This window comes from Cryptomeria japonica, chromosome 4 (genome assembly GCF_030272615.1).
Source record: "Cryptomeria japonica chromosome 4, Sugi_1.0, whole genome shotgun sequence".
Classification (NCBI taxonomy): Eukaryota; Viridiplantae; Streptophyta; class Pinopsida; order Cupressales; family Cupressaceae; genus Cryptomeria; species Cryptomeria japonica.
The window spans coordinates 354,436,627-354,724,984 of record NC_081408.1 but is presented as its reverse complement, the minus strand read 5'-3'; the positions used below and the strand labels follow the sequence as shown (position 1 = coordinate 354,724,984).

At 36.9% G+C, this 288,358-nt stretch overlaps 2 protein-coding genes across 3 annotated transcripts in view; both read left to right on the top strand.

The window, feature by feature from the left end:
* The first annotated feature begins 60,470 nt into the window (after positions 1-60,470).
* Positions 60,471-251,518, top strand: LOC131063642 (peroxisomal ATPase PEX1). 2 transcript variants are annotated; one of them, XM_057997538.2, is made up of 18 exons: positions 60,471-60,830; positions 61,117-61,423; positions 132,437-132,610; positions 152,667-152,766; positions 166,636-167,133; positions 167,372-168,142; positions 168,253-168,344; positions 170,935-171,008; positions 171,276-171,498; positions 171,674-171,767; positions 172,045-172,199; positions 173,162-173,401; positions 212,321-212,521; positions 238,455-238,580; positions 238,676-238,737; positions 239,197-239,314; positions 250,468-250,758; positions 251,072-251,518. In XM_057997538.2, the coding sequence occupies exons 2-18, from the start codon at positions 61,214-61,216 to the stop codon at positions 251,108-251,110; spliced, it is 3,468 nt and encodes a 1,155-aa protein (XP_057853521.2). In that variant the 5' UTR covers positions 60,471-60,830; positions 61,117-61,213; the 3' UTR covers positions 251,111-251,518. The 2 variants fall into 2 exon arrangements, with proteins under 2 accessions (XP_057853521.2, XP_057853520.2); XM_057997537.2 differs by having other exon boundaries at positions 61,102-61,423.
* Positions 251,519-280,638: 29,120 nt separating this feature from the next.
* The window catches only part of LOC131875131 (uncharacterized), a 20,242-nt gene continuing 12,522 nt past the window's right edge, over positions 280,639-288,358 (top strand). The window contains exons 1-2 of the mRNA XM_059219159.1: positions 280,639-280,772; positions 286,798-286,907. Of these exons, the coding sequence (XP_059075142.1) occupies positions 280,639-280,772; positions 286,798-286,907 (244 nt within the window). The remainder of the gene's footprint in view (positions 280,773-286,797; positions 286,908-288,358) is intronic.

Here is a 288,358-nt window from a genome sequence, read left to right as displayed (position 1 = left end):
CTAGATGCATAATGCAAGTGTGAAAGCATGTCCTTGTCAGCCTCAATTTGTGAAAATCACCCTAAATTTTAACTCCTATCAACTTCCGATATCAAAGATAAACAAATATCATCATGCAAATCATGATATGCATATTGTCAAGTTTGCCAACAATCTTTGTCCATTGCTTTTACAATTTCAAATTGTTTCATGCTAGTGCAAACCTATGAATACTAATGTCAGTACCCTTAACACATAGTTATTACAAAGTCAAGATGAGAAGTCATGCTTGTGATAGGTAAAAAAACTTGAATCAGAATATGCCAACTAACTATACGGGCTTATCTTCTTATCAGTAAGGCATAAAAACAAGATGTGGCAAAATCGATGGCATCAATTAACTTCATTGACTGGTAACAAGACTTGTCTTTACTCAGATGACTCTAAAGTACATAGTTGTAAGTCTCATGATCTCAAACTTGAACCACACATACTTGAAGGTAGATAGAAACAATCTTCTATGTCCATAGGCTTATATCTTCGACTATGATAAAATGTAATACATTTCCCTATGCCTACAACTCTTTTCTTGACATGAGCTTCGCTTGACCAAATGATATTCATAACTTATCAAAACATGAACTTACACATGAGCATCAGAAGATAAGTTACAACTACGTAAAGCATATTGACAGATGATATATATTCATGAACTTTAGAAGATAAAGTACAATTGTGTACCAAAGACAAATCTACAACACAACTCTTCATTAAGGATAACACACAAATGCATGTAGAATACCATAGGTTGACATCAATGACAACATACTAACACTACATCTCCAACAAGAGGTACTCATTTCGAGGATAGGATGTACATAATTTTATTCACATTGGTCCTTATTTTTAAACATAAAAAGGGTCTATTTTGTCCTAATACTTTCTATTTTGGTGTCTTGGGGGTATTTGTCATAATTATTTTATTCTATTGTAGTCATCTAAAATTACGGGTGGAAATTGGGTCCATGTCAATCCCACCTCCTTTGAAATTATTAAGTGAAGAAATTTGTGGTATTTTTTTCTTAATGGTGATATATCCTTTTATTTTCAGAGTTTCAAGGCTCATGAACTTTTCTTTTCTATCAAATTCACTAAATATTGAAACAAAGGTAATGCTACCATTGGAAGTGTACATTTTTTATCACCAAGGATTACTTTGTAAGTTTCATTTGCTTATGGATAAATAGAATAAATTTGAAGAGGGATAACAAGTTTGAGGACAAGATTGGTATGATCACCTTCCTTTACAATGACAAGAAGGTGACATGTTTTTAAATGGTTATGAAAGGATTAACCTACCTAAATTATGGGAAGCTATTAATGTGCAACTAAAATAATATATTACACTAGAGTGCAGATATATTTTTATCTTTGCTTACCCCTTTACTTTACCAAGTCACTTAAGACCTAGATTATTGGTTAGATTTCTATTATTTTACAAAACTTTGTACAATAATCTATTATGCATATCTTGCTCAACAAAATTGAAATCCCCATCCACCAAAGCCCATCTTTCACCCATGCCCATTTTATTTGTGCAATTTATTAGCCCTTATGGTGAATATCCCTAACAATCCAACTAATAAGGAAAACCCTTATTCCCTTGCTAAGATAAGAAATCCTAAAGGAATTGTTACCCACATTTGGGAATCAAATTATTATTATCTTATATCCTATATTAATTTGAACCATCCCACTATCTCTATCCCTAGGTAAAATATTTGTAGAGAATGGAAGAAAGTGTTGTAGTTTGGTTCATCTCCTCCAAACCCTATTAATGTTCTTCTCTACCAAGGTTAACCTACTCTCTCCTCTCTCATGTCTCTCCATTTTTTTTAAAGGAAGATCCAATTAAACCCAATGATTTAACTTCTTAGTGCTCTCAATCTGAGCAATAATCATATGATTCCTCATCCTTTAAGGAAGATAACTGTGATGATTATTTTTATTTGTGACTTGAAAAAAACCAAGTAGGTTGACATTGCTTCTCTAAAGCCTAAATGGTTAAAAATTGTGATCTATAATTATCAAATTTTCCCAGCATGATGATCTATATAAGAGTTATCTCCTCCCTTATGAACTAATAAAAATAAATCTCAAGTTCCAACCATAGATCTAATAAATATGTCATTCTTCATCATTGATCATTTTGAAGCTAAATTTGACTCTATGGGTAGCTTTCTTAAGAAAAAATATCACATCTAGATTATGAATATCACATCTAGATTATGTAAAAGACACCCCCAAACCTCTATAAAACTAGGTGGGAGGAGATAATAAAATAGAAATGTGTGCACATTTTCACCAGTTGATTTTTGTTTTTATGATTTTCACAACTCCCCAAGTGTTTTGTGAAAAATTATAGATAAATTAGAAACTAAAATACATAATATTATTGGTGATCAAGACAACATTGTAAATTATGTATCTTCTATTAGTTCTCTTTATAGACATATGATGCAAAGTTTTATGGTGATCAATTTACATCTTGAGAAAGTTAAGAAACATAAATACTATTCTTCTCCTTCAAGAAACTAAAAAGGAAAACATACCATAATATAGCCTAAGATTGTGGATAAGGAGGATACCACTTATTTGTTAAATAATGTGAATATGATCATAGATGAATTGGAGGTAATCACTAGAATCAAAGATCAAAGATATGATTAGAACTAAGGTAGCCACCTTTATGGTTTATGTTGTTGGCTGGCTTCTTGTCTATGTCCTCTCTACTATATTTGTAACTATTTAGGTTTCATTCCAATAATAATTTAATTTGTTAGCATTTTTGCAACTTGTAGTGGGTGGGGGCCCGTACAATCCCTCTTTGCTTTATCAAATATATTATGAGAGTTGCATTTAATGTATGTGGGGGTTCACATTAATACACATCACTCAAAACACAATAATAAAATATCCATATGGGTTTTATCTTAGAGGTTGTAAAGACTATTGGATATAGAGTCAAACTTGGGCACCAGCCTTGGAAATGTTACTTGGGTGTATTACTAGAAAAATTAACTTTTTTGTTGATCGTTGTCTATATAAAGTGTGATTAGATGAGATGTTTAGTGGTAAAGTAATTGGAATATATATATACGTTGTTGGATATTCTCTACAGTTGAAAAGTGTTGATCTCTTGTTGCTCTTAGTTGTGGTATTGTAGTATAAATATGATGTTGCTAGATTGCTTTTACGTTAGAGAGAAATTGTTGGGGGTGGCATATCTAATATTATCTTACTCTTGATAGAACACTAATAATATGATATTTTCTTCTAATGTATTTTTTTCTAATTGAAGACTGGGCTTTTTCAAAAAAAATGTTTCAGTAGGGTACAACTTGAGTTATATGTTTATTTTTAATTCAAATGCTTTGATTCTATTTTTAAAAGTATCCTTTGATTGCTTATATAATAAATATCAATGTTAACCCTAGGGTTAGTTCTCATTGTCAGCAAGAAGTGTAACGATAAAATACTAGAGTTATAAGCCCCAAATATTCTCTATGTTTGTATTTAGACCCCAAACCCAACAATAGTACGAGGATCAAAGTTTAGATTAGTATCTGATATGAATAATAAAGACATTAACATGAGCCATAAGCAATAGCCAACACACAATACATTGCATAGTATGAGATATTCAAAGAACTTTTGGATATTGATATGTCCAATATTACATTACATTCTTAGCATTCCATTCAAATATTTTATTTTATCTATAGTTAATATTTAATATACATATGATATAGGTCTATCATATTATATCTCCTATCTTATACATGTATCTTTGTGTTGGGACATGTCTCCTAAAAAATATATCATTTCTTTTAGAGTTGTAGTTGGTCTTGAGCTCCACATCCCCTTTCAAGTGGTTTTTGGTGTGATTTATTGTTGTTTTGGACCCTTGTTCTATCATTTACCCTATCAACATTATCCTCCCTTTCAAACCTATGTCTTGTCCTCAAGACATACAAATTGATATTATTTTAATTAGATAATTTTTCTATATATTTATTCAAGGTAGCAAAAAGTACTATCTCGGTGAACTTTAGCTTGTTGGAGGTTATGGTAATGCTTTAATCTTACACCATTAATTATGTACCATTGTAGGTATGTACCATCAAATACCCTTAGTTTGGCCACTCTTGATTGTAATATTTTATCAATGTAGTATGGGCTTAACCATATCACCTTTAATTTATCATGTTTCTTGAATGTACTATCATAGGGTAAAACCATCTTCTCATTTTTTGTATTTTGGTGGTATAAATGCCAATTGTCGTCTCCCATCTAGTTTCTCCAAATGTTCAATTATTTATTTCAAGGACTCATCATTAGTGAGTTTGAGAGTGATTCCCATGTAAAAATTGGGTACTATATAGGTTAAGGGAAAATTGGCCTCCACGCCATATACCAACTCAAAAGTATTAAAATTTATGGAGTCCTTGTATGTAGCCTTGTATGCTAAAATATTGTAGGTATCTTATGTCTCAATCCATCCTGTTATTATTATACATCTTAGTGAATGTTGCTCCTATGATTTTATTTAGGGCTTCACTTGTCCCATTAGCCCAAGGATGATAAGGAGTACTTTTATTATGTGTTATTATAAAATTCTTTAGTAACTCCACAATTAATTTGTTGACAAAGTGTTTTCCCTAGTCACTAGTTATACTTAGTGGACAACCAAATCTAGTAATAATATTTTCATATAGGAATTATAGAATTTTTAATTGTACAATCCCTCTTAGGCTTTTCCTCAGCTTATATTGGGGAAATATATCACCATTTATAAGGAATCTTTATTTGGACAACTTGGTCAATTATTTTATTGTTCCAATAAAGTTTATAGCTATTGTTTGAATGTCACATAAGCTAATATTATGTGTAAGGGCTAGATTTTATCCTTTGTTATTGGTCAACCTACCCTCTAAAACATGTGAAATTATTAGACCGATTACGTTTCATCCTTGTACAAAGTTGGCCACTAGAGTCCTACCAAATTCATCTTCTTCATGGTAGCATCTCCTAAATTATGACCATCAGATATTTCCTCGTGATCTTTTCTCAACATGTCATCCTTTTCATTCTCATACACTATTCTTTTAATGATAGCATTGTTGGCATTTTGTTGTCATTGATGTCAACCGGTATGGGAGTATTGTTGACATGAAGTCATTGATGTCAACTAAGTGTTGCAGGTCATCGGTAAAGAAGAAGAATGTCATTCAAAGGAATGACCACTAGAGTCACAGTTGTGTCACCGATACACAAGTTAGTGTCTAACTTGTGAGGAAGATATGAACAAGTGGCCGATATGATATAACAACCGATACATGATGATATCTGTGAAAGGGAAAGATGTTGAGTTATTATTTGTGATGAAGAGGCAGAATGTTACCTAACTCACATCAACACAAGAGGAGAAGTATATACAGGCCATCGATATGTTGTGTGGATGCAGAACAATAGGACTCCCACTGGATGAAGATGCAGTCACCATGTGAATAGATGAATGATAGTGAGTATGCCCCAAACTGGATCAAATGTGCTTGTTTGAAGGTATGTTGCACAAACAGGGAAGCCACATGAGTACATTGTAGGATGCAGATGACAAGGATCCACTACCACCGGTCAGTGGAGCTTATCTCCTATTATGCATAGTGTGTATCATAGTTCTATGAGATAAGGAAGAAGAGGTAAAGGAAGATATTTGAAGGCTGACATTGAATCTACCGGTAAATCAAAGGGATACCTCAAGTGCATGAAATTGAGGATATGCACTGGACCGACATAAAAGGCATGTTATGCCACCGAGACAGAAAAGGAAGAGTAGAAAATTGATGGGTTTGTCACCTTGACAAACCGACTGAGATAATGTCTGGTCTAATGATGAAGAAGGCAAAGTGGAGAAACTGCAAATAGAGAATGCAACTGGTATGCAGATGCCTTAGATGGAATCAGTTGAAGGTTGATGACATGGTGTCATCAGGATGGCTACTGGTGAGTATGAGAACCGGTGAGAGAGAAATGAGGCTATGTAATGGGCTCCTACCTAATGTAAATAAGCATACTATGGATAGACATGTCTGGCAATTGATTAAGGTGTTCTACCGGTAGATCAACAAAGTGCATACATGAAGGGTAATCGATAAAGTGTGAGATACCAGCAGGGTTAGTGAATCGGTAGAAAATAAGGACCGATTGAATGGTTGGTCGGTGATCATGTCTAAACCGATACAGAGGACCAAGCTAAGGTGGATGTCAACAAAGGTGCCACATGAAGTCAAGGTGGTGGACATGCATGCATCGGTAGATGGAGTGTGCATAGACGAGGTTGTTATAGAGTTGGTCGACATTAATTGTAGACCCCGTAAATCATGGGATGTGTTGCAGATGCATTGCAGAGGTGTGCAGCTCGAGGAAGGTCAAATTGAGGTGATCAATGCAGAGTGTCCAGGTGTAGAATGAGGTTGGTGATGAAATCTACAAAACTATTTATGGTGATTGATCTTGTGTCTGGCTGACTGACTGTCTATATTTGCTAAGTTTAGCAAACGTCTATTGGAAGGCAAATTGGTGGCAGTGATGTGCAGATAGTTGTTTTGGTGCTCAGATCGAATGAGATCTGATTGGATTTGATGTGCCTCGTGATCAGTGGAAGAAACCCTAAGGCGCCAAGTTTGAATGTTGCTTTTGGTAGGAAAGTCTGAATAGAAATATGCGGGCCAAAGACAGATTGAATGATACCTCAGAGAGAGATGTTGTGAAGTGATGCACAAGGCCGAATAGAGAAGTAGATGAAGTGTGATATCTATAGAGGATCATAGAGATTGCGCAGCAAGGAGACAACCGGTAATAGGTTTAGGCGAAGGTTTAATCAGTGAGGTTAAAGCAATCGGTAAGCTACTGAATGAGAGAGTGTTGTTGCATGTGAGAAGAGATCAGTCAAGTACTCAATGAGTATCAGAAGAAAGACTGAGTGTGAGAGAGAATCAGGGTGAATTAATCAACCGGCAACAGTGAGGAACCGATAGTCTCAAGTGATTCTGTGAGAGAAGTATACCGGTGGTGACTAAACCGGCAGAGAAGAGCCAAAGCAGATTGCAAAGAAGGGAAGATGAGGACCGACAAGAATCAGACGATAGATATCTGACTAAGTTATCAAGATCGATGGTGGAGAGGAGCAAAGTAGTTGAGAGAAGAGGCAACCGAAAGAGAGAACTGGCAAAGAGAGAACCGACAGTGAACTGGATAGAAGATCCAGTAGAGAGATTTGAAGAATAGTTACAAAATTCATTTGTAACAAGGCTATTAACTTGAAAATGATTATATTTTGTATTCACTGAGTTGAAGCTCGGTGTAGGGGTTGTAGCTCCTTGGGTTGGTGCCCTAAATCAGGGGTTGGTGCCCTAAAATCAGGGGTTGGTGCTCCTTGGGTTGGTTCCCTAAACATTGTAATCAAAGATTGATTGTGAGGCTGGATTGGAGCAGTAGTATCCAACAATATTTCTCACTAAGGTTTTTCCCATCTTGGGTTTTCCTCGTATATGTTGGTGCTATGTGATGTCCCTTTGTGTGTGAATGCATTTGTGATTAGTCTCCCCACTAACTGGTAAGTTTGCATTGAGTTAGATTAGATAACTGGTATACACACATAGGATAGTTAAAGGGAAAAGATTGAGAACCATTGATTCATCCCCCTCTTAGTGGTGCATTGTATCTAACAGTCATATATTCCTATATTATATGGATTTCATTTATTTAGAGACATATAATTAGATATGTCTTGTCTAGAAGTGACATATCTAATGGACAATATCCTATAGAGAGTAATAAGGTCACATAATGAAGTTCTTGTGGTATCACAGTTACCCTGGATAGGTCTACATAGGGAAGATACTCTTCTTGATAATTAGTTTCTTCATCGATTTCAATTCTAGAGAGGTAATATAAACCTTGATTGTTCTTCCCTAGTTTCCTCATGATGTTAAAATTAATTTCTTGAAAGAGCAACAACCACCTACATATTCTCCCTTGAATAATTGGCCTATTTAACATATAATTCAAGTGTATAATGACTATAGAGTGTAAATATAGTTTCTCTCTACTTGTGAAATTTTACTACCTGCAAGTGCAATAGGATGCTTATTATTTCCCCTAGGTTGTGTTAAGACTACTCTAATAGCTACACTAAAGGTATCTCCATGGATATGGAAGGGGGTTGTCTAGTTCATAAATATTAGATTTGGTGCTTCAATAATATTTTGTTTAAGTTTGTCAAAGGGTTGCTAGTGTTCTTCTATCCAATTGATACTTTCACTAGATTTTTTCTTTAAAAACTCTTCTAATGGTAGTGTTATTTTTGCATAGCCTTTGATAAATTGTGATAGTATCCTATATATCCAAGGAACGTCTTTTTCTCTTGTTCTATTTTTGGGGTAGGAAAAGGCCATGATGAATGTGACCTTCATTCAATATACCATTAATCCTTCATTAGAACTATGTTCCCTAGAAGCATACTAAATGGTATTGCAAAGATGCATTTCTTGATGTTTAATACAATTTACAAACTCTGACATCTCTCCAACATGTGGTCTAGAGTGTTGGCACATGGTTTTTTCATGATTCCATATATTTTCCAATCATTTAAGTATACTTCTAGGAAGTCATATATAAAATATTTTTAAAATTATTTGTCATTATGCAACTAAAAACTATTGAGATGTTATTTATCTCAAATAAAATGGTTTTATACATATATGATACCTACTTTATAGAAAAAAATATATCAATACAAGCTTTCTCTTTCATCTTTACATTATGGTGGCTACAAAATTAGTGAATGAAAGAATATAAAATATACCACATTTTCATAATCTAGTGGAATTATTCCCCCAATTTTAGGCAGTTGATAACAAAGAGGGTCATTAGTTTTCATATTCATAAATGAGTCCTCTTTTCCTATAGATGACATTTATTCAAGTGTATTTGTATTTTCAACTATAGATTCTTTTTTCACTGATTGAGGATAATCTCTAGTGGGTGTTGTAACCATAATTTCTCTATTTTTTCTAAACCTTAACCACTAAATCATGGAAATTATTTTATGTCTAATATTAAATTACAAAGAAGTAACCTTACTTCATTTTTAATAAGCTTTCAAAAATGTAAATTTATTTAAAAAAATCCAAAAATTGCAATGTATAGAGCAAATTTATGAAAATTTTGACTAAAGTTTTACCATAAGTTTAAAGGACTTGTTTTAAGCCTAACAATAAACTAAAAAGGATTAACCATATATACTTTGTTATAAGCTTTCCAAAATTGTAAATTTTGTAAACTAATTCCAAAAATTTTGGCCTATAAAGAAAATTTATAAAAAATAATAAAATATCAATAACTTTCTAAAAACATACCTTGGAAGTTAAAAAAAAATTGTGAGATCTTATCTAATACATACCTCAAAAGCTAGAAAAAATAGACCAGAATTTGCACTGGTTTAAAAGTTATGCTGGAATTTTTATCAACTAGGTTTGCACCCTTGCTGAAATACCAACTCAACAACTTAGTGAAACATGGAAAGACTCTTGTGTTGGCAATATGTTGGATTTGGTTAAGTGTTGTCATTGATGTCAGCACTGTGTCCCAGTTGGATATGGTTATGCTATCCCGGTTAGACTTGGCGTTTGTCTTGGTTTTAGCTATGATTCCGATCCAATATGATCAGATCCTTGGATTCGGTTTTGGATGGTTATTTAGGATGGTTATATGTTTTTCATATTCTATTGATTCATGATTTGGTGCTCTGGAAGCTATCGCTTATGTTCCCAATTGATATTTCTTGGTACCAGTTAGCTTTATCGGTTGGCAAAACTTGATGATTTGGTTAAGTTATTTTGGTCTGACTTGTGGAAATGGTTTCTAACATGTTGAAGTTGTTCTTGATCATGTTTTAATTATTTGGTGGCTTCGCATTGGCTGGTGTGCTAACTTGGTGGTCCTATTTGGATCCGGTTGATTATTCTATGATATTGCACTAAGGGTTTCTACCGGTTGGTGAAACGTGTTGGAGATTGGTCTTAGCATGATTTTTGATGGATGTAATTATTTGGGAATTTAAATTAGGTCCATGCTATGTAATTTAAATCATAATATTGGTTCGGTGATATCATGTGATGTAATTTTTGTAATTATGGGTTTAGGGTTTAGCTAACCTTATCATTAAGGTTGATGATTTGTATGTATAGGTGACTTATTCATGTAATCTCGGTGTCGATATTTATATCTGCATTATCAGAGAAAGGTTTATGTGCAAACAATGATATATCATCCAATGGAAGGATATGAAGGATTTGGTGTTGCAGGGTAGACATCTGTGCTTAACCAAAACTGTATCAAGCATTAGGAGATGCTACTTCCACATTTCATTCTTTCCTAATTGTAGTCTGATGTGTTTGTAAGTCGGTGAAACTTCCTTTTGTGATGAGCAGTGTGCTCTAGGCGGTTGGCCTGATTGCAAGTGCAATCCCCATTGTAATTATTTCACATACTGTTGCAGAAGTATTATTTGATTGTGGGTAGGGTTTCCCACCATGGTTTTTCCCTTTACCGAGTTTTCCACGTCAAAATATTGGTGTTGTGCGTATTGTGCTTTCATGCTTTATCTTTCATTGTGTTGGTTTCTTTGTGCTCTAGTATAAAGTTTATAATCTACATTAACTGTTATATTTGTGAGAAAATTGATTCACCCCCCCCCCTTTAGTTTTCTCCTAGTATCAGAATTGTCTAATAATTGTTATCAGAGCCTGGTCCTCTCTGCAGAAGCTTAATTGCTTGAGAAGATCCGATGGCATTAGCATCAATTTCTATATTTAATCCCTACTAGAAGGAAAGTCCCATATTTGATGGTACAAATTACAAAATATGGAAGGAGAGAATGAAAATTCATCTGAGATGTCTTGGAGCTGAAGTTTGGGAGATAGTGGAGAAAGGGTATATACCTCTTGATCCTAATTCTAGAACACCGACACCTGTTGATGAACTGAAGAGAGTTGAAAATGATGTCAGAGAAAAAGAAGCATTGTTAAGTGCCCTATCTGATGAGAAGCTATTGAATGTCATAGAGTTGGAGAATGCAAAGTAGACCTGGTTAAAGCTTGAAACTCTTTATGAAGGTGACCAAGCAGTAAAGATTGCAAAACTTGAAGGTTTTCGGGTGAGATATGAAAATTTTAAGATGGAAGAAGATGAGAAGATAAGTTCTTTTATGGATAGAGTGAATGAGATTGACATGGGAATCAAATGATGCGGTGGATCAGTTAATGAGGATGAGGTTGTGTCAGAGATTCTAAGAGTTATGCCTCCGACTTACAAGATGAAAGCTACTGCAATTAATGAACTTCAGACAATGTCAAGTACCCCTGTTACTAGAGATACACTACTTGGTAAATTGACTACTTTTGAGCATGAGGAACTTGGAGATCAGAGTGCTACTTAGACAAAAATTGCTTTTAAAGAATCACCTCCAGTAAACAGAAGATAGATTGGAAAGAGTTATATGCCAAAGATTTGGAAGACATTGTGAGAGAAGATAGAGAACTTGAAGAGTTGGAAGCCCTAATTACTAGAAGAATCCCTAAAGGATCGATTGGAAGTAAGTATGAAGTAAAATTACCTTTTAACTATTTTTCATGCAATAAGATTGGTCATTTTGCTTCTAGATTTCCTGAAAGAGCTTCTAGGAATCATGAAAGATTTATGATGAATTATAAGCCTGATCTGGAATATCAAAGCAGACCTAGATTTAGAAGGAATAAGGATAAATCATGTTACTATGCTAGTGATGATGATTTTGGTATTACTGATGATGATGATGATGATGATGAACTTGTAAGTGGGTCTGGTAATGGAATCTCTAGTAAAGATTGGGTCTTTATTGCTATCAAGGATGATTCTCTGGAACCTATCATTGATACAACTCATACCGAGGAGAAGGATTTAGCTACTAAAATTTAAGAAAAGGATGAATGGGTTATAGATAGTGGTTGCTCACATCATATGACCGGTGACAAGAAGAAATTCTTAACTCTGCAATAATTTGATGGTGGACTAGTCATAGTTCGAGACAACAAGGCATGCATGATCAAAGGAAAAGGAACAATATCCTTGTATGGTAAGACTAATACTGATAATGTTTATTATGTTGAAGGATTGAAGCATAATCTTTTGAGTGTAGGTCAGATGGTGGATGGAGGATTTCATTTGCAATTTAGAGATGTAAAATGCAAGATTATCAATAGATTTGGATTGGAGATTGCGTCTAAAACTCGGATTAAAGGAAATATCTTTCATTTGAACTCTGGTGAGAAGGTCTGCTTGATTTCTCAAATTGATGAAAGCTGGTTATGGCATAAGAGGATGTGTCATGTAAATTTTGATTGCATAGTGAAGATAAGTTCAACACAAATTGTTAGAGATTTGCCCAAGATTGTTAAACCTCATAATCCGGTATGTGGAGAATGTCAAATGGGTAAGCAAGTTAGAACTTCTTTCAAAAGCACATATGATAGATCTAATGAAATTCTTGATCTTATTCATATTGATCTGTGTGGACCAGCAAGGACTAAAAGTTTTCAAGGTGATAGATACTTTATGTTGCTTATTGATGATTATTCTTAAATGATGTGGGTTACATTTTTGAGAGAAAAATCAAAAGCTCTTGAGAAATTCAAAATTTTCAAAGCTATGGTTGAGACAGAAACAGGATTGAAGATAAAATGTTTTAGATCAGATCAAGGTAGTGAGTTTAGATCCGGTGAGTTCCACAACTTTTGTGAAAAGAATGGAATCAGAAGACAATTTTCTGCACCTATAACCCCACAATAGAATGGAATAGTGGAAAGGAAGAACAAAACTATCTTGGATGCTACAAGGACAATGATGATGGAAGCCAAGTTACCCGATATCCACTGGAGAGAAGTTGTCAATACTACGGTATACACTTTCAACAGAATACACATAAAAGGCGATATCGGTAAGACTCCTTATAAATCATGGTTTGGTCATACTCCTACTGTCAGATATTTCAGAATTTTTAGAAGTAAATGCTATATTAGAGGAGATGATGCATTAGGGAAATTTGATCCTAGAAGTGATGAAGGAATATTTTTGGGCTATTCTACTAAGAGCAAAGCATATAGATGTTATAATAAATGATTGAATAGGATTATGGAAAGCATAAATGTCAAGGTGGATGAGAAAGGTAATAATTGGATCAGATCATATGACTATGAATTGGAAGATGAATTTGTTAGATCATAATCGACATTGCAAGAATTAGTTCAGAACTTTGATCCAATTGCTCTAGTAACATCAGAAAATTCCACAATGATTGTTGAAGAGCAGAAAGAATCAGAAAGTCAAGACAATCCTAAGCCTCCCAAGTATGTGAAGCTGAATCATTATGAAGATCAAATCATTGGAATAAAAGGAAAGGTATGATGACAAGAAGAAGGTTAGCTACTGAAGAGGTATGTTTAATTTCTCAAATTGAACCAGAATCTTTTATTGAAGCAAGTAAAGATGAGAATTGGATGAAAGCAATGGAAGAGGAACTAGACCAAATAGAAAAGAATAAGACTTGGGAATCGGTTCCTAGGCCTAAAGATAAGAATGTTATTGGAACTAAATGGGTTTTCAGGAATAAATTAAATGAGGAAGGTTAAGTTATGAGAAACAAAGCTACACTGGTTTGCAAAGGTTACTCACAGGAACAAGGAGTTGATTATGATGAGACTTATGCTCTAGTTGCAAGAATTGAAGCGGTAAGACTATTTATTGTCAAGAACTACAAGGTATATCAGATGGATTTCAAATGTGCATTTCTGAATGGATATCTTGAAGAATAAGTCTACATTGAGTAGCCTAATTAATTTTCTTTATCAGAAGACAAAGACATGATTTGCAGATTGAAGAAAGCTTTATATGGATTTAAACAAGCCCCTAGAGCATGGTATGCTAGATTAGATAAATATCTTTCAAAGCTCGATTTTAGCAAAGTTAATGCTGACAGTAACTTATATTATAAGATTGAGCATGATGACATACTGATCATTGAAATCTTTGTTGATGATATCATTTTTGGAGGAGAAGAAAGTATATGCATGAATTTTGTTGATGATATGAAGAATGAATTTGAAATGTCTATGATTGGAGAGATAAAAAAATTCTTAGGTTTGTGATTATTCAGACTGATAAAGGTATTCCATTTATCAAACTAAGTATGTGAAGAAATTGTTTAAGAAATTCAGACTTGAAAATTCTAAACTTGTCAGTACTCCTATGATAACAGGTTGCAAATTGTCAAAGGATGATGAATCTCCTAGAATAAATCCAAGTAGATACAAATAAATGATTGGTGGATTACTGTAATTAACTCAAACTAGACCTAATATAATGAATGATGTTTGTATTACTTCTAGATTTCAGTTGGATCCTTGAGGAACTCATGATATTGTTGTTAAAAGGATATTCAGATATTTGGCAAGTAGAACAAATTATGGGTTATGGTATCCAAAAGATGATGATTTCAGACTATGTGCATATACAGACTCTGATTGGGTAGGAGATGTGGATGATCAGAAGAGCACTATAGGTGGTGCATTCTTTCTTGGGAAGAAATTGGCATGGCTTAGCAAGAAACAATCATGCACTTCATTATCTGTTGTTGAAGCTAAATATGTAGTTGTTGCAACTATCTGTACTTAGATCTTATGGATGAAACAAATGTTGAAATATATAAGGGTAATTTATGATGATCCTATTGTTATTCACTATGATAATACTGTTGCTATTGATATGTCAAAGAATATGGTATTTCATTCCAAATCAAAACACATTTCTATAAGGTATAATTTCTTGAAAGAAAAGGTTGAAGCAAAGGAAGTCAGATTGGTTTATGTGCCTACTAAGGAACATATTGTAGATATTCTAACAAAAATGTTGCCTAAAGATACTTTTGAATATCTCATAGATCAGCTGGGGGTCACCACCCCTTCAGAAGAGACTTAGAGATGCAGGGATGCATCAATCCGGTAAGCCTATCCAACATATTTTCTGATCCAGGTTGGTGAGATGATGTTGCTTCTCAGGGGGAGTAATCAGTTTTTTGGTTCAGTATTTTTGTTTGGAGATACCCATCCTTTGTCATTGATGTCAAAGGGGAAGATAGTGTTCATATGAAAATCAGTTAATCAAAGGGGGAGATATATTTCAAATCAAACTTTGGGAGATTGTTGGCATTCCTTGGCACTTGGATGATTTTCACATTCAAGGTTGCCATCAATGTCAAAGGGGGATATTTTTGGCAATATGATGGATTTGATTAATTGTTGTCATTAATGAAAACACTGTATCCCGGTTGGATATGATTCTGCTATCCCGGTTAGACTTGGTGTTTGTCTTGGTTTTGGTTGTGATTCTGATCTAGTATGATCTGATCCTTGGATTCAGTTTTGGATGGTTATTTAGGATGGTTATTTAGGATGGTTATATGCTTGTCATATTCTATTGATTCATGATTTGGTGCTCTGGAAGCTATTGCTTATGTTCCTAGTTGATATTTCTTAGTACCGATTAGCTTTACCGGTTGGCGATACTTGATGATTTTGTTAAGTGATTTTGGTCCGACTTATGGAAATGTTTTCTAACGTGTTGAAGGTGTTCTTGATCATTTTTTTAATTATTTGGTGGCTTTGCATTGGATGGTGTGCTAGCTTGGTGGTCCTATTTGGATTTGGTTGATTATTCTGTGATATTACACTAAGGGTTTCTACCGGTTGGTGAAACATGTTGGAGATTGGTCTTAGCATGATTTCCAGTGGATGTAATTATTTGGGAATTTGAATTAGGTCTGTGCTATGTAATATAAATCATAATATTGGTCTAGTGATATCATGTGATGTAATTTTTATAATTATGGGTTTAGGGTTTAGCCGACCTTATCATTAAGGTTGATGAATTGTATTTATAGGTGAATTATTCATGTAATCTTGGTGTCAATGGTTATGGATGCATCATCAGAGAAAGGTTCATCTTACACAAAAAATAAACTTTGAAGGGAAAATGCCTATGATTTATTGATGAAAGAGGTGTATACAACAAGAATAGACCTTAGAATGCTTTGTTCATCTTATAATGAGTTAAAATGTTGTTGTTCTACCAAAAGAATTGCATTTTAAATTACAATGGAGAGTAGAAACAACCAAAGAACCCATTTTCTGAGTTACAATACAATGTTTTTGTTGGAAGAACTCTTACAAGTTACAATGCCTAGCAAAAAATTGCAAGAACTAAGTAATATGAGATCCTTCCTCATGTGAGAGAATTTAGAACTAAAGGAAATTAATAATATTTACTTGCTTTTACCTAGTTTCTTTATCATTTAGGCACTAGAAAATTGTCTTCCTTTGTCTTTTCCACAAGATTCTCCAAGGTAGTGTTGGTGTGAAGTGGTCTTAACTTTTCAACTTCTATTATTTTCTAAAAAGGCTTTCACTGTTTCCTCTACTCACTTAAAAACTTACAATTATTAGAAAATATTTATTACATTTGTCATTGATTGATATTTATCTCCTCTATCTACTTAGTAGATGTAACTTCACATTCTCATGCTTTAAGAACATGTGGAAAGCGGGTTTAGAAATAACCAACTACCATAGGGCATGGGATATTTCTTAGGAGCACTAGTTGCCATATGCTTACTCATTAAGAGCCCCCTTAACTCATATATTACATCACTAGAAACCTCATTTTTGCTTTTTTCCATAATTCACTATTCACTATACTCTTCCATGATGTACCTCATCCTCAAATGCTAACACAACTATCATTATGCTTGTCCTACTTGTGCACTTTTTTATTCATCCATATTATTACAAAGACACCAAGAACATATCCTTCTTGTGACTATAATCTCCCTATAATCTTATTCAAAACTTTTTCTCGCCATTTTTGGATTGTTGTATTACCATTACCCTACCCATACTCATTGTTCATTTAGAAGGTCGTGTAGTTTTGTCTCTCTTTACTTGTGAATGACTTCTTTCTCAATTATTATGTTTATTATGCTATTGGTTTTTTGAATCATTGTTATTGTACCTCATTATTGCATTCAAAGGCATTGGTTTTTTGAATCATTGTTATTATACCTCATTACCCCATTTTCATGTGATGGTCTCCCTTTCTCCATCTTTAGGACTGTATACCTACACAATCACCATCACCAAATTGAATCTCTTCACCTTATACATTCTTCGTGCATTTTCTTAAATGATTTTTGATGGCTTGAAACATGAATAGGTCTATCATTACCCTCCACTTATGTTTGAGTTGGTTCCAACATTTTGAATGCTCTCTACAAATGACATATGCCATTGTATTGACTTCCTTATTTGCTGCTATTCTTGTTTTTTTGTTGTCTTCACTTCATTGCAATTTGTACTACAATACTTTCTCACCTTCTAACAAGGAGAAATATTATTTTGCTTGTTTGTCATATACTCATGAACCATTTTAGTGCATACCCTTCACAATATAGTATATTAGTTCACACGGTTGTCTTTTGCTTATATATGTATTCGCTCTCATGACTTCCTTGCTAATTTTTTTTCTTAATCTCCTTTAAGAAGAACTTGCTTATAACCTATCATTATGTTCATTTTATACTTTACTGAGCTTGACCTGCCAATGTCATATTATTTAAGGTAAGATACCATTCTTGCCTCCCATCTATCTCAACATACCCCTATATGCCCCATGAAATAGTCACTTATGATTTTATATTGACTCGTTAGTATGACAATATCATTTTATCTAATCTTGTTAATATGATTATCTCTTTCTAACTTAGGTTATGTTGTTATTACTTTCTTAGTTCATGTTGTCCATGAACTTCATTTATAAAGGAATCTAATGCTATTAGGTCTCTATCATATGAATAGCCTTCATATTCTTCACTTTGATTTGCATTTGAAAACTAATCTTTGAACACATCATTAGAGATACCTCATCTTTCATCACTTGAAAATATCCTTTGTAACTTTTCTCATCATAGTTCTCAACTATGTATAAGAATGTTTAAGGAAAACTTCCATAGGAAAGTGACACCTATCATGTATTTTTCCATTTGAGATGAATTTCCACAAGGGATTGTACTTTACACTTGACTTGTTGCTATCCTCTCTATATCTTATTGACATTTTAGAATCTTTATGGCCTTCAAGACACCTTACTTGGTGTCCTCTCTAATATTTGCTCATGCATCTTTTGACTATACACTAAATTATCACTTAACGTTATCAACAAATGGGTGTCAACTTAATAGAGGACTCTCATGCATGGTTGGATATATCTTACCTTTTGGTAGATTATGTCCTTACCTATGATTGACATTCTCGAATAAGTTACATTACTCTCCTAAATGACTATAATTTCTTGATTTTTTCTCAATGTCTTTCATTGCATCAATAGGTCAACAAATTTGTCTTCATTAAAACCCTTAAGCCTCTACTATGCACTATTTTTTGCACTTGTTGGTCTTAATTCAAAGGTTTTCAAAGATAGTCTTCTTTTAAGGTATTTCTTCTATCCATTATCTTCAAACTATCATCTCTATAGATATTCTTCCTCTTTGCAAGATTTGTGGTCATGGACTGTATACTTTGTCTATGTTGAATTGTAACCTATTTGTAAACCCTAACTAAGTCAACCACTAACCCTAGATCTACAACTAATTCAATAAAGCATCAATAAATAACCATCATGCATGTAAACAAAGCAATATACCTTTCACATATACCATAAATTTACCTCCATTGTTCTCCTATCGTCAATGATCTTGTGTTTAATGATGTTTCCTCTCATATTTGTGTTGCTCTTGCACAAGAGATCAAGAAAGAATGGATGTGCTTGTGATTATTTTAAAATATGATTATGATGATGTATGCTCTTAAGTTATTTTAACAAAATGCAGGTATGCTCAAGCTATGTGTGTTGAGGAATGAAAGGAGGAAGCCTCTTTTATAGAGATTGTGCTAAAAAAGGAGGGTTTAAATTAAGAGGTGGATTATGAATGACCAAGATCTCATAGATGAAAGAGAATCAATAGGATTTGAGGGTAGGTAAAGATGAAGGGAGGAAATTAAGTGGTGGAAAGGTAAAAGATAAGCGTGAACATTATTAAGAGGTTAAATTTGACATGGAGGGATGAGATTAAGAGGTCGGTTGACTTTGGAGAAAGCACAAAGTAAATGAAGAGTCTATTAACTCTTGTCACATGCCTACAAATTTAGATTATGATCTATGTGAACAAGTTAGAGGGCTAGGATTAAAGAGGAAAAATGTAAGTGAATTAATTAAATAAATAAAAGTGTCTATTTAATTAATAGAGGAAAGGGGCTAGATAAATTAATTAAATATTTATTTAATTTAAGGGGAATGTAAGATTAAATAAATAATTAATCTTTATTTAATTTAGAAAGAAGAGGCTTGGTGATTTAATTAATAGAGCACATTAGGATAAAATAATTAAATAAATAATAACTATTTATTTAATTAAAGGACAATTTTAGGTGTCTACATACTCTATTTTTTTAATTAATATAGCATATTAGGATAAAATAATTAAATAAATAATAACTCTTTATTTAAGTAAAGGACAATTTTACATGTGTACAAACTCTATTTCTTTGAATAAAGCAATGGTTTCCTCTTTATTCTACTCCTTATTGCCCACTTAACATCATTTACTATCCACTTAATACCTCTAGCAACCTAATTTTCTTCATGAATTTCTACATGCTTGGAATAAGCCTCTTCACTTTTTCTAAGCCTCATACACTAGTGCATATTCATTATTCTTGTTGCATCACTTTCCTCATGAGTTGTTATTTCTCTTTGTTGCCTCTTAAACTCTTCTATACTTGTACTATTAATGCATTTGAATTGTATTATGTCTTTTCACTTTCGGTATTGTCAACTCCCATAAGCCCTTTATGGATAGACCAATCCTCTCTAACATGTCAAGCACCCTATGCATGGATTTTCACCTTGACTCAAACAAGCTTGGCATGCTATTTGAAAACGTCTCTATGTATGTTTAAGTATCTAACAACAATAAGCAAGCTCGACTTATAGACTTACACGACCCACTATCATTTCAAGATTTGACACATGTTTTGGTGAAGTTTTATGACTTGAATTTAACATATAACAAATCATCATTGTAGGTTTCCATCATCTTTTCTAAACATACTAAAACTTTGTTTGCTAAAAATAGAGCAACTCTAAACAATGTTGACCACAATGTCTCAATTTTTTGTTACGTTTAGATCTACTACCAGTTCACTTTTTATATACCATTCAAATGATAAGCATTTTAGAGGGTAATTTTCATATCTAAGCTGCATTAAATCTATCTTTGTATATGACCTGTATTAAGCCAAAACAATTACAAAATGCACATTTCTTGAAAATTATGAGGTAGCCTTGAAATTTCACATTTTGTTGAAGTTAGATAAAACATCTCACCTTTAATCCTAATGATAACCTCCACCTTGGAACTGTTACTACTTATCAGATTGCCATTAGTTTTATGTAAAAGTTATACTATAGACTCTAGTCGGTTATCTATTACCGAAATATTCAGTTGGTATGTACAGTCTAGTCGGTTACAGAAGAAAGCAGTCACAGAACACAGTATACACCGAGTTGTCTACCAAGTATCATTTCATGTCTACCGAGCAACAAAGATGACACACCGAGTTGATTTACACTGAGTGAAACGTGTTACCAGATTCATTGAACCTGGACATGCATATGAAAATGTGTTACAAGATCGAGGCACATCTAACCGTTATCACATTGGAAATTGCACTTAAAGATTGTCTATAAATTTTAAAGCCTCTAACCAGGTGCAGCATTTAGATGAAGGGTTGTAAAATCCTTTAGCAAGGTAGATCTAATAGATCTTGTTACTCCTAACAGGGTAAGCTATCTGAAATAGCTAAACATGTAGCTCTAATCGAGCACCCTTTATTATTGTAGTAGTGAAGCTGTGGGTGCCATCCCCACCGTAGTTTTTCTCTCTAACCAAGAGTTTCTGCATAACCAAAATATATGTGTTATGGAGTGAATCATGTATGATTGTTATCTATTTGTTTTAGTTTTATATTATGTTACTGCACTATTTGGTTTATGCATAATAGTAAAGATATTGTTGAAGAAATGTTTTGAAGTATTGATTCACCCCTCCCCTCTTAGTACATTAGCTTTCCATATTGGTCCTAACAATTGGTATCAGAGCTCATATCTTGGAAAAGGGTTTAACTGCCTAAAGAGAAAGATCTTATCAATGGAAGGTTATAAACAATCTCGGAGGATTGTGTATCTGCAAGAAGAGCTGGATCATGCTAATCAAGTGATTGCAGACATGCAAAGGCAAATGCAAAAATCTCTGAAAGTGAGAAGAAGATTATCTGATGATTTGTAGGACTCTCAAGAGTTAGTGGAACAAATTGAGACATCATCTGAAAACAACATATCTAAAGACACTGAAGAAATGATTGGAGTATTGAGAGAAAAGAACAAAGCACTGGCTGATCAACTAAAAGCAATGAAAAGAGAACATGAACATTTCAGCACACAGATGACTGAAAATCTAGATGCATTGAGAACAGCTGAGGATAAAGTAAGAGATCTAGAAAGAGAGAAACAACAACTTGAAGTCTTAGTATCTAATAAGAATGATGAAATCACAAGGTTGACTAGAATTCAACAAAACCTATCAGATCAACTAGGTTATGCACATCATGAAGCAATTCTGAAGAATGATGAGAATCAAGCATTGAAACTTGAAGTATCAAAGTTAACCGATGAACTTGAAACAAAGAAGAAATCCAAAGAAACATTGAAGAAGAGTTATGAAGCATCAAAGATGTTGGATGAGCAACTAAACACAAGATGACCCAACAAATATGCAGGACTCAGTTACAAAGGAAAAGACTCTACCGAGAAGGGAATTCATACTACCAAGAGAGGAGAATCATCAAAGCAAGCTGGAAATAGGAATAACATCAAAAGAAAGAAGCCTATTTGCAACTACTGTGGAAATCAAAGTCACACTACCAACATATGTCAAATCAGAAAAGGTAAGCAACTGAATGTCACTAAGTCCAATGGTTATTGTTACAATTGCAATAAATATGGTCACAAATCTAATCAATGTAGGTCAAAGTCTGTTAACAATTATCAGAAGGCAAAATTCAAAGGGTTTTGTAAAAACTGCAATAGATATGGACATAGTACCAAGAAGTGCTCGTTTAAGCAAAAGAACTTTATGTGGTATGCACACCGAGCAAATGCTAGAGGTTACCGAACTCACATAGATCCTTACCGATAGTATTCTGCAGTACCATGGGATTAAAATACAAGGATATGGTGTGAATGTTGTGGAAGATATGGACATATTAGTGCTAACTGCTTTATAAGGTTTGGAATGAACAACCGAAGATCATGGAGAAATCCTGGTATGGCATGTTTTCATTGTCACAAAGTGGGACACTTAGCTGGAGATTGTAGAGATCAACCTAAAAAGGACATTGAGGAAATAAAAAAAAAATTAAAGATGATTTGGAAAAAAAAGGAAATTGTGTCAAATGAAGAAAGCACCTTACCTACCGAGTTAGGTGCTCCTATTCCAAATTAATCGGTAAAGGTATGAAGGGACTGCATTCTCTAAAGGTTAAAATCTTAACAGTTCCTATTCTATTATGTACTAAATTCAAAATCTACATAGTTAAGATGTAATAGTAAGTTTGAAATTTTATCAAAGTCATTGAAGCACTTTACAAGAAACCTGTCAAATCGGTGAATACAGGAAGTCTGTCAAGTCGGTAAATGAAGGAAGTTTGGTTACTCAGTTAAAATGGAAAAAGGAGAGTAAATTGGTTAAAGGTGAACCGAGTGCATTTAATGTTTTTGACCTAACCCGCACGGAGCCCGATAAGGTATTTTGTGTACTTAAAAGCATTTTCACGGTCATTTACACTTACCAAGTTTTTGAGAAAGCAAAGCAAGCTATTCAAAGGTGATCAAACCTCCTACAAAGAAAATTCAAGGTATTTACATCAAATGTCAACACAATGTTAAGCTGATTTACCAAGCGTATCTAGTTGCCATTATCTGCTAAGTATAAAGTGTCTGTCGTTTGAAATCCTGAAACCCTAAGGACTCTTTGTTAGTTTTTTATCTGAAATCTTCAAATGGCGCCCAAGATCCAAGATCCCATAGTTGTCAAGAATGTAGAGAAGCCCTCACTGAAATACTCTTTGACTCCCAAAGTTGCTTCTAAACTAGATGACAAAACTGCCTTTTCACTCATCCCGGACAGAGTGTTGTTAGTCGAGGATGTGAGATTATTCACCAAATGTCGTGTTGAAGAACTCGGTCATGTTGAAATTAGAGACACCTATGAGGAGCTATGTACCGATGGTATATTGAATAGCAAGTATGAGCACATCAAAGTCAAGGGATTAACTGAAGCCCTAACCTATCCTCGTGTGTTTAAGCCCCAGTGGGTCAAGTTTTTTCTGAGTAGAGTTCACAATGATTTCATGTGGCTAGAAGAGCAACCATTCAAGATTACCAAGGAAATCATTCATCTGATTACCGGTTACCCTATCTATGATCATGCACGAGCCCAGAAGATGATATCACAGAAGGAATTGATCAGTTTAACTGGAGTGGAATCTAATTGCAGAGGATTGAAACTGAATAATGTCATTGATGAAGAATTAAAATTCGCCATTAGATTAATGGGCTACTGTTTCTTCCAATCGGCAAGGGAAAACAATGTTCCCTGTGCAGCAGTAGACTTGGCATACAAAATTGTGAAAAAGGGAATGAAAATTGACCTATGCGAGGTATTGCTGAAGAACCTATTTGAAAATCTGAACACCATCAGGAAGTCGAAGAAGAATAACTCGGTTAATACTCTAAAGTTTGGATCACTACTGGTATGCATGTTTTTCTACTTTGAAAAATTCTTTCCATTAGTCGGTAAAGTTGTTTGGGAGCTACACCGACCAATCACCCATCAGATTAATGACTTCATTAAGAAGTTAGGAGATAATTTCAATGATATCATGGATGATTACTTCAATAAATTTCAAGAGAAAATGCATAACAGATATAGGATACCACCCCGGCTAGTAGAGAAATACAAAAATGATATATGTTTTGAAGTTGACATCGATTACTGTTATGTAAATGAAGTGGAACCAAGGACTCAATCTTTGTCACCAATAGGTTACAAGATTGATTTTGACATCACAAAATAGCAAATTGATGCATTTCTTATATTGCCTAGACATGCTACCGAGCTAAGGTATGGTGCCTATGAGGAAGTAAAGGAAAAGGTAAAGATGAATATTGTAGTACCCAAAGCTACGAGAAAGGCAACAAAGATGATTAAGGCATTGTCTGAGAAATTCGGAGAAGACTCTTCCTCTACACCTGTCAAAGGTACCATTGCCATTACCGAAGAGGAATCTGAAGCCCAAGAGGCAGCTATAACACTGAGCACTAAATTGCCTAAGGGTAAAGTGTTAAAGAGAAAGAAATAGAACACATCAAAAGTCTCACCGACTCCACCTCCAGTAAAGTGACCTAACACTAGAGCATCTGCAGCCTCACCGAGTAAGAAGACAAAGAGTGTTACTATTCCCAACGTAACAAAGACATACAAGAAATCTACTCGGAGATTCATTTTGGCAAAAGAGTCTAGTGATACTGAATCAGAGGATGCAAGCAAATTCCAGATTGTCAAGAGCACGAAGGTAAATGTACATAGTGTTGAAAACTTCTGTGCTAATCTGAAAGAATATGGTGGATTTGGAGGATTTAGATATGTTAAGTATGAAACCAGGAACAATGATGAAAAGAGACAAATTGAAGAAGCTAACATCTATACACTTATAAAGTTCCAGTTAGCTCCATTGGAACTAGCTAAGTCACTTCCAAATGAACTATATCTGCATATTGATAATAGGTGGAAGTATGCAATGGCCTCAGAGAAACAAATCAGAGAAAGAAGTCTAGTCCATCTCTTTCCTGATATGTCAGTAGCTGAAATAAAGGAACATCTGACAACCTACAATTCAAAGTTTCTTGTCAAACAAAGAGCCTTAAAACTGATGAATGGGCTATATATTGACGTAGAAAATGAGACAAAAGCAATGTGGCAGGAAATCTTCAAAATCAAGGATGCTGGTGAGCAAGCTACAGTTGAAATCGTTGATGTCACCAAGCACGATCCTGATGTCATCGAGCAAGGTCCTGATGCTACCGAACAAGACCCTGCTGACACCATTCAAATAGATGAAGATGTCATGGATACAAAGGCCCCAGAATAGGAAATGATAGCACTGCATATGCAAAACTTGTATCTAGTGAATCCGTCTTGGAACAAGTTTAGCCTTATCCATCGGTCAAGCAACCTATCTCAACCGAAACTCCTCAGGATACAGATCAAGGCACTGAAGGTCACAAATCTGCAATAGGAGAAGGTACTACTCAAGAGCAGACATCTCAAGCACCTTCTGGCACTAAGAATGTTGCAACTAAGACACCAAGTAACGAGACACCGAAGGATTCTACAGAGACTAAAAGAACCGATCAAAGTGTTGCCTCTACCGAGCAACTTATTGAGGGTAATCAAGCCTCACAAGCAATTGTCTTAATTCCATCGGTGAAAGGTAAAGAAAAGAAAGTGAAGAAGCATAGTTTTAAACTTGATTTGTCAAAACCAATAGTGTTGCCCAATGTTGATATATCAAAATTGAAAGGGAAAACACTCACTGATTTTGGTGAACTGTGCAAAGCAAAGGCCAAACAAGAGAAGCAAATGGTCATTCAAAAGAAAAAGAAAGTACTTCAGAAGGTAAAAGCACTCCTAATAGATATGCTACCTGAAGCTACAATATCAACAGATGCAGCCATCCACATTCAATTGGATGAACTCCTAACAAAGATACAAACATCTGGAGTAGATGCATTGGAGTATTTGAGCAAGCTGAAAGACAAAGAGCTCACTGCCAAAATGATAGAAGAGGTACAAAAAGCTATCGCTATTGGCAAAGTTAAACTTGTCAAATTTATTGCTGAGGTGACTCCTCAACTCAAGCACATTCATTATTTATTTCAGAAACTCTGCACATTTTCTTTATTCATTAAAGACATTAAGAATAAAATAGAGGCAATTGAGAAAGAGATCACCGATCTCTCAAGCAAGTTGACCACAGAGCCAAATTCAATTCAGAATTTTTATACAAAGCTTCAACAGCTCATGGCTCAACAATTGGACTTAAGAAATGAAGAACACAAGATCAGGATGGACATAATGACACTTCAGACATTATTCCTTCCACATCTTTCATCAGTCCAAGAACAGATCAACCGAGCCACATACCTATCTACTACTCAAGAGGGAAGCACTCTAGATGGCTTAATATCGCTATTGGCTGATATTCAAGCACATAATTCTTTAATGGATAGTGTAAAGGATGCACTCTCTGTCGCTCTCACCGATGCCCGGACCAAGTGCAAATCTATTTTTGACTAGTTACCGCCACCAGATGGAAATTAAGTTTTGATGTTTGTCAAAAAGGGGGAGTAATATGATAGTCTTAGGGGAGCAATACGATATATTTGGGGAATGATATAGTTTTGATACAGTATTGAGAGAATGATATAGTATTTGAGTATAGTATACAGGGGGATTATACCGAGCAGAGTAAGCAGAGTATCCAAAGAGCAGTATACAGAACAGTAAGAAAAGCACAAGAACCGATCACCAAGCATGCAAAATCAGAGTTATGTATAGTATATCGACAAGGGGAGTATATCTAATATATTATTTTATTGACTATTGTATATATTGTCAGTATAGTCATTTTGCAAAGTATATAGATTTTTGAGTTATAACTTTGAAAGTAGTTTTTGTCAAACATCTCAACTAATGTCAAAAGGGGAGATTCTTACTACTTATCAAATTGCCATTAGTTTTATGTCAAAGTTATACTATATACTCTAGTTGGTTATCTATTACCAAAATATTCAATCGGTATGTACAGTCTAGTCGGTTACAAAAGAAAGTAGTCACAGAACGCAGTATACACCGAGTTGTCTACCGAGTATCATTTCATGTCTACTGAGCAACAAAGATGACACACCAAGTTGATTTACACTTAGTGAAACGTGTTACTAGATTCATTGAACCTAGACATGCATATGAAAACGTGTTACGAGATCGAGGCACATCTAATCGTTATCACATTGGAAATTGCACTTAAAGATTGTGTATGATTTTGAGGTTATCTAACCAATGAAATATTTTACATGATTATTCATTCAATAAATCATGTTTGTGAGATCGAAGCAATGAATTGGATCACCGTCATAAGAGATCTATTTATACAGCATGAGTTAAGAGTTAAAGGTGTGTACATGAGTGTAAGAAGACTGTTACAGAGACACAGAGGTCACCGAGAAGGTTTTTAGAGAACAATCGAAGAACAGAGTAAATAGAAGGGTTTATCGAGTTACTATATGGGTTACCGAGGTATGCTATAAGCAAGGTAATCTATTTAGAGCACATAGAATCTGCTATAACATTTCAGATGTAAAGTTGCAGATATTTGTAATGATTTTATTGTAATATTGTGAAGTTGAAAGAGAAACCTTTAACAGGGTAAAAGACTCTAATCAAGTCTATAAATTGTAAAGCCTCTAACCAGGTGTAGCATTTACATGAAGGGTTGTAAAATCCTTTAGCAAGGTAGATCTAACAGATCTTGTTACTCCTAATAGGGTAAGCTATCAGAAATAGCTAAACATGTAGCTCTAATCAAGCACCCTTTATTATTGCAGTAGTGAAGCTCTGGGTGCCACCCCCACCGCAGTTTTTCTCTCTAACCAAGAGTTTCTGCGTAACTAAAATATATGTGTTATGGAGTGAATCATGTATGATTGTTATCTATTTGTTTTAGTTTTATATTATGTTACTGCACTATTCAGTTTATGCATAACAGTAAAGATATTGTTAAAGAAATGTTTTGAAGTACTGATTCACCCCTCCCCTCTCAGTACATTAGCTTTCCATATTGGGCCTAACAGGAGCTTCAACTAGAGAACCTTTGAGCACATCGGTATGAGTTGCCACTAGCCCCTGAAATTCCTCTTGATGCTTTCTATGTGCCATAAACACTTCCTTAATGATTACAATGTGCATATCCTTTGATAAATTTGGCATGAATCCTTCCTTAATGTTTGCAACTTGGTCATTATTCTTTGTTGGGAATTATATTATTTTGGTTGATCTCTTCCACATACCCTACGTGGTAGGCTTCTTTATTGCTCCTAAAACATGGTGATATACTCCTTCATCATCTTTGGTATGTGGAAAATATTTAAAGAAACTAGGTGTTGCAACTACATAAAAAAAATAGAGACTTTTCTTTTGCTAGACATAGAGACTTATTCTATAATAGTAAATCAAAATCCTAACTCATGCAATGTTCCTTTTTTATGATGGAGATAAAAAATACAGTTTACTTCACTTTTTTTTTTTTTTTTTGATCGATAAGAGGTCGAGGCCAAGAATTTTATTAATGATTTTTGAAATTATACAATACTCCACTCATGCGGGCACTAGTAGGAAAGAGTGGAGGTGAGAAAACCTCCGGCCTTGCCCGGGACCATAGTCCAACAAATCATTTATAATAGTTTCAGATTTAATACATCATCACCCCGGGCCAGGGTGATCAGGTGGGAGGGTGTTTTTATTTTCCCCTTCCCTTACAAGCCCAAAAGTATTGTTTTCAATAATCAATTAATCATTTTCCTCAACTTCCGGTGGTTTGGCTCTGAAGTTGTTCTTTGGTTATTTATAGTCTCTCCTTAATTGCCCGAGATAACCTGTTTGGCCTACATTGTTAATTTCTCAAACACTTGGCAGATTTGTTAGTGTCATCCAAACATTTATATCATTTGAAAATTCATTTGTAAAGCTAGACACTTACCATCATGCAATTTCCTGTGAAAACCTATCCTTTCAGATCATAAAATAAAGAAATTTAAGAAACAGAATTGAGATTCCGATTATGATTAGGCTGGAACAAGATTGACCAATGACCCAACCAACCAAATAATCTTCAGTCTACCAACTCTTGTTTATTCTCCTAGATGTTGTCCTTAATAAAGGATAAGATCTAGGCTACAACAACAAGAGTGGGTAAAGGAGATTCAGTCATACTGACCTTCCCTACCCAGTAGATTTATAGCAAAGAAGATGATGGAATAAATGGATATTCAAAATTTGCATGTTAGCCACCTATAATCCACCGTCTTAAGCTATGACAGGGGGATGTCCAAATATAGAAAACTTCAGCAGGTGGCATTTGAGTGCTACAGTCATTGTTTACTATTTAAAATAAATCAAAATTACCCATTCTGATATGATCACTACTAATGTGAATAAATACCAATAGATGCATGCATCCAAATGCTTGTAAATATCTAGAGTATCTATTCAAATTGTTGGGTATTCATAACAAAATGTTGATATATGTCTATATAATAGATATTCCTTCACGCCTATAAAGTCTCAGTAATTTTTAAGATAATATCATACTAATTTAGTGTCCTATATGTTACTTTAGTTTGTTTTTTAAGATTCAATACTAATTGCTATCTATGCCCTGGTCTCTGTTAACTGCAAAATAAACCCTGTTTTACTTAGAAATAGTAATCTACTATGATCCCCCCTATAATCCAAGTCTTTAGTTACAATATTATCCCATGCAAAATAACTCTGTCTTATTTTCAAAAATGGTCCCAAGCACTTCCCAGAAAGCTGAGCCAAATCATTCTGACCCAAAAGACGAGGAAGAAGCATTCTCATCCTCCAGAACCAGACCCTCGGCTTTGAGGAAGTCCTCAAACCAAGTGGGTTTTGGAGGGTGTCTCGCATGAAATAAGAAGAGCAAAAAGTTGACATTTATGTTGATTACCTCAAGCCTTTCCTCGGAGACAGGCACGCCATCCGTGGAGATGATAGGGAGTCGAGGAACCGGCCTGTTATTTCGAATGAGAATATCATAATTCTGCAGGCGAGGGATAGTCCACTCATTGTCAATATTGACTAAAACCCACTCAAGATCACCCAACATAGAGGCAGTGAAGACCTCTTTACACAAAGCACTTGTTTCCTCACGATTTTTGGTGGAGCTTACAGTCACAGCAAGAAACATGGCAGCCACATCTATGTTGGCCCTAGTTCTGTCTGAATTTGTGAGAAAGTTCGGGCCCAGGATGTTCTCAACCGCATCAATCACTAAGGTATCGGGAAGACACATGATGTGCTTGAGGCGGTCTCTAGTGATGGCCCCTTCAAAAGCCATTTGCCTTTTTGAACTGCTAAGTTTAATCGGGGTATCCATTACCTGATTTTCCTCAATTCTGGGACTCTATATTATTACAAAGCATCTCCTATTTAATCTGAAGCTTTGGTTAGTAGCTGAATGAGTTCATGATGCAAAAGAGCTAAGTTTGCTCATTCTTTCTAAAAACATGCACGCCAAAACCCACTGTGGATGGATCTCATTGGATACAAAATAGCACATATCCTTGAATGATGCACCGTATGTGGTAAAATCATGTCGAGGAGTCCAAATTAATTTTGGTAGAAGAACAAGTGAGTACGCCTCACACCGAAGCCCTGACATATCATTATTATCAAGATTTCGTGGGGATCCTACCAGCTATGATGTTCAAGTGCTCCTTTATGTGGGCTTATTAATCCATAATATGAGTACCACCATTCGCTAAATTAATGATCGGCCTCTGATATATGAGTTAAAGGACGTATAGGCCTCTAGGCATGGTACTTATGATTAAATGCTAATCCTTAATCTTGATGAGAATTTAATTAAATCAAGTTAAAACTGAAAAGTTCTATAGTTGTTTTTGGCTGAGATAGAGTAAACTTTAAACATGAAAAAGTTTACTGATTAATGATATTGATTTCGGGTTAAAAAATGCATAAATGAGATAATATATATATATATATATATATATATATCTAAATCTAGTGCTGTATATATACATACATATATATATATATATATATATATATATATATATATATATATATATGAGTTTTTTTAAATATATATGTATATAAATATCTATTTATATTTATATAAGTATCTGAAGATTATAAGAATAAGTATATGACTGTCTAAAGTCTTATTATGAGTTTTGGATAATTGTCATGAGGGATATCTCTGAAATGGTCTGAATCTTGAAATCTATATAAATTTGGATATCCAGATTAATATTTATGTAAAATATACTTCTTTATAAATAGATTATATATATACTTGTGTGTGTGTATATATATATATATATATATATATATATATATATATATATATATATATATATATCCCTCCCCATATATATACATACAGATATATATTGTCTATATTGTATGAATAATTTAAAATATATGTTTATATATAAATTTGTATAATTAAAATATTTGATTAAATATATGTGTGTGTGTGTGTGTGTGTTTGTATGTATATATATATGCATGAGTTAGATGATGTTTATATATAAATATGAGTATATATGATTTTAAGTATATGTCTATATATATTTGTGTTTATATATATAACTGGATCTGTATATATATACATAGATTAATACATGTGTATGTTGACTAGTCTGACAATTTAACTAGAGGCTTCAGAGATTGAGAAGGTTTTGATAAAGTTGTTAAGAAAGGTAGACGGTTCCTATGGAGCCATAGATGCTTATAATCAAAGGAATTAGGACAAGGCTCCTGCTAATTTTTGAGTAAGAGCCTCTTATATGACAGCCAACATGTAGAATGGAGACTATTTATGATTAGTTGTAATAATTTTTAAGGGTTAATGTTGGGAGCTACATGAATTATTGTCTTACCATCAGCTTCCATGTTGGCGAGGGAGTCAGCTCTTTTGTTGCCTTCCCTGTAAATATGATTAAAGATGACCCTGTCAAATGTTTTTATGTTTGTCATTATTTTTGCCAGGGAGGCATTTAGTTTCCAGTCAAGCATAGCCCCTTTTCTAAGGGCATTAATGATAATGGTCGAATCTCCTTCAATGACAATCCTCTTAATATTAAGTATAATGCCTAAATTTATTCCTACAACAAGTGCTTGCATTTCTGCTACATTAATAGTACATATGCCACAGGGTAGAGCCATAAAGGCCACCTCATCCCCATTTGAACTGTGGAGGCTGCAGCCCAAACCCGCTCTCCTAGGTTTACCCCTCGAGGCTCCATCAAAGTTTAATTTAAACCATCCACTATTAGGAGGGGTCCACTTACATTCCTTACGTAACAACCAGTTTGAGGGGGGCCTTTACCAATTAAGGGGGGAATCTTTAGACCTTTCCATCTTAGTTTCATTTTTTCATCCCAGTAGGTCATGTTGACATCTCTCTGATAATTTAGGGTTTGGTTATTTATTATTTCAACTATGGTGGCTTCAATTTTATTGGTCAATTGATACCACTACATTTTGTTGTCTTTAAAAATCCTCCTATTTCTTTCCTTCCAGATTTCCCAAATCATGATGGATGGGGTAATGATCCATAAATTTTCAAACATGCATCATGTATTCCGGATTGGCTAGGCATGGAATAGATCAAAAATATTATTAGGAATAGGGGAATACCATATCAGCTGATTTCTTAACCAACCCCAGCAATTATGAGCATAATCGTAGGTTAACAGGAGGTGATTGGAATTTTCTTCTTCCTTTTCACATAATGGGCACCTGCTCGGTCCTTCATATCCAAGTTTCCTAAAGGTGTCAGTGGTGAGGATTCGGTTTTGAATAGCCAACCATGCAAACGGACCTGCTTTCAGAAGGCACCTTTTATCCCAACCCAGAGTTAAGGGTAGATTGGAGCAGGGATTATGATTTTTATTTAGCATATGTTTGTAACCCTCCTTTGTTTCATATCTTCCCTTTTTTGGATCCATCCTATATCAATTTATATGTATCAGGAGATAGGGCAACATTTCTTGAGGCTAGGATCTTAGACAGGAGGGATCGCTCATGGGTCAGAATGTTAAGATGATCCGTTGATTTCCATCTCCATTTTTTCAGACACCCAATGCTGAATTCTTCCATATAATATTTTACATGAATACCCCAGAGTCCTTCAAGGGTGGGTATGATTGTATTGAGATTATGAAGAGTGTTGAGGGGGGGATAGGCTCCCTAGGAGTCTCTCCAAAAAAGGGCATCCTGCCCATTGCCATTGCACCAAGTTAGCTTGTCTGTTATGATGCTTATACAATCTTGCATAAAGTTCCATATTCTAGAGGCCTTAGGGGGGTGACCAGTCCTGAAGATGCATATAGGATCTAGGTTATGCATATATTTGTTAAATAGGGTGTGTGCCCATTTAGCATTGGGGTTAGAATACATACGTCAAACTAACTTAGCCCCCAACACTTTGCTCTGGATGAAAAGGTCTTTGATGCCCAAGCCTCCCATCTCCTTAGGTAATCATATCCTATCCCAAGCGATCAACGAAAGTCTAAATTTGTCTTCAGAGCCTTGCCAAAAAAAAGTTCTTATGTGTTTTGTGATTTCCTTCCTCTTGGATGCAGGGAGATCCATACATGAGAGTTGGTAAATAGGCATAGCCGAGAGGACCGCCTTGATCATAGTGGTCTTCCCCGTAGAGGATAGCCATTTCCCTTTCCATGAGGATATTCTGTTTGTAATTTTGGAGACAACCTAATTCCAGAGATTGGAAGATCTAGTACCTTTGTCTATGGGGAGTCCCAAGTATTTAGATGGCAATTCTCTTGCTTTATATTGAAGGATTTTAAGAATTCTCATTTGTAGTTCTTTATTTGTGTTAAAGAAGGTTATATTAGACTTCATAGTGTTAATTTCTTGACTAGAGATGTTGGTGTAGCTATTCAAGATTTTTTTAATTATTTTTGCCTCAAAAGGGCTGTTCGACCCAAACAACATGGTGTCATCAACGAATTGTTGATGGGTAATAGGCTCCATGTTAGAGGTGATTTTAATACCAGTTAGCTGGGCCTTTTTTCTAGCCCAATTGATCATTCTCCCTAGTGATTCTACCATTATAATGAAGAGGAAGGGGGAGAGGGGATCCCCTTAAGGCCTCTAGAAATTTCAAAGAATCCTTTTGAGGGCCCATTGACTAGGATTGAAACCCTAGGTGTAGCAATACATTCAAAGACCAAATTAATCCATTGCTTATTAAACCCAAAAGATTCCAGACATTTGCAAAGAAAGTGCCAATCTACTTTATCATATGCTTTTTTAATATCCAATTTAATCAGCATACTTGGTGCCTTGTTGTTTTGTATTGTATGGATAGCCTCCTGGGCAATGATTATACCATCATAAATGGATCTGTTAGGCACAAAACCTGTCTATTCCTCACTAATTATTATGGGGAGGAGGGTAAGTAATCTATTTGCCATTGTTTTGTGAGTAATTAATAGAGAGTGTTACATAAGGCTATTGGGTGATAGTCCTCAAAACTATCCACAATCTCCTTCTTTGGGATTAAGGCTATGAATGTATTGTTAAGTTCTTTGAGAATTTTCCCTGAATTTCTCATCCCTTCTAAGGCCTCAGTAATTTCCATGCCCATGAAGCCCCAACATTTCTGAAAAAAGTGAGCAGGGAACCCGTCAAGACCAGGAGCCTTATTTGGACCCATTTGGAATAAAGTTGATTCTACTTCTTCCACAGTTAGTTTTTTGTTAAGCATTAGGTTGTGTTCTTTTGATATTAATTTCGGGATGTTTTTTAAAAAGTCACTCTCCTTAGTCCATTTGGAGCCCTCCCTATTGTTAAGGATAGTCTCAAAATACTCCACTGTTGCTCTAGCAATTAGCTCAAGATTTTCAGTAAAGTCCCCTGATACCAATTTGATCTTGTTGATTCTATTTATAGTTCTGTGATGTTTTGTGCTATTATGAAAGAAACTTGTATTCTATCACCAGCCTCAAGCCAGTGATCCCTAGATTTCTGTTTCCAATAAATTTCTTCACGAGCTAAGATTTCTTCATACCGAGCCAAATTGATTTTTTCTTTTTGATATAAGATGTTATCCATCCCATACTTGATCACCTCTTCATTGATAATCTCCATCTCCTTCTCAATCTCTATTTTTTGTGAAAAGATATTGCCAAAGTGTTCTTTATTCCAAATTGTTAATTGTTGCTTAATCTTTTTAAGTTTGGTTACTACTTTAAAAGTCTTGGAACCTATGACTTTAGTTTCATTCCACCAATTTTCAATAAGTTGTAATAGATTTTCATCTCTAAGCCACATCTTTTCAAAGCGAAAGGGAGTTTTTGTCGGTTTTAGTGCTTTTGTAATTATTAATTGGACAAGGAAATGATTTGATCTAGAGAGCAGGAGGACAGAGGTTTCAAAAGACTGTGTCAGATTTCCACACAGGAAGAATTGATCAAGCTTTTCTGCAATGTTGCAGAAGCCTTGTCTTCTATTATTCCAAGTGAAGGCTTTGTTCCTGGCTTTTAATTCCAACAAGTTACATTTATGTGTCCAGTTCCTAAAATCTAAGCATGACTGAGTTATTTTGTTATTGCCACCCCACTTTTCCTTGGGGTCCAAAATTGCATTGAAATCCCCACCAATTAGGTAAGTTTGTTCATTATCGCTTAGAAGGAAATTCTCAATTTCATTCCAGACTTGTTTTTTTGCCTATGTTTGGGTGGGGCCATAAACATTAATTATAATGAAGTTTAAGTTACTTTTGATGCTTAAAACCTTTCCACACATCCAATTCAGATTCTTCCTTATAAGTTTGAAGGAAACTTGCCTAGGGTCCCATATGATGGCCAATCCACCAGATGCTCCATAGGTAGTTTGACCCTCAAGTTCTCTGATACCTATTTTTCTCATTAAGTTTGTTAATTCACTGTTATTTAGTTTGGTCTCCTATATTAAGAATAATTTTGGGTTGTATTTGGCAATGCATCGTTTTAAGGTACACTACTTGTTAGGAGCATTCATGCCCCTAACATTCCATGTAAGGAGTTTCATAGTTCATTGGGAAGGATCTTCCCCTTCCCTGCCTCAAAAGGTTAGTAATTTTAGTCTGTCCCACCGCACTTCCAGCCCTGGTGAGCAATTCAGAAATGGATTTCCTCCCCCACTTTTTTAGGTCAGCGACAAAGTCTGGGGGGGAGCAGTAATCCATGGTGTTAGCAATCCCTAAGCATTCCATTTTTTCGTTTGCCACAACACCAAAGGGGGGATTGGCCATATCCTCAGTGTCGAGTTTGCATAACTCTCTGGCTAACAGTGTTTTCTGTAATGCAAGTTCTTCCTCATCAGCTATCTCATCAATAAATAACTCAATGAGGTCATATGTGACATAGTTGCCAATATACTCAAGTATACACTTATCTTCAAGTTCTCTTCTTGCAACCACACCCATATCCTTAATGTTGTTGTCTGTGATGTGATTTTTTCCCTTTTTGTTCTTTCATTTTTTGTTTTTTCCTTTGCCTTTTTTGTTCTTATTCTTTTTTTTCTTTTTTTTTAGACCTATAACCCTATCTTCCGTGATTGAAGCAAAGTTGCTTAGTGTTTTATCTTCCTCCAATGTGATCTTATTTTGAGCTAGTAAAGCCTCCTGGTCAATGATCAGAAATTAGGGAGCAATTAGTTGCTCCTCCATCGCTTAAATTTGTAGGATCCATGTCGGCTACTGGTATAGAATTCTGTGATAAACTATGTTTATTCGCAGTAGCTATCCTCCTATGTTCCTCTACTGGTTCAATAAGTGTGATTTCATTTCTTTTACTTTCTATTTTTCTATGTGTGCTTTTTGATTCCTTAGCCCCAAGATATTGTTTGTTAAACAAAAAACCGCCCATAGGGTTGAATTTTATGTTCAACTCCACCTCCTCCATTGCCTTTTGGCATATTATCTTTGACTCTTGAAAAGGGGGAATTATAGTCCTTGGAATGAAGTCTTCCGTGAGGATCTCTGGTTTGATTTCATATATTGAATGGTTTGTGATAATTTTGATGGGATCAAATGTTGATTTTCCTATCTCAGCATTGGCTAGAATTTTAATATCAGAGGATTCCAGATAATTATCCTCCAAACCCTCAAAACCTCCTAGAAAATCTCCTAATTTTTTAAGGACATGACTATGGATTAATTCTACTGGCATATTAGGAAATTGAAACCACTTTGGAACCCTAATTTTCTCAACGTCTTTAGGGGAGAAATTAGGTTTCCAATTAAAAAATTTGAAGCAATAGCCCTTAAAATATCTATGATTATTTTTAAGTAAAATATTTTTAAGATCCACAGTATTGCAATTGATAAATAAAAAATCATTCTCTAAGCTCGTGATACTTATCTGATTTCCAGTGAAGGATTTCAACCATTGCTAGATCTCAAAGGTCGAAGCACCATAACCGAACCATTTGTCGAAGAGCCCACGAGCATTGTAACACTCCCACAATTCATCGGTATGTTTGTCACTTATAATCATAATATTATCTGTATTGAAGCCAGATAACTTTTGAATGATTAAAGGACATTGCTTAGGGTAAAAATCCTCCCTTCTTCTGGTGGAGAAATTTGAGATAAATGAGGAGGGTTTTCTAACCCCTAGTTTGGTTTTGTTTGCTCCATAAGCCACATTATTATGGTTCTTAGCGAGAGTCTCTGTCCGCAAGAGAGGAGCTCTTTTTTTATTAGGGCACCCAGATGATAATAAAACCCTTGAGTTATTGAGGAGGGCCTCCTTCTTCTTAGATAGAGTAATTCCCTGAATTTTACAAGGAGACCCTACCGTTCTCAAAGTTTGCTTCCAGACATTCATTGCTGGAGAAGCGAAGGGGCCTTCTGATTGTTTTAGGGGTCAATCAGTTGATGCCCCCAGGGCCCTTCTGCTAATTTCATTGAGCTTTAGAGTTGTTAAATTATCCCCTGTAGCTTCTGGGATTAGGGCATTGAAACAATTCTCCAAGCGGGTAGCACTTTCTTGGGCCTCTAGAGGAAAAAAACTGTTCTGCCATTGCCCAAGATCCCTCCCCTGCCCGTAGAGATGTTGTTGGGGTTTCGCAGAAAAGTTTCTTCTTTTCGCAGTTGTTTTCACATACTTCATTTTTTTCATCCAGTTTACTTCACTTTTAGCGCCTAAAATTATTTTGCGTTTAATTCTTCTTTGCAATCAAGAATGGCTTGATTTTTTTTTTAACAAATAGAACATCTTGCAATATCTCCTTGACATCTACAACCCAAAACTTACCACTTGAGTTACAAATTACCATATTGTGCCAAGATGAAAACAAAATGCCAGGTAACATTGTGCCAAAAGACCAAAATATGTCAACAAGAAACAAAATTCTTGGCCCAAACCATAGCTTTGATACCACTAGTTATGAATTTTCTTGGAAATGAATGCAAAAATTAGATATATAGCAAACCACTTCGAGGGGATGACCTCTAATTATTAGTTTATAACATATTAATTGAATATTAGATGGTATGATACTTTGTGAGGAACATCTCCACCTTTTTTTATAAGCTTAACTAGATGTAAGGACATATCCCTTCATCCCAATTAATTGAGGTACTAACTGTTTATGGTAAAAATGGAAATAACAATATTGAAAGACTAAATGAATTCAACCACAAAACCCTAGCCTAACAACAACAAAGATCCACCATAAAATATCAAGATTACCTAAGACAATGCAAATCAAATAAAATCACAAATATTATACAATCACATGTCCAATAGGGTTTGGATCTCCATTCTTCCTATCTCCATTGATCTTGCTTGATATATTTGCTCTCAAATTTTATGTGTGCACAAGAGCTCAACAAAGAACGGAAATGTGGTTGCAAGTAGGCTTGATCGCATGTGAAAGTTTGAAAGTGTAGTTGGGGGTTGATAATGAAGGAAGCATCTCCTTATATAGAAGACAATATATAAATGGTCGGCTAAGATTAGAGGGTAGGTAGAGGAAATAAGAAAATAATAATAGGGTAGGTAGCGTAGGAATTAAGAGATGAATGACATGTGTCATGGGTAGAAAAGGTTAATGAATTAATTAAATAAATAAAGATTCATTTAATTAATAGAGGAAATGGGATCAATTAAATAAATTAAATTTAGAAAAAGGATAATTTAAATAAATAAAAGTATTTATTTAAATGAGGAAAAAGGCTAGAAGAGGATAAATGAATTAATTAAATAAATAAAGATTTATTCAATTAATAGAAGAATTAGGCTTAAAATAATTAAATAAATAGAGATATTTATTTAATTAGATAGGACAATTTTAGGTGTCTACATTTTGCCCCTCTTTGAGACAATGCAGCTTATCGCGTTGTTTCAAAGAAGATAAGATGAACTGATACAAAGTTGCCCCAAGATGGGAATGATATGCCCCCTCGAGAGATTGGATGAAAATGTCTGAAAAGATCGTAGACAATCTCTCGATAAGAAAGAAAGGCTAGAATGGACTGACAAGATAGAGTGATAGAGTCACGAGATAAAGAAGATTGACATAGGAGACTAGTGCTAGGGTAGTCTATAAGATAGACTGTGAGGGAAAACATCCTCATTGTCATCCACACACCTAAGAGATCAGAGTGCAGAGAGAGAAAAGAGCAGTTAGCAGTCAACAACGATGGCATCGGTGCACAAATTCGATCGCGTTCGTCGATTTCAGAGGCCAGTAGATGCAGGAGAGTCGGTGAGTACCACAAAACCTCCTTGTACCTTGTTGCATTAATTTTTGTCATAAATGCATGTTAGATAGTGTAATAAATGTGCTCTAGGTAGGTCTAGAAAAAATGTCAAGCAGGGTAAAAATGGTAAGGCGCATCTACGTTGGTGTCAGGCGCGTCTGGGTAGGCTAGGCGCATCTGTGTTTGTGCTAGGCGCATCTACGATTTCAATAGCGTATGTGTCAGATGCGAGCGTGTATGTGCATTTCAGGCGTGTTTATGCAGGACAGGCACATTTGTGAAGTATGTAATTGTGTTTGTGTCATGAATGCGCAATTATGTCTTCAAGGTCAAATCAATAGTTCTGTGATAAACATACGCTGTCGATTGGATAAGCGGCTGAGAGGATACACTCAAGCAGGTCCTCTAGGGAAGACTAGGATAACAGATAGGGCTAGGATTGACAATTCTATGATAGAACATACGTTGCCAATTAGGAAACTACTCAAGAGGATACACTCAAGCAGAGGCCCCAGGATAGGATAGATCAAGGCACTTTGTGATGAACATGGAGTACCATAGAAATTGACAATTCTATGATAGAACATACGTTGCCAATTGGATTAGGCTAAAATTGACAATTTTGTGATAGAGCATACGTTGTCAACTGGATAAGCTACTCAAGAGGATACACTCAAGTAGGTGCCCTAAAGATATTATCAAAACAACACTTTGTGATGAACATGGATTGCTACTAGGATAGAAAGCAACACTTTGTGATGAACACAGAGTACGACTAGGACAAAAAGCAACACTTTGTGATGACAGGGAGTACTACTAGGATAAAAAGCAACACTTTGTGATGAACAGGGAGTACCACTAGGATAGGAAGCAACACTTTGTGATGAACAGGGAGTACCACTAGGATAGAGTGCCATATGATAGATATAAGCACTAAGATAAAAAAGTAGCACTTTGTGATGAACAAGGAGTACCACTAGGATTGACACAGTTGATTTGCTTGACTGCAAGAGGACCTACCTATGCTAGAGTCACGAGAGAGATTCCTGTCGACTCAGAGTTTACGAGCAAAGCTGACATTCGAGGATAGAGTAGCAGTTTAGACTATGGGCTTGTGATATATTTTGTATGTGCCTGAGTTTCGGGCGAACATGGGGTTGTTGACTGCGCTAGCTAAGAGATGGCACTCAGAGACATGTACGTTTCATTTGTCGATGGGTGACATGACAATCACCTTGGAGGATGTATATAGGATACTGCGGATACTGATCGATGGGGAGTTAGTTCCTTATGATCAAGACAGAGACATGGATGCACTAAGATGAGTATTTCAGGATCCAAGACTAGAGATGAGGGTTGGACATATGGCGTGGGACACTATGACAACTACAAGATTGGTGCTACCAGCGGTGCTGGCAGGATTGATCAATGGGTTCCTTTGTCTAGATAGGGCGACACGAGGGTTGGTAGTAGGTTGGGGGAGGACTCTAGAGACATTGGTGACAAAGCACACTAGGTTTGCATGGGGGTCATGTCTACTGGCACACTTTTATTATGAGTTGCATCAGTTTGTGTATCACGGATCAACAGGATTAGGATGCAGAGTGACACTGTTGCAAGTGTGGGTATATGAGCATCTGTCGGTTACATGTCTGATACACTTCAGAGGCAGAGGACATGGGTGTAGTTATGTACACTTGTATGATATGATTACGTCACATCCACAGATTGGGAGGCTAGAGTACTAGCGCAGGGTTATCGATGAGATAGACAGTGTGATATGGAGGCCTTACGTAGACTGTGAGGAGTGGGAGGATGATGTAGTGGAGCTGCCGTATGTATTCCGAAGTAGGTATCTGATTGGGAGGACACCATATGTTATTGAGCAGTAGTTGATAGACAGGGTATGCAAGCATTTTGGCAGGATACAATGGATGCCACGGGGTTCAAGGATGTATGCACAAACAGTGAGGGATTAGGTGCATTTGAGGCCATTGCTTTCTTATGATCAAGCTATAACACAGATGGTAGAGATGGTTCTCGTGCCCTGGGATATATGAGCAAATATAGAGGATGCAGGGATGGATGTAGAGTACACTGTATATTGGGGAGAGCATCTATTTCCATGGCTAACGGATCCAGGGGAGTCGATAGATGGAGACAGTGGAGGTGATGGAGATGATAGTGGAGATGGTGGAGGTAGAGGCCGACAACAGAGGTGGGGCATAGTGGTAGAGAGGAGAGTGGCTCTGAGGAGAGAGGGCGAAGAGCAGAGACAAGCTCAGTAGGCTCATGTAATGAGGGGTAGAGCTGGGTTGTCGTTACAGGTGCCTGCAGCACAGGTTCCCAGACAAGTACAGGGATAGGAATAGGGACTGGAGCAGCCACAAGGATAGGATGAGGAGAGAGAGAGGAGGAGGATGATCTACTATCCTTGAGAGAGATCTGCCAGGGATAGGCAAATGAGATCCAGGATCTGGAGAGGAAGACAACTAGGCTCGGGAGACAACTGAGGGACACTGAGCGAGACAGGGATTAGGCTATTCAACACTATACAAAGGCTGAGACAACAGTAAGGGCAGGGAGACAGGCAGCAGAGGACATAGGGGCCAGATATGCTTATGTTATGCAGGCAGGGAAGGAGATAGCCTACTAGAGAGACCTGTACTATGGAGTGGTACCACCAGATCAGCGGGCTAGGAGCTTTTGGAGACCATTATGGACGACGATGGCCATTGGAGGGAGAGACAAGAGACAGGCGTCTAGCGGTGGGGTCATGGGTCCTCCACCACCACCAGATAGAGGGGGTAAGAGAGATGATCTTGGGGCGGGTCCTTCCAGGGCTCAAACTCCATTGAGGCCAGTCGGCTCCGAGGGAGGGAGTTCAACATAGCCTTAGAGGGCTCCCTATGTATCAATTTTATACCATTTTGTATGATGACACCTTCGGGTGATTGTAGCCATATGATTTTGACATCATTGTATCATGACACTTATGATTTTGATATATATATATATGTGTGTGTGTGTGTGTGTGAGATGATTCATCCTTGCGGCAGCTATATGCATATGTACCTATGTGATGTTTCTATGTGATGCATGTATCTATGTGATGCTTATGATATGGATGCAAATATGTACATGATGCAATGCAATATTTTTGTTCTTTTATATTTTATATGTTTATGAAAATGCAAATGTGAATGTATGAAATGCAGATGAATATGATAATGCAAATAACTATTTACATGATGAGAATGTAAAATGTGCTAACATGTGTTGTGTGCAGGATGTGATGCAATTGTGATATCTATATGTATGCATGAAATGTTAATATGTGGTAATGCAGGTGCAACTACATGAAATGCAAATATTTTTGATGTGTCATTATACTCAGTCATGTGATAACAGGCTACACAGACTCAAGAAGGATGATGGAGGTCAATCAAGAAAGGGGGATGAAAGATATAAGATATGGAAGTGAAAGAGCTTCTTGTGCTATTATCATAATTGAGCTTTATTATGGCAAAATAGGTTATGACAATCCAGGTATATGTTCGACCTAGAAAGTCATTGTACCTATTTACATGGAGATCAGACAGTTGCAAACAAAGAATGCCCTAGTTCATACTAGATTCACAATGTCCTCATATCTTTGGAGAAGTCAAAGCATTACTAAGAGACAATCCACAGACAACAAAGAAAAATAAATAGGTGATGATACCCCATCCTTGCTTTTCTAGTCAAAGACATCCTGGAGATAAAATCTCTAGTCAGAGACATCCCGGAAAAGCTAAAAGATATGTCACCAAAATATAAAATTAATAAGAAAACCAAGACTAGACACCGACATCCACTGTAGTCCTCAAGTTTAGTGTCTCTTGCCACTTGTATAAGTCTATTTGATTGTGGTCACAATGTTTACTTTCACAAAAAGGATAGATAGCACTAAACCATAATGTTGTTTGAGTCTATTGGAAGATTTGATTTGTTGAAGTCCATTGTTGCCGCTGTGTCTCATTTGAAACTGATTGAATCCATGAAACTGATACTTTATTGTGGAGAAGATAGAACTTTATTGTGGATTGGCAATGCAAATGCTGCTTTATTGTGGATTGTGCGTGGATAGACTGAAGAAAATTGGAAGAAACTATACTCCTCGGAATGTGTGATGCTCTTACTTCCACACCCATCACTAGATATAAGATTTGCCTTAGCCATAGATAGGAGCTGATTTATTATGGATGGAAAGGTTGTGAGTGTGTGCAAAGTGAAAGGATGAAATGGAATCGTAAAGGGGGGAGGAGAAATTTCTCTACACGTGGTGTCAGTGACCCGGTTTTCACCATGGTACTTGCCCAGGGCACCACCGAAGTGGTTTTCACCGTTGGATGAAATGCTTTATTTTCTTTACTTTTTTTTTTCCATTTTTTTTTGTGTCACAAGGCGCCTGTTTGCTAGGTTTTCACCAAGTAACGATTTTTTGTATGTTTATGATTTTTTTTTATTTTTATTTTTTTGTGTTTTTCAATTAGGATACTCTGAAGAACTATGTGTAAAACCTGTGAAGGTGCATGTTGTTGATAGGATCCTCCAAAGGTTCACCATCTAGAGTTGAAAGCTAATATGCACCAGATCCATAGGTTGTTGTAATGATGTAAGGACCAAGTCAATTTGGTTCGAACTTGCCCTTCTTCTCTCTGTCTTGCTAATTCTTAGGATTTTCTTTGAGAACTAAGTCACCTACCTCAAATGTGTGAGGCTTCACCTTATGATTGTAGATGGATTGTTCCTTGACTGAATGATGTGTAGCTCGAGTGACTGTCTTCCTTGATGAAGGAACTGAGATAGAATCACTAGTGTGTGGACTACATAGGCCCATATGCGTGTCACCTAAAGAAGTTTGGGCATCCTTGATAACAAAGTCCTTTGAGGAAGCTCCATTAAATATCCATGATGTATCGCCAGAAGGGAATGGATGTGTGGAACAAGTGGATGAGTTATGAAGGCTTATGATTGCGAAAAGAAGTGAAAGTAGGATGGCATGATGGAGACTTAGGATCAGCAAGTATGCTTTTTGACTTGAAATTGTAGAACTTTTGCCCCCAGTTATTTTGATATTAGGGGAGATTAAATCTTGCTCTTTTTCTTTCATAGGATTTTATCCTTGACCTTGATTTTTTCCGAGTCCAATAGCTTATGATTTTGATTTAGACTGAAGGACTTTTCTTTAATTTTTACTTTTAGATTTTTCTTTTCAAAGCTTAATTTTTCATCCCCAATGAGTAAGGGCTTTTCTGATTCTTGTTGATCCAAGTCTAGGAGAGGAGTGGAAATGGAATGAACAGATGAAATGGTAAAGCTATGTGAGTTCTCAAGAGGGCTGGGAATACACTGAATAGATTCTTCACTAGAACCACTCTTAGGACTATTGATATCAAGAACTGCTTACACCACTAGAGGATATTTGCATTCAGACTTAGTAGCCACAACACTAGGTGGTTCACACCCAATTCCTTGACATTGAAAGTTGTTTGTAGGTTGTTCTTGTTGACTGGATACCTTAGGAGATAGTGGGAGTTGATCAACATGAAATATATACTCACCACATCCCAGGTCTTTAACCTTGAATTTTTCTTTGAGCTCTGCTTGTGTGGATGTAGAAGCTTTTAATGATTATGAATCAACATATGCTGAAGATGGAACAACTTCTCGATTGGCTAGAATTTTTATTTCTAATTTAGGTCACAGATTGTTGCAATATATGAATGGATTTGGATCAACTTTGATAGTCACTTCAACTCCATTGTGTGGGAACTTGATACATCGATGCTATGTAGATGGGATTGCGCTCATCTCATGAATCCATGGATGTCCTAGCAATATGGTGTATGTGAGATCGAGGTCTAGGACTTAACAAACCACATCCTTTGTAATTGGCCCAACTCTGAGAGGTAAGGTGATTGTGCCCTTGGATGAGCGCTCTTCGTCATCGTATGCCTTAATGGTGATTTTGTTTGTAGCATTCACAACTTTTTCAGAATATCCCAATTGTATTATTGTGTCCAAAGTACATATATTGAGACCATCTCCTCCATCTATTAGGACTCATTTTATTTGATGTTTGTGTATGAAGGCTTCAATGTGTAAAGGTGCATTATGTGGTTGGCTCACGGAGGCGTCGTCAACTTTTGTGAATGTAAGGGAGTATGGAATGGAAAGGTATCCCACCATGGCTTGAAACTAGTCCACATTTAGATCAGTGGGGATGGAAGTGTCTGTCAAAGTTTTGTCAAGAATGGCTTTATGTGCAGGAGATATGTGTAAGAGCTCAAGGATAGAAATAAGCGCGGGTGTCTTCCCTAACTGTTCTACAAGGTCATATTCAGGTTTGGTTGATGAGGAAGCAGTGTTTTTAGCTGGCGCACCTTGCAAAGTGAATTTACCTTGACGAGTTGTAACATTACATTCAGAGGTAGGTTCAGAAGAAGAACCAATGCCTTTTAGGACAACCTTGGGTCTTTGGGTATAATTTTTAGGCGTCTTGTCATTGATGATAATGGTAGAGACATAATTGTCCATTGAAATGTGATTCATAGTTGAATCGTAGTTATAGGATGCTCTAGTATAGTTGGTTTGGTCATTTGTGGCTTTGGCTTTTCCCTTGTCATGTTTTGGGAATGGTTCTTTAAACATTTCATGTTCTTGGTTAGATGAGTGTCCCTTGATCTCAATGTCACCTCTATCAATAAGATCTTGTATGATGATCTTCAGTCGATGATAATTTCCTATTTTATGGCCCTTGCTTTTGTGATATTCGCAATATTCATCGTCATTCCACCAATTTGGTTTGACCTTTGGCTCATATGGAGGCATATTTGGAATTGTTATTATTTTGTTTGCCACTAGCTTCTTGAAAGCTGACTCAAGTGGTTCTCCCAATGGGGTGTATTTCCTTTGTGGTTTTGAAGTTGTTTGAGTATTCACTTGATTGTTTGTAGAGCTTGATCCAGAAAAAAATGATTTTGGGTCGTACTGTATTGGCATCAACAACACCATCATTGACTGTGTTCTTGTTTTTAGTCCAAAATCTTGTCTTGTCTTTTCCTTTAAAGTCCTCTTTGTTTTCTTTGAATATTTGACGATGCCTTGCTCAATTAGGACCTTCTTTGTTGCTAAGCCTTTTTCAATGACGTCCTTGAAAGTGGACAAGCAAGCTCTCCTTAGATCATAACCAATTTCTCTATAGACATTCTGGGTGAACATCTCTACCATTTGTTTTTGTGGAATTTCACAAGAGCATCTGCTGGATAAATTCCTCCATCGTTACAAGAATGATGAAAAGAACTCTCCATCCTTCTGCTTGGTGTTGCACAAAGTAGTAACTGATATGTTCGTCTCTATGTTGTATGAGAAATGTTGGATAAATGCCTATGCCAAGGCACCCCATGACTTAATTCCAGGTGGAAGTTGGGAGAACCATTCCATAGCTTGATCACCTAAGCTCTGTGAGAATAATCTCATCAAATATGTCTCTTCTGCTGCTACCTCAATGCAAGCTGTGAAAAAATGTCTTATGTGCCTTAGAATCCCCTTTTCCTCTGTACTTATCGAACTTAGGTGTCACAAAATGTGTAGGAAAAGGAGGCATTGGAATGATTTTGTCAAATGGATAGGGACATATGTCTCTCATTGTGTCAGCTGGCTTCGGTGTATTTATGTCCTCCATTTTCTTTTGTAAGTCCTTAATTTGTTGCTCCAAATTGTTCTTACGTGGAGACCGACTTCTTGGACCATACCCCATGCCTGAGCCACTAGGTGGAGGAGGAGCATGTTGCATATATGGATGGTATTGATCATACACATGTTCATATGGAGGAGGTCTATGATGATGTTGTGTATAAGAACCACTTGGTATAGAGTCACGATGAGAAATGGAATATCTGTTTTGTCCATGTATACCATACTCTACAGGCATGTCATGAGTTTTTTCTAATGTGTTGCCCCCAAATTTCACGCGGGGTTTCCTTGTGTCCAAATTTTAAACATGCCTTTGGATATCCAATTGCTTTGGTGGTTGGTCCTTAGCATTGGCATGTGACTGAGTATATTTTTCTGCATAAGACTTCCATAATGGTTTGCAAAGGTGAGTATCATATGCTTGACCATGTATATGTGGGACCTCAAGTTTTTGAAACAAAGATGATGTTGATTTAGGCACAAGATGTGGTCCTCTATTGCCTCCACTATTAGGCCTCCTTTGATCCATGTTGAGTTGAGGTTCTTGCAAAGGTTGATTTTCCATTATTTGAGACATGTCAAAATCATGAGGGATCTTGGCTCCACTGTGTGCCATCACTTGTAAGAAATATTGTCTATCTCTCCTCATTATTTCCTCAACCAATCGATTAAAATGGCGATCCATAATGGAGTCTTCCACTTCTGTTGAATGTATGGAAAAGTTTTCCATATTGTCATTGTGTATCATTGTTGTTTGTAGTGCCCATGTTCTCAATATTTTGAATGTTTCTATAAGCGTCCATATCAGGTAATGTGGTATGATCAGAATTGAAAAAGACATCATTATCATACTCATAGGCACTCATGTTTGCGAACTCTTGAGCCTCTTTAGCTTCTCTCCTAGATTTTTGGGAACGGGTTTCAACCATGAACTAGGTCTTGACCAAGATGTTTGACACTAGATGAAAATGGAAAGAGTATGGAAGACCAAGAGTTGGATGAAATGTAAATGAATCTGAAGTTTACTTGCAATGTCCAAAGTGTAAGACCAAGTATGTATGTAGTAGAGTAGGTGTGGCTTCCAAATAGATGATAGTTTCTCTTGATGAGGTAAGTTGACCTTGACTCTAGGTAAGACCAAATGAGACCCAAAGGTGATAGACCTTGATGAGGGACCACTTAGCAAGATGTTTTTGTATGTATTGTGTTGACAAAGTATGATGAGGACAAGCAAGTGACCTTTTGACTCAAGTTTAGACAAATGTGAATGTAATGCAAGGTGTAAAGCAATGATGAACTTTGTGAGACCCAAAGATAGGTTGAATTCTAGATGAAAACCAGGAGAAATAGCCTAGGAAGCTCAATAAGTATGAAATTGACTCCTCTTGTTTGCTAGACTGTAAATTTTTCCAAATCTGAACACAGACGTGCTTGTATACTTCACAGACGTGATTAAATGACATAGACATGAAACTGAGATTTTGTGAATGCAATTTTCTTTAGCATGACATAGACACGTTTCTGTACTTCACAAACGCGGTTAAATGACACCGATGTGTTTCTGTCAAACATGGACACGTTTCTGGAAACTGAGTGCAATTTTTCCAATTTGTGAAGTTGTTTGTTGTGACCAAATCTGAATTTTTGACTATTTTTTCATGACAAGAGGACACAATGTTGATGAAGACTCAATGTTTGTAAGTGTTTAGACTCAAAATGACTCAAAGAAAAGTGTGTTGTTTGATGTAAAAAATTTTTGCATACACTTGAAGACACAAAAGACACAACATTTTGATGTTTGATTTTGAATGTTTGAATGTTTAAAATAAGACAAACACAATTCTTATGGTTGGCCAGGACAATAGTTGTTGATCCCACATGGGGTTTCCCCCGAGGCTACGCTATTCATAGCAGATACTTAGATACTTGACCCCATTGGCTCCACCCTCGACACTCACTTCTTTGGGGCAACCAAACATCAGTCCCCATGAAAACTCCCTGTGGTTAACTTTGTATATCTACTAAGAACCGTATGTGTGTGGGCCACTCCAGAGGTCCGACCTCCTGCCCCAACAACTAGAAGGATTTTGGCTTTCTAAAACAAAAATGTGCTAGTAAGGGCATCCGCTCGTGTGGCCATACATGTGGCACTTTCAGCTCTGTAAATACAGAAGGATCCCAACCGGTAAGGGTTACACCCTACAACTAATCAAATAAATTTGATCAAACGAGTTTATGGGGAGACATAGTGTCGGTATGAACTAATCAACACACGTTACCCATGGATTTCACCATGGATATAGTTATTTATAGCGGTTCAAAAGAGGTGGGTTTTCCTCACTACCACTTGGGTCGTTCTCTCCTCACTAGTAGTTCTAATGACCACATGGGGAGACAGGCCCTCTATAGTTTAAACAAAAAGAGCCTATTGCTCAAGACACAAAAGACACTGGTTCAATTTTAGTGCACCAATTGAAGTGTTTGATAATCTATGAAAACAAGGCACACAATAAAGATCAAAAGAAAACCCTTGCCAAGATCCTGCAACAAATATTTGTTAGTAGTTTGGGTTGTTTCAAATGATTACCCCTTCCTGCAAGCAAATAAGTTAGGTAAATTTTAGATCCAAAAGACTTTGTGAGAAAGGGGCCTTCAACAAGACGATTCGCTTCCAAGACAAGCTGCACCAATTTTGTTATCTATATCACAAGGTGTTAGCCCAAAATAAACTAGATCTGAAATCCAAATGATGAAATAAAGCCCCAAAACAGGATCAAAAACTGAAAAATGCAAGATCTGAAACACAGACGCGGCAGAAAATCACAAACGCGCCTAAATCCTTCACAGACATGACTCTCGAACACAGACGTGTCTGAAAGGTGCACAGACGTCGTTTGAAAACAGAGACGTAACCCTGCAATCTACAAAATAAGAATAAAATAATGCCAAACACATACGCAATTATGGAGGTCATAGACATGGCAAAAAAACAAAAACGCGGTTCCAGGATGCACAGACGCAGAAATGCTGAAAGTTTGTCAAAAATGTCAGATCTGCAACTTCAAAAACACAAAATCTGCAACAAAAGATATTAAATGCAAAAGGGACAAGAGTCCCACTGGGCATGCCAAAATGTTTATGGTAAAAATGGAAACAACAATATTGAAAGACTAAATGAATTCAACCACAAAACCCTAGCCTAACAACAACAAAGATCCACCATAACATATGAAAATTACCTAAGGTAATGCAAATCAAATAAAATCACAAATATTATACCATCACATGTCCAATAGGGTTTGGATCTCCATTCTTCCTATCTCCATTGATCTTTCTTGATATATTTGCTCTCAGATTTTATGTGTGCACAAGAGCTCAACAAAGAACGAAAATGTGGTTGTAAGTAGGCTTGATCGCATGTGAAAGTTCGAAAGCATAGTTGGGGTTGATAATGAAGGAAGCATCTCCTTATATAGAATACACTGTAAGAAATGGAGGGATAAGATTGAGAGGTGTAAAAGATAAATGGTCGGCTAAGATTAGAGGGTAGGTAGAGGAAATAAGAAAATAATAATAGGGTAGGTAGTGTAGGAATTAAGAGATGAATGACATGTGTCATGGGTAGAAAAGGTTAATGAATTAATTAAATAAATAAAGATTCATTTAATTAATAGAGGAAATGGGATCAATTAAATAAATAACATATTTATTTAATTTAGGAAAAGGATAATTTAGATAATAATAGTATTTATTTAAATGAGGAAAAAGGCTAGAAGAGGATAAATGAATTAATTAAATAAATAAAGATTTATTCAGTTAATAAAAGAATTAGGCTTAAAATAATTAAATAAATAAATATATTTATTTAATTAGATATGACAATTTTAGGTGTCTACACTAACTAAAATTAATATTAAGGTTAAGCATGTCACAAGTGCTCAACATAATATATTTAAGATTATATAATATATGCTTAGGAATATATAGTATTAGGTCATCCCGGTAGCTATAATATTAGGAATATAACACTCCTAGATTTGAAAACCGCCTCCCAACTTCAAACCTTTGTAGATCTAACCTTCCAAGTCTAATTCGGGTGACGCAAAAGGTAAAACTTATTATTTCAACTCCACAAATTCAAAGGTGAGCTCAAATTTGTTTCATTATGCTCCAAAATCAACTTCCAATAGAAACTTACAAAGAGGAAACCTCCAAATCTAGTGTATCTTTCATTTTTTTCTAATTATTGGTGTCATCATATGATGCAAGAGAATAGCATGCTCAAATTCACTAGGTTCACCAAGATCTATCATCTAGCAATAACTCTACCCCAAATTTTGAGAAGGATTTTGCAATACTAGAGATTTGATACAATGTAGGAGACGAAGATTAGCTAAACACCCTAGAATCACTTACAAAAATGAAGATAACCATCCACAAGAGAGTATACAATAAATGGGATTTCTTGATATTAAGATCTATGAGATATGATCAAATGATGATCTATGATAAACAATGTAAAATAACCTTTCTTGCATAGGCAAGATGAATGATATAATTAGACAATATTTTGAAATATTTCTTAATCTTATAGCATGCAACAACTAACTTAATAAATATTATCTAACCCAAGACAAGGAGTGAATAAAAGAAAAAATAAGATATGACCAAATTAACAAGTATGACTTCTAGAAATACTTCTATGACTTGGGTCAACTCAACATGTGAATAGAACCCATGTTGGTTCAAAATAATGGCACATAGCTTGGTACTCAACTTAGAGACACGAGTTTCAAATGAGTAGCTATCCAAACTCCATTACTCTGACTCATTTAGCTATCAATCCAAGGACGTGTAACTTGAAGTGAAACTGCAAAATATATGCACTAAGAGTATCTAGGAATAAGTCTATCTTATTCTAGGCAAATGGAAGTGCTAGCTAAATATTTACAGAAAAGGAAACTGATTGAATCATAACTCAGAAGGGAAATTCTGACTTCTAATACCCAAATATAAATTCTTTCAACTTATGAAGAAACAAATACTCTGCTCCATCGTGGCTGTAGGAATAAACACAAAGTAACAGTCTATGGTTGCAGGAGTGGACAACGAGCAAATTAATAGAACATAATTAAGTAACTTGAGGGATGAAGTGCATAAAAGACAATTAAACAAAATCCTCACCAAGTGGGCCCCTTTGGGTGATTCTCCTGAAATGAGAATTACAACAGAAACTAACTGATCGAGCTCACACACCCATATCAAAACAACATAAGTTGCTTCAGAAAATAGATATTCTTCTTATTTATAAACTAGTTCAACAACACAACATTACTTAATACACAATCAAGATCTAACTACCTAAGGAATGAGAGAGGGATTTATAACATTCAACCTCACAACAATTCCCATAACATTCGCTCCACTTCCCAATATCTAGGTGGAAGCTTTTATTTAAACTTATGAAATCTAGGAAAACTAAGACAATTAGGACTCTGACCTTCCTTTCAACATTTGTAGAGCTTTCCTATATATCCTCTAAAATCTGTCATGACCATCAATAGAATTCATTAATGGATCGGGACTAATTTGTAGATTCCTTAATGAGCTTGGTCAGCATTGTTCGGGTCACAACAAATTTTGAACTCTTCTTGCCTTACTTTCCATCATTTGCCCACGTTGCCATGTTGTTATAAATGAAGCCCTATTCCATCATAAAGACAGTTTCCATGCATATGCAACACAAGGATTAGAGAAAGCATTCCATCCACGTTTCATGACCACTCATTTGTACACATTTATAAGTCACATAAAAATAGTAAATACTCATAATTGCATTCATAAAGTTTAGGGTACATGTCAAAATAAAGGTTTCCAACTATTGGCGATACGATTATCAATATAGGTATATAAGGTAGGATAAAGTATGTTTATAAAGTCCATCATCAAAGCACAAGAGTCTTAAAGATAGCAAAATATTTGTAAAAAGAAAAATAAAACTATGGTTCATCATGCCCCCTAACTGAGGGCTTTGTTGGTCCACCAACAAATGTTTCCTCTGCAAAGATTTTCTGATTTCCCTTCTAGGTCAGTAGTCTAAAATTAGTATCAGAAGTCTCCCCTCTAGTTTTGGCAATAGGGCTCCAATAGAACCCTTGATCCTTTTTGAAATTCTCCCACCGATCTCTTTCTTGCTCCACATCATAATACTACAATTCCTCCTAGTGGGGAACATGGCACCATATCATAGGTGGCTGAAAGATCAAACGAATCCATTTTTCATGTTGGGTCCATCCCAGGTGTATATTAGTGGTTGCACGCCTGAGTGTTGCTTGATAGTTCCTCAAAGAATGAGGATCCATTCTCTTTAGGTCATCTGGCAACCAATTCCATCTTCTAGCAAGGTGTCCATATACCACTCTTGTTGTCATCCCTGCCATCTGTTCATATTCATTATAAACCATTTCCCTTAGTGACAGTATCTTTGTTTTGACCTCAGGTTCAATGATAAGCTGGTTCCATCTATAATAAATCTCATCTGGATCTCCTACCTCAGTCCTCAATGGTAAGGGAACAATTTGTTCTATGTCTATATATTCCCTGGCCTGCTCATCCCTAGCATTCTCATTCTAAATATAGGACATAAATGCTTCGAGATGAACATCTCTAATAGAGAGGAGAGGATTCCACTGTGAAGTGTATGGAATAGCATAATTATGAAGATAAAATTCACAAAGTGAGTTCTTTTGCTCAAAAGAGGTATTATAAGCATCGATAAATTCCTCAGGAGTCATTAATGATGAATTCAACCCAGACAACTCTCTACTTATTTTGTAAGAAAGATGTAATTCCTTTAAATAAAGAGAATATACTCTAGGGGGAGGTCTACATTCAATTACCTAAGGCAAAAAGGTAGCTAGGTTATCTATTCTATCCTCCAACCTATTTATTTTTATATCTTTCTCTTGCAGTTTTCCTTCCAATACTTGATTTTCTCTTTTCCATTCTTCCTCCTTATTTTCTAACAATTTAAATAACTCAAGAGCAATTGAAGCCCAGGAAAAAGAGGGTGGATTGTGCTTACTTACCATAACCTTTGTTCTCTGTTCTTCTTGGTCCACCTTCTCAGCAGCCTTGACCAAGTTTTTTAGCCCAAATGCAACAACTCTCTTCTCATCATTAAGTTTGTCATGACATGCTTGCTGAGGGTTAGAAGTGTTGTCTTCAATGTTCAGGCTAATTTGGATCTCTCTATAATGGACTGACGCTTCTTCTTCTTCTTCTTCTTCTTCTTCTTCTGCTTTGTCTGTTCTTGTATTGGTTAGAACCATATCATGAGCTATATTTCCTGTTTCATAAAATGTCTCTCCTCCCAATTCCTATTTTTCTCCTGAATCTTCTCTCACCTCTCCTTTTGAGAACTCCTATGAATGAGATATTTGTTGTTCCTATTTTTCTTCCTTACTAGAGTTCGATCTTTGAATATCAATTCTTTCTCCTGCAACATTTTTTCCCTTGACTTTCTTTTTCAATCGGTGACTAGTCCTTATAGGTCATTTTCCTATAGAAGGTTTCTCATTTTTTTTTCCTTTTCCGACTAGATTGACTCTCCCTTGCAGCAAATTTCTTCATTTTCTGTGTTTTAGCAGGGGTTTCAGATTCTTTCCCTTTTTGCTTCTTTTTCTCAACCTTAGCTTCCTATGTTGGTTTTTATTTCTTCTTCTCCTTTGATGAAACCACTGGAGTTTCCTGAGCAACATTCAGAGAGGCATCCTCACCCTCTCTTTCACTATAAATTTCAGTTGGTTTGGAGGGTGAAACACTTGCAACCTTTCCAATGCTGGGAATTTGCCTTAGTGGACGAGCTCCACTTATGGCTAGAAAGTCCTCCTATTGCATCCCATGGTTGTTTTCTACCAGGGTCTACTCAATCAACAACTGAATTAAACAGTGGTGAGACATAGACTGAAGGTTACCTTTTTGTACCTGAGCTGTCGTCTGCTTCAGCATATTATAAAGAAAATTGGGAACATTCATCTATCTACAATGCCTCAAATGACTTAACAATTTAAGTGTACAAAGTGCAACTGAGATTGTCTCCCATCGCAAGTAACATACATAATAACATAGGTTACCTTATGAGCCCAGAGAGGTGGAAGAGACAACTTGCTAGTTCCTTGCTAAGTGACATGCAAAGGAGGGTCACCATGCTCCGTGAATTGAGCTCGGGTAGACCTAACATCCTTAATTTATGGAAAAGGTTCACCGTCCATGGGTATACCAAAAACTTGAGCAACACGCTCCTTAGTAACAGGAACCCTCAATCCCTTTAAGACAACTATATCAGTCTTCAAAGACTGTGCAAATTCTAGAGCTACATCATCATCATAAGAATGTGATTTCAAAAAATAGTTTAACCACCCACAACCTCTAAATAGAGGTTCACAATCTTGATCGTTTAATATTTGGCTTTGCTCTGTAGGTTCTCTTTTGATTGGAGGACCCCCCATTTACTGTATTTGTTACTGTCTTCAAGAAAACCTCTTTTGATATAACTCAAATTATGAAGCTCTCTTCTCCCAAATTCCAAGAGGAAACGATATAGATTAAGACAGGTTTCCCAATTGTAACAAGAAACTCCTTGCAGAAAAAAGTGGTTGAAAGGGCTTTCACACAGACTTAACTCAAATAAAATTTTAAATTTTGCTAAAATGGAAATGAATGAACTTTAATCATTGGTGAGTAAACATTTTTCTAAAATTAACCCAACACTCGACCTAAGTTATTATACCTATTCGAAATTAATCCTAATAATGACAATATCTTATATCATACCTATCCCCCCCAAGTGAAGGTATACACAATCGTCCACACATGCGGGAACGTAGGATAAGGGAATGCAATCATAAATATTTACAATTAATGAAATGACATAAAATGCAAAACAATAAGAATATAATCATGAAAGCAATGGAAGTACTTATGTGACTTAAAAGATGATTGCGGTGCCCTCACAAGACTGCTGGCATGTGTGATGTAAGATTTATTTTTGAGTCCCCTTTCTAAATTATATTATGTTAATTTTGAACCTTCTTTTGATTGGAATGTAAACCTTCCATGCAAGTGGCGATAAATATACCTTTAATTGCATGTGTTTCCCGATGTTGGTTTCACATGTACATGTTGTTTCATAGGCTATTTATCATTTTGAGTATGTTGGTAAAATGACTTAGAGAACATTTGTATTTAGGCTTAAAATGAATCACTCATGTTAAAAAATATCTAATTTTATATTTAGAGCTTGTGTGGTTTCTCTCCCATGTTTGGGGTTTTGTGTTAGTGAGAACTTGCCACGAGGTGTTGTTGTTTGGTTCTCCTCTTAGTTGAAGGGAAATAAATGTGTGTTGGGAATGTGAATGTTTTCCCTTTGACTCTCATATCCTTAGACTAGTATTAGAGTCCCTTTTAAGTCTCTTATCCTATGGGAAGTGTTTCCTTATTGGTCAGTGTGTTGGATATTAAATAGGGTTGTCCCTCTTAATCTCTTGGTCATATTAAACAATGTTGGAGTCTGTTGTGTTGTATTTTATGAGTATTAAGTGTTGTCCCTAGGTATTATACTTAGAAATTATCACTATTTTAGTCTCTAGCAAATACCATAACACGAAAATAAAACTACAACATAGTTTTAGGACTTTAGCAGATTTTTTGGATACCCATGTAGATCTAGGACTCCAATGCATTTTTGGAACACCTTTGAAATGGTATGCTAGTGTCCTTACTAGGTAGTAGTGTCTCCTTGGAGTGCTACTATCAAATGTAGGCACTATAGTTCTCTAACATATTGTTGTCTCTTGTTTCATCAGACAACAAGTTCTTCTAGCTATTTCAAACGGAAACGTATACAAAAGTTTCTTTTTCTTGGGTTGGTGAGCATTCTCATGTTGTCACTTTGTCAACAAGTGTCAAACCTTATGATTTATGACATCTTTTACATCAAGAAATGTTATATTGTCTCAACAATATTGTTGATCTAGTTGGTGGTGGGCTTGTACCTCCCCATAAGGAAAAATCTTGTAAAAAATTGCCCTTATGTTTGGGTGTTGCTTGAGTCTTTATCGAGTGGATTAAAGGTGGTGATCACCATCATTTTACTCATATAAGAAACCGATAATTATGTTGTCCAGTTGAGATGTGATATCTACTGGTCACTTAATCATTTGTGTAAGTATTTTTTTAGTGTCGTGTCTTTTAAGTGATCCTTGGTTTGGATTCAAGGTTAATGATTCCCTCATCCTACCCTTGTGTTGTGTTCATGAGAGAGCATAGTCATGAGTTAGTACCCAATCTTCATTGGGGTATCATTCCACTCTATAATAAATTCATTATAGTGTCTTCATATCATGATTAGTAAGTCTTCCACTGGTGCTAATTTGCTTATTACAATGGTGAGATACTTCATGTTTTTAGGGTTCTTTTGTTGTGTTACATATTACACTTGTGTGCACAATGTGACATGTTGTTGCCATACCTTGGTCGTTGGTGGTGTTGTTTTCAAAAAATTGTTCAGTTGTTTAATGTACTAGGTATAGCCTTAGATGCTACATATCTATTGTAGGATTAGGGGGTTTTATTAGTGCAACTTTAAGGATGGTGCTAAATCTTTTCAAACAACAATCAAAGTACACAAAATTCATAAAAAGGTTAATAAATAGAATCTCACTCAAGAAGTCAATAACAAAGATCTAATTATTACAATTTTTAATATGCATATTTTTTTTTCTTGATAAAGCGCATTAGAGCTACGAGAGAGATATGGGAAGAGAGCCCACTCCTATTTATTAAAATTCGAGAACCCTCATCCACTGCTTCCTTGCCTTCAATACAAGTTTCTCAACATCAAATTTACGCCATTTCATCTTTGGAGGGTTGCAATCAGGTTTGGTTTTGCTACTCATAGTTTGTGCAATTGAGCATTTCCTAGGAGTAAGGACAAAATCAAGTTCAAACATTTATGGAGGTAAATCTTCAAGATCATTCATAAAAGGAAAAGTGCCCTTGAAATCAAATTCATTAGCCTCTATGGAAGAGTCATCCACTGGTTTATCATTGACCAAATTCGTAGCCAAAATAGGAACCAAAAGAGGCACACACTCTAGGATTGGATCAACTTGTTATGCAAAGAATTTTCCATGAGTACACCAAATGAAATTCATATTTAGAGACCCAAGTTTCATGACCCATTTCTCTATACAAATTTTTCTTGAACCCAACTTTCTTTAAGAGGTGCATGCATAGACTTTGTGTCCCAATTGATTGCATTGAAAACATCAAATGGAAGGCCTTCAAAATTATGGTATTGATTCCATGTGCCAAAAGATGGATGAATACGAAGAGAGTGAGGAAAGGGGCTTTGAAATATCCACCCAAGCACAAACTTTGAGGAACTTGTGAGGTGGAAGAGCCTCTATAAGATCCAGTTTAACAAAAATACCCACCTGATTGATAAATTTTTTGTTGATATCAGGATCCTGTAAGATAGGAGGACGACTGCAAAGTCTGATCCAAATGAGAATCTCATATATTTTGGCAGAGGAAGGATCAAAGAAAGGTGTCTAAGAAGAAACAAAGATGCTAGCATTGCAAAAAAAAACCAAGGTCCATTCTGAAGAACAAAATTGTAGTAAAAAGCACAACCAAAATGAATAAAAAAGAAGCCAAAATCCATAGGCTCAATGGCAGAAAGGGACAAACTGTTCCAATAAGATTTGACCCAATCCAAAATTTGATCAAAGGAGGGGTGCTTTCACATAACTGAACGATAAGTGAATGACTCCCCATATCAACAACCGCCACTTCAACATAAGAATCAAAAATAAAAAAATCCATTGGCTCATCAGAAAATTCTACTTCCATATCACCAATTGTGATAGAGGAAGAAATAGGATTGAAGTGGGCAAACTTGTAATCAATATAGGAGGAGACGAAGAAGATCCTTCTAGATTAGGTTTTGCATTCTTGATTTGATCCAAACAAAAGGGGTTGCAAGTATGAAAAGGATTTGACCTATTTTTACATGTTAGTGCACCTTGCGCACTCATAGTGGGTGAGACTGTCTTCGGTGGAGAGACATGGGAAACTCAACTGTTGATCTAATGCATAGCACTAGCATCTATCCCAAGGGGGCCAAACTGAAGTGACACCCCTTTGTCACCATGGAGTATCAATTGGGGTTTACTGGAGGAACGAAGGGCATACTGTTCGTGCCCAACCCTATGTGTATCGTCACAATCATAGATTTTTGTTTTGTAGCACAACTCTACCCCTTCTTTACACCATCCTCCTTGGCCTTAGTCCGTGTGCCAACACCATTTTGCTCGCTCCAAACTTGACTCAGACCACCACTTGCGTAAGAAACACTTATTCGCTCCATGCCCTCGCACATCGCATTTCCAATATTCATTTAATATAATATTATATTTTATAATATGATTATAATAAATGATATTATAATTACTTCTATTATAAACGTAATTGTTAAGATGCACAATTTTTAGTCATAACTAAATTAAGAAAAAACATCTTTAAAAACTTATGTGACATTCCTTTTTTAAATTTTTAACGAGAAAGAAAAATGAATTAAATAATTTCAATGACATCCACGAAACCCATCTCAAAAGAAAAACACTATACAAACATTTTAGTCTAAGTATAATTAGTCTTTGCCCTAACTTGATGTAATAGTGGATTCCCCAAACCTCCCTCGGGGGCGTGTGCAAAGGAAGAATACCCACGCGCTTAATTGAGCTTAAATTTTAAATAAAATTTAATTCGTATGCGAATTGATCTAGTCGAGTTCCACAGGTCGCTTTGCCTTCAACTTCTCAGCCACGGAAGTACTGCCTTTTTTCCTTTTTGGGTGTGGTTAAGTACAAATTTTGGATTTGTCTTGTGTCAATATGTAAAACGGACGAGGAGTATCTGTTTTTCTTTTATTCTCGAATGGCAGCATATATTTAAATTGGCAGGGAGTTTCGCAGGCAACGTCACCTATAAATGGCAGACGAAAACAAAAGAATTTGTTGGATGTTGTCTTGGTGCACATCAGCACGAATTTTGGTAGGCATTTTCTTCTCTATTCCCAAATTACTTCCTTCAACTTTCGTCCAAACTCAGATAGGCATTACTTTCTCCCTGGGACTACAGTAATCAATACAACTTGTTTGATATGCTTGCTGTCTTGCATTCTTATTTTTAATGTTGAAATATGAAGTATACAAACCCTTGCTATTTATGCTTGAGTTATCCTATAATGTTTGTTCTCAATTTATTGAATTTCTGATTTTTTTTTCGAGTTTTATCGTGACTGAGTTTGCTGATTTTAAACCAGCTGATTTGTTGCTAGGACTATGAATGGCAAAATGGTTCGGCAGACAACATGTTTTGTTGAAAAGCATTGATCAAGGGAGAGGAGTATTGGTATCTCTACTTGATATTTGCAAATGGAAGTTGAGGTGAGAAGAGTTGCATCGATGCAAACATGTTTTGTTGCTCTTCCTCTACATCTCATTCAGGCATTACAGACCACTTACTCGGGATATTTGCCTCCTCTGCTTCCTCTGGAGCTTCGACCTCTCGGCCGCCCGGTAACCAAGGCATCCTCTTGGTACGTTGCCTGGATTGGTGCAGCTTCACAGTCAACTGCCATTGAGGTACACACATTCCACTCGTAGATTCAGAACTTCGCTACTAGAAAGGTTAAGGAAAATCTGCGCTTTTTCACAACGGTCCCAAGTTCACCTATACTGTTTTCTCCCTTTGCAGCAAAAGTAATTTATTTAATTGTTTTGTGTCAACATTTTAAAGGATGCTACCCGAAATTCCTGGAATGGGGGCGGCAGGGAACTGAGGGATGCGAGAGGCTATTTTTTAGGGTATGACAGGGGATGGCTATTGAAAAAATAGGCAAAAACTTAATAAATATTAAAAATTCAAATATTAATATGACAGCATTGTTAATGCAATCATCATATGCATCAAAGAACCTTACCACAATATTAGAGTGAAATATTATAACCACTAATTCTTGATAAAGTTTACAGTTTTGTTTTGTTTAATGCATCAAATTTGTTCCCTGGTAAAAATCGATTGTGCATGCAATAGCAGAAATACATACAGTAGGAATACAAAATGAACTTCATAGGGAACTAAGAATTCCTAAGTTCTATCTTTGAACAAAACAGAGATCTTACATACTAGGTTCGAACTCAGTGTGGGGCTGTTCTTAGACGATTGGATGCAGATTTCAGACTGCTGTCTAAGCTTTTCCAGACTTTCCAATATGCTGTGATTCACTGAGTTTATGGGACTGCAATTCTGGCTCGAGGAAAGCATCTGAGTTGTATCCTCAAATCCCCTTCTATCTGGGCGAGTTGAAACTTATTTCTGGTTCTTCCTACTTCTGAACTGAAACTGTAATTGCAGCTGATAATGGATTGGGCGGACTGAAGTAATTGTTGTGTGAGTCGCCTAGCTCAGGCCTGGGGCTACGTCCCAGCCTGTTATATAGGGGTTTCATCCTGTAGAAAGCAGAACTTGCAGAGCTCATAAAACAACAATAGATAGATGATTGAATAATTGTAATGTCTCACCCCCGATCCAAGGTTGGATAATAAAAACAAAATAAAAAATAAATAAATAAAAGAAATAGAAACATTATAAAATAAATAGATAAGTGATAATAAAATATAATATTAGCTTATTAATGGTCAACCAATAACAAAGTAAATCATAATGAAGAGACTCTAATTAAACGATGCGATGGTGAGATACAACTTCTCACATCATGCCTTATCAAGGGGTATTTAAAGACAATCTCAAAGATCTTCCAAAGGCATCAGATACTGAGTTATTTTCTGTATTTCTATAGTGCTCTCACGAGCCAAGGGATAGCCGAATAAGAGGAGAGGGATACTCATCCCATTGCAAGGGTAAAGGATACATGGTTAAAAGAAATTATATCAGGGACAACGTCATAGTTGAATGAACATAAATCTATATTAGGAGAAGCAACAAAATAATACTATTCGGATCAGGTTTATGAGGCAAATATCCAGACACAACAGAGACAGCGATATCTAGATCTGAAATTATAACTTTGTAACATCAAGACAATCAGAATTTCCCATGAACGTAGATTCTTTTGCATACTGAATATTATATCAGACAAGGTATCATTATTATATTCCAGTTTCACGTCTATAAATATATCGAATTAGTCCTCTTTAATCTTAATATTCTATAACAATAGATCCACAAAGTGTTTAAATCAAGTCATAAGTATAATAATTTGAAGAAATCTAAAAGGGGACATTACAAGTGGTATCAGAGCATGTTCCTGCCAGCCCGAGGGAAATAATTAATGCAATTAAGCCAACGGGCTTTAAGAGCTATAGAGAGGGAAAGAAAGAAAACTACAGTAACCCAAGCCAAGTAACAAATGGAACAAGAGTTCAGAGCCTTTATGGAGCAAACTGCCTAAACCCTGCAAAACATAACAGCAACTATAGGTAATCATAGAGCAGACCCAAGAAGTGAGAGGGAAAGTACCCCTAGTCAATCAGAAAGTGAAAATAGGACCACCCAAAGAACAAATGAACCAACTTTCCTACTAAGGGAGGAACCGCCAAGGGGAGTTGAAGAAACCAATACCCCTAGTATAAGAGAACTTGCTGCAGAATATGCAAGATTAGATCTTGAAATAAAAAGGAGCATCCCTTTATCTGAATTTTGTGAAACCGAGGCAAGGAGGAACCATAGGGGAAGATAAACATAACCCAACCTAGAAATACAACACAAAGCGGGGAAGATGACAATCCCCAACTTTGATGGGTCAGGAAAGTTCACAGCACATTCATGGATTCAAAAATTGGAAACATACCTCACCCTTTGTCCAATGACAGAAAAGGATGCCATCACGTTCGCCATACAACACCTAGAAGGAGTGGCACATGATTGGTGGCATCATGGCCTAATTACTCAAGACCACAAAAGTATAAGGACCTATGATATCTTCAAGAAAAGGTTCATTGAGAGATTCAATCAAACGCATCCCTAGGAACATTTCAAAGAACTCACACGGATAAGGCAAAAAGGGGCCCTTGAAGAATACATCACTGAATTCCAAAGGTTAGCTGTTATGGTCCCCAGAATATCTGAAGAACGGCTTATTTATTCATAGAAGGCCTTTCAGACTCACTCCATGGGTTGGTAAGTGCATTTAACCCAACCACCCTCCATGAAGCAATCTTAAAAGCTACTAGGCTTAATGTCAAATCAAGGGACCAGTGTCATACAAAAAATCAACCCTCTCCCTCTCTATCTTACAATGAAAGAAAGGAGCTCATGAATAAAAGTCTATGTTTCCACTGTAAGGGAAAATGGGAATATGGACACAATTGTAATCAAGGAAAATTTAAAAGATGCCGAGCAGACCCAAAAGAAAAAGGTTTGTGCTTCAAATGCAAGAAAGAATGGAGGCCCAAACACATATGTGGAAGCCAATTATGTAATATAGAGGAAATGTTCGACGGTGATACAAAAGGAAATCCAAGTAAGAAAACAAGGCACGATTAGGGAGATCTTAAATGCATCCAAGCAAGGACAATAAACAAATGGAGCTTTGTGGAGGGGCCAATCTAGTAATTATGGCACCCTTACATCCTCAAGATCTATGAGACATGTTAAGCAAATATTTGAAGCATATTGGAGAAAGTTTACGACACATCAATGAACATACAAGAGTAGAAAGATTGGGGTTGGGCCCACTTTCTGCCTCAAAATGGAAAGATTGGGGTTAGGCCCACTTTTTGGCTCAAGAAAAAGGAAGGATCTAACAACATGTGTATTTGTTTGTATACTCTGTGACTGCATATATTCATGTGTATACTTTGAATATTTGTGTATGCTCCATGTCTGCATATATTCATGTGTATACTTCGTGTTTTCATGTGTATACTCTGCGTTTTCAAGTGTATTCTCCGTGTCTCCATGCATTCATGTGTATACTTCATGTTGTTTCATATATTCATATGTATACCTTGTATTTTATTTGGGGCTGACTCAGTTTAAGAAAATTGTCAATTGCTTGAGGACAAGCAATCTTGAGCAGGGAGGGCTGTAATGTCCCACCCCGATCCAAGGTTGGATAATAAAAATAAAATTAAAAATAAATAAATAAAAGAAATGTAAACATTATAAAATAAATAGATAAGTAATAATAAAATATAAATCTTAGTGAAGAGACTCTAATTAAAAGATGCGATGGTGAGATTCGACTTCTCACATCATGCCATATCAAGGGGTATTTAAAGACAATCTCAAAGATCTTCCAAAGGCATAATGTAGATAATTGTTTTCTAGCGACTGTTACTCAGAAGGGGACATTACAATCCTCCCTTCCCAGAATTGCTGGTCCTCCAACAATTGCAAATGGGGATGCTGTAGGATTTTCTCTCCTTCCCAAGTGGCATAATCCTTCCATTTTATCAGATATTTCTGGACCATCTTGTTTCTCAACTTCCTTTCTCTCCAATCAGCAATGCCTTTAGGAACTAATATCAATTTCCCTTCCTCATCTAATGGAGGCAACTTTGGAGATGCAACCGTGTGCTGACCCAATGCCTTTTTGAGGCATGAAACGTGAAACACATAATGTATTTTGCTGCCTTCTAGCAACTCCAGATTATATGCAACCTCTCCAACTCTCCTCAGTATCCTGTAAGCTCTTCAATGTGGATTGCCTATATGGTTGTAGATGCAAGAAAACTAAATCTCCAACTTTGAAAGACCTCTCAACATGATGTTTGTCTCCATACATCTTTTGCTGGTTTTGTGCATGTTGAAGATTGTCTTTCAGCCCCTTGGGAATATCCTGGTAACTTTGCACTATCTCCTTAGCTTGTGGAACCTTGCTATCACCAAATGCTAAGTCCATGAATAATAATGCATCATACCCATAGAGTGCTTTGAAAGGAGACATGCCAATGGACATGTGATGGGTGGCATTGTAGAAATAATAACCTAGATAAAGCCATCTTACGCAAGCACGCTGCTGCCATGAGACATAGTTTCGCAGGTAGCCTTCGATCCACTTATTCACTATTTTTGTCTGCTCATTCGTTTGAGGATGGTAGCTCGTGCTTGGTGTCAATTTTGTTCCCACCAATCTGAACAACTCTTGCCAAAACACGCTCAAAAATTTGCTATCTCTGTCACTCAATTGTTTTGGGTAACCCGTGCAATCTGAAGACCTCTCTGAAGAACAACTTTGCAATTTGCTGCGTTGAGAAGTCTATAGGTACAACAAAGAAGTGTGCATATTTTGTGAGTCTATCAATGACTACAAATTCCTGAACACGGGCAAGTCCTGTGATAAAATCCATAGATAGCCCTTCCAATTTCAGCTTAGGTATCAGAAGTGGCTTTAGAAGGCTTGTAGGGAATGTGTGTTCTGACTTGTTTTGTTGGCAAGTCGGGCACTCTCTAACATGCTGTAGAACATCATCCTTCAATCCCTTCCAGGTAAACCTCTCATGAATTTGGTGATGGGTTTTAAAGAAACCTGGGTGTCCTACTAGAGGTGCATCATGTAGCACCCTCAAAATCCTGGTCTTCAACCTAGAATCTGGTACAAGATAAATCCTGTTCTTGTATTAAATAATACCATCCATCACTGAATACATGTCATCTTGTACCTTGCCATCAATCAAATCAGCAACAAATGAATTCTTTGCATATTCTGACGACAATTGAGATTTCCAGTTGTCTGAAATCTTAGTGAGAGAGTAGAGTGCGGGTCTTCTGGATAAGGCATCGACAACAAATTTTTTCTTGCCCTTTACATACTCAACATCGAAGTTGTAAGCCTCAATTTTTCTTACCCACTTCTGTTGTCCCTTGTTCAGGTCCTTCTGTCCCAAAAAGTACTTGAGACTGTTGTCATCTGTTTGGACCACAAATTTGGTTCCCACTAGGTACTGCCTGAACTTAGCTAGTCCATGCATGATCGCTAGTATCTTTATATCATATGTAGAATATAATCTCTCAATTTTCTGCTCTCATACGCAATCGGGTGTTGATTCTACATCAGTACAACGCCTATCCCTTGACTTGATGCATTGCACTCCAGGACAAACGATTGTGTGAAGTCTGGCAATGCTAACACTAGACACAAGCTCATATCCTCCTTGAGCTTATCAAAAGTTACATGCACTTCCTTAGACCACAAAAATGTACCCTTCTTAGTCAAATCTGTCAATGGGGGCATTAGTTGTGAAAATCCTCGCACAAACCTCCTGTAATAGCAGCAGAGACCCAAGAAGCGTCATAATTCTGAAATGTTCCTCGGTGGCAGCTAGTCTAGGATTGCTTTTATCTTTTCCTGATGCACTTTCACACCATCAACACCAATGACATGTCCCAGATATAATATCTCCGTTATCCCAAACTTGCACTTGGAAGCTTTCACATATAGTGATTGAGCCTTCATGATACTCAACACCTCATCCAAATGCTGCATGTGTTCTTCCTAAGTCCGACTGAAAATTAAGATATCATCAAAGAAAACCAAAACAAACTTCCTCAATTGATCATGAAACTGTTGGTTGAAAATTTTGTACACTTGGAGAAATATACAAAATTGTGGTTTCAACCACAGTGTGTGAGTAAAACTAAAACTAAAATAGGATGCAACAACAATCTTTCTTCTTTTTTCAAGAAAGCCAATATCCTTTTCTCTTCACAGAAAAGTGATAGCAATTTAACATAAAACAGTAGTAACAACTTTCTTAGATGAAATGAGAGAAAGGAAATGAAGTTTCCTGAAAGTTCAAAGACTTCTGTCACTTCCTTCGGGACGGAACAACAATATCAAGCTCAAAGTCTTGACTGTGTGAAGTCCTATCTACCCTTTTCTACTCTAATGATATCAAGAAACAAATTATGACAGCACAAAGTCTGAAATAACTTATTTCTTTTTACACATGACAACAAGAACTAGTGTGAGCTCAAAGTTTCACAGCTATTTCTTATTATAAAATCTACTTCTAATCTCTCTCAAGAACGAGTGTAAGCACAAAGTCTTAAAACTTTTCTCAATAAAACTTCTATTTTAACTAAATTAATCTCCAATACTTGCAGTACAAAGTCTGCAAATCAAATTTGATTAAACCCTTTAAGAAACACTTGCAAGAAAGGTAATGTTGAACATAAACTCAAGAATATAGCACAAAGTCTCAATACTTGAGTAATCTTCTTTTATTCCTTTCAATTCTTCAATTTATACATAAAGCTCAAAGTCTTCTTTGTTGTTGCAAATTTGGTAGAGTTTTTTGCTTGCTTTCCAAAAGATCAAGATTACAATAGACCCCCTCAAGTTTTTATAGGAGAGGAGTCTTGAGAAAAAGGTTTGAGGATCCTAACTAACTGGAGAAATTCTCTCAACCACCAAGACTTATTCAATAACTAACTATGACTTATTCAAAGTTACAAGTCCTATTCTAAATTGATTTGCTACTCGTCTACTTGTAATTACAAAAGTGCAAGTAACGGCTTGACTTGCAATTTACAAAATGTTTTTACAAGTAAATTTGTCAAAAGAAAAACTAAAACTAAGAGATTAAAATTTTGAAAAATTCAACTAAGTGTTAAAAAAAAACACTTAAGTTGCAGCATGTGAAGACATGAATCCTTCGAACTTTTGGACAATTGTTCGTAGCTCAGTAGGATTTGGCTCGTGGGTGTTCTTGGCAACAATCATGGTCTTCACAATGGTATCATGGCATTGAAGAAGCATAGAGTTGTTCTTCTCGAAAATGGATTGGATTTCATGCAAGAAGATTTGATGTTTCATCAAAACTTGAACTAAGGCAGCTGAAAATTGCTCACTCCTCCACTCATTATGAATCTTCATCTGTAGATCTGCAAGAACTTCTTCTTCTGGTATCAACTCCCCATTCTGACCCATGATATTGCAAGAGGCCTTCTCACAGTAAGAAACACTTTGGAATACTTCAACTCGCAATCTCATTGCGTCATCAATCTCTTCATTGAGGGATTTGAGAACGAGGGCTTTGTTCTCTGGAAGTTCTTCAAATTCCAGATACATGACCCTGGAAGGAATAATGGCATGCTCCTGAAGAACACTCAATTGTTGTCGAGGCATCTTGCGCCAAACCGTCAAGCTACCTTCAACCTTTTCCAAGTTCTGTTTGAAAGTCTTAGAGGTATGATTCAATTTTTCTTCAATGGTCTCCAACTTAAGCATCATTTGGAATATGTCTTTTAGCACTTGCGCACACAAATCATGAAGTTGATCCACCCAAGAGTCCAACGCTTGTACTTTCTGAGCAGCTCTTTTAACTCGCTGAATTGATTCTTGTCAACCGGAAGAACTTGAAGGATTACTCCCTTCACTAGCAGGTTTTATGATTTTATGAACAGCTGCAACAAGTTGCCTATTCTCCTCTTCTAGCTTGTCTTTCTTCGCTAGAAGTTCATCATACTGCTGTACTAGTGAAGCTACAGATTGCTAGGCATCATGTTTGACCACTTCGTGCATTTGTTTATCCAATTATATCCTTGTAACCCTGTAATCAACAACTTGCATTTCCTCACGTGGCTTATCTGCAAGAGGCTCAACAATTTCAACCACCTTCATCTTGTTGCTGTCAACTGTTACCCTTGAGATTGTCTTGGCTCTCTTAGCAACGTTGGGCCTAGATTGCTTAAGATGCTAATAATCAAAGACATCAGGAGAAATTTCTTGCTTCTTCCTCTTGGGAGTGAAAGAACTAAGCCATGGAGGTAAAATGACTAGTTCTCCTCCAGTAGCTATTGAAGGTAAAGGAGAAGCAGTTTCTGTTTGAACAACTGTGGTCACCCTGGGAGAAGTATCTGTTTGGACGGCAACCATGGTTTGCTCAGTAACCAAAGGGCATGAAGATTGTCTCATAAACTCTTCAAAGTCGGAAGTAGATGTATCAATCTCTGACAAATGAATGCATGTAGGAGTATCCTCGAAGATTTCTAGCAAACTCTCTTGTTGATGATCAAGAGGTGGCTCAACTGCTGAAATGGGAACGCCATTCTGAGGAGACTCATCCACTACTGTATCAGGAGGAGATAGAGGTAGGTCCATGGAAACTGAGGAGGGAATCTCATGAGGTGACTCCGAAGCCAGTGACTTAGGAGCATCATCTGATTCTTGTCCTTCCTCCGGATCATCAGGATCAATCACATGAATGTGAATTTGGGACTTTTCTTTCGCACGAATCGTCGTCTCCTTAGGAGGAAGCACTATTGCCCGACTAACCTGCAATTTGATCCTAGTGCCTGAAGATGATGCACCTTCCTTGTTGTTGATTTGAATCTCAGACTTACGTCCAAGAGGCTCGGTAGAATCATCTTCTTTTCCAACTTTAATCTTGATGAGTCTAATGCCATTACCTTTGAGCCAAGTGTTGGTGTTAGCTAGGATAGGCTGAAATCTTTCAAGAATGGAAGTGCATTCTTTATGTGACCATTGGATTAAAGGAAGTTGGGCTTTATCAACCCTTCGTGAGACATATCTGGATCAAAAACATTCCCATCATCAATTATCCCTTGCGGAATATCCACTAGGTTCAATTCAATAATCTGCTCAAGGGTGAGCCTGCAGTAGTCCATCTTGAGAACCTCCTTTTCTGTACGGAGATCCACCCAGATATCCTCAATGCGATGCACATATATGAAGGACTTTTTGATCTTTTCCTTCATACCTCAGTAGTGAAAATCTGCCCTTGACTTAAACCTTTTGAGTTTAATCTCCTGCATCTCGATCTCCATAGCATTGGCTTTGGTGGATGTGATAAGGGAGTATTGGCCAATCTTCAATGGGTTGGTTGTAGAAATCCCCATCCCAACCTAATATTTGACAGATTGATGTGCATGAACAGCCATGATCTGTCTTCCCAACTCCATAAGAATAATCTTATCAGTTGAGTATTTAGGAAACATGTATGGCTGCCCACTATAGCATTCGACTCTTATATAAGTGCAAGTCAAGAATTGAAGTAACAAGCAACCATACTAATTCACTCTTTCCCATGCTTCATCTGACACCCTTCTATTCTTTAGAGTCTTGTCAAACTGGCACATGAAGCAACCAAAGAATGCATTTTGAACCCTCCTGAAATGTAATCTACTGGGTCTCAAGGGCAGCTGATCATAGTATTCCCACACAGGTATAAGCGAGCGATCACCCTTGGTAGAAAGACCAGGGAAATGTCTAAGTGATGCTGCCAAATACACTAAGTATGAGTTCATGTAGAATGTCATGGTAGTAGGGACTGCTGCAAGTTGTTCACACAAAGCGTCATTGATAATCTCTCCCCATGATATATGATGGGACTGCCTTATGAACATGATAAATTGATACATCGAGGGCTCAAGACCCAACATCCTGCTGAGGAGAGTAATGATGTCTCCAATTTCCTACTTGAAGTCACAATGGTACAACTTAGCCCACCTTGTGAAAGCGGCTCGTGGCTCATGAATCCATCTGTTAATGTGGTGTTTGCAGTCCTTTTCCCTCTTGACATAGTACTCAGCTGCACTATCCTTTGAAATCTCCATATACACAGGTGCTGATGGTAATCTGAAGACTTTCTTAATAGTATCCCCATCAAGGCGGATTATTGCCTCACCATCATCATTTCTAATGGTTCTCATCTCCTTGTTGAAGTGGTGAGCGCAAGCAAGAACAAATTTAGGTTCTAGGGCAGCCACTGGAAAATAAGATGCATGATGAATGTGGTTGTCTAACAACCGCTGCATATTACTATCATGCGGATCTTCCACCCTTTTAATGAATTCTGACATGGCAACATGCCCTATCTCCGTATGCCCTATCTCCGTATCCTTGATATGATCCAAAGGAGAGGAATCTTGTGAAGGAGAAACTTCATTCTGGTACTTGTCATATTTATAATTCATCTTCTTTGAAATGGAAGATAATGGTAAATTTGACATTGAAGAACAACCTGGTATGCTGCAATGAAGACTTAAAAGTGTTAAAGCAACATCAAGATCAGTTGCAACTACATTTTTTCTTCTTCAAATGGGAAGAACTCCAACCCTTGCACTTCACAACTTTGTGAGAGAAAGATGGGAAATAAATGGGAATGTTTGAAACTTGACTTTGACCAATTTCGGATCTTGGGGAACGTTTTACAAGTATACAAGTGGGGAAGGACAAACATGCAATCGGAATTTTGAAACCTGAATGCAAGTATACTTGTAAAACAAAAAATGGAGAAATGAGTGAAAAATGAGATTTTGACATGTGGGAAATGGCGTGAATGGAATGTATGGATAAAGGCAACGAGTATGAACAAAAATGGAAGGATTTTGGGAAGGTCACTTTCAAGAAAATGGGAAGAACTTTTCAACATGTAATCCGGTTTTAAAAACCCAATTTTGAAAGAATAGGTATTTTCCAACTTAGGCATTTGGAATTTCACCAAAAAATGGTTAAGATTTTCCAGCCAAAGGGGTAGATCAATTATTTTCATCTTACTTGCAATTAGGATTTAAAATCCCGAATGCAAGTAAAGAGGGAAAATGGGGAAGATCAATGCAATTTACAAATTGCTTTGCAAAAGGGGAAAATCTCTCTCACAAAATCGTTTTAGGCAAGAACTATAAATATATACAACAAGAAGAGAAAATAAACAATGCAAGAAAATGAAAGAAAAACCAAAAGAAAAAATCCAGAAACCCTTGCCACGTTTTTTCCAAACTCGGATTTGAAGCATGAACAGCAGAAACGTGTTATAAAATGCAAGTAGAAGGGGCCAAATCTTCAAGGAAATACCACGTAAGAGGAGAACAATGCCAAACGCCCAACCATGGAGTGAAATTGTGGCACACGAAAAACGGTTTTGAAGAGGTAAAACGCATAAAATGAAGTATGAAACAGTTACCAAATCAAATGCAACGTGTTCCCAAACTCACAAAATCCGCCTTGCTACCATATCGCCTCCTTGATCCATGAATTTCTCCACAAAAATCAGGAAGAATTTGTGGCAAAATCGGTTTAGGAGAGGAAGAATACTTGGTCGGGTTCTTGGCAAGGAATGACAAGTTTGAATTTTGCCAATAACATGAACATTGGGTTTCTTTCTTCATATTACAAGTTTAAAAATGACTTTATCTCCATTCTAGAGCAAATCGGGTTTTAGAAACTCATTTACAAGTTTAAAATGTTCACTTTTCATGCACAAGGCAAAATCGGCTTTTTGAGAGAGATTTACAAGTCATAATAACTTGTAAGGGGAAAATAAACAAGTTTTAATAACTTAACTTTTTTGAAAAGAACTTGTAATGGGGAAATAAAATTTCCTTTACAAGTGACTTGAAAATAAAACATGTAATAAGTGAATAAAATCCCTATTACAAGTAAAAACACTTAAATAAGAACTTTATAAAAGAATTACAAGTGACTTTAAAATTTATAATTTAAAATTAACTTGTAACTTATCCAAAAAGTTCCTATTATGACTTTAAAAAGCCAAAAAGCATCAAGGGGGAAATAAAAAGTAAGTTACAAGTTCTCATTTCATAAAGTGCACTTGTAATTAACTTAAAATTTCCCTGAAGAGGCTAAAACAAAGGTAAACATTAAAACTTGCAACTTAAGGAAAATTTCCCACCTGCAGTCAGGGAGAAAAAACCCGAAATTGAAGGGAAAACATAGCAAATGAAACCAGAATGCGATGAAATTTGAAACGTGGTTTGCAGATGGACTGAGGATTAGTTCAGTCCAAGGGTGAGGCGAAATTATGCCTTGGGAAGCGTGCCATAGAGTAAAATTTTCATTTTTTGACAATTTTTTTATGTAGTGGTCTATCATTTTTGAAAACAAAAATGAGGACAACAGAAACACATGATTCATACAAGACTGAAATGTTGCCGGCGCATTTGTGAGTCCAAATGGCATAACTAGGAACTCAAAATGCCCATAATGGCAATAGAAAGTGGTCTTATGAATGTCCTCCTCTTGTACCCGTATCTGTTTTTTTCTAGAGCGCAAAGCGATTTTGGAAAAGTACACAGCCCTATGTAACTCATTGATCAACTCATCAATCTTGGGTATAGAATATCTGTTTTTTATAGTCCTTTTATTCAACGCTCTGTAGTCTATGCACATGCGCATAGTCCCATCCTTCTTCTTCACCAGAACCACCGATGAGGCAAATAGGCTCAAACTAGGTTGTATATGTTTGATGCGAGAAGCTCCTTGATTGTCTTTTCAATCTCCTCCTTGAAGTGTCGTGGATGACAATAGGGCGTGGTAATTACCGACTTGGTGCCCTCCTCCAACTCAATCACATGCTCGAACCCCTAATCAGATGGACGTCTCAGAGGTATATCACCAAAGACTATGCTGTGCTTATCTAGCACTGTCTGGACATCCACATGGTATTATGGTTTACTGTGGGAAGTAGGCTTAGTAGACATAGAACATTGGATATTCACATGGTATGTTTGTGCTTATCATATGCTGATCAGGTGGATGTCTCAGAGGTATATCACCAAAGACTATGCTGTGCCTATCTAGCATTGTCTAGATATCCACATGGTATTCTGGTTTACTGCTAGAAGTAGGCTTCGTAGACACAAAACACTAGGCTGCCCAATCCACATTGCCATGTCTGAATAGAGTCTCCATCCTTCTGGCTGATAAAACTTGTGGAACACCATTAGAGATTACCTTAAGCACCATCTTCTTACCATTCACCATAAATTCCAATTCTATCTGCTTAAAGTCCTAAACATAATGTTCAAGTGACTCCAACCATTCTAGTCCCAAGACAACATCTATGTTACTGAGCCCTTACACATAAAAATCACCTGTCAATGTGTAATCTCCAATTTGTATACTCAACTGAGGAACTACTCTGGTGCAAGTCTGCAATTATGACACTGAATCCTGGAAACTCCTCAGCTTGAAGTCCACGCTTCATTACTAATCCCTCATCTATAAATTTGTGTGCGGCTCCACTGTCCACTAACTTCACCATTTGTTGTCCCCTTAGAACATCCTTAAACTGAAAAGGCCGGTTGCGAGGAACTCCTGATAGAGCAGCGATGTGTGGAGTTTCTTTGGTTGAAGTGTCTTCCAACTCTATTTGTGGTTGCTGATCCTCTTGTTCACTATCACCTCCAACACAAGCCTTTGCTCTTCTAGTTCTTCGTCATGAGACATAACTTCAATTAGGTGAACTTTGCCTATCCCAAGGCAGCGGTGTTCAGGTTCCCATGGTTCTTTATAGTTAAAACATAATTTTTTTCTTCTAAGTTCATTTGTGGACTCTTGATCAACCTTTGATGGAATATTTTTCTGTTGATTAAAACTTTTTTTATCAGTTTTCCATAGGCTGAAACTTTTTTTCTGAGGCTGAAAAGGTGTAGTTTCCAAGTCCAATGCTAGCCCTATGGCATGATGAAGTGTACTAGGCTTATGAGCCTTCACCAATCCCCTCAATCTATCACTCAGACCTTCCACAAACAGCATAGTAACTCTGAAATTTTCTGAAACTCATTGATGTAAGTCTCAACATGACCAACTTGCTTCAGCTGAGCCAACTCCCTATAATAAACCTTAACATCCTTCCTGTCATATCGTGCAATCAGCTTATCGATAAACTCTTCATATGAATGAATTAAACCATGATCTTGTGATACAAGCCTGTGGTGCCACCAACCATATGCCACACCCTCCAAATGCATCGTAGCAAATTGTACGACTTTATCCTCCTCCATAGGCTTCAGTGACAAGAATGTGTCAAGTTTGTGAACCCAAGACCTAGCACTAACCGTTCTGCATCCTTGAATTCTTGAGGCTGAGTGCCTTGCTTGGCTGGGCCTCTAGGTCTCCTTTCCTGTCTCTCCAGGCGGAATCTGTCTTTATCCCTTTGCTGGTTCATGAATTGATTTAGGTTCATTAACTGCCTTACATCATTTGGGAGCCTTCTGTACTTGTCATATGCTACCATGACATTATCTGTGATTTGAGTCTCCTCTTCCTCTACCTTTGTAACCACTTCCTCTTCAACTGGCCTTGGCAAAAACACAGGTCTTAGAGGCCTATTGGATCTGGTGTTCGCTGTCCCAACAGCGTTAGAAGCTGTCCTTTCTTGATGATAATTCCCGGCCTCGCTTCTAACTCCATCTTGACCTTGTACCTACGGTTGTTGGATCCTTAAATTTCCAAGTGCAGCTAGAAGCTATTGCCAAGACTGCATAAATGTTTGCATCATCTATTGTTGCTGCTGTGCCATCTGTGCCATAATATCTTGAAGGCCCAGTTGACCATTCCCACCATCTTTTCTCTGTTTAGCCATGTTGCCAGAATCAAACAAGGGATTTGCTTCTTCCTCCAATTGCTGTTTGGACCTACTCCTGGTGAAATATCAATGTGACCCAGACCCTCTCGAGTGCATAGAAACGTTTCAAACTGACATGCAACTAATTAGAAGCAACTTACAACTATAAATTTTGACATGCAATTGCTTTGATCACCCTCAAACTGACATGCACATGGAATACCACACAGGCTGGCAGGAAAGGTGGCTTTGATACCACCGAAATATTCTAACCATCGATTCTTGATAAAGTTTACAGTTTTGTTTTGTTTAATGCATCAAATTTGTTCCATGGTAAAAATCGATTGTGCATGCAACAGCAGAAGTACATACAACAGGAATACAAAATGAACTTCATAGGAAACTAAGAATTCCCGAGTTCTATCATTGAACAAAACAGAGATCTTACATAGTAGGTTCGAACTTAGTGTGGGGCTGTTCTCAGACAATTGGATGCAGATTTCAGACTACTGTCTAAGCTTTTCCAGACCTTCCAATATGTTGTGATTCACTGAGTTTATGGGACTGCGATTCTGGCTTGAGGAAAGCGTCTTGAGTTGTATCCTCATATCCCCTTCAATCTGGGCGAGTTGAAACTTATTTCTGGTTCTTCCTACTTTTGAACTGAAACTGTAATTGCAACTGATAATGGTATGGGCAGACTGAAGTAATTGCTGTGTGAGTCGCCTAGCTCAGGCCTGGGGTTACGTCCAGCCTATGATACAGGGGTTTCATCCTATAGAAAGCAGAACTTGCAGAGCTCATAAAACAATAATAGATAGATGATTGAATAATCTCTCTTAATGCATCAACCCCCTTTATATATTCACTCCATGCTCTCCAAAAAAGCCATCGATTGCCTCTAGAAGACTCCTCAGTAGCGATTTAGGCAAATAATATAAGTTGTATTACTTATTAAATGACCTCCAAGTATGGTCGCCTAGGAGAGATAATGTTATAACTTAAAAATGGCCCCAACTTAAGTCATAATGAATAATTAAAATATTTATGCACAATACTTAAGCTTTTTGGCCTTATTTTAATTATTCACTCATTCCCTTAATAGTTAATTAATTTTCTAGCATCAGGGAATGGTAAAGGCTAGATAATTCTTTTCTTCCAACCATTACTCAGAAGGGGACATTACATAGAGTTCAATTGAGATTTTCATTTTACAGAAAGTGACAAATTTTAATTGCATTCATTGACAACGTTCATATATATTATATAAAATTTACAACAAAATGCATAAAGGCTGCAAGTTTAAACTACAAAATGACCAAAATATAGAAATATGCTGCTGTCCCTAATCAACATCTCTTAACACTGCATCAAGATCGGAGTATGAGTCATTGCCACCATGAGAGACTGTCTTATTCTGATTCAATGGAACCCCAAGCAATACATCATGTGCCTCCTTATCATCAACCTATGTAGTATTTCTGGGATCAACATCCCAACTTACTTCAAATGATGGAGAGTTGGTTTTCCTTTGCCCTTTGCTCATTTCTTTTCCCTTCTTTTGCTTGGTTTCTCACAGCTGTGCTCTTCTTTTTTTCTTCTTTTCACAATTTGCAAAATGAGACAAATGAGCTCTTTTATTGGTTTTGAATGTTATATTTCTTTTTAAGATTTGAATTTTATGTAAATGGGTGTGAGGGCACTTTTCTTTTTAATAAAAAAAAAACTTGTTGAGCCGAGACTTTCACAAATGTCCCTAGTATGTTTCTAGATTTTAAAAGAATTAGGGACAGCGGGGGGACATTTTTGACTCGTCCTTGTGTCTTTGAAATGTTTCCTGCTAGGCACATCCGTATTTTGGTTCGGGACATGTGTTGGGTTGCACTGCATTTAACTTCTCTTCATTACATTGGGCAGGTTTCTTCGTGCTTCAACATTTTATACTCAGTGACATTACTAGTTCAAGGACTATTATGCTTTCTCCATTCTAAGCTTGTCCCTGGAGTTTTCCCCTTGTTTGTGATTGCTTTATTTTATGCCCTTTTTGGAGCTTCCATATTTGGCTTCCTATCATCATAGTTGTTCAGCATTTGCCCTATAGAAAAATACAAGAATCCATGCCAGTATATCTTTCACGTGGGGATCCTTTGAGTGAAACACCAATGCCAATATAAATTTTTTCCCATTCTCCACTCAATATGAAGCCATTAATAGTGCCAATGTTTATGTCATAAAAGCAGATATTATTCTTGGGAATAGCTGGGCAAACCAAAAGATAAAGATATTTTCAATTTCTTGACATTCGTGGAAAAACTGGGCAAATATCAAGGACTCAGAAACCACAGAAAAATTCAAACAACAAGAGAAATAACTGATGTTTTTTACATGTAAAGCCATCCTAATTGCATAGAGAGTGCAAAAATGGAAGTAAACAAGAGTGTACACCACAAATATGAAATATGAATTTTCCTCATTAATTTTGAGATTGCTGATTACAATGCAACTCTATAGTGCAATGCTACATAGCTCAACTGCATCATTCAAACCCTGAAAATCAATTAGCACTACAAACCACAAACGTGAAGCTGCAAAGTAACACAAAATGTGGAGTCATTGAGGCTAGCTGCCATGAAGTAATATTCAACTACGAGACTGCAGTTCCTGATGTTTTACAATGGTTTATACATAATGAAGCGATGCTAGATCATCATGCTTTCTTATATGAACAAGCTCAATAGACTTGATTGTCTTATACTAACTGGATGTGATCATATGCAATATAAACTGGATTCTTTACCATTATTCATTGCTAAATAATATAATAAAAGGGCCTTCGATCTCCTAATTTGATGTAAAGCCAGTACAAAGGGATCTATTGATGTTTGAGCAATCCTCATACTATGGTTCAATGTTGTCAATTGATAGATAGGAGAAACTGCAAGGCGTCATGTTTTTCATGAAGACCAAACACACCAGCATCTCATATCCCAAATCATTGCTAACAAAAAGAACCTCGTTTCAGTACTGCTGAAGACATTCTATATTCCATCATTGTAGTGCCCCCAGGAGATGTGCAAGGGTACTGACATAGCTCAAAATTCTTAGCTAATAATTGGCTGACAAGATTTAATGCCCCCTTTTGAATGGGATTATATCATTATAATAAAATAAATTAAAATATAAAATATAAAATTTAAGTGTATGTTTATCAAAGGTCAAGGTGCATGTGAAGAATCATGGCTATTGAAGGAAAATATATGTAGGAGATACCAAACAAGGAGAAGTGATCATCATACAAAGAATCATCTTTTATCATCTGATTATTACTCCTTTGGCTCATGGAACTGTGGTTCATTTAACCTTGGGACAAAACCCCTCATGGAAGGAATTGAAGGATGTAAACCCACAATTTCTCAAGAGTGATTTTAAAAGTAAATCACCATTGTGGTAAGTTGACTGATCTTCTAGTAGACATTAGTAAAATTTCAAGCTAATAACATTTTCTGTTTATCAGCAAATCTGATTGCTATCTTTAAAAGAGATATTTAATTGTGCAAATTGGATCAATTATCAGAAATACTAATTGGAAAAAGTATAGTTTCCAGTGTAGATATATTTTTATAGAAATTAAAATCTAAACTTGATTGGATATTACAAATTATTCCCTTCGGGATATTAATAATTCAAACAGGACACTAAAATGGTATTGGAGCTGGATCTTGTCAGCCTGTGAGTCTTCCTTAATATGCAGTTTAGTAATAGAGCCAACATAAATTATCAAACAGATTTTATTTCATGTAATGGCCAAAGTGAATATGATTTGGGGAAAGTTCTTATAGATATATTTAAAAAAAAGATTGATACAATGATGGATACGCTGGGTCAGAAGCTCCACATGAAGCAAAATAATATGAATGCCTCAAGAAATCGGAGAAAAAAAGTTTGTATGAGGAAATCACATAGCCCAATACAAGATGATATTAACATCATGTATGCGGATTATAAAAATCTTCCCACAAAAGTCCAAAAGGCCATGTCTTTCACAAATTTCATGAGAATAAATGGTGTAAACAGGGTTAACTCGAATTCTGCCAACCCTCCTTTTACAAGATCACAAAATCCATAATCTAAGACAAATGTTCAAGCTTTAGCAGGAGGTTGGAGTATTGCTACTAGAAATAGCATGAAAGATGCTGACTACTGAATATAGCTATTTGACTTAGTTTTCTGATTCTGATGTCTTTGGCCAGCGGTAGAGAAAATTGGTTTCATATGTTTGTTTCTGTGGTTTTATGCTTTTTTGTGTTTTTGCAATTTATATGCCTTGGAATTTAGACAATGCAATTAAATAACAATGATAACACATAAACTAATGACTGAAAACAAATTTCAGATTGACTGATTTCTAACAGCAATTATTAAATGCTAATAAATAATGGAATTCATCAATGACATGCCAAAATTGGCCTACTAGGAGTCCAATGCCTTGCCTGGAGGGCTGCTTTATTAGCTTAAATGAATCCAGATGCTGCTATAGGAGCTACCAATTGCTCTAATTGCTCCAATGAGTTTTATTCCTCTAAATAATAATTACCAAAAACAATCTAACACAAATAGACCAAACTGCTGCTGATTCCCTCAGGTCTCCAAGAGACTTCACTGAAAATGGTCAATTTTCCACACTGATTTGCTCATATCTCTCCCCAAGGGCTTCATAAGCCTGAAAGAATGATTCTAATCTTTATTCCTAATACTGACAATGAGATTTGTACAAAAAATCCAAAGGTAAACCCTTCAATTTATTTTTAATGAACTCCAGGCAAGTAGAAGTGGTACGGCTGGCATCTAGGAAAGGATAGCTTGCTGTAAGAACCTCCAATTTGATCAGGGTTTGCTGTCTAAACCCTCTCCTTGCTGCCTTAGTTGATTAATCACACAAATTGGTCCTTCAATGACCTGTAAAACTGAAAATCGTGCCAAATTAGGTAGGGGCTACATCCAACTCATGAGAATATGGGAGATTTCGTTGCCAAATCCTTGCCAAAACCTGCAGAACTGTAAAATTCCTTCCTAGGACTGTTTGAAAGTAAATGTTTCCATTCCAGTTTATACAGAGAACCACTATTAAATTCTTTATTAGGACTGTTTGTATGTTCCCAAATTAGATTTTGTAGTACTTCAGAATTTCCTTAAGCAATATAGTTCAATCATTCCAAAGTTTACTTGCATGCTTATTGATTACATAGCATTGTTTCTCAGTTTATTGTAAACATTCAACACTGTATAATTAAACATTTTATTGCATTCAATTTGTACGGCTAAACATTTTATGGGTTTTATTGTGCACCTGTAGTTCTGCAACAATACAGCGCCAAAGGTAGACTGATAAACTCTTGTGTTGTAATCACCCTGCTGCTTCCTCCCGTCACGAACTTTGGCATCGTTGGTGCAACTTATGGTATTGGAGGCTTTTCCCGATATCAGAACTCTTGACTTGTGGCGGTAACCTGTGTAGATGTGTTGTCTTCCCCGTGTTGCCACACGCTTCCGCACTGCGTCTGCAGTTGTTCCATTAACTCCCGACTCCGTTTGTTTGCAGAACGCGTTATGTGTTTCCTTTGGTTCAATCCCGTTCACGCTGCGGTTGAACCCTCCCCGTCTGTCTGTCGTTAACCTGAAGACGACGCTATACTCTTAACGCACGACTCACGCCAATGGCCAATAAACTCGGCTCCACTGCTACTTGTGTGACTGCAGGGTTGCGTCTCTCGATACCTCCTGTTCGCTATTAATGTTCGGAATGTGCACTACAAGCTCCACGCACAGAACACATTTCAGTTTTAATTCCACTAGGCCAATCTCGATTGGCGAAAGGAATGCAATGACAATCTTTGTTATATTGAAGTTATTCAAACTTCCTACCAGCAAGGCTTTTTCAATCCCAATGCCTCTCTCTTTATTTTCCCCATCTTATTTAAAGGACGCAAAACTGGTAAAATTCCCGTAAAGAGGAGGAACCAACTTCTGCGGTTAATAGTTATGCAACAATTAATTAATCTTATTGAAAGGAACTGGAACTCTTATTATAATATATCATGCCTATATAAAATGATATAATATAAAGAAGTTCACTTATTAATATCAACTGAGGTTTTATTTGATTAATTTCTCAGGGACATCACAGTTTCCCCTGCCTCGTGTTGCTTGCCCTCAAGCAACTCCAAAACTCTATCATTCTCCCAGGTGGCATCAGCCTGAGGCAAATTTTTCCATTTGATGAGATATTCCCTGATAGTTCTCTTCTGCAATTGTCTGTCCCGAGTGGCCAAAATTACTTCTGGGAACATTTCAAGCTTGTCTTCTTCATTCAGTGGTGGTAGGTCCTCTGAAACTGTTACCTGCTAGCCCAGAGCCTTTTTGAGACATGATACATGGAATACATTATATATTCTGCTTCCTTCAGGTAAATTCAATTCATACGCTACTGCACCAACTTTCCGAATCACCGGGTATGGCCCATAAAATCGAGGTTTCAATTTCTTGGCCCCGCTCCGCTTGAGGGATGACTGCCTATAGGGTTGAAGTCTGAGGTACACCAATTCCCCAATTTCAAATTGGCGTTCAATACGCTTCTTGTCTGCATAAATTTTCTGTTGATTTTGAACACATTGCAAATTTTCCTTAAGTGCTTTCAATATATCTTGGCTTTCCTGAAGCATGTCATGAGATTTGGGAACATTACTCTGATAAAAAACTAGATCAATAAAAGAAAGTACATCATACCTATATAGAGCTTTGAAATGAGTCATACCGATAGATATATGATATGTAGTATTATAACAATATTCACCCAAATATAACCAATGGACCCAAGCTTTCTGATGACTAGACACATAATTACAAAGATAACTCTCAATCCATTTATTTACTATTTCAGTTTGTCCATCGGTTTGTGGGTGATAACTCGTGCTGTGGTTTAACTCAGTGCCTGTCAACCTGAAGAGTTCCCCCCAAAATATACTAAAAAATCTGCTATCGCGATCACTGATGATATTTTTTGGTAAACCATGTAGACGAAACACCTCTCGAAAGAATAGTTTTGCAACCTGGACAACTGTGAATTCTGTAGTGATAGATAAGAAATGTGCAAATTTAGTTAATCGATCAACCACGACAAAAATGCAATCTTTACCTTGAGATCATGGTAAGCCTGTTATGAAATCCATAGATATACTTTCCCATTTCTGTTCCGGTATAGGCAAAGGCTGCAATAAACCTGCAGGATAAGTATGCTTTGCTTTATTTTGTTGATAAGTGATGCATTCTTTGACATAGCGAAGGACATCATTCTTTAGTCCTTTCCGAATCTTTCTCTTATCTGCCGGTAAGTTTTAAAGTAGCCTGGATGTCTTGCTAAGGGAACATCATGCATTGATTGGAGGATTTTCTCTTTCAACTTCGATCTTGGAATCAAATAAATTCTGTCTTTGTAATAGATAACATCTTTTACCACCTTATATTTGTCATCTTGTATATTACCATCTAGCAAATCACAAGCAAAAGAATCCTTTGAGTATTCGACTAGCAATAAAGATCTCCAATCAGCTGTTACTACAGAGAATGCATTTATTTTAGGCCTTCTAGAAAGTGCATCCGCTACAGCATTGTTTTTACCTTTCACATATTCAATTTCAAAATCATAAGCTTGGATCTTACTGACCCATTTCTGTTGCCTATCGTTTAAATCTTTTGGTTCCAAAAAATATTTCAAACTGTTATGGTCAGTTTTCACTACAAATCTGCTACCAACCAAATATTGTCTAAATTTTGTCAATGCATGCATGATTGCCAACATTTCCTTATCATAGATAGAATACAATTTCTCATGGTTATTAAGTTTCCTGCTTTCATAAACTATAGGGTGTTTGTTTTGCATTAAAACTGCCCCTATTCCATCACCCGAAGCATCACATTCTAACACAAAAAACCGATTAAAATCTGGTAGAGCAAGTACTGGGCAAGAGCTCATTACCTCTTTGAGTTTCTCAAATACTTGTTGCGTTTCCTCAGTCCATCGAAAAGCACCTTTTTTGGTAAGATCCGTCAAGGGTGCCCCAAGCTGTGAAAAACCTCTGACAAACCTCCTGTAATAACTGCATAGACCAAAAAACCCTCTTAATTCTGTAAGATTCCGTGGTGGTGACCAGTCCAAGATGGCTTTTATCTTTTCTTGATGAACCTGTACCCCTGTTGCACTGATCATATGCCCTAAATACAAAATTTCAGTCATTCCAAATTCACATTTAGACGCCTTTGCATACAATGATTGTGATTCCATAATACCCAAGACTATATCAGTATGTTTCAAATGCTCTTCCCAGGTTTTGCTATAAATCAATATATCATCAAAGAATACTAGAAGATATTTCCTTAACTGTTTGTTAAAAATATGATTCATACAGGATTGAAATGGTGCCAGAGCATTTGTTAGTCCAAACGGCATAACCAGGAATTCATAATGACCATAATGACAACGGAAAGTAGTTTTATGAATGTCTTGTTCCCTTAACTTAATCTGATGATACCCTGATCTCAAATCAATTTTAGAGAAATAGATGGCACCATGCAATTCATCTAACAATTCATCAATTCGAGGAATTGGATACCTGTTTTTTATTTATTTTTTGTTAAGAGCTCTGTAATCAATACACATTCGAAGAGTTCCATACTTCTTTTTGACCAACACTACAGAGGATGCAAAAGGACTAGAACTAGGTCTGATGTGCCCCATATCCAATAATTCCTTAATTGCTTTTTCTATTTCATCCCTGAATGTTTTAGGGTGTCTATAAGGAGTAGTAATCATTGGTTTAGCACCTTCTTCTAATTCAATAGTATGTTCAAAACCTCTATTAGGTGGAACTCCTGGAGGAATATCATTAAAAACCAAATGATGTGAATCTAATACTGTTAACAAATCAGCTTGATAGGATTTAGATTCAAAATCTGATACCTTGTTGGAAATTAAACATTGTGCTGACCATGCCACATCTCCATGTCTGAAAATAGCTTCCATTCTTTTCGCACTGATGATCCTGGGCCCACTGTTAGTCATACCACGAAGGACTACTTTCTTATCATCAATTTTAAAAGAGAATTCCATTCTTTTAAAGCTTTGTGTATATTCATCCAATGTTTCCATCCACTGTATGCCCAAAATAACATTAGTGTCAGCCAGATCAATCACATAGAAATCATCAGTAACAGTGTAATTGGCAAGAGTAATATTCAATTTAGGAACTTTATGAGTGCTAGACAAATTAGTTCCACCTGCTACTCTAACATCAAACCCTTCATGTTTTTCTGTCTGCAACCCACGTTTTTATACGAGTGCTGCATCTATAAAATTATGAGTAGAACCGCTATCAAGCATAACAATTACACGTTGTCCATTCAAAACTCCTCTAACCCTGAAAATATTATAATGTGGGGTTCCTGTCATGGATGCTATGACTCCTCCTTGTTTAGAACCTGTTTTTGACTCAGTATTCTGATGTGTTCGTTCTATGTTAGGATCAATATTTTCTTCATCCTCACTGTCAGACATAACCTCAATATAGTGAATTTTCCCCTTCCCTAAACATCTGTGTCTAGGCTGCCAGGCTTCCCTACAACTGAAACATAGTTTCTTCCTTCTGAGCTCTTCTTTTTCTTCTTTATCCAACCTGTTTTTAGGGAAATTATCTTTGTTGAAAGGTTGTTTGTCCTTTTCCGGTTTAGGAGGCGGTCCTTTGTTAAAAACTTTTCCTTCTGAAGATGGTTCTAATTCTCTTGCTCTTTTGATAGCTATTTGTATAGTAAGGGGGTTTAAGGATTTAACCCACCCTTTGAGGGAATCAGACAATCCATCTATAAATATCACAATCTTGTGCTTTTCAGAAATTTCAGTGACTAAGACTGCCAATTTTTCAAATTCAGAGATATATTGTTTAACCGATCCAGTTTGCTTAAGTTGAGTCAAATCCTTAAGATGTAATTCAGGATCTTTAGAATCAAACCTATCAATAAGTTTCTCAGTGAACTCAACATAAGTGCTTATCAAATTATGACCTAAGGTTATTTGTCCGTGATGCCACCATTCAGGTGCTACACCGTCAAGATGTAACGCAACATATTTAATTGCCTCTTCTTCCAACATAGGATTTAATTGGAAATATGTATATAATTTTTGTACCCGAGCCTGGGCCGTTGTCTTACCTAAATCATCAAAATAAGGAATGGACATTTTTCCAATTTTTCTCTGTAATTCACTGTTATTTCCTCGCTGTCCTCTTGGCCTATGTTTCATTCTGACATCTAAATATTCTCTAAATGTCATAGTTGATCGGAATTCTTCACTGGAATCTAACCAATCCTGATGTATTTCTGCTGAATTTCTCTTATTGTTGGTTCATTTTCAGGTGGTTGGTTTCTAGCAGTAAATGTGGGCATAAATGGTCTAGCTGTTCCTGTTCTTTCTGGCTGATTATTAACTGACTGTTCATCTCTACCCCCATTATTTCCCCCATTATTTTGATGTTGATTATTCTGCCTTCCATTATTTTGGTGCTGATTTATATTATTGGCCATAAACTGGGTTATCAAATTGGTCATTCTGTTAACATTATCTTGCATATCTTGCTCACTTCTGATTAATGCCGCCAAAAGATCCCTATTATTATCTGGGTCTCCCATGTTGGTTTCAAAGATAATTTCTTCGTCAGTTTCTGTGTGGCTGTTCTCAATTTCAAACGGAATAGATGTACTACTCTGTGCTAAAGGAGAGTTTGTAAATCAGTTTTGACGGGCCCTAGTACTTCGGAAATTATAATTTCCTTGGTGCTACTCAGCTGTGCATTAAATTTTTCTGAAAGTTTGCATTAAATTTTCTGAAGATACCCTACAAGCTGGCAAGATTTAGAGCTCTGATACCACTGTAAAATTCCTTCCTAGGACTGTTTGAAAGTAAATGTTTCCATTCTAGTTTATACAGAGAACCACTATTAAATTCTTTATTAGGACTGTTTGTATGTTCCCAAATTGGATTTTGTAGTACTGCAGAATTTCCTTAAGCAATATAGTTCAATCATTCCGAAGTTTACTTGCATGCTTATTGATTACATAGCATTGTTTCTCAGTTTATTGTAAACATTCAACACTGTATAATTAAACATTTTATTGCATTCAATCTGTACGGCTAAACATTTTATGGGTTTTATTGTGCACCTGTAGTTCCGCAACAATACAGCGCCAAAGGCAGACTAATAAACTCTTGTGTTGTAATCACCCTGCTGCTTCCTCTCGTCACAAACTTTGGCATCGTTGGTGCAACTTATGGTAGTGGAGGCTTTTCCCGATATCGGAACTCTTGACTTGTGGCAGTAACCTGTGTAGATGTGTTGTCTTCCCCGTGTTGCCACATGCTTCCGCATTGCGTCTGCAGTTGTTCCATTAACTCCCGACTCCGTTTGTTTGCAGAACGCGTTATGTGTTTCCTTTGGTTCAATCCCGTTCATGCTGCGGTTGAACCCTCCCCGTCTGTCCGTCGTTAACCTGAATACGACGTTATACTCTTAACGCACGACTCACGCCAATGGCCAATAAACTCGGCTCCATTGCTACTTGTGTGACTGCAGGGTTGCATCTCTCGATACCTCTTGTTCGCTGTTAATGTTCGGAATGTGCACTAAAAGCTCCACGCACAAAACACATTTCAGTTTTAATTCCACTAGGCCAATCTCGATTGGCGAAAGGAATGCAGTGACAATATTTGTTATATCGAAGTTATTCAAACTTCCTACCAGCAAGACTTTTTTAATCCCAATGCCCCTCTCTTTATTTTCCCCATCTTATGTAAAGGACGCAAAACTGGTAAAATTCCCGTAAAGAGGAGGAACCAACTTCTGCGGTTAATAGTTAAGCAACAATTAATTAATCTCATTGAAAGGAACTGGAACTCTTATTATAATATATCATGCCTATATAAAATGATATAATATAAAGAAGTTCACTTATTAATATCAACTGAGGTTTTATTTGATTAATTCCTCGGGGACATCATAGTCTCCCCTGCCTCGTGTTGCTTGCCCTCAAGCAACTCCAAAACTCTATCATTCTCCCAGGTGGCATCAGCCTAAGGCAGATTTTTCCATTTGATGAGATATTCCCTGATAGTTCTCTTCTGCAATTGTCTGTCCCGAGTGGCCAAAATTACTTCTGGGAACATTTCAAGCTTGCCTTCTTCATTCAGTGGTGGTAGGTCCTCTGAAACTGTTACCTGCTGGCCCAGAGCCTTTTTGAGACATGATACATGGAATACATTATGTATTCTGCTTCCTTCTGGTAAATTCAATTCATATGCTACTGCACCAACTTTCTGAATCACCGGGTATGGCCCATAAAATCGGGGTTTCAATTTCTTGGCCCCGCTCCGCTTGAGGGATGACTGCCTATAGGGTTGAAGTCTGAGGTACACCAATTCCCCAATTTCAAATTGGCGTTCAATACGCTTCTTGTCTGCATAAATTTTTTGTTGATTTTGAACACATTGCAAATTTTCCTTAAGTGCTTTCAATATATCTTGGCTTTCCTGAAGCATGTCATGAGATTTGGGAACATTACTCTGATAAAAAACTAGATCAATAAAAGAAAGTACATCATACTTATATAGAGCTTTGAAAGGAGTCATACCGATAATTATATGATATGTAGTATTATAACAATATTCACCCAAATATAACCAATGGACCCAAGCTTTCTGATGACCAGACACATAATTACGAAGATAACCCTCAATCCATTTATTTACTATTTCAGTTTGTCCATCGGTTTGTGGGTGATAACTCGTGTTGTGGTTTCACTCAGTGCCTGTCAACCTGGAGAGTTCCCCCCAAAATATACTCAAAAATCTGCTATCCCAATCACTGATGATATTTTTGGTAAACCATGTAGACGGAACACCTCTCGAAAGAATAGTTTTGCAAGCTGGACAGCTGTGAATTTTGTAGTGATAGATAAGAAATGTGCAAATTTAGTTAATCGATCAACCACGACAAAAATGCAATCTTTACCTTGAGATCGTGGTAAGCCTGTAATGAAATCCATAGATATACTTTCCCATTTCTGTTCCGGTATAGGCAAAGGCTGCAATAAACCTGCAGGATAAGTATGCTCTGCTTTATTTTGTTGACAAGTGATGCATTCTTTGACATAGCGAAGGACATCATTCTTTAGTCCTTTCCAAGTGAATCTTTCTCTTATCTGCCGGTAAGTTTTAAAGTAGCCTGGATGTCCTGCTAAAGGAACATCATGCATTGATTGGAGGATTTTGTCTTTCAACTTCGATCCTGGAATCAAATAAATCCAGTCTTTGTAATAGTAACATCTTTTACCACCTTATATTTGTCATCTTGTATATTACCATCGAGCAAATCACAAGCAAAAGAATCCTTTGAGTATTAGAAGACTTGCTCCAACTTTGTTGATGAAGAAAATAATCCAAGAATACCAAAAATGAGAGCCAAAACAAAAATATAATAGCCTCCAACCCTAATCGAACTCTTCTATGGCATCTTTTAAGATTCCAAAAGAATCTTCTTTTCTTCCAAATGCCATGCCCAACCTTGGCTTTGCACTTTATGAAATCTTAAAACATTTTAAAATGTTATATGCCTCTTGGGGGACGTGCAAGGTGGGCCCAAGTATTCACTTAAGCAAACACTTAATATAAAGTGCTTTTATAAAGTTACTTTATAAGTTTATTTTTTCCACTTTAAGAAAAAGTAACTTTATCATTACTTTATAATAAAATATTATAAAGTACATGTATTTATTCATCCAAGTCAAATAAATGACTAAGTATAAGCCCCCAAAGATTGAAAATACACCTCCTAACCAATTAATTTGCCTGCGGAGGTGGCTAACAGGCAAAACTATGCAACTGAGTGATCACAGGAAAAATGGGGACATTACATAGCAGTACGAGTATTGAAGTCAAATAATTCACAAGTTTCTGCCACAAATGAAGGAATATCAAGAGACACTTGTTGCCTCTTTCGAAATGCCCACTTGGAGAAGCCCAACAATTACCTTTTTTCCCTCTTCACTTGTCTTTTACCATCCAATTCTAAGCATTCGCATTAGAGAAGAAATCAATTAAATATTTATCTGCACAAGTCACTTTTACCAATGCTAGTGTAATGTCCCCTTTTGTAAATGCCCTAGTTTTTGCCCCTAAAATCACAATACCAATTAAGTAAGTGATGGAAAGGAGATATCATTTACCATTTAGATTCTGATTGAGAACCCTCAATCATGTTAGATATAAAATCAATCTTTCCTACTAGGAACATTATTTTAATCATAAATTACTTAATGTGCATGTGGGACTCAATAATACTTTTCCTAACAACCTATCTCCCATTATGGAGTTCCTTGGGAGTTCATATAAGGCGCCTCGAGCTTATCCTTTCCATCAAGCCCAAGAGCATGGAATGACACCTGCCATTCGGCCTCCTGGCCCCACATGGGCTTGCTCTACTTGAATGGAACCTTGTGCTACTTGCATCCCTTATATGTATTCTATTCTACCCTCCATAATGAGATGGTTCGTTGGTTAAGGTATTCAGGATTTTTCACTATTGCATTCAGATCAGAATTCTTTCCTTTAGCACTCTATTCATTATTTCAGATCAGATGCTATTCTATTTCCATTTCATTGAGCCTCCCTGGGTTCAATTCAGGTCTCTTTCAATCTGTGGATTCTACCTTTCAAATCTGCTCAACAATATATATTCATGTCTGTGGTAACAATATGTTTATGTCTTCTGTAGTGCTATATTTATATCTGCTGTTATGATATGTCTTCGTCTGATTTCTATTACCCTTTGATGTCTTGTCCTTTGATATATCCCAGTGGTAGATTTTATGAAGCCTTCCCTTTGACTATTGATTGGCATTAAAATACCCCTCCTTATTGTGGAGGGTCATGCCTTTCACTGTGGTCACACATCTTTTAATTGGTGGTGTCTCTTTGCAGTTGATTGTTGCCTTATGCTTAACTAAATCGCTGTTTTAGTAGAAGAATTAATGACATTTAGTTGACTCTAAAGTTGTGGGGTCTCCCAGGCATGACATTGCACCCCCTGACTTTCCTCAAGATCTTCTCGATCCACATCGAGAGGAGCTTGCTCCAGATATTCTAGGCACTGTTCATCCTGCAGCAGATGTTGGTACTTCTACTCTCCGGCCTAAGTGGTGGGCCAAGACCATTGGTGATCTTCATGATGATGAGCTCATTGAGGGTAGATCCGTTAGAGGTAAGAGCCAACAACACAGAGTTAATTTTGCTCTTATGGCCAACATTCACAGTATTTATGAGCCTCAAACATATACAGAGGCTAAAGGTGTCCCTGAATGGGAAAAGGCTATGGCAGCGGAGCAACATAGTCTCCTGAAAAACAACACTTGGGTATTGTCTGATCTTCCTCCAGGAAAGAAGCCCATTGGCTGCAAATGGGTGTTTAAAGTCAAGTATAAAGCTGATGGAAGTCTTGATAAGTACAAGGCTCGGTTGGTGGCAAAAGGGTTTTCACAGAAGGAGGGCATCGACTATGAAGAGACATTTGCTCCCACAGCCAAGATGAGTACCATTAGGCTTGTCCTCGCTCTCTCAGCTCAATTTGGATGGAAAGTCCATCAAATGGACGTCAAGAGTGCCTTTCTCAATGGTGATTTGCAGGAAGAAGTCTACATGACGCAGCCTCCAGGTTTCAAGGTTGCCGGTAAGGAACACTAGGTATGTAGACTAGTCAAAGCACTCTATGGCCTCAAACAGGCTCCTCGTGCATAGTACATCAAAATTGATAAGTACTTGATTGATCAAGGCTTTCAGAGGAGTCCTTCAGATCCCAATTTGTATGTCAAACATACTAGTGATGATATTCTATTTCTAGTAGTCTATGTTGATGATCTCATCATTACTGGCAATGCAGCACATCTGATCATGCAGGTCAAACATAATTTGTGTCAGCATTTTGATATGACAGATTTGGGACTTCTTCATTATTGTCTCGGTGTAGAGGTTTGGCAGACTGATAGCCACATACTCATTTCTCAGTCAAAGTATGCCAAGAGCCTACTAGATAAGTTTCGAATGCAAGATTGTAAATTTGCATCTACACCTATGGAGATAGGGCTCAAATTATCAGCCAAATCAGATTCACCTGTAGTGGATGAGTCTTCATTCAGGCAACTAGTGGGCAGCCTCATCTATCTCACCGCCACTAGACTTGACATCAATTATGCTGTGAGCTATATTTCTCGCTTCATGTCAGTCCCAAAAGTTGAACATTGGGTTGCAGCGAAGTGTGTGCTTAGATATGTGAAGGGCACTCCTGATTTTGGCATTTTGTACAACAGAAGCAAAGATCCTAGGCTGGTTGGTTTTACAGACTCAGATTGGGCAGGTTGTGTTGATGACAGAAAGTCAACTTCTGGGTATGTTTTCAGCTTGGGTACAGGTGCAGTCACATGGACCAGCAAGAAGCAATAGGCAATAGCTCTTTCCTCGACTGAAGCAGAGTATCGGGGAACTGTTAAGGCAGCATGTGAGGCAATTTGGCTACGTAGGATGCTTGCAGACATGCAAATGTATCAACCAGGACCTACTCCCTTGTTTTGTTATAATCAAGGGGTTCTAAAATTAGCCAAAAATCTAGTCTTCCATGAGAGGACAAAGCATGTGGAGCTTCATTGTCATTTCATCCGCCAGCATGTTGAAGACAGATCAGTGATACTGCAGTACATTCCTACAGAAGATCAGACTGTAGATATCCTCACCAAGTCCTTGAGCCCAACAAAGTTTCTCAAATTTAGAGGGCAGCTTGGTGTGATAGATAGCATGACCATTAAGGGAGGGTATTAGAATATTTAATTATATTTTAGTCACCTATATTTAGTTCCTTGTTTAATGGTCATTTAGCTTTTTAGTTAATTAGCTTTTAAGCTTTATTTAGCATTTAGCTTTTTCTTTTTAATTAATTAGCTTTTAAGCTTTATTTAGCATTTAGCTTTTTCTTTTTAATTAATTAGCTTTTAAGCTTTATTTAGCATTTAGCTTTTTCTTTTTAGTTAATTAGCTTTTAAGCTTAATTTAGCTTTTAGCTCTTTAATCTTTTATTTTAACGTTATGTTCTAATTATAGAACATCGTCTTGTAACCTCTATATATACGTGTGTATATCGTTCAATGTAATCATCCGATTATTGAATCATTCATTTAATTTATTTTTCAACAAGATATTCTTCAGAAAGAAAGCTCGGCTCTTGTCGGACGTTTCATGAAGATCCTTCAAAAGATCCCAGATCTCTTTTGCTGTTTTACCTGAAGGCACTTGTGGGAGTTGATCATCTGTGACGGAGAGTTTGATAAGCATAACAGCTTCTCGATTCTTCACATCATGTTTGTCTTGATCATCACCTGTTGTTGTAGGATGAGATTCCTTGCCCAAAACAAGCTGATCAAGGCAACGATACTCAAAGATGGTAAGCATACGCTGTTTCCAGGTGTTGTAGTTGCGGCCGTTGAACTTCTGACTGTGTTCCAACATGATGTTGGTTAATGATGCCATCACAGAAATCGAGGTTGATCGAGGTCAACTAAGTGAAAGCAAGAGACAAAAGAATCTGATTTAAAAAAAAATCAGAATAGAAACAGCGGCTGAAAAAACTGAAACCCTATAGGAGAATTCTGGCATGAATTCCAAGGCACAAATTTTGAGGTTTGGAAGAAACCCAAAAATTAAAATTTTCTGCACACTTAAAACAGCATAAATGGTGCCAAAAAAACAGCAAAAAAACCCAACGTCCACAGAAATAGCAGAAATTGTGAATTGTTTTTAAATTCCAAGGCAAATTTGCTGGCACAAAAATTGAGGCATGAAAAACGAGGCACTCAAAAAAATCTGAGACCAACCCAAAAAAGCTCTCGAAAAACCCACCAAGAATCCGAAAACAAAATGCAGATCTGAAGGCTCAAAAATTGAGGCACGGAAAACGATGCACCTAGAAAAATCTGACAACGACCCAGTTGAGCTCTCGAAAAACCCACCAAGAATCTGCAACCAAAATAAAATTTCGACTTGAACAGAAGGGTCAAAACCCTAGTCGAAAATTGCAGAAACCCTAGGAAAATTTTCAACCTGCAAAAAAAAAACTGCCTAGGAAGAGAAAAAAATCTGCTTAAAAAAAAAAAACAGTTTTAAAAAAATCTCTTCAAAAAAAACTTCGAAAAATTTTAATAATAAAAATTTTCGAAATTTTTAATTTCCATGCTCTGATACCATGAAAAATAAATTGAATGAATGATTCAATAATCGGATGATTACATTGAACGATATACACACGTATATATAGAGGTTACAAGACGATGTTCTATAATTAGAACATAACGTTAAAGTAAAAGATTAAAGAGCTAAAAGCTAAATTAAGCTTAAAAGCTAATTAACTAAAAAGAAAAAGCTAAATGCTAAATAAAGCTTAAAAGCTAATTAATTAAAAAGAAAAAGTTAAATGCTAAATAAAGCTTAAAAGCTAATTAACTAAAAAGCTAAATGACCATTAAACAAGGAACTAAATATAGGTGACTAAAATATAATTAAATATTCTAATAATTGTGGAGGGTCATGCCTTTCACTGTGGTCACACATATTTTAATTGGTGGTGTCTCTTTGCAGTTGATTGTTGCCTTATGCTTAACTAAATCGCTGTTTTAGTAGAAGAATTAATGATCACTATCTTAGCCTTTTGTAATCGCAGCCTCTCCTTTCTACATTATAGTCCCCTTAATGTTTGCGATTATTATATTTTACATGCCCTTGTCTAGGAGTTGATAGTGGAATCGGCTATCGTAGGATTTTCATTTTATTTTATTGTTCATTTCATAAAGGAGTCGGTTAGTAACTAGTGATCACAATTAACTATCATATTGGCCATCACTGGACAAGGAGTAGAATGAAGTCTAGTTTAATGGTTTGTTGAGTTTAACAAGTCTGCCGATTAAATGGAGGAATCCCATTATGTGGTGGTCGATTTGGTAGAAAATGGCGAAATTTTATAAATAAGGCCATTTTCTGCATAGCTAAATTTTATCATTTTATCTTTTTAAAGACCTAGTTGTATAATGGCATGACAACTAGTGGAACCCTTCATCCCTTATGAATGTATTGCAAACAATGGTGAAAATAAAATATTACAAATAATTTTTTTAATATACCCTAAGTGCCTAGGGGCACTTTCCAAGGATGTTGGAACCATGCAATATGACGTAGGATTTACAAAGTAGATGGCACCTTAATTCTAACATTCTCCCTCTTGACATCATACCCATAGGAATCACAAACAAGGGAAAAACATCCCTTAGCCAATCATGTGCCCCTTGAATCTTCACCTTGCTCTCATGCTCCAACAAGATACCTACAAAAGCAACCATGATAACCGCCATCAAGAAAAAAAACTCCTCACATCATGTCACCCATGACTAAACAAGGAACATGCCAAGGTACAACATATTAACTGTCTTTGAAACTTGCATCAATATTTATGTGAACACAAACATCAAATTGAAATGATAACAAATGATTCTAGTAGCTGCCTTACTCATTTCATTTTAGAATAGCAACCAAAGCAAATTGCTAGCTCATTGAATCTAACCATACCTCAAACCAGGGTATTTAAACCATCATAGATAAATCTTCATGCCATCAACATATCAACCCAAAACTGCAATGAAGTTTTTGTATATCCATCCTCCTATCTCAAACGCAACATACCAATGCACATATGACCATAGGCAAGGCCAACTAGCAAGGTTTGCATTAATACTGAATCAATTTTGTGGATGGAAACAATCCACATTGGTGTCATCCTACTACAATGAAATGGGTGATCAGCTCGCACAACTGCATAACTCGTAGATCCTTAACACCGCAATTTTCAAACTCATAATCACATTAGTAACCCACAAAACAAGATATCAAAGAAGATAATTTGACATATATATCCCAAAACTCTCACTGCACGGGCAATGTCAAATCTGAAAAATGGCTCAAGGCATACCAAGTCCACTTATAGTGTTTCACATAGAGGATGCGGCGAACTCCTCTATTACATATTGTCAAGGAAACATACAATGATATGCAAAACCTGCAAACAAATATGTTGCAATACATCTCTCACCACTAGTCTCCATAGATTTCCCAAGTCCTTTACACTTAACAAAAGAAAGAGATCAAGGAACTTCCATGTTGAAACCAAAGAACAGTGAAAAACACATGACCAAAAACATGGTGATCACCATGGGTCTACATAAATCTCAAATGCAATGTAATGTGAATACAAACTCCTAAGAAGAAAAACAAGACTAAATAATTTACAAATTAAACCATATCCCTGTACCACACTAACATGTACCAAGCCGTGTAAAGTAAGATCTCCTTCACCATTCTCAAATTAAAAGGATATCAACATCCAACATTCAAGTTATGATGAAAACATGGCAGCAATAGATTTAAACCTCTCATGTATTGAAGGTAGATTAAACAAACCAAACATTCCCACAATAAAGGGAACATGCCCAAAGCCACATATTGATGAGCACACACTTATATTGAGAGGGGGTTGAATTAATATAAGACAATATTTTACTTATTAAAATTCAACAACAATAATAAAGCAATCACATAAGATCTAACAACTAGGAAACACAAGATTTATGTGGAAACCCTTTCGGGAGAAAATCACAAAGATGGACTGTTTGGATCTACTGTCCAAATCTAGTGGCAAAATAAAATACTCTTACAAATCTTTGTAGGCACGAACCCACTATACACACCAATCCCCACCACTAAGCACCAACTTTGCAAGAGACACCGACCTCCAAATGAACAAAATCTTCACTTTCTTGAATATTGCTTCTTCAATGGATGATCATTTGAATCTCTATAAATTCTGCTTGCAACATTTTCACATATAATCTATTCAAAAGTTTCCTTGTATTGGAATGATATCTTATCTATTGCTTACTTTTTTTTTCTGGAATGTCCCTTACTGATTTCTACCAGTGGTTTGCAATGTATTCCCAAAACAATTTTTACAAACAATTTTCATAAAGCTTAAGACCCATTCATCCAATATTTTGCAAGCAGAATAATAAAAATCTATGCTGGGAAATAATTATTCAGGAACATTCTGAAAACTGAAATCAAAGTAATAGCAGTCTCTGACCTTGCACAATTGTCACCTGTAATTGCTTTAATTCTCTACAAGAAGTTTACTATGATATGTCCTTGGCAGTGGAAGTCGCCAAACTAGAAAATTATTGTTTTCCACAGTGATAGCAATATCTGGTAATGTTCTTATTTGGATTCCAAGTTCGATTGACACTCTTGCAATGAAGAATCCACACACTTGAATCTCTCCTTGGAAGCCTTGGTCTGGTTCAGAAGGCCCATGCACAACACACAGAACTTCAAAATGCCACCTCCAAAGTCGCTTCAGGAACTCACGACTTGCATAGCTGCGCCTCTGATAGAATTATCGAACCTCCAATTAAATGGTTTCCTCACACCGGCTCTTCCTCACGATACCTCTGGTTGATATTATGATGCACCTCAACAGCAAGACTTTGATGATCAGATTTGCCAATATGAATACCACTCACGACAACATAAGCGACAGATACGAATTCCGGCCGATACAAATCTCTCTGGTGGCACGACTCAGCAATAGTCTTGCCTCCAACAATTATTAACAAGACGACTATAGCAAATCAATGATGATATTCAACTCCAATGAGCCACGTTTCATTTCATAGGAATAGTCTAGCCATTGAATATTAAACTCTCAACTTATAATATTTCCTTACTTTGCCCGATATAAATAATTACTGACCGCTTAATGTTATAGTTACTGCAGATGTAAACTACATACTCTGAGCCCTTTTTATTAAACCAGCGGTAACCAAAATATATATATTTTTTGATCGGTTAATAGTATTTTTATTGATAATATCAAATTTATAGTCCTGGCTTATCAAAAAGCATTGTTAATGCCATTCATACACAGTTCATCACAGAAGTAATATCTAGGACCCCCTCCTTTGACATACAGACCAAACTGATGACTACCCCCCATATACTACAAGCTACAGATATGTTTACAATATAGTACGCTGACAATACAAAATTTTATTGCAGTATGGAATAAACAAAATAGAGACGAGTTTAGTTTTACTCTGCGACTACAATTTCCTTGCCTTTCTCATTTGCATCCCGGCCTCTGTCCAGCGGTTCCTCAGGTTCATCAATATCATCATTATCTTCCAGCAGGAAACTAATCCAAAGAGTTCGTCGTTGCCTCTTCTTCTTCGAACCTCTCGAGTGGCCACTTCCGTTTGGATGAAGATGCTCCACCTGAGCTTGAAGACTTCATCTCACTTGGTCCCAATTTCTCCAATTCCTGTCTGAGCTCCTGTTGTTCCCATGCCGCCAAATACTCTTTGACCCTGTGCATTCCAATCTGTGCAGAGACATGGCGGACCTCCTTATTGCAGTGTGCGCTCCATAAAAGGAATGGGCACAGAGGAGGTCGAATTCACTGACATGGAGCCAAAACCCATTCGGACATACAAAGCCCGCACCATCGCGTGTCATCTTGAGGAAGCTGTCCAACCCTTCGCACCACTCCTCCCGGATACACCCATGGACAATCCATTCAACTTTCTCGTTCTCTCTCGAAACTGATGGAAATATTGTCATTGATGTCAAATATGAGAAGACGATGTTAGTCATAGATGTCAAAGTTCAAAATCATAGATTGACTGTTGCATGATCCTGTTACTGTAGAGTATTTTACTCATTATATTGCAGGTCTCCAACAGAAGTACACATTGAGCAGTGAAGTGAGGCCCTTTCGTTTGTTGACACACATTATAGGCTTTGATCCATATACAAGTTTTAATAATGCCACTTTAAAAGAAGTAATAATGCCACTATCGAATTGTTCAAAGACAGATTCTATGCAAGGGCAGATCACAGGCATAAGATACAAGCCAACCTTTGAAATAATCAGCTATTATGGAATAACAAGCGTTTGTAGAAGACTTGCATGAAGAAAGAAGATTGCCGGTTGACTTCTTTTGGTCTGGGATGCCAAAGAGACGACTTCATCTTTAATTAATAATGAGCAGGTTATAATTTGCAGCGTACAAACAGTGATTAATGTTAAATTGATATGAAGGCATTGATTCAAGAAGTTGGTCTAAGATTATTGCAAGTGATTCACGATGACAAAGGAATTGACTTACATGGTAGCAGTGTTATAGAGCAGCGACTTAATAATAAATGGCATTGACAACAAATATAAGCAGCAATTGAACGACTAATACAAAGGCAGAGATTTGGTAAGCAGTCCATATAATAAACAATAACTTAATCATCCGCAAATTAAAAGTCTGAATGCAAGGATTCTATTGGAGAAAATGATATGTGCAGAATGATGCCTTAATAATATTAAGCAAAGGTAGCTGTCGATTATTAAAAAGAATTATTGATACGCATATTAAAAGTATCATGTAAAGTAGCAGTCGAAACAAACATGATATTCATTATTAAAGAACATTGAAATTATCCGGATACTGTTCTTCGTGTGTTTGGCAACCATAATGATTTTCCCAGTGCAATAATTATACAAAGATATGAAATCATCCTGGAAACTGAGGGGAAATAAACTATAAAGCAATCAACTGACAAGTAATGGCAGCGAATTCATCACCTGTCTTTGGCAAGTTTGATCAAGTCAACATACTGAGCAGTGATTTATTTATAAAGGAAAATATAACATTAAGGTGGCCGACTTTCTAGGAGTACACAGCAAACGGAGTGATTATGAAACGATTGAAGCTGCGGTTTCTATTATGGCAGGTATTCTTTATTGATGGAATAATTAAAAACAGTGACTGTCATTAATTTGTTTATATTAATTATAAACAATGATCAATGCTATACTGGAACAGCGATGGGCATGTCCAACATTGCCCAATATTACGATGACTTATATAATATAGCAGTGGTAACAAAACATGAAGAATGTCGACTTCATAAAAGTGATTAAGGTAATAGACGGTGACAATTAACTTATTGAATCCAGTGACCAAAGTGAAAGAGATTATTATTGTTTGCAGTAATACCTTGAAGAAGATATATCGTGTTGAATATCATACTCTGTTGGTTGAAAATTTTGTACACCTGGGGAATGTACAAAATTGTGGTTTCAGCCACAACGTGCGAGTATGATACTCTCCTGTTTTTCAATGTCTTATCAAACAGACACATATAATGACCAAAGAAGGCATCCCGGACCCTCCTGAAGTGCAATTTGCTAGGTCTCAAAGGCAATTGGTCATAGTAATCCCACACTGGTATAAGCGAGCGATCACCCTTGGTAGAAAGACCAGGGAAGTGTGTGAATGATGCTGCTATACACACTAAATATGAGTTCATGTAGAACGTCATGGTGGAAGGAACTACTACAAGTTGTTCACAAACGGTATCAGTGATTTCACTCCAAGAGATGTGTTGAGATTGCCTTATGAGCATGATGAACTTATACATCCATGGTTCAAAAACATTAGAATGTTCTAAACCCAACATCTCGCTGAGAAGAGTGATTGTATCTCCGATTTCCCACTTGAAATCACTATGGTACAACTTTGCCCATCTTGTAAAAGCAGCTTGTGGCTCACTGATCCATCTATTAATATGGCGTTTACAATCTTTTTCTCTTGAAGCATAATACTCAGTTGCACTATCTTTGGAGATCTATATGTAAACAAGTGCTGGTGGTATTTTGAAAACCTTCTCAATAGTATCCGCATCAAGCCGGATTATCACTTCCCCATCATCATTCTTGATAGTTCTTGTCTCTTTGTCAAAATAATTGGCACAAGCAAGAACGAACTCAGGTTTTTAGGGCAGCCGCCGGAAAGGAAGAAGCATGGTGAATGTGGCTATCCAACAGGCGCTGCATATTGCTATCCTTGGAATCCTCCACCCGTTTAACGAACTCTGACATGTCAACGTGCCCTATTTTCGTATCTTTGATGTGCTCCATGGGAGTGGAAACTTGGGATGGAGAGATCTCATTTTGGTACTTATCATATTTGTATTTCATTTTCTTTTGAGAAGAGGAAGGTGGTAAATCAGTCATCCAACAAGAGCCTGGCATGCTGCGATGAAGATCTAGAAGTGTCAAAGCAACATCAAGATCAACTGAATGAAACATATTTCTTCTTTTCAATGGGAAAAACTCTATTCCTCTTGAGAGGAAAATGGTGAATAAATAGGAACACTTGGAACTTGGCTTTTGGTCAATTTCGGATCTTGGGAGACATGTTACAAGTATGCAAGTGGAGTAAGACTTGTTCGCAATTGGGTTTTTAAAACCCGAATGCAAGTATACTTGTAATAAGAAAAATGGAAGGATGTGTGAAAAATGGAATTTTGACATGAAAAAGATAATGCGAATGGAATGTGTGAACAAGGGTAATGAATGTGGATAAAATAGGAAAGAATTTTGGAAGATCATCTCTATTTTAACCTCAAGAGAATGGGAAAAACCTTCACTTGTAATCAGGTTTTTAAAATCCGAAATTGGAAAGACAAGCTTTTTAACAACTTTGAAACTTGAACTTTTGGCAAAAGATGATTAAGTCTTTTCAACCAAAGGGGAAAAACTCACTTTTTCATCTTACTTGCAATCGAATTTTAAAAACTCAAAATGCAAGCAAAGAGGGAAAAATGGAAGGGGAAAGACAATGCAATCCTAAAATTACATTCAAGACTTGGATAGAAATGGGAAGATCTCTCTCAAACCCGAACCAAAACAAAAACAAAACATACATCTAGATTGATCAAACAAGGAATGAAAACAAAAAAGAAAGGAAATGAAAGCAAAACTGAAAATAAACCTTACCTTGCTTAATCAAGATGCCTTTTCAAGAGATGAAACAATCCTTGAATGGAAGAACCAATTCCTTAAATAGAGAATAAAACCACAAAACCTAAACCCTTGCCACGTCCAAAGAGAAACAAAATTGCAGCAAAAAAGACTTTCAATATGGAGGAAGAATAGGTCAAAATCTCATGGAAAACCTACGTAGGAAGAAAAGGAACCAAAATGCCTAAGTTCGAACTCCAAAACATGGCATTCCAAAAAACGGCTAATGGAGGAGAAAACACAGTCAAAGAACAATGTAATGGTAACCCAAAAAAGCTGCAACGTGTTTCTAAAAGCATGAAATCCGCCTTGAATTCAAAACACCCTCTGATCCCATAGATTCCTCCACCAAAATCGGTTAGAAGTTGTGGCAGAATCGAACTCTAAAGGGAAAAGAGCAAGTCGGGTTCTTGAGGAAAAGAAACAAGTTGAAAATGCCTTGTAAAAGACATGTAATCAGGTTTTAGAAACCCTCTTACAAGTTTAAATTTGCTTCACTTTTCATCTGTTAGGCAAATCAGGTTTGTGAGAGAAAAGAACATGTCAAAATAACTTGTAATAGGGAAATAAAATCCCCTTTACAAGTTTTAATGACTTAACTTAAAAAAGAACTTGCCATAGGGAAATAAAATTCCCTTTACAAGTGACTAGAAAAACAATAAAACATGTGATAGGGAAATAAAATCCCTATTACAACTTAAAATCACTTAAGTATGCACTTTTTAAAGAAATTACAAGTTCTTTTTAACTTATAATTTTAAATTTACTTGCAATATGTCCAAAAAGTTCCTACAATGACTTAAAAGGCATAAAGCAACAAGGGGGAAATAAAAAGTAAGTTACAAGTTTAAAAATTACATAAAGTGCACTTGTAATTGACTTAAAATTTCCCTACAACACAAAAACAAGAGAAAATAAAACTTGCAATCCAAGGAAAATTTCCCACCTGTAGTTAGGAAGAAAACACCCGAAATCGAAGAAAAAACAAAGCAAACTAACTCAGAAAGCGATGAAATTTAAAACGTGGATTGAGGATGGACCGAGGATTAAGCCAGTCCAAGGGCGAAACAAAATTCTGCCTCGGGAAGCATGCCATTGAGTAAATTTTTTCATTTTTAAACAAAATTTTTAAAGGGGTTGTCCATTTTTGTGAATACAAAAATACGGACAACATACTCAGCTGTCCACATGAATTAGTGTTCACAGATGAGGAAAGGAAAGGTCAATCGCATGTCTCAATAAATCGATTCATTACATCTCATAAGAAGCAATTCACATGATAGAGAATAAAGAGCAATGATCGATTCTACAGTCGAGTATGTGGTAAACACGCATGGCAAATATGTGAAGTTCGAAGGATCATATTGATCCACTTATTAAATTCAAAAGTCCGCATGACTCAATGAAACAAATGCTGGTGCGATAAGAGGATGCGTCTAAGTAAAAAATGTTTAATACAAAAGACACAATCTGTCTTTAAAAACATGATTAGTCTATATTGACTAAAGTCAAACATACAATAAAGAGATACGATTTAGTATTTGAAAGATGTCTTTTCAATATTACCGCTTCATGTGAAGGTATATATGGGTGGTGAGTGAGTAAGTTGTGTTAGGTGTAAAAAATTCAGAATATGAAATAAAAGGGCATATCTGATGTAAAAATCAGAGTGGGAGTGTATAGTGTGTGTGAAAGTGCGTAATAAGAAATATTTGTGTATAGAAAGAATTTAAGAAAAATATGAAGTGTGTTTTAGATTCATATTAAAGAACATTTGCATCTCATTTATGAAGAATAAAATCAGATATAAATATGAATAAATAAGAGCAGAAAAGATTGGTCTCAAGGCAAAAAATTATTTGAAGAATTTGTCAAAATAGTGATCAATTTTGTGAAAAAGAGATTAAGTGTAATTTTGATAATATTTGTGAGAAAAGTTGATGGCAAATATGTAAAACAGTTGAAGGCAGATTTCTGAGTATACAGCAGCAAATATATAAGTAAATATATGCAGATTTGTGGAAGAGAGTATATATGCAGATTTGTGGAAGATACAGCAGCAAATATATAAGTAAATATATGCAGATCTGTGGAAGAGAGTATATACAGTGGTGAAAAGAAATATATATATTTATGTGAAGGAAAGTATATGTGTAGATTTGAAAAGATTGTAATGTCCATCATCCGTTGTTATAGCAACATTGTCAAGGTGGAATTTCAGATTTAAGTGAAGTGGGTTGGTGCTCACATATTTTGAGGTGGGAGTTGGTGCTTCCAGTGGGTCGGTGCTCACAAAATTCAAATTTGGGAGTTGGTACTTCTAGTGGGTTGGTGCTCACAAAATTAGATTTGGGAGTTGGTGCTCACAAACAGTGTTAGGGGTTGGTGCCTACAAATATTGTAAAATAATTTTTTTATAAAAACATTAATTTGCTGTGGTTTTCTCTCGTAAGGATTTCCACATATATATCTTGTGTTCTATTTGTGTTCATATTAGTTAGATTACACATGACTATTGGTATGCAATGGATATGTTAATGAGATAAGTAATATACTTGTGATTGAAGTTGAAAAAGTTTAAATTGATTGTTATACAGATACTAATTCATCCCCCCCTCTCAGTATAACTGTGTGCTCTTGAGAAACACCAAGCCGCGAACACAGATGCAATATCGACATTGGTACGATATTTGAATTGAGCCCGAAGATATTCCTCCCCAAGAGTGATCTCGACTCAGGTAATGAAATCCTTTTCTTCTAAACAAAAAATGTTCGTTAACCTCTCATATGAGATTTGTCCCCAAAACACCACCATTGGTCTCGCAGCTTGCAGAGAAAAGTTTGGTTCCATTTCAGACGAGAGCAAGGATATTTGAGTGGCAGGTATACTCTAATGAAGTGTTACCTTCTCGCATTGCGGCTTCACTCCTTAAAACATTGGCTTTGTGTTACAAGCCAAAACACCCTTCCCAATATCATCTTGGTTGTGGATACATTAATGCAAACAGCTTTTCATGTTAGCAATTCATGGTGGATTTGGCATTGTTTCAAGTTGCACACGAAAGTTACAGGAAGGCGCCGTTTGCATACTCAATTGTGCCTCCTCATTTATTAATTCCAGCTCACTTGAGAGATTTGAGGGAGACTTTCGTTCTTTCGCACGCCCATAGTAGACTATCGACGTATTGACAAGCATTGAAGGCTTGTATTTGTTCACTTGCATCCAGATCATCTCTGTTGTATTGTTAGCATATGCCACCCACTGCTATGACCGAGGCCAAATTCAAATCACACTTAGGTATTACCGTTGGGAAGGTCGGTATCTAGTGTTAGCTTGCCAACTTGCAGTCCAAAAGCTTGGTTGGCACACAAATCAGCATCCTTGTTATCTTCACGTAGCACATGAGACACTTTGAAACTGTGAAATGAGTTGAGATAGTTTTTGGTACATTTGATCTCTCTATCAATTTTCCAGTTTTGAGCTTCACCCCTAATAATGGACTGCGTTATAATTTGAGAATCTCCTTCCAAATGCAGTATAGCCACACCTATCCTTTTAGCCATTTGAACCGCCAAAAGAGCTGCCTTTGCCTTGGCTTCATTGTTAGTCTTTGTGACTAGTTGTTGCTTACACCTAGCTATGATGATTCCGTTACTATCCTTAGCCACACAACCAACACTGGAAGGTCGCGAGTTTCCACGTGCTGCACCATCGAAGTTTACTTTTATCCAACCCAGCTCCGGAGGACTCCATTGAGAAGACCTTTCCAGTGGTTTACAAGGATTAATCCTTTGAGACCCATTAATGGGTCGCGGTAACCAAAATATTATACTCAAATAAACTCATGCCTTCGATATATCAAACACTCATGTTTTTATCAGCATATAATACTCTAAACAAAATAGCCTTTATTTTCCAAATCAGATATAACAACGAAATGCATCAGCTTTGGAATAGTTTATTTATTGCAAATTTGTCTCCAAGGGAGACTTCATAAATTTGGCACGGAGACTTCATAAATTTGGCACAGATGTAGACTCTGTCACAAGTCCACCCTTAGGAAGAACTAGGGTTTCGTCCAGCTCTTCTCAAACTCCTGAAGGTTTTCATCTCCAGAAAGTATAAACCATTTATCAAATTCCAGCATGCCTTGTTACAACCCCCAGGATCTCCTTATAAAGCCCTCTAGGAAACATCTAGAAGATCAAGCTGATTGGAGCACTTTATTAAATAAAGCGACCTTATAATAATATTTTATTATTTTATTGTTATTCAATTAAATTAATTAATATTAAGCCATTGTATGAATATTTTATTTATATTTTGATAACCTAATAAAAATCAATTTAATTAAATGTCACTTTAAAAATTGGGGACATGATAGTCCTCTCGGCCCAAACATTGCTTGTCCTCGAGCGATTCCTTACTGCACCACCAGGATCCCAAACTAGCCATATGAAAAATATTACATCACTCCGCTGCTTTGCTCTGATGCAACTAGCAATGCTGAATCTTGCAACTCTGTTATCCTGAAGCATTGCAACTACCAAGTTGATTGACAAACCCCAAATCATCATACTCTCATACCAATGAAAGGTGGAGGGATAAATGTCTCTTATCATGCCATCAACATCTGATGTCCATCTATATTTGTATGAGTTCCGAAGGATGTGATCAATGATCATCCTAAGTGTATAATAAGATATGACAAAACACCATATGTTGCTGTTGTCGATAAGGACAGCATTTATTTGACTAAGAATCTCACACCAAGTGAAGCAATGAGTACCTCCAAGGACAATGGATGATGGGAGTTCATCAATAAGCCAACTCTCCAATTAAAGAAAGACAATACAATCCTTCCCAACTCCCCCAATCAGCAGCTGTTCCTGAAATCTTTGTGGTTTCAGCTTGCCATGTATCGAGGCTGTAATATCCCCTTTAATTTTTTAAAAAATTATTTCAGTTTACAATCAACACAAACACCCATTATGGTTAGAAAATGAAATCCCAATACTACTGAAAGTAACCCTTTCCACCTTTTGATAACCGAGAGCCCAATCTGGGAGGGTGAGAGCATACAGTGTTGAGGGGATCATTAGATGCAAGAAATTGAAATTGATTACAATACTTGGGCGGCAAGCCAACCACTTCTACTTTTCAGCGCGATGATGAGAATACTGAAAAATCATTTGGCGGTAAACCAACCAAGAACAAGCTAGAAACTGAAATAGCAATCACTCAACCGCTCATCCAGCAGGAGGACTAGAAATAAAATTACAAATCAACTCTACCGCTTGTGCAGCGGGAGGACAGTATTACAATATTCAAAGTAGGCGGCAAAGCCAACCTCTTCCACTTATGCAGTGGGACTAAGAGCAATAATCCAATTAGATAGCTGTTAGTACTACTAACTAGCTTTACAATGCACAATATGGATTACAAATTAAGAGAAATCACTATTCCAAAGATAGGCGGCAAGGCCAGCCTCTTCCACTTTGCAGTGGGTCTAGGAAAGATCAATAGAAATTGCTGTTAGTACTACTACCAGCATTACAATATGAATCATAGAAGATAAGAATGAAGAACCAACAACTGCAAACAATTTCCAAGATCTTTCTCTCCACACCAAAGAACCCACACACCCCTAAACCAACTCCACACAAGAAGACAGTTCAAAACAATAAATCTCTAAATCTGATATACTCCCAGCATGCGGTAAACATACAAACCAGCAACACCAAATCCCACTAAAACACTCACAACTCACCCAATTCTTAACCAAATGACATGAAACTGAAAGCATATGATCACTAGGAGGTAGGTGATCAATCCTAGGACAACAAAACAGGTCAAACTGACCCCAATAATTTATGCACACATCCCAAAGCACTCAGCCACATGGTACGGCAAGCTAGGGTACAATTTTGCAAATATAAAATCCCAAACACCATTGTAGACTCTACAAACTCACAAAATGAATCGCCCAAACCACAAAAAGAGATAGGAGAAATACCCAGAACGAGAAAAGTGACACATTGAGACTTGCAACCAAGAATCTACTTCAGCACACTCCACGACTAGTAACAAGAACACATAGAAATCCACACAAATCTTCACCACATTGAGTCCAATCTGCTCCTTTGGATGAGAAACATTCTTACATTCAGCTAGGCACTATCTCTCAAGCACGAAACTGAGGCACTAGGAGGTATGCGTTCCTTGAAGTAAGAGTTTGACATCACTTCGTTATCAAAGCAATAATGGATACCAAAAACAAGAGCCCGACACTCTTATTTATAACTTTTTGAAGCTCCAAATTCAAATTCAACTCCCTCCAAATCGCCATGAAATGAAATGAAATTACATCCAATTTGGATGCCTAAGCAAAAATAATATTTGCCTTTATTTTAAATCACGTATTTTCTCCAAAAGGGATGCCCACTTAATATAAGTCAAAAATAATTCTTAATTCTTCGAATCGACTCCCTCAAGGTAGCAAATATACTTTATGAAATATTCATAAAGTGAGATATGGCATCCAAGGAAATGAAGTGAATTATTTCATAAAATTAACATATTTCTTTCTAAGACGTCCATCATGCTTTAAAAATAATTCATTTGTAAAATATTTTTCCTCAACCATAAATCACCCAAATAAGCTCCAAAAATGCTGGAAGACAAACTGCTCAAATTGACCTACTGGAAATAGCCATCTAAACTGGCCTGTTGAACCCCTGTTAAAAATAGTGCTACTAAACTTAGTATACTGCTAAAAATTAGTAAGTGTTTCCAAAGTGATTTTAACCATATTCTGAGCAGTCGTTGCAACTTACTAAAAATAGTAAGTCCGGAAAAGTCTTCAGATTTGTTTGCATGTCACACAATCGCGAGGCTATTTGAAAACCTAGAAGGAATCTATAATCAGAACTTTAAAACTCCAACATGTAAGCCACCAAAACTGCTAAAGCATCCTCCTAGACAATAGGAAACCCTAATTCTGCCTCTGACTAACCAATGGGTCTCGGGATTGGCCAACAGTCCCCAAAACAAACTAGAGTGGAAAAGGGGACATTACAAAGGCTCAAGTGAGATTTATTCACCCCAAGTAACTACTGTTCATCATGAAGAATATTGATTATGCACGCTTCATACCTTGAGTGTTGAATAGCTCCATGAAGTAGAAGTGTAACGATAACGTCTCAAAGACTGTCTACATGTTTAAACAAAGCTGAATTTCTAATGCCCCTATCCATGTACACTCCTTCATAGGCTGGTCCCAAAAGTGAAACCTTTAACCTGAAAGACGCTGGGTGAGATAACTCCACAAATTCCCCCACGAATGACTAAAGGTCTAACCAAATTACTTATACCTCCCTCAACATATGTTGATATAATGCTAGTGGCAGATCCACCAAGTGTGTGCTCAACTATCCCAATTTCCTCTATGATTTGAGCCTTCAATGGATTCCCTAAAAGAGGAAACTCATGAACCTCATTATCCAAGGTAGATATTCCAAGAAAGTTTTCTGAATCATACCTCTCCTCTTGTGCACACCAATCTGAAAGTTCTTCTTGCTTGCACGACTCAAGAGGATCATCCCCTATATGCTCCATCTCAATGTCTTCTTTACTTGGAAGAAATAGTGAACAAAGATAGGCTTCTCTTTGTTGTCTCACTTGAAGTATATGATTACAGCGTCCCTTGACACATTGTAAGTGTTGTCTTGTTTGGGCAGCCAACAATTTTGCTTCCCGAGCTCTTTGTGACCATCCATCACACGTACTTTGTGCCTTCCTTACAACTTCCATGCTGAAATGTGCAAACTCAGACCTCTTATGGCTTGAATCTAGAACAAATGCCTCATGCTTGACTTTGAAAACGTGAGTGCCAACATTGGAAGACCCCATAGCGTCAACAACTTCATGTAGGCGGGCTACCAACTCATGATTTTGCAAAGATAAGAAACTGCTGTTCCAAAATAGAAAACTGGTCTTTTCCTTAAGCCCTTGTGTGATGCCATCAAAGATCTTGATCAATTCTCCTTTAATGAGTGAATGGTCATCCAGAAGTGCTGGTTCAAGAGGTGTCTCAAATTGAAGTCCAAGCGAACCATCTGTAATTTTTGCCCCATAGTTGCAAGTTATTTCTCCGTCTTCACCACTAATAACTTCATATTGATGTCCCAGAAATTCTTCATCCCTATGTCTCCTCTTCACAATCCTCATATCAGGTTGCTACTCTTTAGATATGGCTGCTATAGAAGACTGAATTTCTGATACGGATGAAGAATGAGTAAAGCTCAACTCCAAACAAAGCTCATCAACTTGATGTTTTGATTCTTGAAGGGCCATTTGAGTACTCTTTAAGGGGTCCATAGTAGCCTTAAGCTCATAGGTTAGCTTATCTATCCGACCACCTTTTCTTTTTAGTGCATCAAAATATATCCCATTAGGTTGGAAGAGAGGGTCTCTATCTGAAAGTAGGTGTAAGAATTTTGATTTCATCACAACCAAAGCTTCTCTAAGCTCCCGTAAGTGTGCAAGAGATAGTTCACCTTGAGCTTTCCACAAATAATCTACCATTAATTTATGGGTATCATCAATGTGAGTTAGAAATACAATAATCATGTCTTCCTTCCATGTGATCAGACTCTCGAGCTCTAACATCTTCAAATAAAAGTTCTGATTTGTCTTCACATTCGTGCCATTCCAACACAACTCCCTTCACAACTTCACTTCCACAAAACTCATATTTTGAAGTTAGGCCATCATCATGCTCAATCAAATGATTACTAACATAACCATGAGTACAAACATTAACCTCATGCTCTTCTTCAATTGCTGGTACAGAAACCAACTGTACGCAATCTTAATTTCTATCTTCTACCTCATACTTATCAATCCACTCTTGAGTATTCTCCATGCAAGGCTCATGTGATAACCAAGGACTGCTGATTAAGCTCAGAAATCCAGAATCATATTCATGCTTCTTCAAAGTGTCTATGTTGTACGTTATTGCATCTTCTTCTTTCCTGGTAGGTTGCTTTTTCATAAGTGCTGGTCTATGGGGTATGTTCAACTGAGATTTACATGTCCTCCTAGCTGCCTTAGCTATCATAAATCTGATCCTTATCTGCACTTCTTTAGCTGTTATGTTTTTTGCTTTCATCAAACTCCATAGTGAAGTGCCCATGACAAACCAAACATTATCAAATTGTAGGACCTTCTTGTTAGGCAATCTCTTGGTCTCTACAATCAGCTTTTTAAGACAGTATGCCTCATATGACCTTAACAAGTATTTCTCCAATGTAATCATGAATATGAAACAAGGTACATCAACCTCGCTACATGACCAAATTTCTGTATTGCTTTCATATGTTTGAATATCATCACCATCCAAATATTCAAATTGGTTCCTTATTAATAAGATGTAGAGTTGGTTCATGCAAAGGAACAATGGTAGGATTCATACCCTTACATAGCTGATCAATCAATGCTGGTTTGGCCAACCCCAAGAGAACATTTTCTTCAATCTGGTGTTCACGAAGACTTATGTGTTTTCCATTGGCAGGTGCAATGGTTGATTCTTGCTGGTCCATATACTCATATGGCTGAAGTGAACTTGTGAACATGGATTCATCCTCCTTTTCTTCAATGATCACTTCGAAGTTTTCTTTTGGTTTCAGCTCTTTATTTTTCTCATTCATTTCAGTCTCTCCACAAGCATCGACTTCCACTTGACTAGGCACAATTTGATCTTTCTCCGACTCTGATTGAGCTTCTGTTTCAAGATACAATTCCTCTTTCCTTTTTCTTATATAGTACCTATCAAAAGGTTTGATAGTCTTGACCTCCTCAGGTTCACTTGAGTACTCATCAAAAAGTCTGATAACCTCCTCATTCACAGGTATAGTCAACCTTGACAGGTTGTTGGTTGAAAATTTTGTACACTTGGGGAAATATACAAAATTGTGGTTTCAACCACAACACACGAGTAAAAACTCTCCTAATTAAGGGAAGGCTCCCCCTATCTAACTACAACTTGGAAAATAAAATGGGATGGGACAGCAATCTTTCTTCTTTTTTCAATAAAGACAATATCCTTTTCTCTTCACAGAAGAGGATAGCGATTGAATAACAGCAGTAACCACTTTCAAGTGAAATAAGAGAAAAGAAATGAAGTTTCCTGAAAGCGCAAAGACTTCTGTCACTTCCTTCGGGACGGGACAGCAATATCAAGCTCAAAGACTTGACTATTGGAAGTCCTATCGACCCTTTGCTATACTAAATTTTTACAACGAATAAAAGATAACAGCTCAAAGACTGGAATAATCTATTCTTTCAACACAAAGACAAGAACAAATGCAAGCTCAAAGACTTGCTGCTATTTCTTATCAAACAGTAATTTTCCTCAAGAATAGACGCAAGCTCAAAGACTTGCTGCTCCTTCTAGAGTTTTTCCTATTTTAATTAATCTTCTCTACTTGCAGCTCAAAGACTTCAAATTAGATTGGACTAAGCTCCTTTAGAAACACTTTGCATAGAATAAATAAAAAGAATTAAACTCAAACTTGTAGCTCAAAGACTCAAAACTTGAGTAATCCTTCTTTATTATTCTTCAAAACCTTAGATTCACATACATAAGCTCAAAGACTTCTGGCTGTAAATTTGGCAGAGTTTTTGCTTGCTTTTCAAAAGATAAAGATTACAAAGGACCCTCTCTTCTATTTATAGGAGAGGAGCCTTGAGAAAAAGGTGGGAGGATCCTAACTAACTTGAGAAATTCCCTCAACCACCAAGACCTATTCAACAACTAATTATGACTTCATCAACTAACTAAGACTTATTCCAACTACAGTCCTAATCGGACACAACTTGTAGTTGCCTTACAAGTAATTACAAAAATGCAAGTGATGACAACTTGCAATTACGAAAATGCTTTTTACTAGTAAACTTGTCGAAAGGGAAACTACAATTTTGAAATTACAATTTTAAAATTTTACAACAAGTGTTAAAGACACTTAAGTTGCAACTCTTGAAGATATGAACAATTCAAACTTCTGAATAACTTTCTGCAATTCATCAGGATCTGGTTCATGAGTGTTCATAGCCACCACCCTAGTCTTTACGATGACATCATGGCATTGGCATAGCGTGGAATTGCCCTTTTCCAATGCTGACCGGATTTCTGCAACTCAGTTTGATACTTAATCAATATTTGAATGGAAGCGACTAAGAATTGCTCACTTCTCCATTCATCATGAATCTTGAGTTGCAGATCTGCAAGAACTTCTTCCTCGGGCAGCAGCTCATCATTCTGATTTAAAATGTCGCAGGATGCCTTTTTACAACGGGAGGTAACATCTTGAAAGACTGCTTCACGCAACTTTAAGGTTTCATCAATTTCTTCATTGACTGATTTGAGAACAAGAGATTTGTTCTCCAGAAGTTCCTCATATTCAATGTACATGACTCTGGAAGGAATTACGTCATGCACCTGAAGAACGCCCAACTGATGTTGAGGCATCTTTCGCCAAGAAACTAAATTTCTCTCAACCTTCTCCAAATTTAGTTTGAAAGCACCCAAGATTTGATTCAACTTATCTTCAATGATCTCCAATTTAACCATTGTTTCAAATACCTATCTTATGACTTGTGAACATAAGTCATGCAGTTGATCAACCCATGTGTCTAAGGCTTGAACCTTTTGGGCGGCTCTCTCGATACCTTGGATTGGTTCACTGACCCTGGAGGAAATAGGTACTTGGCCTTCTCCACTTGAAGGTTGAGTAATACTTTGGATGGCTGCCATGAGTCTTTGATTCTCTACTTCCTGTTGATCTTTCTTGGTCAACACCTCATCATACCGTTGTACCAATGTAGCCACTGTTTGTTGAGCATCATGCTTGACAACCTCATGAGTCTGCTTACCCAGTTGAACTTTGGTGATCCGATAATCAGTTGCTTGCATTTCTTCAATTGCTTTATCTGATATTGGTTCAGCAATTTCTGCCACTCTCATCCGATTTTCATCAATGGTCACCCTTGAAACTGTCTTTGCCCTCTTAACAGCTTTAGGTTTTGATTGTTTCAACTGTTGGTAGTCAAAGGGATCAGGTGAGATCACCTGCTTCTTCCTCTTTGTAGTGAAGGAACTGAGCCATGGAGGTAAAGCCATTAACTCTAATTTTGGGATAGAGGGAGAAGCAATTTCTGTTTGAATAACTGTGGTGACCTTGGGAGAAGTGTCCGTCTGGATAGCCACCATAGTTTGCTGAGTGACGACAGGATGTGATGAAGATGTCATGAACTCATCAAAACAGGTCATAGAAGTATCAATATCAGACACAGGTACATATGAAGGATCATTTGAAAAGATATTCAACAAATTTTCCTGAGAATGACCTTGAGATGGTTCTGCTGCTGAAAGTGGAAGGACGTTCTGCGGAGATTTTGAAACTGAAGGGGCAGATTGAGAGCTCACATCTATCACAGGAGGAAACATGGGTACCTCAATAGGAAGTGAAGAAAGAGAATTATGTGGGGACTCTGTAGAAAGCGATTGAGGAGCATTATCAGATTGAGTTTCTTCCTCTGAAGCTTCGGGATCAATCACATGAATTTCCAACTGTGGCTTCTCCTTGCCTTGAACTGTTATTTCCTGAGGAGGAAGCACCATTGCATGGTTGACTCGCAATTTAATCTTCGTACTAGAAGAGGATGCACCTTCTTTGTTGTCTAGTTGAATTTCAGACTTCCGCCCAAGAGGACCTGTAGAATCATCTTCTTTCCCAACCTTAATCTTAATGAGCTTGACACCATTATTCTTAAGCCAGATATCGGTATTGGCAAGAACTGACTGAAATCTATCCAAGATAGAAGTGCCTTCCTTATGGGACCAGTGGATAGAAGGAAGTGGAGCCTCATCAACATTCTGATTGACAAACTGAAGATCAAGAACGTTGCCATCATCAATCATACCTTGTGGCACGTTCACGAGGTTTAGATCCACAATCTGTTCTAGAGTGAGTCGGCAGTAATCCATCTTGCGAATCTCCTTTTCGGTACAGAGATCAACCCAGATATCTTCTATCCGATGTACATGGATGAAGGTCTTCTTGATCTTCTCCTTCATGCCTCGTAATCGAAATCAGCTCTAGGTTTGAATCTTTTGAGTCTAATTTCCTGCAACTCGGTCTCCATAGCCTTGGCCTTGATTGAAGTCATTAGAGAATATTGACCAATCTTCAATGGGTTGTTGGAAGAAATACCATGCCAACCTTGTGCTTAACCGACTGATGTGTATGCACAACCATGATCTGCCTTCTCAATTCCATGAGAATAATCTTATCTGTTGGGTATCGTGGGAGCATGTAAGGCTGCCCACCATAGCATCCAACTCTCATGTAGGTAAAAGTTGGAAATTGGAGAAACAAACAACCATATTCTTTCACCTTTTCCCATGCTTCACCTGAGACTCTTTTGTTTTTCAGGTTCTTGTCAAATTGACACAAATAATGACCAAAGAAAGCGTCCTGAACCCTTCTGAAATGAGACCTACTTGATCTTAGGGGCAACTGATCATAGTATTCCCAAACTCGTACAAGCATGCGGTCACCCTTGGTGGAAAGACCTGGGAAATGTCTAAGTGACGCAGCAATATACATGAGATATGAATTCATGTAGAAGGTGAAGGTAGTAGAGACGACTGCAAGTTGCTCACACAAAGCATCACTGATGATCTCACCCCAACAGATGTGCTGAGACTGCCTTATTAACATAATAAATTGGTACATCCAAGGTTCAAAAACATTGGAATGCTCCAATCCCATCATACGACTCAAAAGAGTAATAGTATCACCGATCTCATTCTTGAAATCAGATCGATATAACTTTGCCCATCTGGTAAGCGCAGTGCGAGGTTCATGAATCCATTTGTTGATATGACGCTTACAATCTTTCTCCCTTTTGGCAAAGTATCCAGCTGCACTTTGCTTGGAGATCTCTATATAAATGGTTTCAGAAGGTATTTTGAAAACCCTCTCTATAGCTTCTGCATCCAGGCGAATGATTACTTCTCCATCATCATTTTTAATAACTTGTGTCTCTTTGTCAAAATGATGAGCACATGCTAGAATAAATTCCGGTTCTAGGGCAGCAACTGGAAAGGATGTGGCATGATGGATATGGCTGTCCAGCAACCGTTGCATATCCCCCTCCTTCGGATCTTCAATCCTTTGTATGAGTTCGGACATGTCAACATGCCCTATCTCAGTATCCTTGATATGATCAAGGGAGGAGGAAATCTGTGACTACGGAACTTCATTTTGGTATTTATCATACCTGTATTTCATCTTTTTTGGAGTGGGAGATGATGATACATCTGTCATCTGGAAACAATTGGGAATGCTGCAATTTAAATCCAAGAGTATCAAGGCAACATCAAAGTCAGTATCTTTAGACATTTTCACTCCTCCAAAAGGGAAAGTTCAACTTTTGTATTTTGGCTTTGTGAGAGGAAATATAAGAGGTGGAAAAATAAGCTTTTGACTTATTTCGGGTTTTGAAACATGTTTTGCAAGTACACAAGAGGGAAGTACAAAAGTGCAATCGGGTTTTAAATTCCGAATGCAATTATACTTGCAAAACACGAAGTATGAATAAATGGAAGGAGAATGAATATTTAGTTTGGAAGTTGGGAAGAACACATTTGCAATTGGTTTTCTAAATCCAAATGCAAACTTATTTACAAACTGAAAATCGAAGGAATGGATGAAAAAAAGGTATTTAAGCATGCGGGAAATGACGAAGATGATAAGTACGGATGAGGGAATTGGAAGCGGATAGGTAAAAATGAATTTCGGGAAGATCACTTGGAACTTTGTCATGCCAAAATGGGAAGAACTTTCAACTTGCAATCCGGATTTCAAAACCCGAAATTGGGAAGAACTTGAGTTTTTCGTCATTGAAACTTGATTTTTGGACTAAAGAAGGTTAACTCTTTGTCCAAAAAGGGAAGAACACATTTTGAGGTAGAACTTTTCACACTTGCAAATTTTTTTTGCAAATTAGGAAGATTGCAAATTGGGAAGAACACATTGGGAAGAACACATCTTTCTTGTTTTGAAATTTGATCTTTTGGATCAAAGAAGGTTAAGTCTTTGTCCAAAAAGGGAAGAACACAAATTTTCCTCTTACTTGCAATTGGGTTTCTAAAACCCGAATGCAAGTAAAGAAGGAGAATTGCAAAGGGGAAGAACACATCTTTACTTTACAAATTTCTTTGTAAAATGGGGAATTTCCTCTCATAAACCCAATATGAACATGAACAACACTAAAACTAAACAAGGAAATGCAAGGAAAGAAATAAGAAAGAAATACAAAAAATAAAAATTACCTTGCAAGGTTGAGAAGAAATCCAAACTTGGAGAATCAACCCAACATGGAAGATGATGCCCTTTAAATAGATTTTACACAAAGGAAGAAACTTAGCCACGCATGGTGACCAAAGAGAAACCGATTTGCTATAAAAATGCTATGAAAAATGCCAAGGAAGTAGTTCGAAACTGATTTAATTCATCATTAAATACAAGAGAAAGCAAAAACGATTTAGGATTGAAAGCATACCTTAAATGAGAAAGGTGCAAAATCTTGTAAAAAAAGTGACTGGTTTTTAGGGCCCTTTTGGCAAATCGATTACCAAAAATGCGCATAAAATAGCTTGAATGAAGTTTAGAATCCAACGTTTCTATTGAAGAGCCAAAAACACCTTGGAAATTGGTGGATTCCAACCCTTAAACCATAACCAAACACATAAATGCATGATTCAAACAAAAAACGCTTCAAGGGGACAAATGGCGAAGAACAAAATGGATAAATGTGTAGAAAAAGGGTTTGAATCCTTCAAAGTTGCAGCAAATCTACACTTGGAAAGAATCCCTATATTTCCTCTAAAAAATTCGAACCCAAATCAGCTTGCAAAGGCATGGAAGAAATTTCGGGTTTTAGGAACAAAACAACAAGTTTTCAAAATGTTCATATTTTTGCCTCTAAGGCAAATTTCGGGTTTTAGAAAAGGAATTACAAGTAAAATTACTTGTAATAGGGAAATAGAATTCCCTTTACAAGTGATTTCACTTAAAACATGTAAAGGGGTTTTAAAATCCCATTTACAAGTTTTATTTTAACTTTATAAAAATAACTTTAAGTTACAAAGACATGCAAAGGGGTTTTAAAATCCCATTTACAAGTTTTATTTTAACTTAAAGTCAAACTACTTGTAATGGGGGTTTTAAATCCCCCATTACAAGTCTTATAAAAACTTGTAGTTGGAGAAAAATTCCCCTACAAGCCTAAAAGCTTCAAGGGGGTTTTGAAAAACAAATTACCAGTTACTGGTAATTATAGAAAAATTCCCCTACATTGAAGCAAAAACATAGCAAACGGACTCGAAACGTGACGAAATTCGAAACGTAGCTTGGGGATGGATCAACGATCGATCCAATCCAAGGATGGGGCGAATTTCTGCCTCAGGAAGTGTGCCACAGAGTAATTTTTTTCATTTTTTAACAAAAATTTCTATGTGATAGTCCAATTTTTGAAATAAAAAATTGAGGACAACACAGGTTTCGATATTCCTGAAATGTTAGAAGATCCTTCATCTTTCGATAGCTGTTACCATTCAGCAATCTTAGAGGCTGTATTTCATTATCCCTTTCTTCTATTTTTGTAATCATCTCTAGTATCTTCTTTTCCTTCATTTTTGTACACAACCTCAGCATTCCACAGGCTGGCAGGACTTTGCTTTGATACCACTGGAATGCCCCTTACTGATTTCTACCGGTGATTTGCAATGTATTCTCAAAACAATTTTTACAAACAATTTTCATAAAGCCTAAGACCCATTCATCCAATATTTTGCAAGTAGAGTAATAACAAACTATGCTACGAAAAAAGTAGTCAGGAACATTCTGAAAACTGAAATCAAAATAATAGCAGTCTTTGACCTTGCACAATTGTCACTTGTAATTGCATTAATTCTCTACTGGAAGTTTACTATGATTTGTCCTTGGTGTTGGAAGTTGCCAAACTAGAAAATAATTGTTTTCCACAGCGATAGCAATATCTGGTAATGTTCTTATTCAGATTCCAAGTTCAATCGATGCACCTGCAATGAAGAATCCACACACTCGAATCTCTCCTTGGATCTGTCTGGTTTGGAAGGCCCACGCACATCACAGAACTTCAAAATGCCATCTCCAAAGTCGCTTCAGGAACTCACGACTTGCATAACTACAATTCTGATAGAATTATCAAACCTCCAATTAAATGGTTTCCTCATGCTGGCTTTTCCTCATGATGCCTCTGGTTGATATTATGATGCACCTCAACAGCAAGACTTCGATGATCAGATTCGCCAATATGAATACCACTCACGGCAACATAAGCGACAGATACGAATTGCGGTAGATACAAATCTCTCTAGTGGCATGACTCAGCAATAGTCTTGCTCCAATGAGCTGCGTTTCATTTCATAGGAATACTCTGGCCATTGAATATTAACCTCACAACCTATAATATTTCCTTACTTTGCCCAATATAAATAGTTGCTGACTGCTTAATGTTATAATTATGACAGATGTAATACAAACTCTGAGCCCTTTTTATTAATCCAGCGGTAACCAAAATGTTATACTCAAATAAATCACGCCTTCTATATATCAAACACTCGTATTTTTACTGGAATGTAATACTCTACACAAAATAGCCTTTATTTTCCATATCAATTACAGCTACGAAATACCTCAGCTTTGGAATAGTTTATTTACTTCAAATTTGTCAGAAGAAGCCAACTGGAGCACTTTATTAAATAAAGCGACCTTATAATAATATTTGATTATTTTTTTGTTATTTAATTAAATTAATTAATATTAAGTCATCGTATGAATATTTTATTTATATTTTGATAACTTAATAAAAATCAATTTAATTAAATGTTACCTTAAAAATTGGAGACATGACATACTCCCATTTCATTTTCCTTTTATACCTCTCCATGCCTCTTCATTAAGTGAGACGATTTTTCCAATTGAGGTTGGCCCATTTCAAAGAGGCCCAAATTAATATTAAATTAAATTTTCCAAAAGAAGGTTGCCCATCTCTTTATTAACTCCAACGCTGCCTTAATTAAAGTCTTCCTTTTAACAGCACTAATGATCTCATTGGAATAATGCAATCTGCCTTAAATAAAGGAAACTGATTTGTATATTGGAAATAGGACTTGGCCATTAATAAATTGATTGTGATTAGTGGCCTTTGGCCTTTGTACTTTTAATTCCTTATTGTTATGTAAGGCATACGTTTTCCTTCTTTAACAACAACATATGGTGGTAGTGATTATGCTCTTCTCTCCTTTAACAACAATGACAATATTGCCAACACATACGTTTCCTATACATCTCCAAATAATTCTTTAGAACTAGATTTATAGCTCAAGACCAACAAACAAGGAGAACAATGAAAATCTATAAAACCATGCATCTTCTTAACAAGTCCTCAAAACTTTGATATTCAAGACTAACTCATATGAGAATACAGGATACAAATTAAAGAATGCATGTAATATTGAGTGGGAAATACCTTTCTCACTATTCACCTGTCGAGTAGACGGAGAGTGGAATACAAGATTGTCCTGTGTATACATCACCAAGTAGTGAAAGCCTATGATAAATGACAATCTTCTCTATAGGTCCATAATGGATTCACATCCATAACCAAGTGTAGGCTTCTTGCTCTTTTTGCTGAAATCCTCACAGCGAGTAACACTCCAACCCATATTTTTAAGTAGAAAAGATATTTAGCCTCACCCGTCTCTCTAGTCTCCATGAGCATCCACCAATTATTCCATGCCAACTTCAAATACAAACCTGCAAAATCTTGAAGCTCCAAGCAAATGATGAATACTCAAAACAAAAGAGAACTATATCCTCTCCAAAGGAAGATCATAAACAACACCCTAATCAAAGATTATAGGAGTTGCTCATGGCAAACAAGATGTTAATATTCCCAAAACATGAAGATAATCATCCTTTGTCAGTAGTATCAACAATTTCAATGAACTCTTACATAATAGGAGCTCCTAATGACTCCAACAATCATTGCAAAAGATCATCCATCTTCTAATCAAAGATTAGCCATGTCTCTCACATAGTTAAAATACACATTGCAACACCAACATCTTCAAAAGAACCGAGATCTTGAAACAAACAAGCTAGAACACACTATGCAACTCCACAAAACTCCCATTGAAAGTAATACCAAGCAATGCATGGCATTATGAACAACATCACTGGCAAAACTGCACTAAAAGTGAATAGAGCTTCTCATGCACCATAGCCAACTACTATAGGTCCAATATACAACTATATCAAGTACTCCAAATAACTATCACTTTGTCTCACTGCAATAAACATATTAATGGAATAGGATGACCAAAAAAAGCCAACCAAACAAAAACTTCATCATGAAGTCCACATCAATAATAGATTTAACATCTCATTAGTAATATGCATAATAGATATAATCAAAGTTCACATGTAGATTCCAAGTCTCAAACACTAGATCGTCGCTTGACCTGATTTGCCAAGACAATCCACAAATAGAGTGACCATAGTATTAGGGATACATGTACAAAACTATGCAAACTTGTAATTGTCTTCATCCAAAATACACTAAAATAGTCTCATCACAGATCTACATATCATAGATTTTGATTAACATTTAGAACTTGCAAAACCATCTTTGTAAATCTGAAATCCACATGAACATTCAAATATTCACGTCAAATATGTCATATGATCAATGGAACAACTTTGAAGCAAGAAAAAGTATAAATGCTACAAAAGATCTGAGTTGTGTGGGACCTTATAGCATATGAAACATATCATCTCCACCACCCACAGAAAAATACAAGATTTAGGTTCTCCAAGAGCTTACACAATATAAAAATATATAACCAACTCCATAACTCACAAGAGATCATCGGCTTATCGTCTAGTACTTTCATGTAACCAGGGGCTAAAACCACGAACCCAACATAAGGACTTCATTCTATAGTCCAAATAGTAGGTATTTCTCCATCTGACTAGGATGCAAAAGTAACCATCTGAAATTGTAGTGTCCCCTTTGTAAATGCCCTAGTTTTTTGCCCTAAAATCGCAATTCCAAGTAAAATAAGAATGAAATAGAGATATCATTTACCAGTTAGATCCTAGTTGACACGCTGCAATAATGTCAGATAATCATTGAAAGCATAATCCATAAAATAGATCTTTTTTACTAGGGTTTGGAACATTATATTAATCATATTATATATATATATATCTAATACACTAGTGGAGTTCAACCATAAAGGGTTAGGATAAGGAGACTGTTAGACACAATGCACCACTGAGAGGGGGGTGAATCAGTGGTTCTTAATCTTTTCCCTTTAACTATCCTATGTGTGGATACCGGTTATCAGATCTAACTCAATGCAGACTTACCGGTTAGAGGGGAGACTAATCACAAATGCATTCACACATAAAGGGATATCACATAACACCAGCATATATGAGGAAAACCCAGGATGGGAAAAACCTCGGTGAGAAATGCTACTGGAGACTACTGCTCCAATCCAGCCTCACAATGAATCTCTGATTACATTGTTTAGGGCACCAACCCAAGGAGCTACAACCCCTAATTTTAGGGCACCAATCCAAGGAGCTACAACCCCTGCATCGAGCTCCAACTCAGTGAATACAAAACATAAACATTTACAAATTAATAGCCTTGTGACAAATGGATTTTGTAACTCTTCTTCAAATCTATCTACTGGATCTTCTATCCGGTTCACTATTGGTTCTCTCTCTCTTACCCTCTCACTGCTGCAACCTTATCGGTTCAGCCTCTTCTCCTTCTCTACCGGTTCTCTCTCTGTTGGTTCTCTCTACTGGTTGTCTCTTCTCTCAACTGCCCTACTGCTTTCCACCGGTGCTATCTTCTGCCGGTTCCTTCTTGCCTATTCTGCACTCTTCTACAACTCTTCACTGTCGGTTTGGTCACCACCGGTTTCCTCCTCTGAGCACTCAATGGCCGACTAGTGGTTGCCTCATTTTTGTCGGTTCAACTCTTCAACCAGTTTCTCACTTACACACACTTAGTCTCTTTACTGATACTCGTTGACTACTTGACTGATTTGCCCTCACATGTATCAGCAACACTCTCTCTTTCAGCAACACAAACAATATCTTTGGCTCGCATACATATAGCCATATTTTCCCGCCAAGACGTGAGTTTGAACTTGGTGCCATTAGGGTCTCTTCCCCTGATCGCGAGGCATATCGGATCTGATCTGATCTCGTTTTGCATGAAGATAGACAACCTGCAAGCAATCAGGCATTACCTACCATCCTTTCAAGGCACGTTTGCTAAACTCAGCAAACACAGACAGTCAATCGGCGAGACACAAGATCAATCACCATAAATGGTTTTTGCAGATAGCATCACCAACCTCAGTCTGCACCTAGACACTTTGCATTGATCGATGCATCCCATCGATCACCTCCATTCAACCTTCCTCGAGCCGCACACCTCTGCAACGCCTCTGCAATACATCCCATAATTTACGGGGTCTACAATTAATGTCGACCAACTCAGTAACAACCTCGTCGGTGCACACTCCATCTACCGCTGCAAGCATGTCTGCAACCTTGACTCGACGTGGCACCTTTGTCGACATTCACCTTAGCTTGGACCTCTGTGTCGGTTCAGACAAGATCACCCACCAAACACTCAACCGGTCCTTTTCTACTGGTTCACTAACCCTGCCGGTATCTCACACTTTACCGTTTACCCTTCATGTCTGCACTGTGCTGATCTGTCGGTGGAACACCTTAATCAGTTGCCAGACATGCCTATCCATAGCATGCACATTCTCATCAGGTAGGAGCACATCACTTAGCCTCTTTGCTTCCTTACCGGTTCTCATGCTCACCTGTAGCCATCCTGATGACACCATGTCATCAACTTTTTAACTGATTCCATTTAAGGCATTTGCATACCGGTTGCATACTGTTTCTGCAGGTCCTCCACTTTGCCCTCTTCATCATTAGGCCGAACACTAACTCACCCGGTTTGTCAAGGTGACAAACTCATCAATCTTCTACTCTTCCTTTTCTGTCCCGATGGCATAACATGCCTTCTATGTCGGTCCAGTGCATATCCCTGATTTCATGCACTTGAGGCATCCCTTTGATTTATCGGTAGATCCAGTGTGATTCTTCAAACACCTGCATTCCACTTTTGTCTATCTCACAAAACTAAGATGCATACTTTGCATAATAGGAGATAAGCTCCACTTACTAGTGTGGTAGTGAATCCTTGTCATCTTCATCTTGCAATGCACTCATGTGGCTTCTCTGTTTGCACAGTTTATCTTCAAACAGGGACATGTGATCCAGTTTGGCACACTCACTGTCAGTCATCTCTTCACATGGTGACTGCATCTTTATCCGGTGGGAGTCGTGCTATTCTGCATCCACACAGTGTACCGGTGACCAGTACATCCTTCTCCTCCTGTGTTGATGTGATTTAGGTAACATTCTGCCTCTTCATCACAAACAATAGCTCAACATCTATGGTCATCCTTCTTGTACACTGGTCATAAGCTTGCCGGTTGGCAACTGCTTACTGTCAACACATCACTTACCAGTTGACATCCTTTCCTTACTGGTGATAGAATGTACCGGTAACCTGTTCATATCTCCCACACAAGTCAAGCACTAATTTGTGTATCGGTGACTCCAGAGGTCATTCCTCTAAATGACATTCTCTTCGTTACTGGTGACTTGCAACACTAGTTGATATCAATGACAACACAATGCCAACAAAGACATGATAGGGCATTGGAAGCAATCATCTACCCTAGGCCCAAGAGCGGATATACCATTCCTCTTGTCCTCATGAGGCCTTTTGCCATCTCATATGAGGTGGTGTACCTATTGAGCTGTCGTATAGCCTTGCCCCCTAATCATACCACCCTTATTCTCCTTCCTATGATTGGGACTCCTTAACCCTATAATCAGCCATGGTGGAAGCTTGTGGGGAAAGTACAATAGAGTGCCTCAAAGTGATCCTCTAGGCTAGGCTCAAGAGCGGATATCCCAATCTCTCTTGGTCTCATGTGGCCTTTTGCCATCTCATATGAGGTGCTGTGCTTAGTGAGGTATCTATAGTCGTTACCCCTCCTTGTATTCCCTTCCTCACCTTCCATGATTGATTTTTGCTATCGAGAAATCCATATTAGTACTTATGTCTAATATATATGATATTATGTGCTAAACATATTATTGTATATCAATATGTAAAGAATTATATTGCTGCATATTTCAGGCATACATATTTAAACATATATTCATGCATCCCACAATGAACAAGAATGTTACTGCCTGTAACAAATAGTAATCTCTGATCTGATCTATGGCCTGATCACTGATATATTATGGATCGATGTGCTCTTTATGAGCATTGATACTAATCCAATTTCTTTCCTTGACTGATGGATTGTTGTTGAATGATTGATTGATTCAACGAATGCTGATTTGATAGAGTGATGCTTGAATGATGAATTGATTGATTCCTTAAAACACATTTGATGATTGATTTCTGATTTCAAGATGTGAATTGAGTGAATTGATCTTTGCTAATTGATAGATTGTTTGATTTGACCTTTGCTGATTCATAAATTGCTTGATTTTTTGATGAGTGATGATGCTATACTTTATAGCCTCTAGATGAAAGGGTCATAACCTTTCATAAGATTGGAGTCACCACTTTTCATTGTTGCCTTTGAGAATAATAAATTATTCTCCAAATTGATCTCCCTTGGATGCCCTCCTCAAATGAAACCTTCTCCTTTATATATCTACCAATGTGAGGAAGAGCCACACCTCTTCACCATGTCTGTCCTTTGCAATAGTCACAACCTTTCTTAATTACCACCCTTCGAAAGAGTCACATCCCTTCATCACGTCTCCCCTTTGAAAGAGTCACCTCCTTATTTTCTTCTTCCATTAATCCTTCCTTAATTCCTATTCTCTCTTTCTTCTTCCTTCCCTAATTCCACATCCTTTTATACTGTCCTATTTTATTGAGGAGACACATCTCTTTGGAAAGAGACATCCATTTAAAGGGTCATGCCTTTTTATTGTTGTCTTATTATTCAAATCAAATCCGCACTTATTCAAATCGGATCTGAACTTCTTATTCATCAGATCTGCACTTCTTATTCCAATCACATTTGCTCTTTTGATTTTTTTTTTGATAGGTAAAGGTTACTTTATTAATAGTTAAAAGTAGCATGATTACAGAAAGAGTTCACCAAAAACCAACCAGATCACAGCTCTGCAACAGAGCCCCAAAACAAACTAACCACCCGTAGGGGAAAATAATAGACTATAGCACCACCCTTGACCCCAATTACAAAACAGATTACAAGACATGAAGGCCACCTGAACCCCAATCATTATGTAGTGAAGAGACATCCCTTGTGAAACAAAGACAAAAATTGTCTAAATCAATTCACAGTGACCATACGAAAACCAACGAGAGCTAAAGGCAGACTCAAGCATCATAAAGTGTCGAAGAGGAAGCCACCACTCTGTCACCTTCGCTAGAAGATGGACCCGCTCCCTCCACCACCTTCGTCCGCTTTGCACTCTTCGAGTTGGTGGATGACCACGCTTCCTCCTTGGCATCTCCTACAATCCCGTTTCACCCTGTGAAGCCGCCCCCAATTCCTCTCGGTGTGCATGATTCTCCACCATATGCAAATAAATCTTGATCTTCCCTAACCCAATTTGGGCCGCCGGTATGGAATCCTCCTTATCCTGATCTGCACCCCATAAGAAGAAGGGTCGTAAAGGGGGGATAGCCTCCCCAACATGCAGCCAATCACCACCAAGAGCCACGAAACCTTCTCTAGGTCGAGAAAGGGTCAAGACGATGCCAATCCCAAACACCATTCCTCCCAGATACAGAGTGAGACCAACTAAAATGCCTCATCCTTAGAATAGAGTTCCAAGCACCATGCTATGAACATGGAGGCAATGTCGGCATTAGTGCGATATCTATGGAGCACATCCAAAAAAGACACCCCAAGCACCACAGACACCCAATGAATGAATTCTTTGTCTTTAAATTTGAACACCCTGTTTAGTCGGTCCACCATTACCTTGCCCCAAAAAGCCACCATGGGCTTGAGTGTTTGCAGAGAGAAATTGGCTTGCATCTTTACTTTCCACCTTCACCACACCCTCGATGATCATGCAGAACACATAACACACCACAAGCTTCTCCAACAAGCCAAGCAAACACAACAAAGCCCAACCACCTAACTTAACTACACACACTGCTTGAAACAGAAAACGACGACAATCCACTTTAGATCATTAATGATCAACAGTACAACCTACATACCACCCAATGGGGCCAACCCATCATCCACTCTGTCATCTCGGGAATGCTCACCACATTTAACTCCTGCTTTGAGAGTACGTCTGCCTCCATATTGCCCAACTAGTGAATGTGCATGATTTTGAACTCCTTCAATGAAAATAGAAGTTCCTAAGTTGCCTTCACCACCTTGTCAATCTTCCAATTATTCGATCCACCCTTAATTATCGCATTGGTGATAATCTGCAAATCACCTTGCAAATGAATCGATGGGTCTGAAAGTTTTTCCCCTAGGTTGACCACAAGAAGTGCTGCTCTAGCGTCCGCCACATCGTTAGTAACTGAGCCAAGATGTTGCTTACACCATGCTAAAAACCGGCCCCAGAGGGGCTAGGATTCCCTTGCAATGCCTCGTCGAAATTGAGCTTGATCCAACCATCAGGAGCATTCCATTCCACCTTCTCCTTTGGTGTTTGAGGATTAACCTGCTTTGGCCCATTAACAGGCCTATGCACTTCTGATAATTGATTAAAAAGTGCCCTTTCAAATGAAGCTATCTTCTCTCTTTTATACATCATGTTTGAGGGAGTCACAACTTTTCATTTCATGCCTTTTGACCATTTGTTAAACTTGACTAAACTTTAATTATTTCAATTTTAATTTTGTTTTTATTCTTTTATATTTTAATTTTATTGTTAATATTTATTATTAAATCATATTTCAAAATGAGGACGTTACAAAAATGAACACCTTCTCACTACACATTATCACAAGGTAAAGAAACAAAACTACCAAACAAGAGGATACTCACATATTGTTAAACAAGAGGTTTGGGTTACCATTGTGCAAGAATCATGACCAACTCCATGAAGACCCACAATCATGAGCTTATAGTGCTCAACTAGATCATATTGATAATATCTATGGCTTTCAATTTCACAGATTGAGAAAACAAGGTTAACAACTTAACTCACAAAACATTCATTGTAGCCCACAAACCTCCAACATTTTAAGAAAGGTAACAAACCTCCCTTCTTACCAATTCAATGACTCTTACATCAAACTAGCTTTGTTACCACTTGGGAAATTTTCAATCTCTCGCCAATGAATTAACTTAAAAAATTTGTTCTCATGTTATGACATCGATTGGTGAGATACAAGCTTGGACTACTAGAATATGAAATTTTGAAATTTGTATGAAATTCTGAAATCAAGCTCAATATGGAATTACCATGGTTATATACATCTTCTTTATGATGCTAAAAATTAGCAAACACAACATGCTGAACAACACCATCTTATGTGAACTTATAACAGCATAAATACAAGATAACATCACCATAAGGTAACAGCAAAGAGGCACAAATCAGCAATATAAAAGCATCACATGACATGAGATTTATGTGGGGTAACCCTTGCAGGAAAATTCTCCACCAACAAGAGAGGACAAGTATGCATTATCTTTCTATCTTGTCACTCACTTCCATTCTCCTCTTTGCGTCCGATATGATAACATTTGCATGCTTGTGAACAACCTCTTTGTGCTCTAACCTACTCTTTTCATAGGTTCTTGTATTTGTAATATATCTCTACTTTCAATTGTTCCCCACGTTTTCCACATTCAAGGAGTTGAATTTATAAATCTATAAAGAGGTCGTATGCACCAAACTTAGCGTCTAAAGATGACTCTTCATTTCAAACGTCCTATCCTTTTGATTTGTCTCCTAGGAATGTGCAAGGACACAAATTTTTGCTCCAAATTTTTTTCCTTCAATCTAGGTGTAAAAACCTAGAAATGAAACATAACTTGAAATGCCACAAATGAAGGAATATCAAGAGAAACCTGTTGCCTCTTTCCAAACATCCACTTGGAGAAACCCAATAGTCACCTTTTTGTTCTCTCACTTGTCTTTTACCATCCCATTCTAGGCATCCATATTTGGGAAAAAATAAATTAAATATCTAAGTGCACAAGTTACCTTTATCACTTCTAGTGGAACCCTTCATCTCTTATAAATGTATGACGAACAATGGTGAGAATAAAATATTACAAATTATTTTCCTAATACACCCTAAGTGCTTGGGGACACTTTCCAAGGATGTTGGCATCATGCAATATGACATAGGATTTACAAGGTAGATGGCACCTTTAATCCTAACATTACTCCTAGATTAATAAATACATCTACTTTTAACACCAGTGTTTCTGAAATCAGTAGATTACCTTCTCCAACATTGAATTGTGTGAAGATTGAAGACACGACTTCAAAAAAGTTAAAATAGATATGTGTTTAGGATGATCAACATGTTATCATGCCAAATTATCTTTGAGTTTTTGAAATTGAGCATATAAGTCTAAGTTTTGGACCGAGAATTAGGATTTACAAATTTCAAAGATTGATTTGGGATCTTGGTATCTTCAAAAAGACTTACTCAAATGAAGAAGAAATTCTAAGAGTATCCTAGTCTATGATTGCTGGAGGACAAGCAATATTGGGAAGGGTGGACTGTAACGTCCCCTTTTTGAAATGGGTAAGTAGAGATGATAAGGAATGATACAAAAGATATAAAAGAGCACCATTATAACGTAGCATCAAATGTTTTTTATAATTCTAGATTGTGCAATACAATAGTTGCTTATGTGCCATAGCATTGTACATAATTCATTGAGATTCAAGTGAGGGTTGAGATGCCTCCAACTTGGGCTGGTATCTCTACTTGGTTGTTATTCGGTAAAAAATCTTGTTGGGGTATACCATGTGTGGAATGTATGCAGGGTGTACTTGTACAGTCTGGTGTAGAAGGCCAAGCTTGAGGCATATTCGGGTTGTACTTAGGGCATCTCTTTCTCCATTTTCTGTTCACAAATCATTTTTGTTTTAAAGAAGGGGTAAACACTTTTGACCTGGAGCTAACATTCAACAATAGCACCCCAGCGGGGTTTGAACCTTGATGGCAAGAAAAACAACACTACAACTTAAACATCACACCATGCCAATACCTGTTCACATTCAAAGAAATGTTAAAACTATGAACTGTATGCATGAACCTTGTAGATGTGTTCAAATTGGTAACTTAGGTCACCAACAATAACAACTAAGAGTGTATGCTGAAATTGAAAGAGATCCGATGAAGAGAATGCAATCAAAGGTTAACAAGAATGCTCCAACTAAGCAAACATGAAGTGATAGAGTGCTTTTAGGGAAGAATGAAGGTTCAACTACTGCTCCAATAATTCACACATGACAAGATGGTCTTCCCATCAATGCACATGTCTTCAATGATGTTCATGTGCAAGAGGAATGCATTCAAAAATAGTACGGGAGGTAAGTGGCTGCATTGTTAAGGGAACTATGCAATAAGATGTTCTCAAACAAGAATTCAAATGTTTCAATTTCTAGTCATTAATCCATGCATAATTAATTTTGACAATAGGTAGCAATACAAGATTGTGTCATTTGCCCTTATTTACAGCAAGTCTATGAATGCCGTTGCCACACCAAAATGTCTGGCTACAGAAATACAATATTTGAAATGAGGTCAGAGAATGCACTCTATTTTCATAATGAGGATGCTGTTGGGATTGTGATGTGGATAGTACAACTTCTAATTCTTTTGATCAAAGGTATTAGTAAAAGAATCAGATAGTGGTACAGGATTTGGTTCCTGTTGATTATTAATGGTAGAGGAAGCATGGCAACTTTGATTTGCTGATGTAGACTTAGAATATATACGTCTGCTTTATTGTATCTTTTCATATGCTCAATATATTTCCCTAACAAAGAGGAAATAAGGACAAATCTAATAAGAAGCAGTGCTAGCAAAATCTTAAAATTAAGCAGAAAAACATAATGGCACACCTGTAGAATAACTATACACAAGGGATTTTACATTGGGAAACGCTCAGGAAAAAACATAGCAAAATGACAATCACTATATTAACTGAACCCTTCACAATACAATAAGTTATTTCAACTTGTGCTTAACCCTAATCCATATGCGGGTAATTATAATCACATTAACACAGGAAACTGCTGTGTGTAGTATGGTACGATAGGTATAAAACCTTGGGCTGAAAAAACCACCCACAAGGACCCATTTTTGTTTTCTTTGGCCATTGACTCTGCATAGGCCCTGCTTGTGGAGCAGCACGAGCCCCTCATAATCTCCAATCGTGGTGGATGTGTGCAGCCATTAAGGGACGTAAACAATGCAAAGTATACAACACATCCAACATTATCCTGTTGTTCAGTAGTGGTAGAAGAAACATGGTAGCTTACATTTGCTGATGTATGGTTAGGATAGAGAAGATCTGGTTTATTGTATTTCATCACATGCTTAATTTGTGTCCCTAAAGAAGACTGGTAATTAGAACTTTAGAAGAACAAATCATCTGAAAATGTTAAGAAATTGAAGAGCATCTGGATGCCTGTCTGTAATGGATCTTGCATTTCTAACAGTCACTTGACCAGAAGATATGTTCACGGTCTTATAAACTGTTCCAAAAACATTGCTCTTTGTTTTCTGTTCATTTGTAATACCTGCTTTTTTGTCAAAGGTTGTCCATATTAATAGTTTCCTAATTAGTATTATCTTTGATATTCAATTGAATTCTTTAAAAACTTCTATTTAAATTCAATATTTGAAATTTAAAAATTATGATTTGAATCATTCTTAATGTAGAAGAATATTAATTTCATCCTTCTTGATAAGGTGGCAGAAAAGTTAGCAGATTGCATTGGCCTACCAGATTTTATCCAAGTGCAGGTAAGAGCATACACAGATTTGCCAAAGGCAACTAAAGTTACACTTGAACCTGCAACTGAGGATGATTATGCAATTTTGGCACTTAATAAAGAGAATGCTGAAGAACAAATATTGAATCAGGTATTTTATTATGCTGAGAATCTCTTTCTTAAATAAATCTAACTCAAATTAATGACTATATTAATTGCAAGGATAGAAATATATTATAAGTGCCACCTAAAATAGACAGATACCTTTTACTGGAAGAGATTATTGTTAGTCTCTGTTGCTAACTCAAGAGATATGACCTATTGATCAGCACTATAAATTTGGTGGATTTAGAAACTAAATTGCCTCTATTTGTGAATGCATGTTTAAAGGAATAATACTTTGTGGATTAGGGAGTAATTGCTTTTTTTTGTAGGGAGTAATTGATTCTCATTGAATGAAGTGTTGTGTTCGTCAATTGCTTAGGTTTTAATCTTTTGTTTAATACAAATATGAGCTTACCTTGATGATCTCATTTGTCAAAACTAAGAAGGTATGCTCATTGAAAACTTAGTCAATTGCTTCAATCCATATGTTGGTCTTAGTGTATGAAGATGTAGATCACTCGTATGTGCCTCAAAGTCTAAAACAAATATTGCAACGCAATAAATTTTGTTCCAAGACAAGTTATTTTGGGATTATAAAACTCTATGTTGCTGTATTTTCTCATTAGGTTAAGGACCCAAGTATGACTGTATATGTATTTGCAAATGTTATTACCATGCTCCACACATGCTTTGATCTATGTAATGTTAACCAGTTTCCAAGTCTTTCGAACTAATTGGTTAGTTAGGGAGACCTCCAACGCTCTTGGAGAAGCTTTTGACTAGTCTTGTAGAGCAATTGTTCTTGGGGTTGAGTTCAGTTATTTAGATGGAGCTCTTTGATGCTTTCAAAATCTATTTCTGACCTTTTGGGTTCTCTCCAAACTTCTTGGATGGGCAGACTATTTTTAGAAAGTCATCTGATTACCTTTGATCACTGTCTCTAGTCTTCAATATCATTTTGGCATGATTAAAATTGCAAAATTATATAATTTGGGCAATTTCTGCAACTTGGAGATATTATTGAGTTAATTAAATATTTCATTTAAGTTATCTAATGTTGGAAATAATAAAAGGGATAGCTAAGTGTACTAGTTCATTTTAAAGCTGTTGTAAAGTTATTTCTAATGGATGCCTTGGAAAAGGGATTTTATTCAGAAGAAAACATTATTATTCCTTAAAAAGATGAAAAGTTATCCATAAAGTTAATTATTTTGTTTTATAAAGGGAGTTTAGGAGTAAAGAAAAAAAAGTAATATTTTATTGTTTCAAAAAGTTATAAAAGAAGGTTGATGGATACAGAGTTTCAAGCCTAACATGTGAAATTGGGCATGGACTGTCCTCATTTTTATGGGTTTATGACCTCTTTAGTGGTATTAAGTATTAACCTTGTCTGGACGAGTTTGAAAGTGGCCTTTGATAAAAAAGTGGGAGTTTGGTGAATTTATTTAAGTCAGACCGCTGTACATAATTCTCAGATCTGCTGCATATGTTTTGTCTGTCATTTAATGGTCCTTGATAGATGTTTGGAAGGGGGATGTTGTTGGTTGACTATTTGGGGTGGTATTCTCTGCAGGATTGGAGGGGTTTATAGTGTTCTGTGTGGCTGATTTAACCTGCAACAGTCTTTTTCTAGACCTGCAATAGTTCTGGAAACTAATATTAGACCGGCAAGTTGATATTTCCCTTGCTTCTGGAGTTGTTTTGTGGTGCTGAGTGTATTTAAGGCTGATGAACAACTTTAGGAGATGTATTCTGCCTGCCTGGATGTGTTTTATGGTGTTGTAGGTGGCTGTTAGACCTGGAACAGCCTTGCATCAGACCTGTGATGAAATTTTTCAGACCTGTGATGGAGTATACAACAGCTATATAGTGTCTATCTGATCTGCTCTGATTATTCTAGCCTCTATCTCAAGATATTTCACTACTATTCGCTGTTTGGGTGTTGGGCATTATGTATTTGGGCAATTTGGGGATAGTGCCATTGATATCAGCACATGAATTAGCTTTGTAATCCTTGTATCAGCGATTTTAACAGAGATTATCTTCGTTGATGTGTTATTGTTGATGCTCTCTTATTTGGCAAGAAATCTAAAAAAATTAAGGCTGGTTATTACAATCCATGGGATTTTGCCAAAATTTTCCGACATGAGGTCAAGGCGATGAGTGACATAAGGAGTCCAGAATAAGTATGTGTGCTTATCCATAAGAAGTCTACCTTTAGCTGTTAATGATGTGTAGCTTCGGTCAGATAATTCTGGTCGTCGAAATCAAATGCTTAATTGGCCTATTGGCCTTAAGCATTTGATGTTTGCTCTATCCTTACAAATTATCATAAATTGACTTATATGTTTTGCCATCAGTTACATAATGCAAGCATCGAAGTCAAATTGTATTAGCCTCCACGGTCGGTGGAGACATGTCTCCGTAGAAACATGTCTCTACGTGGAACTCGTTCCACGTAGAGGCATGCCTCTACGAAGGCATGCCTCTTTCCCTTCCTACATATGGAGGGAGGCTGCCGGGAACAATGATATAGAAATCGAAAAATATCATACAACCAGATCGGAAATTATAACCCGTGTTTTGCTTCAGAACTTTGCGTATATCAATACACAGTGCTGTTTTCAGATTCATACCTGTTCACATCAGAGATCATAATCAATAAGAATCAAACTAAGTGCAGAATTAACAGTGATTATTAAAATGAAAGCATTGCATTCAAATTTGATATAAATTAACATGGTATTAGAGCCAGTCTAAGGAAGATCATATCGGATTAAAGCAATAAAAGAAATAAAAGAAATTACATATAATCTTTCCTATCTCACATTTATCTCCAAATGGCAAATGGGGTCAGATTTGAGGACCGTCTTGAAGGTGCATCCAATTTTGTCTCTTGGAAATTCAGGATTATGATTACCCTAAGAGAACAAGAATTAGAGACTCTCGTCCATGAAGATTCAACCATGCCAGAAGATGAAGATGAGCAAAGATTATGGATTAAGAACAATAATAAAACTATGAAGATATTGGTAGATGCAGTAAAAGATCACATAGTGCCTCTAATCTCCAAATTAGATACAGCATATAAGATGTTTTCAACATTGGAAAACATGTATGAAATTAACAACACCAACGGGGCTCTATCCTTAAAGCAGAAACTCCATCACATAAAGATGCATAAAAGTGAATCCATCACTTCATATTTCATGATAATTACAGAGTTACAAGACCAGCTCTCCACTATTGGTCATACCATAGACAGTAAGGAGCTAACCTTGTTAGCATTAAATGGGCTACCAGGATCATGGGAAGGATTCATACAAGGAATTAGTGCTCGTGCTGAAGTACCTAAATTTGATAGATTGAAGACCGATTGTATCCAAGAGGAATCCAGGCTTATTGCAAGAGGGGATAATCAAAACACCTCAAATGAAGACATTCATGTTCTAAATTCTTCCTCACACAAAAAAGGAAAGAAAAGAAGTTTCAAAGGAAAGAAGGACAAAGAGCCTAAAGGAAATAAAGGAAAACACTCTCACAAAAGAAAGAGGGATATGACCAAGGTCCAATGCTTCAGATGTGCTGAATATGGGTACTATGCCATTAAATGCCCAAACAGACTAAAGTCTCAAGCCTCCATTGCAGAAGTTGGCAAATCAAGGGGAGAAAATAATTCAGAGAGACTTGTATTCTACTAAGCCCTTTCAAGTCAAGTTTCAACAAACCCTAATACCTGGGTGATTGACAGTGGAGCATCTCGACACATTATTGGATTCAAAGACCATCTTGATGATTCTAAAGAAAATTCAAATAAAGAAGTAACCATTGGGGATGATTCAAGCTACCCTGTAAAAGGGACTGGGACCTGCACCATAAATCTGAAATCAGGAATCTCTCTTAAACTTACATGGGTATTATATGTACCAAGGCTAAGAAGAAATCTAGTCTCCATCTCAGCACTTGAAGACAAAGGGTATAGAATCACTTTCATGGAAGGGAAAGTCTTGGCCTGGCCAAAGAATTCAACCATAAAGAAAGCCTACACAATTGGAGTAAGGCATGGATGCCTCTAAAGTATGCACATCTCCCCCTCAAGCCTTGCTACATGAATCTCTAGACACAAATGAAATTTGGCACAGGAGTTTAGGACACTTACATTTCCGAGCTCTTCCCACAATTGAAAGGATGGTGATCAAACTACCTAAATTAAAACGGAATCATGAAGGTACGTGCAAAGGATGTTCTCTTGGAAAGAACACAAAAGGTATGTTTCACTCCAGCAATAGCAAAACCAAAAATATATTAGAAATTGTTCATTCTGATTTATGTGGACCCATGTCTGTACCCTCTTTAGGGGGATTTTTATATTACATTATTTTTGTAGATGATTATTCTAGGAAGACATGGATCTATTTCCTAAAATGTAAAGGGTCAGAAGAAATCCTCATAAGATTTAAGGAATTCAAAGCCCTAGTAGAAAATCTATCATCTAAGAAAATCAAAATCTTAAGAACAAACAATAGGGGGGAATACACTTCAGAAATATTTAAAACTTTTTGTAAAAATGTTGGGATTAAGAAGGAGTACACCATTCCTTACAATCCTCAACAAAATGGGGTAGCCGAAAGAAAAATTAGGACTATTGTAGAAGCTGCTAGAGCCATGACGTATGATCAAAACTTAGACACCTCTTTTTGGGTAGAAGCCTCTAGCATTGTTGTATACATTCAAAACAATAGCCCTCACTCTCTCCTAGATGACAAAACTCCTGAAGAATCCTTCTCTGGAGTCAAGCCTGATATAAGTCGCCTAAGAATCTTTGGTTGCCCTGTCTATATCCATATACCTAAAGAAAAGAGGTCCAAACTACCCTTAGGCAGAAAAGGCATTTTTCGTAGGGTACAATGAAACCTCCAAGGCCTACAGGATCTATATACCTGGTCAGAAACAAATTGAATTAAGTAGAGATGTAATATTTGAAGAAGATATTGCCTTCATGAAATCTAGGAGTTCTCAAGATTCAGAAGACCTAGATTCTCCTTAAGATATGGAAGAGGATCCGGCCCCTGAGACTCAGAGGGAGACTCCAGAAATAATAAACAATGAAGAACAATATGATAACACAGATCCTCCAAATAATAACCCTCCTGAGAATCGCAAAAGGCCTCTTTGGGCCAGAAAAATGATACAAGAAGAAAAGGACTATGCAGCTCCTCAAGGAACATTCAGGGAAAGCAAAAGACCTCATAGGTTTTCCAGCTATGTTGCCTTGATGAGTGAAATTATAAACTCAGAACCATCTAGTGTAAAAGAGGCCCTAGAAAGACAAGTATGGAAGGATGCCATGATTGAAGAATACTAGTCTATCATTAAGAATGATGTTTGGGATATTCTACCTTGGCCTAAAGACAAATCAGTAGTATCCTCCAAATGGCTATTTAAAATCAAACATGCAACAGATGGCAGTATTGAAAAATATAAGGCAAGATTTGTTGCCAGAGGATTCTCTCAGAAAGAGGGAATAGACTATGAGGAGACTTTTGCTCCAGTTGCTAGATATACCTCTGTAAGAACCATCTTTGCCATAGCAAGGGTGGCAGATCCATCAGATGGATGTGAAAACACCATTTTTGAACGGAATTATAGAAGAAGTATACCTAGAACAACCTGAAGGGTTTGTCATACATGAGAATGATGCATATGTATGCAAATTGAAGAAAGCTTTATATGGGCTCAAACAAGCACCCCGAGCCTGGTATGAAAGGATAGACAAATATCTCTTCGGTTTAAACTTCTTCAAGAATGATGTAGATCCAAATTTATACTTCAAAGTAATAAATGGCGAAATGTTGATGATTTACTAATCACAGGAGAAGATCATTTGATTGATCAATGCAAGCAAGACCTTGGTTTAGAGTTTGACATGAAAGACTTAGGTCTTCTACATTACTTCCTTGGTTTAGAGGTTTGGCAACAATCAAACAACATCACCTTGAATCAAGGAAAATATACTATTGATAATCTGAAGAGGTTTGATATGATGGAATGCAGACCAATGTCCACTCCCATGGAAACAAACTTGCACAAATTAAGAGAAGCTGCTTCAGAATAAGAATTTGCAGATCCTACCTTGTACAGGCAGATGATTGGATTCCTATTGTATTTGGTTAACACCAAGCTAGACATATGTTATTTAGTTAATGCACTTAGTCAATTCATGTGTGAACCAAAGGAGATACATTTGATGGCTGCAAAACATGTTCTGAGATGTCTTTGGGGCACTATTGGATATGGACTTAAATATGCTAATGTGGAACTAGATCTTCATGGATTCACAGACTCAGATTGGGCTGGAAGTGTGGTGGACAAGAAAAGCACATTAGGGTGTTGTTTCAGTCTAGGATCAGCTATGATATCCTGGATAAGTAGGAAGCAATCCTCAGTGGCTCAAAGTTCTACAAAAGCCGAGTATGTTGCAGCTTCCATGGGAACAAGAGAAGCAGTATCGTTAAGGAAACTCCTTGTGAGTTTATTTGGTCAACCACTGAATCCTACTCTTATTCATTGTGACAACCAGAGCTGTAGCTCTTTGTTAATCCTGTGTTTCATGATAGATCTAAACATATTGAGATACCTTACCACTATGTTAGAGACGTGGTTGAAAGGAATGTAATACAGCTAAAATATGTCAGTACAGGAGAACAGATTGCAGACATTCTCACCAAACCTTTGTCTAAAGCAAAGGTTGAGTACTTTCGTAAGAAACTTGGCATGGTTGAAAATGTAAGTTAAATTGAGAATGTAATCTATTTTTACTTTGATGTGTTGTACTATATTTTTTGTTTTGTCATGTATGAGACTCCATGACTATTTGATCTTTGTGTAACATTGAAAAATGACGATTTTTCAAAAGTTCACTTATTTATGGTTGATACTATGAAGTGATGACTTCACAGTACTCTAACCACACTATCATGAAAAGATATCATGAGACTTGATATCTGTGACTTCATCATGATAGTTCATGATAGTTTGCATCTCTGTAGGCATTATGATAGATATCATGAGACTTGATATCTTGAGAAGTCATAATGATTGAGTTGATCATGGTGAATATTATGAGACGTAATATTCATGAATATGCCATGATTTGTATCCCTATGATAGGTATCATGCGACTTGATACCAGTGCACATATCATAGACTTTGGATATTTTTGAGAACCATGACGAGTATCATGAGATGTGATATTTGTGGTTATATCACGATTCTCTGATATTACAAGAAGGTGATATCAATTGTTCTCTGTTGTTGGGATAGAATTAATCCTCCCTAGCTAAGAGGGAGTGTTAATGATGTGTAGCTTTGGTCAAATAATTCTGGTCGTCAAAATCAAATGCTTAATTCGCCTATTGGCCTTAAGCATTTGATGTTTGCTCTATCCTTGCAAATTATCATAAATTGACTTATATGTTTTGCCATCAGTTACATAATGCAAGCATCGAAGTCAAATTGTATTAGCCTCCATGGATCGGTGGAGACATGTCTTCGTAGAAACATGTCTCTACGTGGAACTCGTTTCACGTAGAGGCATGTGTCTACGCAGGCATGCCTCTTTCCCTTCCTATATATGGAGGGAGGCTGCCGGGAACAATGATATAGAAATTGAAAAATATCATACAACCGGATTGGAAATTATAACCCGTGTTTTGCTTCAGAACTTTGCGTATATCAATACACAGTGCTGTTTTCAGATTCATACCTGTTCACATCAGAGATCATAATCAATAAGAATCAAACATAGTGCAGAATTAACAGTGATTATTAAAATTAAAGCATTGCATTCAAATCTGATATAAATTAACATTAGCAATGTAATTTTCTTCATTATATATGACTATTTGCACAACATTTTCCTCACCCACATTTAAACCTCACAAATCAATTCATGATTTTTTGAGTTTCTTGAAGCATCAATAGATTTTAGATAAAATGTGCCACTTGAAAAAAAAATAAAAATTTGAAATGGTAATGTTAATCAATAAAGTTGAAGTTAAAAATCTTAATCACTAAATCAATGGATTTGAGGAAGTATAAAAATTTGAGGAAGAAACAAGGAAAGTCGACGATGTCTATTTCCTCCTATTTGTTCAACCATCAATGGTGCAACCATTTTTTTATATCTCACATTGCTCCACATTTTGGCCTTAACTTCGACCACCTTTTGAGTCAAAATGGAGTCCTTTATCTTCTTGTAATTAGGGGCTTTAAATCCTACCCCATAAACAATAATGGGGCCTACCATATTTGCTAATAATGAGACCTAAAACAAATAAAATAACCAAATAAGTATTATAAAATTTAAAGTTCAAATTTTACAAACCCTTAAATTCACGAATTCAAGAAACAAAAAAAGTCAAACAACATATTTTAAAACAAGAATAATTAATTACCTAATTGTTGAAATCTAATGGTATAATAAAACCAAAAGTATTTGATTGTACTCCTTGCTGCATCTTGTTTGTTCTTGTTCCAACTTATGCTCTCAAATGATGGTTGCAAACATCGTGTATTGTGTGGTACAAAGTATGAATCTAATTAAGTCCATGAATTCTGGCCCAACAGTTGTATAACCACTATTGCTATTGCTATTGCTATTGTTCAAATATTTAGGAAATTGAAGGAATCGTAGAAGAATACTCTATGAATAACTTCCACCCTTTCTCTTTGCTTCTTTTTTAGTTCCTTCAGTTGGTTAAATGTTTCTAATTGGTTTTGTACTTCACACACAACTTCAGGAGGCACAAGTGTGCATGCTATAACATCTTGGCATCGTATTTGTGCAATATGATATTTCAATTGGTTAATGTCTCTCCCACAAATTGTTGTTTTGTAATGTCTGGAAACCAACTTCTCTTTCATTGACATAGGAATGGCATGTTTTCAACAACATTCCTTTTTAATTGGGGCCAACTTTAGAACAATTTATAAATATAAAGTAAGCTACAATAACAAATAACTGGAAAATAAGTTAATATTTGGGATTTCTATATAGATTAAGATAAAAAAATTGTATTAAGTAAAATCAATTAGGGTTTGTAGCTATAAGGTAGAAAAAAATATGTAGGGTTTATTCATGAAAAGAAGTAAAAAATTTATCAGGGCTCGTTCCATGAATCTAAACTGAAAAAATTGTAGAAGACAAATGGAATTAAAAAAATAAGATTTAAAATATGAAAGTACCTCTTCAGATTGGTTCAACTTGACAATGTGCTGCTCCAAATCAATAGTGGGCTCTTCCAAATGCTTTGTAGGCTTCTTTGGATGCACCAAGGGTTACTTGTATGGTTTTTTTTTCAATAGCATATAATTTTTGCTCCAATACTCCTTTTTTTTTTCCCTTCCTTCTTGTTGCATATTAAATGAGTGTGGTTTGGGAGTCTTAGAGGCCATTTTAAGTGATGAGGCTCTACATTTTTAAATTAATTTTTCCTTTATTTTTCTATATTTTTACTCTATTGCTATGGTTGAGTCTACCCACCAAAACTTGCTAAGCTTGACTAGAGTCATCGGGTACTTAAGTCACCAGTCCCTATGCCTCATTTTCGTTTGCTCACTTGGGGACTCATCAAGTCTTTGTGAGTCTTGTAATGTTGCTGTCAACAGTCTAGTGCATGTTTTTGAGGCAAAAACATAGGCAGGTAGTCAATTCCTTATTCAAATCCTTTCTAGTGAATCTTGTTTAATATGCATGTTTGTATGTCTTGTCTATATTTTGGTGTGTAGGGTCAGTTTAGATGAGGTTTAAGTTTAGTTAAGGTCTTAGGGGGTTTCTACTCTGAATTTGAATAATGGTTTTATATCATGCACTAATTTGCTTTGTGTTGTCTTGCAAAAAGCAAGTTAAAATGCTAACTAGAAGAGAGAAATTTGGAGACAACATCTTAATATAATTCCTTGCACACATAGAACAGTCTTACGACCCATATAAACACCCTACAACCTTTCCTCAATGCTATGCTAGTTCCAAACAAGCTACGGTTAACCAAAGTGATTACTAAACCTTCCATATATCATTCAATGCATCAATGCTTCCACAATTTTGTTAAGAACTCCTTCAATGAGCTGCAATGAGTTTGTTGAGGATGATTTTAGTCAATCCTACTTGACTTAATGAAATAAGATCCCACAACTCCTACCTCCACGTGAATTTCCCTGACTCACGTCCTTCACAATGTTGCGCTATATCTTTGCTTGCATTCAATAACATACAATAGCTGGTGGTAGATTTAAATGTGAAAGATTCCCCTTATTTTTGTTCTAATCAACTTCCTTTGATGAGTAGTGGATAGTGAAAATGGGCCTTAAGAATTTCCTTGTTAGCTACGACCAATTAAAAGTGCTCGATTTCCTTATGTTGGCAACCCAAAATCAATCCTTCTTAATTTTTGTGAGGAAATTTGGTTAAAATAATCCATTGGGCATTATCCTTAAAGAATGGCAACTTCAATAGAAAAAGTCATACCTCTCTCCAAAAATGGTTTCCAGTTATTATGTGCATAAAACATAAATAATCCTCTATAATATGTAGATTTCCCAACCATTTTTTTTCCTGTAATTTCTTATTAAAAATAACTCCACTACAAATTTATACTTGCTTGCAAACCACTATAAATTTGTTGTTGCAAATCCTCAAACATTTGACATAAAGCTAACTTTGTATGAAAATTGCTCCGATGGAAGCCGAGAGTTTTGTCCCCATATTCCCAAATATTTAGCTAACTATTGATCCCTGGATGGAATCACTTTGCCAAAGGCAAAAGGTTTTAATCCTCAGCTTCAGCCTTTTTGCTTTTCGTCCATTAGAAGACCATTGATGTTTTTGTCGAGTCAATAGGAGTTTTGCTATAAGCACAAATCTCAAAAAGATAAATTGTAAATCTTTGGAATGAATTATTTTTTCCTTCTTAATTCCTTTTATAATTCCCTTTGCATTTTTTCGGGAATTATATTATAAAATCATTGTATAAATAACAATACTTTTAAGTTTTAACTCCTTAAAGTGCCTTTATAACTTTATATTATATTACTTTTTGGCCCTAGGTAAAATCACTTTCTAAAAATAAAATATTCATTTAAAGAACATAATTAATTAGATACAAGTTGCTTAGAAAACATTAATTTAGACAACACAATTTGATTAATTAAATTATTTCCTCTCTGAAAGCTTGGGCTGAAAATGGGAACATTACATCCTACTCTTTGGGAATGTTGGAAAGAGTTTTTGTATTATAGTGACAAGATCTTCAAAGGACAAAGAGTTGCTTGCAATCTAGAAATTAATACTTGCAACTGGAATCAGGAATTGAGGAAGGAAGGAATTTGGATGCATGTGTAACCACCTTAGAGGGCCAAATGGGGAGAAAAATTAAGAATGAAACTTGGATCAGCCAACAACAAGAGCACATGACATGAGAACAGTGACGAATGGTACATAATGGTCATCCATTGGTTCATTGGTAGGAGGTTTTGCTAGGAAGTTTGGTATTGGAGACAATAGTGATGTTGATTTTGATAGAGAAATGTTCTTCGATGGAAAGGCCTTTGGAAGAAAGGAAGGTAAATTTTGAACAAGCTGTATTTAAAATTGAAACAAACATTGCAATAAAATCATTTGAAGGACAACTAAATGCAAATTTTTTAGATTCATTGATTAAAAAAATGGAATTATTGTTTAGTTTGTATAATCTAAGTGGGTCACAAGAGGTCTCTTTTGCATGTCTCAAAATGTTCGGTCATGAGCTTGTATTGTGGGAAAATTATTTAGCATCCTTGAAATGGAAGAAAAAACTAACTATGTGTATTTGGGAAGAGCTTAAATATTTATCACATAGGAGCTTTTATCTGTTGGGCATATGACTAAATGGAAAATTAAGTGGTTTTATTTTAGACAAAGCAAAGTGTGTAGGATTATAGAATTATGTTTGATAGGTGATGTCTTTCTAGTGGACCCAAAGGAGACTATTCTCACCAAATATCGCGTACTTCTCTACACGAATATTTGAAGAAGGATGAATAATACAAGTCCGAAAGACTTGGATGAAGCATGTGTTGAAGCCTACCATGTAGAAGAGGAGAAAAATAGTCTTCCAAGCAACGCCAAAGCAATAATCAGCCCAAGAAGGACAAGGAAAATTTCTTCAAGAGAGATAATCGTGGGTGGGAAGGCTAACATTGTTTGACACCAAAGTAAAAATCCAAGAATTGTTGTAGCGATTGTAATTGATGGTTATATTGATGTGAAGTGTTGGAAATTATATCCAAAATTTTACCTTGAAAATTTTACGTGGCAGCTCTTCAAGAATCAGAGATAAAAGATAATTTGGATGTGTATGATAGTCTTGGATGTATAGCTATTAGCACTTATGGAAATATGGACAAAATTTTTTACGAGATGAACAAAACTTTTTCTTCAAAAATTGCAAATAAATAAAACTAAAATAAATGCACTTGTAGATCTTGGTTTGCATTGCAACTTAATTTCTGCTTGGGTTGAAAACATATGATCATTATTATCCATATCCATTGGATTAGGTGAAAAAGGATATGGAATTCGAGCAACTAAAATGTTTAAATTCAAGTTTGGTGTAAGTCCACAAAACATTCATGAAGTGGATGTGGATTCAATTCACTTTGATGCTTTTTATATAGTGCTTGTTAGTCCTTACATATATGGTAGTGATGCAATTTTTATGAAGAGGGCTAACAAATGTAAATGGGTTAAAGATGGAGTTAAATACACTACAAAGGAACACCAAATTGAAACAAAAGTTGCAATGGTAAATTTTAACTAAGCAATCAAGTTACTTTAAGAAACTAAACAATTTGTTTATTATTGCGAGAGATGAAATTTCTACAATAACTTAAAAATGAAGGGTTTGGAAGAGTTGTTATCTTTTCAAGTAGTGTTCCATGAGCCTAGGGAGTTGCCAACAAGAAGGGAGGTTTAGTGTGAGATTTAATTAATACTCAAATCTCCTTTATCAAACATCAGCTTGCATAGGCAGTCACTTCTAGAGAGTAACGAGGTCAGAAACCAACTTAAAGAAAGAGTTATTGAAGTGAGGGATCATTTGGCCAATTTCCTATTGTGATGCTATTGAAGGAAAATGGCTCTTGGAGGATACACAAGGAATTCAACAAGATCACCATAAAGAATCAAGATTCTCTTGCAAGGATAGATGATTTGTTGGACCGACTTTAGCATGCCAGATGTTTCACTATGTTGGATCTTGAATATGAATGTCAACTAGATTGTATAGACACTTAGAAAATTGCTTTCAAAACAAAGCAAGGTATTTATGAATGGTTAGCTCTTCTTTTTGAATTATATAACACACTTGCTACATTTATGAGGCTAATAATTGATATATTCAGGGATTTCATAGATTAAAAATGATAATGCATCTAGATGATATCTTGATTTCATTCATATTTAACAATTCTTGCAAGTTCTAAAAGAAAAACAATTTTTATGTAATATGAAGAAACACGAATTTGGCAAATAATAATTAATGTAATTAGGAGATTTGATTGGAGTGTTCTGTTGATGTGTTTTTCATGCACTTCACGCACAAAATAAAATACCAAGGTATCTTATCCTCTCTTGAACAAAATCTCCTCATATGCTGAACTAAGTGATCACTTGAGGTGACTCCAAGGTCCCAAATGTCAAGTCTTAACATGTGGATAAGCTCAATGGTTGATGTGATATTGCTGGAATCACGGGGGGACTTATATTTGTACTTGAACTCTTGAAATGATGCTGGAACGTAGAAACTAACTTGACTTGGAAAATAATGATAAAAAGGATAAGGGTTTAGAAAGACTATGCTACTTCTAAGATCAATGATAACAATTGATCATGCTTGGATGGGCACATTCCTTAAATCAGGTTTTGCTTCACCATGTTGCCAAAAACTATGCAAAACTGATGCAATCTTCCAAGGTAAGTGAAAGGTTTTCATATCATGAAAGTTCATTCAAAATGCCCAATACATTGGCGCAACTTAAATAAACATATCCACAAATAAACTTAACACATTTGAATGTTCAGACTAAACTATGCACTATAATTGAAAATCATCCAACCACAAATAGTATGAACCAAGGAATTATCAACATCCACACATTACGCCATCACAATCAATGAGCTTCATCTAACATGAAGATCCAACAAGAAACCATACAGTATGCAAAAGAAACACCACCATTCACCATAAATTCAATGAAGAGTATGTTTATTGACATGCTTGGCAACAATTTCTGCCTTCTCTTCCTACTCTACTCTATTTGCTAATGATCGGGCTGCTAACTATTCACTCTTAACCTTACAAATGAGGAGAGCAAGTCCTTTTATAGAGCTCCCTTTACAAAGAGATGGCCAGGATGAAATCCAAATCAATGGCCAAGATTGAAAGATATAAACCCAAATTAGGGTTTGTTACACCCATTACATAACATTTAATGCTTGACCAATGATAAAATTACATTGAATTGGACACATGTCCATCTTTGAATGTTGACCAATGAATGACAAGATTAGGTACATCGAACTTTGTGCCTCCACATGTGGTAGTTATCCTTCTCGTTGGATGAGTCAACTCCATTGAATCTAGACGCTTTGAATTGGAATGATGTGATTGGGTTAAAGATAACTGGGTGCCACCTCAGCTTACTCCTTGTAACTCATCACAAGTGTTTGTGATTGAGCAATATCTCTTGATATTCCACATTTCCAAGAGCCTGAGGTGATGTTGGTGAGAGATATACCCAAATTGCATCATCTAATTTGATCACCTTCATTTATCCTTCTTTATAGTTGTGAATTTACCTTTGTGTGTTTCATCTTGAATCTTGCATTAGACCTGAATTCCTCCCTTCACTTGAAGCCTTCGTCTTGGATTACTCTCTTGTCGTACTCGCAACAACTCTTGGATTTCTGGAGGAAATTCAAGTTTGTCCAGCTTTCTCCTCATTGTGAATGCTTGATCCTCTTTGTATAACTCGACTCTTGCAACCACTTCTTGTATTGTTGAATGCCTTGACGACAGCAGATCTTTCTTCTTTGAAGGATAAATGTATTCCACCTCCGCATCTGGCCTGATTTTGAGATGCATTCTCTCTTGCTGAAGTGCTGTAGAGAGAGCTTTGGTGAAGTCTTTCCCTCGAAGTGCATCCCTGCCTTGATGTTGTTTGCAGCTGGCTCCTTCATTCTCTTCCTTAGTCACCTACAAAAACAAATAGGATACCATCAAATATACCTGATATATACTGACTTCACATGTTTCAATCTTACTAATCTGACATGCATTGCTAATGGAGGTGAAATGATGTTTTGATTTCTGTTCTCATGTCTCATTTCACTCACTTCAGGTCTGATTGGGGCTTTAAGTTTGAGATTTTTAACATTTTGAAGTCTGATTGTGGATTCTACCAAGTGATAGACAAACTTCAGCTTCCATCTCAAGGTTGTGGATCTTTGCAAGTGAAGGGCAAGTTGGTCTTCCACCCTCCAGCCGTGGATTTGAGCAACCCAAGGAAAAATGTCTCCTAGGCTGGGGATTTGAGGTAGTGAAGGAATAATGTTGATGATTGCCGTGCATTTGAGGCAGTGAAGGAATAATGTTGATGACTGCAGTGGATTTGAGGCAGTGAAGGAATAATGTTGATGACCGCCCTCGATTTGAGGCACTGAAGGAAGAACTTACTTTTCTTGTTCAATCTTGTGAACTTCAAGGACCTAACCAATTAATTCACCCTCAATATGATATTGATCCTCATTCAATTCACTCCAAGTCCAAGATTGAGCAAGTTCAATGTTTCATCTTCACTTCAAGCATCAATCTTGCCATCTCCATGCTTGAGGTGTGGATTTTAGCAACTCAGGGAAAAATATACCCAAGGGTGTGGATTTGAGGAGGTCAAGGAAGAATTTCATCTTGGTCGGGATTTGAGCCATTGAAGGAAAAATCACCTCACTGCTGAGGATTTGAGCAAGTGAAGGAAAAATCACCTCACTACTTGGGATTTGAGCAAGTGAAGGAAAAATCATGACTTGCACTTTGACTTGACCACTTCATTGCTTGCCTAAGCTGATCATCTCAACACCTTTGCTTGCAAACTTGGAGGATTCATAGGGTAAATTCACTCATTTCTACTTCCATTTAGCATCTTCACTAAGTCCCTCAAGATTGTGGATTTTGGTGAGTCATGGATAACTCACCTTCACCACCTTTGCTTGTTGATTTCACCAAGTGTTGGGTAACTTGTTCAAGGGGTTGACTTGGTGTATTCTTTCCTTTCATCATCACTTAGACCTTGAATCGTCCTCAACAAGCATTTCATCTTAGTTAATTGATCATCACTTCTTGATCATTCCTTGCCTCTATATTTTGACCTAAGGGCATCCACTTGCTTGCTTGACTACTTATCACACCTAAGAATCACCTTGACTTGACTTGAAGGTTGCATTGTGAAGCAACACCCAAAGACTACCTTTACTCTCACCTATTGTTGGACTCTCACTTATCACTTGAGCACCTAGAGCTACAAAGACTCCAAACTAGTCTAGAGTGGGACGTGACTCTTACTAGATTGCCTGACTTGATCACATCTTGATGACAAGGCATTGCATTCCCTCACAAGCAAGAGGTTAAAGACACCAAAACTATTGCCAAGCTAGATGACTAAGTAAATACAACTATGCTTCCACGCAAAAAAATGGGGGTCCCCATCTGCAATGGGGTGATGTGTGAAAACGTTACAACATCTAGTGCCACCTCGAATGAATGTTCGTGAACATTTCAAAGATAAAGACTCAATCCATGCTTAGAACCTCCGGAAAATTCAACCCAACCTCTGGAAACATACTTAAGAAGGAAGAAAAATCCCAAACCGAATCAATGCACGTAGTCTTTGATTACCCAGGTGTGTGCAAGTGTATTTATTTCAACTCTCAAGAACATTGTAACTCTTAGAATCTGCTGTGACTAGCTATGTGATTTATCTTGACTCCAAAAGAATCCTGGATAGAGCATTGCTGCCAGTGAGTGTCCATAGCCTTGACGAGGTTATCGCTGTAATCACACAGAGATTGCTCTAATTCTGGTAAATTTTTTTTTTTTACCTATAGGGATGTTCGGACACCCAAAGTTAAGTATTCTTTCTTTTCACATTTTCCACTATTTGGCTCGTAAGCAATGAAGCTCACATGGGTTTGAGAATTATAGTGGCGCTGAAGCAGGATTTTAGATTTTTCACTAGTCACGACTTCACCTAAGAAATCACAATGACTTGGAGCAATTAAATGTGTGTAAAGATATAGTAATCAATAGATTTCAGTTTCAAGATACCAAAGGGAATTTTCTTCAAGTCAAGTACAAGTCCTAACCAAATGATAAAGCTAGAGAAGAACAACATTGGAGTCTAACACACTTCATAAGCATATATCTAGGAAATGGACCGAACATAAGATCCAAATTGTGCCAGCGCATGAGAAAACAACAAAAACATCCTTCTCACAAATGAAGGCTCCCATTTAGGACACCTAAACTAAGCAATGGCCAACTATTAAAGCCAACTAAAACTAAAAGCAAACAAACTAAAACTGCTTGAGCCACCTAATAATTTTGAGCCAAATGACTCAAAGCAAATTAACAAAATGGCTCACTCAAACAACTAAACTAAAATGCACGGAAGGAAACCTACCTAAACTAAACTATATACAAAACTTTCCTAGAACGGACATGACTCAAAGAAGCAACATATATACATGACCTTACATGACATTTCAAAATATGCAACAATAGCATGGAAAAAGTAATGGTTCACAGCCGGGCAATTTCATCCTTAAATAGAGAGAAGCAAGATCTCACAATGCATTTCTCATACTCTATTAAAGCCTCTCGTAAGATTATCAATTGTGGCAATTTATCGAGACCGTGAGCTATCCAAATACAAGTTGTTCTTCCTAAACCCCCATAATCAAAATCATAACATCTTTCAAGACTAAGAGTAGTGAAGGAGACAACCTGGCGTGCTTCGTGCTTAAATGGAGATTCTTGCTCGCTACCCACCGATGCATCATAAGAAGAGAGATCATCGGCTGCTTTGGGAGGTCGCCATTGGTGATGTATCACTCCACGTGCGTTCTTGACATTCTGATTCTCACTTGCTGGTTCTTCTTGAATCCTTAGGAATGGTCCTAGCGCAACCTGAAATTGCCTTTCTTTCTTCACTTTTGTGGTGACCACAGGTTAAATATCTTGCATAAACCGTGCATCCTTATGAAACTCCACAGGCATATCTTTAAAAATAAGAGTCTCCTTAAGTGATTGATCTTCAAAAATTTCCTTTGGTGGTTTCTCAATTGTTGACATTGATGGTAGCACCACCTCAAAGTTCCCTTCGCTCTCTAGCTCCATTTGTTCATCTTCAAGGATGCTTGAAAGTTCTCCCTTTAGGATGGCTTGAAATTCTTCATTTGATTCCTCTTCTTGTTGTAATGGTGAATGCTCATTTGAATCCTCATCAAGGGTTACTTCCTCTTGGTTGATCACCAAATTTACACCTTGATCATTGCATGCCACCACTTCTTTTAGCATGAACATCCTCAATTGTTTCCTCAACTTGCATTCCAACGTACTCCTCCTTGGGTGCAAGGTATGCAAAGCTATCTTTCACTGCTACACATCCATTATCAAGCAACCTTGTAGCATCTTCTAGTTACTCATCTCCCTCACCTTTAGATGATGTAGCGATGCCTTGTTCATGTGTTATTCTATACTCATCAGCTGCAAGGTGTGCACTCCAAATTTTGTTAGTGATGCACTCATCTGATGACTTAGGTATTCCGTCTGACTTGACCGATAGCCTCTTGAATGAGGTTTGTCGTGAATCACCACCAAGGTAGCAATATCCTTTCCAAGCACAATTCATTATCGAGACTCAACTAATTTTCAATCAACCCTTTGAACCTTGTAAACTTGTCATTACATTGTGGAGCATTGAAATTGTCACTCTATGAACACCTCCGGCTTAGCTATATCCCAAAAGAAGATTTTCCCTTGTAGTGCTAGCTCAATTCTTGACAAGAAAGTCAAGCAATACAATTTATCATTTTCTGTAGTCTCATGAATTCTACACTTCCTTGGTACTGCAAACTCAGACAAATTGCGTGGATGAAGTTGTGCATTCAAAGTCCACCATCTTTGAGAAATATCAACATGTTGATCATCTTGGGCATGTGAATTTCAGCTATGGCTAATGGTGACAATTAGGACCTTTCACAAAAAAGAGGAGGAATATGCACAAAATGAAGATTTTAGGGAGAAGATGAAAGAATTGCAAGCCCAAGTTGCTAGAAATGAAGAAGACTTCTACCTCAAGGAGGGACTTCTCTATCAGTTGGGAAAATTATGTGTGCCAAGGGTATAAAGGTTGCTACTCATGAGGGAGGTGCATGCCTCTAAAGTGGCAGGTATTTTGGTGTTGGAAAAACAGTGGTCCATTGCAAACATATGTGTTTTGGCCCACAATGCTACAAGAATTAGCAAGTTTGTTAGAAGTTGTAAATTGTGTTTTACTAGCAAATCTAAAACAAGAAAAAAGATTGTGTTTGACTCTTCTTGTACCAACAAGTGCATTGGATATTATATATGTGTGTTTGACTATGAGTAGGGATTGCTATTACTATTTGTTTGTCATTGTGGATAGATTCAGCAAAATGTGTATAATTCCATGCAAAACGAAAATTGCAAGAAGAGAAGCAGCTGAAACATTTTTCACTAAATGAATAGTAAAAATAGATACAAGGAAAACTAAGTAGTGATGCTTATTAACAGAAAGGGAATTATTAAGAATTTAATATGGCACTGTACATGTAAACTTTGAATTTATTTTTGACTGTATTTTTTAGAATTGTTAAATATTGACATGCTCCATGCAGGGACACTACATTTTGTAAGTTTAAATATTTGAGCATCATCCAATGTTTACACCATTGAATTTGTACAGTTTAAGGAATTGTTTGTCTACAGGTTGGCATTGTACAAGAAGGCCTAAGCTTTCCTTTCTGGCTACATGGGCATACACTTATCACTTTGTGGGTAGCTTCAACTGAACCTAAACAATCAGCAGGTAAGAAAAATGCCCTCGCATGATATCAAATTTCTTTCTTATTTAGTAATCCTGTTTGTTAATGCCACTGCCTACATGATTTGTTTGATAAATCAGCTAGAAAAAAAACCAAAGCTTGTCATGTTAACATTCTGTTCTTATTCTTTCTTTCCAGCTGCCCGATCCCATAAAATTTGGGTTATATGTTATTTCTTTTTATATTCTTTTGGCCTAATTAGTTATACTTTTAATTAACATAAATTTGCCCAAATCTAAAATAGGTAATTAAGTTTTTAGGACTACCTTTGTATACTGTTTTCCTGCAATGCAAAATTAGAGAACATATGTGAAGTAATACTTATAAACTGAAACATGTACTAATGAATTAGTTTGAGTGATACATTTTTTTTTAATATATTAATTACCATTAGTATTATATTTGTTAGATAAAATCAGATTGTAGGTTAGTTGCCATTCTTTATTATCCAATTCTAAGTGCACTAGGGTAGGCTAGTTGGATGGGGTGTCCAAGAGACCCTCCATCCTAGGCCCAAGAGCAGATGCTACATCCCTCTTGGCTCCATGTGGCAGGTGTTAAGCATCCATAATGGAGTGGTGTACCCAGTGAGGTGTTCTATTGCCGTTCCCCCTCATCACAACCACCTCCTCTCTTAAGCCCAAGAGCAGATGCTACACCCCCCTTGGCCCCATGTGGCAGGGTTTAGGCATCCACTATGGAGTGGCGTACTTAAGAGAGAGTCACTCATATACAATGAACCATTTGTGATATTCCAATTAAGTTATATTCGTTATTTTCTGTGAGTTTAATCTGCTTTCTTTATGTTTCCCTCCTTCAGTCTCATTCATTAATCGAATCCCCATGCATACTCCTAAGAACAAGTATGCTACTGCCTGTAACTTAATAACAATACTGATCGATGGTGTTCTCACTGGATGCTTTGATTCCTTTCCTTTATATCTCTCAATGTGAGGGAGGGGTCACACCTCTTCATCATGTATGCCCTTTGGCAAGGGACACAACCTTTCATCATTAGCACCCTTTGAAAGTGTGCAACACTTAATTATTTCTGCCCTTTGAAAGGGACACAACATTTCGCAATCAGATCTGCACTTTTATTTAAAAATTAAATCAGATCCGCACCTCTGATTTTCAAATCATCCCCCCTCTAAAATGAGGTTCTCTTCTCCCTTTTATATCTTATGTTTGAGGGAGTCACAACTTTTCATTCCATGTCTTTTGATTTATTAACTTAATTAAATTTTAATTATATTTGACATTACAAATGCACTCAATAATACACATCTATCTATGCTGCTATAGTTCACTTTGAGTATTTGGTCGTTATAGTTGTTCGCATGTTAATATAGATTTGAATCCGGGGATGTGAATTTTTGTAAGGTGATCAGAGATGTTCTTTTACCCTGTAATTTTGGAATATTTTTGTCCCATCATCCAATCAAACATATCTTATTAAAAGGGTTTTTCTGTAAAATTCTTCAAGATACATTAATGTATTATATTTATTGCTTTGTGGTTTGGTTTATCTTTTCAATATTGATGACATGCTTGACATCTCATATGTTATGGTGCAAGGTGCTTTATAATTTAAAGTTCATCCACACATTAAGACTATTTCTTCTCTAAGGTGTACTTAATAGCATCCTTGTATCATTTATTGGTAATTCCCATAAAATAATTAAATTATTAAAACGAAAAATATGGTAAATACCTTATTGTGACCTTGAATATTGGGATTTTACATATTGTATTGTGCATTTGATGAAAAGGATTTTAACCATTCTTTTCTTTATGGTATTCACCTCTATAAATTTATATATGTGAAGCTTGTCTTTAAATCCCAAATATTAATGTAATATTGTAATTTTGCTATAATGGTCATCTTAGTCGTCTAGTTACTTTTTAGTATGTTTCCTTTCTTGTTTTTGTTTTAGAAACATTATTTGTAATCTCTATTTAAGGAGTCTTCCATCTCCTTTGTTAATATAGAACATTCAATTATCATTTCATGGTATTAGAGCATGGGTTCCTGTTTGGCAAATTTTTTAAATAAATATTTTATGGATTTTACCTAGAAATTTAAAGTTTTTTGATCAATTTTTTTCTTAATTGAAAATTGTGGGCATTTTATCTCTTGCGCGACAGGTCGTGAAGTTGTGGGTTTCTTTGGTTTTTCATGTTTCAAAAATCATGATTTGGTTTAGGCGCCTTTTTTTTGTGGTTTTGTCTCTTGTTTAGGTCGTGCGACAAGTAGTCTATAGCACAATCTAGGCAACTAGGGTTTATGCACAATGGCGAAGGTTTTTCACATTTTAGAATGATTATGGAAGGTTTACTGATTTTTTTTTTCTAAAAAAATCATGGTGGGTTTTTTTATTTTTTCAAAAAAATTAAAATTTAAATCAATTTGTATTTTTTATAATAAATATTATAAAATAATATATTTTTATAGCTTATTAATTACATAAGTGTCATATATACGATATTATGAAAATATGGCTTGCCAATACTTGTCGGCACTTGATCCCTAGTGGGCTCATTAAGAACCTTTCAACTTCACCAGTAGACCAAGGGGCCATTGACATTGCAAATCATTTTTCACTTCCTCATGATAGACCAATCACTTTCTTTTTACATTGCAAATCATTTTTCTCTTCCTCATGATAGATCAATCACTTTCTTTTTACAAATAATAATCACTCTCTTTTTGCAGCTTTGTTGTGAATTTAATGTTTTTGTGCGTAATGTATTACAAGAGAGTTTCAAAATGGATTTCATGGTTTCATAGTTTGCATTCATCTGTATTTACTTTCTAATTTTACACCCTCCAACGTACTATCTAAAGTATATTTTACTATCGGCTAAACATTGCACCTCTTTTTGGTGCAAGTGCTAGTTTATGATTTTATATTTTTTTTTATGGACATATGCAAACATACCCAGCCCCCAAAAAATTTCTGCTCTACCTATTTACCATACCCATACCCAATTCCAATTCTGATTTGGGAAGCAAATTAATGGTAACAAATCTTGTTTCTTCAATATCTCATTGAAAAGAAAGGTGGAAATTCTTGGAGTTTTGGACTTTAAATAGGAAATCTCTCTATGACATGTTCGTGCTTCCTGCTGCACACCAAAAGTAATAAGTTACCCTTAGATTCCACCATCAGAAAATTGCAACACCATCTATCCAGATGGACAAATAGATGAATTTTCACCACTTGAAGTATCCAGCTCAGAGAAGCTCTAATGCAAGCACTCCCAATGGGCCAATATACATGCTTGCCTCCTTTTTTCTTTCATTGTAGTAAATCAATTCAATGAATTCCAAATGAGTTTTCCATCAAAAGGTACAAAAAAGTAGTTCAAATTTGCCTGGTTGTTTGGATGACTGTACTATGCAATGTTTTAGTGGTCATGGCCTTGAGCACTCACTTTTATGCTAACTCTAAGTCACTATGCAATGTTTTAATGGTCATGGCATCAAGCACTCACTTATGTTCAAATTTACTCGATTGTTTGGATGACTATGTACTCTACAATGTTTCAATGGTCATGGCCTCAAGCACTCACATCCTAAGTCACTAGGTTCCAATTCAAATTCGAGTTTGACAACCATCAAATTTGGATGTAGTTCGGCAAGGGTAAAAATTCAGAAAAAAAAATTGGCATTAAATTCACCTTATATAATTTTATTTTTTTAAATATAAGTAATATATTTACAAAATTATAATTTATAAATACTTAAGCTTAAAATAATATTATATTAAGTAGATAAGTTTAAAAATTTAATTTAGATATTTAAATATGTTTAATTAATAGATATTAATATTAAAAAATAAGTAAAATAATATTAAATTTAAATATATTAAATGTTAATATAAATAAAATAATATTAATTTTTTAATGAATGTAAATAATTAAAATATAAAATATATGTTTTAAAAAAAAATATACTATAGAAAATCTTTAAAACAACTATATATAAAAAAACTTAAAAATTCCAGATGAAATCGGGACAGCCTCTTATAGAGGGGCATTGCGACTTCGAGCAAACAGCAAAAGAAGTGTTGTTCACCAGGGATAAGTGACAACAAAAGAGTGCAATGATGTGTGGAGAGAGTTGCAGGGTTCGTGGCCGTGGTGTTCAACTTAGCTCAAATCCGCAGGTTTCCATTCAACGATATGCTTAATGCTATGTGATCCTATGGTGGCATAGCTCCTCGTGCAAAACATCTCCTCTCACCCACCGTTCTGTTGTCACACCTTGAAGAAATATGTTGTGCCCTAGCCACAAGAAGGAATATTGTTCTGAAAAAAACCTAATTAAAAGTGTTCTGTACGAATTTGGTGACAAATTTTAATGAACTTTATGTATTTCTTAAACGTTCACCGAATTTTTAACTTTAACCTTGAAATTCAGCACCCTCCTAGACTTCACGACACCTCTAGATTCATTTTAAGCACCAAACAAAGTGTTCCTAAACACATTGCCAATTTACAACGTTGAACACAAAAAATGCAAGCATAACCAATCATGTTCGATACCAACACCGGCACACAAGGAATGCAAGCATAACCAATCATGTTCGATTTTGAACTTCAACCTTGAAATTCGACACCCAAGCATGCCAGACAATGAGTCATCTACAATTCCAGCACTATGCAACAACACATGCAATTATGCTTCTACTCACTTGCAGACATTTACAATTTTTTTAAGGCAATGTAGTCACTTTTTTATGCAAGGAAACTTATGCAACGAGCTTCTGACACATCCACATGAGATACACTTAATGCATGAATTAGACCCACATAGAGCACCATGCTCAGGAAACAAGTTATGTTCACAAGGATAAGATACACAAGATCACCTTCATCACATGCTCACAAAACAAGGCACTTTTCACATCAACATATACAAGGGCGGCTGAAATTCAGCCACAGAGAAACTGTTGACATAAGGGACATTCATATACTCACATCATGAAACACTATAAAAAATTATGATATAATGACACCCACATACTTAACAAGGACAACTCAACAAGGGCAGTTTGCCATATCAATACAATGTTATCACGATGTAGGATTTACATTAACAACACAAATTGCACACTATGCAAAATAGGGTCAATGTTATAGCCGATAATGTAGAATGCTCTTTAGACCACTTTATTGTACACCATGCAAGGTAAGAACAACACGAAACCATGGACCACAATCACAAGATATACATGATGCTGATGGATTGAATAAACTTCTTCATGATGCTACAAGGCAATAAGCCACACTGGTTCTCATATGAACATAATGAACAATGCAAATTTGGGGGCATAAGTAATTGACCCAAATGATCTATTATGATGATTCGCACATTTTCACTTATGAATGTTTCATTTTACATATGCACCAATGCATTATCATCAAAATTGATGCACAATGCACTCAATTCAATTACCACAACACTGATATATCATGAACATGAGTCAATTCATTCTCTTTCACCTTCAAATACAACACTCACGCAATACATTATGCAATGCTTGATCAGGAGCTGATCAATAGGCACTCAAGTCAAATCAAAATGATTAATCAATCATGCCATCCCAAGAGGAACACAAGAACAAACGGCCACTCAAGGGCCACTAAGCATCTATGCTAGCGAGAATTGAACATTGAGGAGACAGTCACACTAGAGGGCACTCCACTGCACATGTGAGGGTCTAACTAACCCCTAATGACATACACTCACCAACATATCATGCTAGCTCAAACAAGGCAGTACCCACAACTGCCGCCAAAGCATGCACACACTCCAAACTGCTTGGTAACTTAACAATAGCTCACACACAAGGAGCAATGTACCAACCATCGATCCTTAGCCATCTCAAGAGACTCTCATATGGGGGTATCCATCTTTCCCTAAAAGGTGCTGAAGGGTCGAGGAGGTACTCTTCCTCCACCACACACTACTTGGGTTGAATCACATTTAACTCATTCAAATGTCACAAGAGGCACACAAGCACAAGCTAAACAATCGACTCATAGCATGAACACTTGCACAACTATACGCCAACGACTTCATGGGCAACAACATAGCTGGAGGTCCCAGTTTTGCAACATGGGCTTTGATATTCTACCTCCGTGTTACAATGGGTCTGATGTGCTCCTCATAAAATGCCAAAGTAGGGTCCCTACTATGAATTGCTTGCCTCTTATGCCCAAGCATACTATTAAATGTTTCATAAATCTCTCCAAGATTAGGAGAGTCCGTATTTGAATATCTTATGACCCACACAATAGGTGAGACAATGGAGCAAATATATCTACATAGGATGAAAATAATTTAGTACATTTAAAACTTATAACCTTGATAACAAAATCAGAAATTTAATAGTAATATCAGCAATGTATTTAGTTACAATAAAATCAGAAATTTAATACTAAAAATCAGCATTACTTAATATAATAAAAAATAAATATCTTACTTCATTGTGGACCACTAATCATCATTGAGGATTTTTCGTTTGACATCTTTTCCATCAGTTGCGGTTGCCTCTGACCATCTACCCCACTTTGAATTAATCACCATTGCTTGTAGGGGCTCTTGCAGCTCAATCATCCTCTCCAACAAACTAAAGTAGCTGAAATATTTGGTATCCACAGGCTTGAAGAATTCCTTTCTTGAAATTTTTTTAAACAAAGCAAGTGATATGTGATGATTGCAAATAAACATCTGAATGGTTATAGCTTTTGACACTACCTCCACTAAGTTTATTTTTCCAATGCCTTTCAATGCGTTGTTCAATGTATGAACGGAACATGGGGTCCAAAAAATGTGATTGTAAGCATCCTCTACCATTAAGCCAGCTAACTTGCATACATGGGCTGAATCTGTCACTACTCGTACAACATTGGAGGGTCCCACCTCCTCTATGGCACCCTTCAAAATCTGAAATTAGAAGGCTGCATTCTTCCTTTTCCTTGATCAATCAATGGCTCTAAGAAAATAGGAGCCTGCTGAACATGTGACAATAACATTGATGAGTGGCCAATGTTTGATATCAGTCCAACCATCCATAATGATAGAACATCCATCCCTTATCCAAATTTGTCTCATCGCCTCCATCATTATACTCACCTTAGAATACTCCTTATCAAGGAGGGAGGTGTGTAGCTTATGATCTCCCATGGGAATATATGAAGGACCAATTGCAAATGCATCTTTGAACACTGGTTTAAAATATGGATACTGTGCCACATGAAATGTTATGACATTAGCATAGAAAAATTTGGCAATAGAAGTATCAGCTACATCTCGTAATTGCATGTTAAACATGCCTGCAACACCACTAGATCTTTTCTTTCCTCTACGACTCCCAAGCTCAAGTGTAGATTGAGTAGCAGTAGCAGTAACACTAGCACTATACAATGGCTGCAATAACTCCATTGACATTCATGTTCTTTTGGATTAACTCTCTATGTGCAATCTGGTCACCTCGGCCTTCTTTACAAATGTGATGGTTTTGCATATTTTTACCCCTTAACGAGTTATCCCTAGGAGATGGGAGTAAACTCTTATGTAGCTTCCCCTATATTCCTCTTTGCAAATGTAACACAGCCATACTCTACTCCCCCCTGAATTTTTTTTCTTGGTGTCTATGGCTGTTGCATATTGTAAAAGTTGTTTTTTTGGATTAAAGGGGCCCTTATCATATTTTTTCAAAGTTTTAGAAGGGCATTTGAATGGATTTTCAACACCTTCTGTTTCTGAAACATCCACACCTCTTGAAGAATTGCCATGAAATGTTTATTCAATTTCAATCTCTTCACCGTCACTAATTTCACTGATGTTAGAGCTCTTTTTTTTTTTTGGATTGAATTGCAAATGACAGCTACAAATGAAATCATAGAACACAAACAAAAAAAAATCTTCTTTTTGAAATTTTGACAAAAACAAAAAAAATGAACTTACCTCAAATGATGGAGATCTAGCCTTCTTTTATCCTTTGCTCACCCTCTTTCCTCTTTTCACTTGGTTTTCCTTCAGCGATGCTCTTCTTCTTTTTTGCTTGTCAAGCTTTTGCTATGTGGACACAAATGTTTTTTTTTTGTTTTGCTTGTTTTGTTTTTCTCTTACGTCTGGGGTTTTGCAATGGGGTGCCCCATCCCTTTATTTTTTAATCTTTTGAAGTCTCTTTTTAAAAAAAAAAAATTGACTTTTTTCTTGCTTTGCCATTGGGGATGGCTAGGCATCCCCAAAACAGTTGGGGGACGTGGAGGCCTAGCTGTCCAGGGATGTTTTTCAGGAGTTTCCCAAACATCCTGGAAACGTTCCCCAGAGACATTTGGATTTCAGCATATGGGTTATCATCATAATCAAGTTGGATCTTTGTAAATATATTTACAAATGCAACTGGGAAATTATAGAAAACGCACTAGATACATTTGGATTTCAGCATATGGGTTATCAAATGGGTGAATTCATGCTTACAAAATACCACTTGCACAACATTTGTCTATAGAGTTATATCCCAACCATTCCATTTATTCTGGGGTTTGATGCAAGCGGACCAGCTTAGTCATTATTTATTCATTTTTGTAGAATGTTGAAACACATGAAAGACAAAGGAGTGAAGGACTTATGCATGTCATCCTAGCTCTAAAGGAGAATCAGATACTGTAATTTTAATTTTTTGGATGATACTCTCCTTTGATTGTCATTCGTGATCAGCTAAATAAAGCATCTCAAGAGGACTTCGGCAATTTAACAGTTGACCTTGTGGAAACAGATAAATGGTAGCAAATCTAGGATTATTTTCTTCAATATCTCATTGAAAGGAAACGTACAAATTCTTGAAGTCTGGCTTGAAAGAGTACATTTTTCTACAATTTGTTTGGGTTCTTGCTGCACACCAAAAGTAATAACTCTTCCCATGTACAAATAGATAGATTTCTACCACTAGAAGGAACCAACTAATACAAGCTGTTTTGCAAGCATTCCCAATATAGCTGCTGCCCTTGTCCCTCATCCTTCCATTGTAGTAAGTGAATTCAATGAGCTCCAAATGAATTTTTATTGGAAGGTACAGAGAAGTCGTTCAAGTTCCACCTAGTTGCCTGAAAGACTGCATGCCATGCAATGTTTGGCTGGTCTTGGCCCAAGCACTCATCTATATGTTAACAAAGCGTTGGAAATGAAAGCTGCCTGGAACTTCTTGCACATGGCCTACCCAGTATGGACAAGCAATTCAAGATAAATATTGAACTAGTATATCCCAATGCTTGATAGCATAAACTTGGAAACCTCCTATGGCTGCAACTTCCAATTTTGTAGAGCCGGAAATACAGCATATTCACCAGCATCTTTCATGGGTGTGCACAAGGGAACTGAACTGCTTTTGGACTCATAAGTAGAATCAGTATCTTGATTTCTGCAAGTCTTCTCTTCACTCTTCAGAAAATGGACAGCTTATGGTTGCTGATTACTGCATTCTCTCTACTCACATTTGAGCGCTTGGAATTATGATCCTTTGGACAATGTAATGGCCAACCTATATCTTCAATCAGAGCAGCTCAATTAAGAACCAAGTGATAGAGTCTTTTTGCTTACCGCCAAAACTAATAAATAGATTGTTATACACTATCACATGAGAATGTAGTGTTGCTATAACATATTGGAGTTGATTGCTCAACCCCACAGGTCCAAAGATCACCTGCAATCAAACACCTATCACGATACAAGAGAAAAACAAATAGCTATGGAGGCCAAAAGATTGTTGATCCAGAAAGATAAATAATATTGATTATCTAATGACTTAATGAATATACAATGGATCAATCCTTATAAAAGGAGATCAAAAACTAAAAGTAAAAACCCTAGGATGAGTAATTAATAACTAGTAATAAATTAATTATTAATGTGCCTAAGTTTAGCTTAAGTGAAAATAAAGTAAAAGGTGACTTAATTATTAAATCAATATGGTTTAATTAATTAAGTAAATAACCTTATTACTCCAACACCCCCCTTTAAGATGAACTTAGGGAGAAGCTAAAACACTAAGGACTAGATGCATGAAAGCAAAAAATGGGTCCCGACAACAAAACCTAATGAGGTACCGAAGTACAATGAAATCTCTGTAAAGTGGAGAAAAAGAGAAAACCCCGTGGGAACAAAACTCCTCTCCAAGAAGAGAAACACAAGTGAAGCACTAAGAAGCCTCCAAACAAGAATGTTCCAAAAGATGGGAACAAAAGACAAGCATGAAGAATCACTGAAGCATGAAGAAGCTGCAAACATTGTCGTGGAATGACTGCTATGATGCTGGAATAAGAACCTCCTCTGAAACAAAAGATGATCAGGATCAAGAAGACATGAATCTGCATGAGTGACCTCAATGACACTACTCGAATCCGAATCAGATGGCAAACATAGGCAAAACATTTGGAACCCGAAGATACAGATGGCACAAGTACCAATAGTCTAAAGAACCGATCAAGTGAAAAATGGAAGGTCGCCTCTAGAAATGGGAATGCAAGAGTGTCCATATGGTAAGTGCTCCATCTCACCAAAATGCATGGGTAACCAGCTGCTGCATCCACCTAGTACATAGGAACAAATACTGAATACATAGCTCACTCTAACACGAAACCAAGGAAGCATTAGCACCAACAGTAGAACCCCCCCCATAATGCTGACAAGGGAAGAGTTATGGCAGGTACATTGAATTTGAAAGCCATAATGTAGTACATGAAGAACCAAGAACATCTGACCGTGCAAACATGAAAGTACAAGCAAATACAAAGGGTGTGCAAACCAAGGCACACACACATGAGAAAGGTATGAAGGCAGCAAACCCCCATGACACTTCATATCATAGTGTGAGTACAATAAGGCACAAAAAATGATGTGCAAGATCCCATAATACATGCAAGTGTGGAATATGAAGAGTTATGAAAGAAAAATATCCATCCACTGCACAGTTGACTTAGTAAAACAAATGCCAAAGCATGCAAAAGGAAGATCAAGGCGCCACCCAAAATAGACTTTTGACCCCATGCAAAGAGCTGCTCATCATGAAGCCACCCCAAGAACAAACAACAAAGACGCAAAGCCACCAATCGGCTTGAGGGTCAGCATGCAAGTAGACCACGAGCCAGACATGCATGTAAAAACTGGTTCACAAATCGGCTAGGCATGCAATGTCAAGAGCCCCCACCTATCAGATCAGCAACCCAAATGGAAAGGCGACCAAGAAGTTGCACTAAGGGCAGATGCAAAAATAGAATACCGCCTGTGCATGTGGGAAGAAGCCCATGCAATCACTCGAAAACCAAAAAAAGTGCAGCCACAAAAGACTTCAACTTGCTGGTGAAACAGTAGAAGATCAAACTGCTGCAAAGAAGATTCCTAGAGAGGAAGTCGACATAAACCAAACACTAGAGAAAATACTATGCCGCCAAACCAAAAAATAGTGCTGACTAGCAGAGCCGCTAAACGTGGCCAACTTAAAGAGTCACCCGCAATGATAAGGAGATCAAAACCAGCCAAAAAGGGGCTACTGATTTGAGACAAAGCCAGTCACCAAAAAAACATGCAGGAAAACAAACCCTCTCTAACAAATTGTATCTCTTAAGAGATGACAGGGAATTGCATATCGGCTCTGATATCATATTGGAGTTGATTGCTCAACCCCACAGCTCCAAAGATCACTTGCAATCAAACACCTATCACGATACAAGAGAAAAACAAATAGCTATGGAGGCCAAAAGATTATTGATCCAGAAAGATAAATCATATTGATTATCTAATGACTTAATGAATATACAATGGATCAATCCTTATAAAAGGAGATCAAAACCTAAAAGTAAAAACCCTAGGATGAGTAATTAATAATTAATAATAAATTAATTATTAATGTGCCTAAGTTTAGCTTAAGTGAAAATAAAATAAAAGGTGACTTAATTATTAAATCAATATGATTTAATTAATTAAGTAAATAACCTTATTACTCCAACATAACATATCAAATAAAAATGAATACGAGATTTTGCAGGAACAAATGGAAGTATATGTTTCTCTTTTCTTGTTGGTGTAAAATAAAGATAATTCTGTAGCTGGTAGCTCATGGAAAGATCCTTACAGTTAATCACTAGAAAGGGTTGAAAACATGGTTCACACATATTTTTAAATTGCAGAAACAAACTGGAAATTATCTGCCATTTGTTACTGTTCGAAGAATACGATAGTCTTAAAAGCTGTAGATGAGTCATATGATATGAAGTTTAAACTTAACATGCTATTGATAAAGATGGGCACCGATGTCACCAGTGGGTTTCAAAATTAAATTTTGTCTGGAAAGAACAAAGGCAAGATAAGAAAACAACTATGTTTGCTGTCTAAACCTGGAATCAAAATTGTAAACCTAAATTAATTGAAAGAATTGATCAACATAACACGCATCTGCCATCACCACAGGATCTAATGAAACAAATATAGTAGATGGATGCTTCTTTAAGTGGCCACAATATTTTTTTTTATTTGTAATATTGTTGAATATGTAGTGCAATAAGCATGGCTGGTGGTGGGGATAGGGAAAAATCATCTTTAGTTAAAGAGAATGACTATAATGTCAAGATTTCTGAAGCTATCGTACATATGCTAGTGCACATAACATGTTACTGAAAGGAGATGCTGGTAGCATCATCCCTAAGGTGAGTGGTTATCATGAAACAATTGTCTATAATGTGAAGGCCAAAATTGATCTCTGTGGTAAATAATATGATGTGTAAAAGTCTAATTTTAGAAAGTTCAGCAATACAGTCAACTGCTGATGGTTTAAGTTGTTGGGTCACTGTCCCTATGGTTGTTTGCAAGGCTAACTCTGTAATAGAGCCTTCTATCCCATTGTAATAACTATTGAAGAATTTTAATATATCATTTTTTTTTCTGTTATATCTGTGCTAGTCTTGTGTGGTTGATTTCACATGGTAAGAGGTAGCAGCCTTCAACCTTGCCAGATGTTGTGCTTTCCTAGACTTCTACTGCTCCAGTATCATCATATGTGAACACTTTTCTTTCTGTAAGCATAGTGGCAGCCTACCATTTCATAAATATCATCAATGATCCAGCTTCAAGCCATTTAACCATTGGCTTGTTGATATCTGGATGTATCAGTCGAGAAAAATAATCAATCATTAAAGTGGGGGACAGTGGGGAGATCTGAATCATATTTTTTCTTAAGTCATTAATAAGAACTATTATCATCTCCTTGGTTCAAGGAGACAGTGGTTAGCCTTCTTGATATTCTATTGGAGAAAATTATTACGGCCATGAAGTCAGACTTCAGGCATTGCCATAGGATATGTGAGTATACAGGCATCTCAAAGGTTTGATGTACATGCTTCTAGTCTGATTTGTTGATTTAAAACATAAGTCTCGGTTCCACCATGAAATTTTTGCCTTATTTTGGTCATCCACTTACACTATCATCTTTTGTTGTTACCTGGTATCCATTTTTTCACTATATTAGGTTCTTAACATTCTTGTAAAATAAAAAATGGTGGATGTGTAATTTTGAAAATTTTGTAAGCCAAACATGCAGGAATTAATTGCAAAAGTATTTGCGAGTGAGAAATTCTAAAGGAGCAAGGATGTTTTCTGTAGTGTAAATGCATCTATCATATTAGTGGGAAAGAATTGTCTTTTATTATCTCTGTTATCTTATTTTTAATATGCTTCATTATATGATTCTGTATGCGATCTTTATTTTAAGTTCTGCATGTGTTTCTTGCTATGCTCTTGTTTCAGCATAATTATAAATACTGACTTTGTGGTTACATGCTAGTGCGTTTGGTGCCAGGAATAGATGTTGTAGTGGACCTAAAGGAGCATATTAAGATTCCAAAGTCAAATTTAACAGAAAAAACAGCTAAAGCTGTAAATCAAGCTTCCAACACGAAAGCATCATTGCGAGTTCAAGAACTAGATAGAAGTCTAGTACAAAATTGTGAGCATCGAAATATTAGGTTTGGTGTTGTACCGACATCTATGGCATTTGTTTCCTCTATTACAGCAGAAAATTTTTCATTGGTCAATGGACAACCGGTCATTTTAACACCTATAGCTGTTGGTAGTAAAAGGCCCCAGAACAATGGAAGGCGTCATGGAAGAAAAGAGGAACAAAAGGATGATGAAGAAGAAGCAAATCATATTGCTATGGATGAGGGTAAAGACATCGTAAAACAAGTTATATGCCAACTTGTCCTTTTTGATACAGTAGCAAGAGGGCATGTTATGCTTGCCCGTTCACTTCGCCTCTATATTGGTGCATATCAACATACCAGTATGTCTGATAAATTCCTTAAATCTGTATACTTGAAGCTTTGATTGCCTACATTGAGAATGAAATATTCCTCATTTGACTAGCTTAATGAACAGGGGACCTTCTAGAATCTTGTATGAATTTCAGGGGTATGATGGTAACTTAATGTTTGGGATGGTTTTATATGTTTTCACTATCAATTATTTGTTTATGTTTTGTAAAAGAGGTGGTTTGGCTTAATCACAAATTGTCATTGCAGGGGTGGTTGTTAAAGGGTGCACGTGGCCAGTCACTAAGATTCCTGGGATTGTACTTTCACCTGTTTATTTTAAGCCATCTCAAATAGATAAATCAAACAAAGAAATTGATTCAGATACTCTGGATGATTTTATTGAAAGTGAAGACAAATACAATGAATTAGATGCAGTTTCTAAAGTGAAAGAGAAAAAATTTAATGAACATAAGGATATATTTTCTGCCACTGGTCCCATATGGTTTCCTGGAAAAGAGGAATTCGATGCTCCCAGTACTACTAAGAGTAAAAATTTCCTTTTACAGTCTTGGATTTCTAGTCAAATTAGTCTTCTGTCCAATTTTGTTACAGGGACGGATGTGGGCTTTTTGCTGATAGGAAGTGATACTGTATTGCATTTTGAACTGAATTCAGATTCTGAAAGATATGCTCAGAAAAACTGCCTTGCTGGGCAAAGTGCTGGAACTTGGCAAGTTGGCAGTGAAATTATGTTTCTTTTATCTGTTGATAGTAGCGAAAAGTTACAAAATGGTGAATTACAGGAGAGTAATCACATTAGGAAGAATTTGACAAAACTTAATCAGGTTTATAAATGTGAGCGGAGTATACTTTTAGATGAAAGTGAGGAGACTGGCTTGGGACCAATAATTGTAGAAGCAAAACTGGGTCCACCTCTTTATTTGAATAGTGAACCAGAGAAATACTTGCAGAAAAGCATCAGGCCATTACTTTCCTCATTGACCTGGATGGGGGCAGCTGCATCTGAAGCTCTTAAGCGTATCACATTCTGCTCTCTTAAATTCACTATCTTTTGTAGTGTGATTATGTTGATTTTGTCTTTTTAATATTTACAGGTGAAATCTTATTTGGTTTTGTCAATGGTGCAGGTCTTACATTGCTTTCATCTCCAATTTCTGACAGGATTTTCAGCAACCTTTGTCTTCCACTTCCTGGCAATGTGCTTATTTATGGACCACCTGTAAGCGATTAGAATTTGGAATGATGTCTTGATATTGTAGTTTTACTTTGAAGTCTGTTTTACCCATACAATTTTTTTGTACTGTAGTCCTTTTTGCATGATTTAGCAAATTTTCGTGTGAGTTTGATGTGCGAATTTATTAAATTTCATTATTCTTTTGTTGCGTTTGAGTGTCATATGGGAAGTCCATTAGTAATAGGAAGATAATGATTGTCTTGTTAAGTCAATGGACAAGTGTGAAGTTGAAATGTCAAAATCTAAAACAGAAAGTTGTCTAGAGGAGCAGAAAATTGTCTATCAAGGAATGGCAAAATAACTCATGGGACATGCTTTATGATGAGCCCCATAAATGTTTAGATTTGAACATACTTTTCCTATTGCTAGATACTTAAGTTGCCAGATTGGGTTTGGGGATCTGGTTTGCCGATTTGGCTAATTTTTTTTGGGGGGGGTTTGGGTTTGTTAGTACAAAAAACCTGTAAAAAATCATATATATATATTAAAAGATGTAAGAATATAAATATATTAAAAAATTAATATACTTATTATTTAGCAATGTTCCACGGAGTTTCCTAACTAGGGGACGGAGAAATGTGGGGAAGGATTTCAGGGACAGGGGACCAAGGGCCTAAATTTGGGGACGTCGAGGGGACAGTGGGGGATGGCAGCAGAGCAGTGGTGGGAGGGGCGGTGCTGATTTAAAAGTAGAGGTGAATGGAAATCTTCAAGGCAAAATCTGTAATATAACATCTCTGTAAGCGCCCCATGAAAGGCAAACTAGTTTTCACAAAGTTAAAGATTGCAATCAGTATGTAATGGCATGTGACATATAGCAAGTGACCCAGTGGCATCCCCGCTGGAGGTGGCAGAAGTGGTGATGCTGTTGGGGGGATGTTTCCCCAAGTTCCCAAGCCTCGGAAATGTCCCCTTACAAGAGACGTGGACTTGAGGGGCGGGTGGAGCGGGAGATGCGTCCCCGTGGAACATTGTTATTGAGGAATCTCTATATAAATTAAATTCATCTCTAACAGATATTAGAATATAAATAAATTAAAAAATTAATATACTTATTATTTAGGAATCTATATATAAATTTAATTCGTCTTTAAAAATAGTAGAATATGAATATATTAAAAATAATATAAATATTATAAATACTAAATATATTCAATTTAAAATATTTATTATTTAAGAATCTAAATAAATTTTTTAAAATATTAAATCTTTAGCTTACTAAAATTAGAACAATAATGATCTTGATAATATTTAAAAATTAATATGCTAAATTTTAGAAAACATATAAAAGAAAAATACAAACAAAAAGAAAACCTAAAACAAAAAAAATAAAGAAAAAAGATCAAAACAAGTGATGACCTCCCGTGATTGCATCCACACGACTGTGTACTCCGCTACAGGCAACACCATATGTTAACATTTTCTATCTAATTTTTCGACAACCCGATTCCCTTCTTGGCAGTTGTGGAGATTTTGTCAGACCTGCTGGTACACTGGACCTGTACCCAGATTCGGTGTGAATTGGACCCTGATTGGGCTTGGCAGCAGGTGAACCCAGTAACTTAGTTAAATATTTGTTTCTCTCTAGAAAACCCACTTAGTGAACTCATTTCTATCTATTCCATACAAATATGGTCCTAAATTGATTGTTTTCTTAATATTGGCTTGTTTTATGTGATTTGAAGGTTTTGGAGCTGCTGCACACTACACATATTCAGTTATGACGGTTTTTTCGATGTGTAAGCCAATGGCTTTGCTATGCAAGCCAATGCCTTGCCATAAAGCTAATAAAGCTTGTTGTGCAAGTGGATCCAATAGTTGCCAAGTTTCTCTCATAATTTTACAAAGTTTGATTTTGAGGATTGTAAGATACACAATTTACCAATTCATACATTTCTGGGTAATGAGAATATAAATTATGTGGGTCCAACATCATTTATTGTGAATCTGGGTGTTGACGAGGCCGTGTAGGTTATTCATGTCAGATAATAGCAACGAATAAGACCTTGTGTTAAAGGAAACAACATTTATTGAACAAAGATTTTTTTACATGGACTGAAAGTATGGTGAGAATGTGTAAGTGGAGATTTACAAAGGGCTGAAGGAAAGCATCATTTTAAGGGATCATCATTTGGAAACTGGTTGGCATTATTAGAGACTCTCTCCTTGAAGGAGGAAGGATAGTTTATGGATTTGGGACTTGGCCTCCCATGGAAACAGGTGAAGACAAACTTCAGCTGGGTCACAGATCAGAAAAGAAAACATAAGGGCTGATGAATGAAGAGATAACGTGGAAGGTTGAAAGAGGCTAAACATTATTGCAAGCCAGATTGTCATATCCAGTGTGTGACCTCTTTAGTTGTATCATGTTGATATTTAGAAATACCTTGACATTGTTTTGAATCTCTTAGTAGGTGTTTTTTGCAATCCTCAGGTCCAAGTGAATGATTCTAATGCTATAGTCATGTGTACTTCTATCTTGCAGGGCATGTCTTTACTCTGTAAAATATCATATGATCTTATGTGATCCATGTAATTGCCTTGCTTTTGCTAATGTAGAATTTTATTTTTCCAGGCTTCTGGTAAAACTCAACTAGCTTTGGCTCTTGCACGACAGCTGGAAGAGGATCCAAAGATACTTTCCCACGTGTACTTTTTTTCTTTTCTTATAATATTTGAGCCAATTTTGTGCATTGGCATGCAGAATTTACATAATTTTTACAGCAGTTTTCATCCTACTATTTCTGTGGGTTTTGTAATGGAAATGAAGTCACTTTTAAAATAAGCACATTTTTAGTACCCTGCTGTGATTATAATAATCTGGAAGACATCTAGGTCATATATTTTGTGCTTGGCATTTCTGTGGTTTAATTGCTCTATATTGAATCTTGATCAGTTGAGAACTTTTGGTTGCAGAGTCTTTGTGAAGTGCTCTGAGTTGGCTTCAGAGCAAGCTGAGGTAATTCGAGATGTTCTTTGGAGAGCTGTGTCTGAAGCATTGGATCACACACCATCAATTTTAGTATTGGATGACTTAGATAGTGCTATTTCCTCTTCTAGTGACTCTGAGGGTTCTGAACACTCTCGCAGTGCGACGGGTTTGGCAGAATTTTTCGCAGATTTGATTGATGCATGTCAGGTGCTGATGCTTAACAGTTCCCCCTACTTTAGAGCCAAGTTACTGCATGGAACAAGTTTCTTTGTATGGTGTTTATTATGCAGTATCATTTTGTGGCATTAAAGGTTCCTTTGATATTCTAAATTCCTAATTAGATTCTAGCTAAATTTATATTTGTGTTTTTGATCCTAAGCAGGATAGAGAACAGAGACCTTGTGGGGTCAACCTAATTGCCTTCTTGGCTGTTGTTCTCTCTCCAGGGGCTTTGCCTAGCTGTTTGTGCTCTTCAGGTTTGTTTTCTATATTCTTGATCTTTATGTCAGAATCTCAACCTTGTTAAAGATTAAGTACTTCTAAATTAATGTGACTAAATTGAAATAAGAATTCTGGTGTTTTGTTTTTAAATCTTCTTAGTTTTTATTTTGCAATCTCAACCTTGTTTAAGGTTTAAGTATTTCTAAATTAACATGACTAATTTGAAAGATTCATTTTAACCACAAACTGATCTCACCAGAAACTACTTATAGAGTTTCATAACTTCCTATACATGTTTCTTACCTTAAACAGGGAGGTTTGATTTCCATGTTCAAGTTCCAGCACCAGCTGTAGCAGATCGTGCTGCCATATTGAAACATGAAATATCCAGGCGGGGGTTGCAGTGCTATGAGCAAGTTACTTCTGAAACTGCATCAAAGTGTGATGGCTATGATACATCTGACCTGGTAATGTATGATCCGCACTCCTTAGGTTGGCATAATTGGAAAATCAAACATTGTTCTATTCTTGGTTTGTAGAAGAATATGAACAAATTTTTATTGAATTAGGATTTTCTGATATTACATACCATTATAGGTTGGGAAATTAAATAATAGCTTTTGCTGTGTCTTGGCTTTCTGTTACATGCCATACTAAATTGTTTTTAGCAGTTTTAATTCATTTTCCTTTTCAATCAGTTGATCTGTCAAATGGAATTAGGTTTTCCTGCAACAAATACTTTGAGAGGCAGTGTATCCTAATAACTTATTTGTGGCTTACTATTATAAACTATAACTAATCTCAATTTTATATTTTATTATAGCTCTACATTACCATAGATGTAATACTCTGGGCCATGCATTCTCCAAAGTATCATGCCTGCAACCTTCTCTACAGTACCGGGCCCACTGTTCATTTCTAGCTTGCCCTTGTTTTATATTATTTCAGCATGCTATATTGGACAAGTAATAAAACCTTTATTGTGGTCTGGTTCAAGTGCTTATTCAATGAGAGATAGGGTGATAGATAGAAAGCATATTGTTTGCAATATCATAATCAAGCCTTCTGGAGAAAAAGAAAAATCCCCTATAGAATATTGAGCAAAAACCTGAATTGTATGTTAAAATCACCTCCTAGGCATATAACTTGTTTGGTTTGTGGCTTTGTCTGGTCATTCTTGTTAGTTTTTGGTTATCTAAGAAATGAGAGATAGTGTGATAGACAGTATGCATATTGTTTGCAATATTGTAATCAAGTCTTTTGAAGAAAAAGCAAAATCCCCTATAGAAGATTGAGTGAAAACCTAAATCATATGTTAAAATCACCTCCTAGGCATAGAACTAGTTTGGCTTTTGGCATTGATAGTGGAGGGAAAAGCCATTGTTGTATGTGTTCTTATCTATTTATGGTACAATTGGTCTGGGTACAGGAAGTGTTGGTGGACAGGGCTATCCATGCTGCAGTTACACGATCAGTTTCGCCCCAGGGGTCGCAAGAGTTGGCTTCTGTAGAAAGTAAACCTGGGTTACTCATTGAAGACTTCTCAACGGCTCTTGAGAATTTTCTTCCAGCAGCTATGAGAGGCATTGCAAAATCTGGTAGCCAAGGTGGGCGCATGGGTTGGGAGGATGTTGGTGGCCTGTCTGAAACCCGTGCTTCAATTCAAGAGGTAAAATTTCTTCTCAATTACTTAATATAAATTAGTTTGAAATTGAATTTCTTCATGCCACTGCTAGACACAAGACATACATGCAAGGGATAGATCCAATGTTTTGCAATTGATTGATAGATATAGCATGCTTTAGTTTTTATCCACTTTGTTTACTTCTCCTTTTGATAAAACTAGTACTTCAATTAATTAACATATATTGCAGTAAAATTTATCTTTATTCACAAATGGGGCTATTATAGGAGTAGATCAAAGAGGATCAGCCAAGGATTAGATTCCTTGCCTTGACCATGCAAAGTTTATTTAAAAAGCCCAACAGTTGCCAAGCAGAACACAACCGTCTATCAACTGACTCCTATAACTACAACTACTTGATAGCTGAAAAACAATCAATAAATAGTTGGATACAACCATATTTATAAAACATAATAAAGGCATTGTATGCTGACTATACCATCCCATCCCCCCTTTCAAAGAAAAGCCGTCTTCTAGACGACAAAGAAAATAACTAAATAAGTAATCAAGTAATATTAGATAAGGTTTTCCAAAGTTGTGGTGGCATTGGAGACAAAACAGAACCTTTGTCTTGATGCTTGCCACAACTAGTGAACATTCTGTGATAAAAGATGGACAATGATTTGTAGAGATGGTTTTAGCTAGAAGAGGAAAATAGAATTGATGGAGGAAACTGTGATCTAAAATTGCTACACCCAATCAATCACAGAACCCAAACAATATTGTAAACATTTCACCAACCCAAAAAGTTGTTCCTCTGTTTTTGCCCATTATATAGCTCGAGGAAGAGCCAATTCAAATATAGTAGAAGATCCATTGATTACTTCATTAGGATCAGCTAGCAAGGGCCATGCAACTGAATCATTTGCAGTCTGAAAATCGTGTATGGAAGAAATTGAACAATTGAAATGGTGTTGGACAAATTGTATGATGACAATAGAAACTTCAAGTGGAAATCTTATGGCTACAAAAGTCAAATCAGACTACTTTATAATGGAAAGAAAGAGAATAATTTGGAATAGTACAACAACATGTGCAAGAGAATGAAGTTGTAAGATGGCAACAAGATAAGGAGGTTGTACAAAAGATTGCTGTACAATGAAAAACAATAGATTGCCATAAGACAAGCAACAACAGATGACCATATGGAAGGACGCCCAAGATACCTGACAAAAATGTATATTCATACAACAATGTTTGTAACAGGTCATATGATAGTAGGATTTCATTTAGTCATACGATGGAGTGTTCCTTAGCCTATTGTACAATGGAAATTGATTTTTTTAATTTTATTTCTTGTCTTTGGGAACCATACAACATATTTCTATTTGACTTCAATATTTTTCTTTGTTTGTCTGACATATTTTATGACACTTTTCTCTTTATTATTTTCTGCATGATTTGCTGGATTGTCCTTTTCTCTTTTCCTTAAGTTTCTTTTGAAGTTTGCTCTAATTTGACTTCAATGTTGTTGAGTCATGGTGAAAGACATAATGCAGGTTGGGTCCTCTTTAACATTTTATAGCATAATTAGTATTTGTAGACTCCAAATCAAATATTTTTTCAATATTATTGTTTGAGTTGTACCTTCATTAATTTGGTTAGTTGTGTTTGGTATGGTTGTTGGAGTGTACATGTCAATTAAATGCAAAGCTTTTGGCTTTTGAGAAAAAACTTTCTATTTTGAACCATGTTTTTGGTTTGACACAAATGAACTATTTAACAATTCAAGATTTTTTGGCCAAGTTTCCTTAAAATGAATTGGTTTTTAACTTTTTTCTTGTCATTGCAAAATTTTTGTGCCTCTTCTATAATATCTGTAGCATCAATAAAATTGCAATTTGATGGAAACTTCAGTCCTCGGTTTGCTAATGGAAGAGGCCACAAACTGAATTGTTTCATCTTTTTGAACATGACTGTAATTGCAAAATTTATCTCATGTTTAGTTCCATGGCACCCTTATCAAGCATTTTTGTTCATTCTTCTTCAGATTTTGAACCTAAGAAATCTGAGGAATCCAAGGAAGTTGCTTCCTCTCTTATTGCCTCGTTCTTCAAATCAATTATGTAGTTTCTGCCCTAGTTTTCAATGGAGAGGTGTTCCTTTTTTAAAATGGTTTAGTTTTCTACTAGCCAACCCCAACCCAACAACTTATCACGTGCTTTCTTTTGTAATGAAACGACCATAATATTTAATAAAAATGTTTGATTTCCAATAAGTAGTATTTGGGCCATTAAAAATCCATTAAAACTCCTAGCACAATGATTCCTTGTTGCTCTGTACTCTAGTTGGAATTTTGGGGGCTAGATGGTCGATTAGCTTGCTGAGACTTCTAAGTGTCTTCTGGAAGTACATTCAAATCAAACCCGCCATCAACAATTTATTAATATTATTGAGATTCCTCTCAAGGATCTCCATGTGCACCACCATTGGTTTCTTTGACATGTTAACTGCCAGTTACATGGGATTGATGACTCGGTCTCCTCACAATGATGGTTCAATTATGATGTCTTTCTTATAACCAAATTCTAAATGGGTTGTAGCATGCATTGGCTCTTTCTTTTTAGATGCAATATTAGTCAAAACGTTATGGATTTTTTGAATACTCTCTAATAAATCCACTACTTTATTTGGTATAGTAGTTTTGAGTACATGGCTTGCAAATTTTTTCAAGATTGCAATTGATTTTTTAACGATAGCATAGTCCATCTCGACTCTTGTGTCATGAAGTCTTTCTTTTTTTGTATGTGGGTTCGAGTACACAATCTTCTTTGTTTGGGCTTGAGTAACAACCAATACTTTATTATGTCATTTTACCTGAATAATCTTGATGTTGGGCTTTTGCTTTGGACATGTGGTGTCTTCATGGTCTCCAGGTCAACACCACTTGTATAGTAATTCTGTTTTGTTTTGGTTCTATAGTAGTCTCTTGCAAAATGTCCCCATTCATCACATTGTTGGCATTGTATAATGGGTTGACTTTTGGAGTCATACTCTATCTGACTACAACTCCCCCCTCTTTAATTTTGATAGCCACCCAAAGATGCATTCATGTTATTTTGTGGTTTACATGGAGTGCTTGGTGGAGTGGACTACTCTCCTTATGTCAAAACTAAGTTACCGGGTTCTTTCTTGCAGAATTGGGTTTTGGTCCTGGTTCGGCCCAGGTACTGGTCCAGTCCTGGTATGTCCTTTGGTTCGCCTAGGGTACTGCCCAGGTGAGGTGAACCCACTGAGAATCCAGGTGCCTGTGCAGTACCTTGGGCAAACCCAGGGACATACCAGGATCCCAGACACAAACCGAGACCAAAGTCTGCTCACATTCCAATCTGATCTGTATTAAGATAGTTATTCTTTTCTAAGTCATTAACGAAACTTTTAACATGATTACAAATTATAATCAATAATATGAGTATTTATTTCTGTTGTTTGAGTTCTTAGAAAATAGAAGAAAAACAAAGTATGAATCTATTAAAGTGCCAGTATTTATGACAGCAATTACAAAATATCAAATCAATTAATTGACAAAAGCTTCTGGCTCATGAAATCATCTGCATAGTTTACTTCTTATGAGAAATGTTACATCATTCAGATTATACATTGTTAAGAACCATAGTAAATTTCTCATGCTTAAATGTTTGATTTGTAAATTCATTTAGGCTTAGGATTGTTTTTTTAACATATGAATACTACCTCATAAAATTTGTTTGGACAATTAGTTCTGATGTGACCCTCATGATTGCAATAGGTACACTATATTTCTTTTGGCATTTTGCTCTATCAATCAAAGCAGATCTCTTTTTTATGTTTGTATTTTTCCTATTTCACCATCATTGCTTTTGTTGGAGCCATCGTCTTCATGTATTTGTTTTTTTAGATCATGAAAAGATATTTCCATATCCATTACTTGATTATAAACTTCAACATATGCTAATGGTGGTACAGCTTCCATTTTTTTTTTAATCAAAGAATAAACCCTTCAATGAACCATCTTTTCCTTAACCCATCTATAAGTTCTTTTTATAACTTTACAAGTAATTCTTTGAGCCTACAATTATAAGCCCTTAAATTTTTGTGCTTACCTTGTCTTGTGTTGTAAATTTCTGCTACGATTTTGTTATCATCTCGAAGCAATTTAAATTCTTCTTCAAATTCCTTTAATTCCTCCCATGTATTTTTAGAAGTTGATTCAATCTTTGTTTACCAATCAATAACTACATCTCATAGAGTGGCTGGAAAAGACTATAGCCAGTATGCTCTATTCATATTGCCTTGGCCATTTACTATCCAAATCATTTAGTACGTTTTTTAGTGCCCAATATGATCCTTTGATCCATTTCCTATAAACTTAGGCAGACTCTGTCTTTCTACACTCGGGCTTAATGGTGGAGTTAGCATGGTTTTGTTTTGATGCAAACCTAGTGCTTGGAAGTTGCTTGTCATTGAGTTTTGATTTGACTGTTTTGGTGCTCCTCTAGTACTCTTGTCCACATGGGACTCCTCTACTCTTCTTATGATTTAACACATCATCTCTTGACTCGTTTGGCTTTTCATACCATCATATTGCTGGGCTTTGCCTATACTTAAGTGTCTTGTGATCTATGAGACACAAGTCACTATCTGAAACAACAAGCTTTTCCATTCTTGCACATGTAAGCATATTCCTCTTTAGAGTGGATAAATCTATTTGTGGACTAGTTCCTCTCAGCAGTAGAGGAGCTAGAAACTTGTAAGAGAAGAAGAATGGCAAGTGTGTGCAACAATCTTAGTGTTCCACAAATTCATTTCTTACTAATCAGCTTGACATGTTTCAAATTATGCTTGCCAATCCTTGCCACAATCTTGTAAACTTAATCCACTTAACCTCGATTGGTGAAGCTTCCTTTGCAGTATAGATTTTCGTGAATGCCTTTATGAGGCCATTCCTTACTTTGTTGTTTTCAATAGGAAGAATACTACCAGATTTATCCACATACCTCTTTGGATTCAAAGCATATGTAGACATGTGAAGAGTGGTGTTTCATCTCTCTCACCTTTTGTTAATGATGAGATGCATATACTCATTTTAAAATGGTGCCCTTTATTTGGCCAAGCATTTTGTCAATGCACTCATATAGCTTCCCAAGGTAAGGACTATTAGAATCCCTGAATTTAATGACAGTGAAATTATGCTATATATAGGTATTACTAACACTCATCTCCTTCATTGTTTTCCCCTATTGTATCTTTCACTCTTTCCACCTACTCTATTGTTGTGTCATAATCATAAGTTGCAATGGCTCTTGCAACTCAAACATCCTCTATAATAGAATGAAATAGAAGTAAATCAAGGCTCAATTGATTTGAGGAATTCCTTCCTTGTAAGGGGCCAAAACAATGCCATGAAGTTTGGTTGTTGCAAATGAACATTTTCACCTCCCTCACATCCACCACCACCTATATGATCATCTCTAATGTTTTTGAGAGAATTATTCATAGCATGCACAAAAGGGATCCAATAGATGTGCTTGTACATGGATTGAATCAATCTTCTTGTTGCTATGTAAACATATGTTGCAACTGTAATCGCATATGCTACATTTTGAAAATGAACTCCTCAATTGTCTCTCCCAAAGTATAATTAGAACAGAACTTCCTTATGATTTTTTGAGCAATTTATCGTAGCTACGAAGCTATGTCCATCAATGCATGAAACTATAATGTTGATGAGTGGGCTGTGTCTAATGTTTGCATGTCAATCCATGATTATGTTGTAGCCATCTGTTATCCATTTGGCCTTCCTCTTCTCCATCAATAGGTTATCCTTGGATTAGCTTTTTTCCAAGAGAATGGTCTTCATTCTAGACTCATTAGGACCCATGTAACAACTACCAACTTTTCCTACCTTGTCCACTAGCTTCTTTTAGTAAGGAGTTTGAGCGCCTTCCTCTTCTCCATCAATAGGTTATCCTTGGATTAGCCCTTTTCCAAGAGAATGGTCTTCATTCTAGACTCATTAGGACCCATGTAACAACTACCAACTTTTCCTACCTTGTCCACTAGCTTCTTTTAGTAAGGAGTTTGAGCAACATGAGAAGGAATACCATTACCAAGATAAAAATTGGCAATGACCTTGTTTACATCCTCGTTTGACTTTACATTGAACATATTTGTAATTGGGTATGATGATGATGAGCTTATGACCTTTTGTTTCCTCTTGATCCACTACACTCACCTCGAATGTTGGAATTGCAGGTGACCTTCCCAAACCTTATGGTGTACAAGAAGCTCTTGGTGTAATGATACCCTTGAAAGAATCTGATCATCTTAACTTCTCTCTCAAGGTTGACTAGGATGAGAATCTTGCTGATGAAATCATGAAGGTCACCATCCAAAACCTGATGTTGTGGTCTACTCCAGTGATCTGGATCCTCCTAGATTAGTCACCCCTCAAAGAAAAATGTTTGCCATTACAAGTAGGTGCAAAAAAAAAGTGAGAATAGATTATCAACGTATCCTTCTTTGAACCATTTTTTATGGGAATGACCTTGAAGAACAATGGTCATCATTTTAGGTGGGTGAGGCAAAATATGTGGAAACACATTGACTACTTGTGCTTTTGTGAACCATTTTTTTTGGGAAGGAACTTTATCTGCTTTGATGATTTCAAAGAGGGATTTTTTTTTGTATTTTCTATTTGACATTAGTGTTCATGATTTGATCTCATTCTTTTGGAATGTTGCATTATGGTTTGATTTATCTCTGTTGAAGTGTCTCTACAACATCAAAAGAATTAAATAGAGGTGGAAAGTATGGGTGCAAGAGTTCGGCATTGAAGACTAGATGCAACCTAAGGTAAAAAAGAAGATTAAGTTCAAACGTGTATCTCCTACTTGCTTGGTGATGATGTAGGGTCTGTATCAAAGGGGATTAAGCTTGCAATAAGGTCCAATTACTGTTCCTTTTTGTAGGTATAGCTAGACTTGATCACCAACCTGAAAGGTATGGTGTGAGATGCTTGTCACAATGCTACTTGTACTTTGCATTAGCCTATTGTAGAATTTCTTGCCGTTGTTGAATGTGCTGGCCAAATTGAACAACTTGTAAACTTCCATTTGGGGTAAAAGAGTTATTGTTGTTGATGGATGAATAGGATAAGCTACATCAATGGGTGCCAATGGTTAGAAGCCCAAGCAAACGTAAAAAGGGTTGTGTAATTTAGAGTTGTGCAAAGCTGTATTGTAATTATGCTGCGCGAAATGCAGACTTCATCCCAATTGCAACACTAATTCAAATTGTACACTCTAAGAAGATGCACTATCATCTTGTTTAGCACTTTTGTTTGCTCATTAGTTTGAAGATGGAATGTAGTGGATTTGCTTAACTTTGTGTCTAACATGGACCAATGTGTTTTTCAGAAATTGTTGAAGAACCTAATATCTCTATCTAAAAGGATAATTTTGGGGATTCCAAAATAAATCGAGACATGTTGAAAATATCGCTAAGTTGTTTTCAGAGCTATGATGATTTTTTTTTTCAAGGAATCGGAATTGCTATCTTTGAGAGTCTATCAACTACCATAAAAGCACAATCATTACCATGCTTAGTATTCAGGTAGCTTGAGAGGAAGTTCATGGAGATAGATTCACATAGTCTCTTGGGAATTGCCAAAGGTTCCTTAAAATCTTGCTTCTTGTTAACTAGCTTGGGAATTACACATGGTACAAGACATGGTTTTTCCAATCCCAAATGTTTTGCGATCTTGCTAAATTGAACTTTCTTAATCAACTTTGTCTCTTTGTTTTATGTCTGTCAGATGCTTTCTATTGTGCTATTGTCGAGATGAACTTTACTTTCACACCACCTTTGGTAACTTGGTTCAATAACCAGGTCATATGAGAGAAGACCAGTACAAAACTCTTAGAAGTTTGCCAAACCCAAGAAAGTGTGAAGCTGTTTGAGGTTGTATGATTGTAGCCAATCTTGGATAATTTGAATCTTCGCCAGGTCCACATGTACTTGCATGTCTACAATGGATCCCAATTATGATATTTCTTGCTTTGCAAATAAAAATTTCTCCATGTTTTCATACAACATATGTTTTTGCAAATTGACAAACACTTGCTCAATATGGCGCATATGTTTTTGCAAATTGACAAACACTTGCTCAATATGGCGCATATGTTTACCCCAAGTTTTGTTGAAGATCAAGATGTTATCAAGGTTGACTACAACAAATAAGGTAGCGAATGGCCTCAGAATACCATTTGTCATTTGTGTGAATGTGGTTGGAGCATTGGTTAAGCTGAAGGGCATGACAAACCACTTGAACAAACCTTCTCTTTTCTTGATTGATTTAACTTTGCACTACAATGCTGGTCTAGCAAGTCCTCAATCCTTTGAAGAGAGTAGTGGTTCTTCACCGTGATCTTGTTGAGAGTTTTGTAGTCAATGCACAACCTTCATTTGCCATCTTTCTTTTGTACAAGCACAATTGGGCTGCCACAAGGTGATTAAATAGGCTTAATATGTCCTTTATACATGAGTTCATAAATATATTGCTTGTTCTCATTTTCTAGAAATGATCAAAATCTGCATTAGCCAGTAAGATTCAATGAGCATTCAATTTATAGACTTGAGTCCACATTAAATGCTCTCCACATTCCTATGAAAAATGAGGATGATAGCTGGTGTGGGAAGGAAATGTCTCTGGGGTAGTTTTGGTTAAGGCAGCTGAAGTAAGGCTTTAAAAGTCATTGTGCATAGGAGACAGAAATGGCTAGGAAAATAAATGAATTAAGCATGACCTTCCAAAAGAAAACAAGCTGCAATGGACAGGAGCAAAAGTGTGTCTATTAGCTCAAGAAATATTGGGCAAACTTTGTTTCTGCAGCCCCTCTAGATGCAAAATATTTCAATGAGAGGAGGAATAATTGACAATGCATTCTTGTATTTCAAGTTTGACTGGAAAATTGGGGTTGTTTTCGTTTGATCAATTCAATATAGGATGGGTGTATTAGAATATAGTTCTAGATGTTAATGCATGATAGCTTCGGAAGATAAATGATTGAATGAGAGATAAATGAAGTTTCTCATTCAATCATTTATCCTATTGATAACTATTAGGAAAAACTTCAAGCTATTTCATTTGATGATCATTCTTCATTTGTATATGTTCAATCTACTTAGTTCGATCCATGTTCAAACTATCATAGCATAGTATACCGAATAATATCGATTTGCATTATAACTGTGATCACTGATTATTATCGGGCTAACCAAGTTTCCCGATTTATATCGGTTGATTTATTGACAGTAAAACTAATCATGGTTATCGGGATTAACCGATTGCTTTCGGGTGACAAAGCATACACCACTTGGTATCACTTGAGTGATCACCAATTAGTATTGGTTAACAAGTCATGGAGACACCGATTGGTGTTAAATAACAAGTTACGTAGACACCGATTGGTGTCAAATGATAAGTTACGTAGACCCCGATTTGTATCGGGTTGTTGATTAATGTAAACACCAATTGGTAATTATAAGTCAAAGGGTGCGATCAAGTAATGTCTTGATCGGTCATGTCTAAAAGACATGACCGGTCAAGGCATTGCTTGATCCTCCCCTCTTGCATATATATATCAATCGATATTTGTGAGAAGAACATCGAAATCAATACATGCTTCTCTCACCTGCCATACAAAAGAAGATAATCAAATTTATCATATAAATATATATTACATAGATCAAGGAAATATAAACTAGAATATATCTTGCATATTGGATTGAGAATTGAACATCATTATTTACATGGTATCAGAGCTAGGTTAAATTGAACCTGAGGCTGTTCAATTTTGTGGAAAATTCAAAACAAGCATATATTCAACATCACAATTCTTCTAATGGCTAGCGCTATTAGATTTGAAGATAGAATCGGAGGAGGTGATGACTTCTGAGCATGGAACTTCAGAATTCAAATGATTCTAAAAGAAAATAAAGTCGAATCATTTGTAAAAACTGAAACTGCAGAACCTGAGACTGAACCTGACAAAACAACTTGGAGAGAGGGAAATGAAAAGGCCATCAAAATCATAGTTGATGGGGTGACAAATAATATTATGCCCATCATAAGGAAACATGAAACAACCTACAACATGTTCAAAGCACTTGAAGATGCATTTGAGATATCTAATGCCAGTAGAACCTTGGCTTTAAAGAGAGAAATAAATCACATAGCCATGATCAAAGGAGAATCAGTCAATGCCTACTTCATGCGAATATCAGCCCTAAGGGATGAACTGGCAACTCTTGGATATGAGATCTAAAGCAAAGAATTAACACTCATTGCTCTAGATGGGTTGCCTAGCATATGGGAAACATTCATCCAAGGCATCAGTGCAAGGGATGAATTTCCAAAATTCGATAGACTAAAGGCTGACTGTCTCCAAGAGGAATCAATGCAAAATAAGAAAGGGATCAAGCAAAAGAATATAGATGAAGATCTCCAAGTTCTAAATACAAACTCAAACATGAAAAGCAAGCAAAAACAATTTAGAAAGAGAAAAGGTCGTCACGGCAAGAACACTTTCAAGAAGGACCTTTCATAGATTCAATGTTACAGATGTGACAAATTTGGGCACTATGTTGCCAAATGTCCAGAAAGAGCCAAACAACAAGCCACATTTGCCAAAATAGGAAAATCTAGAAGGGAAGAGGACCCTGAGAAGTATGTACTCTAATCAGCGCTGGAGGACAATGGATACAGAGTGACCTTCATGGACAACAGAGTGTTGGCTTGGCCAAAGAATTCATCCATCAAGAAAGCTAAAACTATTGGTCAAAGACAAGGCTACTTGTATGAGCTATGCACAGAGCCCAACTTAGTCCTAATCCATGAAACTACAGATTCTAATGAAGTCTGGCATAGAAGACTAGGCCACCTGAATTTTGGAGCTTTATCATCAATAAGAGACCTTGTCACAGGCCTACCTAAGTTACAACAATATCATTTAGGGGCATGCAAAGGATGTGCCCTAGGTAAATATACTAAGGGTGCTTTTCAAAATAGTACTAGGAAAACAAGTAAAATTTTAGAGTTAGTTCATCTTGATGTATGTGGACCCATGTTCGTACCTTCTTTGGGGGGATTTTATTATGTAATATTTGTTGATGACTGCTCTAGGAAAACTTGGATCTACTTTCTGAAATGTAAAGAATCAGAAGAGATCCTCAGTAGGTTTAAAGAATTCAAATTACTAATAGAGAACTACTCAGGAAATAAAATTAAAGCCCTAAGAACTGATAATGGGGGGGCATACACATCATAATTATTTAAAGATTTTTGTAAGAATTCAGGGATTAAGAGGGAGTTAACAATACCTTATAATCCTCAACAAAATGGGGTAGCTGAAAGGAAAAATAGGACAATCGTTGAAGCTGCCAAAGCTATGATTCTTGATCAGAATCTAAATGTCAATCTTTGGGCAGAAGCAACTATCACTGCTGTTTATATACAAAACAGATGTCCTTACTCCCATCTTGAAGATAAGACCCCTGAGGAAGTCTTTACTAAATCAAAACTAGATATCAGCCACCTTAGGATATTTGGATGCCCTGTCTAAATTCATGTACCTAGGGAGAAAAGATTAAAATTAGAGCCTTTTGGAAAAAGAGGAATCTTTGTAGGATATAGTGAAACCTCCAAGGCCTACAGGATCTATATACCTGTTGTCCTCTTTTTTGTTTTCAAAAATGAAGGACCATTACATGAAATTTTTGTGAAAAAATGAAAAAATTTACTCTATGGCACGCTTCTCGAGGCAGAATTTCGACTAATCCTTGGACTGACTTAATCCTCAGTCCATCCTCGAACTACGTTTCGAATTTCGTCAAATTCTGGGTTCGTTTGCTATGTCTTTCCTTCAGTCGGGTTTTAAAACCCCAACTGCAGGTGGAGAATTTTCTTCAAACTGCAAGTTTTAATGATATTCATTGTTTTGGTCTTTGTAGGGGAATTTTTGACCAATTACATGTGCACTTTTATTTCAAATATGTTACTTGTAATTTATTTTAAATTTCCCCTTTGTTGTTTTTATCTTTTTATTGTGTTGGTTGAAAATTTTGTACATTTGGGGAAATATACAAAATTGTGGTTTCAACTACAGCACACGAGTAAAAACTCTCCTAATTAAGGGAAGGCTCCCCCTATCTAACTACAACTTGGAAAATAAAATTGGATGGGACAGCAATCTTTCTTCTTTTTTTTTTTCAAGAAAGACAATATCCTTTTTCTCTTCACAGAAAAGGATAGCGATTGAATAACAGCAGTAACCACTTTGAAGTAAAATGAGAGAAAGGAAGTGAAGTTTCCTGAAAGCTCAAAGACTCCCGTCACTTCCTTCGGGACGGGACAGCAATATCAAGCTCAAAGACTTGACTATTGGAAGTCCTATCTACCCTTTGCTATACTAAATTTTACAACGAATAAAAGATAACAGCTCAAAGACTGAAATAATCTATTCTTTTAACACAAAGACAAGAATTAATGCAAGCTCAAAGACTTGCTGCTATTTCTTATCAAACAGTAATTTTCCTCAAGAATAGACGCAAGCTCAAAGACTTGCTGCTCCTTCTAGAGATTTTCCTATTTTAATTAATCTTCTCTACTTGCAGCTCAAAGACTTCAAATCAGATTGGACTAAGCTCCTTTAGAAACGCTTGGCATAGAAGAAATAAAAGATTCAAACTCAAACATGTAGCTCAAAGACTCAAAACTTGAGTAGTCCTTCTTTATTATTTCTTCAAAAACTTTCAATCCACATACATAAGCTCAAAGACTTCTTGCTGTAAATTTGGCAGAGTTTTTGCTTGCTTTCCCAAAAGATATATTTACAATGGACTTCTCAAGTATTTATAGAAGAGGAGCCTTGAGAAAAAGGTGGGAGGATCATAACTAACTTGAGAGATTCTCTCAACCACCAAGACTCCTTCAATAAATAACTGAGACTTCATTAATTAACTAAGAGTCACTCTAACTAACTAAGACTTATTCCAACTACAGTCCTAATCGGACATAACTTGTAGTTGCCTTACATGTAATTACAAAAGTACAAGTAATGTGTAACTTGTATTTTACAAAAATTACTTTTACATGTAACTTGTCAAAACGAAATTACAACTAAAGATTACGAAAGAGAGAAAATTCAACTAAGTGTTGAAAAACACTTAGGTTGCCTTTTGTGAAGACATGAATCCTTGAAATTTCCGGATGCTCGCTTGTAGTTCCTCGGGATTCGGTTCATGAGTGTTCTTAGCAACTACCATAGTCTTCACAATAGTGTCGTGACAGCGGAGGAGCGCGGAATTGTCTCTATCCAGGATGGACTGGATCTCATGCAAAAAGGCTTGATGTTTCATCAATGCTTGAATTGAAACTGCCGAGAATTGTTCACTCCTCCATTCACCATGAATCCTCATCTGTAAGTCCGCAAGAACTTCTTCTTCTGGAATTAGCTCTCCATCCTGACTTACTATATTGCAAGAGGCCCTTTCACAATGTGAGACAATACCTTGATAAACTTCATTCCAGAATCTCCTTGCATCACTGATCTCTTCGATGAGGGACTTAAGAACAAGGGTTTTGTTTTCCATGAGTTCCTCATATTCCAAGTACATGACCCTGGAAGAGATGATGGTGTGCTCCTGCAAAATACTCAGCTGTTGTTGGGGCATGGTACGCCAGATTGCCAGACTTTTCTCAACACTTTCCAGATTCTTTTTGAAAGTGTTAGAAGTCTGATCCAATTTCTCCTCAATGGTTTCCAGCTTAGACATTATTTGAAAAATGTCTTTTATTACTTGCACGCATTGATCATGAAGGTGATCAATCCAGGAATCCAGTGCTTGTACTTTTTGAGCAGCCCTTTTTACTCCACGAATCGATTCTTGGGAACCGGAAGAACCTATGGAGTTACTCCCTTCAGCAGCAGGTTTTGTGATTTTGTTGATGGCTGCCATGAGCTGTCGGTTTTCTTCTTCTAGCTTGTCTTTCTTTGCAAGAAGATCGTCACACCTTTGCACTAGTGAAGCAACAGAAAACTGAGCATCATGTTTAATGACTTCATGTGTTTGCTTGCCCAATTCTACCCTTGTAACCTTATAATCAGCAGCTGACATTTCATCAAGTGGTTTATCTGCAATAGGTTCCACAATTTCAGCTACTTTCATCTTGTTGCTATCAACAGTTACCCTGGAAATAGTCTTCGCCTTCTTAGCAACTTTGGATCTGGACTGTTTGAGTTGCTGGTAGTCGAAGGCATCAGGTGAGATCTCTTGCTTCTTTCTTTTTGGGGTGAAAGAACTAAGCCATGGAGGCAAAGTCATCAACTCACTTCCTGTAACAGCTGTAGGCAAAGGAGAAGCAGTTTCTGTTTGAATCACTGTGGTCACCCTGGGAGGAATATCTGTTTGAATAGCGACTATGTTTTGCTCAGTTACCAACGAACATGAAGATTGCCTCATGAATTCTTCAAAACCAGAAGTGGAAGTATCAATTTCTGACAACTGAATGCAAGTGGGATTATCTTCAGGAACTTCCAACACACTTTCTCGTTGTTGCTCAGGAGAAGGCCCGTATGCTGAAATGGGAACTGCATTCTGGGGAGACTCATCAATGAGCAAATCAGGGGGAGAAAGAGGCGTCTCAATAGAAACTGGAGGAATGACCTCATGAGGCGTGTCTGAAACTGGAGACTTAGGCGCATCATCAGATTGCTGCCCCTCTTCTGGATTATCCAGATCGATCACCCGAACATAGAACCGTGATTTCTCCTTCCCACGAGTAGTTGTCTCCTCAGGAGGAAGCACTACTGCACGACTAACTCGTAACTTGATCCTTGTGCTTGAAGATGAAGCACCCTCCTTATTATCAATCTGAATCTCAGACTTTCGTCCAAGAGGCCCTGTAGAATCATCTTCTTTACCAACCTTGATTTTGATAAGTCTAACAGCATTGCTTTTCAACCATGCGTTAGTGTTGGCCAAGATAGGCTGAAATCTGTCAAGAATGGAGACGCACTCTTTATGTGACCATTGGATCAAAGGAAGTGGAGCTTCCTCAACCCTCCGTGAAGTGTATTCAGGATCAAGTATACGCCCATCATCAATCATCCCTTGTGGGATATCTGCCAAGTTCAAGTCAACAATTTGCTCAACAGTGAGCCTGCAGTAATCCATCTTCAGGACTTCAGCTTCTGTGCGGAGATCTGCCCAGATGTCTTCAATGCGATGAACATGTACAAAGGATTTTTTGATCTTTTCCTTCATACCTCTATAATCAAAATCAGCTCTAGGTTTGAACCTCTTAAGCTTGATTTCCTGCAATTCAACCTCCATGGCCTTAGCCTTCACAGATGTGACAAGGGAGTATCGACCAATTTTCAACGGATTTGTGCTGGAGATCCCCATTCCAACCTTGTGTCTAGCAGACTGAAGAGTATGAACAGCCATAATCTGTCTACCCAATTCCATAAGAATTATCCTATCGGTCGGGTATCTTGGTAGCATGTATGGTTGTCCATCATAGCACCCAATCCTCATGTAGGTGAAGGTGGGAAATTGCAGGAATAAGCACCCATACTCAGATACCTTGACCCATGCCTCATCTGATACTCGCTTATTTCTGAGATCCATGTCAAACTGACACATAAAATATCCAAAGAATGCGTCTTGGACTCTTCTAAAATGTAGTCTGCTAGGTTTCAAAGGCAGCTGGTCATAATATTCCCAAACTGGTATGAGAGAGCGATCACCCTTGGTAGAAAGACCTGGAAAGTGTCTAAGTGATGCTGCTAAATATACCAAATAAGAATTCATAAAGAAGGTCATAGTGGTAGGAACCGCTGCAAGTTGTTCGCACAAAGCATCGCTGATGATTTCACCCCATGAAATGTGATGCGACTGCCGTATGAACATGATGAATTGATACATCCATGGCTCAAAGACATTAGAGTGCTCAAGGCCTAACATTCTGCTGAGAAGAGTGATGGTGTCTCCTATCTCCCACTTGAAATCACAACGGTACAACTTTGCCCATCTTGAGAAGGAAGGACGTGGCTCATGAATCCACCTATTGATGTGGCGCTTGCAATCTTTTTCTCTTTTCACATAATACTCTGCTGCACTTTCTTTGGTGATTTCCATGTAAACAGGTGCAGGAGGTATTTTGAAGACCTTCTCGATTGTATCCGCATCAAGACGAATTATGGCTTCACCATCATCATTTTTTATGACTCTTGACTCTTTGTCAAAATGATGGGCGCATGCAAGAACAAATTCAGGTTCTAGGGCAGCCACTGGGAAAGAAGACGCATGATGGATATGGCTGTCCAACAGCCGCTGCAAGTTGTTATCCTGTGGATCTTCTACCCTGTGAATGAATTCTGCCATATCAACATGCCCTATTTCTGTGTCCCTGATGCGATCCAATGGCGAGGAGACCTGGGAAGGTGTAACCTCATTCTGGTATTTATCATATTTGTATTTCATTTTCTTTGGAGTTGGCGATGCCGGCAAATCTGACATTGATTGCGAACCTGGAATGCTGTGATGAAGACTTAAAAGGGTTAAGGCTACATCATAAACAGCTGCAAATATCATTCTTTCTTTTTTCAAATGGGTAAAACTTCGATCTCTGAATTTCACGGTTTTGTGAGAAGAAGAGAGAAGACATGTAGAAATGGGAAAATCTTGACTTTGACCAATTTCGGATCTTGGGGGAATTTTCGCAAGTATACAAGTTGGAAAGTACATACATGCAATCGGGATTTTAAAACCCGAATACAAGTATACTTGTAAATTCGAAAATGGAGAAACGGATGAAAAATGGGATTTTGACTTGCGGGAAATGATGGAAATGGAAAGTGCGGATATGGGGAACGTGAATGGATAGAAATGGGAATATCCGGGATAGTCATTTTCATGAAAATGATCTTTTCAACATGTAATCCGGTTTTCAAAACACGAATTTGCAAGAGAGAGGTATTTCACATTTTTCAAGCTTGGAAATTTAACCAAAAATGATTAAATTTCTCAACCGTAAGGGAAGAACAACAATTTCCAGTGAACTTGTAATCGAGATTAAAAATCCCGAATACTAGCTAAGATGGAATTTTGAGAAGAATAATGCAATTTAACAATTGCATTTCAAAGGGAAGATTTGTTTCATGAAAACTAATTTTAAGGGAAGAACAACACATGTGAAGAATGCAATTAATAACAAAAAATGAAGAAAACATGAAAATAAAAAGAAGAGAAGAAAGGAAGAACATACCTTGATTGGAAAATCAAAATGCTTCTCCAACAATGCAATACTTCTTGAGATGAAGAAGCAAAACTGAACTTTTAAACCCTTATCACGTTTTTGTGAAAATGCCCCCAAAAATGGTAGCAATCTTAAACTTGCAAGAGTAAAATGCCAATGAAAGTGTTCATTTCAAGTTTGTTGCAGCAAAACGATCAACGTATTTGCTAAAGCAATAATACCAAAGGTGTTTGAAGAGGTATCAATGCCAAAAAACGCAGCCAAGAGAGTCACGTTTTTGTGAAAAAAAACGTGGCATTCATTACACATTCAATGCACCATTAAATGGTGCGAACCTGCTCTTACCCTCCACGCCTTAGGAAGAAAGGCCAAAACGATTTAGGAGTGTGGGCAACATTGAAGATTTAACCGCTCAAATCGTGGCATTCATGAGGCACGTTAAAAAAAAACGCAGTTGCTGTTCCTTAGGGTAAAAACCAGCGGATTTGTCTTTGAAATGGCATGATAGATGTCAAAAAATGCAAGAAGATAGGATGCAAACTCAAAACGCCCCCATCATCCAACGATTCATCCACGAATTTCGCCTTGAAAAAGTCCAAAATCGCTTCATTCTTGCATTTCGGGTTTTGAAAAATGAATGACAAGTTCGATTTTCTTCAAAGGAAGCAAATCGGGTTTTAAACATAAAATGACAAGTTCAATTTTCTCCTTTTTCCTTTTCATGCTCAAAATCGGGTTTTAAATATAAAACAACAAGTTTAAAATTTCACTTTTCACTCATTAAGCCAAAATCGGGTTTTTTTGGACAAATGACAAGTTTAAAAATTGTCAAAAATGAACTTTATGCTAAAATCGGGTTTTAAAAGACAAACTGCAAGTTTAAAAATACTTGTAAGGGGGAAATAAAATCCCTACAACAAGTATTAAACACTTGCACACATGTAATGGGGATTTAAAATCCCTATTACATGTAAAACCCATTAAAGTAGGGGTTTTTTGGACAAACTGCAAGTTTACTTGCAGTTGAGCTAAAAAACCCCTATTTTAACTAAAAATGACCAAAAAACAACAAAAAGATAAAAACATTAAATGGGAAACTAAAAATAAATTACAAGTGACATATTTGAAATAAAAAAATGCACATGTAAGTGATCAAAAATTCCCCTACAAAGACCACAACAATGAATATCATTAAAACTTGCATTTTGAAGAAAATTTTCCACCTGCAGTCTGGGTTTTAAAACCCGAAATTGAAGGAAAGGCATGGCAAACGAACCCAGAATTGGACGAAATTTGAAACGTAGTTCGAGAATGGACTGAGGATTAAGCTAGTCCAAGGATTAGTCAAAATTTCGCCTCGGGAAGCGTGTCATAGAGTAATAATTTTCATTTTTCATAAAAATTCCATCGTAGTGGTCCTTCATTTTTGGAAACAAAAATGAGGACAACATATTGTTTTTTGGTCATTTTTAGTTAAAATAGGGATTTTTTGGCTCAACTGCAAGTAAACTTGCAGTTTGGTCAGAAAACCCCTACTTTAATGGTTTTCACATGTAATAGGGATTTTAAATCCCCATTACATATGTGCAAGTAAACTTGCAGTTTGGTGAAAAAACCCCTACTTTAATGGTTTTTGCATGTAATAGGGATTTTAAATCCCCATTACATATGTGCAAGCAAGTATAACTTGTTGTAGGGATTTTATTTCCCATTTACAAGTATTTAAAACTTGCAGTTTGCTCCAAAAAACCCGATTTTGCCTTGTAAGTGAAAAAGTGACAATTTAAAACTTGCACTTTGGTCCAAAAAACCCGATTTTGCTCATAAAGTGCATTTTTGACATTTTAAACTTGCTATTTGGCCAAAAAATCCCGATTTTGCCTAACATGTTGAAAAAGTGAAATTTTAAACTTGTCATATCCTCCGAAAAACCCGATTTTCATTGTTTCATACATTTTAAACTTGCTATTTGTTCCAAAAAACCCGAATTGCAAGGAAAAACATGTTTTTTGGAGATTTTTAGCAAATTTTTGTGGAGATTTTTTGGGAGATAGAAGGCGTTTTGGATTCCTTCCTATTTCCATGCATTTTTAGACACCTTTCACGCCACATGGAGGTTAAGTTTGCTGGTTTTTAGGTTTATAACAGCAAACACGTTTTTGCTAAAAAACCACGTTTTTGCTAAAAAACCACGTTTTTCTTCATTAAAAATGCCACGAATCAGCAATGTTATGAATTGTTTTGGCTTGGTATGCTATGGTATTGAGGTTAGAAAGAGTCTTGGCCATTTTCCATGCCATTTCTCATGCATTTGCTGCCACGTTTTTCAGTTCTTGCCATTTTTTCAAAAACGTGGCTAGGGTTTTGGAATACGGTTAATTTCTTTTTAAGAGATATTCTTCTTTATTTCAAAGATTGATTATCTTTTGGAGAGGCATTTTCACATTGGAGCAAGGTAAGATTTATTTTCTTCTTGTTTCTTTTTTCTTGTTTTCTTGTTTTTTTCTTTCTAGTTGTAAATTTGTAAATGGTTGGTTCTTCCCCAAAAATCAGATTTTGTGAGAGAGATTTTCCCTTTTGTAAAGCAATTTTAGAATTGCATTGTTCTTCCCCATTTTCCCTCTTTACTTGTATTCGGGATTTTAAATTCCGATTACAAGTTGGATGAAAATCATTGTTCTTCCCTTACGGATAAAAGATTTAACCATCTTTTTTTTGAAATCCGGGTTGCAAGTTGAAAGTTCTTCCCATTTTTGCATTGGCAAAGTTCCAAGTGATCTTCTTGAAATTCATTTTTACCTATCCGCTTCCAATTCCCTCATCCATACATACCAATTCATCCACTCATTTCACACCTTCATTCATTTTCCCCATTTAAAGTCTACTTGCAGTCAGCCATCCAGAACCCGAAATTGGTCCAAAATGCACTCAAAAAACACTTGAAAATGAGTTTTAAAGGACCAATTACAAGTGCAAACTTGTAGTTACCCATTACACATATGAAGTTGCATGTTTGTTCCCACATTTGCAAGTTAATGCTCTTGTTTTTCCCACACATGTAATGCAGCTTCCAAAACCCGAAATTCACTTGTGAGCCCATTTTCGCATCAATTTATCCCTTCCCTTGTCAGTCCGGTTTGCACACACGATCTACCAAATCAATGGATTAAGGCATGGGCCTTATTTTGCAAGAAAATTTCAAGAATGAAGGATGATACAAAGAAAAGATACAACAACAATTCATGGTTGAGAGCATAGAATGCTTTCAAGACAAAGATGGTCATGACATGAAAAGAGGAAGGCAGCCCGTTCCCTCTTGAAAAGCTAGTATTACCCCAAGCAAGAAGACAAGGATGCAAGTTCCCGTTCCGGTTCAAGATGTCTTTACCAATCTAGAATACTTCAAGTTCTAGCATCCTGAAGCGACATGAAGATCATCACAGACAAAGGATGATGTAGTTAGAGTTGTGTCTTTAGACACATGGAATAGTTTTAGTTATGCATTTGCAATTTTGTTTTGACAAGTTACATGTAAAAATATTTTTTGTAAAATGCAAGTTACACATTACTTGCACTTTTGTAATTACATGTAAGACAAAGTCCGATTAGGACTGTAGTTGGAATAAGTCTTAGTTAGTTGGAGTAACTCTTAGTTAGTTAATGAAGTCTCAGTTAGTTATTGAATGAGTCTTGGTGGTTGAGAGAATCTCTCAAGTTAGTTAGGATCCTCCCACCTTTTTCTCAAGGCTCCTCTTCTATAAATACTGGAGGAGTCTATTGTAATATTTATCTTTTGGAAAGCAAGCAAAAACTCTGCCAAATTTACAGCAAGAAGTCTTTGAGCTTATGTATGTGGATTGAAAGTTTTTGAAGAATAATAAAGAAGGATTACTCAAGTTTTGAGTCTTTGAGCTACATGTTTGGGTTTGAATCTTTTATTTCTTCTATGCAAAGTGTTTCTAAAGGAGCTTAGTCCAATCTGATTTGAAGTCTTTGAGCTGCAAGTAGAGAAGATTAATTAAAATAGGAAAATCTCTAGAAGGAGCAGCAAGTCTTTGAGCTTGCGTCTATTCTTGAGGAAAAGTTACTGTTTGATAAGAAATAGCAGCAAGTCTTTGAGCTTGCATTAGTTCTTGTCTTTGTGTTAAAAGAATAAATTATTCCAGTCTTTGAGCTGTTGTCGTTTATTCATTGTAAAATTTAGTATAGAAAAGGGTAGATAGGACTTCCAATAGTCAAGTCTTTGAGTTTGATATTGCTGTGTCGTCCCGAAGGAAGTGACGGAAGTCTTTGCGCTTTCAGGAAACTTCATTTCCTTTCTCTTATTTCACTTTAAAGTGGTTACTGCTGTTATTCAATCGCTATCCTTTTCTGTGAAGAGAAAAGGATATTGTCTTTCTTGAAAAAAGAAGAAAGGTTGCTGTCCCATCCCATTTTACTTTCCAAGTTGTAGTTAGATAGGGGGAGCCTTCCCTTAATTAGGAGAGTTTTTACTCATGTGCTGTGGTTGAAACCACAATTTTGTATATTTCCCCAAGTGTACAAAATTTTCAACCAACAGTTTTTTGGCGACTCTGCTGGGGACACGGATGCATTCGGAAGCCTCACGCTTTCGTTTGAAGATTAGTGTCTTGTTGGTAAAAAAAAAAAGGGGAAATAACTTTTGTTGGGTTTCCTGCTGATCGAACGAGATCTGAAGTACTTTGTTATTTCTGTCTATATAAATTTGTTTGGCCCATCCGAGACACCAACATTTTCTTGGGTCTCTGCTGGGGACACGGATGCATTTGGAAGCCTCACGCTTTCGTTTGAAGATTAGTGTATTGCCGATTTAAAAAGGAAATAAGTTTTCTTGGGTTTTTGCTAGGATACGATACACATTCAAAAGCCTCACACTTTTGTTTGAAGTATACCGGTATGCTATTCATTGTAATTCCTGTTTTTGTAATTTCTCAAACTTTCACCAAGGATATGTTAAATGGCTGTTCAAGGTCCTTGGGGGAATGCTTTTGGTCCGTTGAATTTGACTCCGCCTTTGCATGCTCTTCCTGATGGTTCGAGGAAGAAATTTCCCAAGTTCTTTGGAGATGAACATCAACACCCTGATGAACACATTGCTGCTTTCTACATAGCATGTGGTGTTCATGGTGTTGAACACGAAGATGTATCTGTAAGATTATTTGTGGATACTCTCCAAGGTATTGCAGCTGATTGGTTTTATAACCTTTCTGCTGGTTCGATTATATCTTGGGCCACACTTAAAGACAAGTTTGAAGAGCTGTTCAAGCCTGTAGAAGATGTGAATGCGTTGATAGCTCAGTTGGCTCAAACGAAAAAAGAGTCACATGAACCCATGCGGGATTTTGTGGCTAAATTCAATAAGTTGTGTAACAAAATTCCAGTTGTTGCTCAGCCTACCGCTGCAAATTTGAAGTGCTTCTTCATCAATGCTCAAGTACCAGAAGTATGTTTCTTGTTGAGAAGGGAAGTTCCAAGAGACCTTGCAGCAGCGCAAGCCTTGGCAATTGATATTGAAGATAATCTTATCCTTGCTAGTAAGATGAAGATAGAATCAAATGGGTCCAAAGAAATCTCTTCATTGGGATCATGGGCTACCAAGAGAACAGATCCCATGGTGCAGAAGTTGGCTAATGAGTTGATTGCCCTCAAAAGGCAAATAGCTCAAGGTGTATTCTCTTCCCCTTATAAAGACATTCCAAGGAGGACATACCCAAATATTGCTCCGAGTTATGTAGTTGAAAATCAAGATAAGTTTCCTTCATCACCAGAAGGGCTTGCTCTTGAGGCACCACCAAAAAATGCAGCAGTGGAGGATTCTAAATTTGAACAAAGTGATCTTGTTGGTCTCTTCCGAGAAGAAGAGGAAGCAGACGTAGCTGGCGACTCTCAAATCTGGTTTATGCAGTTCCAGAAAGCTAATGAACAAAAAGAATGGACCATGCCAGATACCATGGACAATGCACAACAAGAGGTTGAAGGCCATTCTTCCAAGGTGCTGATAAAGGAGAACAATCATGTCATGGTATGTGAAAAGATGGTTTATGAACATAAAGACAATTCTATTTTGAATTTTGGAAAGTTTGATGAGAGTTGTCATGAAGCAAATTTCAGCTCTCCTATTCAAAAGAGTAAAGAAGATATTGAAGAGGATACATTTTGTTATGAGATGGAACTATTTTGTTCAAGCTTTGATGTTAAACCGATATCTCATAAGTTAAAAGATCATGAGAAGCTTGAGAAAGATGAAAATCAAGAGTCTATTTTCGAAGATGGAGGTTTTGATATTGGTTCAGGTCCTCAAGAAAGTTCTATAGAAGAATTCTCTTTTTGTATGAGCATGCATGAAGGTCCCAGTCAAGTTGAAATGAATGCATTCGTGTTCCAAGGTCATGAACTTGGACATATCATGCATAAGAGATCTACCCCAAAACTTGATGAGGATCATTTCATGAGTACTATAGAAGAGTTTTGTTTAAATCTTGTTGATGATTCTCTCAAATCTGAAGTTTGTAAACAGCATACTGAGGAATGCAATGCAGTCATGGTTTCATTTGAGTCACATGAAGATCTTTCTGTCCAGCATAAGGTTATGATTGAAGAAGCAGCTGATAAAGATGTAATCAGCAAGAAGAATTATGTTTTTGTCCCATCAAGAGGATGTCCAATCAGACATCTTTCTTGGTTGGAAGCCAATGGGAGGACAAAGGTTTCACTTATTCCTGAGCCGGTAGATACACTTGTGGAAGAGTCCAAACATGCATTTTCAGCTAAGCAAGAGCAGTCTGGCATCAAAAATCTACTTTGGAGCAGCAGTACATATGATTCATTTCAAGAGGAAGGTGAATTTGTTCATCTTTTCCAAGGAGTGTTGCATCAAGTTCTGGTGCAATCGATTATTCTTCAATTGGTTGTGGCTGCTCATGATCATGCAAGGTACTATAAGTTGTTGAAAAAAGGCAATTATTTTGCTGAGCCAGTGAATGGTTTCATTTGAAAAGTTTTCATTGTGGCTAGTTTAGGATAGGTAGGTTTCTATTTTCAATAAGTGCAGTTGCACAAGTTAGCGTCGTAGTTAGTTGCTTTGCGTCAGTCATATCATCCTTTGGTCGTCTGTGTCTTTTACTTTTGGTCTTTTGTCTTTTTGTTTTTGTTTTTGCTTTGATTGACTTTGTGGCCCAATGGATAAGAGGAAGGCACTTAGAGTTCTGGATTCTTTTCTTTCACAATCTTGAAGGATAAATGAAAGAATTCCCCAGTCAGAGCCAGTTGTTGTCCTCATTTTTGTTTTCAAAAATGAAGGACCATTACATGAAATTTTTGTGAAAAAATGAAAAAATTTACTCTATGGCACGCTTCCCGAGGCAGAATTTCGACTAATCCTTGGACTGGCTTAATCCTCAGTCCATCCTCGAACTACGTTTCGAATTTCGTCAAATTCTGGGTTCGTTTGCTATGTCTTTCCTTCAGTCGGGTTTTAAAACCCCAACTGCAGGTGGAGAATTTTCTTCAAACTGCAAGTTTTAATGATATTCATTGTTTTGGTCTTTGTAGGGGAATTTTTGACCAATTACATGTGCACTTTTATTTCAAATATGTTACTTGTAATTTATTTCAAATTTCCCCTTTGTTGTTTTTATCTTTTTATTGTTTTTTGGTCATTTTTAGTTAAAATAGGGGTTTTTTGGCTCAACTACAAGTAAACTTGCAATTTGGTCAGAAAACCCCTACTTTAATGGTTTTCACATGTAATAGGGATTTTAAATCCCCATTACATATGTGCAAGTAAACTTGCAGTTTGGTGGAAAAACCCCTACTTTAATGGTTTTTGCATGTAATAGGGATTTTAAATCCCCATTACATATGTGCAAGCAAGTATAACTTGTTGTAGGGATTTTATTTCCCATTTACAAGTATTTACAACTTGCAGTTTGCTCCAAAAAACCCGATTTTGCCTTGTAAGTGAAAAAGTGACAATTTAAAACTTGCACTTTGGTCCAAAAAACCCGATTTTGCTCATAAAGTGCATTTTTGACATTTTAAACTTGCTATTTGGCCAAAAAAATCCCGATTTTGCCTAACATGTTGAAAAAGTGAAATTTTAAACTTGTCATATCCTCTGAAAAACCCGATTTTCATTGTTTCATACATTTTAAACTTGCTATTTGTTCCAAAAAACCCGAATTGCAAGGAAAAACATGTTTTTTGAAGGTTTTTAGCAAATTTTTGTGGAGATTTTTTGGGAGATAGAAGGCGTTTTGGATTCCTTCCTATTTCCATGCATTTTTAGACACCTTTCACGCCACATGGAGGTTAAGTTTGCTGGTTTTTAGGTTTATAACAGCAAACACGTTTTTGCTAAAAAACCACGTTTTTCTTCATTAAAAATGCCACGAATCAGCAATGTTATGAATTGTTTTGGCTTGGTATGCTATGGTATTGAGTTTAGAAAGAGTCTTGGCCATTTTCCATGCCATTTCTCATGCATTTGCTGCCACGTTTTTCAGTTTTTGCCATTTTTTCAAAAACGTGGCTAGGGTTTTGGAATATGGTTAATTTCTTTTTAAGAGATATTCTTCTTTATTTCAAAGATTGATTATCTTTTGGAGAGGCATTTTCACATTGGAGCAAGGTAAGATTTATTTTCTTCTTGTTTCTTTTTTCTTGTTTTCTTGTTTTTTTCTTTCTAGTTGTAAATTTGTAAATGGTTGGTTCTTCCCCAAAAATCAGATTTTGTGAGAGAGATTTTCCCTTTTGTAAAGCAATTTTAGAATTGCATTGTTCTTCCCCATTTTCCCTCTTTACTTGTATTCGGGATTTTAAATTCCGATTACAAGTTGGATGAAAATCATTGTTCTTCCCTTACGGATAAAAGATTTAACCAGCTTTTTTTTGAAATCCGGGTTGCAAGTTGAAAGTTCTTCCCATTTTTGCATTGGCAAAGTTCCAAGTGATCTTCTTGAAATTCATTTTTACCTATCCGCTTCCAATTCCCTCATCCATACATACCAATTCATCCACTCATTTCACACCTTCATTCATTTTCCCCATTTAAAGTCTACTTGCAGTCAGCCATCCAGAACCCGAAATTGGTCCAAAATGCACTCAAAAAACACTTGAAAATGAGTTTTAAAGGACCAATTACAAGTGCAAACTTGTAGTTACCCATTACACATATGAAGTTGCATGTTTGTTCCCACATTTGCAAGTTAATGCTCTTGTTTTTCCCACACATGTAATGCAGCTTCCAAAACCCGAAATTCACTTGTGAGCCCATTTTCGCATCAATTTATCCCTTCCCTTGTCAGTCCGGTTTGCACACACGATCTACCAAATCAATGGATTAAGGCATGGGCCTTATTTTGCAAGAAAATTTCAAGAATGAAGGATGATACAAAGAAAAGATACAACAACAATTCATGGTTGAGAGCATAGAATGCTTTCAAGACAAAGATGGTCATGACATGAAAAGAGGAAGGCAGCCCGTTCCCTCTTGAAAAGCTAGTATTACCCCAAGCAAGAAGACAAGGATGCAAGTTCCCGTTCCGGTTCAAGATGTCTTTACCAATCTAGAATACTTCAAGTTCTAGCATCCTAAAGCGACATGAAGATCATCACAGACAAATGATGATGCAGTTAGAGTCGTGTCTTTAGAGACATGGAATAGTTTTAGTTATGCATTTGCAATTTTGTTTTGACAAGTTACATGTAAAAATATTTTTTGTAAAATGCAAGTTACACATTACTTGCACTTTTGTAATTACATGTAAGACAACTATAAGTTGTGTCCGATTAGGACTGTAGTTGGAATAAGTCTTAGTTAGTTGGAGTAACTCTTAGTTAGTTAATGAAGTCTCAGTTAGTTATTGAATGAGTCTTGGTGGTTGAGAGAATCTCTCAAGTTAGTTAGGATCCTCCCACCTTTTTCTCAAGGCTCCTCTTCTATAAATACTGGAGGAGTCTATTGTAATATTTATCTTTTGGAAAGCAAGCAAAAACTCTGCCAAATTTACAGCAAGAAGTCTTTGAGCTTATGTATGTGGATTGAAAGTTTTTGAAGAATAATAAAGAAGGATTACTCAAGTTTTGAGTCTTTGAGCTACATGTTTGGGTTTGAATCTTTTATTTCTTCTATGCAAAGTGTTTCTAAAGGAGCTTAGTCCAATCTGATTTGAAGTCTTTGAGCTGCAAGTAGAGAAGATTAATTAAAATAGGAAAATCTCTAGAAGGAGCAGCAAGTCTTTGAGCTTGCGTCTATTCTTGAGGAAAAGTTACTGTTTGATAAGAAATAGCAGCAAGTCTTTGAGCTTGCATTAGTTCTTGTCTTTGTGTTAAAAGAATAAATTATTCCAGTCTTTGAGCTGTTGTCGTTTATTCATTGTAAAATTTAGTATAGAAAAGGGTAGATAGGACTTCCAATAGTCAAGTCTTTGAGCTTGATATTGCTGTCCCGTCCCGAAGGAAGTGATGGAAGTCTTTGCGCTTTCAGGAAACTTCATTTCCTTTCTCTTATTTCAGTTTAAAGTGGTTACTGCTGTTATTCAATCGCTATCCTTTTCTGTGAAGAGAAAAGGATATTGTCTTTCTTGAAAAAAGAAGAAAGGTTGCTGTCCCATCCCATTTTACTTTCCAAGTTGTAGTTAGATAGGGGGAGCCTTCCCTTAATTAGGAGAGTTTTTACTCATGTGCTGTGGTTGAAACCACAATTTTGTATATTTCCCCAAGTGTACAAAATTTTCAACCAACAATACCTGGTCAAAAGAATATTGAACTAAGTAGGGATGTGATCTTTGAAGAAGACAGCCTTCAAAAGAGCCCAAAACTCACCAGAGCCTGAAGTCTATATCCCTACCCCTAGCATAGATGAAGATCCTACTCCTGAGCTTCAGAGGGAGAATCCTGAGGAAACTATTGGTGAAACTCAAAACCCACCTAGAGAAAACCTCAAGAAAAGACCACTATGGGCCACCAAGACTGTAGTAGAAGCTCAGAAGTTTGTTGCTCCTTCAGGAACCTTCAGGGAAAGCAAAAGGCCTAATAAATTCACTACTTATGTTTTCCTTATGAATGATCCCTCTAAAGCCGAACCAAACAATTTATCAGATGCACTTGAACATTGAGTATGGAAGGATGCCATGTCTGAAGAGAATCAGTCCATTATGAAGAATGATGTTTGGGAGATTGTTCCTAGGCCAACTAAGAAATCTGTTGTTTCATCTAAATGGCTTTTCAAGATCAAACATGTTGCAGATGGTAGTATTGAAAAACACAAGGCCGAATTTGTAGCTAGAAGGATCTCACAAAGGGAAGGAATAGATTATGAAGAAACTTTTGTTCCTGTTGCTAGGCGTACATCAGTAAGAGTTGTATTAGCCATTGTAGTAGCAAAGGGGTGGAAGGTACACCAGATGGATGTTAAGACTGCATTTCTAAATGGTGAGATCTCAGAAGAAGTCTACCTAGAGCAACCTGAAGGGTTTGAAATTCATGATGCAGAGTCTCATGTGTGTAGACTCAAGAAAGCTCTCTATGGGTTTAAACAGGCTCCCAGGGCCTGATATGAAAGAATCGACACTATCTTTGAGGACTAGGCTTCTCTAAAGAATGATGCAAATCCTAATCTCTACTACAAAAGGAATAAAGGTGATATGCTAATATTGATTTTATATGTTGATGACTTATTAATCACATGAAATGATCACCTTATAGAACAATGCAAGAAAGATCTATCCAAAGAATTTGATATGAAGGACTTGGGACTCCTTCATTGCTTCCTAGGATTGGTTATGCAGTTAATGCTCTAAATTAGTTTATGTGTGAATCTAAGGAGATACACCTGGTGGTAGTAAAACACATCATGAGACACCTACAAGGTACCCTAAACCTTGGTCTCAAATATGAGAAAGTTGATATAGACCTACATGGATTTATAGATTCAGATTGGGCTGAAAGTGTGATTGACAGAAAAAGCACTTCAGGGTGTTGCTTCAGTCTAGGTTCAGCTATGATATCTTGGATCAGTAGGAAGCAGTCTTCTGTAGCTCAAAGCTCCACCAAGGCAGAATACATTGCAGCTTCTATGGCTGCCCAAGAGGCAGTATGGCTTAGGAAGTTGCTTGCGGGGTTGTTTGGAGAACCTATGAAACCCACTGTTATACATTGTGACAATCAGAGCTGCATAAAACTTTCAGTAAATCCAGTGTTCCATGATAGATCCAAGCATATTGAGATTCCACACCACTATGTGGGAGATATGGTAGACAGGAATGTGATCAAATTAGAATATGTTTGTACAGGAGATCAAATTGCAGATATTCTGACCACACCTCTTTCCAGAGTGAAGGTTGATCACTTCAGAAAAGGTTTAGGTATGATAGAAAGGAAATTTGCTTTGAAATCTATATTTGCATATCAATAAGATGTTTAATGTGTAAACTTCTTTGTCATGATAGGACATTTTGGATTTTATCCCCTGGGTTCATATCTAAGAGGTGATGATCTCTCAAGATAATGAACACTTGTATGTAGACATTATAAGGTGACGATCTTATGATGTCCAAACCAGTTATCATGTTGGATCTCTGGTGTGTCATGGATGTGCCATGATTGTGTTGTGGTAAAACATTTGTATAAGGTGTTAGTGCACATTCCACAACTTGGATAAGATGAGAATTTTATCTTTCTCATATGATTATCCTTAAGTATTGCGTGTTTAGGCATTACTGATATCACATGCTTAGGTGATATCCTATCATCACAAGATTGACGTGATGGACATTTGTATCACCTGTTTAGGTGATACTTCATATCATGTGATTAGGTGATATGATCTTCTAAAGAGTTAGATTGTGTAAAGAATACTAACCACCATTTGAATTGTGATGCTTGATATATTGTTTGCATTTATCTTACCTAGCTAAGAGGGAGTGTTAATGCATGATAGCTTCGGTAAGATAAATGATTGAATGAGAGATAAATGAAGTCTCTCATTCAATCATTTATCCTCTCAATAACTATTAGGAAAAACTTCAAGCTATTTCATTTGATGATCATTCTTCATTTGTATATGTTCAATCTACTTAGTTCGATCCATGTTCAAACTATCATAGCATAGTATACCGAATAATATCGGTTTGCATTATAATTGTGATCACCGATTATTATCGGGCTAACCAAGTTTCCCGATTTATATCGGTTGATTTATTGACAGTAAAACTAATGATGGTTATCGAGATTAACCAATTATTTTCGGGTGACAAAGCATACACCACTTGGTATCACTTAAGCGATCACCAATTAGTATTGGTTAACAAGTCACGTAGACACCGATTGGTGTTAAATAACAAGTTACGTAGACACCGATTGGTGTCAAATGATAAGTTACATAGCCCCCGATTTGTATCGGGCTGTTGATTAATGTAAACATCGATTGGTAATTATAAGTCAAAGGGTGCGATCAAGTAATGTCTTGATCGGTCATGTCTAAAAAACATGACCGGTCAAGGCATTGCTTGATCCTCTCCTCTTGCATATATATATCAATCGATATTTGTGAGAAGAACATCGAAATCAATAAATGCTTCTCTCACCTGCCATACAAAAGAAGATAATCAGATTTATCATATAAATATATATTACAGAGATCAAGGAAATATAAACTAGAATATATCTTGCATATTGAATTGAGAATTGAACATCATTTACACTAGATGTAATAAAATCATGGAAAATTTCATTAAAATGTGAAGCATTGACTCATATTTGGTGTTTTGGCCCATTGATCATAAAACGAAATATGTGGTTAGAAAGAAACATAAGATTTCTAATAATTCTTCGAGAGCTAGGTACAAGGCTATTGGAGAGCAATAAAAATCTCCATTTACTTGGTCCTGCACTTTCATAGATAAGAATGTCTGCAATGCATAGCTATGACTGCAACTGCTTTTCCTTTAATTCAAATATAGATGAGTGGAATTCTTCTTGTTCATCTGCTGTTGTTCAATAACTAATTTACCTTGTTCGGGCTCGAGAGCCTAGATGTGGGTGCGGGTCCGCTCTGGGGTCAGGTTTGTGCCCACTCTGTAGTTTGGTTCACTGAAGAGGATTTATGAATGTTTTGCCCTTTATTAATTCAGTAATTATTAAAATATTATTATTATGTAATATAATATAATAGATATTATCAAAGTTCCCAGACTCGGACTTGGCTCTGACTCGGCAAGGTTGACTCGACTCATGACTCGGCTCGGACTCGGCAACGACTCGGCGAAATAAGAAAACCCTTGAAATTTAGAGATTTTTAACGATTTAAAACTTGTTTCATACACCCATTATTGAATTAAGCTTAAAGACACTATAACATCATCAAATAGAAGCTCTTACGATGTGTGTAGTATCTTGAATATTAAGAATCTAAGATACATTGATAATTGTCACAGCTCTTATGATGTGTGTTCTATTTTTTATTATTATATTTCTCAATAATTTGCACAATCTTATGTTTGTATATTACCAAACAATATCAGAACAATGATTAGGCCAAAGTCAGAGAACTTCTTTACAAAATTGAATTTATTTTACTGGAAATCTTTTGAAAAAACACCTAACTTGCAGACCATTATTTTTTTAGCAATGATTACAAACTACAAATTATCTTGTGCCAATAGAAATAGAATTTTGTGAGATTTCCAGAAAGTGATCATAGTTAAGAATCCAAGTCATATTAAAAGTTTTATGACCTCCAAAAGTTGGCCTTCCAAACCTGCAGAATTGTGTTTTTTCTGTTATAACAGAGACTAGGAGGAGGAAAAACTGTAACTTGCAATACAAATAAGCGAAACCAAGTGTTGTGTTTAACATTGTGAAGGAATTTTCGTACCTACTAGCCTACAAAGTAGTTATATCCAGAATATTTGGAGGAAAAGGGAACTTACGTAGGTGCATTTTCTAGAAAAAAAGAAAAGCATAATTTCAAAACTGTAGTGAGCACGCTTATTAACCATGGCAATACCTGAAGAGTCTAAGGACTACCCAGACAGTGTAGGGACTCATAAAGACAATCTACAGGTAACAATAATAAAGGCAAAACTGGTGATTCAGACTCGGGTGAAAAGTGCTCCCTGCATCGTCCTCCATTAGGCTGTTAGATGCAGCAGTTGGTATACGATTCAAGACTGTATGACAGAGAGTTAAGGATTCAATAGAATTGTTGGTGGGTATGGACTGTCCATGAAATAACCAGAGATCGCAGTTTAAACTTTAAAGTCACCCATTCTTCGTGGCAGACTGGCCGGGTCACGACCCTCGGACTCGGCGAGTCAGGGAGTGACTCGCTGACTTGGCGAGTCATGCCCGCTGACCCGGCAGGGGTCACCCGGCCCGCTGACTCGCGTGACTCGTCGCGAGTCATGGAACTCTGGATATTATATATATATATATATTGTTTTTGTACTAACAAACCCAAACCCCTTTTTGAAATTTTGGCGAACCAGTGAACTGGGTTCTCGAACGCAAGCCTGTGCCCGAAGCTGAACCAGCAACTTAGTTCAATAACATGCATGAATGCCAGCAAGTAAGAAAGGTAAAAATATTTCAGAATAAGAATTCTCTGCTTATAATCTGCTAACTGGATAAGACAATCTAACTGGAAATGAAATCTTAGGTGTCTATCAAGACATAGACATTATATGCTTTGGTCCTCTAGGGTCCTCTATTAGAGAAGTAATTTTTTTTGTGAAGGTAGTTATGGGTATGTGTTGATGTGTTTTTTGTACACATGCGAACACAAAATAAAATACCTAAAGGTACCTTATCCTCTCTTGAACAAAGTTTCTCGACTGCTGAAGATCTCACCGAAGGATCAGTCGGAGTAACTCCAAGGTTCTTGTATGTAGGGTCTCTATGTGTGGATAAGCTCTTCGTGGTATGATGTGATTTTGCTGGAATCACAAGGGGACTTACATTCGATTGCCTGAGCGTCTGATCTGCTTTGAATATTGCTGGAACGTGAGATTTTACTGGTCCTAGATTTTGAAAAAGGAAAAAAAGGATAAGGGCGAGGGAAGGATCTAATTCTAACACTACGAATGTAGGAGCAATGAATGACCTTTGATGAAATTCTAACTAAGTCTTGCTTTGACATCCCAGGACCATCTCCACAAGGTTAGTGGGATCTTCTGAGGAAAGCTTTATGATGTTTAGATCACCGCTACAGGCATGGACACCATCAAGCTGACGCATATCAATGAAGAAGCAACAATTGAAGTTAAGCTTAAGCTGAATGATTCCAGTTGACTACACAAGGCAAGTCTGCAATCAACAAACTGCTAGTAATATGGATGTACAAATTTCACCATCGGTCATACACATTTCTTCCATTCATCTAATAACATGAAATCAAATTTGAGAAGTATAGAGACCATGCAAATTGTTGAATCGACCCATAGAATTCACCATTTCTTCAATGAAGTTTACAATTCTTTTACAACAACATTTTGGCAACAATCTTTGCCTTCTCTTTCTACTCTACTCTAACTATTTCCTATTCTCTGACTATTCACTATTATCTATTTTCTATTAACCAACAACTATTCACCCACTATCCACTATTAACCTTTACAAATGATGAGTCGAGGCTTTATATAGAGAGCCCTTTACAAACAGATGGCTCTGATTGATTTAGAATCAATGGCTAGGATTGCAATATGAAAACCCTAATTAGGGTTTGTTACAACAAAACCTTTTAGCCAATGCCAATGAGAAAATTACATTCAATGCATGAAAACCAATAGGAAATGGGGGTAGGTGCCTCGAAGTTTTTAATCACTGATGAGTCAGGTACATTGAATTTGGACATGCTGAGGTGGACCAATCCAACTGGAGGAATGATGACTGGGATACCACCTTGTCTGACACTTGTAACTTGGTTGATGTTGAATTTGATGATGCTGAGAAGCTAACTTTGATTAACTCTTCTGAGACTATCTGCTTCTTCAACGGACCCTTGCACTGACCTTATTTGATTCTCCTCTTTCTTTGACATGATGGATGGATGGTGTGCCCTTCCTTGAAATGCTGGCAACGCTTTTCATTGTCATCTTGTGGTTCCTTAGTATGGCGAAGTGAAGGTTCTAGAGGTAGCTGGCAATTCCTTAAGCACCTTGAGTCTTCCCTTTTTCCTGTGGAATGTCCTTGACGATGATGGACTGGAATTGGTCGTCCTTGATGATGCCGTACTGGAAGTGGTCGTCCTTGATGATGATGGACTGGAAGTGATCGTCCTTGATGATGATGGACTGGAATTGGTCGTACTTGATGGTGCTGGACTGGAAGAGCTCGTCCTTGCCCTGGCCTAGTTTTCTCCATCTGTAAAATAAACCAAAAGGTGATTAAGTACATATGACATGTTCATTTCAACAAAGCATTTTCCACCTTAAATCATCAACAAGAAGACTTCAAAATAATGTTCGTTCAAAATCCTTCCCAGGGACAAGCCCTATAAGAATATTGCCCTGGACCTTTTGGAAGGGTCAGGAGCGATTTTTGCATTCTTGGCCAATTTAGACCTCATTTCAACATTATCTCACAACTAGCTCTTCGCGTGGCCCAAACAAGGTGAAAAATAGGAGTTTCAAAAGATTTCACTTTGGACCCTCTGGAAGGGTTAGGAGCGAAATTCAAGTCTTAGCTTAAAATCCTTACCTCTTGGACCCAAAACTTACTCAAATGCATGATTGTGGCAATCTCCAAGTCCAATCCTCCTTGACCACTATCCTGGCTTAGCTCAAACTTGAAGGAAAAAAAGGACATTTTGTGAATTTTGCTCTGGACCCTTTGGAAGGGTTAGGAGCGAAATTTGCATTTTAGGACAAATTCCATCATGTCTCTACTCCAAAATGCCTTCCAAGGCAAGCATACGCTATCCTTCTCCTCACCAAAGGCTAGGAATCCACAACTTGACCTTCATCATGGGCAAACTAGGTGATTTTGGGAATTTCGCTCTGGACCCTTTGGAAGGGTCAGGAGCGAAATTCAAGTTTTAGGTCTCAATTCTTCATTTCCTTCACTTCAATTCATCTTGTAGGGCAAAGTAACATCATTTCAACCTCAACCATGCCTTAGGACTCAAAGTCCTGACTTGACACAAGGAGGAAATAGGTAGTTTGAAGAGTTTCACTCTGGACCCTTTGGAAGGGTCAGGAGCGAAATTCACTTTTTACTTGCTTATTCACACTCAATTTCATTTTCTTCACTTCAATTCATCTAGACTCCCTCATTCTGAATCCACTTCTCAACTTGGCAACATTTGTTTGATCCTCACAAGGCCAAAAAAGGAAAATTCGCCCAAAAACCTAGCTAGGGACAGGACCTATCCAGAATTTCACTCTGGACCCTTTGGAAGGGTTTGGAGCAAAATTCATGTTTTAGCTCAAAACTTGCATTTTTGGTGATCAAAAATCATTCAAAGGCAATCCAAAGGGCTTCTCTCACCTAGATCTAGGCCCGACTTAGCACAAAATTTGAAGGATAAGATAGATTTTAGGCTTTTCACTCTGGACCCTCTAGAAGGGTCAGGAGCGAAATCCTTGGTTTGGGCTAATTTCCATCATTTTGATAATCACTAGCAAGTCAAGGTCACACCTAAGGACACTCCCAATTCTAATTCACCTTGAACCACCCTAGACTTGGCATAAAATTGAGGAAAAAAGTGGTTTTGGGGAATTTCGCTTTGGACCCTTTGGAAGGGCCGGGAGCGAAATTCACATTCTAGGCTTGATATTTCATTTCTTGAACTCCAATCTACATTGCCAAGCAAAAATACATCACTCCACTTCCATATACGCCATAGGAACCAAAGTTTTGACCTCATCCAAGGAGAAAATAGGTGCTTTGAAGAATTTCACTCTGGACCCTTTGGAAGGGTCAGGGGCGAAATTCATGATTTGAGCTTACTCCATCTTTCAACCTCAATCAACTTCAAAAGGGCAAGAACACCTCTCCTCACACTCGTCCAAGCTATAAAAACTCAAAGTTTGACTTTACCTGCAGGGAAAATAGGTGATTTTAGAAATTTCGCTCTGGACCCTTTGGAAGGGTCAGGAGCGAAAATCTTGGTTTTTCTCAATTCCTTCAAATTCATGGATCACTAGCAACTTGAAATCACTCCTAAGGATCCCTCCCATCTCAATTCACTTTAGCCTGCAATTGCCTTGGCATAAAATTGGGAAAAAAGGTGGTTTTAGTGAAATTTCGCCCTGGACCCTTTGGAAGGGTCAGGAGCGAATTTCCATTTCTAGGACAAAATCTCTACCTTTCATCGCTTTCAAACATTCCCATAGGCAACAACATGTCCATTCTTCCTTTCAACATGCCTTGGATATCAAAATTTGGTCAAACAAAGAAGGAAATGAGTTCTAGGTAGATTTTTGCTCTAGACCCTTTGGAAGGGTCAGGAGTGAAAATCTACCTAGAACTCATTTCAGGAGCGAAAATCATGTTCTAGGCTTGATTGTTCATTTTTTAAACTTCAATCTTCTCTGGGAGGCAAACATAGATCATTCTCCACCTAAGGAACAAGGTTTGAAGCCCAAACAACGGAGCAAATGAGGTTTATAATGAATTTCACTCTGGACCCTTTGGAAGGGTCAGGAGCGAAATTCACACTTTGGGCAAAATCTTCATCTTTCAAAGCATCCAACTCCCTCTCAAGGCAAGAACATACCAATTCACCCTCCAACATGCCAACGCCTAGCCAAAACAAGGAAGAAAATAAGAGCTATAAGGATTTTTGCTCTGGACCCTTTGGAAGGGTCAGGAGCGAAAATCATGTTTTGAGCTTCATTCTTGATTCTTCCAACTCCAATCCTCTTTGGGAGGCAAACATAGACCATTCTTCTTGCATCTCCACCAAGGTCCTGATCTTGTCAAAGGGGAAAATGAGTGTTTTCAAGAATTTCGCTCTGGACCCTTTGGAAGGGTCAAGAGCAAAATTCACCTTTTAGGCTAAAATCCTTCATCTCTCCCAACTCTAATCACTCCCTAAGGCAAGAACATTGCAAAACACCTCCAAACATGCCTTGAAAACTAGGAAATTGGTTTGGACAAAGAAGAAATTGAGGTGTATAAGGATTTTCGCTCTGGACCCTTTGGAAGGGTCAGGAGCGAAATCCTCACTCTTGGCTAGTTTCTCACTTTCTTTCATCTCATACAAGTGCTTTTCCCTCAATAATGCTCGGGAATGTGTTAGTTCTAGGTTTTGGTCGAAGTAGAATGTCTTATGGAGAATTTCACTCTGAACCCTTTGGAAGGGTCAGGAGCGAAATTTGACATTTTGGTCTCTCCGTCAGGATTCATGTATGGAATATAACATTTAAGTATTACTGTCAGGATGTTTGAGAGTGGTTTCAGACCTCTAGGAGTTATAATGGAAAATCTAGTTTTTGGAGGATTCTTCAGTTTTCCAGACAGTCAAATTTCAGGATCAGGAAGACATTCTAGACTTAGCCAAATTTCAAGGTATTTGAAGATCAGGATGACATTCCAGACTTCATCACTCACCAATTTGACCTAACTCAGACCTTCAAGGATGATACTCACTCACCAAGCAAGACACAATTAGCAACAAGAGCAAAACCAGGCCCTAAGGAAGACTCTCAAAGAAACCCTAATTCTAGGACCCTGTGGACTCACCCTGGCTCAAGCAGAGCCTACCATCCTAGTGATCCCCCTGGCGACAATCAAAATGCAAAGGTTAATAGACAAAACCCAAAAAAACCTAGAAAAACAAACCCCAAAAAGCAAAAATTAGGGGTCCCCATATATAATGGGGCGATGTGTGAATACGTCACAACAGTATGATAGTTTACAGTTTGTTCCATGTCCTGTTCTCGATTGGTGATGACTTATGAGGTGAATTTTTGAACAGCAACAGAAGAAGTGATGGGGAGGTCACGCTCTCTTGAGTCTAGTTGGGTTTAGATTCTCAGGATCCATCAGTGATATTCAAAGTGTGATCATGATGGTTTGGATGCTGAAGTTATTGGAAGAGATGCATGTTAATATGCCTTCATTTGTATATAGGGCTCTGATGAGCTTTGCTTTTTGTGGCTTATTTTTTCACAATTGTTTATACAGATCTAGGGTTCATTGTAGGTATCTTTACCAAAAAATAACTAGTAGTTGATCAGTCTGTCAATAATATGTTTTCTTGTTATACATATTTGTCCAAATCTTGCTATTTCAATTATTTTTCCTAGCACAGGCAGGATTAGCTTGTTATGTTCAACAGTTGAAAGATTTATATAATGATAAGAACCAAAGATGAAGTGATTTTTATCAATAACGAGAATTGGACCTCCTGAATATTGTTCAGTAAATCCTGTAAATACATCATTTAAGATAACTAGTCTGTTTATTATTTAATTTCTTGTCATTTCCCTTCTCTCTTCAATTTATTTTAAGTGTTTGAATAATGGGAGCCTCTAAGTAAGCAATAGGATTATTTCCATTGAATTTCACGGTGGTATAATTAATGGTTTGAATTACTGTAATTCAATGATCAGTGGCCTTTTTTCTCCATTGAGCAGATGCTGGAGTTACCTGTTAAATTTTCGAAGATCTTTTCTGAAGCGCCTTTGAGATTGAGATCAGGAATTCTGTTGTACGGTCCTCCTGGGTGTGGGAAAACTCACATTGTTGGGGCTGCAGCTGCTGCCTGTTCTTTGCGATTTATCTCAGTGAAGGGTCCTGAACTGCTAAACAAATATATAGGAGCATCAGAGCAAGCTGTAAGAATTTAACTTTTTGATTTATAATTTGTCATGCCTTTGATTGCAAAGGTAAACTGATAATTTTTGCCATCTTTAAAACATGAAATGTGTACAGAATGATATATTAGGGCACACTCATTGCCATTTGGATTCAATCATTGCATAAATGCTCATGTTACGCATATGCTAGGCAATAAAGGATTGAAACATGGAAGCTGAGCATTTATTTAAGCTACATGTCACTTAATAGCAGAAATTCAGGTGATTTGCATCTTTGAGAGGAGTAAAGGATCAGATTCATATTTTAAATAACTGTGATTAGCTCTGAATTTTTCCAGTTTACCATTTTGAGTTGGTAGGTTTATGTTTGATCTCATATAAGGAAATTCCTTTCTCTTCCAGAGATTATTGAGAGTGATAGACTAGTCATTTTCTTGTGTCTGACCAGTGAACAATGGTACTTCATTTAGATAGTTTTTATATGAGGAAATATATGAAGTTGCTAATTGAAGGACTGTCTGAATAAATTGTCTTTTCTGGGATTCTGTTGGTTAGATAAGTTGAAGTTTATAATCCATGAAAACTTTCCATTCCTTGAAAAACAAAAGATATGCCTAGTGTGACCTCCTTTGAGTGAGGACAAAATCCTGAAGGACATAATAGCTCCTATTGACCTCATAAGACACTATCAACAAAAGTAACTTATCCATTATGAGAATAATAAAGAGTGGTAGAATCTGTATGAACTAATGTCTTATAACTCTGACTTTTGACTATTTTGAATTTTTCCCAGTAAGAGTAGGCTCACAAGTTTGAATTCTCAAAATTCTTGGGGATCTTTCAATCATCTTACATATCGAACATCAAACAATATTGATGTCCTAAAACTCCCACCCTTAAAAGAGTGTCATTGCAGCGACTACAATATCTATGATAGTTGCCATGCAGGTATTTGGCCATTACATGTGGTAGTTCTACATCCTTGTTAATGCCACAATGAACACATGATAGCTTTCCACCAGAAGCTCCATACAACTCCAAAAACATATGCAGCATTCTGTCATGTGAAACTACTGCAAACCCTTGAAATGTGGTTGATTAGCTAGAAGCTATTAAATTTCTTTTAATTCTTCATTTTTGCTTGGAGTGTGATAAGATCTTGCCTCTAATGAGGCATGCTTTATATGTTGGGTATTCCATCATTCACTCCACGTGCATAGTTTGTTTCTCATTTGTTTTGATTTGTTATTGTCTTGTAGTGTATTTATGAATTGATCTGGTAATTTGTTGAACCCGTCACTGGTGGCAAACACACGGGTTATCTCCTATCTTCTGTGTATAATAAACCCGTCACTGGTGGCAAACACATGGGTTATCTCCTATCTTCTGTGTATAATAACATTATTACAATGTAAAGGAGATCAATTCGATTGCTCTGTGAAATCTGAGATGCTATCAGAGCAGGTGTAGGGGAGTATTATGGGATTGGTTTTGTATTGGAGTTTTCATTGTGCACTTTCAGGCATGCATGGTGTCTGAAGGAGAGTCGTAGTGTCTGCCCTCGCAACCAGAGTCAGAGTATTTCCAACGATTGTTCTCCTGTGCATGATGCTACTGATTTTTTCTTAGAAGAGCTCTATGCGTGGATTGCAAAGGCTTTTTTTTTTCCTTGTTTCTTGACCGGAGTTTCTATCTTGTAAAATCTGATTTGGTTTGCTGTGAGGCAACTGAAGTCAACGAAGTGAATGGTATTTTATGCGATCGGCTTCAGAGCTGTTCATATGATTGTCAATATACGTCACTGGCAGCATATATCTTCGAAGGCTGTGTATTCATTGGCCTGATCTAGGCATTCATGAGGCTGCATACTTGTTATTTCTAGTTCGCTTTGCTGGATGAGCGCTGGAGTTGTCCTTCATTTGATCAAGTTCTGTCTTGCACATTGGTGACTTTATTCCTGTGCATGGTCGGTTCACAGTTTCTTCATACATTGACTGGCACTTGTTCATCATGCAGTCTAAAGGAGTACAAAGTGGATTTCTTCCTGACCAAAGGGCAGAGACGTATATGCCTCCATATGTTGATCTGCTCATAGCTGGGCGTTGATGTTGAGAGACAGCAGTGATGGTGATTAGGCTGAGGATTTGGCTTAGCAGATCATCCTTGGATTGGCGGACTCTTTCTAATTTTTGGCAGAAGAAATTGACGGCATTGGTCTCATTCTGATTACTGCCGACACAGTCATTCAACTGAAGCCCTCAGTTCCAAGGGAAGCTTGAAGTTGTATAAAATGGTGGTCTTACCAGCTGCAGAAATAGATAATGATTTCTGGTGTTTGGTATGTGGGTTATTTGTGTCTTCTTTGTTATTTTAATCTTCATATGCAAATTCAATTGAACAAAATTTCTAGAACTCGAGTTGAGAGTTCTTTTCGTCTGTAGTATTTCCAGTATTGATGCTTAAAAGTAGCATGCAAGTGTCACATTCTTTGTTGTGTAGGCTAAAATGTAAGAACCAGAGAAGTCTACATGGAAGTACATTCTTTTTAGGCTTAGAAAGTTAGAAAAACAAAATAAACATAAAAATTGTAAGCCTATGTTTTAACCAGAATTGTGAATTTCTCAACTCTTCAAAGGGGGGTTATTTTTTCCTACCGCTATGGCAGGAAGTTCTCCAAAATTTCTTCTTGCATATTCCCAGTTGCTGTGTGGGAACAATTATGTTGCCGGGAATAATCATTATGTTATGTTGTTATATTATGTTTATGTTGTCGTCAGTAATAATGAGTTACGACGGTCAGTTAGTTAGCCGACGGGTAGGTAGTTGGAGTCACGACGGTTGTGTCGCACCCCTTCGGGTATTATATATTGTGTACCTTTTCTTCGAAGGAGGATCAGGTTAGTCATGTCAGATGTAATGTTATAAGCACTTATTGTACATGGACTGTGGAATTAATACAAAGGCTGGTTATTTAATATATTTCCATTATGTTCTGTGCATTTACTTTCTGCATTTAACCGTTTACCCGAGATTTTGTATTAAAAAATATAAAAAAAAATTAAAAAAAACCGTACGGTCGTATGACAGCGACCATACGGTCAAAATTTTTTTTTTTAAAAAAAATGGAATGGACCACCGTGCGGTGGTAACACCGACGGTGACCACCGTATGGTGGGACCACTGTGCGGTGGTAACACCGACGGTGACCATCGTGCGGTGGGCCACTGGCGGTGGTAACACCGTACGGTGGACACCGGCGGTGGTAACCACTGTCGTGCGGTGGCACCTGCAACTACAAAGCCCGCACAGCCTCGCGCAGCGCCGCACAACCCAGAACAGTCCCGCACCATTGAACTGCGTTGGGCGTGCAGAAGGAGGACCGTACGGTGTGCACAGTTGAGCATGTTGTTCGTACGTTGGAGGTGTGTCCATATGGTAAGGAGGGTGTCGATCGCATGGGAAGGTGGCCGCACGATTGGAGGTGTCAGTGCTGTTGTTGACCGTACGGGGAGGTTGTAAAAAAAAAACGATGATGACCAGATTTAAAATGATTCGCTAGAGTTTGAAGCCAGGACACTGGAAATTCAGAGTGGAAAAGAAGGGTCTTTGGCATCTTAAAATATCACAGAAATGCTGTGCTGCCCCTGGACCCCGCGAGGGGCGCTACCCCTCGACCCCGCTGGGGCGCTGCCCCTCGACCCCGTTGGGGCGCTACCCCAGACCCCGCAGGGGCACTGCCCCTCGACCCCGCTGGGGTGTTGCCCCCAGACCCCCAGTTTATTTTTGAGCTACAGAATACCATGGGAAGTGTTGTGGTTGTCCGTACTGTGAGAAAGAAGCCTGCAGCTAAGCATTGGCGGGGAAGCCATAAGCCGTAGAGGGAGACGGATTTGGAGGTTGGGAACAAACAGAGTTTGAGGGAAGGCATTGCAGGTCCGTGCAGTTGTATGACACCAGGGAGTTATTCAGTTCAGTTTTTAGCCTTTGGAGAGTGTGATGGAGGATTTGAGGTGTCTCCTAGCATTTGTGCCAGCGGATTGTGGCCACCTCCAGGCATGACTGGTACGCTTTGAGGAACTCGGAGTATGTCTCGGCTTGACGTGAGGTTGCCTTGGTGGATGCACAGAGGGCTCGGGAGGAGCTGACCACTAGGTTGGAGGCAATAGTCGTGTGAGACTTAGTTCAGTGTACCCAGGAGTTGGATGTCGGGAGAGCAACACGGGTGGCTATCGAGGACCAATTGGCTAGGGAGACAGTATCATTTGAGTAGCAGTTGGTGGAAGCTAAGACTGAAAAACGTGTTTTGCAGACAAGTTTGGGTTAGGCATAGGAGGACTGTGATGGCAAAGGAAGCAATATTGGTGAAATCCACACTTGAGCATCGGATGGTAGCAGAAAAGGGTTTTCAGGCGAGGACGCAGCAAGTGTATAAGATCCGGGCCCGACTGGCGTCAGTAGTTCCTGCCGTTCATCTCTATTTTGTATTAAGTCGTCGAAGTCAACTTCTTTTCTTGGGGGGGATGATGTTTCCGAGAATAATCATTATGTTATGTTGTTATATTATGTTTATGTTGTCGTCGGTAATAATGAGTTACCGCGGTCAGTTAGTTAGCCGATGGGTAGTTAGTTGGAGTCACGACGGTTGTGTCGCACCCCTTCGGGTATTATATATTGTGTACCTTTTCTTCGAAGTAGGATCAGGTTAGTCATGTCAGATGTAATGTTATAAGCACTTATTGTACATGGACTGTGGAATTAATACATAGGTTGGTTATTTAATATATTTCCATTATGTTCTATGCATTTACTTTCTGCATTTAACTGTTTACCCGAGAGGGCAAACAAATTATTCTGCCTAGAAGACCAAACTCCTAACTCAACTTGAGTTTGAGGAAGTTTGGGATGTGGTCAATGGCGCCACAATTCGACATAAGACAAATGTTGATGAGCAGAAGAAGTTTGATCAAGCCGACAGAAAGGCAAAATTGATCATTTTGTTCAATGTGTCTAATGATGTCCAGGCCTTCATCCACGATTCGTCCACAACCAAAGACGCATGGGACAAACTCAAGACGGTGTATGAGGCGAAGAATCAGAATCAAATCTTGAATTTGCAGAGTCACCTCCACAGCTTGAAAATGAAGAATGGAGAACAATTAGAATTCTTTCTCAAAAGGATTGCCGAGTTGAGAGCCTCGCTACAAGCATTGGGAGAAACAGTTGATGATGCTATCTTGGTGCCTATTGTTTTACGGGCCCTACCATACAGATACAAGGTGTTTGTGACAACTTTGAAAGTCACAGAAACGACACCCACCTTTGAGAAGCTAGTGAATCTTCTTCAAAAAGAAGAGTCTATCAGCCATGATCATAGTGAGGAGGATCATGCTATGACATCATGTCATAAAGACAAGAAGCCTATGCAGTAGTTCAGTAAACCTCCCAAATCTGGTAATTCATCTAGAACTCAAAAGAAATGTCCAATCTGTGATAGAGTTGGACATGATGTGAAGAATTGTTAGTACAACTCCTTCAACAAAGGATCTTCTAACAAAACGCATCCAAAGAAGCCCTTTCAAAGTGAGAAACCACAATGGGAGTAGAAGAACAAACAGAAGCAACAAAGCAATGTTGTTGAAGCAAATGATTCTCTAGACAAGGAATACGTGTTGTCAGCCCACACTTCAGAAGATGGTTCACAATCTACCTCCATCTGGTATGTGGACTCAGGTGCTACAAAGCACATGACTAGACAGAAAGAGTGGTTTCTGACATTGAGACCTCATCATGGTACAATAACTCTTGGAGATGATACCACCCATGAAATCAAAGGTATTGGTGACATCTCTTTATGGTTTGGCATACATAAGTGGAGGATTACTAATGTTTTGTATGTGCCAGGACTTACCAAAAATCTTCTCTCTGTTACTCAATTTCTTGATCATAATCTTAGGATTGAACTTGATTCAAGTAAGGATAAAAAGCTGTGTCTTGTCAAAGATAAGTCTAAAAATGAAAAGATTGTTGCTAGTGCTACTGAGGTTGGTAGAATGTTTAGGCTTCATATAGTAGCAAATCATCAAGCCTTGGTGACTAAGGAAAATGATCGTTTAATGCTTTGGCATCGTAGATTTGGTCACTTGAGCACTAGTTACTTGCTCCATCTTTGTAAAAATAACATTGTCAAAGGGCTTCCATCCCTCGAAAAATCCAATGCAATTTGTTCTAGTTGTATTGCTGGAAAACAACACAAAGCACCCTTCTATCCAAGTGAGCATCGTGCAAGCCAACCTTTGTAGCTGGTGCATACTGATCTGTGCGGTCCCATGCCCCCTAGTCACAATGGATACAAGTACTTTCAACTTTTTGTTGATTATCATACAAGGAAAATGTGGGTATTTTGTTTACAGCATAAAGATGAAGCTCTTTCCTATTTCAAAGTGTTTCGTACTAAGGTGGACTCAGATCAAGGGGGGGAATACACCAGCACCAAATTCTCCACATATATGAAGGAAAACGGCATTCGACGTCAACTGGTTGCAGCATACACACCCTAGCAAAATGGTGTTGCAGAATGGAGAAATCGCATCATCGTGGAGATGGTTTGCAGTATGTTGAAAGATTCACAACTAGAGCGTGCATATTGGGCTGACACTGCACACTGCATTTTATCATCTGTATCGTGCTCCAACCAAAGCCCTTGATGGCATCACTCTAGAAGAAGCATGGACGGGGGTGAAGCCTTCTATCTCACATCTTCATGTTTTTGGATGCACTGCCTATATGCACATTCCTAAACAAAAGAGAAAGAAGCTTGATGAAAAATCCATGAAATGTATACTTCTTGGCTATAGTAGGGAGTCTAAGGTGTATCGCCTTATGGAGCCTAATACAAAGAAGATATATATTAGTAGGGATGTAATCTTTGATGAGAAGAATGATGTAAGTTCTCCTACATCTTCACCTATTGAAGATAGTGCTCCTATATTCAATATGGATGGTAAAAATGATGGGAATGTTGATAGTCAATCACCAACAATCAATGTCACAAAACCATTGCCAAATTGGTATACTAGTACCATTTGAGATGCAAAGCTAGATGGAGTTCCAGACATTTCAACTTCAAGCCCGAGGACTCGCAGCATGGCCAGTTGTTGACTTCAGTTGTTGAAAATTTTGAGCCATCTACTGTTCAGGAAGCACTTGAATCAAAGCACTTGAAAGAGGCTATGGATGCAGAGTATCAATCTCTGATGAAAAAAAACACTTGGGAGCTTGTTGATCTACCACCTAGTAAGAAAGCAATTGATTGTAAATGGATTTTTAAAACTAAGTATAAAGCAGATGATAGTATAGATAAACATAAGGCTAGACTTGTAGCCAAGGGTTATGCCCAGAAAAAAGGGATAGACTATGAGGAAACATTTGCTCCCACTACAAAGATAAAAACCATTAGAATGAGTTTTGCTTTAGCTGCCCAATTTGGATGGAAATTGTACCAAATGGATGTAAAAAGTGCCTTTCTTAATGGAGATCTTAAGGAAGAGGTATATATGACCCAATTGGAGGGATATGTTGCACTTGGTAAAGAAGAAAAGGTGTGCAAACTTGTCGAGTCCCTATATGGTCCAAAAATGTGTCATTGGAAAGCAGCAAAACCGGTACTAAGGTACATCCAAGGTACAATGAATCATGGTTTGGAATACGAAAGGAATGATCAATTCTTCGTGACAGGGTATACTAATGCTGACCATGTAGGTTCAATTGATGATAGGAAATCCACATTTGGATTTGTTTTCTTCTTGGGTTCTGGTCCTATTTCTTGGGGAAGTAAGAAGCAAGCCACAGTTGCTTGTTCTTCAACAGAAGCAGAGTATCGTGCAGCAGTTTGGTTACGTCACATACTAGAAGGATTTGTGAGTACCACAGAATCGGCCTACTGTCTGCTATTGTGATAATCAAAGTGTTCTCAAGCTTGTTTGTAATCCAATGTTTCATGAACGGACCAAGCATATTGACGTTGACTACTACTTCATACGAGAACATGTTTAACAAAACAACATTCAACTTCAATTCTGTTCAACTCAGGACCAACGTGCAAATATCTTCACCAAGCCTCTCGCACGTGTGAAGTTTGAAACATTTCAAGATACTCTTATTAGTACTTTAAAGCAATGATGTAATAAGGGGGGAATGTTGGGTATTCCATCATTCACTCCATGTGCATAGTTTGTTTCTCATTTGTTTTGATTTGTTATTGTCTTGTAGTGTATTTAGGAATTGATCTGGTAATTTGTTGAACCCATCATTGCTGGCAAACACACGGGTTATCTCCTATCTTCTGTGTCTAAATACATGATTACAATGTAAAGGAGATCAATTTGATTGTTCTATGAAATCTGATATCATAGAGATATGGCAATGATTTTATGCTATTTTCTTCTTCTAGTGAAGTTATGCTGCACTTGCATAATAGAGAAATATATTCTAGAAATATAAGAGAGTTAATCAGAAATATGCACATACTGCAGAATACAACCCTAAGAAATATCAGCCATAAAATATCAATGCTATTCAACGCACATATCTGTTTCTTAGCATTGCCACAATGATAATACACATCCTATTAGAGAAATAGAAGATTATAATAGTGCACCGTAGGTGGAAGTTGAAGATTTGTCTGAGAGACCTAATAAACCACAGTATAAAACTTTTTAAGCAAGATGCCAATACTTAAATCAGCAAAGAACAACATGCCTCATTTTTCTTCTTGGCTGTCCATGGAGTTTAGAAGAGGAGACTGAATGCCTTCAGTGGAATGCAACATGTTAGTTGCAAAGAGGGATACTTAACCTCTTTGTAGATGGTTTGTCTCTTAATCTCAACAACACCATCAAATTGAATGATAATTTTCTCCAATTTAATCATGTAACAATCTGGCACAGCTATAGTACCCTCACCCAATAGTTCCAATATTAGTATTATTATACTTAAGAGGTCTTTGGTAATCATGTAGCCATGTGAAACCTATACTCCCAAATTTGAATTTTCATTTTCATTATCATGCAACTGCAAACCAAGCTCATGCTAAGTAAACTTTGTTCCTATTTCCTAATATAAGGATATAATTTGGCTATAAATTTTATCCTTATATTAGGATATAATTTGGCTTTAAAATTTATCCTTTTAAATTTTCTACTCTCTTAAACCCCATTTCAGCTATTGGAAAGAATGATGTAGAATTAAATACTATTATGTGGAGTAATATTATGGGACAAGTGTTCTTAGCTGTAGGAATGATATGGAAGATATTTATGGCGTCAGCATTTGAATCGACTCCTCTTATGGTGGCCAATCAACAAAACTCCACACTCTAATTAAACTTTGTTGCTTTGCTACCTTGTTTGAGTGTATTTAATCTCACATTGTTACTCCGTTTTATCCCAAGAAATTGACCATTTTCCTCCAACCTTTCTATTTTGTTGGCATTTGTAACCTTTTCCAAAGCTCTCTTGCCACAATTAGGGAATACGCTTGTAAAGATTGTGGAATCTGGCCTTACACCTGCCAGTTGCATTTCCTTGAAAGTTTCCAAGGACTTTTAACAAACCAGTTTTGTTAATATTGAGCAACCATTTTAGTCCTTGAGATCACAATTCCTTGAGACATTTTTTTGAAAATCCTGAAAGTTTCTTCAATAAATTCATTTTGTGCAAATTGTGCAATCATTGCATTCCCCAAAATCCCATTTCTTTAAAAATCCCCCATCCTGAACACCATGTTGTGAAATTGTGAATAACCTCAAATGGGATGGCATTTGTGGTATGTGCTCCTTCCTACTTTCAGCATTATGAACTACATTTCACCATATACTATAACCTCAAATGGGATGTTGCCGGGAATAATCATTATGTTATGTTGTTATATTATGTTTATGTTGTCTTAGAGAGTCGTCAGCTCGGGTCCCCTGTCTCTGGGATCACCCTTCATCCTTCTCGGTTTGCCTCGCCCGAGAGTCTCCCGTTTTGGTCCTGTGCCTGGCGAGTCGCCTGCCCGGCCTCTCGGGTCCCCTTCCATCCTCTTGGGTGTCCGTCCGGCCTCTTGGGTCCCCTGCGTGCTTCGCGTGGTAGGGTTTCAATTTGTACCCGTTGGTGGCCAATCTATTTTCAATGTCCATCCAAAGGCCTAGAACCACAAATTCTACAGGGACCACGGTCTCCTTCCCGTACATAAGAAGAAGAAGAATAATAAAGATTTTGAATGCTGTGGCCTTCCACACAGGGTTCCAATCGTTGCCGACACTCTTCGGATTATCTACATCGCCGGGGTTTGGGGCGTCTCCCTTCCAATATTCTTTGTATTCTGGCAGGTACACCTCCTCTGTTACTTGCTCTGGTTCCTCTACTTCGAGCCTGTAGCTTTGGAACATTTCATAATCCTCCATTTGCCAGTGGAAGAGCCCGTTAAGTGAGCATACCTCATCTTCAGAACATCCCTCCAATTCGAGCACCCCTTCACTGTTCGGCTCCATCGCGTTCTTGCCCTTGCTTTCATCGGGACCCCCTTCCCCTTTATTAGAGTCCTCTGAGTCCGAGTCGGAAGAGGCGAGCTCTTCGCTGACATCTTGGGTGTGTAGGTCAATGGTATATTTCCGCCCTCCCTTCTCCATGGAAAGTGTATTTTTCTTCCAGTTGTGGTTTACCCTCGCGGTGATCAACCACACTCTCCCCAGGATGGCGTCATAGCCTTTCTTCTTCGAGGGAATAACCACGAAATCTAACAAGAATGGTTGCGTACCAATTGTCACTTGTTGGGCCATCAACAGGCCGAGTGGCTTAATGCCGTGTTGGTCCGCTCCCACCAGGTTGAATGTGGGTGGCCACAGGGTGGGCTTCCCCAGCCGCTTCCATGTTTCTTCTGGTAGTACATTCACCCCAGATCCCCCGTCCACAATGGTGTCCTTAAGAATGGTCCCACGGATACCCATTTCTACCACAGCTGGGTGTCTACCACTACTCAAGGCTAGTAACATCGGGTCAGTCGGAGGGCTGACGGAAACCTCCACCTGTGGTGTACTCTTCGAAGCTGTGGTGGGAACCCCTACCTGTGGTGCACTCGACGATGCGGTGGCGGGAACTCCTACCTGTGGTGCACTCGACAATGCGGTGCTTTGCATATTGGTGAGGATGGCAGTCCTCAATTGTGGCATAGAGTCTAGAAGGTCTTTTACCTTTATCGGCACCTCTATCTACAAGATTTGCCCAATGATGTTATTTTCCGCTTCCGTACGGAATCATGTACTCGCCACCTCATTGTCCCGTTGTTCGGTCGTCATCTCACGTTCAATATTGGCCTTTGCCTCCCATAATCTCTCCTTCTCCGTACGGGGGTCGGGATAAGTGGCTTTTTTCGTTTGAGCGCGGGTGATCGCCAGTACTTCTTTCTCACCAGTCTTCTCAGCCTTCTCAATGTTGAGGAGATTAACCCTTGCCTGTGGGCAATTTGCGTCCTCATGGTCGCCTGGCCCACACCAACGACAGAGGTGCTGAGGGGTGGCTTCCTTCATGCAATCACGGGCAAAGTGCCCCCACTGATTACAGGCCCTACATTGGATAATTGGCCGGCCCTTGGTGTCATACTGGATACGGCTTCCGTTATTGTTATTGTTGCTATTCCTTCCACCGCCGCGTCTGTTGTCCCGGTAACCTCCAGATGATGCCATTGTGTTGGTTTGCGAAGTTCCGACGGCCGGCAACTCTTGCACGAAGAGAACTTGTTGGCTCCTGGTTTTCATATTGTAGGGACATTCCTTTGTCAAATGTCCCGTAATCTGACAAATGTCGCAGAAAGCCTTCTTGGGACAGGACCCCTTGGTGTGTCCGTCACTCCTACAGTCGATACACCACACGTCATTTTCTTCCGTCTTACTTGTACTCCCTTTCATGGCTTTGAATTCTTTCAGCATTCGTTCCATGCCCTTTTGGAGAGCATGCACCTTTTTACTCGATTCGCCACCGCTACTGCTTTCCCCGTCAGAATCTTCATCATCGTCAGATGAATATTTATTACTTTTCTTCTTCCTTGATGTTTTGTATTCGCTCTCTAGGTCCATCGCCCTATTATAGGCATCGTCATATGATGTAGGTGGAACGATTTTCATCTTCCTTCGGAGGGAATGCTTTAGTCCCTCCACGAACCATCGCTTTTTCAACCCATCTGCTGGTTGACTCTCAATTTTTCCCAGCAATTCCTTCAGCCTCCTGTTGTATGCCCATACTGTCTCCTTGGTACCTTGTTTGGTACTGTATATCTCCGTTACAATTTCATTGTCATCACGGAGCAACCGAAACTCCTCTATGAATTCCTTCTGTAGATTGGCCCACGTGGCCACTTTTTGCTTGTCCACATCGGAGTACCAATCTATGGCAACTCCATGTAACGTGGCTGGGAACTGCTTGTTGTCCTCATTTTTAATTTCAAAAATGAAGGACCATTACATGAAATTTTTGTGAAAAAATGAAAAAATTTACTCTATGGCACGCTTCCCGAGGCAGAATTTCGACAAATCCTTGGACTGGCTTAATCCTCAGTCCATCCTCGAACTACGTTTCGAATTTCGTCAAATTCTGCGTTCGTTTGCTATGTCTTTCCTTCAGTCGGGTTTTAAAACCCCAACTGCAGGTGGAGAATTTTCTTCAAACTGCAAGTTTTAATGATATTCATTGTTTTGGTCTTTGTAGGGGAATTTTTGACCAATTACATGTGCACTTTTATTTCAAATATGTTACTTGTAATTTATTTTAAATTTCCCCTTTGTTGTTTTTATCTTTTTATTGTTTTTTGGTCATTTTTAGTTAAAATAGGGATTTTTTGGCTCAACTGCAAGTAAACTTGCAGTTTGGTCAAAAAACCCCTACTTTAATGATTTTCACATGTAATAGGGATTTTAAATCCCCATTACATATGTGCAAGTAAACTTGCAGTTTGGTGAAAAAACCCCTACTTTAATGGTTTTTGCATGTAATAGGGATTTTAAATCCCCATTACATATGTGCAAGCAAGTATAACTTGTTGTAGGGATTTTATTTCCCATTTACAAGTATTTAAAACTTGCAGTTTGCTCCAAAAAACCCGATTTTGCCTTGTAAGTGAAAAAGTGACAATTTAAAACTTGCACTTTGGTCCAAAAAACCCGATTTTGCTCATAAAGTGCATTTTTGAAATTTTAAACTTGCTATTTGGCCAAAAAATCCCGATTTTGCCTAACATGTTGAAAAAGTGAAATTTTAAACTTGTCATATCCTCCAAAAAACCCGATTTTCATTGTTTCATACATTTTAAACTTGCTATTTGTTCCAAAAAACCCGAATTGCAAGGAAAAACATGTTTTTTGAAGATTTTTAGCAAATTTTTGTGGAGATTTTTTGGGAGATAGAAGGCGTTTTGGATTCCTTCCTATTTCCATGCATTTTTAGACACCTTTCATGCCACATGGAGGTTAAGTTTGTTGGTTTTTAGGTTTATAACAGCAAACACGTTTTTGCTAAAAAACCACGTTTTTCTTCATTAAAAACACTCAAAAAACACTTGAAAATGAGTTTTAAAGGACCAATTACAAGTGCAAACTTGTAGTTACCCATTACACATATGAAGTTGCATGTTTGTTCCCACATTTGCAAGTTAATGCTCTTGTTTTTCCCACACATGTAATGCAGCTTCCAAAACCCGAAATTCACTTGTGAGCCCATTTTCGCATCAATTTATCCCTTCCCTTGTCAGTCCGATTTGCACACACGATCTACCAAATCAATGGATTAAGGCATGGGCCTTATTTTGCAAGAAGATTTCAAGAATGAAGGATGATACAAAGAAGAGATACAACAACAATTCATGGTTGAGAGCATAGAATGCTTTCAAGACAAAGATGGTCATGACATGAAAAGAGGAAGGCAGCCCGTTCCCTCTTGAAAAGCTAGTATTACCCCAAGCAAGAAGACAAGGATGCAAGTTCCCGTTCCGGTTCAAGATGTCTTTACCAATCTAGAATACTTCAAGTTCTAGCATCCTGAAGCGACATGAAGATCATCAAAGACAAAGGATGATGCAGTTAGAGTCGTGTCTTTAGACACATGGAATAGTTTTAGTTATGCATTTGTAATTTCGTTTTGACAAGTTACATGTAGTTGGAATAAGTCTTAGTTAGTTGGAGTAACTCTTAGTTAATGAAGTCTCAGTTAGTTATTGAATGAGTCTTGGTGGTTGAGAGAATCTCTCAAGTTAGTTAGGATCCTCCCACCTTTTTCTCAAGGCTCCTCTTCTATAAATACTGGAGGAGTCTATTGTAATATTTATCTTTTGGAAAGCAAGCAAAAACTCTGCCAAATTTACAGCAAGAAGTCTTTGAGCTTATGAATGTGAATTGAAGGTTTTGGAAGAATAATAAAGAAGGATTACTCAAGTTTTGAGTCTTTGAGCTACATGTTTGAGTTTGAATCTTTTTATTTCTTCTATGCAAAGTGTTTCTAAAGGAGCTTAGTCCAATCTGATTTGAAGTCTTTGAGCTGCAAGTAGAGAAGATTAATTAAAATAGGAAACTCTCTTGAAGGAGCAGCAAGTCTTTGAGCTTGCGTCCATTCTTGAGAATAATTATTGTTTGATAAGAAATAGCAGCAAGTCTTTGAGCTTGCATTAGTTCTTGTCTTTGTGTTAAAAGAATAGATTATTTCAGTCTTTGAGCTGTTATCTTTTATTCGTTGTAAAATTTAGTATAGCAAAGGGTAGATAGGACTTCCAATAGTCAAGTCTTTGAGCTTGATATTGCTGTCCCGTCCCGAAGGAAGTGACGGGAGTCTTTGAGCTTTCAGGAAACTTCATTTCCTTTCTCTCATTTTACTTGAAAGTGGTTACTGCTGTTATTCAATCGCTATCCTTTTCTGTGAAGAGAAAAGGATATTGTCTTTCTTGAAAAAAGAAGAAAGATTGCTGTCCCATCCCATTTTATTTTCCAAGTTGTAGTTAGATAGGGGGAGCCTTCCCTTAATTAGGAGAGTTTTTACTCGTGTGCTGTGGTTGAAACCACAATTTTGTATATTTCCCCAAGTGTACAAAATTTTCACCCAATAGTTTTTTGGCGACTCTGCTGGGGACACGGACACGGACGCATTCGGAAGCCTCACGCTTTCGTTTGAAGATTAGTGTCTTGTTGGTAAAAAAAAAAAAAAAAAAAGAGGAAATAACTTTTGTTGGGTTTCCTGCTGATCGAACGAGATCTGAAGTACTTTGTTATTTCTGTCTATATAAATTTGTTTGGCCCATCCGAGACACCAACATTTTCTTGGGTGTCTACTGGGGACACGGACGCATTCGGAAGCCTCAAGCTTTCGTTTGAAGACTAGTGTATTGCCGATTTAAAAAGGAAATAAGTTTTCTTGGGTTTTTGCTAGGATACGATACACATTCAAAAGCCTCACGCTTTTGTTTGAAGTATACCGGTATGCTATTCATTGTAATTCCTGTTTTTGTAATTTCTCAAACTTTCACCAAGGATATGTTAAATGGTTGTTCAAGGTCCTTGGGGGAATGCTTTTGGTCCGTTGAATTTGACTCCGCCTTTGCATGCTCTTCCTGATGGTTCGAGGAAGAACTTTCCCAAGTTCTTTGGAGATGAACATCAACACCCTGATGAACACATTGCTGCTTTCTACATAGCATGTGGTGTTCATGGTGTTGAACACGAAGATGTATCTGTAAGATTATTTGTGGATACTCTCCAAGGTATTGCAGCTGATTGGTTTTATAACCTTTCTGCTGGTTCGATTATATCTTGGGCCACACTTAAAGACAAGTTTGAAGAGAGGTTCAAGCCTGTAGAAGATGTGCATGCATTGTTAGCTCAGATGGCTCAAATGAAAAAAGAGTCACATGAACCCATGCGGGATTTTGTGGCTAAATTCAATAAGTTGTGTAACAAAATTCCAGTTGTTGCTCAGCCTACCGCTGCAAATTTGAAGTGCTTCTTCATCAATGCTCAAGTACCAGAAGTATGTTTCTTGTTGAGAAGGGAAGTTCCAAGAGACCTTGCAGCAGCGCAAGCCTTGGCAATTGATATTGAAGATAATCTTATCCTTGCTGGTAAGATGAAGATAGAATCAAATGGGTCCAAAGAAATCTCTTCATTGGGATCATGGGCTACCAAGAGAACAGATCCCATGGTGCAGAAGTTGGCTAATGAGTTGATTGCCCTCAAAAGGCAAATAGCTCAAGGTGTATTCTCTTCCCCTTATAAAGACATTCCAAGGAGGCCATACCCAAATATTGCTCCGAGTTATGTAGTTGAAAATCAAGATAAGTTTCCTTCATCACCAGAAGGGCTTGCTCTTGAGGCACCACCAAAAAATGCAGCAGTGGAGGATTCTGAATTTGAACAAAGTGATCTTGCTGGTCTCTTCCAAGAAGATGAGGAAGCAGACGTAGCTGGCGACTCTCAAATCTGGTTTATGCAGTTCCAGAAAGCTAATGAACAAAAAGAATGGACCATGTCGGATACCATGGACAATGCACAACAAGAGGTTGAAGGTCATTCTTCCAAGGTGTCGGTAAAGGAGGACAATCATGTCATGGTATGTGAAAAGATGATTTATGAACATAAAGACAATTCTATTTTGAATTTTGGAAAGTTTGATGAGAGTATTCATGAAGCAAATTTCAGCTCTCCTATTCAAAAGAGTAAAGAAGATATTGAAGAGGATACATTTTGGGATGAGATGGAACTATTTTGTTCAAGCTTTGATGTTAAACCGATATCTCATAAGTTAAAAGATCATGAGAAGCTTGAGAAAGATGAAAATCAAGAGTCTATTTTCGAAGATGGAGGTTTTGATATTGGTTCAGGTCCTCAAGAAAGTTCTATAGAAGAATTCTCTTTTTGTACGAGCATGCATGAAGGTCCCAGTCAAGTTGAAATGAATGCATTCGTGTTCCAAGGTCATGAACTTGGACATATCATGCATAAGAGATCTAACCCAAAACTTGATGAGGATCATTTCATGAGTACTATAGAAGAGTTTTGTTTAAATCTTGTTGATGATTCTCTCAAATCTGAAGTTTGTAAACAGCATACTGAGGAATGCAATGCAGTCATGGTTTCATTTGAATCACATGAAGATCTTTCTGTCCAGCATAAGGTTATGATTGAAGAAGCAGCGGATAAAGATGTAATCAGCAAGAAGAATTATGTTTTTGTCCCATCAAGAGGATGTCCAATCAGACATCTTTCTTGGTTGGAAGCCAATGGGAGGACAAAGGTTTCACTTATTCCTGAGCCGGTAGATACACTTGTTGAAGAGTCCAAACATGCATTTTCAGCTAAGCAAGAGCAGTCTGACATCAAAAATCTACTTTGGAGCAGCAGTACATATGATTCATTTCAAGAGGAAGGTGAATTTGTTCATCTTTTCCAAGGAGTGTTGCATCAAGTTCTGGTGCAATCGATTATTCTTCAATTGGTTGTGGCTGCTCATGATCATGCAAGGTACTATAAGTTGTTGAAAAAAGGCAATTATTTTGCTGAGCTAGTGAATGGTTTCATTTGAAAAGTTTTCATTGTGGTTAGTTTAGGATAGGTAGGTTTCTATTTTCAATAAGTGCAGTTGCACAAGTTAGCGTCGTAGTTAGTTGCTTTGCGTCAGTCATATCATCCTTTGGTCATCTGCGTCTTTTACTTTTGGTCTTTTGTCTTTTTGTTTTTGTTTTTGCTTTGATTGACTCTATGGCCCAATGGATAAGAGGAAGGCACTTAGAGTTCTGGATTCTTTTCTTTCACAATCTTGAAGGATAAATGAAAGAATTCCCCAGTCAGAGCCAGTTGTTGTCCTCATTTTTGTTTTCAAAAATGAAGGACCATTACATGAAATTTTTGTGAAAAAATGAAAAAAATTACTCTATGGCACGCTTCCCGAGGCATAATTTCGACTAATCCTTGGATTGGCTTAATCTTCAGTCCATCCTCGAACTACGTTTCGAATTTCGTCAAATTCTGGGTTCGTTTGCTATGTCTTTCCTTCAGTCGGGTTTTAAAACCCCAACTGCAGGTGGAGAATTTTCTTCAAACTGCAAGTTTTAATGATATTCATTGTTTTGGTCTTTGTAGGGGAATTTTTGACCAATTACATGTGCACTTTTATTTCAAATATGTTACTTGTAATTTATTTTAAATTTCCCCTTTGTTGGTTTTATCTTTTTATTGTTTTTTGGTCATTTTTAGTTAAAATAGGGATTTTTTGGCTCAACTGCAAGTAAACTTGCAGTTTGGTCAAAAAACCCCTACTTTAATGGTTTTCACATGTAATAGGGATTTTAAATCCCCATTACATATGTGCAAGTAAACTTGCAGTTTGGTGAAAAAACCCCTACTTTAATGGTTTTTGCATGTAATAGGGATTTTAAATCCCCATTACATATGTGCAAGCAAGTATAACTTGTTGTAGGGATTTTATTTCCCCTTTACGAGTATTTAAAACTTGCAGTTTGCTCCAAAAAACCCGATTTTGCCTTGTAAGTGAAAAAGTGACAATTTAAAACTTGCACTTTGGTCCAAAAAACCCGATTTTGCTCATAAAGTGCATTTTTGAAATTTTAAACTTGCTATTTGGCCAAAAAATCCCGATTTTGCCTAACATGTTGAAAAAGTGAAATTTTAAACTTGTCATATCCTCCAAAAAACCCGATTTTCATTGTTTCATACATTTTAAACTTGCTATTTGTTCCAAAAAACCCGAATTGCAAGGAAAAACATGTTTTTTGAAGATTTTTAGCAAATTTTTGTGGAGATTTTTTGGGAGATAGAAGGCGTTTTGGATTCCTTCCTATTTCCATGCATTTTTAGACACCTTTCACGCCACATGGAGGTTAAGTTTGCTGGTTTTTAGGTTTATAACAGCAAACACGTTTTTGCTAAAAAACCACGTTTTTCTTCATTAAAAATGCCACGAATCAGCAATGTTATGAATCGTTTTGGCTTGGTATGCTAAGGTATTGAGTTTAGAAAGAGTCTTGGCCATTTTCCATGCCATTTCTCATGCATTTGCTGCCACGTTTTTCAGTTTTTGCCATTTTTTCAAAAACGTGGCTAGGGTTTTGGAATACGGTTAATTTCTTTTTAAGAGATATTCTTCTTTATTTCAAAGATTGATTATCTTTTGGAGAAGCATTTTCACATTGGAGCAAGGTAAGATTTATTTTCTTCTTGTTTCTTTTTTCTTGTTTTCTTGTTTTTTTCTTTCTAGTTGTAAATTTGTAAATGGTTGGTTCTTTCCCAAAAATCAGATTTTGTGAGAGAGATTTTCCCTTTTGTAAAGCAATTTTAGAATTGCATTGTTCTTCCCCATTTTCCCTCTTTACTTGTATTCGGGATTTTAAATTCCGATTACAAGTTGGATGAAAATCATTGTTCTTCCCTTACGGATAAAAGATTTAACCAGCTTTTTTTTGAAATCCGGGTTGCAAGTTGAAAGTTCTTCCCATTTTTGCATTGGCAAAGTTCCAAGTGATCTTCTTGAAATTCATTTTTACCTATCCGCTTCCAATTCCCTCATCCGTACATACCAATTCATCCACTCATTTCACACCTTCATTCATTTTCCCCATTTAAAGTCTACTTGCAGTCAGCCATCCAGAACCCGAAATTGGTCCAAAATGCACTCAAAAAACACTTGAAAATGAGTTTTAAAGGACCAATTACAAGTGCAAACTTGTAGTTACCCATTACACATATGAAGTTGCATGTTTGTTCCCACATTTGCAAGTTAATGCTCTTGTTTTTCCCACACATGTAATGCAGCTTCCAAAACCCGAAATTCACTTGTGAGCCCATTTTCGCATCAATTTATCCCTTCCCTTGTCAGTTCGATTTGCACACACGATCTACCAAATCAATGGATTAAGGCATGGGCCTTATTTTGCAAGAAGATTTCAAGAATGAAGGATGATACAAAGAAGAGATACAACAACAATTCATGGTTGAGAGCATAGAATGCTTTCAAGACAAAGATGGTCATGACATGAAAAGAGGAAGGCAGCCCGTTCCCTCTTGAAAAGCTAGTATTACCCCAAGCAAGAAGACAAGGATGCAAGTTCCCGTTCCGGTTCAAGATGTCTTTACCAATCTAGAATACTTCAAGTTCTAGCATCCTGAAGCGACATGAAGATCATCAAAGACAAAGGATGATGCAGTTAGAGTCGTGTCTTTAGACACATGGTATAGTTTTAGTTATGCATTTGTAATTTCGTTTTGACAAGTTACATGTAGTTGGAATAAGTCTTAGTTAGTTGGAGTAACTCTTAGTTAGTTAATGAAGTCTCAGTTAGTTATTGAATGAGTCTTGGTGGTTGAGAGAATCTCTCAAGTTAGTTAGGATCCTCCCACCTTTTTCTCAAGGCTCCTCTTCTATAAATACTGGAGGAGTCTATTGTAATATTTATCTTTTGGAAAGCAAGCAAAAACTCTGCCAAATTTACAGCAAGAAGTCTTTGAGCTTATGAATGTGAATTGAAGGTTTTGGAAGAATAATAAAGAAGGATTACTCAAGTTTTGAGTCTTTGAGCTACATGTTTGAGTTTGAATCTTTTCATTTCTTCTATGCAAAGTGTTTCTAAAGGAGCTTAGTCCAATCTGATTTGAAGTCTTTGAGCTGCAAGTAGAGAAGATTAATTAAAATAGGAAACTCTCTTGAAGGAGCAGCAAGTCTTTGAGCTTGCGTCCATTCTTGAGAATAATTATTGTTTGATAAGAAATAGCAGCAAGTCTTTGAGCTTGCATTAGTTCTTGTCTTTGTGTTAAAAGAATAGATTATTTCAGTCTTTGAGCTGTTATCTTTTATTCGTTGTAAAATTTAGTATAGCAAAGGGTAGATAGGACTTCCAATAGACAAGTCTTTGAGCTTGATATTGCTGTCCCGTCCCGAAGGAAGTTACGGGAGTCTTTGAGCTTTCAGGAAACTTCATTTCCTTTCTCTCATTTTACTTGAAAGTGGTTACTGCTGTTATTCAATCGCTATCCTTTTCTGTGAAGAGAAAAGGATATTGTCTTTCTTGAAAAAAGAAGAAAGATTGCTGTCCCATCCCATTTTATTTTCCAAGTTGTAGTTAGATAGGGGGAGCCTTCCCTTAATTAGGAGAGTTTTTACTCGTGTGCTGTGGTTGAAACCACAATTTTGTATATTTCCCCAAGTGTACAAAATTTTCACCCAACACTGCTGTACCCAGTCATCCTAGTTTGTCACTCCGTTGGGGGACCAAATGGTTTCACATGTACGGCAGTGCCGTAAGGGGTCTTCCTTGCCGTCCCCTGTGAACTTTGGCAATTTTTGTTTACTCGCCATCCCGGGTCGTCTTCCTGGGGGCGGCTGTGCTTGTGTCTGTGACCCTACGCTACTTCCTCCGGTGGTGTGTCCTGCATGGGCGACTGGAGGTACGGTGTTTTGCCTGTCGTGTGTGGCACCTACACCCGTACGGTTGCCCTCCCCTTCGCTCCCACCCGCGCCCACTCCTGGTTCCCGTTGGTGATCTTCACTCTGTGGTGTAAGGGATAAGTTTCTAAACTGATCCCGAGTCTCTTTGACTAGATCTCTCCTTAACCTTGTTTCCGCCAGAAACTCTTCGTGGCTCTACGCCCTATGGTGTTCTGGCGACACATAGAAACTTTCCTCGGCTTCTGCACCCTCCGTGACACCTCCGTGGTTCCCTTCGGGCCACCCTTCGGCAGGTCGTCCTTGGGCAAGTTGCCTCAGCCTCCATCTCCGTTCTACTTGCTGCTCCAGAATCAAGGCCCTCTGCGCGGCCTCCCACTCGTCCGTTTCTGCTTTCTTATTTCTGTCTTTATTTAATATATTTGGCATAAATCACCTCCGTACATAGCAAGCACACACCATGTACACAATTCTTTTATTTTTTATTTTTCCCTTTTGACCACAATTTATATCAACATTGTGTCGGGATTATTACAGGGTTCAATTTCCCCTTCGCCTCTTGTTCCGTGTGCGCGTCGTCGGTCTCTAGGTTCCTCTCACCGACGGGTAGGCCCATTGTGTCTGTGCGCCATCCGTGTCTTCCGTTCCCGAGTACGTCTAGGCAACGGCGCCAAATGTTTGCCCTCTTGGGTAAACGGTTAAATGCAGAAAGTAAATGCACAGAACATAATGGAAATATATTAAATAACCAGCCTCTGTATTAATTCCACAGTCCATGTACAATAAGTGCTTATAACATTACATCTGACATGACTAACCTGATCCTACTTTGAAGAAAGGTACACAATATATAATACCCGAAGGGGTGCGACACAACCGTCGTGACTCCAACTACCTACCCGTCGGCTAACTAACTGACCGTCGTAACTCATTATTACTGACGACAACATAAACATAATATAACAACATAACATAATGATTATTCTCGGCAACACCAAAATCCCATTTCTTTAAAAATCCCCCATCTTGAACACCATGTTGTGAAATTGTGAATAACCTCAAATGGGATGGCATTTGTGGTATGTGCTCCTTCCTACTTTCAGCATTATGAACTACATTTCACCATATACTATAACCTAGGTTACTGGGTTCGCCTCTGGGCCCCCCTGGTATGGGTCCGGGTTCAACCAGGTCCGTGGTACGGGTCCGGTTCGACCAGGGTTCGAAAAACCCAGAGTGGGTTCGACCAGTCGAACCCGGGCGGCTGGGTGGCCCATAAAGTCAAAAAACAATGCAATGTTTTTTGTTTTTTTTCAATTCCGCCTTGTGAAAAGTGAAAGTTATAACCTAAAATTGACTTCTAAAACATTTTATTGACTTATTTCACCTCATTTGTGTTGCAAACAAAAGTTTTATGACAGCAGGTTGAAGAAAGGGTGAACAAAATTTGGCTTCCAAGATCAAAGAGGAGGAGTTGAAGACTGATTTTTGAAGCTTCAACAAGTGTTGCAGCATCATTTCCATACATTTTCAAGCTTATGATTACAAGTTTATGTTTGTTTTGTTGTTTATATCATAGTTGAAAAACTCGGACTCGCCACGGACTCGGCAAACCAAAAATTTGGACTCGGACTCGGACTCGTGAAAGACTCGTGAAAGACTCGGCAAGGACTCGGCAAAAAAAAAAACCGTAGTTTTACAAAAAAACATAAAGAAATTAATGCATTTAGAGAACATAAGAGCCATAATTGAAACATTACACATGTCACATACTCATAGTTTCAAACTTTCAACTCTAAAATGTATAATACCAAGATTTCTTCAATGCTAATTATGCTTTTATATGGAGCCTAATCAGACTCGGAGGTTAAATTTTCCCTACTTCCATCGGCGCAATTTCCCCCCATATTTTTCGACGGGGGTTTCGGGGCAACGCCCCCAAGTTGGGGTCAAGGGGCATCGCCGAAAGATCCTAAAATTTGACTAAGTCTGGAAAATTGAAGAATCCTCCAAAAACTAGATTTTGCCTTATAACTCCTGGAGGTTCGAAACCACTCTCAAACATCCTGACAGTATATATGGAATATAACTTAAAGTCTGGAATGTCATCTTGATCTTCAAATGCCCTGAAATTTGGCAAAGTCTGGAATGTCATCTTGATCTTCAAATGCCCTGAAATTTGGCTAAGTCTGGAATGTCTTCCTGATCCTGAAATCTGACTAAGTCTGGAAAATTGAAGAATCCTCCAAAAACTAGATTTTGCATTATAACTCCTGGAGGTCCGAAACCACTCTCAAACATCCTGACAGTATATATGGAATATAACTTAAAGTATAAGATATCTTTCTTCTTTCTTATACTTAAATGTTATATTCCATATATGAATCCTGACGGAGAGACCTAATTTTTTCACATGTTAAACTCAATTTTAAAGCTTGCATGACATTTTCTCTGGGTCGCACGAGTCCATCTGAAAGACTCGCGAGTCCATGCAAAAGACTCGCGCGAGTCCTTGCAAAAGACTCGCGAGTCTTTCAGATGGACTCGCCAGGACTCGCCTCGGCGAGTCTTGGCGAGTCGACTCGTGGCTCCCATGGACTCGCGAGTCCGTGGCGAGTCCGTGGCGAGTCCACGAGTTTTAAAACTATGGTTTATATGATGCTATGTGACATGCAAATTTTAATTCATGCTTATAGGCTTCATAAATATCAATATATATATATATATATATATATATATTAAAATTTACATGTTTTTGTACTAACGAACCCAAATGAACCCAAACCCCTTTTCAAAATTTTGCCGTACCGGCGTACCGGGTTCTTCGAACCCAAACCGGTGCCCGAACCCGCACTGGTAACTTAGACTATAACTTAGCATTGTTTGATGGAGCATTCATTTTGAAAGCGAACTAACATCATATCTTTGGATAACCTTTTTTTAGGATGGTGGTGTACTTTTTCTAGAATAAAGGTAGATTTGTAAGATCCTACCATCTCATCTCATCTTCGCTTCCACCGTCAATACTACCCAAGACTATGTGTAGCTAGGCTCTGCCCAGTGTTTTTTTATTGTTGCTGAGGTATAGGTAAGTTAGTGAGATACACCTTGCATCTATTCTACATGAGTCATATCTTTCTTTGGTATCTGTAGCACAATGCCTGCAACAACAATATGCATCTTGCTTCCTCATATCCCTCCATATGTGTTTTGTGTGATGAAACTCCTCTATCATTTAAGCTTTGATGTACATCTATAACCTTCTCTTTACACACCGTCTCATGAATTTCCTTTACCCTTTATGCTTTGATGGATGTCCGCAGTTTACACCATTCTTTGTTTATGTCTGACGTGAAGATTTGACAACAAGGGGGGGAAAGGGAGGGACTCCATGCTTCTTAATGGCTTGGCAATCCCCTTTTCCTTACATGCCATTTCTCATTATATGGTTTTCTATCTAATTAAATTTTGCATTGATGGATGGCCATACCTTCTTCAATAACCTTGCAAGTATTATTGGGTTATATCTCTTCTCTAATTTATTTATTTATTTTATGTCACACTCAATGTTCAGAGTGAAAATGGTCTCCTATGGAGATGAGACACTGTTCAACAAATGCTATGAAGAGTGTACATGAATGTTTTAAGTAATCACCACATTTTTTTTCATTTGTGAATGCCTTTCTGCATTGTTGTGTGTCTTCTGCTGTATGCTTGTTATGTCAGTATCAAAGCCAATTTCAGCCACTTCTCACATTTTTTTCTGAAATTTCCACATCTGCCATTTCTGCCACAGTTCAGATGGTAATATAGCCCGACTTCCATATTAGTATCAATCAGTCTCTATCAAGGCTGATTTCTTGAATTTTGATTGAGTATTTTTAACCTTCTCATGGCCTGTCTCTGCACTTTCACCCTCCAGTGATGTTCCTCTGAGTGCTACTGTAACAGCCTTAATTCCATTTTCTTTTGCAGATTGCCCTCTTTCTTTGAACAATAAAATTTCTTGCTATTTGTTTATTTGTTCATAGGGGGTTTGACCAACCCTAGCCACGATGTTCCTGGTCGTCCACTATGAACATTCCTGGCAAGGTGACCAGAAATGTTTCTGGCAACGTGCCCAGCAAAGACCCAGGGACACATCCTGTATAACATAGATAATTTGTAATTCCAGGGGTATTGTAAGATAGATTTCAGATTCCAAAACTTTTCAATGCAGTGTTTATCTCAAAGGGCCTACAAGTAGCTCTATGAGAGTTTCATTTATTTGTACTAGCATATCAACATGTGTCTTTCATCTTTGTTTTGCAAAAAGCGAAGCAGTTTTTGCTTCCATTTAAAAAAAGTTAAAGTTTTACGTTGTGTAACCTTTAAGGGCAGTCAAAATGAAGCCATCAGTCTGTAACTTTTTTTTGGAAAGAAAAGAATGCTTGCATTAGCATCTTTTAATGATCTAAAGAGATAATAATAGTTTCTTTCAAATGTAGGTGCGGGATATATTTTCTAAAGCATCTGCGGCAGCTCCATGCATTTTATTTTTTGATGAGTTTGATTCTATTGCTCCAAAGCGTGGCCATGACAACACTGGTGTAACAGATCGGGTTGTCAATCAGGTGCTTCTTATTTCTTATGCTTTTTGATGGGTTGTCAATCAGGTGCTTCTCATTTCTTATGCTTCTCATTCATCTATTTTGTGTCTGGGTTCCAGCTGTTGACTGAACTTGATGGTGTTGAAGCATTGACTGGGGTATTCGTATTTGCAGCTACTAGGTTTGTCATTTTTTAATTTCTATTTATTGGAGAAAAATAGAATAGTATGCAACTGGTAAATCTATTTATGAAGTAGATCCAACCTTAATAGAGGGAATTCAGAGTTAAAATATTCCTTGTATAACACATTCACAGATAAAAAAGTGGCACACATTTTGGTCAGTCTTCTGGTAGCTATTCTATTTATCCATTATTTGAATTTTGTTTGAATTATGGTTCAAAAATATTACAAATATACTCTGCACTTCTTTTGTTCTAGCATTTTTCATCTGTGTTTAGAACATGGTTGCATAGACAGTACCCTCTTATAAAATACACGTTGCATTTTTTGGTCTTCTTGATTAATCTTTCTCCTTTTATATGTATATATAAACTTTTTCCTTCATTATTTCTTTCAGTCGTAACATATTTTTTAAGGTTTACCTCTTGCTTCTAATTAATTTTATATTTTTGGGGCAGTCGACCAGATTTACTTGATCCTGCATTGTTGCGACCTGGGAGATTAGATCGTCTTCTCTTTTGTGGTTTTCCTTCAGCACGAGAACGACTGGAGATTCTTGACATTCTTTCTAGAAAGGTTGGCTATGATGTTAGCAATTTGTTTAATTTTCTCTTGCATATTTATTTCCAAAATGAGGTTACAGTGTTGTATTAAGTAGAGCATAATATAAATAATGTAGTAATAGAACTTAATTGTGTAAAATGATAATCTGTAAATTAATTTTCTTTTGAGAAAGGTCATGCTTTCTATAGTTGATTTGTTCTTATTGTTGATTTTTTTGGCTGTCCCTGTTGGATTTTGGTCATTGATAATATATACATTGGAGATGTAACTTTTTCATATACCATTATAATGTGTGAGAACAGATTCTGATCATAACTGTTTTAGTTTTTGGCATCAACATTTTAGGTCACATTCTGTGACCCATCATTAGGATGGATTTGCCATGAAATTTAAAGATTTTAAGGAGTTAAAACTATGTTACCAGGTTCCTCTAAGAGACCTCCGTCCCCATATTAGTATAGTTTGGGTCTGGGTCTTGAGCTGGTTCCTCATTGGGTTTGCCTAGGGTCCCTCTTGAGCACCCTAGGCCAAACCTAGGCAAACCCAAGGGGACCCAAGGGCTGTGCAAAAAAAAACATTTTAATAAGAAAGAAGTGTTTGCGTATATAATTTCGCCTTTAAGTGAGAAAATTGTGAAAATGGCATGCGTCATGAAGATCTGTGTGGTTTCAAGATATAGAATACCACTAAGAAAAATCCATTATATGGGTTGAGCAACATAGGAAATTAATTTAGGTACTAAACAAGACAATGGGAATGGATTTTGAGCCCCGTTTACAAGAGTAGCTTTATGGGGCACAAGAACACTTTGTTGTCTACAAAATAGTTGAGGGACGTTTGCATGCCCCCTAGCGGACTCGTGGATCCCCAAGATTTCCTTTGCATTGTAAGATGGCCTTCTTTGGGGATGGTGGCCAAGGGGATGACGGGGACATTTTAATGCCATCTTGTTGATTGTACTCACAAAATCTGAATCACCATTGTTGTGTGTGAATCATCAATGGTAGGCATATGTATTGTTCATATTGATTGGATAGGTGGTAGACTTACTGTGTTTGCAAGGCAAAAATACATGTATTGGTGGCAATCAGATGTACCGTCCTCTTGATGAGGAAGGAGCACTCCATGGATGACAAGGATATTTGGTTGAAGTCTGGTGATGGCAATATTAGTGTTTGTTATTTTGCATGATTTGTTGACCTGTTGATGGAGTTTGTTGATATTTTATCAAATAGATTTGAATAGACCATCTAGGAAGATAGTCTCTCATTCAAAGACTGTTTAAATGGGTTATCTCAATAGCTTGCATTGAGTTATTTCTGTTTTGAATTCACCATAAGCTCATGTTTGCTCTTCTACTTCAATGGCTACAAGAGCTGCTGAATTCTCCTTTAGCTCTCTCAAAGTGACTTCCACCCAATGCTCTCACACCCAAACCCATAGGCCTAATATGCTAGCATGACCAAAGGGAGAAGAAATGGGATGAATTCAAATGGCGTGGCTTACTTTTCCTATCATTTTTTCATTTGCCTGAATGTTTGGTTTGATTGTTTGATTGCTATAACGTGAATGCTTGAAGTAGATTTGGAGCTTGTACTTTGCTTGAATGAATAGATCCTAACATTTGCTTTGTTATTTGTTGATTTTGGTTTATGAATGGCTTTTTGTGTTTTCCAAATGTATTCAAATGCTCAAATAAATTGGATCTAATTATAATAAATGACTAAAATGAACTATATTTTTTGAGTATTTTCTTGTGCTTATGTTTTTGCATGCATGTAAAAGAAAGGCTATTTTATTTTAAGAAGATGAATTGAAGTGCAAAAATTAGCAAGCTTAAGAATTCTTTTCCTGCAATTCAATATGACAAACTTATTGTTATATAATATGATATGAATAAATAATCCACTAGCAAATTCTTCTTTTGAATACAATGATGACAATGTGATGGTTTTTTGTTGATTTGTTGTTTGTTAGTTTTGTTATTCACAAGGAAAGAGGTTTGTTTTGCTCTTCTTTGTTTTATTGGCTTTTGCGATGATTTGAGAGTTTTTGAAAGAATGACAATGCTGTGCTCAAAATAAATTTTGCAAGCATAAAAGTTAAAACCAATATAATCTTGCAAATTAAAAAGCTACTCCATCCAAACTTTAAATTTTGCTGCAGAGTGCAACAAATTCAAAGCAATTAAATAACTTAACTAGATTAATAAGAATTAATCTAATTTATTAAAACGAACTAATCTAAAACAACATAAATGAAATTCTACACCTGGGACAAGGAGCATCCAAGGTGTAACAAATTGTAAGTGGCAAATCAGTCCTTAGAGATCCAGCTGTTCAGTATGCTTTCTTCTGTCAACTATGGACTCTCCCTCTGATGGAGGGAAGGTGGGAAAACCAAACATATATACTTTAAGAGAAACAAAACAAAAGATTGCTTCTCTTGTGACTGGTATTGAAGCTTGGGAGTTGTTTGAAGCAATGAAGCTAATAAAAATGGTAATTTTGAAGAACCTAGAGGCTGTATGTAATTTCATGATTTGTGAAAGTGTGGAAATTTTGGTTCTATCCTTCAACAAGATTCAGACCTAATGTTAGCAAGAAATTGTCAAGAAGAGATGACCTCTATGCTCCACGGAGATGCATCCGCTGGCTTGGCACCCCTATCCCCATACCAGTAACTTTTTGGGGACTTGGGGATGGCCAAGAAATGTTCCCTCTCCATCCCCCTTTTCAGCCATAAATCAGAAACGTTTCAGGATGGTCAAGTGTTGGAATCACCGCTGCCATTATGCCAAAAGCTCGAGCTGTCAACAAACGTCACAGCGGCCAAAGACAAGGATCCACGGGAGGCGGTTAAGCACTTGTCACGAATCCCGAAGGAGGTGCTGACCACCAAGTCAACAATCTCCCCCTTAGCACTGACTAAGGGTTCTGCACCAATGGAATGAAGACCTCCCGAGATTCGAACCTGTAACCCAGCGCTCTGATACCACTTGTTGGAATCACCACTGCCATTACGCCAAAAGCTCGAGCTGTCAACAAACATCACAGCGGCCAAAGACAAGGATCCACGGGAGGTGGTTAAGCACATGCCACGAATCCCAAAGGAGGTGCTGACCACCAAGTTGTTAATGCATTAGTAGCTTCTGCAAGATAAGACTTTCCTTACCCGTTAATCTCCTCTATTCTGTTTTGGTTTACTCATCTATGTTATTAGATTATCTGATTTATGCTTTCCGAACTGAATATGTTTATCAGATTATAACATTGATCATGATTATAATATTGACATTGAAATTGATACATGTTCATCCTCCTTACCTGCAGCAAAAGAAAGATAACAATATTATTGACATAGTTATAATATCAAAATTAAATACACCATCCTGCATGTAACTTGTTCTTTAAATTGGAAATTGCAATAACATTTACATGGTATCAAAGCCAAGTTGATCAAACTTGAGGCTATTCAATTTCGTGAACAATTTAAGACACAAGGTTATATACTACATCACATTTCTCCAATGGCCAGTGCTATCAGATTCGAAGACAGACTCGGAGGTGGCGATGATTTTTCAGCCTAGAAGTTCAGAATCCACATGATCTTAAAAGAGAACAAAGTAGATTCATTTGTTCAAACTAAAAATGACCAACCTGAAAATGAACCTGACAAAACAGCATGGATTGAAGGAAATGAAAAAGCCATCAAAATAATAGTTGATGGGGCGAGAAACAACATAATGCCCATCATAAGAAAACATCAGACAGCCTATAAAATGTTCAAAGCACTTGAAAGCACATTTGAGATTTTGAATGCAAGTCGAACTCTGGCATTAAAATGAGAAATAAATCATATCACCATGAACAAGGGGGAGACAATCAACGCCTACTTTATGCGGATATCAACTCTAAGAGATGAACTAGCTACTCTGGATTACGAGATCAAAAGCAAAGAGTTAACACTCATTGCTCTAGATGGGTTGCCTATTGGATGGAGCACATTCGTCCAAAGCATCAGTGCAAGGTCCAAGTATCCTAAGTTTGAAAGATTAAGGGACGATTGTCTCCAAGAAGAATCAAGATTGAACAAGATGGGAATAAAACAAAAGAACATAGACGAAGACCTTCAAGTTCTAAATACTAAAACAAATAAGACAACCAAGAAGAAGCAATTGAGAAAGAGGAAGGGTCATCAAGGAAAGAACACTTCAAAGAGAGACCTATCACATATTCAATGCTATAGGTGCGATAAGTTCGGGCACTTTGTTGCAAAATGTCCAGAGAGAGCCAAACAAGCCACATTTGCCAGAGCAGGAAAATCTAAAAGAGAAGATGACTCCCAGAACTATGTCCTCTACTCAGCACTTACAAGTCATGCATCAAATAAGTCTAACTTCTGGGTGATCGACAGTGGCTCATCTAGACACATTACAGGGTTTAGAGAAGTGCTAGACTCCATGACAGAGGATAATGATGAGGAAGTAACCATCGGAGATGATTCCTCACATCCAGTTAGAGGAATTGGTTCCTGCACTATCAAACTGAAGACAGGCATATCATTGCAACTCGAAGGAGTACTATATGTCCCCAACATCAAGAGAAATCTAGTCTCCATATCAGCCCTAGAAGATAACGGATACAGAGTAACCTTCATGGAGAACAAGGTGTTGGCTTGGCCAAGACATTCTTCCATCAAGAAAGCTAAAGTCATTGGTCAAAGACAAGGCTATTTGTATGAGCTATGCACAGAGCCCAACCTAGCCCTAATTCATGAAGCAACAAATGCAAATGAGGTCTGGCATAGAAGACTAGGCCACCTGAATTATAGAGCTTTATCATCTATGGGAAACCTTGTCACAGGTTTACCTAAGTTGAATACATGGTTGGGAAGATTACTGAGGAAGATCGATGCCACATTGATACTGCTAAGTGTCCTGTGCGTGGCATATGGGCTCAACATCTCACAGATCCTGGTTATGTCAGATGAACACAACAACTAAAAGTATGTGTGTCAAAGAGCAACCATCAAATGAGATCTAAATCTTCAAGTGCAAAGAATCAAGAATGAACAATTGCTGGATTGCGAGGAAGACTAATAAACAAAGAGATAAGTAATCCATGTTTGATTAATGATCATGAATTTCATATGTAGTTATTAATTCATGCAATTACATTATGTGTGTTATTTGTGAATCAACATTGTCAGTAGGTGTCCGCACAGGACAAGCTACATTTGAACATCTTGTTTCAATCAATGTACTATGAGAAACTTGCCCCTTACATGCAGAACATCTTTAGAATCACAACTAAAGCAGTTAAAAGTGATGAAGAGCTTGTTGCTCCTTAGGCTATAGAGTTTTGAAGTACTATTTGTGATGAAAAATTCAGGAAGAATATGGAGGGGACTTTAGTGGAGATTCTGAGATTTCGCATTCCCATCTATAAACAAGTATTTGCCTGTAGAAGTGCAACAGTCCATGAGGAAGAAATATTGACCATAGGGGCTCTTGTTAATGCTACTAGTGGTGAATTTGCTAAGTACATGCCAGAGTTCTATAAGTCATGTTTTGCAGGTGATCTTTCGAGATAAAGAAAGGACAAACCAAGAAGCATAAGAGATTTCATTCAAGGGAGAAAGAACTCGATGCTTGCAGTCATAGGACTGAGTTGATGGCGGTAAGTATTCATCGAAGAAGAAGAACCCATACAGTTTGTCCTTGCGATCTGGTTCTTCGAAGAGGAGGTCAGATGGTTGATATCAGATTCAGAGGGAGTCTAACATTTCATCAGAAGCAACATTAGACAAGGAGGTCAAAAGGTTGATAACAGGCTCAGAGGGAGCCACACCATCATGAAGATATGCTTAATGCATCCTTCTCTGTGAGAGAGAAGTTTGAGGAGCAAGCCATTGCTTAATACATTCTTCTCTGTAAGAGAGGAGTTTGAGGAGCAAGCCCTTGTTAATACACTCTTCTCTGTGAGGGAGAAGTTTGAGGAGAAGGACCATGTTCCACCCTCTGGGAATAGCCATGATGAATGTCATCATGTTGGGTACCGTGATGAATCGTGTTCCACCCTCTAGGAGTAGCCATGGTGGATGTCATTTCATAACTATATTATTAACAAGGATTCCTCCCTAGCTAAGAGGGAGTGTTGATGTTGTAGTGGCCACCCTTGTGAAGAGACAGATGGTGTCATTGAGGACCGACCCCTTGTGAAAGGGTGCCTCCCTCTTATATATAGAAGATTCAAACTCATTCTCTAATCCCTTCAATTTATGTGAAGAGCAGTTTATATATTAGCTAGAGCAGATCAACCCTGTGAAGAAGGCCAATCAGATTTGTTCTTGTGAAATTTGCTTCAAGGAGTGAAGCAACATGTATTGGGTCCGTATCTTGCATTATTGCTAGACATATTTGATATATGAAGAAGACATTTTTATACTGGGTGTTTCTCCCTCGAGTAGGAGGGTTTTCCCTTGGAGATCAAACTGCAGATATTCTAGCCAAACCTCTTTCAGAGTGAAGGTTGATCACTTCAAAAAAGGTTTAGGTATGATAGAAAGGTAATTTGCTTTGTAATCTGTATTTGCATGTTTAATGTGTAAACTTCTTTGCCATGATAGGACATTTTGGATATATCCCTTGGGTTCATATCTAAGAGGTGACGATCTCTCAAGATAATGAACACTTGTATGGAGACATAATAAGGTGACGATCTTATAATGTCCAAACCAGTTATCATGGTGGATCTCTGGTGGATCATGGATGAAGCCATGATTGTGTTGTGGTAAAACATTCATATGAAGTGTTAGCGCACATACCACAACTTGGATAAGATGAGAATTTAAATCTTTCTCATACGATTATCCTTAAGTATTGCGTGTTTAGGCAATACTGATATCACGTGCTTAGGTGATATCCTGTCATCACAAGATTGACGTGATGGACATTTGTATCATGTGTCTAGATGATACTTCATATCATGTGATTAGGTGATATGACATTTGTATAAGGTGTTTTTTTGCACATACCACAACTTGGATAAAATGAGAATTTATGATTATCCTTAAGGATTGCGTGTTTAGGCAATACTGATATCACGTGTTCAAGTGATATCTTGTCATAATGAAATGATGAATCTTTTATATCACATGGTTAGGTGATACTCTATGTCACATACTTAGAGTGATGTTTTATATTTGTATCTTATGTCCCGATGGTACTTCATATCATATGAATAGATGATATATATTCTTGGAGACTGACATTATGGAAAAGAAATGTGATGCAGGTTACTTTATCTATCTTCCAAAGCTAAGAGGGAGTGTTAATGCATTAGTAGCTTCTGCAAGATAAGACTTTCCTTACCCGTTAATCTCCTCTATTCTGTTTTGGTTTACTCATCTATGCTATTAGATTATCTGATTTATGCTCTCCGAACTGAATATGTTTATCAGATTATAACATTGATCATGATTATAATATTGACATTGAAATCGATACATGTTCATCCTCCTTACCTGCAGCAAAAGAAAGATAACGATATTATTGACATAGTTATAATATCAAGATTAAATACACCATCCTGCATGTAACTTGTTCTTTAAATTGGAAATTGCAATAACATTTACACAAGTCAACATCAAGAAACGGACAAGGGGTGTCCCAATGTTCCCCATGTATCTATTTTTTTTAATTAAAGAAAAAACTTACAATCTTTCAACACTTGTTTGGTTTATGACATGCCCACTAGGATTTACAAAAAAATATGAAATTGGTGTTCACCATGAAGGTCTGTGTGGTTTTCAAGGTATTAATTAGGGCTTGGTGACAGGGGTGCTGCCCCTTGACCCCATTGGGGGTGTTGCCCCCAAACCTCCATCAAACTATAAGTCTAACCAAGTATTAGACCAATGATGAATCATGATCACAAAATCTGCAAAATACATATCCCCTATTGCAAATCTCTACATCTTTACAATCAAAGCTACAATTAAGGATTACCTTTTTTCATACAGTGGACAACGTTTTTAATATACAAGGACTGTCATACATAAAATTGGCATGCTATATTCAGTGTTCATTATACTGTTGAATGCAAGTTAAGTCATAGTTGGCAAGAAATACCATTTTCATAATGCAAAAATAGTAAAATACATGTGATTCCTATTCAATTACCCATGCTCACAAAGGCTCTATAGTGTCTACGATGAATGCTTTATCAATGTTATGATAATGAATAGATGAAATTTGTCTATATTTTTTAAAAATTCCCTTATTTTTAACAGTTGTCCTGTAAAAATTGGCCCAAAAGTACCTCTGGACTGGAAACACGTTCCCGTCCATGTCCCCGTCCCTGAAACTCCTTGTAGCATAGGATGACCTAAATACCCTAGAAAAAGATTTTTCGATTCAATTAATATCAAGAGATCCATAATTAGGGAGAAGTATAGTTTAACTATGCTGGGTGAGTAAACAAGAGTTCAAAAGCCAAAAATGGTGCAAAAATTGATGCATGCAAGAAAATATGTAGAAAAAAGTAACTTGCATGTTCGCCAATTTTACCAATATTTCAATCACCACTTTGTGTGGGCAAACTGATATACAGTGTTGATTTGTAGCTAGGTCGGATCCCTTCTAGGGCCGACCTAGTACATAAAATGCTAAGTGGCCTGTCGACCTTAGCATTTTGACATATCACTTTATTGTGTAAACCCTATTTGGGTCCGGCCCTATTTGGGCGATGGGTGTAACTTGTATAACTGACTGGTATATGTAACGTGTAATTAAGTGAGACTCATATTGAGTCCTACCCCAAATGAAACTTGTAATAAGCAACAATCGATGTAACTTGTGAATGGGCCTTGACCCATGTTTGAAATGTAACTTGGCTCCTAAATATACAAGGCCGACCAAGGGTTATTGTGTGTATGATCTCCTATATATGAAAGGAGACTTGAGGATCTCAAAGAAATCATTGACACAAGCAAATCTATCTCATGCGAACCATCTCTGATCAGCAGCGGGCATCTTCAGCAACATATATCTGCACTAGGGCATTTATCTATGACAGCGAATCTGTGCAAGGAGCAAACCTGTTCTAAAGCTTAGTAAATCTAATTCTGCACATCCGAACCTACCTAAACTCTGCCGAATTTCTGTTCATGCTGAGTGAACCCACTCAAGGCCAAGCGAACACCAATTCATCATCAGCGAAGACATTGCTAGGCTGCCGAACTTGATTCAGACTGGGCGAAACACCTTAGGTCTGCCGAATTCAGTCTCAATTCAGCTGACAGTAACTGTGATCTGCATACACATTCAATCCTTCATCTTCAGATAAGTTTGCTCTTGTTGCTGTGTGCCCTAAAGGGGTTAACATTTGTAATCTGCTACTGTGTTTATTCTAATCAGATCTGAGATCTTTGGTTGCTGTGTTTTTCCTCCAAGAGGGAGGTTTTCCCAGGGTACATGTGTGTTATGCGTATGATTTACTTTGCATTCTGATTTTCTGTTCTATACTGCTAATCTGATTGCTAAAACTAACACATAGGAGTGAATGGGTTAATTAACAATCAAAATATAGAATTTTGACAAACCTAGTGAGCAGATGATCAATAAACACAAAACGAAGGGTGAGAGAAGTCCTTAGGGTTAACGCTTCCATTGAGTTACAATTGGTTGAGAGAAAGTTTTATTCATGCCATGAGGTTCATGTGCTGAACCATCAATCATCAGCAAAGTTGCCATGTATGTTTGTCCATCCCTAGGAAACACCATTATATCAAACTTCTAGTTCAACTATATTTGCATGGACCGAGTCAAATTTGTGTGGTGAAGTGTTTCTTTGTAGCTGATTATCATTATATACATTAAAAAATGTGATAGAGTAAGGCAACATATCAAATTGTGACAAGGGGAAGGCATTTCAGTATATACACATTTCTCTGTTTAACTAGGATCAAAGAGTAAAATATAATGTATTGGTCATTTGGATACTTTTTGCAAATATTGTTTTGGCTTTACTCTGTTGATTCCCACAAACTAGGCCTTTTAGCCATAGTCACCTCACTCCTCTAATAAACTAGACACAAACATAAAATATATAATTGTTAGGTGTATCGACTATGATTGAGATGCCAAACAAAAAAATCCTATTAGTGTATCCATGCCACATAAGTGTGCTATTGCTTGTTTCATGTTTTGTCCTTTCTAAGAAATATTTGGCATAAGCCTCAAAAATGGCAGCGATACCTACTGAGAGCATCTTGGCAATTTCCAAAATTGGAGAAAGATTTCCATCCAAACTCTTATATAATGAGATACACAAGCTAGGGGGTTCTATGTTGTATTACAGGTACGGCTCTTTCCTTATTTCAGATATTTTGTTTGTCCAAGTATCAGTTCTCTCCTAGGATGAGGACCTTATAGATATTGGATTTTATTTTTGTAATTTTAGTGACTCTTTTGTCACCAAGATCTCACTTGTATTCTCTCTTAAAAACCTTTTTGTCAGCATGTTTTATTTCCCTGCATTTTCCGTATTGTTGCACCCTGGGAATGCTGGCACTATTAGTCTTATATGGGTCTACTCAGGGTAGAACTTTGTTCTCTTTATGGCTGTTTTAGCACTCTACCTGTAAATATTGCAACTCTTGCTACTACAAGCCAAAGGTGCCTCCTGCAGTGGCATTTCAGCTATATCAAAGATGGCGTGTAATTGTGGAAAGTCTACTAAAAAAAAGTTTTGTTAAAACCGAAGAATTTTTTCCTCTTTTTCTTGGCAAGCTTTTCGATGTTCAAATTGAAAGTCAAGTTAAATCTTCTAATCTTAGTTGCAGTCACTTTCTCGAGTAATTTTAGTCTGTGAATTTCTGGCTTATAGATCTTAATTTGGTTTGCTAAAAAATATATGGTGGTATGAGGAATGAGATCTAAAATTTGTAACTTTCAGGTTCACGTGTGATTTTTTAGCTTTAATCTGGACTGCTTTCCCTTTTTCAATTTTTTCATGGAACTTAGAAGTTAGAACTATAAGTATGTTGTTCGTTGAGTTATTTGGTAGAATTGCATTATGTCTTCTGTTTTCTTCTGTGCCCATGTTTTTATTAGCTTCTTTTTTTTTTTTTTCTTACATTGTTCTATTGTCTATATTCAGCTTACTTTGGCAAGTGATGTTGATCTTGGTACCATAGCTTCCGTTACAGAAGGATTCAGTGGTGCTGATCTACAAGCTCTTTTGTCAGACGCACAACTTGAATCTGTCCATGGGTTTCTTGAAACCAACTTGAATGGGAATGATGGTGGCACCAGCCGTCCCCTCATAACAAACAGGATTTTAGAATCTGTTCTTGCAAAGGCAAGGGCTTCAGTCCCAGAAAAAGAAAAGTATAGATTGTATGATATTTATGACCAATTCTTGAATTCAAAGACATCAGGAGCAGTGAAGGTCTCTCTCTCTCTCTCTCTCTCTCTCTCTCTCTCTCTCTCTCTCTCTCTCTCTCTCTCTCTCTCTCTCTAGCTTACACATGCATGAGCACATATGCACTATCTTGCACATTCATATGACAAGATGCAAAACTCCAACAATTTCAAGCAATGTGTTTCCAAATTTTAGGAAAATAGAGTATTGATAGGTAGCAAAGAAATGACATCAATGAAAGTGATTAAGTAGTGGTAATAAAAAATTAAGCTTATTTATTCTGGTTGTTTTGGAAAGTTTTTCTTTCTGTGGTTGAGTTCATATTGTTATTTCATTGCAGGCAAGAGATGTAAAAGGCAAAAGATCAACTTTAGCTTGAGGTGATCAGAAAACTGCTGGATGCATTTCTTTCCTTGCATGTATAATTGAAAATGAATGTGAAATAAAGGCAGTTTTAGTGCTTTGATCGCATTTCTTGTAACTTAAGGCCTTTTGAAATGGAATTAACGGGGAACAAAGATGTTTTGAAAGATTTTAGTCATCTGGCATTACATGTATCAATAACTATAGAATCACATGCCACAATGTATATGCATCCAAATCTCAAGTATGCCATACACAAGATGATAGCCATTCTTGTTGAATTCAAATGGCCGCTTTCTATTGTTTGAATACATGCTTGGAATGAATATTATTATATTAGCTGCATGAGGAATATCTGTACATAATATTTACAAAACACAAACTTTTGATTCTCCTAACATGTAAACATTGTTTACTTTTTACCGTTCAAGGAATGTTGTGCAGACTATTTGCGACCAATTTTCTAGTTTCTGAGGATTTTTTTTATTTTTTTATGATTTTTCAATAAAACAGCATGGCACACCCAGAGCTTAATGTTTAATTGGTTTCATGTTTTATGTCAAAATGCCACTTCCAGGCTATTTCAGCCTTGCTGAGAACTACTTGATTAAGAATATAGTATGAAGAGTTGAAAAGATTTTGAATTTGGCATGAATTATGGAATAACTCAACTAATCTTCAAGATCTTCTGGTGTAGAATGTACAAAACGTTTTGGATACCTTTATTTACGCCACGTTCAAACGTAAATATAAGAAGATAGACTCACTTCTATTTCGTTCATGTACATATTAGACTTAACTTGAAAAATATGTTTTCCTCTTCATAATTTTGATGACTCGTAACACAATGAAGTCAAGCAGAAACTATATTTTATACTTGGATGACACCCTTCAACAAGTCCTAGAATCCATTTTTTTACTAAAGACTAAATCACTTACATCGAACATTTAGTATACAATACTACAGAAGTTAATTGTACTATAGATATGGAACCCGATAAAACTACTTTTTACATTAGAGCTGACCTCCCATCACCAAGTGTTCCATTCTTTCTTCATTGGAATACACTACTCTATTAATATAGTTGTCATTGAAAAAACATTTATTCATGTTAGAGGAGGAGTTTGTTACATTGTTGTACCATTGGTTTGCAATAAGTAGAATGTGAGGACCAAACAATCTATGTCATAATTCATTTCATTGTAGGATAGTAGATTCTAGATGATACCTATAAACTTTGTTTATTTAGATTTTTAATGGATAATAAATTCTTCAAATAAATAATTTACCCTTTTAAAATGATTTTTAATTAGTGGATACAAGTTACAAAAATTAAAGTATATTGCAATCACTAGTACATTTGGGGCTCATTTCTGACGGCCTATCGTCGAAATTTCGACTACATTTCGTTGGACCGCTGACAAATGAAGTCGTTGAAAACTCCTCGTCGGACTTTTTGACGATGCCATTTAACAATTTCAACTACTTTTCGTCGGATTGCTGACAAATGAAGTCGTTGAAAACTCGTCGTTGGACTTTTCGACGATGCCATTTAACGTCAGAATTCCGACGACATCGTGAACTCTTCCGGCGATGGCCATGATCGCTCCTCCGGCCAAAAATGTCGTCGGATGGATGTCGGAATTCTGATGCTCCCCACGAATATGCATCGACGACCGTCTAACAAGAAAGTGTCGTCGGACATACAACATCCTCATCGGATGTTTCTTCAATTGGTGTTGCAATTCCGACAGCTGCTCGAAACTTTGCACCGACGAGGATGTTGTTAGTCCGACGGTTTGGCCGTCGGTGCAAAGTTTAGTTGTCGTCGGAATTTCGATGGTTTTTTTTTTTTTTTTTTAAGGTTTCAAGCTAATATGAGGGGCACCATGGTTGAGATGGTCCAACTCCTAAGAGGATTGTATCAACCACTGAGTACTGGTAAACCCAAATACAAGAGCCTTTAAAGCCAATTTTCTGGAAAAGGAAGGGACAACACCAATGGAAGAAGAGCAACCTAATCAAGGAGATGAAATGACAAGACTTAATGATAAATACAATGCCCTAGGTGTTGGCATATGAAGAGACACTTCCTTTACAAAATAGGATGAGATGAAGACAAGGAATGGGCATAGGAGGAGATGTGATGAGCAGCCTCAAAAGGACATTCAACATTGCTTTGGAAAGATCACCATTCCCACCTTTATTGTATTTGATAGCTCTTCAGCAAGAGCTTGGTTACAAAAATTGGATGCATGTTTCCTTTTGAATCCTAAGTTTGAAGAAGAGGCCATCAAGTTTGCCAACTTGCATCTTGAGGGGATGACTCACAAATGGCGGTATCATGGCATGATGGCCCAAGGGAAAGATTCAATCACCACCTTAGAAGATTTCAGCGAGACATTGATAAAGCGATTCGATAGAAAGGATAGAGAAATTCATTTCAAAAAGCTAGCACAATTGAATCAAGAGGGCATAGATAAATAGAGAATACATAAGATCTTGAAGGAGTGGCAAGACTAAACCAAACTTAGAATTGCAAAACCTAAGGGCTAGACCTAATGTCTTAGGGGCTCATCACAAATGGCGTTGCCTATGTGAAGGCGCAGAGACTTCGTAGTTCTTGAAACTATTTCAAACTCATCTAACATGATGGTATATCAAGGAGTGGGTATGCAACCCTTTCTAGGGTACCTTTACCCCAGACAGTTTTCTCGTCGGCTGCCACCCACTTAGGTGAAACAGAGCCGATGACCTAGCTAAAACAAAAGGTCCATCTATAACCCATAAACCAATGTTGATTGTAAAATAGTGATAAAAGTAAAACCAATCTATATGCTTCATCAATGGATTATCTCTACCACACTTATGTGATCTCCCAAGAGTTATAAACACAATTTTGATTCTTACAACTCTTATGAAAGAATCACTCTTAAATCATACAATTTTCAAGTGATATAAAGTACATGATTATGCTCATATCTATAAAACATGATCATTAACCAATACTAGTTACCCCCTAATGAATACCCCACTCAATTTGCATCATGGCATCATATAATAATGTTGATAATCAAAACAAGATCAATATAATATACCTAAATTTGACATCATTTCAATCATCTAGTAGGAAGCAATGGTCCTAAAACCATCATAACAAATCAACATATGACATTATGAATCTGCTACTTAGGAACCTCGAGAAGAATGAGAATTATTAAGGATCTCAAACTTGGGATAAAAGCTTATTATAATAAAGACAAAGAATGATAATATGTCAGGATTTAATAAGAATTAATTGCTATGACTTTAAATATTAGTCCAATCGAATGTGAACTATTGTGTACTTAGCTTTCTTGCTCAAAATACAAAATCAACATTGGTTGAGATCATATTAAATGTGGTTTCAATTCTCAATAGATAATAGAATTTTAACCAGAAGTATGGAAGGTTCTATAACAATAGTGCCACTGATTGGCATGACATCTTAACTAACAACACGGGGAGGGTGCTTAAGCAACGATGTCTATGATCAAGTTGATATTTAATGGTTGCCAGAAATGCTCGTCGAGCAGCACTAACCAATGTCAATATATATGGCAGTGTGATATTCTTCTCAATTCTTAGAGCCCATTATATATTTTTCAGGCAACTAGGGAATTAATTAGTTTCACCCACACATTAAGTCTAACTCCACACTACATAATTTGTTTTTCGGCCATGACCATTTCAAACATTCTTCCAATCATGTCCAACTGGTAATACACAATATGTTAGTCTCGTTTTGTTGATAAATTATGGGCCAGGACCCATATGATCCAATGTTGTAATAAACACACTTTCCATTAATAACTAGAACAGGTACAAATAAATTGATTTTCTTAAAAGCTTTTTTTTTTTTTTTAATCATACATGAGTAGCTTGTGATATTGACAGAGAATAAGGTTTTCCAAACAAAGCCTACCTCATGAATTTGAAGGGGTCACCAGATGACGGCTCCAAAGTCTTCTTTTGATTGAAATCTTTGAATATGGACCTGAATGCTACACCAACACCAGACGACACTCTCAACGTACCCACCCCTAAAACTCATAGTTGTTGTCACCTCATGAAACGTTACGATTGCAAGATAAGCATAGGATGGGTTTGTTAAAAAGGCTTTAGAATCTTTCAAGAAAATGTGATTGGCAGGTATAAAACCATATTCAACAACCCTTGCCAGCATCGTTCCTATGTCCTGGCAGACATGTATGCAAAACGTGGAAGCATATGTAGGGCAGTGTGATCTGTTAAGCCGATGCCCCTAGAGGAAAGTTGTTTCCTGCAATTCACTATCAGCCATTAATCTCCTTCCCCTACACTTCTCTGTTTGTATCCCCTCAAATTAAGCAGACCATACTGAGTTATAGGTCGCCCATACCCTGCATGCTCATTGTCAGTCTCCTTAGTCCTTGGCCTGAAAAGTCCCCCTATCCCAATCGTGGGACTCCATGCCTCATAAATGCCTTCTATCTGCCTAGTGGAATCGAGGAAATTGATTTCCTTAAATGCCTATTTATTTCCTTCTCTCTTAGTTGTCCATCGCTCTTACATTAACCTCATTTCAAGCTTATCTACTCCATGGTGTGTCAACATAACAACCTATGCGTAGCAAGAATTTAGTCTTTACTTATTTTGACAAGACCATCACCTCTGTAGGCGTTGGACTGTAATAAATTTATGGCCTATCTAAAACCATGAGCAGGTGAAATGTAATGGCACATTGGTGTGCTCCACCCTTGTACCTGATAAGGTGTAATGTTTACACAGTCGTGAAGTCTTGACTTGAGAAGAGTCATAGCTCTATGCCCCATCATTAAATTTGACCAACTCTACATCTTCATCATCTTTAAATATTTACTCTACCTCATTATATATATATAGTATTCTTATTTTGACATATCTTATATATCCCTTAAAATATGAGTTAGAATAATATAACTTATACTATATAATCATTTATAACGAGAGAGGGATCATCGAGTGGTTCCGAGCAACCCCATGCACCACTAGCAATCTCTTTCTCGGAGGGTTCGAGTGGGACGGTAAATTAGTTGAGTGCACAATCAAGGTCATATATCGTGTTATACTTGATAGATCACTACATGATCATTCTATTAATTTGTTCATAATTTTTTTCATGCCCTCCTAATAATATACTCACTAATTATTAATTATCTAATGAGGACTTATAGGCTATAAAGCCTATCTAGTTTTGACGCCCAGTCTTTTATAGTAAGAAGAGATTATCGCATAACTTTGCCACATGAGTTAGATGTTTATGGTTATCTAACTTTAAACTATTCTATTTACTAAATTTCTAGATAATGTAATATCATTATAACTCTAATGTCCCAATCTACTTGTATATATTTTCACAAAACAATGAACAACCCAACCATAGCTATTAATAAGTTTTCCCCATAAAATGCATGCAAAACGTATCATCATTGATAGGATAATTGACTTGCATTTAGTAAGAGACCTCAATGAGTGGAGTTTCATGCTGAAAAGAGTACTTGCAATAAAGATATTGAAATCAATGAGACATTATGCATTCAAAAATCCACAAGGAAGATCTAATATTTATGAATGAAATTGCAAATCAATCTAAGTTACATGTTTGATATCTTACTGTTTATGGTAAAAATTGAAACAATGATATTGAAAGACTGAATGAATTCAACTAAAAAAACCCTTGCCTAACAACAACAAAGATCCACCATAACATATGAAGATTACCTAAGACAATGCAAATCAATGAAATCACAAAGATTGTACCATCACATGTCCAATAGGGTTTGTATCTCCATTCTTCCTATCTCCATTGATCTTGCTTGATATATTTGCTTTCAGATTTTATGTGTGCACAAGAGCTCAACAAAGAACGAAAATGTGGTTGCAAGTAGGCTTGATCGCATATGAAAGTTCAAATGCTAGTCGGGAGCGCTTAGAATGCTTGGGAATGCTAGTAGTTGAATAGGGTTGATAATGAAGGAAGTATCTCCTTATATAGAAGATACTGTAGGAAATGGAGGGATAAGATTGAGAGGTGTAAAAGATAGATGGTTGGCTAAGATTAGAGGGTACGTAAAAGATATAAGAAAATAATAAGAGGGTAGGTAGTGTAGGAATTAAGAGATGAACGACACGTGTCATCGGTAGAAAAGGCTAATGAATTAATTAAATAAATAAAGGTTTATTTAATTAATAGAGGAAGTGGGATCAATTAAATAAATAGAATATTTATTTAATTTAGAAAAGGATAATTTAAATAAATAAAAGTATTTATTTAAATGAGAAATAAGGCTAGAAGAGGGTAAATGAATTAATTAAATAAATAAAGATTTATTTAATCAATAGAAGAATTAGGCTTAAAATAATTAAATAAATAAAAATATTTATTTTAATTAGACAGGACAATTTTAGGTGTCTACACTTACTTATATCATGGCAACATAAAATGTATATATGCACTCAACATACCTCTTTGCTTGTTTATTTGAGAATGTTGCTAGGAATTAAATAGGTGAATGATACATTGATCTACACATGAATCACTTGTACTTTCCTGATACTTTCATCCCTTGGTCAAGGCCACATACCCCCTAACACTTGAAGATTGTTTCCACCCTCTTGATTACTTGAAGCCCATGCACAAATCACACTAAATCACAATAGTTAGTAGAAAATAGTGACCATAGCCAAGGAAGCCCAAATTTACTCATACTCAACATAATAAGAAATAACTAAATCATTTGGACCATTATTCATAACATAACCTCTTTTCACATCATAGAAGGCCAAAATTACAAGGATCACGCTTCTTCAAAGGAGCCATTGTTCAGAGCCACCAAACTATCAACAAGAGTAGAAGCTATTAGGCTCATACAATTTTAGGACATATAAAGAGTCACCTTAAAAAGCCCACACTAATTGCAAAAGATCAAAAGCTTTCCTAGAACAAAAGTACAATATAACATAAGGATGACGATAGACTTTCAAATAGAAGAATGATCTCCTTATCCTTAACTACTAACAAAATATTAATTATCATATAGAAAATATATATTTAAAAACATTTAACATCTAAAATATAATGTTGTTATTCTTTTCCTCTGTCAATTTTGTTCCATCAAATCTTTTATCTAATACTCTTTTAAAAATAGTGAACCTTACCAACATTAGCAATGAGGTGGATGTTGATTTTAAATTTAAAAATAAAAAGTGGTGAGTTTGATCAATGATGCTAAGGTTCTATTCATATTGTGTAACAAGGCACAATAGGCTAGGGATAGGAAAGATTGACTTGCTACTCTTCAATTTCATATGGTAGTTTAATATATATTGTGCTTTTTTAGACCGTACATCTTAATATATATTGTATTATGTCTCTTTGTGGGACTACGTGCCCACCATCCATCCTCTCTTTTATACATGACAATACATTTCTCTTCATTAACCAAAGGTGGACAAAAATATTTCACCGAAAGATATCTTAACCGATTCTCGTTGAATAAAAAACGAGATAAAAAAATAAAAATTGTTGAAATATAATCTTCACAATTCTGTCATCACGACTGCAAACAGTCCATTGAGGAGGACAAAGCTGAATAGTGTGATGAGGATCAGAGCCATCCAATCTAGGAGGCATAATATGAGACTCTTTCTGAACCAATGTTAAGGGCTATTATGAAATGAAGCTTCTCTTAAATCCTCACATTTTGTTGTCACATAAGAGAAATGTGAAGCAGAATTGGGCAGTGCAGATTCAAAGTCTTAGAATGAGGTCGATATATATATATATATGGTAATATTTGAAAGGATATATGAAGGTCATGGTAGAAGAGAATATTTACTTCACACTAAGTGAAGTTATGGAGGTAGTTGCCATGGATGTAAAGTGGGGAGTGTAAAGGAATCTTTGGATTCATGAAGAACATTAAGGAGAAAAGGTTAGTTATATCAAGGAAAAATAAAGAAAAAGGAAAGTGATAAAGAAGGGAGGAATAAAATAGGGAAGAAAGTGAGGAAATAAAGAGGGAGATCTAATTTATTTTGGTATGTAGCCTCTACTACTCTTTTTCTTATTGAATGATTTTCCAATATTTTGAGAAGACTACAAGGCATGAAGTAATGCTCATAAGGTATGAAGGAGCTATGTAAAGTACAAAGCATACATATGAATACATGCAAGGCATGAATCATACATGTAAACCATGAAGTAATACATAAATACACATAAGGTACAAGCATATATGAGAAAGGTTCTCATGGAGTGGACATGTTGAAGACACATTGATCATGAAGCATACAAGAGAGAGGTATTCGTGGAATAGACATCTGAAAACATCTCATTCATGAAGTAACAAAATGCTAAAGAAAATGTCAAGTAATAAAAAAACTTACAAGGATGAGGCATATTCATAACTTTTGCAGTCCTGCCATGGATATCAACACTAGAAGCAACTCATACTATCAGTGTACATAAAAGACAATATGGGAGTTCATTATACCCAGCAACTTGTGGTGTTGTTGTTCATGTTGGCTCTGTTGGACCCTGCAATTAAGATTCAATATACATTATTCAATAATATTAATTGTGCAACATAATGAAATTTTGAAAAGTGTGTTATCTTATTGAGCTTTGCTTGGTTTCGAGAATAGTTTAATATTCTCTACTTAATAGGGCCAACCACATGAAGGTGGAAGCTCATTTGGCCCGTCCCCCCCCTAACATCACTCTAAATTTCTCGTTAACATCTAACATTCATTCATTAATATCACATAACGTTCATTAACACATAACACTAATTAACATTAATTAACACGCAACATTCGTCAATATTAATTAACACATATCATTCATAACCATTCATTAGCACATAATTACATTCATTAACACATAAAAATCAATCATTATTAAATAAGGTAGATTACAATCATTTTTTTATTTTTTTTCTTTGAAGCTATAAAAAGACTAAGTGGAACATCGTTTTCTTCATCATTTCCCCCCTCTTCATTTGTTCCGCCCTCTTCTCATGATCTCGATGTATGCCTAGTCCTATACTGAGGATGAGGACACTGAAGCGAAGGGGGGTCCTCTGCAATAACAAAGAAATGGGTTAAATTCAAAACATTTTTTATTGGTGTTACAAGTATTTCATTAATTTAGAGAACATAATTGTTGTGCTCTTTACCTGATGGGGCCACATCATTTTGTCTAGCCTCAACCTCAACATGTTGAACACCCTCTAGATCCTCTGGAGTTGAAATACTAAAGGTTGCATTAATGTTGAACACCAATTGCAATTAAATTTGTTTAAAGGAATAACAATGGTCCTCTTTACCTGATTGGGGAACATCATGTTCTTGATGTTGTGTACCCGGATCATGCTCCACTTGGTCACCATCGACTACATGCTCTAAACTATTAACAAAAAAGGTTACATTAATTACTACTTTAATTATAAATTAAGATGTTTAATTGTATTAATAATTACATAAATAAATTTGAATAGCAAATGAATACCTCCACTACTGGGATGCACATCCAGACCTTCATGTGCAGGTGGTGTTTCACGATTAGCAGGTTGCATTCCATTATCATGCACATTGTTATCATTGGTTGCTTATTTAAAACAAATATAGTCACTTTATGTTGGAACTCAACATCAATTATATTATTGGTGAAGTATTCAATTTGAAACAATTTTCATTTAGCTTATTTACCTGTGTGACGGATGCACCAGAATCTTGTGTTTGCCCACTCAATTCTCGTAGCCGATCAACCACGGTTGTATAGTCTTGCTAGTAGGCAATTCTCTTCTCATCTTCTATGGGCGCTCTATTGAATTCAGAGCCCTGCATTTTTGCTTGGTATCGTGAATTTTGCTTGCATTGTTTAATCAAAAAAAAATTGTTTGCAATTTATAAATATTTTGATGCGATATTTCATTTACAGATACTTACAATTCGTGCGGCAAGTTTCATATAACCATCAGAGCCGAGTTTGTGTTACCCGTGCTTTTCTTGTCTTGCCTTGGTTGCCTTTGACGTGTCACTCAGTCTATGAAAAGTTTGAAATATGTTAGATTATATAAATATATAGAGTAATTAATTAGTACATAATTACATTCTTAATAGTATCCCATACCTTATTTTGGTGTCTGGTGGTTTTTTTCCTTTTTTCCTTTCATTTCTCTCCTTAGCATCCAAAATCAAGTCCTTCCACTCCCTCTCTGGAATCATGAGGGCGACGCTCGTACTTTAGGTTCTTGTCCAAATGGGTCTTGTATTGGTCCTTCACATACTTTAGATATGTGCCAGATTTTTCAAGGAGCTTGGTTTTGTCAAAGGTGTCATTTCCAAACCACTCAACCATATGGTTTGTCAATTCATCTTTTAAATTTTTTTCTTGGTCATTCCACCTTTTAAAGCAAAAACAAACCTGTTAGATTCAGAAATGAACTGAAGCTACATTTATTATAGTTCAAGAAATGGATCAAAGGAAAACTATTCTAGCAATGATATGAAATCAAAATAGTGGATTAGGGTTAGTTCACATATGATGTTCCACCTTTTACGTATGGTGGGCCCAAATATCTGCAATGCAATGTCACTAAGATTTTTATAAAAAATATTGTTTCCTACAAAAAATTCATGGGATCATTAGTTCAAAACGAGTGATCAGAAAGTAAATTACAATTAGACTATATATAATAATAATTTTGAAGTGCCTGGAACCTTCTGTATCTTTAAGGGAATCATTTCTTCGTCGCTCACCACAAATATGGCTTGCAACATTCCCGTACTAGCAATACGAGAAGATCCAGGAAATGATGGTATGTTATCAGTAGTAGTCGCCTCTGGCGCATCCTCATGTGCATCTCCTGCTGCAAAAAATGAATCCACTATGAAATGCCCCCAAGAAAGAACGCTTGAAGGGAAATAAAAACATAACAGAAGATAGAGAAAAAGAGGGATCTACCAATAGTGGGCGGGCCAATATGACGTGCAGTAGAAGATGTATGCATGCTACGTGTTGCCGACATTGCAGTCGGTAATACAGGTGGGGCTAACCTTTGATGAGGCACTGATAGCATTTGCAGAGGAACATTGACAACACCTGAAGAATAATACATTAAATATATAAAACATTAAATATATGAAAAGTGCAAGAATTGTAAACAAGGATGAACCTTTATTATGAACATTGACAGTATCAAGTATGATGTATTTTGGGTACTCGAAGTGATAAGCCAAGCAAGTGATAAGCCAAGAAAATTGTCATCACCTGAACTACCTGCAACACCCTAATCATGGTCACCGGTTTCATGAGGACGCATAAATTGTTGTAAGAACAACACGTACATATTTTAGTTAATGACATAAAAGAGTATAAAATATAAACCATTATTGAACTTTTGTTATGATTAAATCTTTTATTACTACTTACTTGCAAGTTGTCTATTGTCCGAATCAATTTTTGCACCCTCTCTCGTATCTCATCAGTCTAAGGCTCCACGGATGCCAAAGCAACAATCTCTCTACTAATTTTTCTAATAGACTTTTTTATCAATTTCATAGGGTTTGTGGAATTTCCAAGGTCATCATCGCTTAATCCTGTTGAGTCCACATCCCTAGAGAGGTGCTCAGGTACTACAACTCCCTTTCCCTTTCCCTGAACATCCGTCTGTGACAAGAATATCAATAACAATTACAAAATTAGTCTAATACACTCAAAAAAAGAACATAATAATGTAACAGTTTGCTTCTATCTAATTTGTACAATTACAATGAGGTTTACCTGCTCGGTAGAAGTGTCACGACCTACATCCCTGTCTGTGCTATGTGATGGATCCATGTCGCCCTGTGACAAAGAAAAAATATAAAAAACGTTAGCGAAATTAAACCAATAGACTTAGCAAAAAAACTTCATAATAAAATGGTATATTGGAGTCATTAATTGGAGGTTGGTTAATTTAAATAGTATATAGTACGTACCACCCCCACGATAGTAACTTTGTTTTTATCTATACGATTCAAATTATAATCGATTAGCATCTCTTCCCCTGCACTTATTGATTTTATCGCACATACAAATACATGATTTCCCTCGCGCGCCTCAAATATGAAATTGGGTTGTTTATTAGTTGACCTAGGTCACGTACTATTTATTAAACCTGCAATATTCCCTGTTGCTTTTGGCCTTCCATCAATGTATACAGCCACTCATTTACTTTGATCATTATCTTTATGTTGTATATAATTTGCTGACAGTGCATACCTACGCATACTTTTTTTATATTGAACAATCTGCATCCAATTATTGTAATTGTAACAATGTCCGACAAACTCCATCAATTCAGCAACTTTGTTGTAACAGACCTTTATGCAGTCCATGGAAAATAGGCCCAAACCATGTAACGACGAAGGTGCTATGCGATATATCCTATTGCTAACACAAAAATTGGTCTTTAATGGAGGAAATTCCTTGGGTACCCATTGTTTTTGTAGATGTTTGTACCTCAAGGGCACCTCAATGTCACCTTTGGTCTCATCATCATAAGAACATGACCCCCCTTAAGCAAGGAAAAATTTCATGCGTTTATTGAATTTTCTTCTAATCTTTTAACCTCTAGTTGATCTCCCTATTGTAGACCTACTACATGCCTCACTTTCATTTTCTATTCCTGCATTTCTCTCACTCGAGGAAGACACATCTGACAAATACCTATTTGGTGGTACCTGCACTCCATCAAATGAGAGAGTTAGTTGGTAATGAGAAAGATATTTTGCAAATGAGGGTAATGTTGATGAAGAAGTCGGCCCTAAAGTTGATGTTGAGATTAAAATTTGAATAAGTCCAACTGGGGCCTCAAGTGTTGATAACTGTATGAGATATCCTGCTAATGTCAAGGTTTGAAAAACCGAGGAAGTTTGTTTTCCAAGTAATTTTTTAAAAATAAACTATTTCTATAGGGTGTATTGACGTATACATGTCGGTCCATGAGATTATGTAGGATCCTCGTCAAAGGGGTTCAGGTTCCTGCACATGTAATTCAATTATCTTATGTTAGCTAAAAATTACATAGTACACAACATGAACTTTGTAGACAAAAAGAGTATTAAATAAAAAAAAGATGTTGTCATCATAATCATTGTAAATTTTTTAATTCCTTATGTAGACTATGCAAGATCCTCAACTAAAGGGTTGACGATGTTTGTAGTCAATGACATGTTCCCACCAAGGGTGATAGCATCACACGGAGACTATACATGAAATCAACACCATCAATTGAGCATCATAAGCATTACATTTGTAAGTTGATAAATAATAAATACATATGTATCATAAGCATCATAAGCATCACATGATGTATCATCATATATGTAATTGAGCATCATAATTAGCATCACATATGTATCATAAATCACCATTCATTACATACGTAATTAACAATCCACATTCTATAAATAAACACAAAGTTCAAAAAATGTCACATGTATCATCATAAACATGTAATCCATCACATATGTATTTTAAATCAACATCCATCACATAGCTAATAAACAATCCAAATTCCATAAATACACACAAAGTTTTAAAATGACATAAATAGTCACTCTCCCTATCTCCATCTCCTTGGGGTGGCATAGTTCTACTATAAGGACTTGTTAGAGGTCATGGAACATGAATTAAAAACATTAAAAGGTGCATCATTAATTAATTATGTAATGGCATTAGAATTCAAAACATAATGAATTAATTATGTAACCATATAAGTCAAAAAAAATTCTATCAAGAAATCAATATTAAATAGATGATATACTAATCGCATACCTCATACATTTCATTAATCATCATGACCATCATCATGACCATCATCATCATCATCATCATCACCGCCACCACCACCACCACCACCACCACCACTGTCGTCGTCTTCATCATCGTCATCACCATCATCACCATCACCATCACCATCACCATCACCACCATCACCACCACCACCACCATCATCATCATCATCAGCTTCTTCTTCATCATCATCATCGAGTAATTGTCGATCGTGATCATCATCTACATCATCTTCTACTTCTTCGGTATCTTCTTCTTCCATCACATTATACTTTATCGGCCTTCCTCTTGGATCATGTCTAACAACAAATGACCAACCTGGTTTATGTGGAACCTCTGAGTAAAATACCTGCTCACATTGGCTTGGAAGAACATAGGGCTCATCCCCAACTGGTTCAAATGACCTTGTATTAACCATTGTAAAACCATTATCATGTTCAATAACAGTTCTATCAGGATCATTTTTATTGAATCGTAGCCTGTACCATTTGACGGCGAACAAAACTAATTTGAAGGAATTAAAGTCGCACTCAAGTATATCATCCAAAATGCCATAGTATCGATTTTGATACTCTTGAGGATGTATGTTGTTTCTCTATGAAATATTTGTCACTTCAAAGACTGCAGTTCTCCCAGAATCACAAGTTTTCTTTGTGTCATCCAACTTTTTGATGCGAAATTATGACCATTGCAGCACATAGCGTTGTGGTGTTTGACCTGCAATATGTCAAACATGTAAAAATTATTGCATCGTGAGTTGATAAACATATGGGTGATTAATAAATTTATACGTACCTGTTTATCTCTTAAACCATATGCTAAATCAATTTCCCTTTGCGTAACATTGGAATCTCCATTGCAATAAGCTTCTTTAACCAATGAAGCCACACCTTCCCATGTTAATGTGCGAGCAGAACATTGACAATGTTCAATCCATATCATCATCCAATCAAGATTGTTTGCAATATACAAATGTAGTGCATCCCACTCTCGACCAACTGTACAAAAAATAAATAGACGTCTTACAACCGATTTATTTTAAAGATTACGAATTAATTAACTACAATAACATCTTGTAATTACCTCTCATTTTCCTCAATCTACCTTTCCACGTCAAGTACTCTCCTTCGAATTTGTTAATGGGGTTGGGATCCCAAATGCGATCCACGTGGATCTTTGCTGCAAACTTAGGAAGATATTCAAAAATGTAAACCATAGTCTGGTATACCATATATCCCTCCACCATAGAACCCTCGGGATGTGCTCTTTGTCGAACCAAAGCCTTCAAAAATTTCAAGTGCCTCTCAACCATCCACATTGACCTAGTGTGTACAGGTCCACACAATTCAATCTCCTCAACTTGATGTATGAGGTAGTGTTCTTGTGCATTGAAAAAAGTTGAAGGTAGACACTTTTACATTTCACACATTAGATGAGGATTTTTTCTCTTCCAATATTTTATATTTCTGTATGGATTTCTTTAAATGACAATCACCTACAAGATATTAAAGACGCAAAAAAAAATATTACATAACAAGCAAAACAAATCGCAAATATAATATCTATACAACGAACTGAACAAATATCACTACTTACCTCATGTATCTTCCAAGATCATATATGACTTGCTTGACATTATTGTCGAAGTCGTCTGGGAGAGATAGAGGTAGAACGTACTGCAACAATTATAAAAATATCTTTTCATTTTTTTCTAACATAATACAATGAAAAGTACATGTGCAATATACAAATATATAGTAAAAGCACAAGAACATGAATTACCTTAATGAAGGTATGCCAATCATGCGCTTTCATCCCTGGCCCAAATTCACTTTTCTTTGATATGAGATTGTTTATGTTCGCAGCAAATCCTTTAGGAAATCAAATTTTTCGTATGACTTATTTTATAGCATTGCTTTGCTGGTCTGTTAATAACCAAGGAAGGTCACTTATATTAATCTGGTCTCCATGGCTATTTGATTGAATGACATTTCTCATTGCATGATGGAATCCTAAATGTCACTACAAATTTTGACAATTTTTTCTTTGTCACGCCTTCCATCCAATATTTTCCATAATGTCTTTGTTATATTCTTTCCAATATGCATAGTATCAAACAAATGCACAATTTGTAACTGCTCGTAGTAGGGCAACCTACTAAATTGTCAGGGATAACTTTTTAGTCCCTTGGGAAGGTGGTCATTTATGCCTTGACGACCTTCACGATCATCAATCACATCATCAGTAAACAAAACAAAATAGAAAAGATGTTTTACGACATAAACCATTAGATGGAATGGCATTACCTTGATGATTAACTCTATTATATTCCAACTTCCACAAGTGAGGTGTCATTCTTTGTGGCTTTGATGTATTCTCTTCTTTCCCATTGAAAAGATGGTTTTCAGTATTTCGATACTTATGATTTTTGTGGAGAAAGTGCCTATACTCATCAAACACCTGCTTTCCTAAACTTTTTGAATGAGGAGATTCCATCTTTGGACCACAAACTGGACATGCAAATTTTCCCTTTGTTTGAAGACCTACAAGATAATGTATAATTGGATTAAATATGTTAATTTTTTTAATTATAATTATCATGTGCAACTTGAACACTATAACATACCACAAAAATGTGTTAGCCCTAGGGCATCGTGTATTAACCATACAAGCATCGCATGGAATTGAAATTGTCTTTGTCCTATTGGTCTAGAGACGTCATATATAGTGACACCATTCCATAACTCCAGCAACTCATCGATAAGAGGCTCAATATATACATTCATATCTTTAACTTGGTACTTACCTAATCGAATGAACAAAAACATTACATAATTATTATGACCATTTTACTACAATATTTATAATTAAATGTAGACGACTATTAAATGATAAAATACCTAGAACAATCATTGCCAACATTATGTGCTCCCTCTTTATTGACATCCATGGAGGAATGTTATTGTTGATAACAAAAACAGGCCACACTAAGTAAATAGATCTCATCTCTTCAAATGGATTGACACCGTTCGTTGCCAATGAAACCCTGAGATTATGAGGTTCTTCTTTAAAGTGTGGCCACTTTTCCTCTATGTCCATAAATGTTGAACCATCTGCGGGCATTCGAATAATGTCATCTCGACTTCTATTGTGTGCACGGTAATCCATAAATTGTGTCAAGCTAGTGCACTTGAATAATCATTGCCTACGTGGAATAATGGGAATATAGCGAAGAACCTTGCGAGGAACCCTTTTTGTTATTTGATTTGTTCGATATCTATTGATATGACATTCAGGGCATTCAGTTTGAAATTCATGTTGTTTGTGATATATAATATGATCATTGGGACAAACATCTATTGCTTGATACTCCATTCCAATATCTTTCATAATGGTAGATAATTCTCAGTATGAGCGAGGTAGAATATTTGATGGTGGTAACAAAAACTCACCTATCAATCTACAACAAAAAAACATAATTTGTTAATATAAAGAATATTAATGGTACAACATGATTCACCATTTATTAACTATAATGACATATATGGCATACCTTAACATACGTGAGATTATTATGTTGGATTAAACCATTCATAACCTTCAATTTCACCAAAAACAATACAGCGGAGAGAAGAGTTGTCTAGGAGCCTTCGTAAAGGGCCTCAGATGCCTTCTCAAGTAGAGGGACATCGTGAACAACATCAAGGTCATCTTCACCATCCTGATCAGTTGCGCCAGTACTAAATGTGTCATGGATCAATGTATTTGTACCATCATCTTCAATTGTGTTTTGTGGCTCATGATCGTCATCTTCCATAGGATCATTATCTTCAACTTCAATATTTACACCTCCATGTTCCTCCACTTCGAAAACCATATTCTTCGGGTTGTGTTGATCCATATCATGTGCTCCGAGGTGCTCGACCTATATAAAATTGATAAACATAAATAAACCATGATCATGATCTCATCATCAAGTGATTCCTTATGTATATAAATTGTTAAAACGATATAATGAAAAACTTACCAATGGATGATAATCATGTCCACCTTCAATGTGACCATGCAGCCTACAATGTTTCTTAGCTATTTTGATTAAAAGTCTTCTAGTCTTTAACCCCTTACAAATTTTGCAGGGATAATAACATTTTCCATCACCTTTTCTTTTCAAGTTAGACCACAATCTACCAATTGTCTCCTTATTTTGTTGTTCATTGATATTGTTTGACATGGTCTTTCTTCACAGGCAAAAAAATCGGGCTATAGAACTAGTTATATAGAAGTTGAAATGTTAGTTATGAAATCATGTTTCAGTATAATATACCAAATTAAATTACTTGAACATAAAAATTATGCAAATTGAACCAAAACCATTTAACTCTTCTTTTTCATCTCAAAACATATCTAATGGCTTTGTGGTGATGAGCAGGTGATATGCCCATTGAGAGTCATAGACCCAAGTTAGTCATAGACCCAAGTTATAAAGAGTCATAAACCCAAGTTAGTCTAAAAGGAAAGTAACTATCCATTCCCATGCTCATGCATACTTACATAACTAATGTTGCCCTTGTGTATCCTAAACATTGGAGAGACCTTATTTGACTTGCCTAATCAATGTGGTTGTTGTCCTAATATGAAATACTGAGTTCTACCCTTGCCTCTGCATCAAGCTTCTCACATCATGTTTCTTCACCAAAACACACTATTCCCAATCTTCCTCAATACCCTCAATGGAGGGGCATGTATAATGGTTTCAACATACAAAGTCAATGATCATACACTCCATTCTTCTAGAAACCCTTGGATACATTACTTGGCTTCTAGGCTTGGGAAAACTAATATGAATTGAGCTAACACCGTGAGGATAGGGTTAGGTTTCATGGCAACGAATCATAATTTGTGAAGACGGGGTTCACACCTAAGTGTTGGCTCTCAACAATACCACACTTCCAAAATTGTTAGTCTCAAGATATCTCATATTGGGTCAACACTCATTGATGGCCACAAGGCCAAATCAATGTATCTACGCTTCAAACTCCTTACTCTAGGCTTGGAGGACCCTACAACAGGTCTATTAATTTTACCATTATAATTATTTTTTAATGGATGAGGATCTATATTATCATTTCCAAAATAGTGTTATGCATATTCACAAAAAGAAATGTAAGTGGAAAGAGTGACATCCTATTGTGATGTATTCACACATCACCCCATTGCAAATGGGGACCCCCACTTTTTTGCTTTCTAGGTTAGTTGGCTTAGCTTAGTTGGTTGTTGTCGAGTCTTTGTTGTTAACCTTTTGTTTGTAGTTGCTCAGGAGTTGTCCATGTCTTTCTCTTTGAAATGAAGTGAGGTTTAACATTCCCTTTGCCCAGCCAAGGCATAATCCCTTCCATTTATGTCGATCCTGTCAGTGGGTGCCCAAACCCAATCACTCCCATTTCCATTTTCTCCCATTTACACCTCCCCTAACACTCTTCACTTCCATTTACGATACCTTCTAACTCACCTACCTTCCTATCCTCTATCCTTTATCCACCTTTCATACCCCATGCATTAACCTCCTTCACATCTTAACTTAAACCTACCCTTCCATCTTACACCCTCACCTCCCTCCACTAACTTCCTTTCCACCTTGCCCCTACCCCTATTCTATCCTAGCATCTCCCTTCCCCTCATACCTTATATCTCACACTCCCCTCCATAATACCTACCCCTTTACCCCTTTATTCCCCTAAAATCACCTATTCTAACCCACATCCCATAAGTCTTACCCTTAATTTCCCTAAGCTTACCTCTACCACACATCTATTAACCTACCCTTTCCATCTTACCACCTACCCCCATCCTAGCCTACCCATATCCTATCCCTATCGTAACCTACCACCCTACCCCCTTACCCTTTTTCCTTGCCCCTTATAACTCCCATTATAACCTACATCCCCTTTACCCTTTCATTACCCCCTTATACCTCCCACTCCACTTTATTCCCCAACATATCCTAACTCCAACCCCTTCTACCTACCACATTCTAAAACTCTTTCCACCCCATGTATCTCCTTCTTCCATAATTTATATCCCTTATGTCCCCCTTTCCCCACACATCACATTCCCTCCTCTTTCTCCACGTAGCATCTACCCTTAACATTTCCTACCACTCCCCCCTCGTATTTATCTCCAACGTATCATATCATCCTTTTGGGCAAGAGCACCTAGCACAAGATGGCCACCATGAAGCCAATTTAGTAATAGGTCAAGGTTTTTGAGTTTGGTTATGAATAAGGTCTTAGAAGACCATATTTCATGTAATAAATGTCATTAAGACCATTAGATAGTGTATTGAGTCCTAGTGGGGGTCATGATGATCAATATTGTCAAAATTGTCACTATGTTGCAAATATGTCTCAATGGGTCAAATATGATGTTTAATGATATGTAAAGGTCTTATAGACCTATTTGAACCTATTTATATCATTTTTTAGTCATAGTGGTCTTGGGTTGAGTCTAGGAACAATTTTTGACAAAGTTGCTAATATTTTCAACATTGTTAAAGCAACGTTTTGTCCATTTTATGAGCAATTAGGTGTTAGTTTGTTGAGACAAGTTTAAAAGGTGGTTCTAACCATTAAGGGAGGATTTGGAGTTGTTTAATAAGGAACTATCCATGACCAAGGGTCGGTTGAGCATTGTAACTAAGCACAATTAATGAATATCTCAGTTTTACGCTGCAATTTCAGAGTTATTTAACGTTGCAAACTGCTATTTTGGAGTTTGGTGTTCCTTAGAATGTTATTTTGCTTGAAAAATATTTTTAATTTGTTATAGGGGTCAATCCTAATCAATCTCCCTTTGGTTTCATCTTGTTTCGTTCTGTATTGCAAAAGTTATAGCCAAATTGGTGAAAACTGTCAAAAACCTAGTCTAGGGTAACCCGAGGCAAACTAAAATGCATTAGGGGTCATTTCCATGTTGATAATTCATTTCAAGGCATGGGATGACCCATAAAATCATGTATTTTTTTTTCTTAATCATTGCAAGGTCTCATGAGCATTTTGGCACGTGCAAATATGTGGAAGGTGTTGATTTTTGTGTCTTAATTTGAGAACACAGTGTATGCATGGAGTTTGGATGGTGTAATTGACTCAACGGTCCTTGAATGGTCTTTTTAAGGCATTGGAAAATTTTTGAGGGAGTTATAAACATAATCCAAGTGTTTGGTGACCAAAAAACCCCATCAATTCGTGAGGGTGTATGATTGTCCTAAACCTTGCATTGCTGTCACAATTTGACAGTGAGTTGAGTTAGTCCATTAGCAACATTGGGAAGGAGTTTGGTATTGAGTTTGGTGTTTTTGGAAGGTTTAAGGAGGTAAACTATCATCATAATTAATGTTAGATAGTGTTGGGAAGAAGAATGGCCATGAAAGGAGTGACTGTACTAAGTGCTTGAGACTGTCACAAAAAGTGAGTGTTGCAACAGTGAATCTTCCTTTGACCTTTGGGTGGTTGGGAGGGTAAAGACCCATGGTGGTATATGTTGAGTGGTACTTGTAAGAGTGTCTAAAAGTAAATTGGTTTTTGGATATCTAATACATTTGTGAGTTGAGTACCAGGGGGCATTAGAAGACCCAGTTGAAGGAGGATTTGTGTGAATAAGGGTTGAGGGTGTTGGTGGTGATTGAATGTTGGAGAGTTGGATTGTGACTTAGATATGTTTATTTTTCCTATTTAAGTGTGATTCAATGGTTGGGTGAGGGTTGGTGATTATGGGTGTGTTTTGGGGTATTGAATCCTTTTGAGTAACTTGTGGCCTTGTGAGGGGTCTTGTGAGTCAGTGAAGGGTTGACACCTAATTGAATAGGTGAGTTGGGAGAAATATCTCCCTAGTTGGATGAGTTTATTGGATTCTCTACATCACCATTCCTTTTCTCTATCAATCCATTCAAACTTCTACCCAAAGATTCAATCTTGTCAAAGTTCAAAATAAATTTCCTTGTTGTCCTTACATTCTTGCATCAACTTTCATATCACTAGGTAGTCTTTTGCTTAGAACTATCATCTTTCATGGTAGGATACCATCTCAATCCCTTGATTTAAGTTATCTCACCTTTATAATTTATCATTTCCTAGGAAGCCATACCTCCCAAGGTAACAATGATACAAGATAACAAAGTGTTCATGTGGCCAATTTGTTTAAGGGGAAAATGTCACTAATCAAGTTGAAATATCGATTTCTCAATCTGCCTAAGCTAAAAGGTTAAAATAAATTGCAAAATATAGAACAAGGCTACGTGAAAATGAATCATTAGTATTACCTAAACCCACATTATCAACAAAATCTAGAAATAACCTTGTATGTAAATAATTTATCATGCCAAAATTGTCAATTCTAACATGAAAATGAGACCAAGGAAAGATCTAGAACAACTACTACTATTCATTCACATGTTCATTATTAACCTCAATCACCACGAAAGATGCACAAATTGATTATAACAAAGAAGATGTTTCGTAAATGTAAATATTAATTTAGGACTAAGGAAAATGAAAGAAATAGAAGAATACCAAGCAATCAAAGAAGACTACCAATACCATTGCAAACTATGAACTTCATTTCCATTAATTCTTCAAAATATACCATCAAAGCACAAGTATTCAATCTACAACCTCTGGCTAAATGTATTTTGAAAGAAAACAAACTAAGTAGTGTTACTAAACTTGGACCTTAAATAATCAATTCTTAGACCCTCAAAATGAATTTTGAAATTACATTTATAGGGAAACTTTTTCCTCAAAATTGGAGATTAAAATCCACCCAAAACCTTATCAAACTAAGAGGTACAATCAGCACACAAGATACTAACCTCTAACTAAATTAAGAACTATAAGTTGACTCATGAAAATGAAATATAAGTTAGAAGGAACTTAGAATATGGAGTCAAAGAAGCGTGGAGAACAAGAAAAAGAGGATCTATCTAGGCCCCCACCCCCAAGATGACTCCTTCAAAATTTTAAAATTAGGTACACAAGCAACAAGATGAAGAACAAAGGCCAAATTAGGTTGTAACTACCATGAACCCATCCATCCCAAGTGATGAGAATCTAGATGTTCCTAAGTGGCTACAATTCAACTTTGAAAGGATAAAGAAGAGAGTATTGAAGAAAGTGAGTTTGCAAAAGATGATCGTTGAGGTTGAGGATGCAAGGAAGCCAAATAAGGCAATGACTTCGTATGCCACCTAAAACTATTTAAAAGGAGAGATAGTTGCCAATACCCTAAACTAGAGAAGATATAGTAAAAATTGCCAATACCCTAAACTAGGGTAACCCAAGACAGTAAGAAAATGGTTTGGGGGTCATATAGACTAGATTTATGTTGTATGTTAATTACAAATTGTGACCCCGACACCAAGATTTATAAGAGATTGGAAATTCTTAAAGGCCAAACATACCCATTGACCTAGAGCAAATATGAATCCATCCGCCTAGCTATTGCCCACCTAGAAATTGCAACCGCCCTCAACAATTAATCACTAATGTTGTAGTGTGTTATTTTACTCTAATGATATCTTTCATGATGAAAATGTGGTTAATAATTTTTGGCATGTGATGTGCTATTAATCTACCTCCTGATCTGAGCATTTAAACAGTCATTTCTTTAGTTTGTGGATCATGATTGGACTCCTATGTTGTACCACATACTTCTCTAGGTTTCCAAACATTGGTTTGTGCATGGGCTAGAATAGAGACAAACACAAAGTGATAAGTTGTGTGGTTGGAGATTTCCAGTCCACCCCTTCTAGGTTGGGATTGTGTTGAACCGAATACAATTGCATCTCCCTAGGGTTGTAATTCTTTAACAAAGACTGATGAGGTATAATGGGGACAATAGAAGGAAATCTACTGCCCCACAAATAATGCCAAAGAGTCATTATCCATTCTAAAAGTATTTGCAATGATCCTTGATACAAGCTAGGTGAAAGGATCAAAAGACTTCCATACGTCTCATTGTGGCAAGATTCTTCACTAGTCGATTCTCATTTGTCTTCCTTGAAGAGCGATAAAGGGGGAAGCCCAAAGCTAGGACTGAGAAGAATTTGTATCTACTTGCATAGGCTTTGGTGAAATGCAAGGTTCCAACAACAATCCTAGAACAATGAAATTTTGAAGAAGGGCTTCCTTCACGTTAGCTTCCGGATCGGGTGTGTTAGGTTGGCTGGCAAGAGAAAGAAAGGCTTGCCCGAGCAACACTAGATGAAGGTTGTGAATCACTTGATAAATATTCATTCTCGTTGTTTTCTTGTGCGTTGGTTTGATCTCCATCGATTCAGCAGCCAGAGGAAGACACCGCCCTATATATTAGCTCGTACAATAATGATCAATCAACACAAAGGTCATCATCAATCCCACCAATTACAACATGCAACTGGGATAAACCCAATATATTTGAGTCAGATCAGGAATCACTTCTTCCTAGAGGGTCCCTTTCATAAACGCTATTATGAAGGCATTGATCGATACCATTTCACATATACCGGAGGAAGGGATTACTCTGAGAAACTTGAAGGGATTACACATTCAGGGAACCACACCTTTGACCAGGAGCCATCCGACCTGAGATTGGATAATCAATATGAATACAAGATTGACCAATTTGCATCTAAAACTTGGGCAATTAAGGTGAAGAATCAACCTCCTGTGCGGGATCGCAATGCACAAATGCCTTCAACGTGGGTTTGATCTTATCAGGGGTTGAAGTCGACGTGGATGCCTACATGGGATTGCAATGCACAAATGACTTGCCCTCTCTTTTTTTTTTAAAAAGTAATGTCTGTTGTCGTCGAAATTTCGATGAACGCGAGCACTTTTTTGAAAAAAAAACAAATTTCATTACTAATGCCTTCTCTGTCGAAACCAAATGTCAAATTACCATCGGAATTATGACGAATTCGAGCATTTTTTCAAAACAAAATCAAATTTGGTCACAATATACCTTCTCTGTCGGAAATCTAGACCAAAAGTATTAGTGAATGTTTCATTACAATAAAACTTAGCATCCTAATGCTTTGATGTATAAGAGTTGTCTTTTTTGCTTTTACTATATTATAATATAAAAATATACTTCAACAAAAAGTGGGATTAGTGTTGTTTTTTAGATTGACTCATATCCTTTGCAACCAAATGCCTCATATATTGTAGGGAATTGTTTATTGTAGATTGTTTAATTGGTTCAATTATCATCATTATACTTTAATAGCATGAAGCTTGTAGGTTTTGATATATAATGCAAAGGTTGAGGTTTCCTTTGACCCATTTAACTCGATTTGAAACTTTTTGATGTTATTTTTATTTAGAAAATAAACCAAACGATATATCTCTTGCAAGCAAATAAGTTTGATTGAGTCATAAAAGATAAAACAAACAACTTTATCATTGATGATAATTAGATTCATAAACTTGTGGAGAATTAGCATAAGTTGATAATTTTATTTCTTCGATAAGATAGATTTTGGATTATATATAGACAACCTAAAAAAAATATAAGTATCTTGGTGTTTTTAGTCTGTGATATAAAACTAACATTATTAATTTACCAAAACTCTACACAACCAATTGTGTAAGATGCTTACATTTATCATCTCAAAAAGTAGAACAAATATTAGATTTCACTTTGAATAATATCATTGCACTATAAATGATGGAAAGGACATAAAAATATTCAATTAGGATCATTATGTCTTAATTATTTTGATATAGTAGGTGAAATTAGAAAGCATTTATAGTGGATCTGCAATCTTGAGGTGATCAATCTTAATATACCAAGGAGGGGAGTTAGGTAGGAGGTCAAGTTTTTTGAGAAAAAGGTAAAAGACACATTAAAGTAGCTTGAAGAAGAGTTAGTTGAAAGCAAAGTATCATCTCTTGGAGTTTGGCAATTGTGGAACCAACCAACAAATTACAAAGATTGCTAAGAATAAGAGAGGTCTTAGAGAAATATAGGTAGTGAAAGAATCTTCTTAGATCTCAAGGAAGCTCTTGCTTTCAAATAATCAACCACCATGTGACCAAATATTTTGATTGCACAATGGAATTCCAACACATGTCCTCTATAATTAGCCTTCATCTCATCTTAACAATAAAAATAGAGCTGAAATTCTTAGTTTCTTGAGACTCAAATTAGCTAACATTTTTGGAAGAGAAACCTAGAATTTTTTTTTCTCTTATGATCTAAACCATACAAACGACTTGTAAATTTGTTCAAATTTATCAAAAATCTAAGTCATGAGCTAGAAAAGGGATATGAAATAAATTGCGAGATTTTATAGCATAGATTTTATGAGTTTGAATCTTTCTTGCTTAGTTGAAAAAATATTCATTCTAGCCAAGAAGTTCCCTTTGAAACGTGACCAAAAGATGTTCTCATAATTTTTTTTGAAAATTTCCTCTAAAATAAAGGGTAGATTATTCAATTAGCATCCCATGATACCAATGATCTTTGCTTGCCTAATTAGAGGGGTATTCAAGGAAAATGATAATCTTTTGTCCACGTTCAATTTTTGGCTTGAACCCTTCTCATATTTTAGTGGCAAGTCTTTAATCTCCCTAATTTCCACCACCAAAGCTTGCCCTAAAACAATGGTATCATTTATGAATTTTTGATGGTTGTGGATTTAGGGCTTCATAAGATGATGAAAAACAATAGAGAAATAAGATCATTTGTCAAGGCCTTTGCTACAACCAAAAAAATAAAATTTGGAAGTTCATTAGCACAAACCAAAAACATGGTGCCAAAGATACAATTTTGGACAATATTTTAAAATTTTAAGCTAAAGCCAAAGCTATCTAAGAATTTTTTCTAGGAAGGACCAATACACAATGTTGTGTGCGTTCATGTCCAATTTGAGAATGAAGCCAACTTTTTTGCTTTTATCTATGGACTGAAGGACCTCATGGATAATGGTGATGGAATCAACCATATGTTTGATTTTGACTCATTATATCCAATAAACATGTGCTTTTGGGTTTCAAAACAGGTCATGCAACTGAGTGTGGGCTTGAAAGAAGACTTTGTTGGCCTCGTGGCGGAAGGATGCTTCTAATGAGCATTACTTGGTTGAGAAGAAAACTAAAACTCATAAGGTTTCTTATATGGTGGCTCAAGATATTACGGCCTCTTCTATGGCTATTCTGGCTTCTGGTGGAGAGAGAGGTTGTTGACGATGGTCTGCAGTCTCATGCCCCTCTTGTTGATTCCTCGGGCAGATTTGTATTTTTCGCCTGGTGATTATGTTGTGGTTGCTAATTTTGGAATTGTTCAAGTTGATGATTTGCCTGTTGGGAGTTACTGCGCTTCTGAGAAGGGGGGTGTTGTTGGTGCTCTTTCTCAGAATCTTGATGGATCAGCATTGGGTTCGTCGGATTGGTTTGATGAGGTTGCTAAAGTGGAAGAGGTTTGGATTACTGTTAAGAGAAAGAAATATAAGAAGTCTATGCCCTCTTTTGACATGACTCTTCATTCCCACAAGGGCAGTACTAAAGGAAAATCTTGAGGGTCCCTATTTGTGGATGTTTTGATTGTTACCCGTCTGGGTTTTTGCTGGTTCTTTGGCTGTCATATGTATTGTTTCATCTTGTGCAGCTTGTTTCGTCTTGGATTTCTGTTTTGATGTTTTGATTCTAAATCTTTTATAATCTTCTTTGTTAAGGGTTTCAGGGCCCCTTCAATCAAAACTTGTTTTTGCCTTAATCCAAAACATGTGCTTTTGGAATTTAATTTAATATTTCTTTTTGTATGAATGAATGAAAAAAAAAATTGTAAACTCAAAAGTAAATTATTGTCTCTTTCCTAATAATATTTCCTCAAAGGTGATATCCCACATTTTGGTTGTTCATCATGCACCTCATATTTCCATAATTTTTCTATTCCTTCTTTTCCCAACTCTGTTTTCTATAGTGTGTGAAGTATATATTTTCTATGTATGTCGTTAGTTTGGTAAAATGCTTTAGACTAGTTTTCATCTCTATTATAGGACCTAATAGTTATTTTCTAAATAGTTTGTATTCTCACCAAAATATTTAATGCAACAAATTGAGAAAATAAATTTGAATTGCATTTGAGGAAAAAATGTCCACTTTTCCTAGAATAACCGACAAAAAATAAAAAGAAATTTCCTCAATCATAATCAATATCTTCATTGGATCACATAGATTAGCGTACAAAGTTCAAGAATGTTCGAGAATCATCTAGAATGTCATGTTTAAGCAATATCTAATAATTAAAATCTTAATTTTCCTATACGAAACATATGCATATCTCCAATATTTCTAAATAAATGCTAGTCTATGAGTTGGTTTAGTCTTATAAAATAAAATAAATATTAATTATTATGATGCCCCTATTTGATACCAAAGTAATATGAATTTGCTTCACTACTAGTTAGTTTTTTATTTATGGATATTATTAGTTAATGTACATCCTTATAGGTTTGGGATATATTTCATAGATTGATTCCAAGTCCTTGGGAACTTGTCATAACTTTTTATTAGTTGCAATAAATTCAAATTTACAACTTTTATTTTCTCGTATGAGGATGGGAAAATATGTTCACTTAGATTTCAATATTCATCTTAACCTACAAGATAATCTAGTTTTATTTTCCAAAAAGTGTATATCTATTCGAAACAATAGACCTTACTGACAAAACAATCAAGACAAGGGGATGTTAACTTATGTTAAAGGGTTGGAACCTAGGTATGGACTAATGCAACACAAGGGAGAAATGGTGTCAAAATATGACTACTACTATCCAACTTCAAATTTTTGAAAGGGGTAATATGTTTCATATCATCAAATGATATAGTGTGACTTATATATATATTTGTATAATTGGAGATAATAATATCATATGCTTATGTAGTATAGTGTTTGTAGATAATCTTCTTATTGCGATCCTTATACTAATATTATATATCTTGTATTCTCATTTATCTACATCTAATTTTATATCTTACACATCATTGCATCCTTACATCACTATGTATCTCATAGCATGCAAAAACATTTTAATACATTATATAATCCTAGGGACATGATGTTGCTAAAAATATGGGCATGAGAGCATATGTCCATGTTGAGGCCTGTTTGCTAAAGGTTGAGGGCATCAACTGTAGTCATTTATGTTTTCGTATGAAGTATGCCTATGGTATAGGGAGTTGGGGGACTTGCATATTGGAACTAGAATGATATTATTGAGGTAGACTAGAATCCATGGAGGGCTTGTGATGGGTGATAGGAGGATAGGGTAGACTTGACTAAGTGCATTAATAATTCAAATTGAGTTAGGGTAATATTACAAACTAGAGAACATATTTTTTCTCAAATCACTCAAGAGGAGGTGTGGGTTGCATTGATGGACCACTAAGTGGTGTAGATTTTGTGGACTGGGATACAACTAGTACTATTAGTTCCATGAATAAATGTTGAGGATGTTAGAGTTACAACATCCTATAGGAAGAAACATTGTTATATTTCATGAATGGAGGGAACAGCGTTTGCATGTGGAAATTTGAAATCGGGAAATGGAGGGAACAACGAGGCTAGATCCTCTGGTTCTGATTCCACTACAGCTCAAGGATAAGCAATGGATGATGAGGATGGGAGACAGGATGAGGACCCACGGCTACAGGGCCCTCCTCCTGACCGCAAACAGTTGAAAGATTCCCAAGAATCGAGCCTCGAGGCGGTGAAAGTTGACTCAGAAAATATCAAGGAGGGGCAAGTTTCCAAACCCTGGAGTAGTCTTTTTGCAAGGAAAGCATCTGGAAAATGGACTGGTAAATCGTCTTTCCCCTTTGTGAAAGATATGTCAGATAATAAAATGAGTAAACTTGCTATTGAGATTCTTGATTTAGTTATCGATCATAGCATCTCTTTAATGGCTTTTTCTCTGGTGGGGAAGTTTGTTGGACCTCGACCTAATATTGAGGATGTTAGGTCTTTTATTAATTGAAAATGGAGAATGAAAGGTCAGGTTGATGTCTCTGCCCTCCCTAGAGGCTTTTTTGTATTCTCATTCTCTTGTGTGGAAGATATGGAAGCTGCTTTAAGTGGTGGCCCCTGGATGTTTGGTAAATCTTCTTTCTCTGTGAGAAAATGGTCTCCTAACATGGAACTCAATGACTCTTTCTTTGAAACTGCTCTGGTTTGGGTAAGGCTGCCAGGGTTGTCGTTGGAATACTGGGTGGAGGATGTTTTCTCAGGAATCGCCAACTCCTTTGGGGAGCTTGTTGCAATAGATCCAATAATAGTAGCTCGCAAGAGATTGGTTTATGCGTGTATCTGTGTCAACATTTCGTAGAATATGGACCTTCCTAGCACTATTGATATAAGCTCCAAACTTGGATTATGGGAACAGTCAATAAAGTTCGAATCACTCCCCTTTGTGTGCTTTTCTTGCAAAAAAGTTGGTCATTGGGCTAAGGCTTGTCCCAGCAACCCTAAAAAACCTGTGATTACAAATATCCACAAACAGGCCTGGAAAGAAAAGAATAATAACAAAGAAGGTAACAAGTTAGAAGGAAAAAGCGGAAGTTCTATCAATATATCAGCACCATCAGAAGGAGATAGAATTGACCTTCCTAAGAACCCCCCTATGAAGGAGAATGAAATCAAGGAGTTTGAGATCAAAACAGTCAATACCTTTGAGCCTCTACAGACACGGGAGAAGGAGAATGAAATCAATGAAGAGACACTTGAAGATGGTGAGATTGAGAATATCACTGACTCTCATCATGAGGTCTTTCAAGATTCTATATCAAAAAAAGATGAACAGTGCCTAGATGAATTTGAAGAACATGAAATTAAACTTGGAAGGAGCAACAAGTTTGGATTGCCTCAGGTAAATTTAAATGCGTTATTCCAGAATATTGGAGTTGATACACCTACATCATCCCAGAAAAGAGGAGAACTATGGAGTAATATGCAAGATGAGCCTAAAGTGGAACAAGAAGAAAACATAACAGGAAATGGAAAGAAAATAAAAACTAAGAAGGTTGGAGGCCTTAATGGGGTGAAAACCAGAACCAAGTCCAAGGCTGATTTTGGTGCTTCAAGATCCCCACCGGGATGTAAAACTATGAAATGGCATAGGGACCAGGAGAGCAAGCAAAACATAGCTGATGGAAGGCACCGAACTATAAAGGAATCCTGCCCTCAGGCTTCCAAATGAAGGTAATATCTTGGAACATCAGAGGCCTAAATGGTCTCAATAAATAGGATATATTACGGAACCTCATTCGAGATCAAAATCTGGATATTATCCTAGTACAGGAAACCAAAATGAGTAAAGAGAAAGTGGAGAAATTAAACTTCTTTAAATTTGGAGGAGTTTGTGGCAGTAGCTCGAATGGAGCATCTGGAAGGGTAGCAATTTTCTGGAACAAGAAAACCATCTCTGGAGAAATGATTGATGTAGATGGCAATATTTTATCCCTGAAAGATAAAAGCATTTTTGATGGAAAGGAATGTGTTATTACTAATATCTATGCCCCTAACTCCAAATCTGCTAGAAGCAAATTCTGGGACAAAAATCAGCAAAAAAGAAAATCTTTCCCTTTGAACAGCTGGGTTGTGATGGGAGATTTCAATACTCCTCTGCAAGACATTGACAAATATGGGGTTATTCATGCTCAACCAGACAACAGATTTGACTTGATGAACTTTATTAATATCAATGCTCTCATTGATATGGATCTCAATGGGGCTTCCTACACATGGTCTAACCGAAGGGATGGTGAAGATCTCATTCAGGTAAGACTTGATAGATCCCTTGTCACTAATGATTGGATTCTTTCCCATAGATGCTCCCTTTCTGTTATTAATAGAATTGGTTCAGACCATTATCCCATCTCTTTTGTTGCTGAGAATTTTAAGAATAATTAGAGCTTCCCTTTTCGGTTCGAAAAGATGTGGATTTCCCATCCTAATCTTGAAAAATCTATTGCTAACTGGTGGAATATTGATGTAAATGGAACTACCATGTATAAAGTTACAAAAAAAACTTAAAAATATCAAAGTCAACATTAAGATATGGAACAAGAAGGTCTTTGGTGATATTTTTGATTCAAAGAAAAAGCTAAAGGAGGAGTTGGATCAGATCCAAAATTCAATACAAAAAGATGGCTATAAAAAGTATTCCAAAGCCATGGAAGATGATGTTCTTGTCAAACTCCACAACATTATTTCTAGGGAAGAAATCTATTGGAGGCAGAGATCCCGGGTGATCTGGCTGGAGGTTGGGGACAGAAACACTAAATTTTTCCACATGACATCTTTAAAACATAAAGCAACGAATAGAATTTCAAGACTTATTGTAGAGGACAAAACTCTTCTTAATGAGGAGGAAATCAGGGATGAAGCTGTCAAGTTCTTCAATCAACTCCTCACTAGTAATAAGGACATTGATCATACCCACCAACACAACTTGGTTAATATCATTCCTAAGATCATTAATCCTATTCAGAATAAGGCCCTTTCTACTATCCCGTCTGCTGGAGAAATTAAAAAAGTTGTCTTTTCGTTTCAAGGGGACAAAGCTCCGGGTCTTGATGGTTTCCCTATGTTTTTCTTCCAGGAATTCTAGCATATTGTGGGAGAAGACACGGTTAATGCGGTCAAAGAATTTTTTGGAGCTAAAAGAATCCTTAAGGAACTCAACTCCACATTTATTGCCCTAATCCCTAAAGTTGTTGGGGCAGATTCTATGGGAAAATTTAGGTCAATAAGTCTATGTAACTCTTTCTATAAGATCATATCCAAAGTTTTGACCACTAGAATTTTGGTTGTTCTCCCCTTCATCATCTTTGAGGAGCAGAAAGGTTGTGTTCCTGGCAGGCAGATTTTGGACTCTATCATTCTTGTGCATGAGAACATTCATTCCCTCAATTCTGCTAAAAAAGAAGGCTTCTTGATAAAGTTGGATCTGGCGAAGGCTTATGATAGAGTGGAGTGGCATGTTCTTTTCAAAATCATGGAGGCTTTTGGATTTGATGAAAAGATAACCAAAATTATCAGAGAGCTGATCACCACTCTTATGTTCTCTATTCTAATTAATGGATCTCCTACAAAATTCTTTAAAACTTCAAGGGGGCTCAGACAAGGAGATCCCATATCTCCTCTTTTCTTCACCATTCTGGCTGAGAGCATGAGCAGATTGATTCACAATCTGAAATTGAGTAAAACCATCAAAGGTCTTCAACCTTCCTCTGCTAATGTTTTTTGCTCTCTCCAACAGTTTGTTGATGATACTATCCTAATGGGATATTCTTCTGTTAGGGAGGTTGAGGCCTTCAAAACTGCTCTTAATTCCTATACTTTGGCTACTGGTCAGCAAGTCAATTGGGACAAATCGGCTATATATTTCATGAATACTCCGGTCATAAGACAATAGAAAATTGCTAAAATTATCGGTTGCAAGGTGGACATGCTCCCTTCCACCTATATGGGTCTTCCCTTGGGTTTAACTCCCCCAAACTCCTTTTGGAATATGATTATTGATAAATTCAACAAAAAACTTGCTCAGTGGAAAGGTTCTATTTTATCTTAGGCTGGGAAATTGCAGCTCCTTCAAGCTACTCTCCAGAACCTCCCTGTTTATGCCCTCAGTTTATTTGGTATCCCGGCTAAATTTGTTGAAGCATTAGAAAGAATCCAGAAGAGATTTTTATGGTCAGGAGTTGAAGAAAAAAAGAGGATATCCTTTGTTGCTTGGGACAAAGTTTGTAGACCTAAGAACAAAGGAGGGTTGGGGATTAAAGCTCTAAAAACCTTTAACAAAGCTCTTCTAGGAAAACAATTATGGAGAGCCTATGATACCAAGAAAGATTGGAATCAAATATGGTTTGATAAATATATTCAGATTCAGCCTATCCAAGGGGTCCTTGACTCTGAAGACATTCATGTTGGATCCTTCATTTGGAATAGTATTATCAAATCCATAAAAGTGGCCAAAGCTGGAGCTGGATGGGTACTTGGAAAATGTGACAAAATAAGGTTTTGGGAGGACCCTTGGATGAAGAATGAAGCTCTTTATGATCAAGACAACAGTCAAGTTATTAAGGAATGTAAAAGGAGGTTTGGACTTATGGTGTGTGACTACTGGAAGGAGGACAAATGGGTGAGGCTTGATGTTATTCATTCTGGATTTTCCTTACTCCATAAGGAGTTGTTGTCCTTCTCCCTTAACAAAGACTATGATGATGTTTTTCTCTAGAAAAGTAATCGTAGAGGTGAATTTACGGTTGCTTCAACCTACAAAAACACTTTTTCTCATACTAGTAATCCCATTTGGAGTAAAGTTTGGAACAACATTCTGATCCCTAAAGTCAATATTTTCTTTTGGATTGCTTCTCACAATAGTATCCTTACTCTTGACAATTTGGTCCGAAAAGGTTTCAAACTCCCTAATAGATGCGAGCTATGCCAGAAAGAGGAAGAATCAGTTGATCATCTCTTTTTTCACTGCTCCTTTACCTAGGAAATTTGGTGTAAAATGTGGGAGAAATGGAAAGTTAGTTGGGTTATGAACAAGAGTATCAAGGATATTGTCTGGCAATGGAATTTCCCCACTAAATGTCAGCTTATCAAGAACCTTTGGTCCTTGACCCTCCCCATGATTTGCTGGGGCATTTGGAAAGAAAGAAATAACAGAATATTTAGGGAAGCTAAGTGTAACTCTCAGGTGGTTTTTGAAAAAATCTGCAGGGCCATAAAAGAGAACATCAATATTCCTCACAAAAACAATAAGCAATGGTTTGTTATTGATATGAATGAAATGGAAAAAGACATCCTCACTTAATGGAACCTAATACATAAAGTCTGCAGATCTGACAATAAGAATAGGAGAGATAGTATTGTTTGGCGCTTTCTTGATCATGATTGGATAAAGGTGAATTTTGATGGGCCGGCTAAGGGCAACCCTGGAAAGTCTGGTGGTGGAGGAGTTATCAGAAATGCTCAAGGAGTCTGCATTGCAGATTTTGCCTCTCCTTTTGGGGTCCAAAATAATCATGTGGCTGAAGCTCTGGCCATGCTAAAAAGCCTCTAGCTTGCTCAGGGATTCAAATTCAAAAAAAATTGGCTCGAAGGGGACTCCTTAAACATCATCCAAGCCCTCAAAGGTACAAGCTCTGTTTCTTAGAATATTACTAACTTAGTTAAAAGTGCTAAATATTTGTTAAATAACTATGTTAGTGTTAGCATAACTCATACTCTAAAAGAAGGTAATAAGGTAGCGGATCTCTTAGCTAATGAAGGGGTCAATTTAGAGAATGATGTTAAATATATTGGAGAAACTCATTGTAAAAGGGAGGTTAAAGAGCAATTATATTTTGATCGTATCAATGGGTCAAGTTAATATCATGATTATATTTTGGGGAACGAATTCCAAAGACAGATTTTGGGGGCGGATTAACTGCTAGTTAATGAGTGCTTTTTGGCATCATTTCCATGATCATATGCATGAGGAAGATTATAATCATAATTGTTGGGTTTGTGCGGCCATAAACATAAGTTTCAACACAACCAAAGAGTCTCGGTCCAGTAACTCCAGAATTTACAAGCATTTGGGGTTTCATCTGCGGACTGTGAATTATAGCTGCTGGTACTTCTACCTGGAGCTCAAAATGGGAGGTAATTTAAATAGGAACGAGGCCCCAGGATGCGAAAATTGGAAGAGTGAAAGAAAAGTTTGGAGAAGACTTCACAAATATGGCTTTACTGACTATATGGAAAAGCTTCACAGAAGCAGAAATTCTGTTTCTCATGGTTTTGCTAGAGGCTGGAGTAACAACAAAGTTACCCTATTCGGGGAGATATGGCAAATTGATGAGAACCTGGTCGCCGAGGTCACGGGTTTGTAGACGAAGGGCGCCAAATTTTACAAAGATCGGAAGTATGCTGCTGAGGCGTTCAAAATCTTCCTGAAATCGGAGGATGAGAAAGGCAAGCTTGTGAAGAAAGACAACATTTCTTATTACATTCCCCAGCAGGTAAAGCCCTTTTGGCAAAAAGTTTTATGGGTTTTAATGGAGTATTTAACTGTTGACGGTAGATTTATAAAAATCTATAACTATCACTTTGCTATTTTGAACCACTTTCGTCATGGGGCCAAAATATCCCTGCCTTTTTATTTAGCGTCCTCTCTGAATGAGAGTCTTGCTGACCACGCTAAAAAGCCTAACTCCTACCCTATAGCCCATCAAGGGCTTATATTGCTCATTTATGAGCATCTGAAGGACAAGGCTAGGGCGACCAAAGATGACCCTCTGATCATGAATGCACATATCTCTGAGAGCGGAAAAGATTCAGATTCGGATGAGGAACAACCTAATGCATCTACCCACAAAAAAAGGAGAGTTGACACAGATAATGTGGATATGGAGGTGCACTATGATGTGGAGGAGGAAAAGGTTAAGGATTTTGAAATTGATATGGAGTATGAAAAGGATGAGAACATTGGTGAAGAGGATGAAGGGGGTAACTCTGAAAACCCTCACTCTAACCCTATGGGCTCGGACAACAGGAATGTTGCTCGGAATGCTAAGGAGGATGACAATCCCAACTCTATGGGCACTAAACAGGGTAGGGATTCTGCAACCACCATCTTGAATACTGCCCGTAATTGTACTCTGGAGTCCTTCAACTTCCAAAAATGGGTTGTCGACAATATTACTAGCATGCAAAGTAAACAGAGGGGGTTGGAAAACAAGATTAATAAGTTGATTAAGGACTCCAGGAAAAAGAATGATGAGACGGAAACCAGTGAAGTTGAAGAGGAAATCGAGATGGAGGATTGGCTGGAAAAAGATTTGATCAAAGGGGATTTGAAACACCTAGAGGATGTTATTGTAGCATCCTAAAATTGCGACACTTGCAATTTCGACTGCATTTTGGTCTTCACGATGGCGACGCAACACGCAACCTGAATGGAGACCCTGAAACTTGCTCACGACACTGAAAACTGCATTTTTCAAGCACCCTGGCCTGAACCTCCTTGCACCCTGCTGTCCCGGGAGGTGGGACCAGGGCGCCCAGCGCCCTGGTCCCTGGGTCCTATTTTGGGCCCGGTCTCCTAAGGGGTCTCGGGTCTTTTTGTTTGCAATTTGGAAATTAACTTTCCTGGTCGGCCTAAGGTCGGGAAAATCAGTCTATCAGCCCTAATTGACAAGTATATAAACTACATTTTTCTCTCTCATTTGGGATGAAGAGGATATGTGTACAAAGCGTGGAAATTATACTCAAGCATTCAAGCATTCCTTCAAGCAATTGATCATTTCAAGTCTCCATTCAAGGCTAAGTGTTGC

Coding starts and splice junctions, on each gene's coding strand:
- LOC131063642 (XM_057997538.2), top strand. CDS start 61,214: ATGGAAGTTGAGGTGAGAAGAGTTGCATCGATGCAAACATGTTTTGTT. Junction 61,424..132,436: donor CACAGTCAACTGCCATTGAG/GTACACACATTC, acceptor CTTCTTGATAAG/GTGGCAGAAAAGTTAGCAGA. Junction 152,767..166,635: donor TGAACCTAAACAATCAGCAG/GTAAGAAAAATG, acceptor GTTACATGCTAG/TGCGTTTGGTGCCAGGAATA.